The 243,793-nt window shown below is 42.3% G+C and overlaps 3 protein-coding genes across 6 annotated transcripts in view; all 3 read right to left on the reverse strand.

Annotated features, from left to right (window-relative positions):
• Positions 1 to 2,261, reverse strand: part of LOC137342219 (P-selectin glycoprotein ligand 1-like) — an 11,017-nt gene extending 8,756 nt beyond the window's left edge. Inside the window, exon 1 of the mRNA XM_068006007.1 lies at positions 2,047 to 2,261. The gene's annotated coding sequence lies outside the window, so the exon portion shown is untranslated. The remainder of the gene's footprint in view (positions 1 to 2,046) is intronic.
• An 11,995-nt stretch (positions 2,262 to 14,256) lies between these two features.
• coro1cb (coronin, actin binding protein, 1Cb) lies at positions 14,257 to 170,422 on the reverse strand. 4 transcript variants are annotated; one of them, XM_068006008.1, is made up of 11 exons: positions 167,922 to 168,947; positions 94,575 to 94,777; positions 64,927 to 65,049; positions 46,857 to 46,986; positions 38,987 to 39,168; positions 36,906 to 37,025; positions 32,010 to 32,114; positions 23,196 to 23,341; positions 20,339 to 20,396; positions 19,662 to 19,898; positions 14,257 to 14,927 (listed from the first exon to the last, which is right to left on the reverse strand). In XM_068006008.1, exons 1-11 carry the CDS (start codon positions 168,196 to 168,198, stop codon positions 14,808 to 14,810), a joined length of 1,701 nt encoding a protein of 566 aa, XP_067862109.1. In that variant the 5' UTR covers positions 168,199 to 168,947; the 3' UTR covers positions 14,257 to 14,807. The 4 variants fall into 4 exon arrangements, with proteins under 4 accessions (XP_067862109.1, XP_067862113.1, XP_067862112.1 ...); XM_068006012.1 differs by lacking the exon at positions 167,922 to 168,947 and adding an exon at positions 152,524 to 152,621; XM_068006011.1 differs by lacking the exon at positions 167,922 to 168,947 and adding an exon at positions 152,188 to 152,306.
• Positions 170,423 to 187,677: 17,255 nt separating this feature from the next.
• ssh1b (slingshot protein phosphatase 1b) lies at positions 187,678 to 228,081 on the reverse strand. The gene is made up of 14 exons (XM_068006257.1): positions 227,942 to 228,081; positions 226,419 to 226,519; positions 216,294 to 216,358; positions 213,795 to 213,916; positions 211,008 to 211,076; positions 208,780 to 208,845; positions 207,917 to 208,111; positions 206,109 to 206,202; positions 204,231 to 204,359; positions 200,115 to 200,161; positions 199,385 to 199,531; positions 197,843 to 198,043; positions 190,878 to 191,568; positions 187,678 to 190,122 (listed from the first exon to the last, which is right to left on the reverse strand). The coding sequence occupies exons 1-14, from the start codon at positions 228,079 to 228,081 to the stop codon at positions 188,173 to 188,175; spliced, it is 4,017 nt and encodes a 1,338-aa protein (XP_067862358.1). The 3' UTR covers positions 187,678 to 188,172.
• Positions 228,082 to 243,793: the final 15,712 nt, after the last annotated feature.

A 243,793-nucleotide genomic window follows, 5' to 3' on the forward strand; every position in this document is an offset into this window, starting at 1 on the left:
TTAACTGTAATAGCTCTACTTTTATTCAGCTCAACGTGAGTTGCCCGGAACCAGTTGGCCTGAAATGAAGCTGATACTTTGTTTAGCGTTGATGTGCCAGTAATATTCTTGCAGTGCTGTGCTGAGTTCCACTACTTGTGCAAGAGTAAGTTGGTGCAACAGGGTTACAAGTGGAGGCAACTGTGATGAGGACAGACATCTCATGTAGCTGGCTCTGGTGGGCACTGGGATATCATTGCCTGAAGCATGTTCCAACAACCATGGTTTAGAGGCTAACAGTTAAATCTGCTTTCGAATGTTTGCATACAAGGGGGAAGAGTTCCAGCCACTGGCACTGTCTGGGAGGGAGTTTCACAAGCAAGAGAGGCTGCGTGTGAAGCTTCACTGTTGGTACTCAGAGCGCATCAATGCAGAATGTTGAGATGCTGCTGCAGCAGCTCATGTGTTCCTAGCAAAAATGTCGAGAAGTTCTTTTATTGGATAGCTCTTTCAAAAAGCCGGCACAGGCACGATGGGCTGAATGGCCTCCTTTTGTGCTGTATGAGAGTCTGTTTTAATAAATGTTTTTTTCTGTGTCTAAATGATGACGATAAAACAGATTGTTTTGTTTGCAAAATACTACACAGATTGTAGTGAAAGGATTCATTTGCAAGCTGTGTCCATGTGTGTCAAGTTCAGGTATTTTGGAAAGTTATTCCACAGTTGGCTTCCACTCTCTTTTCAGATCCTGATAGACCTGTTAGCGTAGGTCTTCTTATCAATGTTATTTTGACATTATTTTGATGTTATTTTGAAGATCTTGGCTCCTGTGCACTTTCATCAATTTCTGTTTTTCTATCTGAGGCAGTCGTGTTCCATGTATTCAATGTATTGTCAGACTTCACCTGGCATAGTCCAATTGTTATATTTGCATTTAAGGAGAGACATGCCAACGTTGGGGAATTGAACACTTTTAGGGATATCAAGCAGGTATAGGACAATTAGATGCACAGTTAATCTGAGATTGCCAATTAGGGCTAAATTAAGGCAGGTTTGTATAATGGGCCCATGACCACAAGGGACTAAACTGAGGCTGCCTAACTAAACTGAGGCCTAGGTAAAGACATTTCACGTAGGATCCTTACAGCCGGCAACCAATTAGTCTATCTCATTAGTCTGGAATAGACTTGAACCCAGATCCTAGAGGTGAAAGAGTCTAAAATCACCTGTCCCCTATGTTAAAGAACATTTATTAAGGAAGCTCTAACTTCATGAAAAAATACTTGGAAACCTTTTCTTGTTTATTTCTAATAATATGGCACAATGACATAATTCATCACATGACGTGTGTGAAGCCCCCATGCAGAAAATGACACTGTGGGCCTAAATCAGAAGCAATTTCCAAAACCTTTTTTCATGAAGCCATTGCTGCTTTAGATGGCCTGAGCGACAGAGATTTGTCCACAGGCTCCTGTTATGTGTTCACTGCAGCACCACCCCCGCTGGGAGAACAGAATTGGACCTTACATGTAATGGAAGGGAGTGGAAAGGGGTCGTGCCACTGGGATTCCATGCTGGAATCAGGTACCCATTTAACTGGAGATGACCGGATCGTTATGAAACAATTCAACAAATCCTCGTGTTGACTGATTAGAAAGACAATCTCCCCCAACCATCTGTTTGTCCTTTATCTCTGGCTATTTACAAGTGCCATGAACGAGGGGAGAGACAAGAAGGGGAAGCAGTAAAATACGTTACATAAAAACACATTAACGGAAATCAAAGATCAGTTCCGAAAGTCTCCTGCCTATAAATGCAAGTTTTTTCTTCCATTCTTTAGCCCAGTGAACTGATGAATTCTTAATTGTGTGCCACAAGTTATCATTTCAAGTTTGATTTGGATGAGTGTTTGATGGTGAAAATAGAAGTTTATTGTTCGAAGCACCAAGTATATGTACTGTTTGAAAGCTCACCCTACAACATCACAACACCAGGAGATTCTTAGAAAGTTCTGATTTGTTCAAACATTAAAAATTAAAAAGTACAATAAAAAATACGAGAACTTACTGTGTCTCGGTAGAGAAGATGATGATAAGAACCCTTTTCGATAATAATGGAGCAACAAACAACTCGTATAGTCCAGCCTCTGGTCTTCAATACCTCAAGCTGATAACGTTTCTTATAGGTTATTAAAACTAAATTGTTTTAGTTGAAAGCATTTGAATCCCCAAACTCGACCACGAAAAGCTACCACAAGATTTCATGCGCCATTGACTTGCAAAACAACCTGCTCGACAGAGCAGCAGGAAGTGTGTCAGAATAGGGTTGGAAGAGAAGTTGAGGTTTTGTGAGTCACTCACAGGCAATGTCGCATAAGTCTTTGGTTTCTCAGTTTTTACATAGAATTTACAGCTTAGAAACAGGCCATTCGGCCCAACTGCTCTATGCCGGTGTTTATGCTCCACACGAGCCTCCTCCCACCCTACTTCATCTCACCCTATCAGCATATCCTTCTATTCCTTTCTCCCTCATGTACTTATCTAGCTTCCCCTTAGGCATCTATGCTATTCGCCTCAACTACTCCATGTTGTAGCAAATTCCACATTCTAACACTCTCTGGATAAAGAAGTTTCTCCTGAATTCCTTATTGGATTTATTAGTGACTATCTTATATTTATGTCCCCTTTTTTTGGACTCCCCCACAAGTGAAAACATCTCTCTTTGTCGATCCTATCAATCCCCTTCGTAATTTTAAAGACCTCCATTAGGTCACCCCTCAGTCTTCACTTTTGTAGAGAAAAGAGCTCCAGTCTGTTCAATCTTTCCTAATAGTTAAAACTGCTCAGATCTGGTACCATCCTTGTAAATCTTTTTTGCACCTTCTCCAGTGCCTTGATATCCTTTTTGTAACATGGAGGCCAGAATTTAGCACAGTATGCTAAGTGTGATCCAGCCAAGGTTCTATATAAGTTTAACATAACTTCTCTGTTTTTCAATCCTATTCCTCTGGAAATGGACCCCGGTGCATTTTTTTCGCCTTATTAAACCACGTTGCTACTTTTGATGATTTGTAAATCTGTACCTCTAGATCCCTTTGCTCCTCTATCCCACTAAAACTCTTATTTTCCAAGGAATATGTGGCCTCCTTATTCCTCCTACCAAAATGCACCACCTCACACTTATCTATATTGAAATTCATTTGCCATTTACATGCCCATTTTTTAAATTCATTCATGGAATGTGGGTTTCACTGGCATTTATTGCCCATACCTAATTGCCCTTGAGAAGGTGGTGGTGAGCCGCCTTCTTGAACTGCTGCAGTCCATGTGGTGACGGTTCTCCCACAGTGCTGTTAGATAGAGTTCCAGGATTTTGACCCAGCGACGATGAAGGAACGGCGATATATTTCCAAGTCCTGATTGTGTGTGACTTGGAGGGAAACGTGCAGATGGTTGTGTTCTCATGCGCCTGCTGCCCTTGTCCTTTTAAGTGGTAGAGGTTGCAGTTTTGGGAGGTGCTGTTGAAGAAGACTTGGCGAGTTGCTGCAGTGCATCCTGTGGATGGTGCACACTGCAGCCACTGTGCACCGATGATGAAGGGAGTGAATGTTTAGGGTGGTGGATGGGGTGCCAATCAAGCGGGCTGCTTTGTCCTGGATGACGTCGAGCTTCTTGAGTGTTGTTGGAGCTGCACTCATCCAGGCAAGTGGAGAGTATTCCATCACACTCCTGATTTGTGCCTTGTAGATGGTGGAAAGGCTTTGGGGAGTCAGGAGGTGAGTCACTCGCTGAAGAATACCCAGCCTCTGACCTGCTCTCGTAGCCACAGCATTTTATGTGGCTGGTCCAGTTAAGTTTCTGGTAAATGGTGACCCCCAGGATGTTGATGCTGGGGGATTCGGCGATGGTAATGCCGTTGAATGTCAAGGGGGGGGTGGTTAGACTCTCTCTTGTTGGAGATGGTCATTGCCTAGCACTTGTCTGGTGCGAATGTTACTTGCCACTTATCAGCCCAAGCCTGGATGTTGTCCAGGTCTTGCTGCATGTGGGCACGGACTGCTTCGTTATCTGAGGGGTTGCGAATGGAACTGAACACTGTGCAATCATCAGCGAACATCCCCATTTCTGACCTCATGATGGAGGGAAGGTCATTGATGAAGCAGCTGAAGATGGTTAGGCCTAGGACACTGCCCTGAGGAACTCCTGCAGCAATGTCCTGGGGCTGAGATGATTGGCCTCCAACAACCACTACCATCTTCCTTTGTGCTAAGTATGACTCCAACCACTGGAGAGTTTTCTCCCTGATTCCCATTGACTTCAATTTTACTAGGGCTCCTTGGTGTCACACTCGGTCAAATGCTGCCTTGATGTCAAGGCAGCATTTGACCGAGTGTGACACCAAGGAGCCCTCACCTCTGGAATTCAGCTCTTTTGTCCATATTTGGACCAAGGCTGTAATGAGGTCTGGAGCAGAGTGGTCCTGGTGGAACCCAAACTGAGCATTGGTGAGCAGGTTATTGGTGAGTAAGTGCTGCTTGATAGCACTGTCGACGACACCTTCCATTACTTTGTTGATGATTGAGAGTAGACTGATGGGGCGGTATTTGGCCGAATTGGATTTGTCCTGCTTTTTGTGACAGGACATATCTGGGCAATTTTCCATATTGTCGGGTTATTGCCTGTGTTGTAGCTGTACTGGAACAGTTTGGCTAGAGGCGCAGCTAGTTCTGGAACACAAGTCTTCAGCACGACAGCCGGGATGTTGTCGGGGCCCATAGCCTTTGTTGTATCCAGTGCACTCAGCCGTTTCTTGATATCACGTGGAGTGAATCAAATTGGCTGAAGACTGGCTTCTGTGATGGTGGGGATATTGGGAGGAGGCCGAGATGGATCATCCACTCAGCACTTCTGGCTGAAGATGGTTGCAAATGCTTCAGCCTTGTCTTTTGCACTCACGTGCTGGACTCTGCCATCATTGAGGTTGGGGATGTTCACAGAGCCTCCTCCTCCCGCTAGTTATTTAATTGTCCACCACCGTTCACGACTGGATGTGGCAGGACTGCAGAGCTTTGATCTGATCCGTTGATTGTGGAATCGCTTAGCTCTGTCTATAGATGCTGCTTTCGCTGTTTAGCATGTATGTAGTCCTGCGTTGTAGCTTCACCAGGTTGGCACCTCATTTTTAGGTATGCCTGGTGCTGCTCCTGGCATGCTCTTCTACACTCCTCATTGAACCAGGGTTGATCCCCTGGCTTGTTGGTAATGGTAGAGTGAGGAATATGCCAGACCATGAGGTTACAGATTGTGCTGGAATACAATTCTGTTGCTGCTGATAGCCCACAGTGCCATCTGGATGCCAAGTTTTGAGCTGCTACATCTATTCTGAATTTATCCCATTTAGCACAGTGATCGTGCCACACAAGTTGGATGGTGTCCTCAGTGTGAAGTTCGAACTTCGTCTCCACAAGGACTGTGCAGTGGCCACTCCTACCAATACTGTCATGGACCGATACATCTGCGACAGGTAGATTGGTGAGGACGAGGTCAAGTAGGTTTTTCTCTTGTGTTGGTTCGCTCACCACCTGCCACAGGCCCAGTCTGGCAGCTATGTCCTTCAGGACTCAGCCAGCTTGGTCAGTAGTGGTGCTACTGAGCCACTCTTGGTGATGGACTTTGATGTCCCCCACCCAGGGTACATTCTGTGCCTTTGCTACCCTCAGTGCTTCCTCCAAGTGGTGCTCAAGATCGAGGAGGACTGATTCATCAGCTGAGGGAGGGCGGTAGGTGGTAATCAGCAGAAGGTTTCCTTGCCCATGTTTTACCTCATGCCATGAGATTTCATGGGGTCCAGATTCAATGTTGAGGACTCCAAGGGCCACTCCCTCCTGACTGTATATCATTGTACCACCACCTCTGGTGGGTCTGTCCTGCCGGTGGGACAGGTCGTACCCAGGGATGGTGATGGAAGAGTCTGGGACGTTGGCTGAAAGGTATGATTCTGTGAGTATGGCTATGTCAGGCTATTGCTTGACTAGTCTGTGGGACAGCTCTCCCAATTTTGGCACAAGTCCCCAGATGTTAGTGAGGAGTACTTTGCAGGGTCGATTGGACTGGGTTTTCCTTTGTCATGTCCAATGCCTAGTGGTCCGATGCCGGTTGGTCCATCCGGTTTTATGCCCATTCTGCAAGTTTATTAATATCTTCTTGTATTTTGTTGCAGTCTTGCTCAGTATTAACTATACTCCCCAATTTGGTGTCAGCCGCAAATTTTGAAATTGTACTTCTGATTCCGGAGTCCAAATCGTTTATGTAAATGATGAACAACATTGGTCCCAGCATCGATCCTTGTGAACACCTCTTCCCACCCTCTGCCAGTCTGAGTAACTACCGTTAACCCCTACTCTCTGTTTTGTAGCCAGCTTGCTATCCATTTTGCTACTTGTCTCTTGATTCCACATGCTCTGACCCGAGTCATGAGTCTATTATGCGATACTTTATCAAAGGCCTCTCACGAAATCGTTGAGGTTCCAGGCCTCTGCCAATGTTGCTGTTGAGAAAGTCTCTAGAAGCTGAATTAGGATCAGCTCTTCTGATATTTCACATACTCTCTCACTTCCTCCCTCCAGCTGGTTTCAGAGAATGTGGCTGAAACTGGGTAGCCAGCATGTGGGGAGCAGCGAGCGTGAATCTATGCCCTCCTTCTGACCACCAGCTCGTGGCACCACAGTCCTCTTTTGGTAATATGCTCGACCAATTCGTATTGGATGCTGTATTAGTGTCAGTCATAAGAAAAGGTCCCATATTCAATCTCTGGGCTCTGATAAGTTATCTGATCTCAGTATGGCAGGGGCACTGCACTAATGACCAACTGGTGACTATCCTCAGTGAGGCGAGAAAGATAGTAATGGAGTCTCTTTGGAGTCAAGTTGGTTCAAAGACCTTGCCTGCCCACCCAATGTCATCAGACGCCCAAACCATTTTGATGGTTGGGCCTCATTGAATCTCATTGGCAAGCTGCCCGCACATTTTCAGTGATGGTGGGCAGCTTACTGATCTGGAGGGCGGGCTTTCTGGCAAGCCCGGTGCCTACTTGTCAGCCTTGGCTCTGTGGTGGCACTCTTGCCTCTGAGTCAGAAGGTTGTGGGTTGAAGTTCCACTCCAGAGACTTGAACACAAAATCTAGGCTGGCACTCCAGTGCAGTACTGAGGGAGTGCTGCACTGTCGGAGGTGCCATCTTTCAGATGTGATGTTAAACTGAAATTCCATGGTATTATTCGAAGAAGAGCAGGGAGTTCTCCCAGGTTTCCTGGGCATTATTTATCCCTCACCCAGCATCACTAAAACAGATTATCTGGTCATTATCTCATTGCTGTTTCTGGGACCTTGCTGTGTGCAAATTGACTGCTGCATTTCCTACATTACAACAGTGACTATACATCAAAAGTACTAAATTGGCTGTAAAGCGATTTTGGGCATCCTGAGGTCATGAAAGGCGCTGTGTAAATAAAAGTTTTTTTTTCTTCAAATGAATGTTTTTAGCTGGTGGTTCTGCTGATCTTCTGCTGAAGTTATAGTGGGAGATTGGAAATTCCAAAAGAACTGGCTCTGTTAATTGCTGCCTTTTATTGGCTGGACATGTTGAGTGACAAGTCTAAGACTCCCACAGCTATTTCAACATTATTCTTGGAATATCTCTGCCACCCATCTTTCCTTCTGCTCTGCATTAAACTTTATCTGCCATTTTCCTGCTCACTTTCATATTTTCTCCATCTCATTTTGGAATTTCTGAGCAGCCTCCTCCAAGTCCACTAATACATGTGACCAATTTGCAATGAGTTTCTGAAAGCAACATACTGATGCAAATTAGATACAGTAGTGATTCCAACACCAATCCCTGGGCCAACCCACTTAGTACCTCCCCTCCCCCCCAGTCCAACATAGCTCCTCCAAGTACCTGTTGCTTCCTACCCTTTAGCCAACTTCTTGACCACTCTCTTGATTTGCCTTGAATCCCCACAGCTTTGAAACTGAATAATAGCCTTTTATGCAAAGCTTTGTGAAATATCTTTTGGAAGTCTCCGTATACCATGTCATAAAGTTTTCCATAGTGTACTAGGGATGACAATTCCTCAAAGAAGTCAAGGAGAATGATCAGATAGGATCCTCTTCTGAGCCCATGTTGACTACTGTTCACTAGGTTATTATTGTATAGATAAACCTCACATCTACTGATAATCAATTCTGTTATTTTATAACAGGATTGAAGTCAGACTAATGAATATGGGCACCCTCTGGCTTATTTCCAATCTAATGGCACCAGCCCAGTGTCTGGTTCTTTATAATGATCACAATGGCATTTAGTTTCCCTGGGGCAAGTACCATCTATCTCTGGGTATTCATCATCCTAAAAGTAGAGAGGTGAAGGGGGCTCTCACATACTCCAGACATTTTGTACTTGTGCTAGTTTTACCAAACTCCTCCCTTCAAAAAAGTGTAGAAAAATTGACCAAACTTTTATTTTAAAAGTATGGTTAATGTACTAAGCCTGGGCAGGAGGTTTGCTTTGATGCCTTCTGTCTTGATCCAACAAGCTATGCTGAGGCCATTACACGAAAAAGGTTAAAGCTGGCCTGTGGAGTACCCTGTATATTCTGGGCATCTGAATTACAATCCTCCCTGTAAGTAAGAAACTAGATGTGCCAGGAAGTTTTAGGCCCTTAAATAAAAACAAAATATCCTGGAAATAGACAGGCCAGTCAGTATTTAAAAAGAGGCTAACGTTTCAGATGGAGCCCTCTAACCTGTTCAGATTATGTCACTTTAATGGATTACTTGGCTCATAAAGCGAGCTGTTCTAGCTCCAATCAGTACAGTTTGAGGTTGGACTGCATCAGCATTCCCCACGAAATGGTCAACAGCCAGAAATGGAATAACCAATGATTTGTCTTGGGGGGGGTACGTTAGTTGGATGAACTGAAAAACAAGATGCCGATTCGAAGGAATTTTTCAGGTGGGAACAATACACGGGTTTGGAATGACTGAAGTAAAAAGCAGTGGAACTAAATATGGGGGAGGAGTAGAACTGCACCAACCTCTGTTTGCAGCAGCACGGTTAGCAAATTCTTTTTGAATGCACTTAACAGTATTGCTAATGCATAGAAATCAAAGCAAGTTCCAAAGCTAAGTACCCAATAGTTCACTATTGTTAATGATGAGATCGGTGGGATATTCCACCTGGCATCTCCCCACACTAATGCAGACTGGCCTTGGAAATTCAACGAGGGTGGCTGTCACAGTGCAGAGGAAGTTACATAATCATCTTTAATGCAAGGAGAGCGTCTGGCAGCATAATCACAGTATATACAAAGCAAGCAGCTAAACAAAGGCCAGTCTAAAGTCCAGTGGCACCAGCCAGTGCTATCTGCTGCTGCTGTTTCATGGCTGGTGGAGCTGGAACAGAGGGTCTTGACCACTTCCACCTGGGACCAGATCAGCATTACAATGACTCATCGAGTCAACAGCTCGTTCAAGTTCAGGTTTCCTGTGTAGCACTGGGACTTCCTCTCCCTCCCTCCCTCCTCCTGCCCCCTGCTCAACAAGATCCTGTAGTTGAGATGTGTGTGTAAGAGTAGTGACTCTTTGTGCAAGATAGGGTAAATCAGATGATTAAATAGTCTATTTCAGTCATTTTTACTATGCCTTCAATTTATAAATTGTCAATTAATCTTTATTGATGAAAATATCAGTGCATTTCACAGAGGTTTATTAAATGAGGTTGATTGAAAAAAGATACAGATTGAGGAGACTGGGTGACACACAAGGTAAAGAATTGGAAATAACATTGGTGCGGCAGAGGGACTTCTGAGATTGGTGATGAAACTCACTGCTTAGGCAGATTAGAGTGAGCTTTACCCTGCACCTAAACTGTGAGACACTTGACCTTCCACCCTCCCAAACATTATATTAAGTTCCTCTTCCCCCTTTTTGTTCCTTAGCCTTTGCACCAAGTGGCTCCTCATTCTCGGCTATTTCGATCTACATCTAACTTCCCATTACCCCCGTCTACTCAAACCTCTGCCCTCAGACTCACTCAACCTAATCCTGCATGTCAACTTCCCAACCCACACCGACTCCCTGAACATATCACACATCCAGCATTTCAATTTACGCCAACCATCTCTGATGACTTGTCTCCCTCAACATCCTCATCTCACCTCAAACCTCACCACCCTCATCCCCCAACCACAAAAAATCTTTCCCACCTTCCTCTCCACTGACCCACTTCGCACCGTAACATTGCTGCCTCTCATCAACCTGCATGAGAGCTCTTTTGCTTCTACCTTTGATTCCTCGATTCCGATCAGAAACCTCACAATCTTCCAGCCCTGCTGGTAGAGTTCTCAGATTTGCACCCTCAAGTCCGAGGGGTGCTGGCCTGCAGACCTGGCCTAGTCTTCACCAGCAGATCTAATTTGACCTCTAAGCAAAATTGCTTCTTTCTGTAATTATACCCTCTCACTACACCACAATCATTCTGGAAGGAAAGGCCAATAGAATCATAGAATCATAGAAGTTTACAACATGGAAACAGGCCCTTCGGCCCAACATGTCCATGTCGCCCAGTTTATACCACTAAGTTAGTCCCAATTGCCTGCACTTGGCCCATATCCCTCTATACCCATCTTACCCATGTAACTGTCCAAATGCTTTTTAAAAGACAAAATTGTACCCGCCTCTACTACTGCCTCTGGCAGCTCGTTCCAGACACTCACCACCCTTTGAGTGAAAAAATTGCCCCTCTGGACCCTTTTGTATCTCTCCCCTCTCACCTTAAATCTATGTCCCCTCGTTATAGACTCCCCTACCTTTGGGAAAAGATTTTGACGATCTACCTCCTACTCTCCAGGGAAAAAAGTCCCAGTCTATCCAACCTCTCCCTATAAGTCAAACCATCAAGTCCCGGTAGCATCCTAGTAAATCTTTTCTGCACTCTTTCTAGTTTAATAATATTCTTTCTATAGTAGGGTGACCAGAACTGTACACAGTATTCCAAGTGTGGCCTTACTAATGTCTTGTACAACTTCAACAAGACATCCCAACTCCTGTATTCAATGTTCTGACCAATGAAACCAAGCATGCTGAATGCCTTCTTCACCACCCTATCCACCTGTGACTCCACTACTAGAGTCCTCTCTTTTACTAACTGCCTCCTTCAATGGTCACTTCCAAAGTTAAGTACAGGGAGCTCTTGGACTTCTGCCTGCCAAATTGGAGGCATCCACCCAGCAGCCTGAGCCACCTCTGCCCCTACTGCTTTCAGACCATCCCCTACTGGGAACCACACTCTCACTGGAGCTTCAACATCCCCCCCACCCCCCCAGTCATCACCAGACTCATCTCCTCCATGAAACCTACTCGATGGACCCAACTCCTGACTACTCAATTATTGTTCCTTGGGCCAACATTTCCCAGCTTTGTTAACCACTCCCTTGGACAGGCACTTTCTCTCCCTTTTAAAATGGCCATCACACTGCTTCTCAAAAAGCATATCCTTGACCCTTCCTTCCTCTTCAACTAGCACCCATTTACTATCCTCTCATTACTTTAAGATTATCAATCTCATTACCAGCCTGCTTGATAATCACCTCTCCTTGTATAAATCCCTGGTGAGCTGATTTCTGTTATACCTACAAGCACTGAGATGGCCTTGGTCAATCGCAGATCCCAAAACTACCACTGCAACATTCCTGGTCCTCCCAGATCTTTCTACAGCTTTCAACACCATTGACTGTTCCATCCTCCATCGCTTCTCTCCCATGGTCCATCTCCATGGTACCGCACTGGCATTATTTCACTCCTATTGCAAAGTAGCCAGCACATCTCCTGCAATGCCTTTTTCTCCTGCAGTCATCTCAGGATTACTATAAAGTTCCATCCTTGGCCCCCTCCCTACATGCTAACACTTGACATTGTCTACATAAGCATGGCATCACTTAGCATGTGACGAACCCCAACTGTATCTGTCCAGCACTATTCAACTCCAATGGGGGGGGGGGGGGGGGGGAGGGGGAGGGTGAACAACAGATTCACATCAGGGCAGGAAAGAATCAGTGATTCACAGAGATAGAGAAAACATGATAGATACACAGGGATATAGGATGGAAAGCATAGTGTAGATTAGGCCATTCACTGTCAAAAATAGACATGTGGTGTGAACAATCTGTATGGGCTTACAAATTATGAAAATGAAATCTTTTTGATCCAAGAACATTCAGTTTGTCCATCCCAGTTTGGTTCTGGGCTTGATAAAAAGTTTGCAACCTTATTTTGTATCCAGGTACTAATGTTACTGTTAGTACTGTGGGTAAAAGTGATCTCTTTCCTTTCCACACCTGAAAAAATAAAATTAAAAAAAAATGGAACAGAGACGGTTGCGAGGAGATTTGATAGAGGTATTCAAAATCATGAAGGGTCTAGACACAAAGATAGAGATAAACTGTTCCCATTAGCAGAAGGGTTAAGAACCAGAGGGCATAGATTTAAGGTGATTGGCAAAAGAACCGAAGGCGACATGAGGAAAAATTTTTCTTTTTTTTTTACACACGGTGAGTGATTAGGATCTGGAATGCACTGCCAGAGTGGGTGGTGGAGGCAGATTCAATCATGGCCTTCAAAAGGGAACTGGATAAGTACTTAAAAGGAAAAAATTTGCAGCGCTACAGGGATAGGGCGAGGGAGTGGGACTAGCTGGATTGCTCTTGCATGAACCACATGGACTCAATGGGCCGAATGGCCACCTTCTGTGCTGTAACCTTCCTATGATTCCACTGTGCTATACAAATGCTTGTGGATGAGCGAGGACTGTTTCCAACATAACACTGGCAAGACGTTAATCATCCTGCTCAGCTCCTGCCAGAAAAAGCACACCTTGACTGAATTGCACCTATATCCTATGCTGCTCACTCGGGCTGGATGTGACACTGTTTAAGGCTCAGCTGAGCTTCAAACACCACATCATATCCATCACCAAGAATCCTTATTTTCATCCCCATAACATCCTCCCTTATCTCACTGCTATTGCTGCTGAAACCCTCACCCCAAACTTTGAGTCTGGATGATGTGACAATTTCTCCAAAACTCTCCTTGCTGGCCTCCCAAACTCCACTCCAACAAAATTGCTGCCACCCACATTTGATTCTGCTCCAAGTCCCACTCACCCATCATCCCCCTGTCACTATCAACCTTTATGGGCTCCTGTCCTCAAATATATTAACTTTGAAATCCTTATTTTCAAATCCCTACAGGGCCTTACTCCACCCATCCTCTACAATGTTCTTCAGCCCCACATTCCATCTTACATCCTCGCTTTTCCAGAGTCTAACCTACTATGGTTTCCTTCCCTGCCTTTGGTGTCAGAACCTTCCATCCTCCTGACCTCTTCCTAGTCCCCTCTGCCTCTGACTACTTGGCTCGCTACCTTTAAAAGCTTCCTCAAAAACTACCTTTGGTCAGTCCCCCCAACTCTTACCCTATGAAGTATCTGAGGATATTTGTTACATTGCCATATAGTGGAAGTTGTTGATGACATGATGCACCATTTAACAAATAGGGATCCTGGAACTAAAACATTTATCCTGCTCATTTGCTCCTTTAAGACAAAAAAGTGTCCTTGGACCAATGGTGCTTAAATAAATGGTCTCCTTGAGATGAATTTCAAATTAACTACATCCCCATTTAATGTTGATACACAAGATTTTGAAAGGTTTTGATAAGGCAAATAGTGAAAAGATGGTTTCTACTAGTCTTCAAAAGAATTAGTAGCTTTAAAAAAAATAGGATGCATCTCCTTGATGGCTCAGTGTGTTATTGATCCATTGACACCAGGGAGACATCAGGTTTGATTCATGGTCTGTGTTGAGTTAGTTGACCTCAGCCACACAATTGGTAAGAGCACAATGATTCATCACAGCACCCTTGTGCCAGAAAGAGATAAATCAGCCAGGGTCCCTGCTCCCAGCACGACCTGTGCTGGAAAATGCACGTATGGACTTGCGATGATGCCTCGCACAGTGTTTGTCAAATAGTCTGCTGATGCTCACTGACCAGACTTATACACGGAAAGCCTAGACTTGGGCAAGATAGTGGTACAAGAGTGTCTGCATCCAGGAGAGAGAGATGGAATAAGCCAAACCAAATGTATGTGTTTTCTAAACAGGAGTGCCTCCTGTTCCTTCTGTATTTTAAAAAAAGTTAGAATAAAAAACAAAACCACAGAAATTTTATAATCAATGTTTTTATCTTTGTAATTGGAAGTATATTCAATGACAGATCACCATTTTTTGCTCTATAAGAGCTGAACCCATTAAGTGTTCTTCAATGGTGTACACTTGTACATGGAATGTGTAGTCACTTTTAAAAACAGGTACCTGACAGACAAGAGACAGACAAGCCCGTATAACCTGGAAATCACTCTAGTATTAGAGTAGAGCACACCTTTATATATGCATAGGACTTGAGTTAGGAATAAAAAAAATTAATACTCATTTTTTCAATGTGGAAAGCGTGGAGAAAAAAAAAGGGACAATTGTCTCCTGTTAAAAATCCTGAAAATAAATTCTATTTTTAAAAAAAAAAGTGTATTGTGTTTCCAAATTGTAACAAAGTTAGTCCAGTGAGAAAGGAGAAAAGAGAGGGCAATTTGATACTGGAATGCTGAAGGGTGCTTCCACCAATGGCAGGGTAACAAGGGTTGGCGTTTTGGTGGCTGGAGGATTCCCAATAATCCACACCAGACAACTGTACTCCCATAATTAAGCGTAATTCAGGCTTCAGATAGCGATCTTGGCCATCTGATCCTCGAGGTTGGCAATGCGCTCGTCTTGGCTGGCGATGGTGGCCTTCAGAGTTTTAACCTCTTGCAACAACTCATCCAACTTGGATTCGGAATTCTAAAAAAAAGAGAAAGGAACATTTAATCTTCCATCTTTCAGTACAGAATTGGAATCAGCTCAATGTGGACACGACAACTTTTCTCAACATACATTCATGCTGAAGTACTGCCCTTGGAAAAGTGGTAGCAGTTACAAACAGGACTGCAAGAACTACTCTTAATGAACTGTTACACATCTCAGTGAAGAACCAAGTTCTGCAGTTCTAGGAATACATGGTAGAGGACCAAAGTTTATATTTGGTGGAGGAAAATAGTAAGAACTGCAAAAATAGAATATGAAAAAAAACTTGCAAAGCTAACAGCAAAACTTTTGATAAATATATTGAGTGTGGGGTAAAAGGGAATGAGGGCCCATTAAAGGCTGATTCAGGCAATACTATAATGGATAAGAAGAAAATGGCTGACTTGTTAAATGACTACTTTGTATCCACTTTCACAGTGGAGGAAATGGCCAAAAAACATGCAGTACAAGGGAACCGAAAAATAAGTCAAGGGGAAGAACTTAGTGGATGTAATACAAGTTAAAAAAATGTCAATGGAGAAAATAACAGGACTTAAGATAGACTAATCTCTAGGACCTGATGGTTTCCACCTTTAGGGTATTAAAAGAAATAGGTGAGGAAATTGTAGATGCTTTGCTCAATTTTCCAACGCTATCTAAATTCAGGAATTTTACCTTTAGATTGAAAAATTGCAAATGTCAAATATTTAAGGGAGGGAGAAACCAGGTAAATACAGACCTGTCAGTTTAACATCAATTGTGGGGATGTTACTGGAATCTACCATCAGAGAAAGTGACTGAGCACTTGGAAAAATATCAGCTACTCAGTCAGCATAGATTCAAAGGGTAGGTCATGTCTGATCGAGTTGAATTTTTTTTTTTTGAGGCGGTCATGAGCATGGTGAATAGGGTTGTGTCTATGGACGTTGTCTATGTGGACTTCCAGAAGGTATTTGATAAGGTTCCGCACAAGAGATTATTGGCAAAAATGAGAGGGCACGGAATTGGAAGTAATCTTGTGACATGGGTTGGTAATGCGTTCAGAGGTAAGAGACAGAATAGGAAAAAAGGGTTTGTTCTCTGATTGGCAGGATGTAACAAGTGATGTTCCCCAGGGATCTGTACTGGAGCTTCAGCTTTTCACCATATACATTAACGATCAGATGAAGGAATAGAATGTTCTATATCAACAACAACTTGCCTTTATATAGCACCTTCAACATAGTAAAAATGTCCCAAGGCACTTCACAGGAGCGATCAAACAAAATCTGACACCAAACCACATTAGGAGATATTAGGACAAGTGACCAAAGACTTGGTCAAAGAGGTAGCTTTTAAGGAGCGTCTTAAAAGGGGAGAGATAGAGGGGTTTAGGGAGGGAATTCCAAAGGTTAGGGCCTAGGCAGCTAAAGGCACAGCCAACAATGGTGGAGTTTTGGATGAGCTCAAGTTTATGAAGGGTGGAAATGGGAGGCTGGCCAGGAGAGCATTGGAATAGTCAAGTCTGGAGGTTACAAAGGCATGGACGAGGATTTCAGCAGCAAATGAGCTGAGGCAGGGGCGGAGATGGGCAATGTTACGGAGGTGAACGTAGGTGGTCTTGGTGGTTTGTTCTCTGAATCGCAGGATGTAACAAGTGCTATATGGTCGGAAGCTCATCTCAGGGTCAAATAGGATGCCAAGGTTGCGAACGGTCTGGTTCAGCCTCAGACAGCGGCCAGGGAGAGGGATGGAGTCGGTGGCAAGAGGACAGAGTTTGTGGCAGGGACCGAAGACAATAACTTTGGTCTTCCCAATATTTAGTTGAAGGAAATTTTTGTTCATTGGACAAGCAGTGTGACAAATCAGAGACAGTGGAGAGAACGAGGGAGGTGGTGAGGTAGAGCTGGATGTCGTCAGTTTACATCAGTGGAACCTGACATCGTATTTTTGGATGATGTCGCCGAGGGGCAGCAGGTAGATGAGAAGTAGGAGGGACCCAAGGATAGATCCTTGAGGGATTCCAGAGGTAACATTGTGGGAATGGGAAGAGAGGCCAATGCGGGTGATTCCCTGGCGATGACTGGATAGACCAGAATGCAACCAGGCGAGCACAGTCCCATTCAGCTGGATGACAGAGGAGAGGCGTTGGAGGGGAATGGTGTGGTCAACCATGTCAAAGGCTGCAGACAGGTTGAGAAGGATGAGGAGGAGGAGTTGTTTACTAGGGTCACAGTCACATAGCTCGTCATTTGTGACATTGATAAGGACTGTTTCGGTACTGTGGCGGGGCAGAAACCTGAATGGAGGGATTCAAACATGGAGTTGCGAGAAAGATGGGCATGAATTTGGGAGGCAACAACACGTTCAAGGACTTTGGAGAGGAAAGGGAGGTTGGAGATGGGGCAGTAGCTTGTAAGGACAGAGGGTTAAGGTGGGTTTTTTTTTTTTTTTTTTTTGAGGAGGGGGGGTGATGACGGCAGACTTGAAGGGGAGGAGGACCATACCCGAGAGAGAACTTAACATCAGCTAACACGGGGGCCAGGAAGGAACGTTGGGTGGTCAGCAGAGCCGAGAGAGAGCAGGAGGTGGGTCTCATGATCAAGATTAGCTCGGAGAGGGCATGAAGAGAGATAGGAGAGAAACTAGAGAAGATGTGAGTTCAGGGCTAGGGCAGGGGGGAAACCATAGGGGAAGTTTGGCTTGGTGGGCTGGGAGGAAAGCGGCAGAGGCAGCTGAACGGATGGTCTCAATCTTAGTGAGCTTCTCGCACTTGTTGGAGGCGAGAGTTGAGGAGGCAGGAGAGAGGGATTTAAGAATTCAGATAAGATGTTAAACCGAAGCCCCATCTGTCTGTTCAGGTGGATGTAAAAGATCCCATGGCACTATTTGAAGAGCAGCACGGGAGTTCCTGGCTAACAATTATCCCTCAATCAACACCACCAAAACAAATTATCTGGTCATTTATCTCACTGCTGTATGTGGGAACTTGCTGGGTGCAGATTGGCTGCTGTGTTTGTCTACGTAACAACAGCGACTACAATCAATGATTGTGAAGTGCTCTAGCATTCCAGAGGACATGAAAGGCACTATATAAATGCACGTTCGTCCGGTGTAATTTTAATCTTACTTTAAAAATGTACTTATTTTAATTATTCTCCATTTTTTTTTCATCTGAGGACCCGGATGCAATTAGTTGAGACGTGGCTCAGTTGTTACCTGCGACATTGATCTTGCATCAGCGGTCCTGCCTCACACAAGTAAATCTGATTTAATGGGGCAGGAGTCACATTTTTCAAAATGACTGAATGGGGTGACTTCTTAAATGTGTGCTTTTGACTGCATCATAGGAATTTTGCCCACTCATCAGTAGAATCAGTTTGGCTCTATTGGTTAAACACTGAACACTGCCAAATAGTCAATTCATCTCATCGCTGTTTGTGGGATCTTGCTATGTGCAAAATGGCGTCCAGGTTTACCTGCATAACAGTCACTGTGCTGCAAGGTAATTCATTCCGTGTGAAGCACTCAGACGTTTGAGGAACGCTTTGCGTTTTATTGACAAATATAAAGTAGGCAGCAATTTTTTAAAAATAATAATGCAGCAATGGGTATGTAGGACAAGGGCCGTGTACTTACTTGTAGAGCCAGACTGTCTTTGTGATATGTGGCCCAACACTGTAGGAGCTTCCTGATCGTTAGTTTGTGGTTAAAAGAGCAGGGTGGAAGCTTATCAGAAGAGAAACTTGCAGTTTTTAGTGGACTGGCTGTATACTGAAGTGAAACAAGGCACTACCTAAACTGTGAGCATCCATTTCAGTTATATTGTTTGGAGAAAAGTCAGGATGAAAGTACATTTATGGGTTGGAGTTCCAGTTTCTGCCTTATCATAGAAAGTTATGGCACAGAAGGAGGCCATTCAGCCCATCGTGTCCGTGCCGGCTGAAAAAGTGCTTTTCAGCTTAATCCCACTTTCCAGCACTTGGTCCATAGCCCTGTAAGTTACAGCATTTCGAGTGCACATCCGAGTACTTTTTAAAATGAGTTGAGGGTTTCTGCCTCTACCACCCTTTCAGGCAGTGAGATCCAGACACCGCCCACCCCACTCACCAAACTCCGGGTGAAAACATTTCTCCTCAGCTCCCCTCTAATCTATGCCCCCTGGTCACTGACCCCTCTGCTAAGGGAAATAGGTCCTCCCAATCCACTCTGTCTAGTCCTGTCATAATTTTATATACCTCAATTAAATCTCCCCTCAGCCTCCGTTGTTCCTCCTGGTTTGAAAAGAGGCCAATGGCTCACCAAGTGCAGGTCTATTCGTTTACAATTCAAAAGAACCAACATTCAAGACACAGACTTTCCAAAATGTGCGGATTCAATTCCTCCCACCTTCTAAGAAGCTTCCCAACAGGTTATTTTCCCAGTGCTGTAACGGGTGCTGAAAGAGTAAGGCCCACAGTGGTTGGAAAGAGTAGGAGAGAAAATGAGGTAAATCAAGAGTCAGAGTTACATTATGCAAGCTCGGTTTTTTAAAAAGACCATAGACTGCAGAAAGTAGGGAAGATTGGATGGAATTAAGGAGTTCCACAGTTCTGAGGTCCTAAGAAAGAATGAATCAGAGTAGAGGAGACAGCACAGTAAGCCTTGATTTCAATACTTGAGGATGCAAGAAGGGACAGTGTGTTAGAACATGCATTTGGAGCTTCAATGGAACAGGAGAAGAAACCACAGCCGCCTGGATGATATACTTACTGCATTGGGAGTGGTTCCCTTAATGGGAGTGCTGCCACTTTCACTTTTTTTGTTCACTGCTGATTTGTCTAGACGGTTCCTCTGGACTTTAAACTCTCGGTTTTTTCCAGCTACGTAGCCATGTTTCAGGGAGATGAGAATGGGGTCCTTGTTTTTCCCTTCAAACCAGTCCTCTGCTTCCATTGCTGCTTCTGGCCCAGGCGTATCGGGATACAAATCATCCTGATAAAGGTCAGACTGGAAAATGGTGGGGAAAAGGATAAATCATTTTACAAGTCAATAAGCAACTAACAGAAACAAACACACGTCAGCCTAGAGACAGGATACGTAAGAAGCCATGGGATATGATGTACAGCCCTATGATTGGACTGGATTATGTTAACAAGCAGCAAAAAGGTGAGCGAGGTAAAAAGAAAAAAAAATGCAAATATTGTAAATCTGAAATAATGAGAATACTAGACGAGTTATGGTTAATACCATGAATTTTCTTTAAAAATCATTCTCGCGATATGGGAGTCAGCAGCAAGGCCAGCATTTGTTACCAATCCCTAGTTGCCCTCGAGATGGTGATGTCACCAGTGGAACCAAAACCAATCACTAATATCGTACCATTTCTGCCTCTATACAGAGAAGAACGAGCACTGAAGTTCTGCTTTTAAAGCTAAAATATCACCCACCTTTCTTGGCACAGTCATGATGATTGGCTCACACTTCCTTTCATGAAGTTTAAAAAACCTGCAAATAGAAATTAACATTTTAAATACTTTAAAAACAAAATTCATGTGAAAAAAGGTCACATCAGGACTGAAATCATTTGTATAAAATATAATCGCTAATCCATAACAGCAAAGCATTCTTCAGTGTCAGTATAGTGCACCAAGAGGGTCTATATACTCCAATGCAGACAGTAACACCTCAGCCAAAATGAAACCTAAAAAATAAGGAGATTGGAGAGATTTCAAGGCTGAAATCTCATATGCCTTATAAATTACTTGACCTTAATGAAAATGCTACTGGGTAACCATTATTCTTTATCCAATACTCTCAATTTATTACAGAGATGAGTTCGCTAGGGAGGGTTTTTTTTAAAAAACGAACAGGGTTGCACAGGACACAATCGAATTCTCACTGTTTACATAGACATGAATTTGAGACTCATTCCCAGGCCAACAACATTCTTACACAATGCAATTGTTATGCCATTTTATTTACAAACGGCCTCTCTGACTGCTTGGCAGCATAAAAGCATACCATAATTGTAATGCTAAAATCATTAAGGGCAGTCGGGGGGGGGGGGGGGGGGGGGAGGAGAGAGAATGTAGTGAGAGGGGAAACATGTTAACGTGGACACTTGGGCACAGCTCCAAGTAATGGTCTCATGGTAGGAAAAGTGATCACTGCTCAATTCTGGGAAGTCTAAAATGGTTAATATGAAATCCTGCGACAACTGTCCAAAAGACTCCAGGTAGTTAAGTTGGGGGATAAAAAAAGGACCCTTCTAACTGGTTGTTGTTTTTGATTAGTGGCTGGTGCTAGACATAGAAAATTAATGGATCACACTGTCTGGATGGATAAGAAATAGCACCCATCTTTATCAAATCTACACATCTGATTTTAATTAGGTGCTGGTACAGGAAAGGAGTGAAACACCTAATCAGTTCTTTTAAAAAAAAAAGCAAAATACTGCAGATGCTGGAAATCTGAAATAAAAATGGAAAAAGTTGGTCAGGCTGCAGCTGTGGAGAGAGAAACAGATTGCACACAGCAAGGTCCCACAAACAGCAATGAAACAGATGATCAAATCATCGGTATTAGTGATGTTGGTTGAGGGAATCATAGAAAGTTACGGCACAGAAGGAGGCTATTCAGCCCATCGTGTCCGTACCGACCGAAAAAGAGCTATCCAGCTTAATCCCACTTTCCAGCAATTGGTCCGTAGCCCTGTAGGTTACGGCACTTCAAGTGCACATCCAAGTACTTTTTAAAATGAGTTGAGAGTTTCTGCCTCTACCACCCTTTCAGGCAGTGAGTTCCAGACCCCCACCACCGTCTGGGTGAAAAAATTTCTCCTCAGCTCCAGTCTAATCCTTCCACCAATTGCTTTAAATCTATGCCCCATGGTCACTGACCCCTCTGCGAAGGGAAATTGGTCCTCCCTATCCACTCTTTCTAGTCCTGTCATAATTTTATATATCTCAATCACCTCAGCCTCCTTTGTTCCAAAGAAAACAACTCCAGCCTAACCTATCTTTTCTCATAGCTAAAATTCTCCAGCCCTGGCTACATCCTCGTAAATCACCTCTGTACCCTCTCTAGTGCAATCACATCTTTCCTGTAATGTGGTGACCAGGACTGTATGCAGTACCCAAGCTGTGGCCTAACCAATGTTTTATACCGTTCTAGCATAACCTCTCTGCTCTTATATTCTATGCCTTGGCTAATAAAGGAAAGTATCCCTTATGCCTTTTGAACCACAAATGGTTACCAGGGACAAATGTTGGCCAGGACACTGGGAGAACTCCCCTGCTCCTCTTCAAATAGTGCTGTGGGATCTTTTACACCTCAGTTTAACATTTCATCCAAAAGATGGCACTGCCGACAGTGCAGCACTCCCTCGGTACTGCTCTGAAGTGCCAACCTAGATTGTGTGCTCAAGTCTCTGGAGTGGGACTTGAACCAGAGGCGAGAATGCTAACCAATGAGCCACTACTAGTCGACACCTGCTGTGGCTAACTTCATCGTTGACTACTTTGCTGTCTGAAGTGATTACCAATCTACAGCATTCTTGCTGTGACTGGTTTATGTAACTGTTAATATATTTTGGACTGGATAACGTAATACATTTCCAGAGGTAAAATAAATTTCAGGCATCTACAAAACTTAGATGTGGATAGTGAATCTCCAGCCCAGTCCCAGATCAAAGATTTAGTTACATGGATAGATTGGAGAAGCTGGGGTTGGTCTCCTTGGAACAAAGACAGTTGAGGAAATTTGATAGAGGCATTCAAAATCATGAAGGGTCTAGACAGAGTAGATAGAGAGAAACTGTTCCCATTGGCGGAAGGGTCAAGAACCAGAGGCTACAGGGAAAGGGCAGGGGGATGGGACTAGCTGGATTGCTCTTGCATAGAGCCGGCACGGACTCGATGGACCGAATGGCCTCCTTCCATGCTGTAACCTTTCTCTGATTCTATTTATCTGATAGCCTTTGACTAATATCCCTTACACGGTTTACGGATTTACTTTCCTACTATTATTAGTATGAGGCAACGGATCAACATCAAGGTGCTCGCTCGTATTCTTGACTGAGGCACACGTGAACGGAAATTTAGCTAATCCGAACCAAATAAGCTGGTTTGTAAAAGAGGATCGATCAGCGATGTTGTCTTCCAGACTTCTCAGTTCTCTTCCTCCCATCAGAACAGAACAATGTATGTGGCAAAAAAAAAGGGAAGCTATGGGATGGAAACAGCCTAGAGGAAACACTTTTTGAAAAAAACACACTTCACTCGAACTGCAGCACAGTGCCCTTACCTGGCAATCTCACATCTGGTAACATCAAGGCCCCTTTTTGGCATGTATCCCATCCCTCGTTGTGGCTCCTTGCTGCTGAACGTGTTTAAGTAATGGACAAACGGTGCTTCATCTGTGATCTCAAAGTAGCGAATGCTGCTGTCACCCTGTTTTAAACAAAAGTTAAGATTTAAGCCTCGAGATGGACTAATTGAAGAAATCATTGCATCATAAAGACTCAAAGAATTTAAAATCAAAACCCATGGTTGGAAACATCACAGAGAGAAAAGTTAAAACCAGACAGTATAGAGTTGATCGATAACCTGGTGTGTTTCAGCAGTCATGTCACTTCTACTGTGTTATATTAATGAACTCCCTCAGACCAGTAGCTGGTCAAAGTTTCAGTACTCGCCGATTTAAAATCATAGAATCGTTACAGCGTAGGAGGCCGCCATTTGGCCCATCGAGTCCGTGCCAGATCTCTGCAAGAGCAATCCAGCTAGTCCCACTCCCCCGCCCTTTCACCGTAGACCTTCAATTTTTTTTTCTTTCAAGTACTTATCCAATTCCCTTTTGAAAGCGACAACTGAATCTGCCTCCACCACCCTTTCAGGCAGATCATAACCACTCACTGTGTAAAAAAAGTTTTTTTGCCAATCACCTTAAACCTGTCCCCTCTGGTTCTCGACCCTTCCACCAATGGGAACAGTTTCTCTCTGTCTAGATTCCTCATGATTTTGAACACCTCTATCAAATCTTCTCTCAACCCCAGCTTCTCCAGTCTATCCACGTAACAAAAGTCCCTCATCCCTGGAACCTTTCTAGTAAATCTTTTCTGCACCCTCGCCAAGGCCTTCACATCCTTCCTAAAGTGCGGTGCCCAGAATTATACACATTACTCCAGTTGTGGCCGAACCAGTGTTTTATAAAGGTTCAACATAACCTCCTTGCTTTTGTACTCTATGCCTCTATTTATAAAGCCCAGGATCCTGTGTGCTTTTTTAACTGCTTTCTCAACTAGCCCCGTCACCTTCAACGGCCTGTGCACATATACCCTCGGGTCTCTCTGTTCCTGCACCCCCTTTAGAATTGTTCCCTTTAGTTTATATTGCCGCTCCTCATTCTTCCTACAAAAATGTATCACTTCACACTTCTTTGCGTTAAATTTCATCTGCCACGTGTCCACCTATTACACCAGCCTGTCTATGCCCTCTTGAAGTCTGTTTCTATCCTCCTCGCTGTTCACTACACTCAAAATATAGTTTAAACACAGATTTTTTTTCTTTAGAAATTAAGACCACAGGAGGTTGTCATTTGGTCTTTCACAAAAATAATGTGAGCACATCATAATTTTTCACAGTTCCATTTTTAAAATTCACTAATGGGAAGACTCCCTCTTAATAGGGATTAAATTAATATTCACAGTGCTGCCAATGATGGGGAAAGCAATGGTGACATGGCCTACAAAATAACACTTCAAAGTGATTCATTGTCTGTGGAGTGCTTTGGACATTCTGACGATGTGAAAGGTACTATATACACATGGAAGTTCTTTCTCTAAATATAAGATTTACTGAATGATTCAGATATTAAATTATTTGGTTCAGTTTTCTATTTGTCCAAAAGAAATCAAAACTACGTTTGATGAGGGAGTGGATGCTTTGCTTGTACATTTTAAACTGGTAATTTTAAAATTCTCATCCTTGTTTTCAAATTCCTCCATGGCCTCGCCCCTCCCTATCTCTGTAACCTCCTCCAGCCCTACAACCCTGAGATCTCCGCACTCATCCAATTCTGGCCTCTTGCGCATCCCCGATTTTCATCGCTCTACCATTGGCAGCCGTGCCTTCAGCTGTCTAGGCCCTAAGCTCTGAAATTGCCTCCCTATACCTCGCTCTCCTCTTTAAGACACTCCTTGAAACCTAGCTTAGACCAAGCTTTTGGTCACCTGTCCTAATATCTCCTTATGTGATTAAGTGTCAAAAATTTTGTTTAATGATTCACAGGAGCGTTATCAAAGATGCTATATATAAATGCAAGTGGCTGTTGTTGTAATGGAATTAAAGTTTAATTAGTTACCAGCTAGAAACTAGCTGGTCAACCAATTAGTTACCAGCTAGAAACTAGCTGGTCAACCCCACATGCGCAACTGTGATATGATTTGCTTTGAATATTTTGCTGTGTGCTGTCCAATGCCCTTGTATTACAAGGAGACATTAGTATGTACGTCAAGTGTCAGCAACTTTACACTACTTTAAGAAAAGAATTTTGAGCTCCATATGGCTTCTCCCTCCCTCCTCCTCCCCCCAGATATAGGTCAATGCCCATGATCTAGACAGACTACTTCAAGTCTCCACCCCATAACCCTGCTTATATCAAGAATATCTTCCACAGCTGAGTCTGCACCATTTGATTATGAAGAAAATAGGTAATAAAAATAAGCTACACTGGGGGATTTTTTAAAAAATGTTTTTTTTTTGTGTAGAAACAATATGAATCATCACATTGAAAACAGAAGTTCAAGAAGAATGAGGAACACAGATGGGAATTAGCCCCAGTGCTAGCCTGGTGTGTGTGCTGCTCTCTCAACCCAAGAGCACCACTACAGGCTGTGTGCCAGAGTCACCACAAACTTCACTACACACCCTGTGCAAGCCGCATCCTCAGCTCTGCAGTCAACACTGGTTACAACCTGCATGGCAACATCAACCCAAATGCCCCCTCTGCACCAACACACTGAAAGGAGACAGCGATATCAGCTGTGCATTTACTAAATAAAGTGGATAAAGTATTCTTGGATATATTCTTAAAGATCTAGAAGTAGAATTAAAGTGTGAAATCCCAATAAAGCAATATCTCCAAACAGCCAGTGGCGCAGTAGCAATTTTAGAAATTGGTGCATAAACTTTTCTTCATTTGGGTGGAGTGGGGGCAGGAGGAGAAACGAAAAAAATTCCAGCTGTGTCCTGCCAGAAAATTATGATTTCTGACAATTTATTTGCTGCCATTTTTTTTTTTTTACAGCCAATTGATATCTATTAGATACACTGCACCACAAAGAGCAATAAAACTGCTTCATAGTCTAGGAAAGGGAAATTCCATTGGGTTGATAATACAGCCCACCCAATACCCGAGGTCTGAACCTTCTCGGTGAAGGTTTGTGTTTTCTTTCTAGCAGCACTCGGTTTGAACCCTGCCCTGAAATACTCACACGAAGAACCGTCACTTTTCTACAAGTTTCTGATCAAAAACAGAACCAAGGCACATGGATAAAGTGATTCATCTCCATTGGAAGAGCAGTCACCTCGCAACACTAAGCAAAAGCATCTTTTAGTCAGCATCTAGGACAATCCAAGCTTCCACACCAGGACACTGTACTGAGACAAAACCTTAGCAGCTTGATCAGACCTGGAATTTATCTTTCATCGGACAAGCAAAAAGAGAGAGACACTTAAACGAAACTGGCTCAACAAGCCTGTGCAAGGCTTCCAAACAAGAGATCTTTTGCTGAAATATTTAAAATTGCCTTCAGTTGTTTTTAATACCATAACCATAGCCAACATTGTGGTTCTATTTGAACATACAGGCTATATTTATACTTTGTGACATGTCAAACTAAGTTCGGTGACACTTAGTGCAGCTTTAACGTGCAGAATCCTAAAACCTAATCCCACCGGAAACCCTACCTACATCTAGCATTCAATTTTTTTTGGATTAAAGGGTTAATTTTTCCAATTTAAAACCCTCTCTCTCACTAGAAATCAAGCACACTAATACACCCTACATGGAGTGCGCAAAGATCAGAGACACTGGTTTACAGATTCTATAACATGGGACTTTTACTGGTGTTTTGAGATTATATTCTGCCAAAGCAGTTGCTTTGGTGATGATGCATTTATATATATATATATATATATATATATATAAAAAATGATTTGGATATAGACACAAGAGGAATGACATCCAAATTTGCCTGATACTAAATTAGGAGGCGTGGCACACTATGAGGAACAATACAGGAGATTGCAGGAAGATGGACAGATTAGCATAGTAGGCAAATAGATGACAGGTGCAGTTCAGTCGAGAGAAATATGAAGCTGTTTGTTTAACAATGAAAGGAGCTATAACCTACATGATAAAGCTCAGAGCGGATAAACATTGAAATCCAAGGATGCACATCCATAGAATTTTATGTGGGAGTGCAACTGGAAAAGTCCACAAAGATTCTACATTATAAGACATTCACTATTGGAGCCATGGAAAAGGCACAGAATTTTTTTTCACCATAAAGACACAAGGAAGAGAGGTTCTATTATGACAAAATGTAGTTTTTTTCACTGAGGTTAAGGGGAGAATCCGATAGGGGATTAAAAATTCTGGAAGATTTTAAGGGCGTAAATAGTCAAAGACTGCTTTGATTAACAAGGGACATAAACACAGGATTATTAGAACAAAGGGGATGTTAGAAGAATATTTTCATACGGATGTTTATTGGAACATGGGATGTTTTGCCACAAATGGCCATTGAGGCAGAGACCATAATATTATTTAAAAAGGAACATTTGTGGCGGTGGAAGCAGATTCAATAGTAACTTTCAAAAGGGAACTGGATATATAATTGAAAAGGAGAAATTTGCAGGGCTACAGGGAAAGAGCAGGGGAGTGGGACCATAACAACTTGCATTTACATAGCGCCTTTAATGTAGTAATACCTCCCGAGGCACTTGACAGGAGGGTTATCAAACAAAATTTGACACGGAGCCACATAAGGGAGATATTAGGACAGGTGACCAAAAGCTTGGTCAGAGGTAGGTTTTAAGGAGTGCCGTAAAGAAGGGGAGAAAGGTAAAGGCGCGGAGAGGTTTAGGGAGGGAATTACAGAGCTTAGGGCCTAGGTAGCTGATGGCACAGCGGCCAATTGTGTAGCTCTTTCAAAGAGTCAGCACCAGCACGATGGACTGAATGAATCTTACAGCGCAGAAGGAGACCAATGAATTATAAAAGGAAACACGACAGTGAAATGGAATTAGAATAGAGGGATCCAGTTGAACAGCTAGCATCAGCACAGATGCAATGTGACTGAATGGCCTATGTTGTATGCAGCAATTTCTGCACACACAAACACAGCAAATGGCAAGACAGCACCACCCAGTGGAGTACACCTGCTCTGCAGCATATATTAAAACAAAATGCTAAAAATGTTCAGCAAGTCTGTCAGGAGAAATGATGGGCTAACAGTTTGGGTGAAGTCTTTTAATCAGAATGCACATGATCTTGGAGTCCATCCAAAATATTAACAAGCAGTCTTTCTTCTTCGATACCAAAGGACCTGTCGTGTATTCCTGGCTCTTAAGTTTTTAAATTTGAAACTTCAGCGGTATTTCAATACGATGTAAAAAGAGCAAAGGGATTTTAAACACTACACTTACTCTTAACAAGAAATCATTCCTATTGGTCACTAGTGGACTGAGCTATGCCAAGAGCAAGTGGAACAACTCCACCTGCACGTTCCCCTCCAAGTCACACACCATCCCGACTTGGAAATATATCACCGTTTCTTCATTGTCGCTGGGTCAAAATCCTGGAACTCCCTTCCTAACAGCACTGTGGGAGAACCTTCACCACACGGACTGCAGCGGTTCAAGGCCGCTCACCACCACCTTCTCAAGGGCAATTTGGGATGGGCAATAAATGCTGGCCTTGCCAGTGACGCCCACATCCCATGAACGAAAAAGAAAAAGAGGGGAAGAAACAATATTGCTGGATTGCTAGCTTGAGCCTCCTGGTGGTCAGTCAGAGGGCTTTGGCAGAGGTGTGACTAGGCTGCCAACAAACGCAAAGGTCATAGTAAAACAGAGAGAAAGATACCTGCCCTGCACTACAGGTAAATACCATGAAAATGTTTTACATATATAATTACATTTTTTTTGGAATGCTTTGTCTGAATAAAGCCCTGATAGTGTCACTGGGGAAATGGCTGAGGGAGCTGTGAAAGCTAACAGTACCAACAAAGCTAATGCGTAGCTACCCTGGTTACCAGTCCCTTGAACGAATGGTAGTTACTTTAACTGTGCATATGTTACTTGGTTACCCTGGACCATTCAGCTCAGGACATCCTCCCAACCAGTTCATCTAGACTATTCGAATTTTTGTTTTTTAAAAAAAAAGATATCCCCACAATAAAAGTGTGCCTGGGAAAAGTATTTATCAAGTTTCTATCCTTTTAGCAGATAGTTTTCCAAAACAAAATCTCAAGTTTTTCTCCTCTCCCCTTCTGAAGGCATCGATTCAGTGATGGTGTTCAGTTCCACAAGCATCACCTTATTGGTAACCCTGTGGCTGTTATTCACACACACGTCTCGACAAGTGACTGGACAGAATAGTTGACTGCAAGTAACACTGGAGTCAGGCCAGATACCATCCTCAGCTGACATTTACACACATGCACTTTGCTACTCAAGTCCTGTTGTAATCAGGAGTGGGAGCTTTGTCCAATTTACCCTCTCCCTAACCCAGAGGCACTGAGGCTAATTGTAGGGCACCCAGGATCAAAATGGCTAAATCAGGACAGGCTAACGATTGAACCTAGGATCGCCCTGACCCATACGGTTCACCTACTCACTGGACAAACTTATTTTTTAAAGCTCTGCTGAGCTCAACAAGTTTTGTTGGCATTGGTTTGGAGATTGCTGCAGCCACCAATGAGACAGTGGACCAGTTCCTGTTCAGGCAGCTTTAAGATCAGATTTTACAGAGTCAGCTGGGGCTGTACAAGGCAAAATGCAACTCTATAGAGATCCTGAATGATGTTATTAGACAGATTAACAGCAGAAAACAATTGCTGCATTTATACTCATATTTCAGTAAATCTTAATACTAAAGAGTAATCATTGCATGAAAATATTTTAACACTTCTCAATGGCAAAAGGACTACTCCTTTTGCCATTTTGGGGGAATAGTTTTTTTTTTGCACTATATGCTGGGGATCGTTAGTGATCTGGCTAATAGTTGTAGAGCCCAGCAGAATGATGGAGCTGAATCAATAAAAGCCATTAGCTCCACCCCACCAGCTGCTCAGTTCCCTCATACGAGCGCCCAAGGCAGCTCCCGAGATGAATCAATAAGTGGCCCAGATGGCCTTCTGTACATTTGGATTGTGCAGGGAGGGGCAGAAAGGATGTTCTGATGCAGGGAGGGGCAGAAAGGATGTTCTGATGCAGGGAGGGGCAGAAAGGATGTTCTGATGCAGGGAGGGGCAGAAAGGATGTTCTGATGCAGGGAGGGGCAGAAAGGATGCTCCGATACTTCCAGGCTTGGCTAAAGCTTTGACACAAGCTTATTGCTTTATGACATACTTGTACACGCAGAGCTGTTTCACTTGTTAGCTATGGGGCGGGGAGGGGGACTGTTTCAGTGTTTAATGCAGCATTAGACACTTTAAACAGCAAGCATTGCTAACCTCCACAATATCAAGTCCCATCTCTCTTAGTTAAAGCTGGCTACGATTCAAAGGTCTGCTCATTGTCTATTTTTAAATTCTGAAGTTCACAGAAATCCTAACCTAAGTGGCTCAGTTCCTAGTAAAACTGGTCATACTGTGCATGCCTTGGTAAATTAGTCATGCCATACATCCTGGCAAACCATAGTTAAGTGTGTGTGCGTGCAAATAAGACACAATGCATGTTCTTCCACATTCAACTCTATTTCTATAGAAGGGCCGCAGTACTAAACCCCAGCTACTGGCAGCACTCACCAAGGCCAAACAGCTGAAGAGCGACACCAGCTGGAACTTGGATATGCTGCACACAATGAGCCTCACTGCTGGGAGATTGACTGAAACCATTTAGTGGTAGAGGAATAGTGTAGATTGCAACTTCATGATCAAAATCCATTTCACAAAATATGTACTGAACTCAAACAGCCTCCTACCTGTCCCTGTGAGAAAGACACTCGACTGTCACTAAATTTCCAAATCTAAGCCATGATGCGATGCGCGAGGCACACAGCAAGAGTCATGAATTGCAAGACGACGAATTAGAAGCAGAGTCACTGATGGGCCACTCTCTTACACTTCCTGTTGGTTACCACAGAGTAGCACTGGCAGAGGCCCGAGAGCTGTTACATTCCTATCAACTAATTCCTGTGATTGTCAAGAGTAGAAAAATAATGCTAGAGAATGGAATACTTTCAATTTTCCTTCCTGAAAATCACAATCTTACATATATAACTTACACATTACAAAGAATTCACACCCTTAAAATGAGCCTCTTGACTGGAACTGCCTGTCGTTCCATTTTGGAAAGGCTGGGCTGCCAAGAGCTGACACAGTTAATACTGACCCAGGAGCTAACAGCACCCTCTTCTCCCTCCCTCCCTCCCTCCCTCCCCTCCTTCTTTTCCATCCCTATATTTTCCAGTCTATGTGGAGCAGCTCTTGCGACTGAGCGAGACTAGACAGTTTTCAACACAGCCCTTTGGGATTAAGTATCACATCTGCAAAACTGAACTTTTTAAAAACATACCAAGTGCAGTTTACTGACGCTTTCAGCAGCTGCATATATTCAGCTCTGATCACAGAACCAGTTCTAGATGCTGCAGCTTCTCTCAAACAGGCAACTCACTGCTTTAACTGGGAAGCTAGCCATGTGCAAAGAAATGCTTTGGCACCAGGAAAGCAGTTTAAAAAAGTGATTTGAATAAGGAGGAAACTCCAGAATAAATTCACTGCTGGAGATGTCTTAAAATATCATGTTTCGATGTTCTATTTTTTAAAAATATGAACAAAAAAATTAACAAAAAAGGATGCTCAAAAATATTCAGGACTCATGTTCTTACCTTTCCACACAAGTAAACGACGTTTGTGTCTGCATCATAGAACGGTAAAAGCACGCCGTTGCTAGTGTCCATTTCGTGCAGAGCTATGGGCTCGTCAATGCTTTGCTAGAAAGAGAACCCAGAATCAGTGGAAGTGGAAGCTCTGCAAGCAATTGAAAAATAGATTTGCAAATTGTTTTCCCCTCCCTTCCATTGTTCACAGTTCCCTTGCTGCTAGATATCCCCAAGTGGTGCATCATGATCGTCAAGGCAGCCAAGCGATCTGCTCTTAGGGCTCTAATGTGTAGCTGAACACAGGCGGGATTGGCTTCAGTTTTGCCAATGTGTAGCTTTAGGAAGTTATGATTGGTCCAGGACTGGATGTCAGATGTGCAGATAGTATAGTAACAATACACAGGAGTAGGCCATTCAACCCCTTGAGCCTGCTCCGTCATTCAATTACATCGGTATCTTATCTTCATTTACCCAGCTTGGTTCCATAACCCTTAATAACTCCTGCCTAACAAAATCTATCAATCTCAGTTTTGAAATTTTCAATTGACCCCCAGTCTCAACAGCTTTTTGGGGGGAGGGGAAAGAGTGTTCCAGGTTTCCACTATGCTTTGTGTGAAGAAGTGCTTCCTGACATCACTCCTGAACAGTCTAGCTCTAATTTTAAGGTTACTCCCCCTTGTTCTGGACGCCCCCATCAGAGGAAATAGTTTCTCTCTAGCTACTCTACTGAATCCTTTAATCATCTTAAACACCTCAATTAGATCACCCCTTGATCTTTTATACTCGAGGGAATACAAGCTTACTTTATGCAGCCTGTCCTCATAATTTAACCCGATAAGCCCCAGTATCAATCTTGGAGTTAATGATAGAGGCAGATTGTTAAATGTGGGAGCAATAAGTGATAACATAGAAGCTGATCCTGTGCTTAGGGGATTTCAAAAGGGAAGTCTGTTGATTATGAGATGGGGGACCAAAAATAGAGCCCTGAGATACACCAGAGATGAGTGTGCAGGCATGGACAGAGACACCATTGGAGATGTATGAAATGCACTGAGACAGATAGGAATGGGACCATAAGGGAGAACTGTGCCACATAGGTGATCGGTGAAGGAGATTGGAGTGTCCACTGGCACGGAAGGCAGTGGCAAGGTAGAGGGCGATGAGGAAAGATAGCGAGCAGAGGCTGCAGTCACACAGGAAGTCATTTGTGACTGACCAGGGTGGTCCTGCTGCTGTGGGATGATTGGAAGCCAATTTGAAGTGAATCCAACAATGAGTGGTGGGAGAGGGTAACATGATGGTGGGTGGCAAAACACATTAAATGGACAAAAAAGGGAGATTAGATTATGGTAGTAGGGATAAATATGCAATAAAGCATACAATTCACAATCGAATTATGACCTTTAAACCTCGAACAAAAAAAGTGTCAACATATTCCCAGTTGTGTTTTGGCAGCCATAAGCTATGAACCTTGATGGTAATAGTCATGAAGAGTTTAAAAGTTATAAATTATGTGTTATATGATGGAAGATGCTTGGGAGTGTGGGGTAAAAGCTATATTCATAGGCTCTCAACCTGTGTAAAACCAGGAGCTGCTAAAAATGGTTGAAAGGCACAACAGCTCTACATGATGGTCAGAAACAGTATTGCAACAAGCAGGATTGAAGTATAGAACACTTGCACAGCACACATACAAAAAAAAAAAACTTGTATTTATGTGCCAGAAGAATTCCCTGCTATTTGAATTGTGTTATGGGATCTTCTATGTCCACCTGAGAAGGCACGCAGGGCTTGGCTTAATGTCTCATCCAAAGGACAGCATCTCAAGACAATGCAGCACTCCCACAGTACTGCACTGTAGTGTCAGCCTAGATTATAAATTCAAGTCCTGGAGTGGAGCTTGAGCCCACAGACTTCTAACTCAGTAATTGATAATGCTACCGCTGAGCCAAGTGACATCTTAAAAAGAAATAGGGCATAAAAATAGCATTGGGCCTATCGATGCTCACCCTCCATTTCCCTTGGAAAAACTTAACTGTGAGGAATTCATATTTTCAGGCAGTATTTTTCAAGTAGATGCCTATTCCTAAAAGCAAAAATTATTTCTGGGTCACTTAAGGGCATTTAAAGTAAAGGTTTAGAACACAAAATAGTAATTGCATCCTAAATACCACCTCTCAAGACTGTCTCAAGGTCAAACTATAGGGAAATGTTACCATGGTTTCATAATTTGCAGAGCGTTTTAATTGTCCAAGTACAAATAGCGTTTTCCTTTCACTCCATTATTTGAGGGTATTTACCCTCCTTTGCTCTGCCAGCATACGCAAAGCTGGCCATTCCCTTCCCACAACATGAGCAAAACTCAAATGTGTGTTCTCCTTCCTTCCCCATCAATCAATTCCCGGTCTCTGTTCAGCACCTCTCATGGCAACATGACCAAAATTAGTAACTAAGCAGAGTGCTGGTGGGGTGGTGGGTGCAGAAATAAAGGTGGAACTTGCTTCTTGCCGTTCTGATACTGAACACTGCTCCTCCGACACTGACAGTTTCCAGTTGTTGGAAGGGCCAGGACGAGGGATCGTAGCTCCAAGATTAAACGTAAGATTTAGAACAGAGAGCAAGAAAAACTTCCCTACACCAAGCATCGTGAAACTATGGAATTCAATCCCAGGGTGAGTGATTGAGGCAGGAATGATGTTAACATTTAAGTTGAGATTGGATAGGTGGATGAAGGAAAAGGGGGTAAGGGATATGGGAACAGGGTAGGTAAATGCAATTAAGGCTATTCCCTTGTGTGGAAGGTAAACGGCGACACTTATTGGTTGAGCCAAGTGCTTGTTTCCCTGCTGTAACATATATTCCTATGTATTATCTTCAAAGGCAGTGCTGGAACTTCAACAATTGCAATTTAACTAAATACCAAAACCACTCCATTCAGGTCTTGCATTCCTTTAGACTGGTTTTAAACGGTTCAAAGCATTGAGCAATACCTGGAGCTTTGCCTATCACAGGGCCCCGTTATGAACAATTCTTGGCACTGCATTTTCCAATCATTGCCCATCACAGTCCCAGTTTTCAAAAAGAAAGGGTCAGGTTTTACCATTTCTGCAAATCTCAATGAACATAAAGACAAACTAAATCAAACAATTCATCAATCGTTTAAAAACAGAACAACTTCACTGACTCCACAAACGAGGAGTGAATACTTTGCAAAAGGAACCCTCTGGTCTACACAATTCTGGAAAGGAAGACCCCCCCCCCCACCCCGACACTTTGAAATTATTCTCATAACCCTTCTGTGGATATGTATCACCTCCCCCTCTCAGAGCCATTTCCATTATTTATCAATTACAAGTCTACTGCCAGATCCTCCTGATCAAGAGCTCAGCATGTGTGGTGACCTGGGGGCTGTGCGGGAGGAGAGGAGGGAAGGGGAGAGAAACCCAAGTCCCACCATTCAGTCATGCAAGGTGCTGTATATCTGACCCACTGCTTTCAAATCTTAGTAACAAAAGCAGCTCCTCTTCCCAGGTCAGCCACAAGGAGGCTCCAAAAGATAGGAGGCATGTGAAATAGTAGTTATAAGCAAATCGACAGGATGCATTTAAATTTGTGATGTCACTGAACCGTTTACGTCAATGCTGCGCTGGCAGTCATCAGATCACAAGAGAGAAGTGCGGACTTTGAAGCCAGTGTAGAGTCCAAGAGCAGTCAGTCTTAGGACTTTGGCTTCAATTGAAAGTTCCACAGCAGCACCCACAGATGAGTAAAGTCCACTTTAAAGTGTTCAGATCAAATACATCGTTGAAACATATCCTTGAAATGCTGGTGGGATTTCAGAACTGCATTCTCGACCAGGAGGTAGTGAGTGAAATTTGCACTGGTGGGGTGGGCATACTGAGTGAAAGGCACAGCTTGCCTGATTATAAACAGAAATAAGCTACTTGGTCAAATAGCTCAAACACGTCAAGTCAAATTGATAACTTATTCACTGCACAGCCCTGGGTGCAGCATTCTCAGTGTATGTTGTCCACCATTGTCTTTGCGCGTGCAATAAGGCAGACTAAAGTTCAGGAAAAAAAAGGGACTGAGCACACTGGTGCGAGGATTTAATGCAAGAAAAAAAATTACATGCAAAGCAAAATTAAAATTCAGTGACATCAGCTTTTGCACAAAACCACCAATTGGTGGTGCCTTTTTCCCCCCAGGATTAGGCAGCAATAGATCAGTTTGCAGGTCCAGATCCAGCCACAGTAAAGTCAATGGAGTCACTCTGGTATATCACTGACATCACTGGAATGGTCTAGATGCAAAGAGATTCAACATGGGCTTCAGTTCGGGTATTTTTTTTTTAAATCAGACATTTTAAAATAAGCCAAACCAAATTTTTAATCAATAGATCAATATAATGGGGAGTACTCTGAGCAACAAGCACTTCCTTAACTTTTTCTCCCTTGAATATCAAACTGTTGTTAGTCTACAGTACCACAGTTCTACCACTAGAGGCCCCAAGACAACAGTGCCCAGCTGTAGTCGGGAACCAACGACTGAAACGCAATGGACTTCAATCTGTCACGCTAACATTAACTCCAAGTATGTAAAACTCTGATCATCTGATTCACGAGTTTAGACTGAACATCCTGTCTTCGAGAGAGAAAATGTTTGGCAATCTTTCTCCATTTGCCAAACAACACAACATGACAACTGGTAGGCTCCGGCATGCAGCCCTGCCTCATTTTATTCTACTTCAGAAGGAAAGGTTTAATCCAACATTCACTCAGTGTCATGTAGCGACAGGTAGAATTTGACTGGAAAGCATATTGGAAAATCACTTACCAAGAACAAACAGACTTCTCTTTGCCCCCTTCCTCAACCTAAACGGAGTTAAATGCCCACACTTACCGGATTCCACAGTGCAAGCTGCCGTTCGCTCATGCGGCTGAAGCCAGTGGTGAAGATGTTGCCATTCGCCAAGAACACTGCTCTCATGGGTCGTGCTCCCTCGTGAGCTTTATCCTTCTCCTGGATTTGTTCAGCATTCGGGGAAGGAACAGCATTTAAAAAAGATCTTCAATTTCAATGGAAAATAATAGTAAAGAATTCCAAACAACATTAGACATGTTGAAAATCCATATACATTCCTTCAACTGCACATTGATCAAAAATGTTTGTTTCCAAATTAGTGGAATCAACAGGAAAGATGTCTCTTGTAGCTACACCAGCTGCCCCCTACGTGCGAGTCTGGATACACCGTGGTGGGTGGAGAGATTTTTCTCCTCCCGCACACTCCCCTCCCCCCCCCACCACACAATGTTTTTCACAATAATTTGCATTTATCATTTCTCTTGCAAATCTAACCTAGTTACCAGTTTGTACTTTTGAAGAGTCCTTTAGTTTACCTAGTGATATTCTTGGCCCATCTCCTCTAACCTCACATGGAACTTTGACATCTCCATTACCAAAGCTGCCTTCAAAATTTGGCTACTTTTCTTTATGCTAAACACTTCTAACTCTTAAAATCCAAGGCCATCCAAATCTTAAGTACAGCCTTCACGTCTGGGGAGGCTGTTCTAGCACCTCACACTCCGACAGGATACAAGAAAAAGCTCATCTGATTGGCAACCACTCTCTTAGGTAAAGCCACCTCTCTCTCCCTTATTGTAACCTTGATATTTATTGAATCTATGCTATGCTCATTGGCCCTCAAGATTGTCTCTCATTCCAAATGCACCATCCTACATGCTTTTTCTCCTCCCTACATCTCTTTTCTCCTCCTCACTGTACTGAAATCAAGGCTCATGCCATGTAACAAACTTACTCTTTCCCATGACCTCAAAGCTATGGACTCTCCTTAACGACCTCAGTAGTCCATTCTTCCTTCAATCTTCACACATTTAAAACACTTAATCACTACTACTCCATGTACCCAGTCGTCTCTTATACATTTCCTCAACCTTGGTGATGTCCTGCACTAAATTGGCCATGGCCCTTCACCTTGGGATCTCAATCCAAAAACATTTTTAAAAAAACAGTAACACTTCTGTGATGAGTTGGTACAGCAACTGGTCCTTCTGAATACTAAAGGAATATTTTGTGCTTCTCTGATGATCCTGGTCTAAATATCCAACACTGCCACCACTTGGGTCATTCAAGTAACCCCGCTCTAACTCTGACCATTACGCACAGGGGCTTCTAGAATGCTGCCAGCAAAAAAAGCCATACTCCTCCAGCATTTTAAAATACTGAAAAAACAGATACTACAAACTCTAGCAATTCTTCATTAAATTATTACGGGGCATTAGAGGAATTGGACAGTTCAGTGGGTTTGTGGCACTAGGTTTCACCTCGGACACTAATTTGAATCTAGCCCAGATTCCTAGGTCTTCCACATGCTGCCTGTAAGGTCATGAAGAGGACAAGAGTACACTGCATTAAAAAAAAGTCCATAATTTGGAAATGAGCAAACTCACAAGAAGAGACTAGATAAATGAAGTAAGATGACTGAGGTAGGAAATAGAAATGTCGCAATGGTGCAGTAGAGTAGGGTGCTGTTCTTGAGGTGGAAAAGATGAAGCTTTGTTACGAATGCTACACCTGACTTAGTACCGCTCAATGTGGATACTGGGTGCAAGAGGACAAAAGGACTTCTCTATTACCAGCACTGCATCAGTGATTTGCACAAAGCCATTTTATTCCATGCTCTTGTCTTCCCCCCTCCCAAAAAAAAACTTTTTTTTTTAATACAAGTGTAGAGATGCAGACATTTGCTCTTGAAGCAGACAGCAGCTTCTGCATTGACCTGTGGATCAGGATCTTTCAGAAAGGTGAAATGCTTTTCTCCCAAACACCAAGTGCTGCAGTTTAGTTCGATGTACTTCTCGTTACAAAAGTTTAGTTATCGTTTACATCTGATTCAACTTGTGCTGTGTCTCGAGCATTGAAACCTGCGGGACTTTTACTGAAGGGAATATGAAAGCACTCACAGCAATAATATCCTCTTTCCGTGGGTCGATTACCCTCAGTTTCTTGTCCTTGCATGTCGTGCAGATCAGGCTGCCGTTACGGTTCCAGGATGTGCTGAAGATCATATCTGGGTGCATGTCATCGAGCGTCATCATGGGCTCACCTGTTCCCACATTCCAGATGATTATTACATTATCGCACCCTAAACAGTAAAGGACACGGAATGCATCAATAGGTATGAGTAGATAATCATGCTGTGAGTCAGACCATCCCCCCCCAGTTTCAGAATCATAACAACCCTTCACCACAAAACCCTCAGGGAAGAAATCGAACACTTTCCAAAGTCCAACCTGCAATTTAATATCATACTTTCCCTATTTCCCATTGGATTAACCGAAAAATTGCAACATTAGAAATTAAGTGTTTTTGTATCTTATTTTCGTACCATTTGCAATCAAATCACTTATTCAGAGATTTGATATGTGGACTAACCAGTCTTCCAGGGCGTGGCACACGGAGTCAAGACGAAGTGCAGTCATGAGGTAAAGCAGGATTAGAGGGAGAATAACTGGACCAGGATCAGGTATCATTCAGTCCCCATTTTAAAGTCGTATATTCTGCACTTAAATATTTTTTATGTTATATTCTTAAATAAAAAGGGCAACTTACAGCAATTTAGGAAGCAAAGAAGTAGAGATGATTGGAGTGTAGGAGTTTCTACGGGCTGAGGAGCTGGGAAACTCCAAACTGAGGTGCTACAGCACCACTATGGTGGGAGGGTCCAATTATAGTGTGACCGGTTTATATCGGTAGTTTCGAATGTTAATGTGGACATAAGACTTTATAATGGAAAAGTTGTCAGAAGTGTGACAAAAGCTTAAAGAGGAAGTAAGGTTTTGTAGACGAAGTGCTTTAAGATTTTTAGATGCATATAGCCACATATGAAAGCAAATCTCCTATGGCAGAGGACAAGAGCATTATATATTGTGTGTTGCGTTGTGCAAGTAAGGAGTGTTAAAAGTCTTAATGGTTCTTTCCAAATACTCAAAGGGTGGAGCATTGTTTAGCCTTGCTTATTCTTTTAATGCTACAAAATGTAACCAGAGCAGAACAAACATATGTTCCTACCTGCTCAACTCGTCCCCCTGTGGAGAAGTGATATAAGCATGGTCTGAGGTTAATTGGGGATTAATTGTCATTGCGCAGGGACGTTTGTCTGCTTTAAAAAGCTGTTCCTGCCCTCAAAAAGATGCTACCTGTACATTGTTAGGTTCCTTACCTGTCCAGGTGTGATTTGGTGCTGCTTCATTTCAGCCAATTGAGTGCGACAGTTTCAAATATGACAACGGGTGGACTAAATCCAAGACTTAGATTACACAGACTTATTATTAGTACAAGTCTGCAATTTCCATAGGAGATGTCTTAAGCCAAACTTTTTTTTTAAAAAATGTTTTTTTTTGTGGACTAGAACGTGATGAAACAGTATTTTGTATTACTTTTTTCCTTTCACTATGGTTTTTAGTTAAAAATTATTTTAAGAAACTCTCAAAACAAGAATACTCATTTAAAAAAATCTACTGCATTTGACTTAAGAGTCAAGGCCACCTACAAAATTTTGAGGAAACAAAATGTTTCCAAGTATGCTGGTATTTTGTTATGAACATACGCATTAAGAGCAGTAGACGACCATTCGGCCCCTCGAGCCTGCTCTGCCATTTGATAAGATCATGGCTGATCTGATTGTGACCTCAACCCTACTTTCCCGTCTGCCTACTATAACCTTTGACTCCCTTGTTAATCAGGAATCTATCTAACTCAGCCTTAAAAATATTCAATGACCCTGCCTCTCTGGGGAAGAGAGTTCCAGACTCACGCCCCTCAGAAAATTTCTTCTCATCTCTGTCTTAAATGGGAGACCCCTTATTTTTAAACTGTGTCCTCTAGTTCCAGTCTCTCCCACAAGAGGAAACATCCTCTCAGCATTTACCCCTTCTAGTCCCCTCAGGAACTTATATGTTTCAATAAGATCACCGCTCATTCTTCTAAACTCCAGTGTATACAAGCCCAACTTGTCCAAACTTTCCTCATAAGATAACCCCTTCATCCAGGAATCAGTCGAGTGAACTTTCTCTGAATCGCCTCTAAAACAATTATGTCCTTTCTTAAATAAGGAGACCAAAACTGCAGTCAGTATTCCAGATGTGGTCTCATCAATTCCCTGTACAACCGTTGCAAAACATCTCTACTTTTATATTCCATTCCACTTGCGATAAATGACAACATTCCATTTGCCTTTCTAATCACTTGCTGGACCTGCATGCTTACTTTGAGATTCTTGTACTAGGACACCCAGATCCCTCTGTACCTCAGTTCTGCAATCTCTCTCCATTTAAATATACTGCTCTTCTATTCCTCTTGCCAAAGTGGGCAAGTTCACATTTTCCCACATTATACTCCATCTGCCAAATTTTTGCCCCCTCACTTAACCCTTTGCAAACCTCCTTATGTCCTCTTCACAACTTACTTTCCTACCTACCTTTGTGTCATCAGCAAATTTAGCAACCATACATTCAGTCCCCGTTAAGTGTTTTTGTTCTGTGAGGACTCTTCCTTCTATCTATTCACATAGTCACCTGTCAAAGGCAATCTGGCACATGGTTAGCTTCTCACCTTGTTTGACTGGCTTGTAATAACTGCATTTGCCTCATAAAACTAAGTTTGCCATGAGTTACCTAAAGGAAATGGCTTGTAGATCAAAAAATGACAGATTTCAAAACTGTCCACTTTAGACAGTTCAGGTCAGGCGATGTATGGCAGAACAGGGCAGAATGAAGGACTTTGCAGATAACCAAGTTTACATATAAACTTCGTGGAAGTGGATTCCAAGTTGAGAGATGCTGCACGACATTTAGAGACATCTCATCTTTGCAATGGGTTTGAAGTACTGACAGGAAATTAAGGAGTGATTACTATAATCTAATGAAATCTGCCATTTATGTTCTCATTTTTGTTTAATTTGATCACCTAATAAACCCAACATGTAGTTTATAGCTCAAGATTATATGGCGTGTCAGTGTTATTTGTCAGTTGGAAAGACCAGAATTATGAGGCAACTTATCAGCGGCATAAGGGATTTATTGTTCAACCTGGGCACACTACATTATCAGATAGTTTGCGCATGAGGTCATGCTATGGTTCAGAGACAGCAAGGGCTTACTTATGGGAATAACCTTTTGCATTGGGCACAAGAAGAGTAATTGTAGAGAGCATGGTGCTTAATGAAGCATGGAGGGACAAAAATTCAAGTTCTTAGTGGAACAAACAAGCTGATGTAAATGGAAATTAAAAAATGCTGGAAACTCTAAACAAAAATAAAAATTGCTAGAAATACATGGCATCCAAAAAATAAAGGTTTTAATATCTTGGGTGGGCAACCTTGGTCAGAAATAACAGGTGGTTTTAACAAAAGGTCTTTACTAGAAACATTAAACTACATTAATAACAATTGTGAGTTACTGCTGTGTTTGTCTGTGTTCAAAAAGAATATGCTGCAAGATGGAAAAGCGGACCCACAAAATGAGGGAAAAATAAAGCTAGATGATATAGTCCCAGGTGCAAAACCTAGTCTCTCATTTAATGGTTTTGCAAAAGAATGATTCATTTTTCTCTTGACAACAACAAAGAGGTTTGAACATGGCTGCTTAAAATGGTTTTGTCAAATTGTAGCCCAAGTTTGGAATGATAAAAGATTACTTCAGAGACATGACACTCCCAATGCCTTAGTGGGTAAATGCATCGTGTAGTGTTACATTGAGTCACAGGGATCAGGAAGGTCTCAGGTTTGATCTCCGATACACGTTGACTTAGTACTCAGTCAAGGTGGTAGCGGGGATGCCAAAGCTGGCCTCTGACCCCACACTCGCCCTTTTGCGGGGTGGCGTGGGAAACTAGAATATACACAACACTGCTCTCGCACATGATCAGACAGGTGCAGGAATTCAAGACTTCACTGTTTGAAACGGGCCACGGCAGGTATATCACCACAGAACGAGAAAGGCTGTGAAAATCTCACCTCAAAGTAGCATGCCAGGATCCACTCTCAGTGACAGCAGCTCTTTTATGAGCACACAAATGTTGAGCAGAACGTGAAAAGGCCAGTGGTGAGAAAAAGACCCAAAATTTATCCATCTAGTTCCCAGACATTCCAGCCCTATTCCAACCAGAGCTTGAACCCCAAGGTTCAGAAAAGACTCCATTTCCCAGGATGGGAGGGGTGGAAAAGGTTGGGGAGGCTGAGAGAAGGGAATTGGAAATAGAAACACAATGTGATGGGAAGGTCAGAGGCCTGTATTTGATGGGAAGGGAAATAAGTTCATATCTCTGTCTATTATTTTGCTGAATTAACTATACCCCCAGGGTTCAGACACTGCCATCCTTTGTAGTGCCACCTAGAGGTACTGCACTGTAGTCCTTAATGGCAGTCATCTGGAGTCACATAGAAATCCTGAGATTTCATTGCAAAAATTATTTCCATGTCCACTCCTTATCAGGTCAGCGCATAAACTGGAACTTTTGAGAGGCTGGAAGTTTGTACCAGTTGGTATGCTCAGTCCTGATAACTGGAAACATTTTTGAGGGATTTGTTTCTGTTTTTATTGCCGCATCAGTGGAGCAATTGGTGCACATCAGGTTCCTAATATCGTCTTCCCAGCACTGGTATGTATACAAGCTAATTTCTTGGTCCCATTCCTGTAATACCACATGTGAAACTCCTCCAGCTGAGGCCACAATTGAGATAGTACTTTATACATCAACACAATAGAGCAAAGCGGGGGTAAAGATGAAGGGGGTGGGGGATGGAGTGCTATGCCACCCTTGCGATACCACCTTACCACTTACTCACATTTTATTTTACTTAGCAAAATAGGGACAGAAGATGGAACACAATTTCCTCAAAGTGCCCTCTATATCTTGCCATGTGGTCTTGCCAAGTTTGTAATCAATAAAAGGCCCCAAACAAAAAGCTCTCAAAATGGTCAGGTAACCCTGGGGATACCAATTAGTAGGGCACAGCTAGAAACTCTGTATCCGACAGGTAAAGAAAGGCGTGGTTTGATCTGAAAGACCCAAGATTCGGGCTATGAGTTGCACCTAACACTCTTCACTTTTACAATCCGCCACACTGAAAACCACTCCTTTAAACTGCAGTAGCCAATGCTGGCCAACAAATGACGTGTCAACAACAAAGTAAGAGGCAGGCCAAACGAATTAAAAGCTTTTCTTCTCCTCTTTCCCTCCCACAAGCTAGATCTTTCTTTCCTGCAGCTGAATTAACCTCTGTGCAACCTCATTATGTTCCTAGCCACGACTGCAACCCCTCAGCTATATAAATGCAGGTCGTTACACACAGCAGAGCTCGGGTCTAATGCTACTCATTTACTGCAGGCTTCTTCAAAGGAAACTTTGAAAACAAGAGTGCCTCCTTACACTGTCATGGATTTGCTGATGCAATTACAGACCTGCCTCAGTGTATGATTCTTTACAGAACACACCTTTAATTTGCTAAGATATCACTGCACTTCAACTTTGGAAGTCGGGGTGGGGCTAATCAGATCCGACTTAAAATTCGGTAAAACAGAAATAAGGTGGCGAATCATAAAAGCATTTTTTAAAAAAAAAGTCCAATTTAAGCAATATTTAAAAAAAAACAGGCTTTTTCTACCCTCTTATTTGTACTAAAACCTGAAATAAGTAGCTCAAACAGGTCAAAATAAACCAGAATGTTTTCTAAATTGAGGCAGGACACTCCAATAGATTTCTTCTGCGTCAATTTCAGATACTGCTGGAAACACTAAATTGTTTGGTACATCTAACCAAAAAAACTGGAGCAGAACTATCATTTAGACCCTTCCCCATCAACCATTCCTCTCCTCTCTAAGGCATGGATTCCTGCTGGTACCTCTCGCAATTGGCCATGCTTCATTTGCGAACCTAGATGGTGAGCATCAGGCAGGCTGCTTAACTGTGGAGGCATCACAGCACACAATTTGGCCCTCACCCAATGTCACTGAGTTACATTGAGTCTACAGCACAGAAACAGGCCATTCGGCCTAACTGGTCCATGCCAGCGTTTATGCTGCACATGAGCCTCTTCCTTCTCTACTTCATCTACCCCTATCAGCATATCCTTCAATTCCTTTCTCCTTCGTGTGCTTGCCTAGCTTCCCCTTGAATGCATCTATGCTATTTGCCTCAACTACTCCTTTTGGTAGTGTGTTTCACATTCTTACCACTCTTTGGGTAAAGAAGTTTCTCCTGAATTCCCTATTGGATTTATTAGTGACCTCTGGTTTTGGACTCCCCCACAAGAGGAAGCATTTTCTCTACATCTACTCTATCAAGCCCTTCATTATCTTAAAGACCTCTATCAGTCCACATATGTGCTCTTCCCAGTGCAATCAGGAGTGAAAACCATTGCCACTATTCCCTCCCTCGCCTAGGGGGCACTGACGTCAATTGCACCACCTCTACAACAGCTCGGAGTGAGATCGCCTAATTCAGCACAGATCAAGGATCTAATCTGGAACCTCCATGATCTGTATGGCTCAATACCACACCCTGGCAACGCATATATCAACAGGCATTAGGAAGCAATTGCACATGAATCATTTTTGGTAGGGCTTGCTGTCTTTTTAAGAGCATAGATTTCATTCAAAGTTTCTGGAAAAAGTTTGCGATGGTAGAAGATACACACCTTTCCCTCATACAAGTGACCATTTCATCAGACCGCTGCCTACTTATAGGAACTACAATCTTGACCATGAAAAAAAAAAGCTCTCCTTTAATGAGCTTCATAGACTTTTATAGAAATCATGAATGCTGTGAAGTTATTGAGGCCTCATTAAATCCTTAATTAGCAAAAGCTTGCAGTGGCACACTTTGGTGTGCTGAGGCCCCTGAGCCTCCATTTTGGAAAGAAAGCCAGACGTGCAAAGGAAATCGCTTGATGAGGACGCCTAGGCTTTTAATGAAATGTATAAGTAATGGGTCTCACATCAGTACTTAGATGAGTGAACGAGACTAATGGGCAATTCTGAGCCTGTTTTATGAAAAAAAAGTCTTAATGAGTTGAAGGGGTTTTGCTCACATCCAGTGAAAGCTTTTTTTGAAAAAGGGAACCTCACCATTACTACCCACAAAAACCAAACCATTGAAAAGCTTTTGTCAATTTGACGAAATTATTTAAAAGGGGACATTTAATCTATAGAATTTTCGTAATCTCCTAAGTGTCAAAGGGAGTGCGACAGAAAGTGTCTGCTCCAAGGATTCCCTTGAAAAACAACTATAAAGCATTTTAAAAACAGAAATAAAAAGGATAAGCAAGACATAGCCTTTATTACACTTTGGACTTATGATGTAATGCATGGATTCAAGCCCAGGAGATGAATAGTTTAGATTTAACAAAACATACAGATGTGATGAATTTGAAACAAAATGCTCAGAGTCAACAAATTTAAAAGGAAGCTGGACAGTTAAAGGTTTGAGGCATATTAGAGTGTCTTTTTAAAAACTTTGGGATTAGCCACATGGAGTTTTTCTACTATCCCAAGCACATTAGAATTATTTTAATGTTTACAGAAATAAAAAAATACATGGCACTGGAGTTAGTTAATATTTAAGCAAAAATATTTCTACGAGAGGCTCACCTTTAAGTTACTGACATGACAAGTTAGTGTTCAGGAAAGGGGGAAAACTGATGTTATAGGAGTCTCTTCCCACTATTTCTGCTGTAATTAATAAGACACGGCCCAGATCCCTTTTGCATTGCATCTGTAGAATCATCACCAGCCCACGTTAATAATCTCAAAGCACATAATCCGATCGCCTCACCTGCACTGAGGAGCACATTGCGCGCAGTCGGATGCCAAGATACAATCCCAACTCTCTTGGCATGTCCCTCTAAGGTGACGACAGGATCCGTGAGGGGAAGTGTCAGTCCATTCTCTGGGATCTGCCAGATCTGTTAGCAGGAAAAGAAAAAGTGAATTAAAGTGGACCAAGTGAAATGAAAGCTCAGGATCCCATCCTCAAAACATATTGCAAATGTGGCCTAATCCTGGCCAGATTTACAATCTATAGAACCAGGGGACGACAACCAGCTTGTGGGGTATTTAAAGATTTACTGAGCTGCTGCTACGCTTCTTCTCAATGGCTCCAGGGGCATCATCATCAGGTGCAGTCATAAACATGGCTGCAGAACAGGCTGCCTTTTACATTCCACCTGTGCAGTTATTGAATTAAGTGAGGAATGTTAGGCGAGCAGTAATTTCAATAATTACTGCTGGCCAGACCTATGTTTGCACATATACAGAAGCACCCAGAGTGAATCAGCAGTAATGACGTGGATTGAACAGAGTGCAGAAGTTTAGAAGTTAAAAAGGATAGAGGGGCACCAGAGAAGGTGCAAAAAAGATTTGCAAGAATGATATCAAAACTGACAGGTTAGAACTATTAGGAAAGACTGGACAGGCTGAGGTTCTTTTCTCTAGAAAAGCAAAGGCTGAGGGGTGACCTGAAAGTGGTCTTTGAAATTATGAAGGGGTTTGATAGGGTAGACTTAGAGAAGATGTTTTCACTTGTTTGGGAGTCCAAAACTCGGGATCATAAATATAAGATAGTCATTAATAAATCCAAAAAGGAATTCAGGAGAAACAACTTCACCCAGAGAGTGGTTAGAACGTGGAACTTGCTACCACATGGAGGCATTGAGGCGAATAGCATAAATGTATTCAAGGGGAAGCTAGATAAGTACGAGGTAGAAAGGAATAGAAGGATATGCTGATAGTGTTCGATGAAGTAGGTTGGCAGGAAGCTCTTGCAGCATAAACACCAGCATAGACCAGTTGAGCCGAATGGCCTGTTTGTGCTGTAAATTCTGCTTAAAAATAAAAGACGGAACCTAGCCTTCCTCAGTGTGTGAGTTTATAGGTGTCTGTCCAATCATTACAATCCATACAGGGTAGCAATGCTGTTTTACAGTCACTGGCTTTTGTGGACCTTCCCCAGCCATGGAGAAAGATGATCTGGTGAGAGAAATGAACTGAAAATTGTGATTTTTCAATTGGCTGTTTGCTAGCAGTTCTGTGGAACCCCCTGCACAATATCACAGGGAGGATTTCACAGCATTCAGAGCCCAGGGTACTACAGAACCAGTTCGGTAATGCAAATTCAGCATTCAACACAAAAATTGTGAAAGGTTTTCCAAGTCAGAAGTTTTCAAACCATATTTGAAATAAGCACTCTCATCAATAACTACTCTATAACCAGAGATTAAATAATCTCAAAGCAGTTAATTGGTACAATAGGATTTGCGCAGGGAAAAACAGGACTCTCCCAATAAGAAAATATGCATCTGGTTCATCTTATAGGAGAACTGTATAAACAAAGTGTTCTACAGGTGGATGTGGGTGAGGAAGAATATTCAGGCCAGCCCAGCTAGACCATCTGAAAAAAAAAATCTACAATTCACAGTTCCAACGGTTTCTAAAATTAATCCAGGAATTTTGTCTCCATAACTCCAACCAGGTGGTAATTTCATGTGTTAAATCACTTATGTGAAGAACTTCCTGGTATTAGTACTAAATGTTTTCAAGGGAGATTTAATCTGACTCTCTCAATTCACCATACTTTACACTATATCACTTCTGGTTAGAGGAAGGCTAGGGATAGACATTCTCCCTGCTGGGACAAGCAAGACGACTCCTGCTAGCAACATCACAGCAAGGGATCAACATCCCATTTTATGGCAAACTTTAAGAACCTACCGACTAAGGGTGCAGATACCTCTTATCTATATCGTTCAGAGCCAGCAATTGAGCTACAGCTCCATCAATGCAGAAACATCATACCTTACAAGTCTCCCGATCGATCAAAGAGGATCCAGAATGCAGCTATACTTGCCCCTCACCTTGCAGACAAATCTCTTGATCACACAATTTTATTGCGCTGTCTGCAATAGTGAAATCAGGAGGTTTCCTTGCACAGGTGATTCAGAATCTTTCCAATAACTTATGAAAAGTTTGATAAATTTTACATCTCTGGAGTGTGCAGCAATTTTAAAACAAACCGATAAAGCATTAAGTTAGTTAGTTTCAGGTGGTCAAAGTCTTACTGAAGGAACTAAAGTCAGGTCACTTCTGTGGATAAACTGTTGCACCATTATCTCAAATATTTGTTCAATAGTAACGGCCTAACAGAGTCCATAATTTCAAAACTTTTCAAAAAAATCTCAAACTTTTGAAAGGAGTCTCTTTAGCTGAACAGAGTTGGTTAGATCTGCTTCCCGCCTAGTACTTCTGATGGCTAGTGGGTAAAGAAGGCACCACACACCAGTGGTTAACAGCTATATAGATCAGAACATCCCAGGTTCGATTTTCCCTGTCTGTGGTCAGTTAGCCAGGAAAACAGTTGCTGCATTTGCCCTCAGCGAAGGAAAGGGGAAAAAACAAAGTCAGCCAGGGTTCCCACGCTCTATTATAATTGAGTGATCCCCGTTGGAAAACGTGTGGGTGTGAGATATCCTACAAAATCAAGCAGCCTGCCAACACTTACTGTATAGACCCACGTTGGATGGGAAGGCTCATTCAGTCCATCTTAATTCACCCATTCAGAAAGTTAATGAAGTCACCCCATTGCAGCATCTGTTTCTTAAATGATTCCAGGATTATCGCACCAATAATCTAACTGGAAGTCTATTCCATGTTTTGATCTTTGAGAATAACTGACATTGGTCCTGAATTTACCCTTCACCAGTTGAACCAGCATCCCCCTGTTCTATTTTGGTTTTAAATTATTCATTCTTGCAATGTGGGCATCACTGGCAAGGCTGGCATTAATTGCCCAGCCCTAGTTGCTCTCAAGGTGGTGGTGACGAGCCTTCGGTCGGTGCTGGGTCCCCAACTCTTTACAATCTATATTAACGATTTGGAGGAGGGGACCGAGTGCAACATATCAAAGTTTGCAGATGATACAAAGATGGGAGGGAAAGTAGAGAGTGAGGAGGACATAAAAAACCTACAAGGGGATATAGACAGGCTGGGTGAGTGGGCGGAGATTTGGCAGATGCAATACAATATTGGAAAATGTGAGGTTATGCACTTTGGCAGGAAAAATCAGAGAGCAAGTTATTATCTTAATGGCGTGAAACTGGAAAGTACTGCAATACAAAGGGATCTGGGGGTCCTAGTGCAAGAAAATCAAAAAGTTAGTATGCAGGTGCAGCAGGTGATCAAGAAGGCCAACGGAATGTTGGCTTTTATTGCTAGGGGGATAGAATATAAAAACAGGGAGGTATTGCTGCAGTTATATAAGGTATTGGTGAGTCCGCACCTGGAATACTGCATACAGTTTTGGTCTCCATACTTGAGAAAAGACATACTTGCTCTCGAGGCAGTACAAAGAAGGTTCATTCGGCTAATCTCGGGGATGAGGGGGCGGACATATGAGGAGAGGTTGAGTAGATTGGGACTCTACTCATTGGAGTTCAGAAGAATGAGAGGCGATCTTATTGAAACATATAAGGTTGTGAAGGGGCTTGATCGGGTGGATGTGGTAAGGATGTTCCCAAGGATGGGTGAAACTAGAACTAGGGGGCATAATCTTAGAATAAGGGGCTGCTCTTTCAAAACTGAGATGAGGAGAAGCTTCTTCACTCAGAGGGTAGTAGGTCTGTGGAATTTGCTGCCCCAGGAAGCTGTGGAAGCTACATCATTAAATAAATTTAAAACAGAAATCGACAGTTTCCTAGAAGTAAAGGGAATTAGGGGTTACGGGGAATGGGCAGGAAATTGGACATGAATTTAGATTTGAGGTTAGGATCAGATCAGCGATGATCTTATTGAATGGCGGAGCAGGCTCGAGGGGCTGATTGGCCTACTCCTGCTCCTATTTCTTATGTTCTTATGTTCTTGAACCACTGCAGTCCGTGTGGGGAAGGTGCTCCCTCAATGCTGTTAGGTACGGTGTTCCAGGAATTTGACCCAGTGACTATGAAGGAGTGGCGATATACGTCCAAGTCAGGATAGTGTGATTTGGATGGAAACTTGGAGGTGATGTGGTGTTCCCTCGCACCTGCTGACCTTGTCCTTCTGGATGGTGCAGGTCACGGATTTGGAAGGTGCTGCCAAAGTAGCCGTGGCAAGTTGCTATAGTTCTATAAGATCACTCCACTATCGCCTCCCTATGCAAGAATGCAAGAAAGCAGCAGAGGGCTAATGGCATCTGTGCCAACAATATCCCAGTTACTTTTTTTTTTAAAAACAGAGGGTAGGGAGGCTGTGGAATGCACTATATTAGTGCACTACATCAGTTAGTGAATGAAGCACAGACCATGTCAATATTTAAGAATAAGTTAGATAGGTGGTTGGATGAAAGGGGAATAAATGGGTGCGGGAACAGAGGAGCAGGAATCCTGTTCACGTGGAAGCTGAACACCAGAGACTGGTTGGGCCAAAGAAGCTGTTTCAGTGTTGTAATTTGTCTGTAATAAAAGCCTCCAACTGCAGGTGGCAGTAATGTAGTTAAACCAGTAACTTTGTACTTTACAGCAGGAATGTCCAAGCTTACCTTCGTGGATAGCTTAGTTACATCCCATGGAGCCTCACAGGCCACAAAAATTCGGATCAATGTTTTTATTAATTTGCATACATCAAGGTGTAGATACCAACTGATTTTGATGTTCTGATTTAAGATTTATCCATTATGAGTAGTAATGGCTAGGGTTGCCAACTCTGGCTGGACATATTCCTGGAGGTGTCATCATATGACCATCTGCCTCGAACCACCCCGCCCCGCCCCCACACTCCTGCCATTGATCGCCCAACATGTCCATCCTCGCGGTGCACCGTCTTCCCACGCCAATCAGAAAATGAATAGACTCAACTCCTGATTGGATGATTCTTGACTGTTGATCAACAGCCTTTCCCCCCAATATTTTTTTTTTATAGCTAGTAAACAAAAAAGTGTTTGAAGAAAATAAAAAATATTTATTTTATGCCCTAATGATTTTCTCCCCGATTGCTCGCAACGTCCTGGAGATTAGCTGTTAATTACTGGAGACTCCAGGGCAATCCTGGAGGCTTGGCAAGCCTAGTAATGGCAAAAGAATGGCCCTTTCCCAACAAGTGCAAATAGATCAGTCGCCTGGGTTTCATGGGCTGAACTGGCAGTGCTCAGGGGCTGTAGTTTGGACACCAGCTCTGCATTGTCAGCAACAGTGCTTTCAGCTCAGAAGCAACTAACTCCAAACAATCACTTCACCTTGAACAATACTTGAACATTTGAATAAAGAATAATGGGCATCTTAGTAGAAAACAATACATTCACGTATCGAGCATAAAGTAAGAATACTGGATTTGATATCTCGACAAATTTATGCCAAGGAACCAGACGATTCCTTAATGCCCCCCTTGTTACTAAGGAATAGTCAGCGGTTTACCACCAAGCTTAGGTCTAGGATTGAACGACACCTAAGTTTGGCTTGAACTATCTTACACCAACCAGTTTGGACTGAATTTGAGGTTACCGTACCAACCCTCAGTTAGGATCCCATAAGCTAGTGAGTGAACGAATTAACCCTTCCTTGCCAGGTCATCAATGTTTCCAAAGCTTATACGACAGTGTCCTTATGAGTGGTGTAGTTGAGTTGACTTCTTCCTCCCTTGGACACAGACATTAACTTCTGGAATGCCAAGTTGGTGAGCCCCTTCGGTGGTGAGGTTATCTGCTCCACTCTGATCCTCTGTTCTGGCTGAATCCACCTTATGCACGAGTGACGGTACCTGAGCTAGCTGGCTGGCTTAACACTCACCTTTCTTGATCTCAGGCAACTTGCACAATTAAGTGACACACTAATCTCTGCCTGTAACTAGTTGGTGTAACTGTACAATGTGACTTATGTAACCTCTTACTCTCTGACCTGAATATACTTAAGGTACCTTTCTACATCTGCACGGTAAAGATTATTACAGAAGACAACTAGAAAGGACAAAGAATCATCTTCTAACTAACAAAGCTAATCTAAGAAAATCTAACAAAGACAGAATGTCTGCTGAGAGATGTGCCAATCACCCTCTTACATACCCCAAATTCAAAGAAAACTGTTCTCCATTCAATTGACCAATCTGGTTGACACATGAATTAGAAGGTTTCACCAATCATTTCAAGTAAATTTCCTGGAAGATGTCGAAGTTAATGAGGCACGGACACCGAGATATGTCAAGTCCTATTCTCTTTCCCCTAACTTTTCAATCTTTTTTTTGCAAAGGGTCCTAACACAGGCACTGCATAGTTATGTCCCACTAACGAGTTATTTCTGAGCTCAATCCTTATTGCTAGCCTCTTATCACCAGTAAGGAATGTTTAAGTAAACTTTGGGGTCTTAATTAGTTTAAATTTCCCAGCATTCATTTGAACTGACCACTTTGTGTGGCCATTTTTAAGATGAAACTCAATCTTGAGGACATCTAATTATATTTCAGGCAATTTACAGGGCATTTTCCTACCATAAAGGTTACAACAACCTAGCACCGTGGGCTGGAGTGAACTATCCCAACTTGAACACTTTGCCGTTTCACCAAAATGCTGCATTTTTCAGGAAGGGTTTCTTTGCATTATATTACGACAAGCTACACAGGCAAGAGCAGCTGTGCAAGATACAATCTTGAAATAGAAAAACTCAATGCAAAAAGAGAAAACATGGAAAATGTCTACAAATTTTAGGAGTATTTTTGCCTTGGACACTGCAAAATCACCACCAAACTACATAAAGCCCAAGGATTCTGCTTTCACGGGTTGTAAGATCAAAACTGTGGCTCCCTGCCTCTCCCAGCTTTTAGTCTCTCTCTAATTCATTTTAACTCCCTGCACACTTTGGGTTAAGATCAGGTCTCTCACTACGTTGTCAGTAGACCCTTCAAGCACCAGCAATGCTACCTTCATTGAATTTCAACAAAACTGAGCTAGTCAGTTTTTAAATTTTCTGAACTGAAAGGTGTTCGTAAACCACTTCCTCCTCTCTTCTGAATATGACAACATATGCTGGTATATGGCTCCATGGGCTTCCCCTTGTTCAAAACCCATATTGAATTGAAGCACTCAGGCAAAATTCTCTGTGCCATCTTCAAGCTTTTTTCACACTTCAGAGGGCATTAAGAGTCAATCTGAACGGCATTAGTGAACCAGTTGGCTTTTTTTTAAAAACATAATTTATTGATTTTAATTTTGCCATTATGGGATTTGAACTCAATCTCTGGGTTGCTAGCCCTGTGCCATTGTCACTACATTACCATACTGCTCGATGTTAGTAATATTGGACAAGAACTGCGTGGCTCCTGAAATTTCTTGGTTAAGTGCCAAGGGCATGAGCTTGCAGTGTCACTTCTATTCCAGTATTTCTTTCAAAATCCTTAGTAAAACCGGCAAAGCTGAAACTGGGTGGAAACATACAAAAAAACAGATCAGGATTTGACAATATCGACTGTCAAGAGCTCAACTATTTTAAAATAAAAAATAGTCAACCCAATATACTAATGCTGCAGTTTTAGGCTTTTGTCTGTAATTCCTTCAGGCCTCATTGATGTTATCATGCTCAAACAGTGCAAAGAGCTCTAGTTGGATGATTAACCTGCAGTGCTCCAACAACTGGTTCTCTGCAACTCTAACTGTTAATGCAATTCCTCTGCACAAATGGGATTAGTACCTGCCTCCGGTGAGGTCACCAGTACCCATGATTGCGTAGGGCTTTATAAAAAATAAAAGGGGGGTGGGTCCATCTCTAGACCTCTATTAGTCCAATCTTTCACCAGATTGTATTGTACCTTCTCAGACAAATATTCCACCCTGAATGAATATGCAAATTGAGGTTTACTGAAATGAAGCACCACATGCTCTAGGGCAAAATTGTTGTGCTCATCTTATTCCGCTGGTTTCCAAAGAAACAGTTCTATCATCATAGGTTGAATTGTTGTTTAGTGCACTAAGCATATCACGCATGCCATCCAACACACACAGTTCTGTGGTATGCCTTTTAATTCCAGTTCATGTATTGACCTGGTTCCACTTCCTGTAGATATTTCTGCTGCCATCATCCCATTCTTTCCTCCTCCACCACCAACCCCACCGCCCCCCCCACAACACAAGATGGTTAGCTTCATACCAATAGATACAAAGATGGCCCATACTGTTCCGCAAGAATAAAACAGCTCTACAACCTATAGTGATTAAGATAAGCAAACTGCCTCAATTGGCACAAATTGGAATGAGAAGATACAAGCAGACAACCGGAGTAGTGGGAACAAATCAGACTGAAGCCAACAGCAAGAAATAGTGGTCAAAACACAAAGGTTAGAAAATGGAAGAGAAAATTGACCTAGAAGTTTTAATAGAAGTAAACCAAACTTGAGAAAGAAGCTCTAGCAGAAAGTTAAAGGGAAACAAAGCATGTACTTTGTCTTTAGTGGTGACGTGCACTATTTTTCTTATTAAATTTAGTCGAACCTATAAAACTAAAGCTGGGTGGAAACATGAGAAATTAGACCAGGATTTGCCAATATCGACTCTCAAGAGCTCAACTACTTTTAAAATACAAAATGTTCAACCCAATATACTAATTCTGCAGCTTTAGGCTTTTGCCATTGGAGGTGCTCACAGACATGTAAAACAGTGGCACAATCTCTAGTCACTTAATTCAAATTATCTGAATTTAACATTTTTTTTAGTACTAAGTTGTCATTTTGCTGTGTTGTTTATATCGCTGATCAGAAATTATTGGATAATCCAAATTTTTCAGTGGAAAAAAACAACTGAATTATCAGCAGATTGTACTACAGTATTTTCAAATTTAACACATGGGTCTGGTGTTCCACTGGTTCTGAGCTCAACAGCTCCTCACCACCCCCCCAAAATTAAAAAAGGCTCTATGTCTTGGACTGGGAGTTTTTCAAACATTTGCCCCATACTATTGGTGTAGGAGCGATCAAATAGAGTCTTAGGCTTATTCTTGCTTTAGGGTAAATCAGCTGTTAAAATCACTCCCTCTTGCCACTTGATCAGGAGCCCTGCCAACTCAGCTGAAGGTTGGTAGCTACCACCTACAAGTGGGCAGAAGGGAAGTATAGGAAATAAGCATAACCTTTTTGGTTTGCGCTCTTCCGAAAAGTCCCATTCAGGTTTTCCAATCCATTCACTTCACAGAAAAAAACAATGTAATTACTCATATCCTATCACATCATCCTTCGAGCCATCAATGCTGCAGATGTTAAACATAAATAACTGGTTCATCTGGCTCTAAATTAAAGAGATGGATAATTCTCAGCTAGCGGTAAACCCTTGTAACCTCTTGGGCGAGGTAGGTTAAAATTTAGCTCATGTTCAAATCAGTTTTTTTGAAAAAAACCACTGCAATTCAACTAAAATAGACTCGCAAACAAAAAAAGCTCCGGTACAACCAGTTTGCTGAACTCACCTGTAGCTCTCAGGAACTTACGCAATTGAAATTCAAAGGCTGAAATTAAAGAGTTGAAAGCACAGATATCCAAGTGTTAAAGGCTGTGCAACGAACACATCAAACTATGAACATGTGCTAGCATTTAAAGCATTGGAATTCCTAACCAGTGATGAAACCGGCTAACACAATGGGAAACAGATTCTAGCTCACCACAGTCGAGGAGTCTGACAGCAAACTGCTCTGCTCAGTATCTGTGTGCAAGAAAAGCGAGCACAAAGCAGAACTCAAAACAGCTCATGGTGGACAGTGCAAGAGTCGGAGTGAGCTCGAGTAAGGTGGAAATAAGAACAAACTAGGGAATAACCCAAATGGCTACGTTGGATGAAATGTTGCCATGCTCAACTCTTTTTAAAAAAAAAACGCATCAGGAGCATCAAGAATTTTTGTTTTGAGGTGGGGGGGGGGGGGGGGGGGGGGGGGGGAGGGGCAAGTGAACAGGATGGACTCCCAGAGACCAATGTTATTTAAATTTGCCAGTCATGGTTGCAATATGTTGTGCCAGGTCACGGCCAGGCCACAAGCTAGCATGTCTTGTGAAACATTCTATCTGTGGGAGAGAATGAGATATTTAGTCACAGTGAGATACTTGGTGGTTTATCCTTCACAACAACTGGCCAGTTGAAACTCCCATGCTACTTCAACACCCAGTTCCAGCAAGGTAAGGTAACACTAGCATACGTACTTCAGCAAGTATTTGGTACTATCGCTAACTGGGGAAGAAAGCAGCGAAGCTCGAGGTGGGGATAGGAGCTTGTGACATGTACACAATGTGTACATAAGAACATGAGAAATAGGAGCAGGAGTAGGCCATACGGCCCCTCGGGCCTGCTCTGCCATTTAATTGTAAACAATTTTACAACACCAAGTTATAGTCCAGCAATTTTATTTTAAATTCATGACTGCCATTTAATAAGATCTTAGCTGATCTTCGACCTCAACTCCACTTTCCCACCCGATCCCTATAGCCAATGATTCCCTTAGTGTCCAAACATCTATCGATCACAGCCTTTAATATACTCAACAATTCAGCATCCACAGCCCTTTGGGGTAGAGAATTCCAAAGCTTCACAATCCTCCGAGTAAAGAAATTCTTCCTCATCTCAGTCTTAATTGGCTCCCCCTTATCTTGAGACTATGTCCCCTCATTCTAGACTCTCTAGCAAGGGGAAACAACCTCTCAGCATCTACCCTGTCAAGCCCCCTCAGAATCTTTTATGTTTCAACGAGATCACCTCATTCTTCTAAATTCCAGAGAATAAAGGCCCATACTACTCAACCTCTCCTCATAGGACAACCGTCTCATCCCAGAAATCAGTGTAGCTACATTTACAGAAGTGTTCAATGGAACACAGGATTGAAAGTCCTGAACGCAAAGAAATTACTAGAGGCCCTACACAATCATGGGTACTCATCAATTCACCCTCACCCCACAGTTAATGTTGTACAGAAAGATTCACCGAAGGAAAAAATAATCTGCTGACCACGTTATTACATGGCTTGGACATCCAACTGACGCTAGCGGGAGATAAATGGAACACAAGTCTGGATGAAAAACGAGCTCAAGTGTTTGATGTTGGCTTCTCATTTCAGTGCAACAGAAGAGTTTCAAGTCCCACGCTTCTCTTATGTGGCCCAATCACTGAATGCTGCATGCAAGTAACATTTTAATGCCTCCGCAACGAAGTTATTGGTACCAAACTGAATTAAAGATGGTGGTGCACACACTACCCCTTTTACCACACTAGTGATCACACAAAAGCTAGTCACTGACAGGGTTCTAAAAGTTTGTAATTGGAAATTTACATCTTGTAACTACAGACCTAAAACACCTTGCAGAAGGTCTTTGAATGAATCTCACCAATTGTGGTATTATCAGAGATGCAATTCTCTAATTAACCCTTTGAGTGTAACAGAAGTGGAGTGGGAAAGGGGAAAGGAGGAGTGGTTTCATAATCATGCCACAGAAAATCGCAGTATGGACAGCCCTCTGTGATCTAGTCCAAATCTGAGTGTGGAATTCATTTGTTCCATGCTCCTCAGCATAACTGCTCAACTATTGTAACCCAGATTCAAATTCAGTCTAGAGGGGGAGAATGAAAAGTTACTCAGACATAACAAGTTAACATAGAGCCATATGGCTACTGTTTTCTGTTTCTCCATCAACAAGTTTGAATTGGTTTGTTGTAGGGTAGATCTCTGGCCTCTGTTCAGCAGCACTGCCAGGATTAACAATTCTCCAGAGAACAATCACCTGCTTGAACCAACATCACCATGCACAGCATGCGCCACACTGTCCTTTCCACTCATAGGGCTCGAGTTCAACGGAAGGTGACATGCCAATTTTCAGTTTTGAATATTTTTATTCCATTCGTTTAAATCTCCTGTGCTATGCACCAAGAGGGCAAGCACATTTCTAAAATGGTCTGGATTCTTAGACTGGCAGCGAGGAAGACTCATTTTTCGTTGAGCTTAGTAGGTGCATTGCTGTGGGACTAGTAGTGCATTTTGGTGGTGACATCATCAGACACAAATGTTTCTGTAGTGACATCATGATGCCACTACGGAGATAATGGAGACGTCCATGCATGACATCACCAGCAAAATGTTCTGCTACTCTACCACAGCAGTACATGGCCTTAGAGTGAGTAGAGAACCGTAGGCCCCCTGTAAAATAGAGCTAGTTTTTAGGATGACCTGCTGCACATTACAAAACTCAGTCAATTTGCTCTAAGACTTGAGCTGCTATAACAACTTGCATTTATATAGCGCCTTTAATGTAGTAAAATGTTCCAAGGCGCTTCACAGGAGTGTTAGCAAACAAAATTTGGCACAGGTGAGCTTGGTCAAAAGAGGTAGGTTTTAAGGAGTATATTAAAAGGAGGAGAGGTGGAAAGGTTTAGGGAAATATAAATGTAGTTTAAGTACACAACCACAGCATGGAGGAAACGGTTTTCAGTCCCTGCCTGTGGAGAAGTGCCTTCCCCCTCGTGGGAATCAGTAACATTCAGAATTGGACAGTGGTGGCTTGGGTTGGGGGGTGGGGGGGGGTGTTGGTGAGAAGAAGAGGAAAAAAAAATCAAGCAGGGTACTGTGTCACTCTGACACAGTCCACTGATGACCAACCCACTGCACCATCAGACCACCATCCACTTTAACATGTATGCCATGTGAATCAATTGTCATTTCTGTCTCCTTTGTGTAGACACAGCATAAGAGAACCTAGGGGACAAAAGATTGCAACATTGGGTTTTAATGCCTAAAAAAAGATGAAATTTGCAAGGAATATTTATTGTACCAACTGGGAAAAGACAGGTCGAGTTAACAGTTGATTACTATTTATAAGTGCAAATTAGTTTAATTACAGAGACACCAGATACACTGACAACACAGCAGACACAATGACACTACTGTTTAGTGACTATGTGCACCATCCTACTTTAGGCGTGAGGATGTCAGTAATGCGTAATGATGGTTGTGCAAAATTTGAATTCCACATCCAAATTGATAAACATTAGTACAGCAATAGATTTTTTTTCCTTCCAAAGTGGAGTTGTATCCAGAAAGAACATTTTGAACTGGATAATACTATGGTGAAATGCTGGTAGTTATATGATGGGACTCATTGAAATGATGAAGAAAGAACATTGCACAAGATAGACATTGGCACATTAAAGTCCATTATACACACAGAAGTTGTAACATGGGAACAGGCCATTTACCCTCCACACAAGTAAACAGTTCTAATCACATTTAGCAACCCCGTTCCATATCCCTTCAACCTCTTTTCCTTTATCTGTCTATCCATTCTGATCTTGAATGTTGACAGTTTCTGCCTCAACCACTAACCCGAGAAGCAAATTCCACAGCCTCACAACTCTTCCACACTTGGAAGAACAGAATCTATAATGCAGTGCTGGGATATTTTCAAATTTCAATTGGGCAAAATCCAAAAAATTGGTCACTGTTCAGGATCTCTTACATTTAATCTTCTATCCGAAATGCTAATGACACCACTCTAGTGTTAGAGGTCACTTATCATGTGCTTGTTCCTGCAACAGATAATGTACAACAAATTCCCTCAAGAGTGTGGAGTTGTCTAAAAGCACAATCGGTTTTCCATTTCATGGTAAAGCAATTACAGATGAAGTGCCTATTGCTTTTCCTATACCAAAACTATTCACATCAAAACAAAAAAAATCTCCTGGACTTATAAAACATCTTCACACAACAAATTACTTCAAACTGGAATGATTGTTGTGCAGACAAATGTAGCAGCCGTTTTATGCACAGCAAGATTCCACAAACGGATGAGCGACCAGTCGGTTTTTGGTGGGCAAAAAAAAAAAATCTCATGATTGCTGGACCAATTCAAACTTGTTGATGGAGCCGAACGATGGGATGGTACAGTAAATTTAAAAATCAAACACAGATACTCTCCTGTAAAGACTAAGTCCCCTTAGTTAGGGAACTACTGAGCACAGTTGGAGAAAACCAGTCATTTCGCTCTGGGTGAAAATCAACCAGAGCTCATGAGATGCAAGTGTCCCCTTTCTGCTAGCTATAAAAATGTCCGGTGTCAGAATCCGAACTATGACCTACGAAACACAGGTAAACCAGTCTTACTTCGCTTGTATTTCTTGTTAGCTGGCATTTCCTGTTTGAATTGTGTGTGTCTGGAGTTTTGGAAAGGACTGTTCTTAGTGCTGTTATCTCATCAGTGGGTAAATTAGTCATGAATCACATTGGTGGATAAATCCTAAATCAGAACACCAAGATCTGTTAGCATCAGCAGCAAAAGATATGCGCCAATTAATGGGAACATGGATGCAAACGACACGTGGCCCTTCTGGATCGATGGTACACACCTGTACAGCCCTCAAAGCTAAGAAGCTTGTATATATCCCTGTCCTATGTGAAATTAATTTAGGCAGTCGCAACACAGCTCTAACTGGGCAGTGGTCCACAGCCAGCACTGCTCCTTTCCACCAAGTTGATAATCTCAGTGAAAATAGTTTCAACAATCCCTAGTATTAAACTGAAAATAAACACAAATTTCCTGATAGTTCAGTTTGGTAAACAGCATACATACACAGCACTGGATACAGCAAAGGCCATGGGCCCCTACAACATCCCGGCTGTAGTGCTAAAGACTTGTGCTCCAGAACTAGCTGCGCCTCTAGCCAAACTGTTCCAGTACAGCTACAACACTGGCATTTACCAGACAATGTAGATAATTGCCCAGGTATGTCCTGTCCACAAAAAGCAGGACAAATCCAATCCGGCCAATTACCGCCCCATCAGTCTACTCTCAATCATCAGCAAAGTGATGGAAGGTGTCGACAGTGCTATCAAGCAGCACTTACTCACCAATAACCTGATCACCGACGCTCAGTTTGGGTTCCGCCAGGACCACTCAGCTCCAGACCTCATTACAGCCTTGGTCCAAACATGGACAAAAGAACTGAATTCCAGAGGTGAGGTGAGAGTGACTGCCCTTGACATCAAGGCAGCATTTGACAGAGTGCGGCACCAAGGAGCCCTAGTAAAATTGAAGTCAATGGGAATCAGGGGGAAAACTCTCCAGTGGCTGCAGTCATACCTAGCACAAAGGAAGATGGTAACTGTTGTTGGAGGCCAATCATCTCAGCCCCTGTGCATTGCTGCAGGAGTTCCTCAGAGCAGTTTCCTAGGTCCAACCATCTTCAGCTGCTTCATCAATGACCTTCCCTCCATCACAAGGTCAGAAATGGGGATGTTTGCTGATGATTGCAGAGTGTTCAGTTCCATTCGCAACCCCTCAAATGATGAAGCAGTCCGAGCCTGCATGCAGCAAGACCTGGACAACATCCAGGCTTGGGCTCATAAGTGGCAAGTAACATTCGCGCCAGACACGTGCCAGGCAATGACCATCTCCAACAAGAGAGAGTCTAACCATCTCCCCTTGACATTCAACGGCATTACCATCGCCGAATCCCCCACCATCAACATCCTAGGGGTCATTGACCAGAAACTTAAATGGACCAGCCATATAAATACTGTGGCTACAAGAGCAGGTCAGAGGCTGGGTATTCTGTGGCGAGTGACTCACCTCCTGACTCCCCAAAGCCTTGCCACCATCTACAATGCACAAGTCAGGAGTGTGATTGGATACTCTCCACTTGCCTGGATGAGTGCAACTCCAACAACACTCAAGAAGCTCAACACCATCCAGGACAAAGCAGCCCGCTTGACTGGCACCCCATCCACCACCCTAAACATTCACTCCCTTCACCACCGGCGCACAGTGGCTGCAGTGTGTACCATCCACAGGATGCACTGCAGCAACTCGCCAAGGCTTCTTCGACAGCACCTCCCAAACCCGCGACCTCTACCACCTAGAAGGACAAGAGCAGTAGGCACATGGGACCAACACCACCTGCACGTTCCCCTCCAAGTCACACACCATTCCGACTTGGAAATATATCGCCGTTCCTTCATCGTCGCTGGGTCAAAATCCTGGAACTCCCTTCCGAACAGCACTGTGGGAGAACCTTCACCCCACGGACTGCAGCGGTTCAAGGTGGCGGCTCACCACTACTTTCTCAAAGGCAATTAGGGATGGGCAATAAATGCTGGCCTCGCCAGTGACGCCCACATCCCATGAACGAATAAAAAAAACAGACGCAGACATGCTCTTTTAAATGCACAGCACGCAGGGGACTGTAGTTTAGCAGTGCTACTTTAGGGGTGGGGAAGTGAAAGATCAAGGGGGAGGAAGTAATAAAGGCGAGGCGGGGGGGCGTGGAGAAAGAGAAATCTCTTGTTTAGAATGTTGGTCTTTGGAGTCTTGGATAGAGACATTCACCCTGCATTAAACCCATACATCTGGCAGGTCTATTTGATCATGACATTGGTGTTTCAAGTGTCAAAGTGTTCCATTCCTCACCAATCACATGTATTATGGAAACATTACATCCTAGCTTTTAGTCATTCTCCCAATAGCTCCTTCTTTGGCTCGGAGTCAATTTTTGTCTGATTACACTTCTGTGAAATGCCTTGGGGTGCTTTCCTACGTTAAAGGTGCAATATAAAATGCAAGCTATTATTGTTGAGTAACGAACTCTGAATTAAAACTACCCAACTTTAAGCAGCTAGCTCAAATTTCAAACCTAAATCTCCAGCAGGCAAGTGTTCAGAGCAGTGTGTTGGGCAGGTCCTTCACTGACCAGTCGACATGTGCATGTTTGCACGTTTCACAGGGGCATTTTACTGAAGGACATTTTCATTCAGCTACCCAAACTCACTTCAGTGAAATTCTGTAATTAGACACAGGTAAGACAGGTAGCATCTTAAGTGATGCCCCAGAAAATTAGCTAAAAATAGAAAAGCTCAGCTTCATCTGCAGAACTTAATACTACTAAGCTTTACACATCTATTTACATTATTTTTTTAAGAACAAAACTTGATTTTCAGCACTCTAATTTTGGAAATGCAATGTGTCCCAAAATTGAAAACCACATAGCAATTCAAAAAATAATTCAATAATCAGTAAGAAAATATTAATAATGTAACATTATTTCTGAACTAAATAGCTTTGGCTTTAAAGTATCAGGACAATTTACGGGGAGTTCTCCACAACACCTGACCTGGACAGCATGTTGCCCAAGTGCTTTGCATGGTCACAGGATAACAAGTGGAAATAGCTCATCTCTTAGAACATGCACCAATCACCTTTAGTCATGTGGACACAGACCCACCATCCACAGCAGAATGCTCTTGGTTGCTCCTTTGTGGCTGGTCTAGCGCAAAAGTATCTTTTTGACAGTGGGGTGCCCAAGCTGTGCAGAATTTCCAAACATAAACTCAGAGATCTGGTGCAGCTGAAATTACTTGCGAGACTTGCAAAGTATCCTCAATACAGATTGTACTGCTTTGATTGGCTTTGACAACACCTGCATATTGACTCTAAACTTTTGGTGGATTAACAGTCATGCCAGGGTTTAATTCCACCTTTATTGCTGAGAATTCCATGTACTTGTTTCCTGTCTCAATGTATATTGCCTTGCATTGAGTCTACATTGAGTCCATCAGCCATTCCCTGGATCAAGTGCATGGCTGGTCCAGATCCCTGAACCATCCCTCTCTATTTCCCTTACATTTGTAACATGATCACACAGCTCAATTGTATCACACATAAATTGTACATTACAAGAATTAACCCCTCAAAGTCGATTCAAACGAAAGTTCAGAGTTTTGTCTTGGAAGTTTTTAAAACTTGTGATCATCACTCCCATAAAGGGAGTTAAACACAGTCCACTATCTGTAGAGGAATGAGCCCAATAGGGTAAATAATCCAATCATTCCATACTCTTCTCCAGCAGTCATTTTAAAAAAAAGCACATGTACAGTATAACTTACCATGACAGTGCAATCCTCTGAGCCACTGGCGATGACATGGTCGTTGTGCGGACACCACTCAATGTCCAGCACTGGTCCTGTGTGCCCACAAACTGTTGGATATGCCTTGTCGATTCGGCCCGTCTGTGAACAGAGAAAGACACATATCAATACATTGTTTAAACTGACAGTACTAACAAATCTCATAACCTACTGAACGCTTTAAGAACATCTCTGGGGTCTGGGTACAAATCCAGCCCAGATGATGGGAACTAAACTCCTCCCTGAATGCTGGTCATTATATTTCTAAGTAAAAGGAGTGAAGACAAATCTCAACACAGTTATCCAGGTGAAAACCACCCATGCAGAACTATCCAATATTTAGCACTGAACTGGTTATGCCAGACATACTACAATGACTAGTAAGAGAAGTGTCATCAGGGGATGCTCTTATGGAGTTGCTGTTCAGGTACATCAGTGGGGGAAGAGTACACGAAGTATGGTTCTGCATCTGCCTTGTACTACACCTCAATCGACTGACTGAAATTCCTGACCTGGCAAGCATAGCTATTCATACAATTTTTTAAAAATGTACTGAGTGCTCCAGGCAGAATTACAAACCTGTCACACACAATGGACAAGCTAACCTGAAGTAAGCAAGGGCCTGGCAAAGTCCTGACTTTAGAAAATGTGAGTCCTAAATTTTCTCTCTACACAAGACTGCTACAAGTACAACCTAGCTCATTATAGGCAAGTTCTGACCCGTGTATGCATGCTGCATTTAGGATTCATCGCACTAAACGGGTGGCTGTGCCTGTGTTAGTGTTTACATAAGCCAGCAGCACAGGGAGTGTCAACACTAGTATTTCCAACTGAGAAGGGTGCATGTCAAATATTGCACTTAAGGGAATGCCTGTGAGAAACAGGAAACTACATAGGTTCTCAAGCCATTACTGCACTTTACACTCACGCTTTGGGAAGATCTTAAAATGGAGCAGTCTCATGAGTGAATTTCTTATATTCCTCTTCCTTCTTGCACTCTCTTTCCCAATCTTCCCCCGCTCCTCGATATTTGGCTCAGACCATGCACCGATTCCATCTAACTTCCTACCAGGCACGTTGAACTGGCAGTTAGGAGGTTCACGAATGCGGTCCGGGGCTACTTTGATTTCCGGCCCCCCACCCCCACCCCCACCCACCTCCTTCCTTTGAGGGAAGCATAGCAGCACAGAGTGGATGCGCAGCCCAAAGTTAGTGAGCCACATTTCAACATAGATTGATGGCACGAAAGATGGTTGACCAGGTAAGTGGCAGTTAAACAATAAAGCCCAAATCTGAACACTTTACGGCATGGGAACAGGAATGGAAGAGCAGACAGATTTTGGTTTGGAAGCCCTGCTTCAATGCCTTAGGGTGCAAAAAAGAGTTTTAAGACATCATGTTCAAAAAAATCACTACATTTCAGGGCGGGAGGGAGTGGTCAGAAATGAAGTGTGGTAGTTGGCAAGTTAATTATAATGATTTGCACTGTAGCTTTTAGAAAGCCACAGATTGTTCCAACTGAAGTACGCCAAGGAATTCTGCAACAGGTTAGCAATTCGGAAGCCAGGTAAGTGCCAATCCACAGAAAGCATTTTTGTGGTGAACCTCCTCCAGGAGGAATCAGTTGTTATAAATTGTGTCATTTTGTTCTGTGTACATTCACCCTCAGAGCACATTAAGTATCACTTCTAAATGTTTTATTTTTGCGAGAAGCTCTGGTTCACAGAACTTCGCCAATAACAGCGAGCTAGAAGGAAATTCATAACTCCTTGCCAGCACTTTGTATTTTATAGGCGTCCAGCTATTCCAGTGGTGTGGAATTTTATAAAGTGAGATTGTCACTGTTTGAATGAGGCCAGAATTATTTTGTGAAAACTCAAAAGATGTCATTTAGATATGCAAGCACAACTTACTGGGAAAATTTATAAATCGACAAAAAAATTCATGGTTTTTAATACACAAAACAGGGAACAATTCCTCTGATGGCTCACCCAAGCTGAAGGACTACTGTAGAGTTCCAAACTACCCGTGAAGCCTTATGAAAATACTGGGTATTTTTCAAAAGCTTCTTTATCGATTGAGATTAAACAATCGAGTACAGTCCACACAGGATTGGAGAAAAATGTAACAGCTGTACTCTCGCGACGGTCCTACCCAAGGACTCAAATCAGTCACCATCTGGGTCAGGAAACCTGAGCTGTAACCGCTAGGTTATAGAGCCATTCCTCTCTTCCCTCCAAAGTGCTGGCTCAACAGACATCCCCTTTCTTCTAAACCACACCATCTACCAAACTGTAAAGGTGGGCCACGCCCAGGCTTCTGGCAATGCTGCTCAATCTGGCAGGTTTTTAATACACAATTATTTCTTGCAGTAAATTGCTACTGCAAGTAATAGCACAGACCAGTTTAATATTTCACTGTACAGTACTAAGTTTACCACAGAAATGCAGACCAGGAGAAAATAGTTAAACCCATTAAAAATGACCAAGAGGAGGAGGAGGAGGAAATGATTGAGGCGGTTATCTAATCTTTGGGTTCACATGACACCATTAAAAGGATGATGTTACCTGGGAGCTGAATTATGAGGCAGTAATCCAATTGAAGGGAACGTTGATGTCATAACTCAGAAGGAGCAAGTTTATATTCCTCTTAATCTTGAGATTGTATTTCAGCCTCGCCCACTTCAAGTTATCAGTTAGAATGCCCTGCAAATTCTGGTGCAAAATCTGTTTTAAAAACTATAACATAGCAGCTGAGGTTTATAACGACTAATGTTTGTCCTGTAAATGTATCAGCTGCGGAGTCTTATATAAAACTACATATTTGCAATTTTGCAGATATGGGCACAAGTCCAGAAGTTGTTGAAAAAAACCCCAAGTGTACTGGAGAGGTAACAGAGAACAGAAACAGTACAAACAACAGCAGGAACTAACAAAATTCAACAGGCAGCACGAGGACACGAGGTCAAGAGTCCATGATGATTAATACCGTAGAAGTGAATCATCACTTAAATAAGTTCCACTTTTTAAAAACAATACGAAATAAATTTGTTTTGATTATTGCTGTAAGCATCAATCTCTCTAAAGGTGCTTTTATATTACAGTAAAGCAGATGCATGGCTCCCTTTGTTGACAGTATTTGTAAATGGTGCACTTTCATCTGGATCAATTACAAGCAGTTCAACTAGGCTTAATTGACTATAGCAAGGCTCCCTGCAACATTCTTCAGCTTTTGTCTTCCAAAAATGGAAGCAAACGCTACAGCAACTTGAGTTTATACTGCGCTTTTAAAGTAGAAAAACGTCCCAAGGCACTTCAGAGGTGTAATCAGACAAAAATGAACATTGAGCCAAAGACGACATTAGGAGGGGGGGGGACCAAAAGCTTGGTTCCAAGTGGATTTTAAGAAGGGTTTTAAAAGGAGGAAATAGGGAATTGAAGAGGCACAGGAGATTAGGGAGAAAATTCCAGAGCGTAGGGCACCAGTCTTGGCTCAGTGGTAGACTCTTGCCTCAGTCAGAAGGTTATAGGTTCAAGCCCCACTCTAGGATTTGAGCATGTAATGCAGTACTGAGGGAGTGCTGCACTGTTGGAGGTGCTTTCTTTCAGATGAGACGTTAAACCAAGATCCCGTCTGCCCTCTATTTGAAGAGCAGGGGCGTTCTCCTGGTGTCTGTTTATCCTTCAGCACAAATCAAAGAAAATTGGAAAAACAGATCATCTGGTCATTATCTCATATCTGTATGTGGGTCCCCATTGTGAGCAAATTGGCTGCTGCATTTCCTAGATTACAAAAGTGACAACACTTCAAATATACTTCAGTGGCTATGAAACTCTTTGGGGGCATTCTGAGATCATAAATGGCACTATATTAATGCAATTTAATTCTAAGCTGGCTGAAGGCATGGCCGCCAATGGTGGGGCAAAGGGAGGGTGGCGCACAAGAGCCCAGAGTCAAAGGAATGGAGAGTTCTGGTGGGAGTGCGAGGGAGGTGAAGGGCTGGAGGAAGTTACAAACATTGGGAGGTTCAAGATAATGATGGGATTTAAACACTAGGATGAGAATTTTAAATGGGAGGTGTTGGAGGACCTAAAGTCAATATAGGTCGGCAAGGACAAAAGTAGTGATAGGCGAGTAGAACATGGTGCGGGATAGGATACAGGCAGCAGAATTTTGGATGAGCTGGAGTTTAGAGTGTGGAGAATGGAAGGACATTGGAGTGGTTGAGGAGAAGTTCAGCAGCAGATGGGGTGAACAGAGATGGTGCCGTGGGGTTGGAGGTTTAAGTAGGCGCTCTTTGTGACGTAGATGATATGGGGTCGGAAGCTCACCCCCAGGCCAAACGAGACACTGTGGTTGCTAATAGTCTGCTTCAATATTTAACTGGAGGAAATTACAACTTATCCTAGACTGGATGTCAGACAACTGCACAGAAGCGTCAAGAAAGGTGGAGGAGAGGTGGAGCTGGGTTTCATCAGTATACATGTGCAAGCTGACCCCATGTTCTCAGATGTCGTCGTCACTGGGTTACATGTGGATGAGGAAGAGGAGGTCAATGACAAATCCTTGAGGGAGTCCAGAGGCGAAGCAAGCGAGGGGAGTCCCACTGAGCTGGACAACAGGGGAGAGGCAATAGAGGAGATTGTTGTGTTGACCTAGTCAAAGGTTGAGGATGATTTTGGTGGGTGGGGGGGGGGGGGGGGGGGGGGGGGGAGAGAAAAGAGAGAGAATGCACCATGGTCAGTCACAGAAGATGTAATTTGTGACTTTGATTCTCAGTGTTATGGCAGGGGTGGAAACCTGGTCGGAGAGATTTAAACATGAGTTGCGGGAAAGATTGGCATGGATTTGGGAGGCAAAACACATTCAAGGATTTTGGAGAGGAAAGAGAGGTTGGAGTTTGCAAGGATAAAGGTGTCGAGGGTGGATTTTTTTGAGGGGTGAGGGCGGTTTTGACAGACGGAGACCGTACCTGAGGAGAGGGAGCTATTTACAATGTTAGCAGCATGGGGGCTAGGAAGGAAAACTGGATGGTCAGCAGTTTAGTGGGAATAGGGTCACGGGAGCAGGAGATGGGTCTCAGGCACAAGATGAGCTTGAAGAGGGCATATGGGGAGATAGAAGAGATATTAGAGAAAGACATGGGTTCGGGGGTGGGGGGGGGGGGGGGGGGGAAGAGCAGAGGTAATTGAACAGATGGTCTCAATCTTAGTGACAAAGAACTCCATGAAGTCCTCACACTCATTGTTGGTGGTGAGACTGGAGTGGGTAGGTGAAGAGGGGTCAAGGAGATGGTTAGTATTGGAGAAAATAAGTCGGGGATTATCTTTGCTTTCCAGGATGATCCTGGGATAGTGGGTGGTTTTGACATAGGCGAGTAAGGCCAATAGCACTTAATGTGGTCCACTCAGATCTGCTGATAGATGGCTAAACCTGCTGTAGTGCTACATATGCTAAGGTCGCTTAATGTCTAAATGCACCCCAAGTTGGTTCAGCGCATTAGCACACTTGCATTGTGCTACAAAAGTGAATTCATGACAGAAGTACCATATTAGTAGCAAATGAGTACAGGTATGTGTGCATTAGTGTTGTTTTGGGGCAGTACATGTACATAACAAGGCAGCCCCTATCGGTATACAGGTTACAACCTTATGCATCTAAAAAGGTAAACAGTATTTCACATTGCCTGCCAATTACATCGGGATGAGTTGAGTTTATAGAGAAGGCAGCAAAAATAAGCATTTCTGAACCACGGTGCAGAAGTATTGTTGTGGCAGAGCAGAGGGAGCTTTAGTCTACATCTAATGTGATAAGTATATCTGACCTAGGGATACCAGAGTTGTAAGAAGTGGAACAGCATTTTTTTCCACAGCATTAATACCTTCAACCTGGACCCTGATGAAATAAAAATACACAAGAAATAAAAAAAATGCTGAGGTGAAATAAAAACTCTCCTGTCTCCCATGCCATTTTTAGTTGTTGCAGACGGTCATTCAGTTTAACAACACACATTCTGGAACGTTACTTAACAATATGCAAGATTTAGAGTGTAGGACAATTCCTATTATCCAAACTGCTCAGGAGAATGAGTGGTTTGGGAAAATTGAGAGTTTGGACAGCTGAAACCTAGGAGTTAAACTGAAAAGGAAGCAGTGTGGGATATTTTAGGATTTGAATTGCACGAGCAATGGCTCGGCAGAGAAATAAAGCAAGGATGGAACCACTAACAGTGTCACAAACCCACCTTGTCCTGTTCCACTCTCCATTCTGTACTCCTGCTCTAGGCACCAGATGGCCAGTAAGCCAGACAAAAGCCATAATTTTGAAATATAACAGCTGATAATTGGAGCCATTTAATGCTCATGACCATGACAAGTGACCATCAGTCAAACAGCTCAGCTGGCTGCAATGTTCCCAGCCAATCCTGTAGGAGCCCGTAAAAAGAAACTGATCCCTGGGGACAATGGCAAACTGCAGCAGCAGTTATCCATCTTTCTTTCGGCAGGTTAATTCAAGGGGTTTTTATTTCCAAAAGACAAAAAAAACACTCAATTCCCCGTGTTGCTAAAGTACTGGCACCTATATTTTAATAATTAGCAACCAAATTAGAATCATTCCTTTCCCTCGCCCCTTCTCTACCACCTCCTCTCCCCCACCCCGCGCCACTCCTGGACCCGCACCCGCTGTGGAAAAAGTGCTTAAATTGGATAAAATGTATGCTAGCTGTATAAAGTTTAAAAAGTGAGAGCAGATGTGATCAAAACCAAGTATATGTATTTTTGTTGAAGTCATCCAATTACTTTGTTTTAAATTTGATCTGGGGGGGGGGGGGGCAAATCACAGACTGCACGCAATACAGAAACCTTTGAAAAAAACAGGAGGAAAGAAAAACGATGTAATTAGTTCAAAATAAAACATTAAAGGCTACATGTTTTGATCTAATCATCTTTCGTCGGAGTTTCTTAACTCCTGAAGGTGGCGGCCTAATCTAGGTATCCACAAGTACTAGCTGTTGGACTATAACCTGGTGTTGTAAGACTCCTTACATTTGTCCACCCCAGTCCATCACCGGCATCTCCACATCATGTCCACAAGTACTAACAAACCTCCATACCTTACACAAGATGCCATTCTTCATGTAAGACTAGACAGTGAATATTGGCAAGCTGTATGATCACTGGCGGGGGAGGAGGGAGTCATCAAATCTAGTTCTGTCAACAAAGGAAAACACAGACTACCAGCGAGGATCACTGGATAGCAATCAGAAATGGGAACCCTGGCTGGACTTTTCCTTCCCCTAACCCAAGGGGACAGAACTGCTGTAGTGTTGCAGCTTGGCAGAGATTAGCTAATAACATATCACACCACACAGTGCAGTCATTCACTGAGGAAGTTGGCACTCATTGAAACTTGTGACTGACTGACACTGTCCTATTTGACCCAGAGCTGAGCTTCTGACCTCATATCCCTCCATCACAAAGACAACATACACCTCTAATGTCGCCCATCTGCTCCTGAGACACTCACCCATGCTTTTGTCTCCTCCAGACTCGACTGTTCTAATGCTCTCCTGGTTGGCTTCCCATCCTCCATAAACTTCAGTTCATCCAAAGCTCTGTTGTACGTATCCTATCCTGCACCAAGTCTTGCTCACCCATCGCCTGTGTTTGCTGATTGGAAGCATTGCGAGATATGCAGCCAATTTAAAATTCTCATCCATATATTAAAAACCCTTCATGGCCTCGCTCCTCCCTATCTCTGTTACCTTCTCCAGCCCTGCTATCCTCACAGAACTCTGCATTCATGGCCTCTTTTGCATCCCCCACTCCCTCTGCCCCACCACTGGTGGCTGTTCCTTCAAACCTCCCAGATGCAGGATACAGTGCACAGTATTGAGCAGCCATTGAGAATGGCTGGGAAAAAAAAAGTTCCAAAATCAAGGTAAAATATTTCTTGGGCTACTCTGAACCTTTTCTAATTGAAAAGAATTATAGTCGTTTCTTCTAGGCCAAAGCTGCACCCCTTCCCACAAAAGCATTAAATTTGGATTAGTGAGAAACAGAGACTTGTGCATGAAGGGTCATTCATTGCAGCCTAGGGGCCTTCATTGCCCAAGGAGCCATGGGAAAGTGTAACTAATGATATGAACTGAAAGGAGGTTCACTTAATTCACTTTTGTGTAGAGTATCAATCTCCCTCCATCCCCAGCTGTTTCCCCAGTACATTTTAATTCACATCCAGTCCCTGAGGGTTAAGCCAGCATATTGTGATATTTGCAATACTGACTGAACTACACAAGCACTGATCAGCTGCTTGCAAGACCGATGACTGTAAAACTCGAGGGCTCTTTATCCTTTTTCCCCAATGCCAACACCATAGAGACTTGCAAGGGTTTACTTTAGTTAGCACTGCATGGCACTTGTACTATATATTTTTGTCACATGTTTGTGCAGGATTCTTTTTCCATATTTCCAGGTCATCTGTTTTTTCCTCTCTTCCCCCAATTTCCCCATGTTTACTTTGAATAGAAATATAATCAAAAAAGACCAGTATGAGAAAGCCAATACCCTTCCCATTAAACACTTATTTTTACAAATGAACAAAATCACATATTATAACTCCTGAGTTATGCACTTAAAAAAAGTTAAATACTAGATTTCACCCACCTAAGCCAGGGTGGTGGCGATAGGGGATACTACAATTTTCCCAGGTGCTGAAGCCAAAAAGCCAGCTGGGATGCCCGTTTCCAACCGCCATCCAGCAAGTCCTGCTGGAAAGTGTGCATACGTGATCAGGATCGAGCTCAGCTGCGATACCCCTCCATGGTTTAAAAACTCCGGCAACACTCCCTGCCGAGGCTCACAAATAATGGATGCCTTTACAGCTCTGAGACCGAATCCGTGCCTTACAACAGGTATTGACTATAATGTTACTGCAGCAATCAACTATCATACAAGAAGTCTGCATTGAGTACATCAACTGTGAATTCATTACGACTGTCACACAGAATGAGAATCGTGAGACCATTTCAATTCTACTTTTTCCCGAAGAATCAGTGTAATGTATTCTTTTAATTCTCAGAACTGTAATCCAATTTCAGGGTCCAGGCAATTGTTCGAGCCTTTCACCGAGAGCACTGCCGTATAAATTAACCTTATTCCCTGCATCACTGTCAGTCACTCATCCTTGATTTAATATGTAGTTTTATAGAAAATTCTGACCCAAGCACAAAATCCCTGACCCAGGCTACAAACTTCAAAATATGATCTAAACGCTTCTCTCGAGTGGGGTCACAACACCAATGCTGATCATCACAACATGTCAAACAACACAGCGCTTTAGCAGTCTAATAGTTCCACATCAACACCTCTGCATGGAAGCCGTTTTATTCATATCCTTGTACAGTATCACATTTCATATGAGCAACACAAATCACAATAGTATCATAAATATTTCAATATTTCCTTCTCAAGTGTTGCACTGCTAGAGGCCCTGATCCAGAAGTATAGCATCTTAAGGCTCTTTTATACATGCCAGGTCTTGGCCCATGAACGCCATCCTCCCGAATTTAAAAGTCATGCCACTGATCTCCCGCTGAACTAGCAGCAAAAGGCATTCTGGGCAATGCACCTGTGCAGAGCAGCCTTGATAAATGGGCTGTGAACCAGCAATGTATCTGCAATGTGAGCAAGAGGTGCCCTGAAAATCAAGCTGCTGCCAGTGAAGTGCATTCAGTGGCTCGAGTTAGTCTGCTCGCAGGCACCGAAACCAAGGGGAAAAATGTGTCTGCCTGGCTGCCAATCCAACATCCAGCAGTTTTACCTTCATCTGGCTGCTGGCTTGCAGGGTACCTTGGCGATGGGAGCCAGCAGTCGAAGATATAACTAAAGCTGCTTTAGTTATGAGTTTATCAAAGACTGTGTTGGCTTGAATTCTCAGTGCAAAGCACTCTGATTATGCAGTTCCCAAAAGATAATTATTTTCAATAGTCCAACTATGGGCTAATAAGAACCAGAGTGTTGTAGGATGACAGGATGCCTTGTAACATATCTGACGTATTGGGGACTGCGATGCAATGATTTTTTTTTCGCAAAGGTCACAGATTTTTTGTTTTTGCAAAGATCACAAAAGATGACAGGCGCCAGCTGTGTCTCAGTGGCAGTACTCTCGCCTTGGAGTCAGAAATTTGTGGGTTCAGGTCCCACTCCACAGACTTGAGCACAAAATCTAGACGGTCACTTCAGTACAATACTAAGGGAGTGCTGTGCTGTCGGAGGTGCCGTCTTTCAGATGAGACGTTAAACTGAGGCCCTGTTGGATGTAAATTTTGCAATCTAGATTTTGTCTCTGGAGTGGGACTTCAACCCACAACCTTCTGAATCATGGCCAAGAGTGCTGCCACTGAGCCATGGCCAACACCTAATAAGATAAAAGGGAAAAAAGTTGAATTTATTTCAAGAACCACACCCACAACAGAAACTTGTTACTTTACCCCTCAACCTCCTTTCCCACCTTTTCTCCTCCCCAGTAAGACACACTATTCCCTATCTAAAAGGTCTGGCTACACAACTTGCTCCTAGGTTGAAGCTACTGCCCAGGGTGAGTCATCCTTGGACCTTCACTTCCTACCAACAGTGATCAGGCACCTGGCCTACAGGAAACCTAAGGTAACAAAGCATCATCCACACACAGTGAAGCTACGATCTCGGATCAGCACAAGTATGATGGGCTAAATGGCCTGAGTGCTGTAATTTTTCAAGATTCCTTCAGGTCTGTGCCAAACAGGTTACCTTTTTGAAGCCAATTCCAGATGAAAGGGCCTGTTTGATCAAGTCAGGCTTGCAGAGGCGTAAAGCACCATGACACTCATCCCGTGAGAGAGGGTTTAACAGCTCTAATCACTTGTGTGCCACAGTTATGAAACATTTGCTGTGTTTGTACATATATTGCTGAATGAACAGATTAAAAACAGCCAGTTTATGGCTTTTTAAAAAAAAGAACTAATTCTGCTGTAATCTGGCTTCAACTACAATTTACTTGTCCTTCACAGAAATGCAGAGTTTCATATTTGCAAGTAAATCGCAGAAAGGCTCCAGTTTCCTGGTTAACCGAGCAATTTGGTGCCTTGCAATGTGAAGGGTTAAAGTTCACTGCAATGAAGCTCCAACTCATCCACATTTCTCCCCCTCCCAGCCAATACCTGCACAAATTGGCTGGCTAAGAGACTAAAAATACATTACAGCATTTGCTTTGTGGTCACAGCAAGCGTCAGCAATCTGCCAGACAGCATCTGAGTGCAGATCAAATATGGGCTGCTGGAATTGCACAATACCCACATTGGCCGCCTCGATTTAAGGATTTTTTTGTGCAGTGAATTTGCTCCAAGCCCCTGCAGCAGTGTGACAAAAGGGGCTTGTGCCCACAATAGGCCACACACAAGTTCCTGATCAGAGACAAGCTGCTGGGGCAAAGGGCAAAGAAAGCACTTGCCCCCGTAGGGAGAGATACAAGAGAGAGGCAAGAGGACTGGCCCTGAGCCGTTCTTGGGTACTTCCCAGCTGCCAGTTAAGAGTGGCACTGGCAGAAGTTCGGGAATAGTCATCTGCTCAACATCTTGGCTGGAGAATGGGACAAACAGACCCAAAGACAGTGGAAGAAAATTTTATAAGAAGTGGAGGGAGAGGGACTGCAAAAATGTTTAAAACCTATTCAAATATTACATTTCTAGACCTTCCAGTTTAAGAAATGAGGGTTAAAACTCCAATGCCAAAAGGTGCTAGGTGTAGCCAAATTACCTGGGGATTTACAGCTGCTTTAAGTCTCTTTTGTCCTCTCCCTTGGCTCTTTTGTAAAGCTTTGCATCATCACAAACCCTTTATTTATTCTGTCTGATAAAGTTTACCAGTAATTAAGCAGAGTTAAATGATTAAAGCACACCAATTCTTTATAATGGGAGGGGGTTAACCCCCAAACAAAAAGCAAGTTGGAAAATCTGCATTTTTGTGCGCTAATGAAAGACATGTGAAGCTCCCATAAAATTTCCGGGCAATGCTGCAATGACGGGGTTAACATTCAATTCATTACCGACTTTTTCCCTTGCAGTGCACTCCTGCCTTGAAACTGCTCAAGTCCTTGTCCTGACTGCCCAATCAGAGAGAAAGGGAGGATATTATTCTGGATGCCTCACAGACTGGGAGCTGGATGACCATATATGGTAAAACTTGCTGCCAGCAGTTTGAGTGGAGGCTGCAGCCTTTCATATCAGTTAGTCACAGAAGGAGGCAAGACCCAGGGAACAGGAAGAGAAAAAAAAAATAATGAAAGGACAATGGAGCGAGCGGCATGTCTCAGGGGAGAAACATGCATCTGTGAGCAGACTGTGGCAGTCTGAGTCAGCAGCTATGGCCCTGGGGTCGGCAGAGTCTTTTCTCGGCCTCTTATTCATCCCCACCCCAAGAAAGAATTTTATAACAAGACAGAACTATGGCAATAAGCCTCGACAATACTGCTACATGCTGAGCATTACGTCCAACAAGAACCTGACAAATAGAGTGTGGATTGCATTCTGTACGTCCCAGATTTTAGGCTGTGTTCTTGAGAATTCTAAACAGTACAACTTGAGCACGTCATTACTGGCCCAACAAAACATCGTAAAGGACCTACGGCCAGTAAGTAAATTTGACAACAACTTGCATTTACATAGCGCCTTTAACGTAGTAAAACGTCCTAAAGCACTTCACGGGATCGAACAAACAAAATATGACACCGAGTCACATAAGGAGGTATTAGGACACGTGACCAAAAGCTTGGTCAAAGAGGTAGGTCTTAAGCAGTGTCTAGAGAGGCGGAGGGGTTTAGGGAGGGAATTCCAGAGCTTAGGCCTAGGCATCTGAATGCACAGCCGCCAATGGTGGAGGGAAGAAAACTGGGGGTGGGCAAGAGGCCAGAATTGGAGGAACGCAGAGATCTCGGAGGGTTGTCAGAGGTTACAGAGATGGGAGAGGGGGGCAAGTATCTGTAGGACATTTAAAAAAAAATTTATATATATATAATAAATATATAATATGAGACTTAACATGTCAGGATTTAGAGAGGTGACAGACTCTCCTTTTTCCTCTTCCCCACCCTTCCACTGAAGATATACAGTATAGCCTAAAGACTGTCCTCCATCCACGTTTTGATTCTCCAAATCCCCCAGCCGCTCTCAACTTGCTGGCTGTTTGCATTGTACATTCTTGTTTAAACCTCACTCCCCTGAACCACGGGAGAACCCAACTTCGAAAAAGGGTTACCAGGACCAATCACTGCCCCAACACATTTTGGCTTTAAATCGGACATACCAATAGTCAGTGTTGCACCACAATAATACACGGCAACAGTAGCACAAAGTTAGCAACTCAGTGTCGTTAGTGTCCTGACCGATCGAATGACTAGTCTGTACAGATTAAAGACCTGAACCTCCAGTCAGACAAGGCTGTTGTGCAGGTGACTTTCCAATGAAATATTTTTCTTCATGTAATTTCCCTCCCCCCATTCTACTGTCTCACTTTAGACCTCCTCACCTGAAGGAAAGTCACACTGAGGAATTGTTTCGCAGTTGATAATGATAATCCTCCTATATTTTACTCAAGCAATCATTCTTCAGGCATGAATCAGGACAACGAGAGCCAATGGGTCTTTTGACCATAAGGGAGACATCACAGTCAAGTCTGTTCCGTTGTCTCCTGGTATCCACTCACACTCATTTCCAGCTGAGTTGACTAGATATCAATATCCAGAGCAGAAGCTTGGTATGCTGACATTCTGTTGAGAATGACAAGTTTCTTTGAAAATCCCTTCTGAAAATGTTCTCTCATTTCACAACCAACCAATATCTATAAGCACTTTACATTTGGGGTATTTTCTCTAAAATAGAAAAAGCTTAACAGAGATAAAATCAAATGTCATCCATTAGAAGAGTTAGGAGAGGTGAGGGAAAGACTTGTAAATGAGGATTCTGTATTCGATACAATGGGGGAGAGGGAACCAACTAAGGTGAGCGAAGACAGGGGTGACAGCCAAATGGGATAGTACATGGGTGGCAGAGCTTCATACAAGTTGGAAGCTGTGTTGAAAAAGTTTCAGCAGTGAAGGGAGATAAAGTTAGAGGCAGGTAAAGCTACAAAGTTGGGAATAGGCAGTCTTGGTGATGGACTGGATATGGGGCTTGAAACTTTGCTCACTATCAAACAGGAACTGAGGTTACATACTGTTGGGTTTACTTGGGAATGAGCAGCCAGAGAGAAGGATGAGAATCGGAGACTAGGGTGCAGAATTTTAAGTGCGAGCCCAACAGAACAGCTTCAATACTGAGCTGGAGGAAGTGTCTCATCTGTGACAGGGTTGGACAACCCTCATCCATGAATTGATTTCAGGCAAGCAATCATGGTTCAGTGGTGACTGTGAAGTGGAGGAGTGTTAAGAGTTGGGAGTGGTCAGCATGCACATGGAAATTGACTTCAGGCCTAAATATAATGTTGCTAACAGGTGTGCAAACATTTGAACTATCCACACAGGAACACTAATTTGGAAACAGATCAAAGTTTGTTTTGTTGGAGGTGCTGTAACATGGTTAGTGTTTCAATGAAAATGTATCAAAATACTAAATTAGAAATTTACTAGGCAGAGGTAGCAAGGCTTTTTTTCTTTAAAAAACATAAAACAAAATGCTACTTCAGTCACTCTACACTTTTATGATAAATGGCAGCTACCAAGTATGGTCCTCCACTTATCTAATATGTCATTACTACCAGCCAGCTGGCAGAGTAAAAGAGGAGGGGGTGTTTAATGATGCTTCTTGTGAATAACTGCATAAAAATAAAAGCACTGCAGTCATAAAATCAAATTAACCATTTATCTACTCAGCTGCTACCCAGCTGTCAGATACTGAAGCTATTATTACACAATACATATTCCAGTGCAGCCCATTTGTGGTAATGTTGCCATTACGATTTCAGAGGGTACAACATTTTTGCAGCTTCTATTTGAACTGTGGAATATTTGTGATCAATAAATCACAATTAAAGATTTTGTCTCCCCAAACTTGAGAAACATTTGGAACTGAGTAACACGAGTGTGAAGTACTACTGGTAAAGGGGGATGGGTTACAGCAAATTGAGGTGACAAATTTAAGACCACATGAGCAGTATACTGCACAGCCTTGAAGCATATTGGCCCCAAAGGTAAGTTGTCCTATAGATCAATGGCATCAATGTACTAAATAAGCCCATGACAATGATTGTATATATTACAGTTCCCTGTACCTTCGTGCAAATCTGGAACTCGCCCCAAAAAGCTGTTGAGGGTGGGTCAACTGAAAATTTCAAAGCTTAGACTGAGATTTTTGTTAGGCAAGGGTATTAAGGGAAATGGAACCAAGGCAGGTAAATGGTGTTATGATACAGATCAGCCGTGATCTGATAGAATGGCGGAACAGGCTCAAGGGGCTGAATGGCCTACTCCTGTTCCTATGTTCCTACTGGGAGCGCTTTTAAAGCAGGGCAGTGCAAACAATGGGAGGGGGATACATACTTTTCCATCCACCGGTTGCACTCTAGTATAAACAATCACAATATTAAACCCATAAAAATGTGCGACAAGGAGGCTGAGTTCATCATTTGTGCTGAATAAAGACATTTAACTCCCTAACTTTTCATTGACTAGACAAAATGTTCAAATAATGGAGTTAGGATAAGTGGTTCAGAGCAAGATCACACTACAGGAACCAAGTCAGCAACAACTCCCATTATATTGGGCCAAGTAATATTTCAAATCTTTTTTCATCAAATAATCACCCAAACTTAGTCTTCCTTGTTAAATGCTGAAACAAAAATTTGTGCGCAAGAACCAAAAGGACCCCATCCTACCACAGAGAGGGTCGCGTCAGGATCCCACGACAGAGCAGCATTCGAAGTGACTGCAGGGTAAATACTACACAAAGAATTGATGCACAATCACAATGTACAACGGGTCTGGAAAAACACAATGCTGCTGGTTTATACATGCAACAGCCGATGGAAAGCTCTGTACTTATTTGCTAAATATCTAAAACATTCACTTACAATGACAGTAATCCAAGCCAAATTAAATTTAGCCAGGAAGTCTGCATTCCTGCTGCCCAGTACAATTATTGTAAACACCATCTAGAAAAGAGCTAATGCAAGGATTGCACAATGCAGTACAACGCTTTCCCCTCTAGGACCCAAGTTCAAATCCAGCCCGGACTATAAGTACTCTTCTGACAAATGGAAGAGTCCCAAAGTGGATTTGAGGCTGTATCACCCTCACTTCACAAAGTACACAACTCAAAACTGACCAATTCTTTACTTATTCAACAATCTCAGAGGCCACGGTGAACCAGTGTGGAAGATCAAAACAGATCACAAGTTGAGGAGTTCTACTGAGCTTGAGGCCAAGATCATTTTTTTCTTCTAACCTGTATCATATCTGACCTGTGAGTGTTCAAAACGGGCACTGGGGAATCGAACAGTTTTCTACTTTTGTCACAGTACTAAAGTGGTTCCTCTTCTCTGAGGAGAAATAGGATTGCTCCACAGAGTACACAAAGTATACAAGAGCACAGTATGGAAAATTCATTTGGCACAAATTGACATTTAAGCAATATTGATTAGAGAGGCCACAAGCTTTCTATGCTGCTATAAAAAGGTCTGAAATTGCGGTATTGCAGGGAAAAAAAAACACATCTGCTACAACTGAAATGTCAAAAACCAAGCGAAATATTCAGAATTAAAACTGATTTTTTACAGCCACAGTCTGCATTATAGCCAAACACAGGACTGCACGTACAATAACCAGCTGACTGCAACAAGGTTTATATCTTTCCCATCATGGGAACACAGTGGACAAAGGCATCACCTGGTGCTGATCCACACAGAATAGAAGCTCAGGCCCATGATACACCTGGTGGTCAAAAAGCCGATCTATGCGGTTTGGATGGGTACTGAAGGATTGCTCAAACACTCAGAACCATATTGTAGTGTAAGTCATCATCTTCAGGAGAGGAGGGAAGAAAAGGGGTAAAAATTGGGAAAAGTGTACGAGGGAAAATAATAGGGAAAACAACTCAAGAGCTACAAGTCATGTGATACAATGACTTACAAATGGCACAATAGTGTATCTATCTGCATAACCTACATCATGTACTTGTAGACACAAAGCTTGCTGAGCATACGAATTGCATTCCTTTAAAGGAATTGGTCAAAGGGCAATTTTCATCCCATTAAAAATAAATGGCAGCATTAACCCACGCTGATCAGATTTTTGAAAAAAATCCTCCAAAATTCTAAAGTTATTACTGATGTTTCTCCAACATCTCTGGCCTTCAGACTCCAGATTTTTTTTTTAAAACACAAAAAATGGCTTCTTTACCTGCCTTCATACTTGATATCAGTACAAGCTGCAGCTCGCCAACTGATAAAGCAACAGTGACTACATTTATTCGTTAATACTTTATCTTTTGAATGCATCATAACTGATGTCAACACTTTGGATACTGTAGCAAGTCAACGTGAATTATTGACATTTGTTTCTTTCACTCAAATTTCCTTTAAAGGGGCACGACCTTCACAAAATGCTTCTTAACTCTACTTCTTCATCCTCAATCCCATAAAACTGATAACACCTTAACAGACAGTACTCTTGCCATGAAACACCAGGAAGATGCAAGTGAATTTCTAGTTAGTCAAATGTGAGTACGCAGTCCTCGGAAATCATCTTATATTTAAGATATTTTGAATCACATGCAATGCAGTGCGCTGTGAAAACATCTGTTTGACTGCCATCCTTCCAAATTAGATATCTACTTCCCAATGGACAAATCTTAAAAGCAGGGAGAGGGAGAGGAATGAAAATTCATAGAATGTCTAACTTCCTGATGTGTCCGCAATGCAAGATAGCGTCAGTCATTTCTATTTGTTTGAGCGGTGGATGAGTAAGCAGCCTGCCAAGAAAGCAGCAGATGGCTGCATATGGTATTGTTATGGCTTCAGAAGCTTCCCCACCCTTCCAGAAAGGGGAATTTTAAAAACACAACTTGGACAATGCCAGGACCTGAAGGCTGCTGGATTCTACAACTATATAGGGAGATTAGTTTCCTAGGAGGGAAAACCACCTCTAAACAAAACTCCAAAGTGCACTAAAAAGATTGCAAAGTGGCTGAAGGAACCATCTAATATAAGCGATAATTATGGCTAAAAATTAGCAGGCTTACAAAGGAACTAATCCCAATCTACAGGAAGACAAACTTGTCACATCGACAGGCCGGGGGCTGAAGAGATAAAAAAAATATTGGTGTATTCGCAAAAAGGTTGTCACCAAACTTGTTGTACAGTAGACATGTTGCACTTTAGCCAATATGCTTCAATACATGATCCTTTCGCCACCTCAAATTGCAGCCAGTACCGGCAAGAGACCAGTAACCACCACTACTTCACCCTAGGGTATATACAGCTCAAAATGCTCTCTCCAAACACAACTCAAACTTGGAAAGGCAAAATTTATAATTGTACTGCTGAGTGTTTTTCATCACTCAGGTGGACATAGCATGAGCACATTTCACTGAAATCACAGCGACAAGGCTGCACAATAAAAGCTACCGTCTGTGGTGATGAAAATAATTCTAGACAAACAAACATTTATGCGAACAACTGTGCCAATAAATGAACCTAAAGAGAACCACTCACAGGCATTTGAAGATGAACCCTTATTTTTCACTCAAGTTAATGAGAATGGCTATTAATCCTACCCAGATTCTCTTGTCACAGGAGGTTTGGTTATTACTGAACGAGTTGTGCCAATTCCCCATTGGCAGGTGATGTGTCTCAAAAGCTGTGGGGAAGCCCACTATTTGCACCTCTTGTCTAGGACTGAGAAAGCATGAAAAAAAAGTTGAAACAAATATGTAGACTAATCAGAAACCTCTGTTTTGCAAATCCTTTTATTAGACTGGGGCTGTTTTCTTTGGAACAGAGAAGGCTGAGGGAAGATTTAATTTAGATGAATAAAGTTATGAGGGGCCTAGATAGAGTGGATAGGAAGGACCTATTTCCCTTAGCAGAGAGGTCAATAACCAGGGGGCATAGATTTAAAGTAATTGGTAGAAAGATTAGAGGGGAGTTGAGAATTTTTTTCATCCTGGAGGGTGGTGGGTTGTCTGGAACTCTCTGCCCAAAAGGGTGGTAGAGGTAGACACCCTCATTGCATTTTAAAACAACTTGGATATACACTTGAAGTGCAATAACCTACAAGGCCACGGATGAAGAGCTGGAAAGTGGGATTAGGGATAGCTCTTTTTCGGCTGGCACAGATACAGTGGGCCGAAAGGCCTCCTTCTGTGCCGTAAATTTCTAGGATTCTATGCTTCTATGAGGAAAAAAATGCTCCCAAAGACAAGTTATATTCATTTTAAGTTTTCATCCAACATCTGAACTTCCCAAAGTATACCACAGCCTACCATGGCCAGGTAGTTATGGATTGGGCCTTTCCCAGGACTTTTTTTTTCATGCAAAAGAATAAACTGCTCACTGAAGAGCATGCTAAACACTCATTACAATTCCCATAATTGTGGAAGATGGAAAATTTCAACTCAAGACCACTTTGCACCAGCACAACTGATCAGATTTTATAATTGAAACAGAAGAGAGACAAAATACTACTTAGCACAGTGGTAGTTTGCAAGACAAGGAACTAGGATGACTGACAGACACTATTCTTCCAGCTCCTTCTCATAAAACTCCAAAAGCCACCTTCTTATGGAGCTGACCCCACACTGCATACATCAGTGTTACAACTGAACTGATGACCAGAGAGATCGTTGTGTTTTGAGGATACCTCTCCGTTTGCTGTTATATAGCCTAACATCTTGGTCAACAATGGAATGGTGGTTTGGGATAATCACCCCTATCCGCATTTTTCAAACATCTTAACCAGTTTTAATATATGGCAACCATGCAGACTCTCAATTTTGTTAAGTAAAAATACAATATCACTGAGTTGAAACACCCTTTTACAATACAACAACACAATTACAGTAGTTAATATCCTGCAGAGTCGTATTAGCAGTTTGAACACTCGCCACAGAGTATTCAGCTTGACTAATTGTTGATCAAAAGATTCTGTACGTGTGACAGGTAAATTTTCTGGTCAGCCAATTTAGTAAACAACGAAGCTCATGGAATACTCCTCAGAAATGAGTAACCAAGACTTTTAATCGACAATACAAGTCTAACCTACAATTATCAGTGTTCCAACGCATTCACATCAAAGGCATCCCCACTAGCTTGGTTATCACCACCTTCTTTGCAATAACCATCCTTTGAATTTCACAATCACCAATAACAATTCAGGGAATTCTACAAACTAACACTGCCATGTCAGAACTACTTTTCGTTCGTACCAGTTTGAGGAAGCATTATGAACACAAAAATCGATTCTTTCAGACTTTTATAGCAGCTCATCCCGCTCCTCCTAAAGCAGGGACGGCGTGTGCCTTGGGGCGGGGGTCCCGTGCGGTTCGGTCAGGAAGGGGGGCTGCATCCGCTCAGGTCCCTGGGCTGTGAAACTGCAAGGGTTGCACGGCCCTAACGCCACCACTGACTTTGCGGATAATGGGGAACATCCATAACAGACCAACCGAGCTGAAATGGAGTATATTAGACCAAGAGCTCAGTCTGCCTGGACTGACCAATGCTGCCAACGGTTGGTCACGGGGACTGGATACGCTCGGGGGCCTGTGCAATTGTACAGGTCGCATGGCCCTAACAGGGCACTTGTTCTAAACTAAGAAGTGAAGCAAACTGCTACCAATCTTTGCCAATGCTGCTATAATCAGCTATTAAGGAATGCACAACAATGGCACAATTTTGCTTACAATGTAATTTTCCCTCGAGGTGAAGTTACCTCCACAAGGCAGGAAATTGCAAAGAAAAAATCTCTGTTGTACAACCCCATGAAAGTGTCATTGTTTTGGGCGCTAGTATATTACCCTCCAACAGGATAAACTTATTTATAAGCCACCAATACAGGAAAAGATCAGGAGCTCAATGGAGTGAGCTCACATTCTTCCATGGCATTGTGAGGTCAGCATCAACCCATCCAACATTTCAAAGGGATAACTGTTCATTTAAATTAGCACTGAACAACTCTCCAGTTTTTTTTTTAAAACTGCAAAAAAAGTTTTTTTTTCGGCCATGGTACAATACACACTGCAAATACATAAACTGAGGGCATAACATTTCAGTTCACAAACAACAGACCTTGGGTGAAATTACTCCTCGAAAGAGCTATTCCCTGGAACGAGGGTCACTGGGCACCTGGTTGGGACGGTACTTGGTCCCTGCTATGTGAGCTGCTAGGAATCAGCCGTGCATCACAATAGTCCCAGTCCCAAGTTCTCTGACTCTCCATTTTTAAGGCTGATTCTAATAAAGCAGGTTGACGTGCAGGCTGAAGGCTCCAGAAACGAAGTGGTTCTGTCTGTAGGATTCAAGCTAACTGGATTCTGTCAGTTCTGAAGGTCTAACTACTGAGGCTTAAATTGCATAATTTCATAGAAAAAATTCTCCCCAGGGAAAAAAAAAACCTTTCCAGCACTTTTCAAAGAGATCTGTGCTCAATGCTATTACCTTTTTGGGGGCTGCCAAGTGACTTTCTCCAAGTTTCTACCAATGTTACTTTTGTACACATTAGGAGGTGCATAAGCAAAATTCACCCTCTGATTTTCCCTTTGTGGTAATATACTCCAAATTCTGCCGGGCACCTCAGCTTCATGGCACTCCAGAGATCAGGGACTTCCCTTGTGAGGAAATATAGGCAACAGCCTTTATCCGACCTCTCCACTGGACCACTGTTTCTCTATCCAATGCTCAAATAGCATGAGGCCAACAGACAATCTGTTCATTAAGCTGCTTTGATACGCTGATACACTTAACTGAAGCCGCTGTTTGATTCGTCCTCCACAACTCGGAATGAGATGGCATAGGAAAAATTAAAACTAGCAATGAAATCTTGCCAGTAATGTTTTTCTGGTTAGAAGATAAAATGGCATGGGGATCCTTCCCCCAATAGTTCAGTTGGTTGGCACAGTACCCACTGTAGAACTTAGCTTTATAAACCAGGAAGGTTCCAGTCTACATTGGGTTAACTGATCGCAGCAGGAGCCATTGTAAGGTTGCCGCATTTGGCCTCAGGGCCTCTAGGCCAGGGAGGGAAGGAAATTCAGCTGGAACATCTAATTCCTGACTGTAACCCAGTGAATTCTGCTGCTAAATGTGTATGGATGTCAGTTGAGGACAGATTGGATTTAACTGTAATGCTATCAAGGGCCAAACTGGCCACCGATTCTTACTGTCTAACATGGGAGAGGTAGTGGGGCAGCCTGTACATATGGAACCATTCCCTTCCACAGGTCAGTGCCATCATGTTTTAAAAAACTAGTGGATTGTTGGGTGGGGGGGGCGGAAAGAGAGTTGGGGAGTTAAGGAGAACAAGGTGGCATTTTATTTGAAGTTCATTGTGTATGACGAAAGGGCCCCATATCATTCACTTCCTCATTGCCAACGGGAACAATAAAAATCTTGGAAAAGAAATTGGTTCAAGAGTAGAAAACAACAGGTACTTATTAGATGGAGTATGTGGGGGTTGGTTGAAGGTACTAAGGAGGCTATCCCAGGCATCGGTGTTGGGACCACTACTGATTCCAAATTAGACTAATGACTTGGATGCAGAAACTCAAAACAAAGTGAAATTTTCAGATGGTACCAACAGTATAGTGCTCTGGTACGACCACATTTGAGTATAATATCCAGTGCTGGACATCGAGACACAAGGGAGACATTCAAACATTGATGGCAGTGCAGAGAATAACCACAAGGCTTATCCATAGTGTCTAGGTTCTCAATTATAAGGAAAGATTGAAGAAACTTCAAGAAGTATACAAGACAATTAACAGTACAGGAAAAGTAAATCCAGAAAATGACTTAAGTAAATTGCATGAGTAGGACAAGAGGACATAGGTTCAGGCTGCTAAAAGGCAGATTAATGACAAAGTTCTTCACATAGAGTGATCAATACAAGCAATGGACTTCCAGATAGCAAACAAAGCAGCAGTCTGTCATTACAGCACTCGAGTGCTCATATCTTGGATTAGGGCTTGAATGCATAACTTTTTGATTCAGGCCAGCATGCTACCATCGCGCCAAGCAGTCAATGCAACTCAAGAACAAAAATTGATCCGGTTATGTGTTCATTATTTTTTTGTATTCAGTTGTTTACAAATAGCCGCAAATATCCCCCCCTCGACCCCAAAAGATCATCGTGTGTGGGGCAAGAGCCAGAGACAGGATGTACTGCATGTCTTAGGAACAGAATGTGTGCTATTCTGCGGGCTTGAAACCATTTGTTCCTGGATCATATCCAGTGATATTGTAATCCTTCAGCATTCCTAACTACTTCCACAGCTACTGCTCCCACAATAAATCTTATTTAGCTCCAATCTCTCAAAACACCATGCGTTTATCAATTGTCCTTTTTTCCATTGGTTACAGGAAGTGGCCGATGTACACAATAGAAAACTTAAATAAATGCAAATTATTCAATAAGCTTTGCTTATCTCAGCCCTGGAATACCCCAGTCTATTAGCCAGAAGTGAGTCATTGTCCACCCTTAAACTGAAAAACAGAAACAGGCCAGCTTATATTACTATTAGTGAATTCCTCTTCACTGTTTGTTTCCTCATTTATTGCCCAACCTGGTTTGTTAAATTCTTGTGTTAGTTAAATAGTGTTTAACTAACCTGATAGGCGTTTCTGATGAGGTCACAGAGTGTCGATGAGGGCAATGCAGTTGATGTGGTGCATATGGTCTTTCATAAGGCACTGATAAAGTGCCGCATAGTAGGCTTATCAAGATTGCGGCCCATGGAATAAAGGGGCAATAGCAACATGGAAACAGAATTGGCTAAGGGACAGGAAACAGTAGTGGTGAAGGGCTGTTTTTCGGACTGGAGGGACGTGTACAGTGGTGTTCCCCAGGGGTCAGTGCTGGGACCACTGCTTTTCTTGATATATATTAATGACTTGGACTTGGGTGCACAGGGCACAATTGCAAAATTTAAAAGATGACAAAACTTGGAAGGGTAGTAAACAGTGAGGAGGATAGTGATAGACTTCAAGAAGATATAGACAGGCTGGTGGCACGGGCGGACATGTGGCACATGGAGTTTAACTCAGAAAAATGCAAAGTGATACATTTCGGTAGGGAGGCCGAGAAGAGGCAATATAAACTAGAGGGCACAACTCTAAAAAGGGTACAGGAACAGAGAGATCTTGGGGTTTATGTGCACAAATCGTTGAAGGTGGCAGGGCAGGTTGAGAAAGTGGTTAAAATAGCATTCGGGATCCTGGGCTTTATAAATAGAGGCAGAGAGTACAAAAATATGGAAGTCATGATGAATCTTTATAAAGCACTGGTTCAACCACAACTGGAGTACTGTGTCCAGTTCTGGGCACCACACTTTAGGAAAGACGTGGAGGCCTTAGAGAGGGTGCAGAAGAAATTTACTAGAATGATTCCAGGGATGAAGGACTTCAGTTACGTGGATAGACTGGAGAAGCTGGTGTTGGTCTCCTTGGAACAGAGACGGTTGCGAGGAGATTTGAGAGAGGCATTCAAAATCATGAAGGGTCCAGACAGTAGATAGAGAGAAACTGTTCCCATTGGCAAAAGAACCAAAAGGTGATATGAGGAAAAACCTTTTTTTTTTATAAACACAGCGAGTGGTTAGGATCTGGAATGCAGTGCCTGAGGGGGTGGTGGAGGCAGATTCAATCATGGCTTTCAAAAAGGGAACTGGATAAGTATTTGAAAGAAAAAAATTTGCAGGGCTACGAGGCTAGAGCGGAGGAGTGGGATTAGCTGGATTGCTCTTGCATAGAGCCGGCGTGGACTCGATGGGTCGAATGGCCTCCTTCCGTGCTGTAACCTTTCTATGATTCTATCTACTCGTATGGTTGTCTGCATTAACTTTAGCAGAAACCCCAGAGACAACAGTGTAAATGACCATATTCAGCCATTTACTCTTTCTCCAGGGGTTCCACCCTTCTCCTGCCAAGGTTATAGCAAGAGATTAGGAGATCCCACCCCCTGTGGAGTTTTAGCAAACTACGAGTTTAACGTTGATGCAAAGCTATTTTTGGCTTTACACTGATGCTAAACTTCAGGCTTAAATAGTTGTTCAGTCTCAGACTGTCACTCCACTCCAGAGTCAATGACTCCTCCAGGGGTCATCTTCACACTTGCATCAGGGTCAGGCCAGGACCCCCAACTCTGGATTCAGGCAAAAACACCATGGCACCAACACTACAGTTATAGTGTGAATGCACCCTAAATGGCCTTGCTTTCTAGGAATTTTTTTTTGGGTTAAAAGTTACAACAATTTTTAATAAACAAAAATGTTCAGCAGGGAGTAGGGGAATACTTAGTAAGTGGTGAGCAACTCCCCCTGCACCAACTTACAAAGTGTATCTAATGTCAAATGCATCATTTTCAATCTGCAGCCGTCGCAGCAAGGCAGAAGAAACAAGACTGGAACCCCTCTGCCTAGACCCTGTACTCCTCTCTAAAGTGGTAGATGCCAATAGTCTATTATACTGCATTGAACAAATTCAATGCAGTATAATAGACTTGGATAGTTCTATGGAAAAAGCAGAGCAATGTAAGGGATGTATTTTTTTTTTAAAAAGCACTGATCCAGAAGCAGTGTACAGAAAGAAACAGTGCAGAAAGAACCTGATGGGGAGAGAGACTATAGAAACACGGAAAGAAGAAAAATAAGCTTTAATTCCCACCACTGAACAAATTTAAAAAAAGATTACACAAGAGAATGAAATAATAAATAAATGAATAAAGAGACAATGTAAAAAAAAGTTAAGGCTCTTAATGACTGTCAAAGACATCAATTTGATACTCCATTTTACAGAGTAATGATTTTCACTCCCAATTTTAAATTAAAATTTAAAAACCCTAGTGTGCGACAGTTCTCCCGCTCCACACCCTGCTACAGAATAATTCAGCCTGACTCTTCGAACCACTCAGAAACCACTTTAGCATTTGGGCACTGTACATCATCTTTACATCAAGGCTACCTAAACACTACCAGATCTAGGGCAAAACATTGCTGGGGGGCATTGTCTTCAAAGGCAGTCTTTGAATATTTGAACCTGTGGTGGGGGGAGGGGCTGCGGGGAGGGGGGTGGTCAACATCTGCTTTCTTTTGCATTTTTCAAAGAAACATGATTTAATGCTCAATACATAGCAAGAGTTTATCTTTGTATCAAGGAACCATCCAAATGCTCCCGCTAAGAAATGTCCCAATAAAGGAGGGATCATCCACCTGGGACACTCTTAATTGCAATACCGTACTCCACTAATCCATCAGCACAGGACTAACAGTCCGATCCAATTAGAACGCACTGCCGCAGTCAGAAGGTTACTGCAGGTCGAGCTCCATTTCCTTTGCCTCTTTCAGGTCTTTCAGATGCTTTTCATTACTGGAATCTAATTTGTTCTCCTAGGTAGTACATTTTTGCTGCTGGTTGTCACTGCCAGTAGTTAATTTTTCTTGCCCTCCATCAATACCATTTTGCTATATTTACATATAAACAAAAAAACATTTCCTCCAAAGGTCCCTGAAATCCTACCTCAAGCTACAGTCAATACAGGAGAGAGAAAAACTGATTAAAAGTAGAAGTAGCTGATGTGTTCCAGTATAGCAAGCAACCATCCATCTAACCAACACACAGGACTTGGTTTTTGCCTTGGCAAGTGTGCGCTATTCACTTATGGGCTGGACTAGAGAGACTCATACAAGTTTTAACAGATGGCTTTAGAAACTGCTGCAATTTGCTCAAGGCAACATACAGTGACTAATATGTTTAAATCTAGCATCCACTAGGGTTACCAATGTGGGAGCACTAGAATTTTAGGCACTTGGTTGGGAGATTCCATCTCCCCAGGTTGAACTCAAGGCTCAACAGCTACTTGCATTACAAGGGGTGGGCAGCTCAAGGGGGACAGAAAAAGTCCACTGCTGCACAGTGGTGAACTGATTAATGAGCAGCATGGATCCTAACGGAGGAGAATTTCCTGTTCTCTGCTTTAAAATATACAACAGAACTGTACATTTCAGCTATAGATAGCACAGTCAGTCAACCGATTGAAACGTGGCCTGTACTTGGCCCCTGGGAGTCAATGGACATGTGTACAAACCACTGTTACCATCAGTTGAATCATATTGCATCAGGGAGAAAATTCAATTTTCTTTTTTAAAAAGTATTTACTGTATTGTTAAAATCCAGTCATTTGTAACCATAGTACTCTGGAATACTCTTAATCTGCTCAATTTACCTAAAAATTTGTCAAGTTAAAAAAGTCTTATCTTGATTAGAAAATGATTCCTAGCTAACTAACAAGTTTATAAGGAGGACCATCATGCTGGGTTTTTAAAAAAATTTCAAATTCATAGCCCTCATAATGCCTGTTGGGTCTTCCCTGTGAGCATATATATTTATTGGGAATTAGCAGAATCTAAATGAATTGACACACACTCAGGATTATTGCAGCAAGGTATCTTCAGTTCAACTACATAACCCTGGTGACAAAGTTCAATGTGAGCTTGTAGTTTCCCTCTCCAACCAAATTACATCAACTGGTTTTGAAATCTCACTCAACTGGACTCTTGTGGTAGGGCAATCCATTGTATTCCAAAACCTTCAGCAGCGGAGGGGAGGTGACTTGATACATGCTCACAAACCTGTTTTGGCCTATTCCGGCCCGAAGATAGCAAGGAATCTAAGCACTTCCCAGAAAGGACAAAAGAAATACTCCCCTACCCCAACCAATTCTTACCCCAACCCATCACTTACAGCTCTGCCTTCCTACTCTCTTGCCACCATCCTAGGCTTGGATGGCCTTTGAATAAGCACACAACGACCCTCTATTCCTCTCTTGGCATTCTTAGAAGAGCCCGTCAATGCATATATCGCTGCCTCGTTACCAAATGACCCATCCTACTCGCTGGATCTTCCTGGGCAGCGCACCCCCTGGGAGGCTGAACCCATCAAACCTCTGTTCCGTCCGCTCATCCCATCCACCTTTGAACTCTGCCAGATCAACAAATCACCCTTCTCCAATTTCCCTCCAAAATGTCCATTCACTTGTGAACAAGACCCTCGTCATGCATGACCGGTCTGTGGATGACTGCAATGACATCCTGGTTTTGACTGAAACTTGCAAGGGTGACAACACCTGACCCCTTACTGAAGCCTCCCCACCTAGCGATATTTTCCACCGCCTGCCCTGTCCACACAAAGCGTAGTGATGGTGTGGCCCTTACAACAAGTCACACCTTGGTCTCTCTCCCTACTCCCAAAGTACCTTCTCCTCCTTCAAACACTTCACCTTGTTCCACCCATCTCACCTATCCACACCTCCATGTTCTCAATCATTGACAAGGCCATCTCCGACCACTTCCTTGTATCTTTCACCACCCATTTTCATACCCTCTTCTAACCCCACTTCCTGCTGTAAAACATTCACCAAGTCACTTAAAACTGCACTTTGAACTCCCAACTGCCTAGCGTTTGGCCATCAATTCACCACTTCTGCAACCTTCAATGTGCTAAACCGCTCCGTCACCTTTGATGCCCTTGTTTCCAGCATAATTTTTACGCTTTCATTGCAGTCACTCCCCCCGTTCACTTCCTTGTAGCTTTTACCACCCATATTCTACCCAGCGGGTGTGCTGCACAGTAAGGCCAACTTCCTATTTTCACTTCAAGTCCAAGTGGTGCAAACTTGAGCGTATCTGATACACAACTGGTTTAGTATCGACCAGATCAAGCGCTATTGGGGTCACTTTCCTCTGCCAAAACCACCCACTATTCCAAAAACATCCTGAAAAACAAAGATAACCCCCAGTTTCTTCTCTCCACAACCAACCCATCTCCCCTGCCCCTTCCTCCTGCCCTATAACCCTCCCCTCAAAATCACTGACGCTGACCTTTTGTGCACCCCCACTTCGACCCAACAACGGTAACCATGTCTTCAGCCGACCAGGCCCTACACTCTGGAATTTCCTGCCTAACCTCTCCACTTCTCTCTCCTCGCTCATGTTCTTAACCAAGCTTCCTCCCAATATCTCCTCTTTTGGCTTTGCATCTATTTTTCCCTGTAATACTTTTTTGAAGCACCGTGGGACATTTATTTCTACATGAAAGGTGCTATATAAACGTACGTTTTTGTCGACCATTGCAGCATGGTGAGGTGGGCACCTATCACTACTACTTCTCCGAGAGATTAAAGTTGACAATCGCATCAAATTTGAAAATCTGGTACCGCAAATACTATTGGCCAACTACATGTTTAATTTTCACTGATTATGTCCAGTTCATGACCCAAAAGGAGGTGGAAATGAGGTCCAGCATTACTGTTCAAGTTATCCCAAGTAAACAGAGATTACCAACTCAATGGATTGCGCCAAGTATATAAAAAATAGGAACTACTAATACACCTACCTTCTGCAAAGGAAGTACCATGAATGCTCCACCACCACTTGCATCTACAATTACTGCCACAAATTTGGGATTTACAGCACAGAATGAACTATCCCAGGTAACCCTGGAAACTCTGATGTCATCGTAGCACTGGTCATTTTTCACAGCCTGTCCGAAGACGTGCCGAAACTTGCTCTGTCGCACAACCCTCCGTTGCTGCATCTCTGCAAGAATTTTGAAAAAAATGTATTAATATCATGCAGTCAACAACAACGTCGAATCTAAAACAGCTGGCAGCATTGTCAGTGGGTTTTTAGTCGCATCATGATGGACGTAGGAAATTTTTCATGCAGGCACACTGTGGCTTCTTCCTTTGCCTGGCCCAAACTAGGATTCCAGAGAATCATAATGGCCATGTGAAATGTTTGCACTCTGCTCACTTCAACTACAAAATAACACCCAGCAGCACGTGTAGATTCTGCCGTTCCGAAGTGGAGTCGGGTTGCATCTTATTCCCCAGTCCCCTAAGGAATGAAGCATATCTGCTGTTCTGGTATCTACAAATTTTGACACCACTCATTCCAGATCTATATCCAAATCATTGATATACACAGTGAGCAGAAGTGACCCCAAAACTGAATCCACTTCCAACTCGGAAAAACTGCCCTACTCTTGTTTGCTACCCTCTAACCAACCTTGTCAAATGCTTGCCTAAAGTCCATGTACAGTACATCTACTTCATTTCCTATCGCCTATCACCACCTCAAAAATTCTCAAAGGTTTGTCAAGCACAATCGTCTCTTATGAAATCCATGTTGGCTACATCTAACCATTTTCTCTATCTAGATATGTGGTAATTTCATTAAAAGGCTCTAAAATTTTCCCTACCACAAACGTCAAGCCTACTGACCTATAGTTACCTGGATTAGCCGGCTCCCTTCTTAAAATGGGTACCACATTGGCCATTCTTCAGACCACTGCGACACATCCACACTCAATGGAGCACAGAAATATAATTTCTAGAGTCTCTGCAATTTCCTCCCTCAGATTGTATCCGGTCAGGTTCTGGTGCTTTGTCTTCCTTGAGCTTAACTAACTTACCTAAATTTCCCTTTTATCCATCATAACACCCCTCATCACGTGCTCAACAACCCCAGGTTACACCTCCGCTCCAATGTCCTTCCCTCTAGTAAAGACCGATGTAGAGTACTTATTACTTTGAAGCACACAGCGAACTGAGTGGAATGCAAACAGAATGGGAACTTGAGAATTTGGTGAGAGGGAGAAGGACAGTGAACAGAGAGGAAGAGCTCAGAGAGACCTGGAATAAAAGGGTAGGTTAATCGGGGCAAGTAACAGTAAGTAAATTCATGAGTATCTAAAGGGAGATTAGAAAAAAAAGTTTCTAAATATAATGGATGGGCAGCTTCGACCCATTGCCTGCAATTCCTGCGCTATGTGGGAACTTCAGGACGCTTCATGTGTCCTGGAGGACCACGTGCAGGAAATGCCTCCAGTCGCTTGAGCTCCAGGTGAGGGTTTCTGAGCTTGAGGCGCAGCTGGAGTCACTGCAGAGCATAAGGGAGGCTGAAGATTTCCTGGATCATACGTTCCAGGGAGCAGTCACCCTGCAGCCAGAGAGTTCAGGATAGCAAGTGGCCATCTGAAAGGGCAGGAAGAAGCAGGCAGTGCAGGAATCTTCTGGGTGTGCGCCACTCTCAAACCAGTACTCAGCATTGAATACCAGTGAGGCTGACAACACCTCGAAGGAGTGCAGTACTGAGCATGGCACCATGGGGCAACGGACTGCACGGGGTGGGGGGGGACAATGAAGTGTAGAAATACAGTAGTCATAGGGGATTCGATAATCAGGGGGACAGATAAGCGTTTCTGTAACCTAAGACGTGAGTCCCGCATGGTGTGTTGCTTCCCTGGTGCCAGGATAAATGACATCACGGACAGGGTGAATAACATTCTGCGGAGGGAGGAAGGGGAACAGCCAGAAGTTGTGGTCCATGTGGGTACCAACGACAGAGGAAAGGAAAGGGATGAGGTCCTGCGGGTAGAGTTTCAGGAGCTAGAGAGGAAGTTAAAAAGCAGGACCTCAAAAGGTAGCAATTTCTGGATTACTCCAGTGTCATGCGCAGGTGAGCACAGAAATAGGAAGGTTAATGCGTGGCTAGAGATATGGTGCAGGAGGAAGGGCTTCAGATTCTTGGGGCACTGGGACCAGTTCTGGGGCAGGAGTGACCTGTTCAAGACAGACAGGTTGCACCTCGAGAGCTGGGATCAATGTCCTCGCAGGGAGGTTCACTAGCACTGTGGCTGGAGGGGGTGCAGGTTTAAACTAATTTGGCAGGGGGCTGGGCACCAGGATGTAACAGTAGAAAGGAGAAACAAAGTGCACGAAGGATTGGGAGAGATAGATAACACTAGAATAAGAAATAGTATAGTATTAGGTGGGATCAGACCAAAAGATAATATGAGACAGTCTAAGATAGGTTTAAAGTGCACGTGTGTAAACGCACGAGGTGTGGTAAATAAGGTTGGTGAGCTGTAGGCGCAAATAGCCACAGGGGAATATGATGCAGTGGCGATAACGGAGACCTGGCTCAAAAAAGGGCAGGATTGGGTACTAAATATTTCTGGATACAAGGTGTTCGGGAAAGATAGGGAAGGAAAGGAGGGGTGGGGGTGGCAGTATTGGTTAAGGAGAATATTGCAGTTCTGGAGAGAGAGGAAGTCCTTGAGGGGTCAAGGACAGAATCTATTTGTAAGGAATCTTACAACACCAGGTTATAGAGCAACAGTTTTATTTGAAAATCACAAGCTTTCGGAGATTATCTCCTTCGTCAGGTGAGTGAGTGAATGACTCACTCACTCACCTGACGAAGGAGATAATCTCCGAAAGCTTGTGATTTTCAAATAAAACTGTTGGACTATAACCTGGTGTTGTAAGATTCCTTATATTTGTCCACCCCAGTCCATCACCGGCATCTCCACATCAGAATCTATTTGGTTAGAGTTAAGAAACAATAGAGGTGCCATTACACCACTGGGTGTATTCTATAGGCCACCAACTAGTGGGAAGGATAGAGCAGCAAAATTGCAGGGAAATTACAGAGCGGTGCAAGAACCAGAGTGGTGATAATGGAGGAGTTCAACTATCCTAATATAGATTGGGATAGTAATAGTGTAAAGGGCAAAGAGGGGGAGGAATTTTTGAAGTGTGTTCAGGAGAACTTTCTTGATCAGTATGTTTCCGGCACAACGAAGAAGGGGGCATTGCTGGATCTGAGTCTGGAGAATGAGGTGGGTCAAGTGGAGCAAGTATCAGTGGGGGAACATTTAGGGAACAGTGATCATAGTATCATAAGGTTTAGATTAGTTATGGAAAAGGACAAGGAGCAATCTAGAGTAAAAATACTTAATTGGAGGAGGGCCAATTGCAGTGGATTGAGAACAAATCTGGCCTGGGTAAACTGGAATCAAAGATTGGCAGGCAAAACTGTAATTGAACAATGGGCGGCCTTTAAAGAGGAGATGGTTCGGGTACAGTCTAGGTGCACTTCCACGAGGGGGAAAAGTAGGGCAACCAAAGCCAACGTTCTCTGGATGACGATAGAGAGTAGGATGAAGCAGAAAAAGGGAACGTATGACAGATATCAGGTTGATAATACAAGTGAGAACCTGGCTAAATATACAGAGAAGTGAAAAGGGAAATAAGAGGAGCAAAGAGGGAGTATGAGAATAGGCTGGTGGCTAACATAAGGGAATCCAAAAGTCTTCTATAGGCATATAAATAGTAAACGGGTAGTAAGAGCAGGGGTGGGGCCGATTAGGGACCAAAAAGGAGATCTCTGCATGGAGGCAGAGGGCAGGCTGAGGTACTAATGAGTACTTTGCATCTGTCTATACCAAGGATGGTGATGCTGCCAAAGTCATGGTAAAAAGGGCGACAGCTGAGATACTGGATAGGGTGAAAATTGATAAAGGGGAGGTACTAGAAAGGCTGGCGATACTTAAAGTAGATAAGTCATCCGGTCCAGATGGTATGCATCCTAGGTTACTGAGGGAAGGAGGGGTGGAAATTGCAGAGGTGCTGGCCACAATCTTCCAATCCTCCTTAGAAATGGGGATGGTGCTAGAGGACTGGAGAATTGCGAATGTTACACCCTTGTTCAAAAAAGGGTGCAAGGATAAAACCGGCAACTACAGGCCAGTCAGTTTAGCCTCAGTGGTGGGGAAGCTTTTAGAAATGATAATCCGGGATAAAATTATTAGTTACTTGGACGAGTTTTAATTAATAAAAGGAAAGCCAGCATGGATTTGTTAAACACAAATTGTGTTTAACTAATTTGATTGAGTTTTTTGATGAACTAACAGAGAGGGTTGATGAGGACAATGCGATTATAGGAACAGGAGTAGGCCATTCAGCCCCTCGTGCCTGCTCCGCCATTTGATAAGATCATGGTTGATCTGTGATGTAACTCCATACACCCGCCTTTGGCCCATATCCCTTAATACCTTTGATTGCCAAAAAGCTATCCATCTCAGATTTAAATTTAGCAATTGAGCTAGCATCAATTGCCATTTGAGGAAGAGAGTTCCAAACTTCCACCACCCTTTGTGTGTAGAAATGTTTTCTAATCTCGCTCCTGAAAGGTCTGGCTCTAATTTTTAAACTGTGCCCCCTACTCCTAGAATCCCCAACCAGCGAAAATAGTTTCTCTCTATCCACCATATCCGTTCCCCTTAATATCTTATAAACTTCGATCAGTATATGGACTTTCAAAAGGCTTTTGATGAAGTGCCACATAATAGACTTGTCAGCAAAATTGAAGCCCATGGAATAAAAGGGGCAGTGGCAGCATGGATACCAAATTGGCTAAGTGACATGAAACAGAGAGCAGTGGTGAATGGTTGTTTTTCGGACTGGAAGGAGGTGTACAGTGGTATTCCCCAGGGTTTGGTACTAGGACCACTGCTTATTTTGATATATATTAATGACTTGGACTTGGTTGTACAGGGCACAATTTCAAAATTTGCAGAGGACACAAAACTTGGAAGTGTAGTGAACAGTGAGGAGGATAGTACAAGAGGACACAGAAAGGCTGGTGGAATGGGGGACACATGGCAGATGAAGTTTAATAGAGATGTGGGAATTGATACATTTTGGCAGGAAGAACGAGGAGAGGCAATATAAATTAAATGGTACAATTCTAGAGGGGGTGCAGGAAGATAGAGACCTGGGGGTATATATGCACAAATATATCGCCGTTCCTTCATCGTCACTGGGTCAAAATCCTGGAACTCCCTTCCTAACAGCACTGTGGGAGAACCGTCACCACACGGACTGCAGCGGTTCAAGAAGGCGGCTCACCACCACCTTCTCGAGGGCAATTAGGGATGGGCAATAAATGCTGGCCTCGCCAGCGACGCCCACATCCCGTGAACGAATAAAAAAATTTTTAAAAAATCTTTGAAAGTGGCAGGACAGGTTGAGAAAGTGGTTAAAAAAGCATCCCCGGAATCTTGGGCTTTATAAAAGAGGCATAGAGTACAAAAGCAAGGAAGTTATGTTGAACCTTTATAAACACTGGTTCTGCCACAACTAGAGTAGCGAATCCAATTCTGGGCATCGCACTTTAGGAAGGGTGCAGAAAGGATTTACTAGAATGGTTCCAGAGATGAGGGACTTCAGTTATGTGGATAGACTGGAGAAGCTGGGGTTGTTCTCCTTAGAGCAGAGAAGGTTGAGAGGAGATTTGATAGAAGTGTTTAAAATCATGAAGGGTCTAGATAAAGTAAAGAGAAACTGTTGCTATTGGCGATAGGATCGAGAACCAGAGGACACAGAATTAAAGTGATTGGCAAAAGAACCAAAGGTGACGCGAGGAAACACTTTTTTACGTAGCGAGTAGTTATGATCTGGAATGCGCTGCCTGAAGTGGTGTTGGATGCAGATTCAATCATGGCTTTGAAAAAGGAATGGATAAATATTTGAAGAGAAAAAATTTGCAGGGCTATGAGGAAAGAGCAGGGGAATAGGACTAACTGGATTGCTCTTACACAGAGCCAGCACAGGCTCGACGGGCCAAATGATCACCTTCCGTGCTGTGACAATTCTATGATTCTATTAAATACCCCCTCCATTTTTTGATCATCTACAAATTGACAATCCTCTCCGCTCAGGGATCCCACCTTGCTTTTAATAGTTCTCATTTCTACTGAAATACATGCAAATTACTTGACTGTTTCTTTTGATGTTTTTGAAATGTTTTCCTCATACTCCTTAGTTTTCCTATTCTGCTCTTGACCTCTTATTTCCTCATTCTCTATTTTTTTCCCCATTATTATTCTTTGAGTCATAATTGCCCCCCTTCAATTCTCATTGGTTTCCTCTATTTATCCATGGCATCCTAAAACTACTAGTAGTTTCCTTCTTTAATGGAATATACTTCTGTACTTTAGCAACCTTTTTTTTAAAAAAACCATCTCAATGTTGCTTTACAGTCCTGTGTGCCAATTTCTCTTTCCATTTCACCTCAGTTAGCTTGCTCATCTTCCTAAAATATGTCCTAATCCAAGCTGGTGTTCCAGTTTTTGCACTGACTTTTTCATTGAGTTGGATCTTAAACCTCATCATATCGTGGTCACTACTCCAAAGATGCTCACCCACATTTAGTTCATCTAACTGATCTATTTCATTACTTATAACCAGAACTAGCAACACCTCCGCCCTTGAAAGCTTACCAATATACTGCTTTAGGAAGGTCCTCTAACTATTGAATGTCCCATCACTACTGCTTTTCTAGCTGTACTCTCCTCCCATCTACCCCTTTACCGAGCCATCTTGTTTATTGGTGCCATTGAGATTCGTTGTCCCTGCCCAGTGTCATAATTTTCCTTACAGGTATCTAGAGCTTCAAATTTTTTTAAAAATTCATTCATGGGACGTGGGCGTCGCTCGCAAGGCCAGCATTTACTGCCCATCCCTAACTGTCCTTAGAGAAGGTGGTGGTGAGCCTCCTTCTTGAACCGCTGCAGTCCGTGTAGTGAAGGTTCTCTGATGGTGCGGTTAGGTAGGGCGTTCCAGAATTTTGACCTAGCAACAATGGAGGAACAGCGATATATTTCCAAGTCAGGATGGTGTGTCAACGTGCATGTGCCTGCTGCTCTTGTCCTTCTAGGTGGTAGAGGTCGCGGGTTTGGGAGGTGCTGTCAAAGAAGCCTTGGCGAGTTGCTGCAGTGTATCTTGTAGATGGCACACACTGCAGCCACGGTGCACCGGTGGTGGAGGGAGTGCCAATCAAGTAGGCTTTGTCCTGGATGTTGTCGAGTTTCTTGAGTGTTGTTGGGTCTGCACTCATCCAAGCAAGTGGAGAGTATTCCATCACACTTTTGACTTATGCCTTATAGATGGTGGAAAGGCTTTGGGGAGTCGGGAGGTGAGTCACTTGCCATAGAAGACCCAGCCTCTGACCTGCTCTTGTGGCCACAATATTTATGTGGCTGGTCCAGTATAGTTTCTGGTCAATGGTGACCCCCAAGATGTTGACAGTGGGGTATTCGGTGATAGTAATGACATTGAATGTGAAGGAGGGGTGATTAGACACTCTTGTTGGAGATGGTCATTGCCTGGCACAAAAGTTACTTGCCACTTATCAGCCCAAGCCTGGATGCTGTCTTGCTTCATGCAGGCATGGACTGCTTCATTACCTGAGAGGTTGTGAATGGAACTGAACACTCTGCAATCACCAGCGAACATCCACATTTCTGACCTTATGATGGTGGGAAGGTCATTGATGAAGCAGCTGAAGACAGTTGGGCCTGGGACACTGCCCTGAGGAACTCCTGCAGCAATGTCCTGGGACTGAGATGATTGGCCTCCAACAACCACTACCATCCTTCCTTTGTGCTAGGTATGACTCCAGCCACTGGAGAGTTTTCCCCGATTCCCAATGACTTCAATTTTACTAGGGCTCCTTGATGCCACACTTAGTTAAATGCTGCCTTGATGTCAAGGGCAGTCACTCTCACCTCACTTCTGGAATTCAGCTCTTTTGTCCATGTTTCTATGTTTGGACCAAGGATGTAATGAGGTCTGGAGCCAAGTGGTCGTGGTGGAACCCAAACTGAGCATTGGTGAGTAAGTGCTGCTTGATAGCACTGTTGACACCTTCCATCACTTTGCTGATGATTGAGAATAGACTGATGGGGCGGTAACTGGCCAGATTGGATTTGTCCTGCTTTTTCAGGACAAGACATACCTGGGCAATTTTCCACATTGTCTGGTAGATGCCAGTGTTATAGCTGTATTGAAACAGCTTGGCTACAGGCATAGCTAGTTCTGGAGCACAAGTCTTCAGCACTACAGCCGAGATGCTGTCAGGGCCCATTGCCTTTGCTGTATGCAGTGCACTCAGTCGTTTCTTGATATCATGTGGAGTGACTCGAATTGGCTGAAGGCTGGCTTCTGTGATGGTGGGGATATCGGGAGTAGGCAGAGATGGATCATCCACTCAGCACTTCTGGCTGAAGATAGTTGCAAACGCTTCAGCCTTGTCGTTTGCACTCACACGCTGGGCTCCGCCATCATTGAGGATGGGGATATTCACAGAGCCTGCTCCTCCCATTAGTTGTTTAATTGTCCACCACCACTCATGACTGCAGAGCTTTGATCTGATCTGTTGGATGTGGGATCGCTTAGCTCTGTCTATAGCATGCTGCTTCAAACTGTTTAGCATGCATGTAGTCCTATGTTGTAGCTTCACCAGGTTGGCGCCTCATTTTTTTTTTTAAAGGTACACCTGCTGCTGCTCCTGGCATGCTCTTCTACACTCCTCAATGAACCAGGGTTGATCCCCTGGCTTGTTGGTAATGGTAGAGTGAGGAATATGCCAGGCCATGAGGTTACAGATTGTGCTGGAATACAATTCTGCTGCTGCTGAGGGCCCACAGCACCTCATGGATGTCCAATTTTGAGGTGCTAGATCTGTTCTGAATCTATCCCATTTAGCACGATGGTAGTGCCACACAACACGTTGGACGATGTCTTCAGTGTGAAGACGGGACTTCGTCTCCACAAGGACTGTGTGGTGGTCACTCCTACCAATAATGTCATAGACAGATGCATCTGCGACAGGTAGATTGGTGAGGATAAGGTCAAGTAGGTATTTCCCTTGTGTTGGTGTTCTCACCACCTGCTGTAGGCCCAGTCTGGCAACTATGTGCTTCAGGATTCAGCCAGCTTGGTCAGTAGTGGTCCTACCGAGCCACTCTTGGTGATGGACATTGAAGTCCCCCATCCAGAGTACATTCGGTACCCTTACTGCCCTCAGTGCTTCCTTCAAGTGGTGCTCAACATGGAGGAGGACTGATCCATAAGCTGAGGGAGGGCAGTTGGTGATAATCAGCAGGACGTTTCCTTGCCCATGTTTGACCTGATGTCATGAGATTTCATGGGGTCCAGAGTCAATGTTGAGGGCTCCCAGGGCCACTCCCTCCTCTCTGCATGCCACTGTGCCACCACCTCTGGTGGGTCTGTCCTGCCAGTGGGACAGGGCATTCCCAGGAATGGTGGAGGAGTCGTCTGGGACGTTGGCTGAAAGGTATGATTTTGAGAGTATGGCTATGTCAGGCTGTTGCTTGACTAGTCTGTAGGAAAGCTCTCCCAATTTTGGCACAAGTCCCCAGATGTTAGTAAGAAGGACTTTGCAGGGTCAGCTGGGCTTGGTTTGCCTTTGTCACATCTCCTGCCTAGTGGTCCGATGCCGGGTGGTTCATCTGGTTTTACCTTATGACTTCCTGTAGCGGGATTTTAAAACGGAGTGGCTTGCTCGGCCATTTCAGAAGGCAGTTAAGAATCAACCACATTGCTGTGGGTCTGGAGTCACGTATAGGCCAGACCAGGTAAGGACGGCAGGTTTCCTTCCCTAAAAAGGACATTAGTGAACCAGATGGGTTTTTAAGACAATCCAGTAGATTCACGGTCACGATTACTGATACTAGCTTTTTAGTCCAGATTTTATTTAATTAACTGAATTTAAGTTCCCCAGCTGCCATAGTGGGATTTGAACTCATGATTCCAGATTATTAGTCCAGGCCTCTGGATTACTAGTCCAGTAACATAACCACAATGCTACCACACCCTTAGTTTAAGGATAAGTTGCTCTAGCTACTGCTGCTCTATTCTTTCCTTTCTACCTTTCCCTACTCCTCGGATAATCATCCATCTTTCCTCCTTCACCGCTCGCTCCCTATCTCTCACTGGTGTGACTAAAAAAGACTTGTATTTATATAGCGCCTTTCATGCCCTCAGGATGTCCAAAAGAACTTTACAGCCTATTAAGTACTTTTGAAGTGTAGTCACTGTTCTAATGTAGGAAAAGCTGCAGCCTATTTGCACACAGCAAGATCCAAAAACAGCAACGTGATAATGACCAGATCATCTGTTTTTAGTGATGTTGGTCGAGAGATAAATATTGGCCAGGTTAAGGGAAGAACCCCCCCGCTCTTCTTCAAAAAGTACCATGGGATCTTTTATGTTCACCTGAGGGGCCAGATGGGTCCTGGGTTAAACATCTCATCCGAAAGATGGCACCTTTAACAGTGCAGCATTCCTTCAATGTCGGCTTAGATTTTTTGCTTAAGTCTGTGGAGTGGGACTTGAACCCACAACCAGCTAGCTAAGAGTGCCACCAACTGAATCACAGCTGACACTACTCAAGATAATGGACAACTTTCAAAGCTGGCACATTAGGCGCCAGTTTGTACACATTTTAGCTCATTCTAAGGCAGCCAGCTCCTTTTTTTCCTTCACACCACTCAGCATTTGTGAACAAATCTGAGAGTGCAGGCACCAAATTCTCCCACCTTCAAAATGGTACATCATATGCATCATTGAGAGTTTCTGGCACAACTGCGGTACAATTAGAGCTCGGCCTGTTTTTACAAAGCTTGACATTTGTAGCATCTGTCACCGCTCCCGGATGCTGCATTTTGCGCTTTAGAATTGCTGGTTAAAGGCACCTTGCCATACATTGCGCAGAACTCCCCCTGCAGTGGCATCACGAAATCAGCTGAGGCTCAAAGTCCCGTTTCATGGCGCTGCTGGAGGAACTTCATATCATTGTCGGAGTGTACAACACAAAATGACTGTTACCCGGGTTGTCTCTAATGGACAGTTTTGAAAGGCAAAACACAGGCTTCTATAACTCAGTGTTTAAATGCACTGCATAATGGAGGTACAGAGCCACAGAGTAACACCATGCATTTGTATAGTGCCTTTAATGCACTAAAACATCCCAAGGTGCTTCACAGGAGCGTAAACAAACAAAATTTGACACCAAGCCACATAAGGAGATATTAGGACAGATAACCTAAAGCTTGGTCGAAGAGGTAGGTTTTAAGGAGTGTCTTAAAAGGAGAGCGCGGTAGAGAGCCAGAGAGGTTTAGGGAGGCAATTCCAGAGCTTAGGGTCTAGGCAGCTTATAACACGGCCATTAATGGCGGAACAATGAAAATCGGGGATGCGCAAGAGGCCAGAATTGGAGGAGCGCAGAGATCTCGGAGAGTTGTAGGGCTGGAGGAGAATGCAGAGATAGCACGAGAAAGCCTCAGGTTTCATCCCTATTGCGCATCAGGTTAGCAACTCCCAGCCAGGGTATTGGTGTGAACATTAAAAGTACACCTCAAGGAATTTCCCTCCTACTCCCTTAAGCCAGGGTTGAAGTTACCAGCCTGAGTCACCACTTCCTGATCGCTATCCAGTGAGCTATCTGGAAAGTATATCAAGCACATCTGTGGTGCTTCCCACAATGGTATATAGCCCAACAATGGGAAGGCTGCCAAGTACCTGTGAAACCCCACCACAGCACTAGACTCTGTTATCTTGTCCTGAAGCAGTAAGTGCCAACAGTAACAAAAAGTCAAAGACATGTGCAAATATCTTTGACAAATCTTAGCAATAAATTTCACAGGGTTTCCTCCAGCACAAATGTTTTAAAAAAAAAACAAATTTTAAATCCACAAAAATAACAGATTTCATAGTTTTTTTTTTGAAAGTCCTTAGGTGTCCTATCAACACCAAGGTTTCTTCAACACGAGTTAGACAGCACTGGATAACCAAACATTACCTAAACATGCAAACAGGATTAAAACTAAAAGGAACACAAATGGAAAGTTGAAAATCTGAAATAAAAACACTTCACTGTGCTTTCCACATACATCTCCAGTCCTGCTGCTTAGATATGTGAAGTATGCTGGTGGGCTGTGGAGAACAGATTGCAGTCATATATTCTTTGGAGTCGTTCATGGGTCAAACTCCATGGGCTTTTTGCCCATTGAAACTCAACCCATTTGTAGTGCATTTTGAGGTTCCCGGTCGAGGTCCCGCTGAGAGTCTATATTAACCCATCGCACTGAACTTTCTGCGTTACCTCAGTGCCTTGCTGTGCACTGGCAGCAGACTATGCTGTACTTCATACTCAGTCTGGTTCACAGGCTCTGGGAAATAGCCCAATCTGAAAAATCAGATTCTCTCAGGACAAGTTCCTTTGGGTGTGGTTAAACATTTGTGCAGTATTGTAATGGGGGCTCAGATGAGACTGCCAATCCACTAGATTTTCAATTGACTGTTGGGACCCCCTTTGTATTGGGATGGGTCTAGTAGTGAGGCAGTGAAGTATCTGTGCGACACTTCTTATAGCAGGTTTGCATCATTAACATGGGTGGTTCCTATTCTTTTTCGTTAATAACTCCTCATTCCTGGTTTCACACTTTTACCTTACGTAGAACCATACAAGTTTACAGCTCACATGAAGGCATTTTCAGCTCATCATTTCTGTGGCAGCTCTTTAATCGAGCGATCTAAAACTAGTCTCACTCCATCACTCTTTCCCCATAGCCTATTTTTCTGTGCTTCAAATATTTATCCAATTTTCCCTTAAAAGCTACATTGGTGCCTCTTTCCACCACTCCCTAAAGCAAAGCATTCCATGCTCCAACCCTCAATGTAAAGTAATTTCTCCTAACCTATCAACTTAGTAATAATTTGAAATTGATGACAACGTATAATTGACTCCCCAACCAGAATAAAGCATCTTTCTTTATTCACCATCAAAATCCTTCTAATTTGAAAAACTTCTATTAAATCTGCTGTTAGCCTTCTCTGCTCCAGCAGAAATCCCACACTCACCTGACGAAGGAGAAAGCCTCCGAAAGCTTGTGATTTTCAAATAAAACAGTTGGACTATAACCTGTTGTTGTAAGATTCCTTCCAGCAGAAATTGTTCCAGTATCTCAAGTCTCTCTTCATAATTATAGTTTTCCAACCATGGCCACAGGTCAACACTCTGTAGATGTCACAAATGGTATAGGCACATCTTGTTTCCTTTTAGTCTGGATGCTCCTATGCCTAACACATGTGTACCATAGCATATATAGTTTTGGGTTATATTTGCTCTTGCTATATGTTTCCCCGTTTGGGGTTTATTGGATGGACTTGTTAGATTCTGCTGCACTTTGTTCCTATTTTTTACTTTTTAAAAATAATGCACAGAAAATGCTGGAAATAGAGCAGGTCTGCTGGCATCTCAGTCCACAAAAAACTATCCTTAACCCAGCTTTTCTTTTCAGATGCAAGAAAGCCCGTTTATTTCCAACATTGTGTGTTTATTATAAACTGCCCTCCTGCATTCCTTACCTTAAGCAAACAGATGGACTTCCCTTTGAGTGGAATGGAAATCAGCTTTTAAACTCATTTTGTTCCCCAGCAAAACTCTATAACCTCCTGATTTAGGCCTGCAGCCTAAAGATAAATTATCTTAAAGAAACCTAATCCACCCACAAAAGGCTAAAAAGCAATAGTTAAATGGAGACTGGAGTTATTCATTAAACAAGTGGATCAATGAGCCCAAGACTCAAGTGCGTTCTGGATGACATGTCACAATTAGGCACACCCAATACCATTTATAGATCAGTAAAGAAATCATCACTCCACACAGGTTACAAGAATTCACTGCAAAGTTCAGTCATGTAACTGCCTTTGACGTAAATCTGTGACTGCACCCTGAAATCTAGGAAGCACCTAGATGCCAATCACACTCAGTGATTAGACCACAACAGCAACTCCAGGATACACACAAAAGAAGCTGTTAGGGTACTAGGACCAGTTTCCCCTGGTCGAATGAGCATGCACAGATGAGTCAGGGAAAAGAACAGAGAAACAGAACTAGTGGAAGAAAGGAAGGAAGTGGCATTTATGTAGCGTAGACAAACATCTCAAGGTGCTACACAAAAGCAAGAAAACACATGGATGCCGAGCCAAAGGAAGAGATATAAAAGGGATAACCAAAGTTTAGTCAGAAGTGGGCTTTAAGAAGGATCTTGAAGAGGAGCGGGGGGTTTAGGGAGGGAATTACACAGCATGGGGCCTGGGTGGCTGAAGGCAAACCAGTGAATGGTGGAACGAAGGAAGGGGGGAGATGCATAACAGGCCAAAGTCGGAGGAAGAGAGTATGTGGGGGGTGAGGTTGTAGAACTGGAGGATGTTAGAAAGAGAGGGGCGAGGATATAAAGGGATTTTAAACAAGGACGATGAGAATTTGAGGCTGTGTGGGACCGGGAGCCAATGCAGGCCAGCAAAGACAGTGGTAATAGGCGAGTAGGATAGGATACAAGCAGCAGAATTTTGGATGAGCTGATGTTTATGGGTGGTTGATAATAGGAGGCTGGCCAGGAGAGCTTTACAATAGTCGAGTCTGGAGGTGACAAAGACACGGACTTTAGCATTAGGACTGAGGTAGGGGCAGAAGCATACGGTCTTTGCGATGGAGAGGATATGGGGTCAGAAGCTCAACTTGGTGTCGAATACGATGCAGAGATTGCCAACAGTCTGATCCAGGAGACAGCCTGGGAGGGTGATGGAATCGGTGGTATGGGTGAAGAGTTTGCGGCTGGGCCCAAAGACGACAACTTCGATTTTCCCAATGTTAAACTGAAGAAAATTGCGGCTCAACCAATGCTGGATGTCGGACAAGCAGCCACATAGCAGAGACGGTGGAGAGGTAGAGCTGGGTATTATCAGCATAAGCTGACCCCCTGCCTGCCGATCATTTCGCCAAGAGGCACCGTGTAGATGAGAAAGAGGAAGGAGCCAAGGAAAAATCCTTGGGGGACTCTGGAGGTAACAGTGCAGTGGCGAGGAGAAAAGCCTGAGGTCCTCTAGCTACATTCAGATAGGTAAGAGTGGAAGCATGCAAGGGGAGTCCCACTATGCCAGACAACACAAGAGAGGTGTTGGAGGAGGATGGTGTGCATGAGCACGTCCAAGGCTGCACAGGTCGAGAAGGATGAGGAGGGATGATGTATCATGGGCATAGAGAATGGTCATTTGTGACTATGGTTAGGACAGTTTCAGTCCTGTGGCAGATGTGGAAATCTCTGATTGGAGAGATTCAAACATGGAGTTGCAGGAAAGATGAGCCAGGATTCAGGGGACGACAACACGGTCAAGGACTTCAGAGGGAAACAGGGGATTGGATATGGAACAGGAAATTGGATATGGAGCATTAGTTTACAACAGAGGAGTCAAAGATGAGTTCTTGTCAGGAGATGGGGTGATGTTGGCAGTTTTGAAAGGGAGGGTACAGTACCCGAGGAGAGAACCATTTACAATGTCAACTAGCATGGGGGCTAAGCAGCGAAGTTGGATGGTCAGCAGTTTTGTGAGAATGGGTCAAGGGAGCAAAAGGGGGGTCTCAAGGACAAGGGGAGCACACAGAGAGCATGAGCAAGATGTGATAGAAACATGGCTTGGCTTGGGGAAAGGGAGAAGCAGAAACTGCAGCTGAACAGAATCTTTTTGAGGAGGTCACAAACATGGTGGTTAGTGTGTATGTATGGATGTGTGTGGATGGAGTGTGTATGGATGTTATCTATATGGACTTCCAGAAGGCGTTTGATAAGGTTCCGTACAAGAGATTAGCAAAAATTAGAGTGCACAGAATTGGAGGCAACTTTGTGACACGTTGGAAATTGGTTGGGAAGTAGGAGACAGTGGGGGATAAAGGGTACGGACTCTGATTGGCAGGATATGACACATGGTGTTCCCCAGAGATCTGTACTGGGGCTCAGCTTTTCACCATATTTACGACTTGGATGAAGATGACAGTTGTATATCGAAGTTTGCAGATGACACTAAGTTGGGAGGCACAGTAAATTGTGCAGAGGGGAGGAGGATGTTACAAAGGGCCATAGACATATTAAGTGAGTGGGCAAAACAGTGGCAAATAGAGTTCAAAATGGGGAAATGTGAGGTCATTCACTTTGGATCCAAGAAAGACAAATCAGAGTATTTTCTAAATGCTGAGAAACTAGGAATTGTGGATGAGCAAAGGGATTTGAGTCTCCATGTACACAAATCACTAAAATCTAGTGGCTAGGTTAAAAAAGAATCAAAAAGGCTAACAGAATGTTGGCCTTTATCCCATGGGGGTTGGAATATGAAGGGGGTGGAGTTATGCTCCAGTTGTATAAAGCCTTGGTCAGACCCCATCCGGAGTACTGCGTTCAGTTCTGGGTGCCGCACCTCAGGAAAGATATATTGGCTTTGGAAAGGGTACAGCGCAGATTCACCAGAATGATATTGGGGCTTAAAGAGTTAAATTATGAGGACAGGTTGCATAAACCTGGCTTGTATTCCCTCGAGTTTAGAAGATTGAGGAGTGATCTAACTGACCTGTTTAAAATGGTTACGGGATTCCATAGAGTAGATACAGAGAAACTATTTCCTCTTGTGGGGGAAATTCAGAACAAGGGGGCATAATCTTAAAATTAGAGCTAAACCATTCAGGAGTTAAATCAGGAAGCATCTTTTCACACTAAGGGTAGAAGAAATCTGGAACATTCCCTCCCCAAAACGCTGTGGATGCCGGGTTAATTGAAACTTTCAAGGTGGAGATCAATAGATTTTTGTTAGGTAAGGAAAGGGTGGTGAGTGTCTGGAACGAGCTGCCAGAGGCAGTGGTAGAGGCGGGTACAATTTTGTCTTTTAAAAAGCATTTGGACAGTTACATGGGTAAGATGGGTATAAAGGGATATGGGCCAAGTGCAGGCAATTGGGACTAGCTTAGTGGTATAAACTGGGCGACATGGACATGTTGGGCCGAAGGGCCTGTTTCCATGTTGTAAACTTCTATGATTCTATGATATCGAGGGATATGGAGCAAAGCCAGGTAAATGGCATTGAGGTACAGATTAGCCATGATCTAACTGAATGGCGGAACAGGTTTGAGGGGCTGAATGGCCCACTCCTGTTCCTATGACAAGTCCATGAGCTCCTTGCACTTGTTGGAAGTGAGGGTAGTGGGGCTTAAGGAAAGAAAGATCTTTCATTTATGTAGTGCCTTTTACAATCTCAGGACATCCCAAAGTGCTTTACAGCCAATGAATACTTTTGAAGTGTGGTCACTGCTGTAATGTGGGGAAACACAGCAGCCAATTTTCAGGTAAGTTCCTGAAAACAGAAATGAGATAAACGAACAATTAAACTGTTTTAGTGGTGTTGGTTGAAGGACAAATGTTGGACAGGACATTGGGAAACACAGCTAAAATTCCAGGAAAATTTAGTAGTATAAGAAAAGGTAATTTAATTTATTTAATCACTAAGTACCAATTGGCCCAATTACAAATGGCAGAACGCAGTATCTAAAAGGACCAGTAAAATGCCACAAGATTCAGAATGGATTTGACAGTGTAAAACAGTGCCCTGGTCTCCAGCAATTCGCCTGCATCAAATCTAACTCTCTTCTGGTTGAAGAGTCTATCTTTTCTCCTCCTCTCCTCTCCACCCCACGATCTATTTTAAGACCAACAGCTGTAGTAGAGGTGAAGTACTGCAGCCCCTCATTCCAAAGGAAACGCATCCTGCCTGGGATTACAATGCAGGAAGGGCCCCAACTGTTGAATTGTTCAACCCAGCCGTCTGTGTGCTTGCAAGCAGGATTCAAGTTATTTTGTTCAGTAAATGACTTCCTCTGGGAAGAACGTCTGGTTGAAGCTTCAGTTTTTTTTTGGATACTGTATTTCCAGTATTTCTCCAAGAAAAAAGTGGTAGAAAAATGATTGTTCTATCGAGCTCCTGAGACAAACAGACTAAAGGCTGGTGATGTCTTGCATACTACAGTAAAGGGAAAGTCAGCCATAATTAATGATTCTTGTAGGGGCTGTTTTGTACACAAGTATAAAACCTAAGCAGCACAGGTTTTGGGTGGGGGGGGTGGAAAAAGAGCGTGGAAGAGAGGATCGCTGCATAAGCTGAAGTACTCCGCCGATACCCTTTTCTTTTTCGTTGAGTATGATGTAAAAATGAAAGAAAAACGTTATAAAGATTAGAGATAATCTTTTTAGTACGGTGGATGGAATTCACTTGGTGTTTAGTTCCCATCCATTGTGCTCCACATGCAGGTCGACTACTATACATGCGTTTGGTTTGGTCTTTTCCTATAACAAGGAAGTACAGAGCAGTTCCTACAGGGCCCAGAAACTGAAGGTTGACGTATTGGATATAATGTAAAGTGTACTGAAAGCCTCTTACTCCCATAAAAAAGGAGCCACAGAATCAATTATTTGCCCCTGCCTGTCTCTAAACAATAAATTAGACTATACTCCCATCTCTGACAAGTGCTTTCAAAATCTGATTCTGTTGTGAAGTTAGGATTCTTTCAAATTCAGTTACTGCAAGTTTTGGTTGGAAAAAAAGCAACGTGTCACCTACGAGGCAGAGGATGCAAACTTACTGTTCTCTACCCCTGCAGAGACCTTGCATCCTTTAGGATTCAAATAATCCTTGAACACAAGTGCTCACTGCACTTCACATTTTTTCTCCAAGCCACTCCAGAAGATGTACATTTAATCAAAATACCACACTCTCGCCAGTGTCAGTCAGGTTCTAAAATAACTAACTAGATTCATAACCAAAAATTCAACAAGTAGGACACAAGGTGTCTCTTGTCTTTGGTTCCAAACAGTATTAAGACAGGAAGATCTTGGTTGGAAGACAGGTGTGCACAGCACCCACCTTTGGATCATTCAACCTGCAAATTGGACCATCTGAGGAAATATTAAGCCACTGATGTTTACCCCAGACAGCTCAAAAGCTAATAGGTTATTTAATCCGGTGGCCATAGATACAAGGACGGAACCACAAAAAGAATTTATGTAAAGTGGCCACAGTAAAAGGCATGATTTTTATTTATTTTCTTTACAGTTACACTCTGCTGACTCAGTTTCTTTACCCACAGTCTGCAATATGCCCCATGACTCATAGAATCATAGAATCATAGAAGTTACAACATGGAAACAGGCCCTTCGGCCCAACATGTCCATGTCGCCCAGTTTATACCACTAAGCTAGTCCCAATTGCCTGCACTTGGCCCATATCCCTCGATACCCATCTTACCCATGTAACTGTCCAAATGCTTTTTAAAAGACAAAATTGTACCCGCCTCGACTACTGCCTCTGGCAGCTCGTTCCTTTCACTTTCAGTTGTTTCACCCAGGGCCATCATGCTTCTCATGTTTGCTGTGTTGTCTATCTCTTTCACATGGGCACCAGACTTAATGAGCAATTAGTCTCTGAACTGTCTAGATTGCACATCAATGGCTTAATACTTTTCAGAAAGGCTTAATATTTCCTCATAGTCCAATTTCCAGATTGAATGATCCAAAGATGGGTGATGTTCACACTTGTTAACATATAAATGGAGGTTCTCTCTTTAATTAACTCATTAATACTGTTTGGATCCCAAAGACACGAGACACCTTCTGGCAATCGGACATGCTGGAGCCTAACCTTAGCTTTACATCCGACACTACGAAGTATTATTTCTATGCAAAGCTAATTTCACCTCTATCTACCTACATACAGTTGCAAGAGACTGATATTTGTTATAGATGGGTTAACATTTCAGGTCTGGAACTTCATCAGAACTGGCAAAAGAACAAAACTGCAGAAGCTGGAAATAAAAAAAAACAAAGTTCTGGACACGCTTAGTAGGTCAGCATCTGTAGAGACAACAGACAAGCTGAAGTTTCACATGTGGACCCTTCAATCAGGATTTGCAGACAGAATGGAGGTACCCAGCAAAGCGATTGTCTAGTCTGCGTTTGGTCTCCCCAATGTGCAGTAAACTGCACTATGAGCAGTAAATGGAACATACTAGATAGAAAAAAAGCATATGTAAACTGCTGTCTCACATTGAAGCATCTGGGACCCTGGACAATGGTATGGGAAATGAACAGATGTTGCATATGCTACAGTTGCAGAGTGCCAAAGAAGATCAGCCAGTCGTAGGGGTGATGGAAAATTAAAGTTTATGCGAAGCACATCTCTGAAAATATATCGCCATAGTTTAAAGTTAGAATCTGGATTATATTTTTGAATTGATCACAGCATTCTTCAATTAGAAAAATGTTAAATTACACATTCAGCAGTAGGAATCATACAAAGTGTAATCGTTTCAAAGGCAGAATAAGAAAATACTTGGTAGGACGAGGCCTGATACAATCCTTTAAACTACTCTATTTACACAGGAATAGGAACAGGAGTAGGCCGTTCAGCCATCCAATCAGATCATGGCTGATCTGTACCGTAATTCCATTTACTTGCCTTTGCTCCATATTCCATGACTCAGCCTTCAACATTTCAATTGATCCAGCATCCACAGCCTTTCGGAGGAGAGTGTTCTAGATTTCCACTACTATGAAAAAGTGCTCCCTAATTTCACTCCTGAATGGCCTAGCTCCAATTTTAAGATTGTACCCCCTTGTTCTGGATTCCCCACCAGAGGAAATAGTTTCTCTATCTATCCTATCAAATCCCTTTATCATTTTAAAGTCCTTAATTAGATCAAACTTCTAAACTCAAGGGAATACAAGCCACGTTAATGCTCTGTATAACTGAAGCATAATTTCCTCCCTGTTGTATTCCAGTCCCCTTGAGATAAAGGCCAACAATACATTAGCCTTTTTGATTACTTTTTGTAGCTGCGCACGAGCTTTTAGTGATGTGTACATGGAGACCAAAAATCCCTTTGCTCCTCCACAGTTCCTAGTCTCTCACCATTAAGAAAATATTCTGATTTGTCTCAGATTCAAAATGGATGACCTCATACTTCCTCACATGGAATTCCATTTGTCACAGTTTTGCCCACTCACTTATCTGTTTATGTCCCTTTGTAACTTCCTTCTCATCCACACAACTTCCTGTGCCTCCTAACAATCTTAGATATGCAACTCTATTCCTTCATCCAAATCATTATTATACATGGTTAAAGGTTGACGCCGCAGTACAGATACCCAGGGAACACCACTGGTCACATCCTGCCAATCAGAGTACACTCCTTCAATCCCTACTCTGTCTCCTGCCTCTCAACCAATAACCAACCCATATTACAAGGTTACCTCCAATTCCATTCACTTATTTTAAATAATCTCTATTTCTCAACAAGTGAATCTACAGATCAACAGTTATGACTGAACTCACTTAATCAAAATCACTACAAATCATCTACCAAAAAAATTACATGCTATGCTTCCCCATATCAGTTGGTTATCTTACTTAACTTGATGACTCCTACTCTCCGGCACTCAAACTTCTGAGCCTGGCCAAGCATAAATCTGAGCGGGCAAACTTTGAAGACCAGTCTTGAATCTCGCAATTGTTCATAACTGGAAGGGAAAGCTGCCAGACAACTATTGTTGAGCACAGGGGACCAAAAACTTCCCAACACCATGGGTGTGAGGTGTTTAATTGATAAGACAAGCTAATAAATTGCTTGTTTAGTGTTTTAACCAACTCTCGCCTCAGTGCCTTTTTCAAACTTGTGTGAATACACTTTGGTTTAAACCCCAAACATTTAAAAGTAACTCTTCATGGGAAAAATCCCAAAGCATGATGATCACCCCCTACTTTCCAAGCAAAACTCAGGGTAATTTTTAAAAAAAACAAACTCATGACCCGTGTGTTAGACGCCCAGTCACAGCGGCTCCCCATAATCCAGGAAATGAGACTCTAATGCACTCTATTCCAAATACAGACAGGGACACGGAGACCAGGTGCCTTGAGGGAGGGGAGAGAGCAGTACTGAAGGGTCCAGAGTAAAGTCAGCAGGACTAGATTAGAAGCAGAGAAATGAACTCCCCAGAAAGAGTTCCAACGCAACGGTATAACGTGACCCTGTTACTTTCAATCCTCAATGACCTACATTTCTGATCATACAAAAGCATATAAGCAACCAAATTAAAACCTTGGACATCCCCCTGTACTAACCTCATCAGGATACTGCATACATCAGTAATTTCCTCAATAATACCAGCATCCCCTGTATGCGTGTATGGCTCATTAGGGCACGAAGCATTTTTTTTAAAATATAAAGTTATTGATTTCACACTGGTATAAAGTCAAACTTTTATTCACTTTAGCTGCCTCCATGCAAGTCATTGAAAAGATCATCTTTCTTGGATTTAAAACCCAAAATGAATTTCAACATAAAATTTTTAATTGTAAACTATGTTTTGGCACAAATAAGCCCATTTTCTTACTGAGGTTGAATAAAGACACAATTTACTTCAAAGGATTAAAATAAGCTGTTGACCACCGTAGTATTTCCATAAATTCAATCTAAAACCAACAGGTTCAGAGAGTTTATCTAGTGAATAGTAGACTCGCACAAATGCAGAAAGTCCCAGGTTTGATCCCTGGTCTATATGGAGGTAGATGATCTCAGCAGGTACAGCATACAGAAGTCAGAAGACACAAACCAACATCCAGAAAATACAGACACATACCAGAGTGACATGGACAGAAAAACCAGGCAAAACCAACACAAAACTACAGGCAAACATCCATGGCTCTCACTAATCACTATTCAACAATCTCTAGTGGAACTAGGTGCGGACACCAAGAGCAGGATCAGACTTGGCTCCAATATCCTAGCTCCTGCCCCATGGTTAAATGGCCTGCACCACGAATGGCTACTTGGGTGAAGGCGGGTAATGCTTGGAATACTACTCCAACCACACCTTCGGGCGAGAAGAATGGTGAGACAAATAAAAAGCCAGAGGTTCTAAGAATACATATTCAAAGGCCCAAATAAGGGATATTTTGAATTCTAGGGTTAGAGCTTCTGCCCTATTCCCATTACGTTGCAGTGAGCAACCACACTAGGTGCTGCTACAATCATTAGCGTTGTTACAGTACTGCTAGCAAGATTTAGATTGTAATGTTACTTTGGGGATAAGACTGGAAACAGAAGAGTTCAGATTGTGAGATTAAACCAGTTTGGTTAGTTGCCCTCAGTATAATACTGTGGGTCAATTTTACTACATCAATGTTTTTGATTTTCAAAATCACGAGTGATGCATTTTAAGGCACCTTTATAATCTCTACATTTTATTGGCAAAACAGTAATTCCGTAAATCGAAGGGGCCACTAGTTGCGAAAGTTATCAATGTAGCTAAACCCAACAGGAATCTCCAGCTAAAAGCTGCGCTATTTAGATTTAATTTCCCTGCACCATGATAAGCGTATAGACCATATGAAATGTGCCTACATTTAAAAAAAAATTACACTTAAAAACATGTTTCAAAGGCTCATGAAAGTAAATCCATTCATCTACAACCGAAGAGTATTAAACTCTTGACAAGCTGAAATCCTACTGGTCCTTCAGATTTTTTTTTAAAGTTTCTCACCTTATCTGCCCATTTTGGGGAGGGGGACAATGATGCAGGAGTCTCATCATACACTGCTCAAGCTCAATCTTCTGATGAATTGACAAAGGTGAGTGAAGGAGGAGAGAATAAAAATGGGTTAAAAAAAACTTTGAATGCTTAATGGCTGATGCCATTGACTGACTAGTGCAGGGCTGAGGGGATCTGAACCCAGCAGTTTGCTCTAGCCCGATCTACATCACTCAATTGTTATAGGCTTCCTTTAACTGAAAGTTTTTAATCATCTTGCTGGACTCGAAGGAACAATTCTTCATTTTTTCCAGCTCTGACCACACCATAGTCCAAGACAAAAACAACCCAGAAAAGGGACACTTGGAATTTAAAAAATTTAAAACAAAAAAAAAGGCAACTAAAATCTTTAATCTTTACAAGTGTAGCAGTACTTGCAATTGAAACTGTTCAAAACTTCTCAATATCAAAGTGGATCCTGCACATTTGCAAGGTGTTATCAAAGGAATCCATGTATGTTATATTGTATTCATGTGTTAACACCAGTTTTGGCCTCTACTCCTCTCTCTCCCCTCCTTTAAGTCGCTCCTTATAACCTACCTCTGACCAAGCTTTTGTTCACCTGTCCTGATATCTCGTGGTTTGGTGTCAAATTTTGCCTGATAAAGTTCCAGTGAAGCACTTTGGGATATTTTTGCTACATTAAAGGCACTATATAAATGCATGTTGTTGTGATAAAAGACTTCCTTAAAATATACAGTAGCATTGAATGGTTAGTAGTTTGCAGCATCCAGCCTGCTTAAAAACACAATGGAATCATATAGCACAGGAGGCCATTCAGCCCATCGTGTCTGTGCTGGCTCTTTGAAAGAGCTATCCAATTAGTCGTACTCCTGTGCTCTTTCCCCATTGCCCTGCAATTGTTACAATTTCAACTATATAGCCAATTCCCTTTTGAAAGTTACTATTGAATCTGCTTCTACCACCTTTTCAGGCAATGCACTCCGGATCATAACAACTTGCTACATAAAAAAAATTCATCTCCTCTCTGGTTCTTCTGCCAATTATCTTAAATTTGTATCCTCTGGTTACTGAACCTCCTGCCACTGGAAACAGTTTCTCCTTATTTATTCTATCAAAACCCTTCATAATTTTGAACACCTCTATTAAATCTCCCCATAACCCATACTGCTCTCAGGAGAACAATCCCAGCTTCTCTAATTTTCCACGTAACTGAAGTCCCTCATCCAGTAATTTATAAAGGTTAAGCATAACCTCCTTGCCTTTCCACTCTATGCCTCTATTTATAAAGCTAAGGATCCTGTATATTTTCTTTTTAAAAATCAGACTTCTCAACTTGTCCTGCCACCTTCAAAGATTTGATTATGAATAGGGATACCTGGTCATCTGAATGCCTGTTAATTTTTTTTCAAACAATAACCAACTATATTTTAAAAGTACACCTGTGGACATTACTTACTGAAGATGGCATGTGTAAAAGTCTGCTCTGAGTTTGTTGAGTGGGGGGGTGGGGGATAATGATGTGATCACCATACTATTAATGCAATGTCTTCTGGATGGGTCATCCTGAGTGATGTTCATTCTCCACCAATTGCTGGATAGCAACAATTATAGTTTTTGCCAAAAAAGCCAGTTGAAGACTTATTATGTACAGTTTCTAACAAACATCAATACAGAGCAGGCAAAAGTCAGCTACAGTATCAGATGCTGCTCACTGAAAAACCATTTGACACTGATTACAAATTTGTGATCCATAGCAAAAAACTGTTCACCTGCAACATTCAATAACGAACAGCATCTCAGTCTAAAGGTTAATATGGAACAATAGGATTAGAAAGCAGCAAGACAATGGAGTGGTTCTGGTCAGATCAAACCATAAAAGCAAAATTCAAGCCATTAATCTCAATAATAAACCTCCAGGTTGGATTACTGGCTTTAACTCACTGCCAGCTTTGCTATTCTTAATAATACATTACCAAATTTATTCTTCTGTGGAAGGTATGCTGAGGCGAGTAGCAATAAGAATTAGGTGAAAGAGCAATAACAATAGAGGTTAATGTCTCATTTCTACTGCTTCCAGTGGAAGCAATTCTCCAGTTGTGTTAAATGCACTGGTGCTCAGAATTTGCAAGACAAGTCCTGATGGCAACACTGGACTGATTTTCTGTTCAAACTAATTGTGGCAACAAACTTTCCTCAATTTAGGGCAAGTACCATACAGACCAGCTATATATGTGGAATTACTAAAGATAAAACCAGACCAATGGGCTCCTCCAAGGATTTGAAGACTTCATCTAGTGAGCAACTAAGCTATGCAGAGCAGGAAAGTCTCAAGATTTGATCCCCAGTCTGTGCGGAGTTACTTTATTGCAGCTGGGCCTTAGCACCCCTGCATTAGGGCAGGGTGGGGGGAAATGGCCAGGGTCCCTATCCCTGTTAGGGAACTGCACACTGGGGGAGGACTAGATTGGGATCGCTTGTAATGCCCTATACAGTGGAATATCCTCCCAAAACTCACTGTCAAGGTTCACTAACAAATAATGGCCTGTTGACAAGGCACTGGGCAATACTCCAGCAAGGAGTGGATACCTTTAGGAAAGGGAGGGGAGGGGAAGAGGATGAGGACAGCAGTGAAAATTGGCAAGGGAAAACAAAAAGCTTAAAAAGGTGGTCAAAGCTGTCTGCTGGCACAAGGGACAGGATACATGCAAATTGTTTTAAAGAGCTAAGTGCTTTCATTAACCCAAGGTCCCTGATGCCATGTCAAAGCCACTTGGTTATTACAGTTCTGAATGGATGAACAGCAGTTTTCGTTTTTTTTTAACGAGACAGAAGAATGGAGTGTTGCTGAATTTCTCTGATGAAATGCTGTGCAATCAGATTATTGTGGGGATGGGGTTGGGAAAGAGAAAGCAGCCTTTAATAAAAAGATACAAAACCCATAAATATGAAGAGGTATAACAAATATATAGACCTAAGCTACATAATCTTAAATCAAAGACCAGCTTAGAGATTGATTACAGTACTTTTGTTTACACTCCCAACTCAAAACGTGCAACTGTCCAACACAGAGGCCCATTGTAAGATTCCAGCCGCATCCCCCTTCCCCATGACTGACATTAACTAACTCAGCAGTGACCAGCGATTGAACCTAGGGAGTTGCCAGTTCCTCATGGCTCAGTTTCTGCCTCTCAAGGAGGTTTCACAGTCATGGGGAAGGAGGAGAGTTGGGTTAGATGGTGGAGAGGACAGGCTCGATGGACTAACTGGTCTCTTTTTCACTTGCTCATAGTTCCACACTCACCGTTGGCAAAAAAAGATTCAAATCAGTTCCCATTTGCTATTCTGCAGTGGTCATAATTAAGATGCTGGGGTGCAAGCAGTGCAGGAATAAGCAGCCAACAACTTCAAATGTCACATAGAACTCCCCACATCCAAAGACAATGGATTTAAATCAAAAGGCATTTCCTCTGACATTATTTTCAATGTAGAATCTTTTTCAATGAACCAAAGTCCTCATATTTTGGCTCTAAGCATGTAACAAATGGTAAAAAGTCAATTTTGTGTTCAACGTTAGCCTGCAATTCCTCAAAACATGGTGCCATCACTTTCAGAGCCTCTAATATGTTGGCCATACCAACAACTTTTCTGCTTATCCAAGAAGCCATTTTGTTAAGTTATCCACTTTCAGTTTACTGAGAACGGGACAATAGCTACAACAGAAAAGCAGGTCACAGATCTTGGATTTGAACAGATACAAATTAGGAGCTCTAAGGATGGTGGCATAACCCATAACCCTGCAAGCCAATATCCTGAACAGGCAAGGTATTTCTAGCTGGACAAACAGCAGGAAGCTTATCTGTGCACACTGCTGGAAAACTGGATAAACTTCAGCAGTACCACTAAGCACACTTAAGGGGGGGGGGGGGGGGGGGCCTAAACCTTGGCTGTTCAGAACACAAGCTCTCTGAACTTAAATTATATGTTCCTTCAGGCAGAGACTGTGCACAACATATTAGGAAAACAAACTGCATGATTTTCAGTACTTTGGTTTGGAGTGTCAAGCACACCAACGGATTTCTACGTGTCAAGATACCCAGCTGACCTTTTGAAATAAAACCTGCAGCACACTAACCAGATTCACACAAGACAATTACACCAAATAAAACTCGGCAGAAAATTAGCAAGCCTCGAACAAGACTGGCGCAATTAGATATCCCCTCTCACACTGTAGTAAAGATATGGAATAACCTCCCACTAAACTCGGTTAATGCTTTGAACATCCTAGTCTCCCATGGCAATCAACCTATGAATCCATTGCAAAATGTTGCTGGGCCTTCTGAAAGTTAGCTGAATAGGTTGGAGACTCATCGGTCCACTCTGTTCACAGGAAGTGACTTCTCCTCCACGACTTAGTCACGCAGGTGAATTTTTAAAAAAATCCTGAATGTCAGTTATTTCACAACAGAACTAGTTTGGGCATGCAAGACACAAAACTATAACAGTCAGCTTTTTCTCTCTCCACTCCCTAACCCTAATCCCACCACCCCCCCAAAAAAATACATACAAGCTTAAATATTTGTAGCATTCAAGAACGAAAGCAGGACTTGTCCAGGCAGACAAAACAGAAGAGAATCCCTTACTGACAGGGTTTGTAGCACGTGGCCCTGCTATGCAATCAAGCAGATAACATGAAAAGAATGTTCAACACTTCTCTGCATCTGTTCATATTGCTGCAGTTAAAGTACCTCATACTGTTTAAAAACAAAAACTGTGTGAACGGCTGGAAATGTGGTGAATGAAAACTAAATTTCTAATGGAACTTGTACCCCACCCCCCTCATTTTGTTCCACACATTACAACACATTAAAACGCTGATGAGAACTCCAAGCTATTAATCCATAGTACTGGGTCACAAGACACAAAGATTGACTATTTGATAAAATATCAATGGAATTAGACAAAGTCAACATGGGTTTATGAAAGGGAAATCGTGACAAACCTACTGGAGTTTTTTTGAGGTTGTAACCGGTAGAATAGATAAGGGAGAACCAGTGGATGTGGTTTATTTGAATTTTTGGAAGGCCTTTGATAAAGTCCCACATAAGAGGTTAGTGTGCAAAATTAAAGCGCATGGGATTGGGGGTAATATACTGGCATGGATTGAAAATTGATTAACAGACATGAAACAGAGAGTAGGAATAAATGGTTCTTTTTCGGGGTGGCAGGCAGCGACTTGTTTTTTTATTCGTTCATGGGATGTGGGCGTCACTGGCAAGGCCGGCATTTATTGCCCATCCCTAGTTGTCCTTGAGAAGGTGGTGGTGAGCCGCCTTCTTGAACCGCTGCAGTCCGTGTGGTGAAGGTTCTCCCACAGTGCTGTTAGGAAGGGAGTTCCAGGATTTTGACTCAGCGACAATGAAGGAACGGCAATATATTTCCAAGTCAGGATTGTGTGACTTGGAGGAGGTGAGTCACTCGCCACAGAATACCCAGCCTCTAACCTGCTCTTGCAGCCACAGTGTTTATGTGGCTGGTCCAGTTAAGTTTCTGGTCAATGGTGACCCCCAGGATATTGATGGTGGGGGATTCAGCGATGGTAACGCCGTTGAATGTCAAGGGGAGGTGGTTAGACACTCTCTTGTTGGAGATGGTCATTGCCTGGCACGAATGTTACTTGCCACTTATGAGCCCAAGCCTGGATGTTGTCCAGGTCTTGCTGCAAGACTAGTGGGGTACCGCAGGGATCAGTGCCCCAGCTATTCACAATATTCATCAATGATTTGGATGAAGGAACCAAATGTAATATTTACAAGCTTGCTGACGACACAACACTAGGTGGGATTGTGAATTGAGGGGAGGATGCAGAGGCTTCAAGGCAATTTAGACAAGTTGAGTGAGTGGGCAAATACATGGCAGATGCAGTATAATGTGGATAAATGTGAAGTTATCCACTTTGGAAGGAAAAACAGAAAGGCAGAGTATTATTTAAATAGTGATAGATTGGGAAATGTTGATGCACAAAGAGACCTGGGTGTCCTTGTACACCAGTCACTGAAAGCAAACGTGCAGGTACAGCAAGCAGACAGGAAGGCAAATGGTATGTTGGCCTTCATTGCAAGAGGATTTGAGTACAGGAGCAAGGATGTCTTACTACAGTTATACAGGGCCTTGAGACCACACCTGTAGTATTGTGCACAGTTTTGGTCTCCTTACCCAAGGATATACTTGCCATAGAGGGAGTGCAGTCAAGGTTCACCAAGCTGATTCCTGGGACGGCAGGACTGTCGTATGAGGAGAGATTGTGTAGGCAAAGCCTGTGTTCACTAGAGTTTAGAAGAATGAGAGGGGATCTTATTGAAACATATAAATTTCTGATAGGGTTAGACAGACTGGATGCAGGAAGGATGTTTCCCCTGGCTGGGGGGTCTAGAAAGAGGGGTCACAATCTCAGGATACGGGGTAGGGCATATAGGACTGAGATGAGGAGAAATTTCTTCAGAGGGTGGTGAACCTGTGGAATTCTCTACCATAGAAGACTGTGGAGGCCAAGTCACTGAATATATTTAAGAAGGAGCTAGACAGATTTCTAGACACAGAAGGCATCGAGGGGTATGGGGAGGGAGCAGGAATATGGTATTGAGATAGAGGATCAGCCACGATCATATTGAATGGCGGAGCAGGCGCGAAAGGCCGAATGGCCTACGCCTGCTCCTATTTTCTATTTAATCAATGAGCATCACCCAATCTGATCCTCGCCTGACATCTATACAAGCTTGCCTTCCAGCAGTAGATAACGATTGGGAGCAGAAACTATTAATTTTGCCTCCTTTCCCTACTCAAGCGGTGCAGAGTTTATGCTCTCATTAGATTTAGGGTATTTTATATTAATAGAGCCTCCATTTACATGCACCCAGTATACTCAACATCAACGGATGAATGTAAACCACTTACAACAATGGAAACGCACATTTTCTTGGGTCTCATGAGCAACTGCTGCCTGTTGAATCGTATCCTAAGACAATGCCTGTCGGTTGGACATAGGGTGGGGAGAATCGGCAGAAGGGGAAAAACACCGCGACTGAAATTTATTTTTAAAATTGCCTGTTAGTCACTAACCATTTACAACTCGACAAGCACAGCACAGTAACTGGAGACCTGTGAGATATTAAAGCAGTCCATCCCCTCCCGCCAAAAGATTGTAAATACAGAGATAAAACAAACCACGCCATCAACTGGAACAGTCACTTGTGTCACGGGAATAATTTATTAAAAATACTTTGCTCTCTGTAAAGCAGAATTTTCCTCCCATTGCTGTTAAATCCCATCCACCTCATTCTGTTTGGTGAAGCTGCTAGACTTTTTTTTTTAATATATTTGTTCATGGGATGTGGGCATCGCTGGCGAGGCTGGCATTTATTGCCCATCCCTAATTGCCCTTGAGAAGGTGGTGGTGAGCCGCCTTCTTGAACCGCTGCAGTCTGTGTGGTGAAGGTTCTCCCACAGTGCTGTTAGGAGGGGAGTTCCAGGATTTTGACCCAGCGACGATGAAGGAACGGCGATATATTTCCAAGTCGGGATGGTGTGTGACTTGGAGAGGAACATGCAGGTGGTGCTGTTCCCATGTACCTGCTGCTCTTGTCCTTCCAGGTGGTAGAGGTCGCGGGTTTGGGAGGTGCTGTCGTAGAAGCCTTGGCGAGTTGCATGCAGTGCATCCTGTGGATGGTACATACTGCAGCCACAGTGTGCCGGTGAAGGGAGTGAACGTTTAGGGTGGTGGATGGGGTGCCAATCAAGCGGGCTGCTTTGTCCTGGATGGTGTCGAGCTTCTTGAGTGTTGTTGGAGTTGCACTCATCCAGGCAAGTCGTGAGTATCCCATCACACTGCTGACTTGTGCCTTGCAGATGGTGGAAAGGCTTTGGGGAGTCAGGAGGTGAGTCACTCGCTGCAGAATACCCAGCCTCTTGCAGCCACAGTATTATTACCTCCAGGATGTTGATGGGGGACTCGATGGTAATGCCGTTGAATGTCATGGGGAGGTGGTTAGACACTCTCTTGTTGGAGATGGTCATTGTCTGGCACGAATGTTACTTGCCACTTATGAGCCCAAGCCTGGACGTTGGGAAACAAACAGGAAAGACTCGAGGCATGAGCTTCTACAGAACTTCCCAAACAAGCAAGGGTCAGGGGTAGGGGGGGGGGGGGCGGGGGTGGAAATAGGCTGGGCAGTTTCCAGCAAATGTTTTTTTTATTTTGGACAAAAAAGCATGGAATTTTTTCTTGTAAATTCACAACTCCTACTTTTTCAGGTACTTTTATGCATCTTAAAAATACGAATTCTCCTGCAAAATATTTAGGAACAGAAATGCCACTAGTTTAAGCAGATTCAAAACTGCATGCACTTCCCCACTAACCTAGTGCAGCGCTAAGCCATAGAAAGCAGAAAGTCCCAGGTTCGATTCCTAGCCTGTGCCGAGTTAGACGGTGGAGCAGTGGTTAGAGGTTGCTTGGTCACAATGTCCCTCAGTTGTGGGGGCAAACGTGCTACAAAAATCAGCCGCGGTTTCTGCACCTGATGATTTCCAGCCATCTGTACTAGAAAGTGCGGGTGTGTGGACATCAGCCGAGGATCAGATTGGGCTAGGCTGCAATGCCAGTCTGATGCTCACCACCGAGGCTCAACCATGACGAACGGCTACTTAAGTGAGTTAACAGAGTGCAGCTGCTACCCACAGAGCTGTACTCCCAGCTTCAGAAAAGGAGAAGATTGGAGAGTGAAAAAAGGTAATGTGTTCAGCGAAACTGGTATGAAAAACTGTACAAACAGCCCACCCATCAGTTAACAGTTCTATAGACAACTGAGATCGGAAGTTGTATTAACTTGCTTGCATTTAAAAATACAACCCAAGTCTCAAAGAGGGTCATTAAAACAGGTTTTATTGCACCAGTGCAAAGACTGCACAGTAAACACTAGCAGTTCAGTCTGGTTTGGATAACAAACTCAGTGAGAGCACTTACAAAATCCGTGATCACTGCCATTTTAAATAACATTCATTTAGGTTAGCCCAGAACAAGAACTTGAAGTGTATGATAAAGGAAAATTTACTTCTGTATCCCCTTTTTTTGTTCTTGTATTTTGTGCTTCAACAGGCACTCTGGTTACAGATATTTAGTGTAGAGCCTCTCTTTTGGTAGCATGTGGGTGTCTAATGTTAGAAAGATTGTCAAGTACAACTTCAGTCTTCACCTCCAACACAGCAAGTTACTGATTTCCATCAATGCCATTGTTTCAGGTCATCAGACAAAGGCTCTCACTGGCTGATCTTGCACATTTCCCAACAGCTGCTGTGTCAAGGGCAGGGAAACTCGGGGGTGGGGTGGGGGATAAGAGAAGACAGGAGAGAGAAAGTGCTACAGAGGATCTGGTGGAAGTCTGTGTATTGTGGTGTTGAGCAGAGAACCACACTTCCCGACTTTAGGATGGGTGGGGAAAGGAGTCCCAAGCTAATCCAGAGCAGCATTAAAAGAGCAAACTGCCTGCGGAGAAAATTATAGGTTTATATATCAAAAAAATATTAGGCGTCTTTGAAATTAGTTACTACAAAACGGTTTTCTATCAGTGAGGCAGCATTTGGGTAAACAGCGACACAGTCTCTGTCTAAGAATCACTGGTACATAAGATTGCAGCCTCAAACCAGCACCAGCTCCACAGGGCGAGCCTCAGCCTGACCAGATTATTTTTGATGTGGAGATGCCGGTGATGGACTGGGGTTGACAATTGTAAACAATTTTACAACACCAAGTTATAGTCCAGCAATTTTATTTTAAATTCACAAGCTTTCGGAGATTTTCTCCTTCCTCAGGCAAACATTTGCCTGAGGAAGCAGATTATTTTTGAGCAGAGTTGCAATTTACTATTCTGCAGCTCAGATTGGTGACATTGCACAACTCTCTGCAGGGCTAGAATTTGATGGTGGTGGCTGATAACCAAAGAATGCACCAAAATACAAATACAGCTTTGGTTCTGTCTCGGGAGGGAAAACATACACATACCACATTTACACACTGGACTGGAGGCATGCCAGGCATTTTAGGAGTTTTCTACTCCGGACGGAAAGCACAAATTTTAGCCCTGCTGTACAGATAATCCTGGCATAATCAGCAAATGGTTGTGGAATTAACATGTTTAAGGAAGGGCATCATGCTTTATTACAGCACTTTGAATATTCAGAGTTAATGGGGGAAAAAAAGTTCTTTATATAGAATACTCAGCAGACCTGGGTGGGTGGTACAGAGAACACACAAATAACACGATCCCATGGCTGGAAAACATCAATGCCGAGCTGGCTGTTGGCAGCAACTGGCCTCAGCATCTCCAGGCTAAGGAGGAGAGGGGGAACAAATCTGGCTTCAATTCCAGCTCCTGATTATCCAATGATCATCGACATCCATGACAGCAGCTTGCATTTATAGTGCCTTCAATGTTTTAAAAATAAAACCAACGAGGAATAAAATGAGGAAACTGATGACTAGCCAGGAAGGGAGAAATTAGGAGAGGTGGCCTAAAGATGAAAAGGTTGTGAAAAAGTTTTTGAGACACAGAGAAGTTAAATGACAATTACAGAGAACAGGGATATGGCAGCCAAAATCTCTGCCACCAAAGGGAGAAAGAGAAATGCTCACAAAGACCAGAATGAGAGAACCTGAGCATACACAGGCTGGAGGATATTGCAAAGATAGGATGGGGCCAAGCCATGGGGTGGGGGGGGTGGGGATTTGAAGACAAGGAACTGTGAATGTGATGTGTTGGTAACAGGGAGCCAATGTAGGTTGGTGATGGATGAGCAGGACAATATGGACAGCAGAGCTTTGGATAAGTCAGAACTAGTGGCAGTGGAGTGGGGGATGGAGGCTAGCATAAGCAAATGGAAGCTGGATGGGAACCACGGCATTTTTAAAGGGTTTCCGCAGTGGAGGTATAATAAGGCGATCTTGATGGTGAATGCTATGCGAGATGCAGAGCTCTGCTGGGATTGATAAAGGCACAGAGTGCATGTGATCTAGTTCAGTCTCTAGGAGTGGCCATGGGGAGGAATGGAATATGTGGCAAGATTTGCGGCAGGAGCCCAAAACAATTTTCCCAAATGTCGAGCTGGAGGAGGACCTGCCTCATCCATGACATCTTGACAAGGCTGCAGCAGGATTAACAGAACTGAAAACTGTCTATCTACTAGGATAAATAGCAAACTTGAATAATGTAGTGGCACAGATGGTTGCACAACCAGCTTCACACAAGTCAGGCCACGACAAATCAAATAAGTGCCTGATATGTGGTCACTGTGGGAACCACGGGAGCTTATCTAAACATAAAAGATTGCATGAAGATGCTATACGCAACACGGATAGAGAACACATATTTGAAGCAGGCAGAACAAAGGGCTGGCCTTCTTCAATCCATGCACCAATCAGCCACAATGAATTATTTATCAAATCTTTCCACTTGTTCTGAAGCACAGGTTTACTGCAAGCTTGATTCACAAGACAATGTTCAGAACTTAAAAAAATGACTGCACCATTAAAGTCTACTGCAAAATTTAGTGAAATAAATTAAGATTTAATTCTATGTAAGGTCAGTACAGATGAGGATGGCCATTTGTACTGATTTTAACCAGTAACACGTGTACAGTAGTGTAGTGGTTAAGTGCCCAATGTATTATTCACCCCCCCATCCTTTTCCATTCTACTTTTAGCTATTTCTACATTATTCACAGAATACTTAGGACAACTATGTTTCCTTTCAGTGTGTGAGACCATGCATTTATCTGTACTGAATTTCATCTATCACTGTTCTGCTCATTTAGAAGTTTAATTCACACACTTCCAAAAATCACCCCTTGGAGTGCTAGCACCTCTAAACAGAATTTTTTCAAGTGCTGTGCCCAAATTAGATCACAGTACCACAAAGGGTCCATCAAAGCTTAAGACAGTCGAGATGCTACTACAGCAGAGCTTTCTCCAAATGCCAAACCCTGTAGTATTATCTTGATATATGGCACTGCATTCTATCTTTGGCCATGCAACAAATTTGCTGTACAACTAACACCAATGGCTCATTGGGTAAATGCACCATGTCGTACTTACTGAGTATTCAGTCAATACTCAGAGCCATAACTTCAAAGGTCATCATCCTGATTTTCAAATCCCTCCACCTTACTTGAGCATTCTTCTTCAGCCACATTTCCTAATCCACTCCCTTTCTCCTAACTCTGAATTACTACTAGAATCCTATTCCTTCTGCTCCGCATATAGCCAATCATTCAGTCGCTCCATCACTGCTCTTTGGAGCTCTCCCAAAACTGCATTGCCTTTGTACCTTCTCTTCTTTCAACAACCTCTGAACATGTCTTTGCTTCTTTCCTCTTCAATCTTTGACACTCCCACTCTGCATTTTCCTCCTTTTAAAGCAATAAAAGAGAGTCTTCTCCATGAGGGGGTGCAGAGGGAAATAAAGGCAAATTTTTGTACATCAACCACCAGGCCAGGAGTCGGTTTCCCCGCGCTCAACTTCATTTGGAAGTGCAAGCACAGGGGCATATCAAGGGCTTGATGTGATTCCCTCTGCCCCCCACATCTGCCTCACAGTATAGCACTCCGATACTGTCTAGCTTCACAAATCAAGAATGGCAGCTAGAGAAGATGTTTCCACTTGTGGAGGGCGACCATAACTAGAGGCATAATTATGAGATAGTCACTAATAAATCCAATAGGGAATTCAGGAGAAACTTCTTTACCCAGAGTGTGGTTAAAATGTGGAACGCGCTGTCACAAGGAGTAGTTGAGGCGAATCGCATAGATGCATTTAAGGGGACGTTAGATAAACATGAGGGAGAAAGGAATAGAAGGATATGCCGATAGGATTAGATAAAGAGGGGTGGGATGAGGCTCGTGTGGAGCATAAACACCGCCATAGACCAGATGGGCCAAATGGCCTGTTTCTGTGCTGAAAATTCTACACGATCAGTGGACCCGACACTGAAGGAGCAGGAATAAAAACATTAACTGTAAGAGTAAAACAGTAAGAGGGGATTTCTACATCTGTTAATTCAACTCCCTCGCTCTGGTTAGGCTTTGTGGTAAGTGAGGTCACCGGCACTCACCATAAAAACTCAACAAGGTACAGAAGGAGGTTTTGATCAGTTTTTAAAGCAGAAGACTGCTCCTGTTACTATCTGTCTTACTGTTACTGATACTATCCTATTAAGGATAATTATAAACAATTTTACAACACCAAGTTATAGTCCAGCAATTTTATTTTAAATTCACAAGCTTTCGGAGATTTTCTCCTTCCTCAGGCAAATGTTTTTCTCCTTCCTCAGGCTAACATTTGCCTGAGGAAGGAGAAAATCTCCGAAAGCTTGTGAATTTAAAATAAAATTGCTGGACTATAACTTGGTGTTGTAAAATTGTTTATAATTGTCAACCCCAGTCCATCACCGGCATCTCCACACTATTAAGGATAGTATTAGATTAAAAGAAGAGGCCTATAATGTTGCCAAGAGTAGTAAGCCTGAGGATTGGGAGAATTTTAGAAACCAAAGGACCAAATAATTGATAGAAAGAGAAAATCGAATATGAAAGTAAACTAGCAAGAAATATAAAGACTGATTGTAAGAGCTTCTACAAGTATGTAGAAAGGAAGAGAGCAGCAAAAGTAAAACATTGGTCCCTTTGCGGTTGAGACTGGAGAAATTATAATGTGGAAATCAGGAAACGGCAGATGCGTTAAAAAAAATATTTTGTATCTGTCTTCACAGTAGAAGACAAAAAACATACCAGAAATAGTGGGGAACCAAGGGTCTAATGAGAGTGAGGAACTTAAAGTAATTAATATCAGTAGAGAAAGAGTGCTTGAGAAACTAACAGGACTAAAAGCTGATAAATCCCCTGGACCTGATGGCCTACATCAGAGGGTTCCAAAAGAGGTGGCTGCATTATAGTGGATGCACTGGTAATGATCTTCCAAAATTCTCTAGATTCTAGAACAGTCTCAACGGATTGGATGGTAGCAAATATAACCCCACTATTCAAGAAAGGAGGAACAGCAGAGAAAACAGGGAACTACAGGCCAGTTAGCCCGACATCAGTCATCGGGAAAATGCTAGAATCCATTAAGTGGTAACAGGGCACTTAGAAAATCATATGATTAGGCAGAGTCAACATGGTTTTATGAAAGAGAAATCATGTTGACAAATTTATTAAAAGTTTTTTGAAGATGTAACTAGCAGGATAGATAAAGGGAACCAGTGGATGTAGTATATTTGGATTTTCAAAAGGCATTCGATAAGGTGCCACATAAAAAGGTTGTTACGCAAGATAAAGGCTTATGGGGTTGGGAGTAACATTAGCATGGATAGAGGATTGGTTAACCAACAGAAAACAGTAGGGATAAACGGGTCACTTTCAGGTTGGCAGGCTGTAACTAGTGGGGTGCCGCAAGGATCGGTGCTTGGGCCTTAGCTATTTACAATCTATATTAATGACTTAGACGAAGGGACCGAGTGTAATGTATCCAAGTTTGCTGACGTTACAAAGCTAGGTGGGAAAGTAAACTGTGAAGAGGACACAGAGAGTCTGCGAATGGATATAGACAGGTTAAGTGAGTGGGCAAGAAGGTGGCAGATGGAGTATAATGTGGGGAAATGTGAGGTTATTCGCTTTGGTAGGAAGAACAGAAAAGCAGAATATTTTTTAAATGGTGAGAAACTATTAAATGCTGGTGTCCAGAGAGACTTGGGTGCCCTTGTACAAGAAACACAAAAACTAAGCATGCAGGTACAGCAAGCAATTAGGAAAGCAAATTGCATGTTGGCCTTTATTGCAAGGGGTTTGGAGTACAAGAGTAGGGAAGTCTTACTACAATTGTACAGTTGTAAACAATTTTACAACACCAAGTTATAGTCCAACAATTTTTATTTGAAATCTACAAGCTTTCGGAGGCTTCCTCCTTCCTCAGGTAAATTTACCTGAGGAAGGAGGAAGCCTCCGAAAGCTTGTAGATTTCAAATAAAAATTGTTGGACTATAACTTGGTGTTGTAAAATTGTTTACAACTGTCAACCCCAGTCCATCACCGGCATCTCCACATCATTACAGTTGTACAGGGCTTTGGTGAGACCTCAACTGGTGTTCTGTGTACCATTATGGTCTCAACTAAAGAAGGATATACTTGCTTTAGAGTTGGTGCAACGAAGGTTGACTGGATTAATTCCTGGGATGAGAGGGTTGTCCTATGAAGAGAGGTTGAGTAGAATGGGCCTATATTCTCTGGAGTTTAAAAGGATGAGAGTTGATCTCATTGAAACATAAGATTCTGAGGGCTTGATAGGGGAGATGCTGAGAGGTTGTTTCCGCTGGCTGGACAATCTAGAACAAGGGGGCATAGTCTCAGGATAAGGGGTCAGCCATTTAATACTGAGATGAGGAGGAATTCCTTCACTCAGGGTGTTGTGAATCTTTGGAATTCTCTACCCCAGAGGCTGTGGATGCTGAGTCATTGAATATATTCAAGGCTGAGATAGTAAGATTTTTGGACTCTAGGGGAATCAAGGGATGTGGGGATCAGGCAGGAAAGTGGAGTTGAGATTGAACGGCTGAGCAGGCTCGAGGGGCTGTGTGGGCTTCTCCTGCTCCTATTTCTTATGTTCTTATATATACAGCACACCATTCACTAAGGATGCAGAGTATTCTACATACATTCATAAACTGGTAAAAAGCTATTTTCCAGCACTCCAATATAATTCCAACCCTGTACTTTGTATAAGGTCTGTGCTTATGAAAAAGCAATTGGAAGCTTTTTTGTTTAAAGTTCCAATTGAGGGCGCTTTTGATCTACAACCACATCCGGTGGTAGATCTGTGGTGCAGACAGAGAGCGCAGTTGCCAGTTTTAAATCATGTCGAAACACTACTTGCAATAAAGACAAGTGGAACCCTACAAGCCCCTTTTCTACTCAGTTACGTAGGCAGGACGTGGCAAAGCAGATACTTCATGGCATCTACCATCATCTTGTTTTAGCCAGAACAAAAGTGCAGGGCAGACAAGGAGGAGGCAGGGGAAGAAGAGGGGAAATGGTAGCATAGTAGGCCACAATGTTTGCCCTCTAATGCAAAAAAGAATGGAAGGATACAGGTTCACACCTGTGGTTCTCGTATGATGAGTTACTTATCTTAAATCATGTCTTGACAGGAGAAGCTTCTCCACAAGGGGGGAGGGCAGATGGCTGACAGGTTCCTGCACCTCCCGCCGGTGAGTCAGTGCCACATTAGCAGCAGCCAAAATCTCAGCATGTTATACAGTTTCTCCTGCTGGAAGTGCATAAATGTAGACATCGGGCAAGAGGGTTGAGCTCAGCTGTGATAGCACCCCCCCGTCACGGTTGAATACCCTGTCATCACTTGCTGTCAAAGGTCGGAGAGCAACCGTGGAATCATACCTCAGCAGGGAGCTGGCACTTTTAGGAAAGGAGGCGAAAAATTAGCGGGGGTGGGGGGAGATATTCCCCACTGGGTTACAGCAAAAATTAGCTGACAAAATGCTCGTCTAGATCACAAAATGAGTCAAAACTACAGGGCTTTGCTATAAAAAGTCACCCACCCAAGCCAAAAGAAACACCACAGTGCAGATTTCCAATTTCTTTTTTAAAAGTCTAAATAATTCAGAGATGCTAGTGGCCTTTTGTCGTTCTGCTTTATTATGCAAAATATAGAATAAATGAGCAAGAGAGCGTGAGAGAAAGAGAAAGATTTGAAATCTGCAGATAAAATCTGACCTTAAAATAATTCTGCAAAATGCAAGTGGAGCCAGCCATAAACAGCCTGTTTTAGCTCATCACTGGATAGCCAAATGCACTAGATGTTTCGAAGCCAATCAGCTAAGTGAATCACCAGCTTTGCATTCTTCCCCCATGCAACTCGCGTTACGGTCACTAGCCATCTCCCCCTCTCCCAGGTCACCCAACATGCTATCCTTAGCTAAACAATGATTTAATATATAATGGAGAACTATTAATACATTTCAAATCATTTCAAACCTTGCCAAATAGATGTTTCAGTTCTGAAAATCTTCCCCGTTATTGTACATTTGCAGTGCGGGAAAAAAAATGGTCTTAGTCCAGGCACCCAATCTAGGTACATATGACAGCTGATTCTATACAAAAGAACATGGTACTTAGTGGCACCACTGAATTACATAATCCTAAAGACAGTATTGCATTAAGAAATCAGTAATACCATTTTTTTTTAATAAAAATTATAACTCGAGAGACAGCACATATGGACTTGTTAACTTTTGAGAAGGAAGAGGACGCAGTTTCAATCTTCGCGTAGAGTTTGCCACCTCAGCCATATTGGCCCGGAATTTGTTCCAAAAATAACGGAGAGCCTAACAGCACTCACCGTTATTTAAGGGCAAATGGAAGAGCAACTGCAAATGTGCAAGTGCGCACGCGCAAATACGAGATTCGCTGCTCGTTTGAAAGCTGCGCGGGAAGGACAGCTCACCGGTGAAATGAATGGACCAGCGCACCGCTCTGCTGGAAACGGACTAATCTACACAGAAAAAGGTACGCTGGGTTTTTTAGGTCTAAACTAACTTTTAACAGTGATAAGTCTTAATGACTGACAAACAACCTCTCTGGCACTGAAAATTAACTTTTAAAAATGTGGAATCTCATTCCTTATGATTTTAATTGTTGACTTTGAAAAATGTTTTACTTTTTATTTCTGTCTCTTATCTCTGTCTTTTAATTTAACATTTCTTTATTTATTTCGCTTTCTCTAATTGATTTTACATTGAATTAACTGTTCTAGCATGCACTTCCTGGTTCTGACATCAAGGATGTTAAAGGATGCTTCAATCTGATTGAACAGGGAAAGGATCTCTGTCCTCAGCTACGCAGCTCACAGATGCCCGGGAGAGGATGCTGCACTTTTTGCAGCTCACCATTAGAGAACGGTCCTGCACTAAAGGCCATGGATCGTTTGTGGGCAAGTTTAAATCTAATGAGCGGCAGGCACTGTTCGGTCGCTGCTCAGAGCAAATTCCAGGCCATTGTCACAAAGAGCACTGCACTTCTAACTTGTCAGTGCTGCTGTAAAAACCCTTTAGTGACCCCCTCGCAAACAAATAATTATGCATGTCCCAGCCTGACAAGTTAGGGATTATGTAAATTTCCACATCATTGCTTTCCTGGGTAATGCACAATACTCTAGTGAAGCAGAACACATACCAACTCAAGGGGGTATGCTAGGGCTGGGATAGTTATTTTTTGATCTGTAGTAGTGGTCTATGAATTTGTATTACCGTTTCTTTCCTCCTTCTCCACCCCATCCACCCCCCCATCTAAAACTACACATGCATTTAGTAACCCCTAAGACACAGTAGAATTCTTCCAGCTATTTTGGAGTAGGACTTAAGGCAGGATTGAACTATAAAACAGTTTTTTTAACAAGACATTATGTACAGAGTACTGTACAAAACACTGTTCAAACAGTATCAACAAGAGCATGCATACTTAGGAACATTTAAAATAAATATCAAAGAAATGTACACCCACATATCAGACTCCTGGTAGCAGCAGCATATTGCTATAAACTTAAGCCATTCCTTTCCCCAACCACCCAAGTCCTGAAGCACAAAATTGGGGTAGAAGTGAGCACTGCAATAATCCTGAAAGGTTTTTTTTGAATGTGGCTAATTATACTGTGTTACATAATGTGTGAAATGAACACACACACACTTCCTGTCATAAGAGAAAACTTTTAGAAAAAGGTCTGGTCAGGGTAATGCTGTTATGTTTTGGAAGCTTTGGTTTTAAATGACCATTAGAAATGAAAAATGAAAGTGTTTTATTTGCTCTGATTGAGTTCTTTTCATTAACAGAGCAAAAAAAGACACGTCCGCACAAAATAGCTTTGAGTTTGAAACTCCAATGTAGCAACTGAAGTTAGAACAAATTCATGTCATAAATCTCGCAACCCAGCAAACTCAAAACTTTGTAGATACCACTCGCTGCACCAGAAGCAGCACTGCCTGTGCTTCGAAACCAATAACGTCTATTAAAATAGACAGCCAGCAACATGCAGAACGTCTGTGCTGTTTTCTCCATGTCTTGTGCACCTTTTTAAAAATAGGGTAAATTGGCTGGCTTAGGGAGACTGGTGCCACATTAGTTGTTGAAGTATCAGTTATTGTGCCACGTTAGTTGTTGATGTACATTGGAAACTACCAGCATTGTCACTGGGCTTATTTTGCACATTGGTACCAATAAGCTATATAGAGACAGGGGACCCGGGGGGGGGTTTACAATGCATCATCAAAAACTGGTTCCCAAATCTCTGGGACCCTAGTGATGTACAGCTCAAAAATGCTCTTACCAAAAATTGGATGGATACGTGGACACCTACCACCTTACTGAAATCCTAACGAGGGCACGAGCTTAACTATTGAAAAAAAGAAACTAAGCAGCACATGCTGATAACCATTACAGGAGGAAAAATGAGTTGTAGCATTAATAAGCCTGAATGTGACAAGAGCAAAATTTGCATAAAAGTTTAGATCGAAGCAGTCCAGTTTCATGGGTGAATGATTCAGTTCCTTACAGCAGTCCCGCTCAGCCTGTACCCCCTAATGAGAATCTCCGGGCTCACAGCCGAAATACTCAAACGTGACAATTCCTTTTTACACATTGTGAAAGCAACATCAGAGTTTCAGCCATCACACAAAAGCTTATAGCCAAAAAAAAAATCCAGCATGGAATGGGTTAAAATTGCACTGGAACACTGGGTCTCATTTTAAAATTGCTCTGTATAGGGCTCAGTTAAGGATCCCTGCTGTGTGCAATTGAGATGCTTTGAGACAAAAAAAAGCTACACTACGCAGACTGTGATGTCACGTTGAATGCTCATGGTTAAAATAATGCGGATCCGCAGGAGACGTGACACCTCTTCAGACACAAACAGGAGGCAGAAGTGACGAGGCCTGGCAGGGCTCCCTTCCCCCTCCTGACACTTGCTGGGTGTGGCTAGTTCAAAATATTCCACACAATGTTCTAATCCAATTTCCCTAACTGAGCAGTTGACTTCCGCAAACCTGCGTCAGCCTCATCAATATGAAGGAAGGGCTTTGTTCAAATGCCAAAAACTATTATAGAATCAATAACCTTTGCACTCAATCAACTGATTTGACATTGGTGTGATATTACATCGATAATGCACTGCAGAAAGCCGCAAGACAAGATGAAAAAGAGCTACAATACCCAACAGTTTTGTCATCAAAAGAATAAAGCTTGAGGGAATATCGAAAGTAGTAAGCTCAATGACTGCTTAAAACTTACTGCTAGGCATTTAGTTTATTGTTCCTTTCCTATCCCCACCCAAAACACACACACACAAAAACAGAAAAATTACAATTGTTAAGAGTCATTCGTGGATCTTAGCCAGGCCGAGATCATTTCAAAACATCAGCAACTGAGGTTAACCTCAACCCAGAGAATAATGTGGTGAGGAAGAGTGAAACATGACAGTGAGCCCATCATGCCTGTCCCTTAGGAGAAGCTGCCCAGGAGTAGAGTCTGACTGCTTGGGGCCTCTTCGTTATTTAGGATGACATCTGAACCACTCAATTAAAAAGCAGCAGAGCAACAGCCCGTCTGATACTTCAGCAACAACATGTCACCAGTCTCCCTGCTAGGCATCATTTTATTTCCACATACACCTCTCAATAAAAGGCTAATTATTCCATTTATTGGGACTCATTTCTTTTAAAGCATTAAAACACCTACAAACTGCAAATGAGGCTCAGCGCTGCATTCCAACCACAGGAGGACACAAAAAACAAGGCAAAATTCACAGCATCCAGAGGTTCATATATTGGCTCCACTTCTAGCAGAAGAGGTTTTGCAATATAAATACAAGCATCTTTTTTTCTTCCCCTCTACTATTTTTTTTTGACATGGGGGGGTGGGGTGGAGCTCTCCCTTTGCATCCATTTCATAATCCAAATCTCATTAAGTGCATCCTCATCCAGTACCTTAGGCTGGAGGGTGTATCTGACTAGTCTCACATTTGGAACTAACAGTGCGGTATTTGAACCAGGCCGACAAGAGTGGATGGCGCACACACACACAAAAAAAATTCCTTTTTAAAATGACATACACAAGAGCAGATTTTCAGGCAGTTACCAGGGTTATTAAATATTACAGTAACAACCTTTAAATACTCCTTACAGATCTGCTGTAAATTGTAATTATAGAACTCACTCCCCTGAAATCACAATCTAGTTAAGGATAAGGAAGGCAATTTGACTAATCTTAATTGAACCAATCAGAAAGATCCTAACATCTCCCCTTTGCAACATCCAATTGTTTTAAATAAGTCCAGAGTTTTCACCTCCATTACTCTATCTGGAAGTCAATTCCACACATTGATCTGTGCTCTTGACACCAGTCCTAAATTTACCTTTTACTAGTTTGAAAACGATTGTTCTACTTTCAAATTGAAGTAACACTCCAGGTTTAATTTTTTGATTCCCTTAACTATCTTGTATACCTCTATAATATCACTTCTCCAATGTCTCCTTTCCAGGGTAATAACCTAAAGTGTCTCCGGTCGTCCCTCATAACATAAGCCCGACACTAGGAATCAGCTTCGTGGCTCTGCTCTTTCTCCAGTGCTCAATTATCTCACCGACCACAACTGGGCTCCATATGTAAGCTGCAGTTGATTTGATCCTTACCTCCCCAACTTATATTGTGTTTTGCTTATGCAGTTCAACATTCTATTGGCTTTGTCAATTGATACTCTGAATTAGTTGGACCTGCTTAGTGTGGTCTGTTAAGTTTCCTAGGTGTTTTCCAGCTTCATCCATAGCTACAACACTTTCATGGAGTGCATGCGTGCCCTATTTTTCCTTCCTATGTGCAGTACTTCACACTCATCTGACCACTTCTTCAGCATTTTGGCCAGCACATCTCCTGCAATGGCTTTTCCTCCACACCTACATGGAGTGCGCAATGTTCCATCCTTGGCCCCTCAGCCAGGAGTCAACTTCCATGTGTATGCTAAATCTACCTCGCTGTCAATTTGCTGAACTTCAGGTGGCCAACGCGTTGTCTGACTGCTTGTCAAACATGTCGTGATTAAGTCAGAACTTTCCGTGCCATATCAGTGGCAAGTCAGAATTCATCCTGTCCAACTCTCACCACAAACTCAGCCCCCTAGCAGCCCACCTCAATTCCAGCCTCCCAACCACCCCCACAGACTAAACCCAACAGTAATCAACCTCAATATCCTGTTGGATCCTCAGCCCAGCTTGAAACGTTTTATCCTATCCATCAATAAGACTGCCCATTTCCACCTCCACAAAGCTGTCCACCTACAGCCATCTCAGCACTAAATTCTGGAACTTTCTCCCTAAACACCCTGCTTTGCTTCTTCTCTCCTCACTTTCAACAGGCACCTTAAAACCTTTGTTCAATCATGCCTTGTCATTTCTCCTAATTCTTGTAATGCTTGGTGTCCATTATACCCTCCATCCCTTTTGGGACTTGAAAAAGCTCCTACATACTTGACGTGTACTGCTCTTCTCACCAACTAGCAGTAAGTAGTCAACTGAATTCTAATAGTTTCAATAAGTCACCAGTGCCCACATGACAGTTTACATTTTACAAGTCTTACTGGAAGTAACACAGCAAACTGATTTGGTGAAACAATGCAATGCAGCAGCAACAGTCCGCGTGTCCCAAGTTTTGCTGAAAGCCATTCAGAAAATGGCACAGTAGTGTAGACAGCCATTTGGTAGCTAGTACAAGCAGCCATGTCCACATTAGAAGAGAGCAAATATCAACAGGCTATTTTACCCTGGATATGGCAAAGACATGTGTGAGGGTTACAGCAACAGTCGAGGAGGGTTAAGGATGGAGACAGGTGACATTGTGGAGTGGATATGGGCTGTCTTAGTGATTGATAGGATGTGGGGTTGTGGGATGAGGGTCAAACAGGATGGGGTGGCTTATGGCTGAACAAGCACTCAAGGAAAGGGATGGAATGAGGAGTGAGGGTGTGGTGTGGATCGAACAAGGTGGCTTCCATTCTAGTGACGAGGATTCTGGCTTATCCACAATTAATGTCCAAGTTCCTGTTACTGGGGGGGGGGGGGGGAAATGGAAAGAGAAAATATTAGAACAGCCACCTCTTACTGCAAACCTCTGGGGTGCTAGCTAGAGTAGCACTCATCCTTGCACAAAACAAAGCCTCTGGATTACTGTGTCAGCTCACAACAGCATCCAGCATGAACTATTTCAGCACAAAGCTACTGTAAATAGTATAATCATCGGAGATAATTTCAAACCAAATTATCCCATTCCAGTGCACAAGCATGTCAGCTTCACAACCGAAGTCAGAAAACCTCCTTCTCAGCAGAAGAATATTTTGCTGCTCATGCACTGTTTATATCATGGGTGTGGTCAGAAACAGTTGGATAATTTTTGCTATCATGCTCCTGAAGGGCTACACCGTTTCTCTCCTGGCCTCTGATGGTCAGCATTGGCTCAGCAGCCTTGCATGGAGCTTCACACTTCTCTTTATTTCCTTAATCTTTTACATCCTCCTGACTGGTCTGCTGAGCCAATTTGAACAAATACCACTCCTCTGACCAAGGCGATTCACTTCATTCCTGGTCTAAGTCTGGATTGCTCTTACAAAGAGCTGGCACAGGCACGATGTGCCGAATGGCCTCTTTCTCTGCTGTAACCAGTCTATGGTTCTCGAAGTCAAAGCCTCAATGGCTGAGCATGGCACTGAGTCAACAGAGCGGGCAGGTCCCAGATTTGATTTTAGCCTGCAATAAGTTAGCTGACCTCAGTGGTGGCAGTGTGCTACAACTGACCTCGCCATCATCGGTGGATAGAGAAAAATTATCCACAGTACCTGCTGCTGCTGAAGGCTATCCAATGACCTCTAATAGAAAATGCGCTCGTGGACATCAGCAGAGAAGAGGATCAGGTTCAACTGTGATGCCTTCCCAGGGAAAAATAACCTATTAATATTCAATGTCACGAAGAACAACTAGTTGGGTGAGATACCAAGGAGGGGGGGGGGGGGGGGGGGCGGTGGTCGAGTTCCAAGGAATGACACCCCAGCATATTAGCACCTTTAAAAACAGGAGGCTTTTTTCTAAAGTTAGCCTGTATGAAAAGTATGGGCCCACTATCACACCACTCCAGCTGTCCCGAAACACTCCCTTAGCAAGCAATTACCTAGCCCCCCAACTGGCTCACAGGCTTAATGGTTATGACTTCACTAGGGTGGGGACTATGAAATATACTTGGCAGAACTGCCAGACCACTTGTGTGGCACTGAAGTAAAATTAGGACTTCAGAAAAAACAATAGCCCTCCTGTGAAAAGATTCTGCGATGTTCCTATACCTGTATCAGCAGGCAGAAGTGAAAATTTCCAATCCCCCATTCTAAGGAAATGTTAAAAATGGTCATCCTAGTTAGTTTGTCTGCAGTGTGCAATAACTAAAAGCAGATCAGGAAGGGAACCTTTTTGCCATTTCTGCAGGAAAATCATAAGCAAAGAAGGAAATGAACTGTAATTTTGTGGTGCCATACCTGGGTTGGTTCCAGGATTTTCTTTCTTTACGTCAACAAAAAAAAATGGAGCTGATCTTTGTAACACTTCATTAGCCCAAGGCCTACCCAACAGTTTGGTATCACTAAATACACACACATCAGGCATCACTTCAAGCAGCTGGATACTTTACTGATCAGTAATCAGCAGGAACCTTTATGTAGCACTTTATCACACAAGTGTCTCAAAGCACTTTGCAAAATAAATTACTTCCAAAGTGCTAGGAATTGTGTAAGCAAATGGGACAGCCATTCTACACCAGTAATGTGCCACGAACAGCAATGCGATAAATGGTCAATTAAACTGTGTGTTTGCTGGTATTCGCTGAGAGAAGGCATTGGGAGAACTCCTTGTGCACTTCAAAGTCCAGTGGATGAGGACCTCCGTTTAATGCCTTGTACAGGGCAAAGCTTTCGATCTTCATGTAGTCACAGTTCTACAGATTCTAGCTATTCTTCTGGAATCTGATTAGCTGCACAAATACAGTATTTTAAATCTCAGATGTCTCCTCGTCCAGACAGGATATTGTCTTAACCTGCTGCTATACCATTTCCTCACTAAACCTTCGATTTGATGTCCAAATCTGGACCAGCAGGCTTTCACACCTACCGCCAGCTCAAGCTGTTACAGGGTGTGCAACTGATCAAAGTCTGATAGGTACTTGTAAAATTAGGTGGATGCTCTAAAATAAATATATACACGCATACAAAGCTCTGAGACATCGTGCAATGAAGTTAGCGTATACGCTTACATCACCCATGTGCTCGCTGACCTACATCAGCTCCCAGTCCACCAATGCCTCAAATTTAAAATTCTTATCCTTGTGTTTAAATCACTCCATGATCTTGCCCTTCCCTATCTCTCTAACCTCCTCCAACCCTCTGAGAACTCTGCGGTCCAAAATTCTGACCTCGTGTGCATCCCCGACTTCCTTCACCCCACCACTGGCAGTCGTGCATTCTGCTGCCTAGGCCTTAAACGCCATTTCCCTTCCTAAACCTCTCTGTCTATCACTCCTCCTTTAAGACACTCCTTAACACCTGCCTCTCCCCCGTCCTATTGTCTCCTTCTTTGGCTCGGTGTCAATTTCTGTCTGATTACGCTGTGAAACGTAGCAGCCAATTTACGCACAGCAAGATTCCACAGATAGCCATACGCACATACCTGCACCATTCACTCTTCTGACTCTGGATTACTGGTTTAATCACTCCATCATAGGCCAGTCACTACCCTGCCACCTTCTAGAATTCTCTCTCTCAAAAACCACTTGCCGTCTCTTTCTTTTTTGAGCACACCTTCAACCACCCCTTAAATTGCCTCCCTTTCCCTGCTTGGTGTCCACTTTTCGTCAAGTACTGAGGTGCTTCTTTTACAGGTGGAATATGATAAAAAGACAACCATTATTTGGCAGATCATTTGCAGAACAAAGATTTGCCATGTACATGAATAGAACATAAAAATGACACGAACTAGACCAAATGAGAAGAGCAACATACCCAGTGGACTGCACAGTAATGGAGAGACAGGATGTTGATTTTGTGTTAGATAATGCATTCTCCACCCTATGTTCTATACAGCCCCTAAAAGAAGCAGATGCACTGTGTTGTGTTTATATTAGCGAATCACTTCCACTGGAAGCAATGAATTCACCAGCAGCGACACAGTTTCTTTCCCAGTGAAGAAAATGCTTCCAAGTCACGTTTCCCTGACCATATTTCAGAGCGTGGACCTTCCCTGGAGTGTTTGGGCAGACTGTATACTGAATTAGAAAAAAAATATTAGTGGCTTACGGTATCTGTGCTGCCGCAGAAGCTAGTGTCAATGTTCCGGAGCTGCAACTGAGGGCAGGGCTGCCTCTGATAGCAGTACTGTGATGTAAACAGTATTGGAAAGGGTCTGTATATACACACATAAATCAAGCTCAGAACAGAGGTCCTAACCTTGTCATTCCAATACTTTCACTGTCTTGAATACCTCAGGAAGAATATTACGAGTTCCAAAGCAGATTTAGACTTGTGGCAGGCAAGGCAAATCATTCATACAGTTTGAAAGCAGCATACAAATGATGCCGAACATCATGGAAAAGAGTGGGGAGAGGGCATCAGTGCCAACAATTTTTAATCTCTTATTCTGGCACTGTACTACATAGTCACTGAAAACAAAATGCCTCAGTTAAAGAAAATACATATTCCACTCTCCAGCTAGCCTGGGGCAAGATCCTGGTCGTATTAATGATCTAGAGCAAAAGGGAAAGCAACAAAAAGTTTCTCCCTCTAATTTTCTCTAGCTCATTTTTAGCCTCTTGCAGTTTTCAGCCTGTACTAAAAGTAGTCAATTTTATTCCTTTTTGTTTTGAAAAACAGGATTGATTTTCTCTAGGTAAAATTCAACGGTGCTTTCAAACTTGAGTCCAGTGACTATGGGCAGCCCTTCGCACTTACACTGCTAAATTTGCTCGCATCTCAGTGACAATTGTAGGCCCATGAATAAGAAAGCCAAATTTAGCAGTGTAAATGCAAAACCACTGGATCATTTAGGAAACAACTGGATATAGCAGTGTGTGTTTGAGTGGGGTGGGGGGAGGAAAGAGAGACCTGAAGGGTCTTTCTGCACTCTCAGATGGACATAAAAGATCATGACACTATTCAAAGAGGAATTCACCCGGTGTCCTGGTCAATATTTATCCCTTAATCAACATCTAAAACAGATGATCTGGTCATTTATTTCATTGCTGTTTGTGGGACCTTGCTGTGCACAATTTGGCTGCCATGCTTCTTACTTTACAATAGCACAAGCAATGAAGTACTTTTGAAGTGTAGTCAAAGCACTTTGGGACGTCCTGAGGTCATGAAAGGCCCTTTAAAAACTTATAACTGTGATATTGTAAATGAAAATAAGGAAATGGCGGACATGTTAAATAATTACTTCGCGTCAGTATTTACAGTAGAGGACGAGGATATCCTGCCGGACGCCCCAAGGAAACTAATTTTGAATCAGGGACAGGGACTCAGCACAATTAACATGAGCAAATTAACAATAATGAAGAAAATAACGGCACTGAAGAGTGACAAATCTCCAGGACCAGATGGTTTCCAACCCAGGGTTTTAAAGGAAGTAGGAGAGAACATTGCAGAAGCCCCAACTATAATTGTCCAAAGTTCTCGCGATTTAAGAACTGTTCCTTTAGAATGGAAAATAGCGGAGTGACATGTGCAATTTAAGAAAGGTGAGAGGGGGAAACCAGAGAATTGTAGACCAGTTAGCCTAACATCTGTTGTCGGGAAACTACGAGTGTCTATAATTAAGGAGAGAGTGACTGAACACCTTGAAAATTTTCAGCTGATCAGAGAGCACCAGCATGGATTTGTGAAGGATAGATTATGCCTGATGAACCTGATTGAATTTTTTGAAGAAGTAACTAAAGTAGTGGACAGTGGAATGTATATGGATGTTGTTTATATGGACTTCCAGAAGGCATTCGATAAAGTCCCTCATAACAGACTGTTAGCTAAAGTTGAAGCTGAGAAGTTGAAATTATTGACCTGGTTAGGAAATTGGCTGAGCAGCAGGAGACAGAGAGTAGAGATAATAGGCAGGTATTCAAATTGGCAGGATGAGACAAGTGGTGTCCCACAGGGATACAGGGCCTTGATGAGACTACACCAGGAGTAGTGTGTGCAGTTTTGGTCTCCTTACCTATGAAAGGATATACTTGCCAGAGGGAGAGCAGCGAAGGTTCACCAGACTGATTCCTGGGATGGCAGGACTGTCATATGAGGAGAGATTGGGTTGACTAGGCCTCTATTCACTAGAGTTTAGAAGAATGCGAGGGGATCTCATTGAAATGTATAAAATTCTGACAGGGCTTGACAGACTGGATGCAGGGAGGATGTTTCCCCTGGCTGGGGGTCCAGAACGAGGGGTCACAGTCTCAGGATACCGTGTAGGACATTTAGTACTGAGATCAGGAGAAATTTCTTCACTCAGAGGGTGGTTAACCTTTGAAATGCTCTACCACAGAAGGCTGTGGAGGCCAAGTCACTGAATATATTTAAAGAGATAGATTTCTAGACACAAAAGGCATCAAGGGGTATTGAGACAGAGGATCAGCCATGATCATATTGAACGGCGGAGCAGGCTCGAAGGGCCGAATGGCCTACTCCTGCTTTCTATGGATCTGTGTTGGGACCTCAACTATTCACTATTTATTAACGACTTAGATGATGGGATAGCGAGCCACATACCCAAGTTTGCCGATGACAAAGATAGGCAGCATTGTAAGCAGTGTAGAGGGAAGCACAAAATTACAGAGAGATATTAATAGATTAAGTGAATGGGCAAAACTGTGAACAGGATTTCAATGTAGGCGTGTGAGGTCATCGACTTTGGACCTAAAAAAAAATAGATCAGAGTACTTTCTAAATGGTGAAAAGCTCAAAATAGTGGACGTCTAAAGAGACTTAGGGGCCCTTGTATGTCGACAATTAAAATGTCACGGACAGGTACAGAAAATAATCAAAAAGGCTAGTGGATTACAGGCCTTTATATCGAGAGGACTAGAATACAAGGGGGTAGAAGTTATGCTACAGTTATACAAAGCCCTGGTTAGACCACACCTGGAGTACTGTGTTCAGTTCTGCGCACCGTACCTTAGGAAGGATATACTGGCCTTAGAGGGAGTGCAGCGTAGATTTACCAGAATGATAACTGGACTCCGAGGGTTAAATTACAAGGCGAGATTACACAAACTAGGGTGTATTCCCTGGAATTTAGAAGATTAGGGGGTTATTTGATCAAAGTTTTCAAGATATTAAGGGGAACTGATGGGGTAGATAGAGAGAAACTATTTCCGCTGGTTGGGGAGTCTAGGACTTGGGGACGTAGCCTAAAAATTAGCACCAGGATTTTCAGGAGTGAGGATAGGAAACACTTCTACACGGAAAGGATAGAAGAAGTTTGGAACTCTCTTCCACAAACGGCAGTTGATGTTAGCTCAATTGTTAATTTTAAATCTGAGATTGATAGACTTTTGTTAACCAAAGGTATTAAGGGATATGGGGCTATGGCAGGTATATGGAGTTAGGTCACAGATCAGCCATGATCTCGTTGAATGGCAAAACAGGCTTGAGGGGTTAAATGGCCTACTCTTGTTCCTATGTGTAAATGCAAGTCTTTCTTTATGAATGAAGGATGGGCTGACTGGCAGTGCTCATCCATATTTACCCCGTGATTTTGTAAACAATGTAAAAAAAAAAGTAAAAGCACCTCAACTGACTACGTCCCACTAAGGGTTCCTTTACAGCACAATTATATGTAAAATCACATCACCCAGCGTCCTGAGGCTGTGGAATCTCACCCTGTTAATATTAGAAAGCAGACTCTACAGCAACTGAACAGATAAACAAGTGCAAGCACAGGAATTTTACAGTTGTGTTTTTCAACTTCATTTTTGCCCAACATCTTCCTTAATGGCTGAGGAAACCACATACTAACCAGAAGACTGCTCAAGTTGTCACCAAAAATCACGGCTGTACCTCCAGCAGCACTGCTTATATTGCCACCAAGGATACTATTGCCTCTGGCGACACTGGCAAAACAAAGCATCTCTTTTGGTGGGGCTGAGTCTCTGGAGGTAGCAGTACCTTTTCAATTATTTTATCACACCATCATTAAAGTCAGGATTGGTACCTGCAGCTGCAACAGACAGAACCAGCATTTAAAAGCTATTAAAAAATGAAAGGACGGCAAATATTGATTTCAAACTTTAGAATGCTTGGATTACATGTTTTCATTAAAATATTGGTAATCAGACTTTAAAGAGAGCAATCGTGTAATTGACAATCTGTTGTCAGATACAAATGAACCGGGGGGGGGATCCACGCAATTGCTCTTCAGCTTGCTTTAGCCCAAGAGTGCAATATATTGACCACACACACTTCAGGAGACTGTGGCAAGAAACACTAGAGTCAAAATTCAGGAATCAGTTATAACCGATCCCTCACCGCAGTGAATAAGGATATTTACAGCATTTTATTTAACAAAGATATTTCGTAATTTCTGCACAGTATACCAACAATGAAGCTCATTCTAACTTCCTATGACTCAGTCGTGCTTAAACGGTATATTAAAACCACTTTTTAAATGAACAGCAGCAAAGGGCAATTCTTATGCTAATGTGGAGCAGTTTATGTCAATGTCATCATCACCACAGAGTGCTTAAGGCTTTTCAGTTTTGAGGATCCAGAACTTCCTCTTACAAAAGGAAGGGGAGACCCAGTGGAAACACTGGGCATTCTTGGCAGCTCAAAACAGTACACACATTATATCACGATCACCAAAGACAGCATTTTTAAACCAAAAACAATGAAAATATTCTTTTCCACTTTAAAATTCACAGGACTGAGTCACTCATATTTGAGGTTTTGGTCAATTTGAGATTCTGTTTACAACAGATTTTGCTGATAACTAACACAGCTAGGCTGGCGTGGTGTAAAAATGAAACCTTTGGCACTGACATCTCAATTAGTAAGAGCACTGCTTGGCATGGAACATCATGACGCAGACCAAGGTGGTCCCAGGTCTGTGTTGAGTTAGCTGATCTGAGGCAGGGAGGCTCACACAAGCTGTGCGTTAGCATCTAGCATCATCTCAGTTTACTTTGATATAAAATGTTTAGATACTTGGAGATTGTATTATGGTGACAACAGCTGGCCTGGAAAAAACATTTTGAGTGCTCAACTACACATCAGTAAGTCACAGGTACAAGTACTCAAGCTACTTTTCATGGGGTAGACTTCATCCACTGAAAAAAAACACCCAGTGATTCTTCCTCCTAATCATTATCCAGCAACGACTGTTGGAACCATACATGTGGACAGTGGATGAAGACAGCTTTGAGCTCTGTTGTGTTGTCAAATGACCTGTTGACACTCATCAGTCTCGCAGCAGGGAATCAAATTAAAATTTGCACTTTAAGTATCTTTAACTCAATGAAATGTCCTAAGGCACTTTACTGGCAGAAGGGAAGGTACGAGGAGTGGAGAGAGAGAGAGAAGGGGGAATCTGAGCAATAAGGGAAGTACAAGACGTAGATTTTCAGGAGGTGCCAAGAGGTAGCAATGATGTGGAGATGCCGGTGATGGACTGGGGTTGACAATTGTAAACAATTTTACAACACCAAGTTATAGTCCAGCAATTTTATTTTAAATTCACAAGCTTTCGGAGGCTTCCTCCTTCGTCAGGTAAATGTTCAGGAGCTCCTTGAACATTTACCTGACGAAGGAGGAAGCCTCCGAAAGCTTGTGAATTTAAAATAAAATTGCTGGACTATAACTTGGTGTTGTAAAATTGTTTACAAGAGGTAGCAAGGCAGTGGATTTAGGAAAAGAATTCATAATGCAGGGATACGATTGCTGGATACACAGTAGACTAGAGCTAGAAGGGCAGGGCCTGCCTGCTGGGATACAAGGCTAGACAAGACCGCATAGGTAGGTATAAGTGTGACCAGAGAAAGGGTTGAAAATGGGGTCAAAGTCGACATGGTGGGGAACAAGGTTTGGAGTGCAGAAGACAGTTAGCAAGAAATAAAGTGGAACAGACAGGATCCTTCTCTGGAGACACAGAATAGGAACAGTAAAGAGGCCTGAATTAAGAAGTTTCAAATACGACTGAAGCATCCTATGCTAATGACTAAATAATGTTAATGACTAAATCATGTTAATTCAGTTTTCATTCAAGCCCAGTAACTCCTCCAAGCTAATCTCTCTTCTTCCATCAACCCCCTCCATTATACAGGAAGCAATGATAAAAAGTGCGCATCACTAATGATGAAATTTCACATCAACTGTATTTCACAGTAATTAACAATTACATCTGTAGCTTTTTATCACAACCCTTCAACGTGAAAATTGGTAGAGACGCTTTGAACTTTTGAGGATACATCAATGCTATTTAAGCTTTTTTGCAACATTCTTAAAACATTAACAAACCCAAAAGATCATACAGACAGCATAAGGATCAATCCTGATTGGAAAATTCATGATCAGACCAGCTGTCACACATGCTGAGCACTTAACAATCCCATGTTAATCCTGAGACAGATAGGTCTAGCCTGTTGACACTATGGAAGGTTACAAGTCTAAAAAAAACTGAGGTGACAATGCAGCCCCTGGACCTTTTATACATATATTTTTTTTAATGCATTAAGTTTACAGAAACTCAAAACACAATGTCAATGCAACAACAAGGATGAGAATTACACACCCAAACTATTACTTGCAGTTCAAAAAACATACCACGCCATGTGGTCACAAACTGATCAACCCTTCAACTTTCTGTAAAAGCTTTCTATCTCTTCCCCACTCCAGATTTTTCCATTTTCTTTCAATTAAGCCTGTACATTAGTTATAGGTTATTAACCATGTTTTACATTATAAAGCCTAATACAAGCAAATTTCAAGTGACTACTCAATTGGTACATAGGACACTCCTGACCATTTCCCATGCAATGGGTCAAAGATACAAAACATGCTCACAAAAAGTTGGCATGGACTTAACACTGAAAACTATAACTCATCAAAAAAGAAAAATGCATTACTTTTTATTAAAAAGATTCACACTAAAAATGTTTGCTTTTTTAGATAAAATAACCTGTACTTTTCACCACCAAGGTGTAATTTATTAAATCAAATATCCAAACTGCACATGAACTCAGAATTTAGACAATTCTCGTCTCGATCGTCAACAATGTATTTAACTTAGATTTTAAAAAAATCACAGCACATCCTGCTCCTAAAAATAATGCACTTCTCTTCCTTAATCTGCTTCTGCCCACCAATATTGAGTCCCGACCAACATCCCCAACAATTGAAACCAATATAGTTGGAAACCTTTTAACCATTAAATTGCCAATCCTTGCCAAAAACACGCGGACGACAACAAAAAGGCTTCGGCAAACACATTGAGGGTTAATTGCAGGGACCCCCAGCTGAGCAGCCCCTGGATGCAGCTCATTCATTCCCATCAGTGTCTCTGCATCGCTCTCGTGGTCCCCACAGTAACTATGCCAACTATGAAGCGCCAATGCCAGATTTACACAATTATAAATATCCCCGTTTACAATAAGCGCCCTCCCCGGAGTATTTTGGCCTCTCTCGCCCGAGTTCTTGGTCCCATTTACCTCAAGTTTTGACTCTCTTTTCTCTCTCTCTCTCTCTCTCTCCCCTCGCTCGCTGTCGCCGGCTCCGAGCGCTTCGCTCCTCACTCACACTGCCACCGACCTGACCGGAAGCAACGCCCTGCGGCCAATGCGCCTGCGCGACCTCGCCTCCCCGACTGGCCCCGCCCTCGCCTGATTGACAGCCCGGCCGGCCAATCGTCGCCTTCCCTCCGGCGGCATCCGAGAGACCTAATATGGAAGCGGCAAGTCGGGTCTGGATGGAGGAATGAGCGAAGAAGGAGCCAAAGACGGGTGGGGCTGTTAACCACTGCCTTTTGGCGGCGGCTGGTGCCGTACCTCACGTCCCGCGGCCGTTGGTTATTGAAAAGTGCCGCTCTGCCCCGATCCAATATTGGTTCGAGAAATGAGAAGGTTTTCCACACGATTAACCGACAGCAGGCCACGATTTACGTCGTTTAAATTTTAGAGTTAGGTGAGCGTCCAATGGTGCGTGGGTTTGGGCGGGACCAACGCCTGATGGACACGCATTTCAACCAATCACCGTTTGACTGAATGGAAGTGAGTTGGGTTTTGACTTTTCTTAATAAAACCCCTAAGGAGATATTGCCCCAGTGTCATCGAACAAAAAAAACCTAACAAAAGTGCCCCTTAAGGAACTAAACCATAAAACAAAGAAAATTTATAAAATTAAATAATAACAACAACACCTAGTGTCCACTATGCCCACCATAGGCTTCAAGCGTACTGTCGAACACTGCGTGCACCTTCTCCAAGGCCACCTGGGGGACGGACGAGGCCACTGAAGAGAGGCAAGCAGCCAGAGCGACCACCGCCACGGGCCGGGGCGAGTTGGGTTTGCGATTGACGGATGGACTGTTGGTTTATACTATGTACGAGTCACAGTGACCAACCGTAGCTGGGTCCAGGTGATTCCATTGACTTTCCACTTCTACCACCTCACCTCTCGAAGTTGCCCACTTTTGCTGAAATATGGTTCCACTGGCGTCCGCCAGTACTTTGCCCATTCTTCATTAGCAAGTCTCGACAATGAATGCTGGCAGACTAGTTGTAGGGTTGCTAACTCTGGTTGGACGTATTCTTGGAGGTTTGATCGTGTGATGTTTGCCCACAGTTTGCGAATGTTATTGCACTGAGCAGCCTGTCCGTGACCGGCCTATCCTGCTCATTGAGCAGGTGTGGACAGCTCTATTGGACATTGTTCCTGCTCCAGGGTTTTGGGATTGTTGTCGTCGTTCATGAACCTTTCAGAACACGTGCAGACTAATGCAAAGGAAGCTTCAGCCTGACCCCCTGACAGCACCTTAGCTTGCGCTGTGGATAGGGTTGCCAATTCAGCTTGGACATATTCCAAGAGGTTTCATCACAATCTCCAACCGTCATTGGCCGTCCGACACGTCCATCCTTTGGGGCGCACCGCCTTCCCACGCCAATTAAAAAAAGAACTGAGACTTCTTTACCCGTTTAGATGAATCTTGACTTGCTCCAACAGCCATTTTTCCCCATTCCCAATATTTTTATAACTAACTAAAGTGTTCAAAGAAATGAAGATTCACATTTTTTTTAACACTATAATTTTTCTCCTGGGTTGCTTGCAGTGTGTCCTAGAGATTAATCTTTAATTCCTGGAGACTCCAGGTTGGCAACCCTAGCTGTGGAGGAGAAAAATTTCAAACCAACGGAGCAAGAAATCTTGCGCGTGTAAAACAGTCCTTTAAACACCAGCACCTTCATCGGAAACTCTATAGCAAATACAGAGTCACAGCTGATGTTATATCCACACATATGTCCATACTTCTCTTTAAATCTTAAATCCTTAAATACAATAATAACACAAACCTTAAGCTATAGCTTCTCGTTGACCCAACTTCTAGATGCCCAGACACACAATAGTCAACAAATACCAGCAAACGGTCTGGGACCCACTCACTTCCCCTGTCTGACTGTAAATCCACCTCTCATAGGGAGCCAATTAAAATATAAACTTGCTGCCATTGGCAAGCCATGCTAACAAATCATAATCCACTAAAAGGAGAGCTTGTTTTTTTCTGTCTTGTTGAGTGACGTAAGAGAAGGAGTTGAAGAGCAACTTAAATTACAACGTTAGCACTCTGATAACAGAAATTATTGTCACTTTTTCAAAAAGGAGAGAATGGCTGGACGCTCACTAATTGGCTCAGTTGGCAAAGTGTACAGAGTAGGAAGACCAAAATTTAATTGTCAATCTGCTCTGAATTAATTGGAGAGGTAGTAGGTTGCCACACTTGGGCTCAGTGCCCCTTGGTTAGGGAAGGGAAATCAACCATAGTTCCCACCTCTTGAATGCTATCCTTTGATACTTTGATAAAGAGCGCATTTATGTGGACATTAGATGAGTACAGGATTGTCTTGGTTTTGATGTGCACATGGCCCCTGAATAGTATGTCAACATTCAATGTTCAGGCACATAGGTGAAAAATTACCACTTGGGAGAAATACTGGAGGGTTGTTGATGCCCATGGAAACCGTACCCTCGCATGAGTGAGCATCTTCAAGACAGAAACCGAAAAAAAGCAATTTTTTTCTTTTAAAAGCACTTCAGACTTTCAGCTGGCCTAGTGGGTAAAAGTACCACCCAGTGTAGCACGAAGACATACAGATCAGAAGGTTTGTAAGTTTGATTCATGGTCTGTGATAAGCTGATATCAGCTTGGACTGCAATTAAAGTGCTAAAATTGGCTTCAGTACCCTGGACTAGGGAGGGGGAGGAACCAACCAGGATTCCAACATTTGAACACTGTCCAATAACTTCTGCTGGAAAATGCTGTACGTGAACATCAGGTCAGGTCAGCTGTGAAGCCCCTGCTTAATGGCGAGCCTCACACATGAAGAATGTCCACTTGGGTGAAGTAAATTGAGAGCTGCCGGTGTCTTGGAACCATATTCCAGCAACAGTCAACCTTTCGGGAGAAGAGGGATGAACTTGACAAAAAAACTCTCAACTGATAAAAATGGTGGAAATAATAAAACTAACAGAACTGCTGATGCCTCTCTGCAGTGTGTGATACCTAGTACATGGAGGTTGGGATACTTTGTTGATTTTAACTCAGTGACAAATGCTCGAGTTAATTTAACCCTGCAATTTCTCTCGAATGCCAGTTCATAACCTATACATCTCAGTTTATCAAAAAAGTCTTATTTATGTACAGTCATTTCCCATTAAGACAGATTGTATCAAACAGCAAGGACAACTGGACAAAAACACACTTTCAGGCCATGTTCTTTGGTTCAAGATCAATCAGCAGCAGGAACACCAAAAGCATGCATTCATATAGCGAAATTAATGGAGTAAACATCCCAAAGTGCTTCACAGAGGCAAGAATGGACTTTGAGTATGAATTGACTGAAGGTTTAGTTAAGGAGGTATGTTTTGAGAAGGCCTTTCAAGGCTGAGGGATTTACAAAGAGATTTCCAGAGTATGGGACCAAGACAGCTAAAAGCTGTGCCGCCAATAGTAGAACACAGGGAAATAGAATGCAAAGGAGGGTGTAGTCTACCACGTAGAGTTGGATGAAATTGCAGAGGTAGGGTCAGGTGAGCCCTTGGAGGGATTTGTAAATGAGGACAAAGATGTTCAATTCAATGTGTTGGGGGTTGTGGAGCCAGCAAGAACAGGAGTAATAGGCAAGTGGGACCTCAGTGTGGATTAGAATGCCAGAGGCATTGATTTGGAGAATTGGTGATTGCATAGAGTGGCACTCAGGAGAGCATTGCAGAAATTGAGCCTGGAGGAGACAGAGGTGTGAATCAAAGTTATCAGTCAGAATTGATAGAAAATAAATACATCCAACAGCTTTTAGTTAGGAGGCAACAGGAATTCAAGCCTGGATGAGAGCAGTCATGGGAATTCAAGACTGGATGGGAGGTATTTTTGTTTTCCACATGCCAAGTAACAAATCCAAAAACTTTCATATTGAGGAAGAAAATACTTCCTTCATCCTTATTAACCAAGCACACGCAGAGTGGAAGTATTCCAGAGAGTGACTGTACCCACCCAGCTTTGTTTATCACTCACATAAGCTCTATAAACCCTTCCAAAGTATGAAAGCAAACTTCACTGTCAATCTCTGTGAAACTCTATCCAATATGCTTTACTGTTGGCACAAGTAAAATCTACGACATATCTACTACTAATGAAACCCAAGTGTTAAAACCGAATATTAAATTTTATATGAAAAGAAAATGAACTTCCACACACATTGTTTGACAATATGACAGATTATTTTCTGAAGAATTCCATTGGATCAGATATAACATTATTGCAGCTGTGTGGAACTTTGGGCTGCAGCTAATGATGTAATCACATCATGTAATGATTAGCTGATCGATGGTGTTGAAGTTGCAGAAACCTACTTCCATAGAATCGGATTCTGGCAGTAAAATATAAAAATATTTTACGATGAGTAAGCACATCTCAGTTGGAAAGTTTCAGGCAGCTTTGTTTCCAGGAACAACAAGGGTCCACAAACTGTGCTGTTACAGAGCCATTTTGGCACAATTTTAATCTTGGATTCTATTGAAAAAGATAGATTTAGATTCCCCAATGAGTCAGTCAGCAAATGTACCATGTAGCAGAGCCAGAAAATCCCATATTCGATGCCTCATATGTGTGGAGTTGATGACCTTGGCGGGAGCAGCAGTAGGGAACTAGAATAGGCTTCAATACCATGGCAGGGGGAAAGAACTCAGCCAGAGTTTTCATCCCCAATTGTTATACAGTGACCCTGTCATTGTAAACGTGTGAATGTCAAATAAGGACTGGATCAGGCTGCAATGTCTCCACAGTTGAATTATACTGACGATGTTCACCGATACTGCAAACACAAAAATATCCATTTGGGTCAGATACTAGAGGCCTGTGGAACCATACCGATTGTGAGTCAATGCCTTTAGAAGAGCGGTTGGAAAATAAAAAGTTTATAGCGGCACAGTGTTTGAAAGCCTATTCAATTTTTAAACGATGCAACAGTGTCCATCCAACTTCTTATCATAAAGTCATTGGGCCAGAAATTGCTTTCAAGTTCAACAGCACATGTTGCAACTGCACATGCGCAGTCAAATGCAGAAATCCGGAACTTGCTCTTCCTGGTTCGCCAGCAATCTGACAGATTCACCTTAAAGGGATATCGGTGGCTGTAATCAATAGAATCAATGGGCCAGCGCCAACTTGCTCTCCTGCCCACCTGGAAACTAACTAATATCGCCATAAAACAGGTACGCTCAGTTTTTTATTTCTAAACTAAGCTTTAACAGTGTGGTAAGTCTTAATGACTGCCAAACAACCTCTCTGGCACTAAAATTAACATTTAAAAATGTGGAGACTCATCACTCCTGATTTTAATAGTTTTAGGACATTTTTTAAAAATTAAATTATTTTTTACTTTTTCCTTCTGTCTCTCTTATCTTAGTCTTTTAATCTTATTCTCTCTTTATTTCGCTTTCTCTATGTCACTTTATCATAACTTACGAGGTACATCCGATTTTTGGTCTGCGCTGTTTGTCTATCAACTGTACTTCCTGGTTCTCACAGAGTGGCTTACTTCAAGCTGATCGGCTGAGAAGCCTTGGAGCTCCTTCCACCACTCACACAGCCCGGGAAAGAATGCTAATGGTTTTTGAACTTGCAGTTCAAGGACGTTGCTGCCAAAAAGAACACGGTAACTTAGTGGGTCAATTTAAATCTAATGAGCGATGACCACTGCTGGTTTGCCGCTCGGAGCAATTTACTGGCCAATAATATATTCTTCCATTTACTGACTTGAGTGGTCTTGCCTCTTGATAGTGCCCCTGTAAGCACAGATGCTTTTTATGCACAAGGTAAATACAAAATGTCACAATAACTTGCATTAATGTAACATTCATTACATCAGAAAGGCATCTAATCATGTATAAAACTTGCTGCACCACACAGTGGTGGGATGCAGGTACTTACTGACTTAGACTTTCTCTTCTCTTCCGTCCGCTCACCACCCCCCCACCCCACACACACAGACACATTCACACACACACACAAAGTTCTGACCCTTGGTAAAACCCAAGTTACGGAGCAAGATTGGTAGAGGGTTTGGATCAATCACCTGGGCAGCCCCTTGATTAGACAATGTCACAGAGTAGAGTGGAAGGAAAAAAAATACTTGCATTTAGGTTTTGCACTGTCACTGCTAATTATATCTGTTTCCCACTAGTGGGCAGAGGTCTGCAGTGACACATGCAAACTCTGCTCTTCACCTGAATAATATCCTGAAGTAGATGTTTTTATATACTATAGTATGGAGGGTTATTAGCTGAAACTTCAAGCCTCACTGTTTAAACACAACCCTGCAGTGCTCTTTTTAAATTGAGAAACCAAAGTAAAGTGCCAAGTCTCTGTCAAGTTTGAAAAGAGTATGAGGGATGACAGGCCAATGAGGAAGGTGTGATTAGGCAGCACCGAACCTAAGAAAGAACAAAAGAATATGCATTTATAAAGTGTCTTTTGCAACCTCAAGACAAACCAAAATGGTTAGCAGCCAATGAAATACTTTTAAAGTGTAGTCACTGTTGTAATGTAGGGAAATGCAGCGGCCAATTTGAGTACAGCAAGGGTCCCACAAACAGCAGTGAGATAAATGACCAGGTAATCTGTTTTAGTGATGTTGACCAGGACACCATCAGAACTCCCCTGTTCCTCTTGAAATAGTGCCATGGGATCTTTTATGCCCACCTGAGAGAGAAGACGGGACTTCAGGTTAACATCTCATCTGAAAGATGGCACCTCTGACAGTGAGGGTTGAACCCACGACCTTCTGATTTGGAGGTGAGTGTGCTGCCACTGAGCTGAGGCTAATATCCTTGATTTTAAAAGTGTGTAAATTGAAAGGGGAATGAAAGACTGAGGGAGATAAGGAGTTCCACCATTTTTTTACATTTATGTAAGACTATATAAAATAAAACTTTGGTTCCCTAGTTAGGCTTGACTCAGCAGGAAAGACTTATAGACCAGGAAAGTGCCAGGTCCATCCTACGTGTGTACTGAATTTGTGATCTCAACTGGATGGCAGTAGGGATGCTACAATTCACTTTCGAACCAATGGGTTATGAAGAGAGGAAAAACAGCCAGGGTTCCTACTTCTGCTCTCTATTCAGTGAATCCTGCTGGAAAGTATGTGTGTGTGGACGCAAGGTAATACAGGAAAACTGGATTGGGCTTGGATGTGAAGCCTCCTACAGTTAATTAACCTACCAACACTCACTGTCAAGTCTGACACAGGAATGATCACTTGAGCAAGATACTGGATGGATGCTGGAGCCCGTGGAACATACAAGCATCAAGAAGTTAACACTTGCAATAATTTTTTATATACCTGTATAAAATATATTGAAATATCTGTATAGAAATATTTTCTATATCCTATTACATGTACTCAAACCCTTCCAATATAGAATAGAATGGTTACAGCACAGAAGGAGGCCATTCGGCCCGTCAAGCCCGTGCCGGCTCTCTGCAAGAGCAATCCAGCTAGTCCCACTCCCCCGCCCTTTCCCCGAAGCCTATCTTAGTGACTGTCTTATATTTATGACCTCTAGTTTTGGACTCCCCACAAGTGGAAACATTTTTTCTATACTACCCTATCAAATCCTTTCATTATCTTTAGGACCTCTATCAGGACACCCCTCAGCCTTCTCTTTTCTAGAGAAAAGAGCCCCAGCCTGTTCAGCCTTTCCTGATAAGTATATCCTTTCAGTTTTGGTATCAGCAGCCAGTGCACAATTTTCCAAGCTGAGCATGCTCAGGTCCATACAAGTTCCATAAATAATTGATCATTAAAACAAATCCATAAAAAACACATTCTGTCAAATATGCATCAAGTTGATGTCAAATAGAATTTCTTAAGCCAGACAGCTTGATTAAACAATCACCTGTAGCAGAACAGGTAGACAGCTATTCAACAGGAGTTTCAACCAATTGGTGCATGTAAATGAAAGCTACAGAAATATTTGAACAGAGAGATTATGGCAGCTGGCTTGGGAATGTTTCAGGAAACACCCAGTACGTGTTACAGCCTGGTCTGAAATCTCTGCTACACTGAAAGTATGCATCATAGCCAGCTTCTCATCTTCCATCATTTTTATTTCCCTTGCCAATTTTTCTCTGCCAATTTTGATTCATTGCTGGGGTACTGTTCATAGGCAATGGTTGCCCTCTAGTACTTTTCCCAGTAGGAGTTGCTGGAGAACCAATCAGGAATAGAAACGCCAGTTCCCTCCCCCCTCCCTTCCTTGAGGGCAGCTGCAGTGCCGCTACCTCCACCATCCTTGCCAAGATCAGCTAACTGAGCACTCGTCAGGGATATCTGGTCTGTGTGACTCATTTACTCACTGTGCCATCAAAGGGCTCAGCCCCATTTGAATTAATTTTTAAACCAGTTATACTTGACCGGTGATGCAATAACACCATCATCTCACCGACAAGGTCAGGCAGTTCTGTAGATATGCAGCATGTTAAAATAGCTGTGTAGGATAGTTAAGCTGAAACCAATTGGTGAGATTTTATACTTTGGCGCCAAACTGGTGCGATATTGGCAGGGCATCCGCGGCGTCAGCCCAATGCAGCAGTCGGGATGCTTGACCCATTTTCAGGTTCGAGCCCATTAACATTTTTCCGATGAGCTGCAGGCGTCAAACGGGCAGCCATCAGCCGCTTGCTGGTTTCCTGTGACGGAAAATCCTGCACTTTTGCTCCTTCTGGCTCCACAAAAATTTAAAATAGAACAAAAAATTTCACTTTTTTGGCGAGGCCTTCCTTTAATGAACGTTGGCTCGAGGCCTTCCTTTAATGAACGTTGGCTCGAGGCCTTCCTTTAATGAACGTTGGCTAGGCCATTCAACGCCTGGAGAAAGTGAGACTAGTGTGCACCGTGCATGCTCCGCCCATTTCTCAATTAAACCCCGATTTGCACATTTAAATGGTCTCCTGTCTATTTTGGGCAGTAGTTAATTGAACAGCCAGTGCAAACGGAATTGTTAAATCATTAACTGCACCATTATGCATATAAGCAATCAGTGTTAAATCAGTCTATGAACTGTTGCTAAAAATCTGAAAGTCTAGAACCCAGATCCTAAATAATGTAAAATCATAAAATGTGCACAATAAATTTATATACAAAAAAAATCCGTAATGTCCTGTTACCAGCCCTTTCTCAACATGAAAGCACAGCACCACCTGCAGGTAAATACCAAGCAATCTGCAATTAAATACTACCAATTTATACTGTTCTTTAGGTTCGGGTGCATGCCGACAATCCACCTAAAGTGAATTCATCCATGATCACAGCTTTGGGAAAGTGTACTCCACAGGCAGCCTGGACTATTTATCCTGGTTATTGTAAACTAAAAGGCTAAAGAAATTGGAAAATGCTCCAGTTTTCAAATGCCAATATAAACAGGGATTGTATGATAGAGACCACATCAAAGGTTGATGCAGCCATTTTCTTAGCCTGAATGTAAAGGATGAGCAAAACTGTTACCCACAACAGTAGCAGCAGGGACCATCGCTATAGTTCTATTTGATTGCTGCGCATTACAGTCAAGCCCAATTCTGCCCCACCCGATGTCCACGCACGTGCGTGCACACACTTTCTAGTGGTTCACTAGATAGCAATCAGGAGTAGCTAATTTCCTCCTTCACTAGCCCAAGGATAGATCCAAACTCTTGTGTATATATAATAATCTGAGAAATACAATCTAAAATGACTTCCTCTCACTTGTGCTTTTTGCTGGTTAGCTGCTGGGACTACTCTGGGGTCCAAGGTCCTATGCAGATACCAAATAGACAGAGATGGGTAGTGAATGATTAGCGACCAAAGTGCATAGACTGTGGCTGGGCACACAAAGTGTGTAATAGTCAGGCACAGAGTAACTAGAGACCCAGAGGGCAGAGTGTGGCTGAGCACAGCGACTAGCTACGCTGGATGTATAGCAGTAGTACAAGGCACCAAAAACCCAATACGGAGGAGTCCCCAGCCAGCAAAGTGACCATAGATACAAACAACAGCAACCAGAGTTTTTTTTAAATTCGTTCACGGGATGTGGGCGTCGCTGGCGAGGCCAGCATTTATTGCCCATCCCTAATTGCCCTTGAGAAGGTGGTGGTGAGCCGCCTTCTTGAACCGCTGCAGTCCGTGTGGTGACGGTTCTCCCACAGTGCTTTAGGAAGGGAGTTCCAGGATTTTGATCCAGCGACAATGAAGGAACGGCGATATATTTCCAAGTCGGGATGGTGTGTGACTTGGAGAGGAACGTGCAGGTGGTGTTGTTCCCATGCGCCTGCTGCTCTTGTCCTTCTAGGTGGTAGAGGTCGCGGGTTTGGGAGGTGCTGTCGAAGAAGCCTTGGCGAGTTGCTGCAGTGCATCCTGTGGATGGTGCACACTGCAGCCACAGTGCGCCGGTGGTGAAGGGAGTGAATGTTTAGGGTGGTGGATGGGGTGCCAGTCAAGCGGGCTGCTTTATCTTGGATGGTGTCGAGCTTCTTGAGTGTTGTTGGAGCTGCACTCATCCAGGCAAGTGGAGAGTATTCCATCACACTCCTGACTTGTGCCTTGTAGATGGTGGAAAGGCTTTGGGGAGTCAGGAGGTGAGTCACTCGCCACAGAATACCCAGCCTCTGACCTGCTCTCGTAGCCACAGTATTTATATGGCTGGTCCAGTTAAGTTTCTGGTCAATGGTGACCCCCAGGATGTTGATGGTGGGGGATTCGGTGATGGTAATGCCGTTGAATGTCAAGGGGAGGTGGTTAGACTCTCTCTTGTTGGAGATGGTCATCGCCTGGCACTTATCTGGCGCGAATGTTACTTGCCACTTATCAGCCCAAGCCTGGATGTTGTCCAGGTCTTGCTGCATGCGGGCTCGGACTGCTTCATTATCTGAGGGGTTGCGAATGGAACTGAACACTGTGCAGTCATCAGCGAACATCCCCATTTCTGACCTTATGATGGAGGGAAGGTCATTGATGAAGCAGCTGAAGATGGTTGGGCCTAGGACACTGCCCTGAGGAACTCCTGCAGCAATGTCCTGGGGCTGAGATGATTGGCCTCCAACAACCACTACCATCTTCCTTTGTGCTAGGTATGACTCCAGCCACTGGAGAGTTTTCCCCCTGATTCCCATTGACTTCAATTTTACTAGGGCTCCTTGGTGCCACACTCGGTCAAATGCTGCCTTGATGTCAAGGGCAGTCACTCTCACCTCACCTCTGGAATTCAGCTCTTTTGTCCATGTTTGGACCAAGGCTGTAATGAGGTCTGGAGCCGAGTGGTCCTGGCGGAACCCAAACTGAGCATCGGTGAGCAGGTCATTGGTGAGTAAGTGCCGCTTGATAGCACTGTCGACGACACCTTCCATCACTTTGCTGATGATTGAGAGTAGACTGATGGGGCGGTAATTGGCCGGATTGGATTTGTCCTGCTTTTTGTGGACAGGACATACCTGGGCAATTTTCCACATTGTCGGGTAGATGCCAGTGTTGTAGCTGTACTGGAACAGCTTGGCTCGAGGCGCAGCTAGTTCTGGAACACAAGTCTTCAGCACTACAGCTGGGATGTTGTCGGGGCCCATAGCCTTTGCTGTATCCAGTGCACTCAGCCGTTTCTTGATATCACGTGGAGTGAATCGAATTGGCCGAAGACTGGCTTCCGTGATGGTGGGGATATTGGGAGAAGGCTGAGATGGATCATCCACTCGGCACTTCTGGCTGAAGATGGTTGCAAACGCTTCAGCCTTGTCTTTTGCACTCACGTGCTGGACTCCGCCATCATTGAGAATGGGGATGTTTGCAGAGCCTCCTCCTCCCGTTAGTTGTTTAATTGTCCACCACCATTCACCATAATGTGAGCATTAGTGAGGTTAAGGTAGCCAAGTTCCCAGAGGTCAGCAGTTCAGTTCTACTTTCATAGAATCATAGAAGGTTACAGCACGGAAGGAGGCCATTCGGCCCATCAAGTCCACGCCGGCTCTATGCATGAGCAATCCAGCTAGTCCCACTGCCCCACCCTATCCCCGTAGCCATGCACATTTTTTCATTTCAAGTATTTATCTAGTTCCCTTTTGAAGGCCATGATTGAATCTGCCTCCACCACCCCCTCAGGCAGTGCATTCCAGATCCTAACCCCTCGCTGTGTAAAAAAAGTTTTTCCTCATATCACCTTAAATCTATGCCCACTGGTTCTTGACCCTCTGGCAATGGGAATAGTTTCTCCAGGTGACTTATCTATTTTAAGTCCAGCTAGCCTTTATAGTACCTCTTCTATCTCAATTTTTAGCCCATCCAGTATCTTAACTGTATCTTCCTTTACCGAGACTCCTTGGTAAAGACCGATGCAAAGAACTCATTTAATACCTCAGCCATGCCCACTGCCTCCATGAGCAGATCTCCTTTATGGTCCCTAATAGGCCACACCCCTCCTCTTACTACCCGTTTACTGTTAACATGCCTGTAGAAGACTTTTGGATTCCCTTTTATGTTGGTTGCTAGTCTATTCTCATACTCTCTCTTTGCCCCTCTTATTTCCTTTAATGGTATTTTCCCATCTGAAAAGATGCTGCGCTTTCCCCAGATGATGACAAGATATTTTAAGATAATAAGAATATTTAAAGTGCCTGTTATTTCCTTTGTTGTGTCAAGCAATTAGTGACTTTTGTGCAATTTTATTACAATACTTTGCAGTGCTGCTTGTGGGCCAGGAGGAGCAGGAATGCTTCTCCCCGGCCCCCCCAAGCTAACCTGCCGCGATCTGCCGACCCCTTGGGGCCCTGGTGTCTGTCAGGGGGAAAGGCGAAGGTCCGGCCGACTTTAATGGCACGACCTCATTAGAATTTTTTTCTCCGTTTTCCGCCTGGCAGCCAGCCAGTTTGATGTGTGTGTGAGAGCACTGAGTGGGGGTAGGGAGCATCCAAGATCAGGTTGTAACTTTGACTTTTGTGATTGATTCTTAAGTATATCTCTGTCAGTCTAGAATTCAGGGATCAGAATTTAGAATGTTTACATTTCTAACTATCATCAAAACATAGATGATAATTAGAGGCTTTTTATTTGTGTTCAAAATTCAACTCAACTCAAGATGAGGAAAGGCATGATGTGTGTGTGTGTGTGGGTCTCTCTCTCAACTTAATGTTTTCTGATGACTGGACAAAGTAAATTTTCCTCAGAATGCATTAGAGATGGTATAGGAATAGAGTTCAGCAGATTTAAGCTTATGAAGTTCCATCTTCTGGTGGAAGTGAGCAGCAGCAAGATGATTGTGTGTCACAGACTGGTGATGCCGAAATAAGGAGTGGACAACATACATAATAAATCTAATCTATTATAGATTTATAATTCAAAACCAACAAGAAATGTTACAGATGTATAATCAGTAATCTGTCATGTTTTTCTTTCTCTGTTGCTCTCACACATAGCCTCTCTGTTTTAAAAAAAACCTTTTGAAATGTGTCCTCTGTCAAATCTGATCAACTGATCAAATTTTAGTGTGTGGTATCTTTCTAAAGTCTTGGGTATGCCATTGTTGCTTTCCCTAATTCATAGGTCCTGAGGTCAATTATTGTGCCCCCAAAAAACGTCAGCTATTTCAGCACAGTGCATAAGTTAGAATTGTGTTTAGAAAAAGCTCAGACTAGACTGGTCTAAGTAGAATCTAGTATTTAGGCCAAATGGATAGATTTTTAATGAGTGGCAAGGGGATTGAAATCATGCTGTTTAATATTAATAACGAAGTCAACACTGCATTCATAAGAAATTTCTAATTTCTTATGAATGCAGTGTCATTCTAATTTCTTATGATGAAAGTATTAGAAATTTTGGCTAGGGCCTTTATCAAAAGAGCAGAAAATGAATTTCATATGAATACATTAACGTGTTTTTTTAAACTAATATTGCACAGTACAATTTAAACCCCTAAGTGTCATGCAAGAGAAATTCATAGAATCTACAAAGGGGACACTGACAGGATCATAGCACCAACGGCATCCATTATTGTTAGAAATTAGTAACAATATAAAGAAATTGTAACAGTTAGTGTTTCAGCAAGTACGTAGTGTCTTTGCAGTATGAACATTCCGGCAGAGGCAACCCGGCAGGTTGGTTCTCAGAATATCATTCCGGCAATAGAGTGTAGCATGATCGTCATCAAGACAACACATAAAAATAGATTCTCCCGTGCCTCCTAACGACATTAGAGGAGAAATTGGACCCCGTTTGTCTGTTTCTGATTAATTGATCACAAATCGATTTCACCCATCCCCTCCGATCTCAGTGGAATCCTGTACACTCAGACTCAGCCTCCATAATCATTAGAATTTTTAAATTCGCTAGTTAAAAACATTGCACTTCAGTAGTGGGGCACTCGATTGGTCTCCCACGCTGAGGGTAAGGGAGGGGGGTGATGTCAATTCTTCAATTGTTCCTGGCCCTAATCTCTAATCAGTAACCCCCCTCCTCCTCCCGCAGGAAAGAGTGCAAAAGTTGGACAAGCACAGGATTGGACTCAGCTGGTATGCAACTCCCTCCCTCAACCTCAGCACGGGAGGCCCACTACTCAGTCAAATAGGCTTCAATTAACATTCAAAGAATGTGGATCATTGCCAGCCACCACTCCACCCACCGCTACCTCCCCCCAGCCACCACTAACCACCCCCCCTTACCGGCCACCACTACCTCCCTCCCCAAAACCCCACCCCCCAGCCACCACTACCTCCCCCCACCCCCTTCCCTCAGTCACTGCTACCTCCCCCCCTGCCCACTGCTTCCTCCCCCCACCCCAGCCACAGCTATCTCCCTCCACCGCCGGCCACAGCTACCTCTCCCCCCAACCCCCCACCCCCTGGTCACCGCTGCCTCCCCACCCTCACCACCGGCCACCGCTACCTCCCCACCCCCTGGTAACCGCTGCCTCCCTACCCCCACCCGCCTCTATCTCCCCCTTACCAGTCCTGGCCACCGCTACCTCCCCTCCCGCACCCACGGCCGCTGCTACCTCCCCCCGCCCACCACCGGCCACCGCTCCCTTCCCTCAGTCACCTCTACCTCCCCCCTGCCCATTGCTTCCTCCCTGGCCACCGCTACCTCTCTTCCCCCAACCCCGGCCACAGCTACCTCCCACCGCCGGCCACCTCTACCTCTCCCCCCCCAACCCCAATCCCCCGGCCACCGCTGCATCCCCCCTTACCACTTCTGTCCCCCGCTTCCTCCCCTCCCCCACCCCCGGCCACCGTTTCCTCCCCACCCCACCCCTGGCCACTGCTACCTCCCCCCCCACCAACTCCCGGCCATCGCTCCCTTCCCTCAGTCACCGCTACCTGCCCCCTGGCCAGTGCTTCCTCCCCGCTCCACGGCCACCGCTTCCTTTCTCCGCCCCTGGCCACCGCTACCTCCCCCCGCTCAACCCATTACTTGGTGTCGGGTTGTACAGCAAGTGTGGTAAATAGGGTGGCCAGGTGAGCTCCTACCGGACCAATGCAACACTGCTCTAAACCAACTGCCAGGACGTACATAAAAGTCCCCCAGTGATCAGTTGACTCTCCCACTCCTGATATTGAAGGAGATTGACAACATACCAGTACCAGTATAGTGGCAAAAAACCTCCATATTTAGCATTCCTTGGTACCATGCATGGATGCTACAAACTATTTGTAAAAGAAAATTACCAGGTTTCTTCTGGACATCTGGCCTCTTCTCCTTTGTCTGCTCCTTTGTCTCAAATGCTTTTTTAATATTAGAAACATTAATGACCTCCTCAATATCAGGCTTTCTCTCAATCAAATTTTCTGCCATCTTGGACCTCTGCTTTTCTGCATCTGCAGACCCCACATGATGTTCTGGCAGTTTATGCTTTGCAGCTGCATCAACAGCAGTTTTAATCCCAGTGTGTGAACGTGTAGCCCCTGGCTTGTAGACACGCTCTTTTTCTTGCCCAACTGTCATGGCCCTGGAGTCAGTAGCTCTTCTGCTTGGTTCAGGTGCACTGGTCTGTCCACCCTTCAGGTTTTGACCAAACTTAACCTCGCTGCTGATGTTTTGGGTAGATGATCCACCAATGTCTGCTTGGTCATGTCCATCAACTGGCCTGCTTGGAGGAGTTTTACACAGTTCACTATCTTCTGAAGTTTCGTCAACCTCCCTAACTTGCCCCTTCTGTGGGGTTTGATCAGTTTTGCTAGCCTGATCACCATGTACAAGAAGATTGTATTTCAAGCCTTGTGTTGTGTGATCTGATTGGTTGTCTTCAGTCTTGTAAGAGTTGACATGCTTCACATTGAGTTCCTTCCTCTGTATACTCTGTACTATTTGATCAGATTTATTGAGCTGATCTCCTTGCTGGGACAGATTGTCCTGTCCACTGCTGTCAGTATTATGAGATGGACTGACCTCTTTGATATTTACGTCAAAGCTGGCCTCTCCACTACAGACAGTTTGGGCTGCATTTACTTTCTCTCTAACCAGTGCAACATGGTCCAATCCAAACCCATGCGCACTTTCCAGAACTTGGTATGGTGAGGCACCTTTTCCGTTCTGATCAGACTTGCTGGCATTCTCATCCCACACAGCTTGCTCTAGATCACTGCTCCGTACCCAATCAACTTGGCAAGATGTGCTGGGCTGTCCTTTGATATTAAATCTGTCTACCTCGCTACATGGTGCACTTGGGCTTAACGAACTGCCCAGTTTGGTCTCCTCAGCCTGGCTGAAATCACAACAAACATCAGTCTTCGAAGTTTGGTTTGACTGACTGATCTGCTCACAGACCATGGCATGGCTGGACATGTTATCCATTTGTGCCTCCTCTCCAGTAATGGAAGAGCTGGATTTCCTCTCAGGATCATCATCTTGTGCAACATACCTACTCTCTTCAGCAGACACAGCTCTCTTCAGCACAAATTTATTTTTATCTATTTGATTCCATTCACCAGCTTCTAGACTTAGTTTTCTGTATTCGGAAGGACTATATTGATCCCTTTGTGGGATCTGATTGCACACACCTACATCTCCACAAGGAATTGCACTCAGATCTGATGAATAGCTTGCTTCATTGAGTTGGCTAGCTTGTTGATTTGGCTTCGTGATGTATAGCTCAGTCTGAGAGAGAAAACGATTTAGACTTCGTTCACTTCCACACACCTTTACTTTTTCATCCATAGTGTGGTCACCTTCTGGATTTTCCCCCAAGGTATTCTTACATGAATCTGCTGTTGTGTTTTCAGTTCCTTCTCCTTTGACATTTTGTTTTTCTGCTTCCTGCTTACTGTGCTTCTCCACTAACACAATCTGGTTTACGGCCAACTTAGACAGGCCTCCATCTATTTCACCTACTGTCTCAACAATCTCTTTTTGCTCATTTACAACAGGGTTTGAGGAGATCTCACCTTCCTGAGTGTTCTGTTCTCCAGGTGGTGCCATGCTCAAGCTCTCAGTAGTTTTGCAGTTACCTTCTTTCTTCAGCCACTGCTCATTCAGTGGTCTCTCCTCAAACAATCGTTCAGTGGGTTCTGGAACAGTATTGTTTGGTTCTTTGAGTTTCTTCATCTCATTGCCACTCACACTTTCTGAGCTACTTTCATTCTGCTGGACAGCCGGACATTCACCTTCCTGCTGTTGCCGAGCGGGCTCATTTTCCACAACTGCCCTGCACGTTGAAACAATGCACGCATTTTCCTCGATCCATTTCTCCCCAGCTAAACCCAAACCACCTTTAATTTCTGCTTCCATTCTGTCATGAATGGAAGAAGCTTCCTCTTCAGAGTTAGCATTTTCTATACCCTTCTCACTTTTTACAACAGTAGAATCCGGTTTCCAAACAGAATTCTCTTCATCCATTTCCTCAGTGTGAAGCTGTCTCTTGGCCTCCTGGTGCTTCACTCTTTCTTCAGGGAGTGAAGTTTCTGTGCCACGCTGCTTCTCACTGCTGTGGAAGGGAGCAACAGACTCCACTTTGTTCAGGCTCACTTCAGTATTAGTACTTATTGCTTGGTAGAGGCTGTCGTCATCTAGCCTTTCCTGGGTTTCCTCAACGTCTTCAAAGCTTTTTATTTGTTCCATTTTAACTCTTGATAAAGAGGGAGAAAAAAAATACAAGTTGTAACAGAAAGCAGAGCCAGTTTAAGAGACAACCAACCTCCACTGAATGTGCAGCAGACACTGTCCTTTTAAAGTTATGTATTTGGATGCCTTGCCATAGTGCTCATCCCTTTCCTACTAAGGTGATGTAACAGACTAGATTAAGCAGAAACTAACCAGGAGACAGCTGATTGGCTGGGTTTAACTGAGTTGAGTAATACAGAATGACTTATGCCAAGAAAATCCGCTGCAGTAAAGATAAACAGGCAATGAAAGCCAGTTAGGAGGCATACACACTCTTCATGTTCGACTTCCTCCAACCCAGTTTGTTTAATGTTCCTCGCCCATGGACTCTTACTATTTTTTTGCTGGAGCTGAACCAGAAGCAAGTTTTGCAGAGAACACACACTGAGAGCAGCTGAGGTGAAGACTCTGGCAAACTGTGATGCAGTGGTATGCAATGGCACAATCCCTTATCTTGATCGCTGACCTCTAGTTTACATATCAACATGGCTTGCTTGGAATGTATCAATGATCAGAGTAACCCCTACATCTGTTCATTGGTTAAAACAAATATCTGTGTTCTTTAAAGAGATAGAATCTCAATTATTTACACTGGTTGTTGGCTGTGAAATTTGTTGACTGCTGCAATCTGTGTTTGACGGACACAGTGCAGTTACTTTCAATCACAGAGAGATTTAACTGTCTTGAATATGATCTATTTTCTCCTCCCAACCATCATTCATACTGAGGCCTAGCTCGTCAATTTGTGGAGGAATTAAAGACTTGCCCAACTAGAATCTGATGCCTCAGTTGGTAAATGTAACTGAGCCATATAAGCCATAAACGCGCCAGGTTCAAATCCCAATCTGTGATAAATCAGCTGATTTCAGCCGGGGAGCTCACGTTTTGTCTCAACTGCCAAGCTAAAAAGGAGGAAATACAAAGAAAAACTCAGCTAGATTCCTCCCTGATAGCTATCCAACAGCTGTGTGAGAGAACACATCTGCCTGGACAGGGTTAGGTTTGGCTGTGATATGTAAAGAATATGTATTTGGGTCAGGTACTGAGAAGAGAAATGATAACACGTGTGCTACTGTACTCTAGTTTGAGTAAGCACCTTGAGAGAAGATAAAGGCAGGAAGTACTCACATTCTTCACTGCCGACGGCCACATATTGGCTCTCTATTGTGCTGCATCACCACATTACCTGTTTTACACTCTTGCTGCTGCATCCAGTGAATTCTACCAAGCACCAACCTCCGATTATCCTATTATCAGGTCATCATTTCTGCTTACTGAACAGAAAACAGGCATGTACTTAGAATACTCCAAAAGACAGTTAATGGATTAACCACCTCAATGACCAGCTCTTTATATTTGCCTTGGAATAAAACTAAACAAAACCCAACATTCTTAGAGTTTGGTTGGAAAAAGGTCCTCCACCATAGGTGGAAGGGTAGCCCCATTTATCAATGATCAGTAGTTCAAAAGGAATGGAAGAAAATAAAATCTTTGTTCCTTCCTATAAATCATGCTATCTTCCACTGCTGGAAAAAGACTATGAATATCAGATACAGAGCTAACTCAATGGATTGATTGGTAAGCTGTTCAGACCAGGTTAGGTCCCAGGCTTGATAATCAGCTGATCTCAGCCGGGTCAACAATTGGGGCACTCCAACTGGTCTAAACACTCTTTGTTTAGGGAGGGGGGGAAATCAGCCAGAATTCCCACTTCTAATCCCATGATTTATTCCCCCTCCAAGAAGTGCTGAGGCTAGTTGTAGTATCCCAATCACCATAAAATCAGTTAGCAGACAAGTGATGGAACCTGGGACCATCCTGCTTTGTAAGTAAGGGAGGGGAGTTCCACATTTGTACTTTAACAGGTTTTTTTGTATATATAGTCCACACCTATGCAATTAAGACAATACTACTATAATTTAAATCCCACACACATGTGCCACGTCACAGATGGTGGGCCTGAGTCGAAATCTCAGGCTTTCAGGATTTCCCTTCCTCCACCCCCAGAACCAAATGTTACAATTCAGTTAATACATAGAAACAATTCATAAGTAAACCTCATATTTTCCTTTTACTTTACATAGCCTCCAGCTGCAAACCATTCTGAGCTTCAGATGCGAATAAAGTGTGTAGGTTTCACTCCAATTGGCTCTGTAATCAGATAGTGTCAGCCACTGGGTAAATGAGTGGTAGGCCCTCACCTTTGTCTATATGGCAGAGGAACAGGTAATTTGCCACGTGTTTCATCCCAATCCGATCACACACACTTTTATTATTCTTTTACAAAACAGATTTTGTGTAAATTCATTAGTACAGAAATTCTCCTCTATTCCTCCTCCCCAAGAAGAGTATCCTGTGGGTTAACACTCTGCAGCAACAAAGCAATTTGTTGAAAGGTTATTGCACTCTGAAGTTTCTATGGCAACAGCAGTTTAAACAAGTCCAACACAACCTAGAAAAAAGCCAAAAAATACTGCACTGGTGAAGTGTTTGTTGGGTAATGTTGACATTAGCTTAGCTGGTAAAAGCCACACTATTTTTTTCCTCATCTTGTGCTTCAGTTGGCAAAGTCTGTAGAATAATTTAGTTCAGCCAGCAATGTGTAACACAGGGTCAAAATTTCTTTAAAAAAAAAGGGGCAAGTGGGCTAGTGGATTGCTCCTCCAAAAGCAGTGCAAATTGGTGTACATCAACAGGGTTTAGAGCATGCTGGCCCTGAAATTCTGCGGAGGTTCTCCCCGTCTCCTGCTGTAACTCTGACAGGAGACCAGTGGAACCCCAGTGGAATTTATGGGCTACTCCCCCACTTTCTTTTAAATGAACATTTTCTGTGCTTAGCAAGGTGAGTTAGAAAGGTTAACCCTTCTTTTCTCTTACAGACCTTCTGTGTATTCCCAGCGTTATCCGTTTTTAGTTCAGATTTCCAGCACTTGCAGTACTTTCTTTTTATTTCAGGGACATTAGTGCTAGGGAATGGAACGCATCCCCATTTCAGGCGCTCAGCGTCAGCATCAAGCACTTCCAATTGAGGTATAGCAAGTACAGCCAGCATTCGCTCTCTCTATTTTGCCCCAACAATAAGCTCTGGCCCCCATCTCAGAAGACATCCCCATTACATTGCACCTATCCTTGTGGTGTGAGATTGTCAATTTAGCATCAATTGGGTGTCAAGTTGGTGCCAATTTTATACTGTTGGCTTACATCCCACTAAGAACTGTCTTGAGACTACCCAAATTCATTTCATTTAGGATCCTTATAGCCAGAAAGAACACATTGGGAATCTGTGAAAATTGTAGCCCTCCCTACAGGGAGCAACTAGCTATCTCCCAGAACTTACCATGCTATCTCTTTCTTCCAGCCTGAGCACCAGCACTCTTCACCTTCTTGAAGCAATACTTACACAACTAGCCCTTCACATTGCACTTTAGTTATGGAGCCTCCAACTCTTTATCCTGCATTATGACTATATAGTCTCCTAATACACAAGAACTGCCTTACACAGCCCTAAAACCCCTTCTCCACTTTAGCACTCTCATACTCCCACATCTCCTACTTTATTTCTCCTGTACCACTTGGCATGCACTCAACTACCAGTCTTACCTCATTTACTTATGTTTGCAGGATAAATTTGTGCAAAATGTCCACCAAAGGTAAGCCACCAGAGGGGCATCCCCATCTTGAAACCCCTTTGAGGGCAAGGCCATGCAGCTCATGGGCACCCACTCAGCTATTGTTGTGGCAGATGGTAAGGTCAGTGGCAGGTTAGTAACTGAGCACCTACACTGTCACCCTGGCAGCCCTCTGAAGCATTTCACACACGCAACATTCCACCCCCTTGTTATGTCTCCTTAATCTTGAGGGGGCCTTCTGCCATCCTTTCCTGCAGATCTACCACAGCAATAGGGGACAAAACTGGAGGACAGTGATAATGATGAGGAGAAGCAGCAGGAAGAGTAGGAGGAGGAACGCGATGAGGGGGAGGATGAGGAGGATGACCTGGGGTGTTTTTTTCTTCCGTAGCGTATGGCGATGATGAGGACCAGTCCACTCACCACTTTCAGCTGCTTCATTGTGACCTGTATTCCTCTGCCCCGGCCACTTCCAACTTACTTACCACCTGCAGCACTTGGTTTTACTCTGGGGCATCAGCTCAGAGACTTTTACCAGGGGGAAATTGGTAGTGAAGAATTGCCACCGGATGATTCACTGAAAATGAGGGCGTTGGAAGTGTGGAAAATGGGGGAGGATATGCCCCCTTCCCAGTGGAGGCTGAGGATAAGGGATTTATAGGGTACCTGCCTGAAAAGAATGAAGTTTGAAGAACATCATACCTATGTGCAGGCTCTGAAGATAATCTCCCTGGATGTGCAGCAACTGACAAGTGCGACTGTCGAGTCTACAGCTGTCCTTTGAAGCAGTATCATGGTAGCTTTGTCTTCCTTACAGGCACCAATGCAGCAAGTGGCAGCTGCATTGAAATCTGCAGCAGTTCCCCAGCTAAGGAGCAGCAGGGACCAGTTGATGCCTCCATCTTCATAGTTCTGAAGGGACTAGGGGACAGATTGGAGTACAGAATGAATCGTGGCTTCCAGAACATGGTGACTGCCGTATCTGAGGGCTTTCAAGATCAGATAGCTGCCGTTAGACCAGGCATCCCACTTATCTGTGGAGTCACAGATCCAGCACCCAGTGGAATGGCAGTGGCTGAAGTCCACCTGCCTGATACAGACATATATCAGGTTCAGCGCATATGCCAGGCCTCTGGCCTTCCTCCTCAGAGCACCATGCTAGTATAACATGGGAGGCGAGACTAGGCTGCCCATGAGCACCCTTCAGCCGTACAACAAGCAGAAGCTCCATGCCAGGAGCCAGCTGCCATGAGATTACAGCCACCTTATTCACAGGATCCTTCTATACAGCATGAGGAGTCAACCATCTCCCCTGCTCCTGGCCCTCAGGTGGCACTTAAAAGGAGCACTAGGAGATAGAAAGACAAATGGTGGCACCCGAGGGAAGCACGGCAATAGGAAAGAGTAGGGTGACTGTTATTTGGCCATTGTTGTATTAAAGTGGAATGTGCACATATCTTATGCTTTGTTATTCATGGAGATTACAGGCATACAGGAAAGGGAGCGCTCATTTGGTGCTGACATTCACTCAGGTAATGATTATTGGCAAAGAAGGCTGATGTGTTGTCATGTACGAGGTTGAATATTGGTTTCAGAGAGTATCTCTTTATTTGCAAGAGGCGAAGAAGGAGGTCAGACCGTGTTGTACAGGAAGACTAAATCATATAGTGAAGACTTCTCTCTGATGTCCCTTATACTTTTCAGTGAGGACTGCTCTGTGTGGATGATGCCCTGATGTTCCGCTCTCTGAAGTTCAGGTTTCTTTGGAATAAGTGCCTCCTCTTGAGTCCACAGTCCTTTCAGGATGGCACAGGATAATTCTGGAGATCCTATCTGGCATATGCTACAGAACCCGACCCATCTGATCCAGGCAGCAAAAGTGGGCTTTCAACACCCTACTGGTCCTTTCAATCACACAGCTGTAGTTGCGTGTGCTTCGTTACACCAGTCCTCTGCTTCTATTAGAAGTGGGGTCATCAGCTATACCATGGGGTATGTCTCGACATCCTGCAGCCAGCTGTTGATGTGGTTTTCTTCCTTGAAGAATGCTTACTGTTCTCCGGCTGATATTGCAGAGACCCCTCTTACTGCACTCTGGTTGATGTTGAAAAGAGCACCATGGCTGCCTAAAAGGATTCTGAGCTGTAAAAGTTGAGGGCAGTACTGACCTTCAATGCCACAGACAGCAGTGTTGGCAGATGAGCATGGCTTGAGATCTACATGCAGTGATGACTTACTGCATCTTTTGAGAAGCAAACTCTTCAGATACAGAGCTCCTCAGAGAGGTCCTCATAGGACCTATGCTGCCTATAATTTCTTTGCAAAGGGTAATATCTGATGGGCTGCATTCTTCTGGTATCCTGACTCTTCTTCCCTTCAACCTGTGTTGCTCTTCCGTCAGTTGCAATAAATATTTTAAAAAACTTTCCAAATAGCGGAAATTAACCAAACTTTCCAAAGCTCATAAATGCTTCATTTCTGCCTTGATCAGGTGATACATACATCTGCTGCACCTCATTTTAGTCTAACATACCCAGAGTGCAAGAATGGGCTAAAATCAGGAAACTCGTGTGCACAGCGCCACTGGTTGAAAGGTGCATGTATGCAAATGAAGCCAGTGGCAGGCAATCGCAGGAAAGGTAAAAAATGACAAGGAAGGCGGTGGTGTTTCAAAGGTGCACAAACGGCACCAATCACTTACACCCGATTTTCTATGTAAAAAATAAATCCTACGCCATTACAATGCCACGAATGCACCAAATCGGTGAGGAAATTCACCCCCATTTCCAGAAGAGGGGACAAACTGGGGTTTTTTTAGGATAGGGTTTGCAGCAACAATTATTTAGTTGCAGACTCTTCAGCAAAAGTATTGGAATAACTTGTTTTGTTCCTTCCAAATTTGCCACGAGTCTAAAGACTTCTTAACTTCACATAAAAATGCCAATAATCAATATCTCCTGCATGATAAAATGTGCAAAAAATACTTCTGTCGCAAGGAGAGTCCATGATAATCAGTTTTAACTGAATCGTAGCACAAGCACTGTGACTGTTTAGTTAGAAACCAACAGGCTTGGCTCAATGGAAGGAATGATTTGCAAGTTATACATAATTTTATTTTTAGCTCTTGCCCTATGATCACGTCTCAACAATTTGATCTGGGTGGCTCCCTGTCACTACATGCCAATGTCGAATTGCTGTAATGGCACCAGAAGGACCTTCTCTACCCACACACCAGTGCTTGGGATTCAGTTATAACTAAAAAATATACAGCCTAAACTTTTTAGCAGCAGAAATTCTTTTCAGTCTGGTCACAAATCAGAGAATATTGTCCGACATTAGTTTGTGAGGAGTGCTGCAATGTGACTAGTAGGAGTATCTGTAAAGGGGAAACTGGAGTGTAGGTCATCTAATTGACTACACTGGTTCTAAAGTTAACACTTGTAGATGTAGCTCTTTAGAAGTACAACAGTGCTTTTTGCTTTATTTGTAATAGTAGCAGATTTCCTGTTGTGGTGCTTTTGGTGAGTCAGAGGATACACTGGGGTAGGTTTTCACCCGCACTGCTTGAGCAGCAATCTGGTGGAGCGAATTGCCCATACACCGTAGAACCCATCTGATTTTCATTCCTTGATTTCTACAACAGGCCATTAATCCACTCCACCAGATTAAAGCCCAGGTCGTGGGCAAGAGTTTACCACGTTGTTTTATAAAATTAGAGGTGTTTATACATTAAGGGCGCATTAATTTACACTGACTGAATGAGTCAAATTCTATTTTTAGTAAATGTTATGGGATTTTTAACTGGTGCCTAAGGGATTAAATTCCATGACTATGTAGATGAACGACCTTCATTTATATGCCAATTGATCACCTGTGGTATTGCACATGAAGAATAAAGACCAAGTGAAGTATTCAGGTCAAGCAGCAGAACTGAAGGCAGAGGGGCAGGGAAAGGGAGCAAGAGAGTGTGGCTCTGGTATTTTGTGTTTCTGGCACATTTCCACACATTTTTTAAAAAATATAAAAAAATTTGCAATGAAAGTTTGATCAGGAAATTTTCACGTCAACATTTGAAGTGTTACAGACTGGAAGTATGTGCATATAAAAAGATTTTAAAATATCATATATAGACATTTAACTTTATGGGATATGTATAAATAAGCTGTAAAGGGTAAGTTCCACTTTTTAAACAAAGACAGGAAAATGCTTGTTAAACAAAATTAATGGGATACGACACTTTGAAATGTGAAATTTGAGAGAGAGGAGTGAAGGGAGTTGAGGGGAGAGAGCAGAGAATAAGAAAAAACGGGAAGGGGAAGAAAGTGCGAGGAGGTAGAGAAAGACGGGAGAGCGAGCGAAAGGTGTAGAGATGGAAAGAGAGGAAGAAGGGAGAAAATGAGAAAGGAGGAGAGAGGGAAGAGACAGGAAGGGGACGGACAGTGATGACGGGGACAGTGGGGAGAAGTAGGAGGGGAAGAGAAAGCATGTATGGGGAAGAGATAGGGATCGGGAGGAAGAGGGAGGGTGAGTAGACAGAGGAAGAGTGGGACAAGTAGATAGGAAGAGAGAGTGAGCGGTTGGTAGGGAGAGGGGGTGGGGTGGGAGAAAGGTTAGAGAGAGAAATGGGGGTTGGGTGAGAGAGATGGAGGGAGGAGAGGAGGGAAAGAGGAGACAGAGAGGGAGGCAGGTGGATAGAGAGGGAGAAAGGAGAGGATGGGGAAGGGGCTGGGAAAATGGGGAGGTGAATGAGAGGGCAAGGTGGCTGGGGAGAGGATAATTGGAGAAATGGAGAGTGTTGGTGGACATGTGGGAGGAGGAAGAGGAAGAGGAAGGGCCAGGAGGTTGTTTTGATGATTCGTGCTATGGGAAGGGGAATGGTATTCCATGGCCACGATTTGATGTTCTGAGCCTGTTACTGCATATTTTCACCACAACCTCTCAATACTATATATGAACAATTGCTTTAGCAGCGAACATTTCACGACATTTAACATTGAAAAGCGGTCACAGCACCACCTACAGACGTAACTGATACTGCAGATAAATTTTGATACTTTTGTAATGCATTTTTCCATGGAGGCTGTATGACATAGGACTTCATGTATTTTCCAAACACACACATTTACCACTGTATTTACATTTTTATCCCTTACCGGTTTTAAAGTTGAAAATACACAGCAAGATGGTATGCAAGATATATAGACATTGAGAGAACTTGTGATGACATTAATACCATCATGTTTTTTTAAAAATCCAGAAAACAATATGTAAAAGGACTAGATTCCAAACTTTTTAAGCCTCATGTGAAAACAGAAGAAATGATTCCCCACAGGACAAAATAGATTCCTATCCAAAAGTAGTCAAATGATAATTCTTTGATAAAAGGAACTAGATGAAAATATGGTTGAGTATTGATGTAGATGATCACGTTCTCTATGAAACTCAATGAACGCAGTCCCATGACGACCATACAAAGGAGCCGCTGTGAAATCCACAGGCTTTTATTCAACAATGTGGACTGGCAAGTTAGAGGGGGATTCTCGAGCATTTGCTTCATTGCCTTAAGGCCAGGGAGAGACTTCACTTAATTTTCATTCTCTTTGAAATGTTGCATCTTCCTCAGGGATTACATTTTGGAATCCAAGACGGTATAAGTGGTCCACTACAAATGCTGGGCTTAGTTATGTCAAGCGGTCTTCTGTGAGTGCACACTTCAATGTTCTTAAAATCTTTCTAATGAAACTGCAATAAAGTGGTTTTATTATTTAGTAAGAGTGTACTGTAAACAAAATACCCAAAGGTAGTCATTTGTACAGTTCAGTGAAGTTGTCACAGTTACTAATTCACATGTCAAGACCCTTAGAACTAGAACACAAATTCCTCCTCAGGACAGTGCCAGGGAAATCTAAAATGAAAACTACTTAAAAATCCACTACCTTACACAAAACAATTAAATTACAGACAGCAAACTTTTAATATTGACAAAAACAATGGCAGAGGCAATTAAACTAGCAAAATAAACAAGCAGCTGATTCTACTGGGACTAGACTATTGTGCCATAGCTTTCAGCACTTTTTCCAGCTGGTGCTGAATGAATCCTGTTCACATCTTATGTTGACTTCAGTTGCAACATCTTTCACATTCCAAGCAGAAGAGGCTGCAATGGTTTATGGAGAACAAGCACCACAATTTGGGATCAGATGCTCATTGTACTATGCCCACTTTGTGACTACTTCCTAGAAGTTCCCTTCTATATTTGTCTTTCTGGATCAGGTTGGGCAAGAGGGGGGAGAGGAGGAGAGTAGCAGCTATTTAAATAAAGACTTGATTTTTATTTTTGCACCATTTCAAATTACTGCTTTTTCCTAGCCCCCCTCCCCAACAAAGATTTTTGAGTGGTCTCAGGGGTCTAGTTTCACTACATTTTCATGTGTTTTGATGTCATTCGTGTCCCATTCGTCACTACTTCCCAAAGATATACTTAGCCAGTAATAAAGGGCCACCTTCTCAAATAACATGCTTACCAATGTTCTTTGGGCGAATCTGTTTTTCCAATATTATAACAGTGTTTTTTTGCTTGTAAACTCCAGCATGATCAGTTTCTTATGCGCTTTTGTGCCTCCCTATTCTCTGGTCAGTTATTCAATAGCGCAACATTATTTCTGCATGGTTTCATCTTTAGCAATAAAGGAAGATATTCTGCTGCTTTGAATCGCAGAGAATGACACTCCCTCTAATTGATGCACCTATAATGTTAAAATCTACAGTGAGGGATGCAGGTCAGCAGCATCACGTTGGGATTGCTATTCCAGTGTCTGTATGAATGTTGAAAGAACAGAACGTGACCGTGAATGCTGAGTTATCTTCCAACCTTGAATAGCTTGCTGACACTGGGCTTACACATGAAGAATGGCCACTTGGCCGAGCAGCGGAGGATTACTGGTACCCCAGTACCCAGGAAAGGGGAAAAATTGGGGGGGGGGGGGGGGGGGGGGGACCTAATCCATATCTGTATATACTGTGACATCACCATGAGCCAATCTGCACTTCAAAGTTTGCTCTACTTCCTAGACCCTGAGAGATCAGCATAAAGCCAATCCTGGAAATAATACTCCTGCATCTACAAGAAGTACTTCCTCTCCATTTGGTGAGCTGATCTCCAAATGACTCCTTGGAGTACATCACCAGTCAATCCCATCAACACTGGTGGTGTTTTTATCTTTTATTTTGACAAATTCTCCTGGACCCATCAAATTACTAGCTCCTTTTGAATTGAATCCCGGATAGTTTTCTAGGAGATTCTGACAGTTAGTTGTACTTAGCCACTATGGCATCACAAGGCTACTGTAAGTAATATGGCCTTAGCCCACATGTTGAAGCCAGCTGTACCTTTATACCATTTTAATTCTAAAACAGAAAAACTGAAGTAGGATCCCCTGTACGGTGCAGGAATTGGATCCTCTGAAGTCTGAAATTTTTCCTAGTAAAGTTGCCATACCAAGTATGACTAAAGAAAAAATATATATAAATGACCTTTAATACACAATAATTTGAGATTTTTTTTCTTTCAACTTAAAGATTGTACACCTCTCTTTTCCTGATCTGCCCTATTCACAATGCTCAAAGATGACGTGGCACAATTAGAGAGCCTAACATACCGTGCCAAAAAGTTGTAGCCAGGTTTGGACCCTTGGACTCCCTCTATGTCCACCCTATTAGGAGATATAAAGCATACGCTAGATTGTTCCCTAGATGGTAATCAGACTGGATCAAAACGGTTTGAAGATCAGGAAGTGGTTGTCATCTTTGTCAGATAGTGGTGGTATACAGAACCCACAAAGACAGGAGAAAAATATAATTATGATTTTGCCCTAATAAACACTGAGGTATAGAAATAAGGCTGATTTTTCTTAGATTTGTGAAATCTGCTCATCAATAACGCCACCTTGGCTCAATTGATAGCACCATGGATTTGGAAGTTAGATGGTTGTGGGTTCAAACGTCAGCCCAGGATTTGAGCACAAGGCTGACACATCTGTGCAATACTAAGGGAGTGCTGCATTGATGTGCTGTCCTCCATTGAGATGTTTAAACAGAGGCCCCAATCGTCTTTGAGCTGGACGATAAAAATCTCGTAGCATTTTCAAAAAGCAGAGAATTTTCCTCGTGTCCTGGTCAACACTTGTCCGCAATCAACAACAAAAACAGATTAACTGGTCATTTATGCTACTGCTGTTTGTGGGATTTTTCTGACTACATAACAATTACTGCATTTCACAATAATTATTTGTGACATGCTATTGAGATGTTTGAGAGATGTGGTACATTTTTCTTTCAGCAGGAACCTGAAACAAACAAAGTTGACATTTAATTAACTTGCAGGAAATCTACTGCAGATATGGGGTTTAAAATGAAAAAAAAGACCATTTATTTCCAACATACACCTGTACAGTACACGTTAACAAATGTAAAAAAAAAGTGCAATATGCATACAACTACTGCAGGGTTCACAGTAAAAAATCACTTCCTTTTTAAGTAACAAAATTGAAACTATATGAAAAGAAAGCTGGAACATACAGCAAATAGCTTTGTACATAAATTTGAACACCATTGTTAGACTACTTTTCAACATTACACATTCGACTCTGGACAGTGCATCCGTACAATCGTGCTTTCTCTCAACAACCATCACACATACAGTATTCACAAAATTAAAGGCACTGAAGTATATCTGTACAAATTAAACAAAAACATCTTAAGCAGCGTTTTCATTAAAAAAAAATCACAGCACAGCTTCTACTGCAGGTCATCTCGTCTTAAAACATTTCTCTCATATTGACCCACTTTTGATAATTTGGTACATTATATTAACTCACAATGAAATCCTCACGGTCAAGTTTTGCAGGGGTAAGATGGCTAACTGTATTACAAACACGGACTAGAATATGCACATGATTAAAGTAGCCACATGGCAATAAAAATGGATAAATAAAAGTCAGAACTGCATTCAGAGAGTTCCATACATATTAAATGTCTCACTTTTAACCTGAAATGAGAATTAACACGGTTACCATCAGCTTTTTGTTCCCCAAATAAGTGTCTTCCTTGGATGAGAAAAGTTCCGGAAAGAAATGAACTATTAAACCAGTAATTCAAGTCACAGGGAAACAGATATTGGAGAGTTTAGGTGCAACTGTATGCACTTCAAGAGGGATAAGTGGAGCAGGAGGACACTGGCTATTTCCACTGTTTTGGTTAGATTCAGGGCAATATCACCTCTACAAAGACAAAATTAAAAAGAAAGAAATAATCCTGAATTCTAAGTTTAGGAACACAAGCTTTTCCGATGGGATGCTCCAATTGGAACTATCTAAATAAGAGCTATATTTTTATTAGCACTATTAGGTTAATAATATGTATTGTGAACAGTCCCTCCTCTATTAATAGAAAAGTAGCCCAAATGTTAAATTATCTCAAGTACTTGTCACAGATTCTGGTCTTGGTATAATAAGAGGAAAAACATTGAATGCCACGTTGCATTTCTGGTAGGGGCTAGCCTGTTAACAGTAGCAACAGAGTATGTGACATTTCCCACACCAGTGTTGCAGATGGCAGAGTTCATATTCATGTGCTGCTGCAGATGTACACCAATAGTTCATATATACTGGCCATTACTGTTGCCTATTTTCTTACAGGTTTTTTTTAAAAAAATGTTGACAGTTGGATCTGAAGAATACCTTTTAGTTTCCTTGAATTCTAAATTTTATTTTGTCTCTGTGCTATGATGTGATTTGCAACCATCAATAATCTTTTACATTTCTAGGATGTGAAGTACCTCAATGAAAAATAGGAGAATTTCCCCCACAATTAATGGTTGGTTAACAAAGTTACATTCTCAGTAACTGCACACTTCAAAGCCTTGTGTTCCAGAAATTTTGTTGGTGGGTTATTAAAGAGCAAAAACACAGGCATTCTCCTAACTTTTTGTTAAAAGTGGAACTTCTCCTCTAAGGCTTACCTGAATACAATTCTCATCTTGTAGAGTTAAGCCTCATAGCTGTCTACCTATAATATTTTAAAATCTTTTCATATGCACACACATCCAGTAACATTTCAAATGTTAAAACTTGTGCAAATTTCTGTGCCAAACATTAAAGAAAAGTATAAAGAAACAATTGTAATGTATAGACAATGCTCCTGAAACAACAAAATACCAGAGCCACAGTATCTGCAAGTTCTTAATTCACCTTCCCACAAAGGGTTCTGATCTGCAACTTAAATAGCAATTAACCTTTGAATGAATTTACCCAGCCTTTACTTATCAATTAAACTTGGTAGCCTTAAAGGGACACACACCTACACTTCCACAGACATCATATAATGTTCCTGTCCATATAAAATAGCACTTCCTTTGACTTGCTGTGAGCAGTGTCACAGGAGATTTGCAAGTATATACAAAAAAGTTTTGAGATCATCTGTCACACTTCAAAGTTTTAAAAGTATATAAAATGACCACGACAGACAGTAATTGCAGTATTTTCCCCTCCTGATCTGGAACCAGAAATTTACAAGCATCTTTCAATCAGCAATTAAGCCGATTGACCTTGGCTGTGTTCACTGAATTTAGCAAAAAATCATGGATATCTAAGGACTAAGTAATTAATTGCCCTTTTCTTGTCCCACCTAACCCCCTACCCCATTCCTTGGGCAGTGAACATTATACATTACAAAAGGAGCATTTCTAAACCACTCAATCTCTGATCACTAACTTCAGCAGTATTAAAAGCAACAGTTTAATATCTTCATGGTACGCTTCACACACTGATGCAACTCCCCGACAGAGGACAGGGAGCTTACCTCCCGTATGTAAACGACTACAGATAATTTTGAGCAGGAGTCAGTGGCTAGCAATAAGGAGCGGGAGTCCTGGCTGATTTTTTATCCCCCTCCCTGGCAGCAAGGCCACTGTAACATCGCCAAATGCTGCTCTTGCTGAGATCAGCTAATTTAGCGCAGACTGGGACTCGAACCTGGGACCTTACAGTCTGTTATGTTTCGTACCAGACCATGTGGTGTATTTGTCTACTTAGCCATTATAGGGAGCTGCTCAAACCTAATGGATAATTTTGAAGTCTAAATGCAGTTACATTGGCTTTCATTACCAACATTTTCAGGCTCTTATTATCTAAGTATGCTACTTTCAAGCTGCAAGGGTTTCCATCCTCAAATGGTGAGTTTTGGAATCATTTGTCTCCAAGCCTCTTGGATTGAGTTTTTTTTTAAAAAAGTGAACTTCGGCAGAACTGAGAATCCTGCCTCCTAGAGCAGACTTTTAGCCAATCTTCCGGTAGAGCACAAACCTATCTGCGTCACAAGATCAAATAGAAAAAACCTATAGTAATATAACTACATCATCTGATGTGTTAAAATTGAGACTTTACACATTAATATAAGAAACTGTCATACCTATATAGTTATTTAAGCAATTACAGATTCATGTTAAAACCTCTGTCTGAAAACTGCTTGACCCCAAATTTGGAAGTTAGTCCATTATCGTGCTTCAATCCTACCTTAAAGTTTTCTATTTTTTGATGTCCTATGTTTCAGTATTTTGAAGCTGTACAATACTTGATATTATAATCACCATCTATACTTGAATCAGTAAGATGATGCAAGTGCATTAACACATCGCCATAGCATATATAATGAAGTTCCACCATCTTCCTCAGAAATTTGAAAATATACTAGTGAGCTGTAAACCAAAGTATTTCTGCCTTCAGATGGATGTAGATAATTCCTATCACCAGTAGAAAAATGCTGAAGAAAATTAAGGAAACACAGGGATGCCACATTGCATTAATACATATGAAGTTCCATGCAGATTTACTGAAATACTTTAACCATGATTAAGATTTTTTTTGCAAAAAAACTTGATGCAATCTCATCTGGCATTATTACAATGAATTACATCTTGCCTGCCACACAGTGGCCATAAAATATTGCAGGAACATTTCAGTGTCATGGAATTAAAGTCTCCTGTGCAGCTATGAGACTAAGTACAGCTGTTTAAGGAGCAATTAAACAAATTCAATTCAGAAGGACGTAAGCAAGATGGTATCTCCCTACAAAACCCCCCAGAATTTTTGGGGCATGGAAAAAAAGGGGAAGATGCAAGGAATAGTCTCTTCAGGTGGGTTTTGAGGCATGGTAATGCTATTAGTTGAAATTGTTTGTCTCCCTTTTAACAAGCAGACCAGAATGTAGAACTGTATCTAGGATGTTTTCTTTTGGCAATCCATTCCCCTTTTCTCCCCTCCACTCTTCTGAATGCATTGAATCATGCTGGGGTACACTCCATGGGCACCAGTCACCCGCTAGTACCTCACCCAAGTGGTCATTTTTCATCTGTGAGCCAAGCCATTAAATCTCAGCAACCTATAACTGTAAGGGGTATCATAACCAAACCAGGTTGTGTCCTCAGCTAAAACCAGTTACTGGATAGCAATCAGAATTGGGAACTCTGGCTGATGTTCTCCTCCTTTGTCAAGGGACACTTACCTATTACAGCATCCTTTCAGATACCTTGGCTAAGATCAGTTAACTCAGCACAGATCAGGAAGCAAACCTGGGACCTCCTGCTCTCTATGGCTCAGCGTCATGCTGTTTTTATCAATTGGGGCATCAGGGAATCACACCCCAGGGATTTTCACACTGCAACTGGTTTATAATGATAGTCTATTTAATACATTGTTTTAAAGAAATTACCTGTTCTCCAAAGAATGCAACAGGCTGAGAATAAAGACTTAATAGCAAGGCGACTGATTTCCAATTTTCATGGAAAAATGGACTGAATCTCTGATCAATTCCCCAAAATGCTAGTAAAAATCCTTGAAAACTATCACATGTAATAACAGCAAAATTTGACTTAAATCAGTCACTGTAAAACAGGGGGCATGCTTACATGTAGCTGACTATCCAAGTGGACTCAGTTCAGTGTAAAAAAAATTCCTCAGATGTACTAGAGGTGGGGGCTTTTCACAAAAACAAATTCTCAAATGCATAATTTACCCATGATTTGTAGGAAGAAACATAAGTTATGGCAGCTTAGTTGGGATAAAGAGGAAGCACGAAGGAGTCTGGCCAGAGGAACAACAAACAAGTAGGAAATAATCACAATATTTACATGCATAATGCAGTGCATCAAGGAGTTACAGGGAAAAATATATAAAACCTAGTGGGAAATGTTAATTTGAAAAGACAGATACCACTTCACTTTAGAATAATATTTAACAGCACCTATTAAATAGAGAGGTCACAATATCACTAGTAGAGAATCAATGAAGGAGTAGAAAAGCATTGAAGTCTGCTGTGTACTTACTCTATGCCATTCATTGTCTCTTTTGAAAACATTTTCAACAGCATACTCTCACAGAAAAACCATTTTACACAGAACTACATTCTACACTACTTCAGCTTAAGGCAAATATGGGGAAGAAATTATTTACAGAACTAGGTCCAAAAAGGGAGCCTCTCTCAATTTGTCTTTGTTTGGACGGAATGAATCATTGCCAAGCTTATAGCACAAGCTCAATTTTGGCCCCCAAATCAACAGAACTTGCAGAAAACAGCAGAGCTTATTTATTTCCCCTCCCCCCCCCCCCCCCCACCAAAAAGATGGTTATAAAAAAATGGTGCAAGTCCTGCAGGATCTAGAGACAGGCGATGTATGTCAATTACACCATGAAGCTGCTTCTTTATCCACGTGACTTTCTATTCTAGTTTTGCTGCTGGGTTTGGAGAATGTAACAAATGACATTGTTAGTCTTCAGGGCTTAGGCCTCAAGGAACATTCAAGTTTCATGACAATCCTCCCACCATTAAATAGGCCCATCTGAATTGGTTCTTTAAATCTAGCTTTTTTTAAAAAAAAAAGATACCTCTGAACTGCTTGAGGTTACAAAGTGTGACATTTCATTTCAAAAATAAAAATGCAACTTCAGAAATTCTAGATTCAGTCCAAAGTAGCAATCTAATCAGCATTAAATTGTACTTGCCAACAAAAGTTTGTTTTTGAAAATTTTTGCTGAGCTGTTACAAGAGATTGTACAACATAGGTTAGAACTTCAAATATTTTTGGCTTAAGGTTCTTATGCTTAAATAGATATTGGAGTGCATTCTCTTTGCCAAGAAATCACATGGTATTATAGAACGGGTTGCTTGTTCTATTTTTCTCACATGTCTTTCTGAGTTTCCGGATAGGATGAGCTTGGCCATGCCGTTCCCGAGGAGCCAAGGGGTAGAGTTCGTTGTCACTCTGGGTATGGAACTGACTTAGTCCAAATGAAGGAATGGAGATAAAGTCCATACACTGCCGTGTAATCTCTGGATCAGTAATACTGTATTTGGTAGGAGAAAATATCCTACAAAGATGTTCAACTTGATTTGCGCACTGAATGTCAGGCAATCTCAGGGTTTTATGTTCCAATATAGAACTGGAAGTCTCAATTGATTGATTCAGTGGCTTTCTGAAGAATACCTGTTCTGTTTGCATATCTGTTTCCCCACAGAGACTTCTTTTCCAACTCATTTTCTCAACATCGTTGTGCAACAACAAACTCTCAGCTAGTTTGATGTGACTTGACCTGATGAAAGTTTCAGCTTCTTTCTCCCTAGATGACAGATCCTCACTGGATAAGTTCAGGCTTCCAAGTTTGGCTAGGGAATGAGACCGCTTCATCTCTGAACAAATGGTCAGTCCCGCTTGGCGCATCCTGGCTTCAATTTCCTGTGTCCGCAGCTCAACCAAACCAGGCTGTCCTCGAATACTGTGAAGGCTATCACTGCTGGAACTACGAGTCAAGCTTGAAGTATGAGGAGATGATATCAATGTTGCACAGATTTGCTGCAAGCGTTCCTTAGTGAGAAATCCTGACCCACTCCTATTACTTATATAAGGTGTAGATGTTTTCTGGCATAGCCCATCCATAAAATTAAACTCATCACAGATAGCCTCAGGTAACACATTGTTCTCCACATCTTCATAAGCTTGTGCTAGATCCGGAATGTCTACCACTGGCTCATGGGTAATCAAGTCCAGGGAGTCATGCTCTGCAAACACAGGTTTCCCATTTTCAGAGTTTTCTCTCTGCACTTGTTTAGTTGGAGACCTTAGAAAGGTTAGTCTTTCCAACTCTTTGGTATGTTTCCTTACCAACCCAGCCTTCTGAAGCTGAAGGATAGATTCTTGATGCTGCATTAAGTAGCTTTGGACTTTTGATCTTTCCATCTCCTGGTTATATATTAGTTGTTTCAAGTCTTTCATTGGCTTAGTACTCATCTTTTCATTACTGTAACTAGGAGATACCTCTTGATTATCTTCTATTGATTGTCTACAAGGTGGCATAGAGTTTTCTGTTATCCCTGCCATATTATCCTGTTCATTTCCTAAAGTGAGGACATTACTATTGAACTGACTTAATTTGAATTCTGTTTGTTCTGGCTGATGTTTTCTGGAATCTGGCAGCTGCAGCATCTGCTTGTCAGCCTTAGACCCTGGATGAATAAACCCAGTCTTTGAATCTATTAAAAAAGTTTTGAGATAGTCATGGCTGCCCATACATGGACTTATTATTGGCAATTGTTTTAAGTCCTGGTGTCTATCAGACTGTGAAGACATCATATTAAGAACCAAAGTTTCAGCATGGAAGTCATTGGCCACATTTCTGCAGTTGTGATAAGCCTCTACAGTTTCTTGCTGCTGTCTTTGCTCTTCACAATTTGTTCCTAAAGCTATGCCTGCTTCTGCAGTTTCCTGCAAAAGTGTTGTAGTTTCAGTTGTGTAAATGGCATCAGAACTACTAACAGGCTTTTCTGTCACTTGATATAGTCCTGGCTCATTGGGAATTCCATAGGATATTTCCGTCATTGGCACATCTGAAGCTACATTTGATAAATATCCCAAAGTATTGGACTCAGTTGCATGTGTGTCTTTAGTGCTGGTATCACATATCTGTGCTTGATACAAGTTTTTAGAATGGTCTGTAAATTGCTCACACACAAGTTTACTTACGGAGTCAGAGCAGTCCAAAGGAATTTTATAAATAGGATTCATACTGTTGGGAGTTTCAGTAGTAGTAACATCCTGGAATAAATTTAAAAGCATAGCATTATTTAAAAAAGTCAGATTGAATGAAAGCTGCAGGTGAAAAACAGCGATGTACGACTAAACTTTAGTTAAACAAATAAATTAAAAATAATGGAGAACAAAATCACAATGAAGTAGTTTCAATCCAAAATACTCCATCAATAAGTTTTTAAAAATGCAACCTGTTTGAGACCTAATCTCCCATGTCATGTCTCCCAGCTGGAAGAAAGATATTTACAGGGGTCCACTAGTGCAAAAGCCAGCATCCTTCCTGGTCCTGGATGCAAAACTAGTGGTCCAACTACATTTGGAAGTTCAGTTTGTTTTTAGACTGCCTGGAAATTGGGGCTACCATCAGTATTAGTACAGTTTTTGTGGTCATGCAAATGAGTTAAAAGACAAGTTAAATCTGGTGAAGTACAGAAGAATACTAATGCCAGCATGTCCAGAAGAGCATTTGAGTGCTTTCACAGAGAATTTGTCTTCTAGGAAAAAAACTGTTGCAATGCAAAAGTTGACCTGGAACTATACCGTGATTTATATTTGAGTGAATCTGGTATCCAATTGTTGTGAAATCAAGTTGAACCTTGATAGGAATCACCCTGTGTTTTATTTTAAGTTATATATGTTTACATCAGTTACTCAATAGTTATATTATGTATTAAACTACAAATTGAAAAGTTGTATTGGTGAGAACGAGAGAAGTTGGAATGTACTAAAACGGTTAGAGTCATTTTATTATTTGTACTTACTTCATCCTCTTCCAAACAATTCCTTGTGGCGTTGTTGTTATTGTTCACATTGTCTTTATCGAGCCGATTTTCAACACTGGTTAGGTTTGTTAGGTTTGCAACTGCCTCTGCATCATTTTCTGTATTAGATCCATTAACCACGATGTGGTCAGCTTGATCATACATACCAAAGTCCAGAGTATTCTCATTTTCCTCTTCTGACTCCTCTACTGCTGTAAACATCAGGTAAGTATTTCCCTGCTGGCTTAATACTCTGCTTTCGCCTTCATAAGTATCCTGAAGCTGAGGCGACACAAGTATCCCAGTGTCACAGACACCATCTTTTGTGTATCTAAAATCTGCATTATCCATCTGAAGTGTATCTCTTTCCACATCGTCAACTTGGTCTAAAAATTGTTGCAGCTCTCTCTGCTGTTTGATGTAGGCACTGTCTATAATGGGATCTGACAGACATCTGAAGTAGTAATTGGAATTAACTGGTTCACTTTTATCCTTGTTGGTTACAATTGCACTCTGAGATGGCTCAGTACTGCTATATTTCTGCTCTCCTGATTTGTGTTGAACTCCTGCGTTACAGATGTTCAAGTCTTGTTGGATAGACACTCTACTGCTCTGGAACATCAGATCCCTCACAGTCTCCTGTAAGTCACTCTCAGAGTTGCGTCGCCACAAGCTATTATGTCGATGCTTACTGTTTAAAAAAAATGGGAACAAGAAGGCATCAGCCACAGGATCAATACTAATAAAAGAATGCATAGTGGCCTAATGGGAGAGAAAGGAAGATCTTGCATTTATATAGCACCTATCTCGACCTCAGGATGTCGCAAAGCCAAATGAAATACTTTTGAATTGTAGTCACTACTGTATTTAGGAAACATGGCAGCCAATTTGCAGTCAGCAAAGCCTTACAAACAACGAGATGATGAACACATAATCTGTTTTAGTGATGTTGGCTGAGGCATATATATTGGCCAGAAAACTCCCCTTGCTTTTCTTCGAATAATGCCATGGGATCTTTTACATCCATCTGAGAGGACAATTTAATGTCTCATCGGAAAGATGGCACCTCAGACAGTGCAGCACCCCCTCAGTGCTGCATTGAAGTGTCAGCCTAGATTGCATGCTCAAGTCTCTGGTGTAGGACTTGAACCTACACCTTCTGACTCAGAGGTGAGAGTGCTACCACTGAGCCAAGGCTGACACCTTAAATGGAGGATCATTGCAATGCAGGTTCAATTGTTGCCAGGAAGGGAGAAAATCCTGTGCATATTCAGAGCAGCATTGACACAAATGGTGTGTGACCTAGACGCATAGGGAGAAGAAAAAAGGTAAAAGCACAAAGGGTTAAATACCAAAAAAAAGGAGGGGGGGTGCGGGAAGCAAATGTACTGATATCCTTTTTGTATTGGATTGCAAGGTTCTCAAAGTTGAAAAAAAAACACACAAGCAAGAGTTTTAAAAACAGTAAATGGCAATTTAAATGAAGAGTAATAAAATAAGAAGAACTTGGTGGTGACTGGTCTTTTACCACAGGGCCCTGGGTTCAATTTTAGACCACAAAGATGGGATGAAAGTCTCTTTAGTAAAGCACTTGGGTGAAATCAGTTTGGTCAGTTACAATACAGTTCCTAGTAGGCATGGGTCCATAAGCAAAAAACTGCCTCTAATTTTGCACTAAATGGCAATATCCCAGACAGGTAACTAGATGGATGATGTGGTAAATGAAAATGTTGCACTGGTGCAGTAAGTGGTGCTCTGAGGTTGGGGCAGAGTAGAAGTAGCTATGTTCTGCATCAAACCATGCAATACCCAAGAGTAGTGATTGATATTGACACTAGCTGACCAAAACAGAAAGTGTTCCATTCCCAGCAATAACATGGGGATGAAATGTCTCCTGTCAATTTTTAAATGGAAATCCAGTCACATCAACCTTTTTATTAAAACTATCAACAATTAAATAAGACATGAACTTCCTTTTTTAAAATCTTAGGTACAGAGAAAAGCAAAATAACATGGGCCTGATTTTAGCAGGCCTGCGGGTTTCCGGCGGGTTGGGTTTCGGGAGCGTGGTCAACACGCTTGGAGAAATTAGTGGGTTGCCCGCGCGATCGTAGCAGGCAACACACTAATAGGAATCAATTACCTGATCCTCTGGGGTCCGTGGCGCTGGCCTGCGCGTCGGGCGGGCTGCGCATGCGCAGTACGATCTGTCAGCTGGAGGCTCTCTAGTTAAAGGGGCAGTCCTCCACTGACAGATGCTGCAACCAATGGAACAAATTGCAGCATGGAGCAGCCCAGGGGGAAGGCTGTTCCCAGTTTAATGATGCCTCACCCCAGGTATCATCAGATGGGGTGAGGAGGAGGGGGAGGACACAGATCTTCCACCCGGCGGTCGGGAGGAAGCGGCCTGCCTCTGCCACCAAGAAGGCCTGGCTCGAGGTGGCAGAGGGGGTCACCTGCGCCACCAACATATGGCCCACCTGCATACAGTGCAGGAGGCGCTGCAATGACCGCAGTAGGTCAGCCACAGTGAGAACACGAAGTCTTTCCCCTACACTCCGTCTGCCACATCACTGCCCCCACCCCACATCTCCTTCGGCACCGCCAACACTACTCTGTCACATCACCCTTCATACCCACTCAAACCCCATCCTCATCTTACCTCCACCTACTCACCTCGTCAGTACTCATCCTGCCACTAACACGCAACCCAATCCTCATACAATCTTATTGCTCCATCCCATACTCAACCTCTCGTGCATCTCCCTCACGGCCAGCCTCACTCAAACTGCCACCACCTGTGCTGCAGCCACAGGGCATGCATCACATATGTGCAGTAGGCAGCGTAAGGCAAACGTGTCGTGAGCATGAAGGGGGTGCACAAGGGTGTCTGAGGGTTTGTCATGGGTGTTACCTATATTGAATTTCAGAGCAACAAACAGCACACATTATATTGACACCACCACTGCCACGTCTCCGCGAATCCTGTCCGCTGTGTCCAATAATGCCCGCTCCTGGGTATCACTATGAGGACCCACCACTGATGCCACCCATCGTGTTACTGCAGAGTAGGTGCAGGTGTATTTGCAGGGCTCGTCCGCGCAGACGACTGAGAGACATCGGCGGTGTAGCCGGCTGCACCCCGGAAGGATGCGGAGGAGAAGGTGTGGAGGGCAGTGGTGACTTTGACAGCGACAGGTAAGCAGTTGGTGCTAGGGCCAGCCAGGAGCAGCTCGGCATGAAAGAGGCTGCAGATCTCCACGACTACATGTCGAGCGAATCTGCGCCTCCCTGTGCACTGCTGCTCGGAGAGGTCCGGGGAGCTGCGCCTCGGTCTGTGGACCCTGTGGCGAGGATAGTGCCCTCTGCGATGCGTCTCTCTCTGCGGTAGCCCTCCCTCCTGCTGTGCAGGTGGGCGTGCAACACCGTGTTGGGGGGCTCCACGTCTCTGCGGCGGACGGCGTGGACTGCGAGGCTGCTGGGGCTGGTCATTTTGTTCGTCCTCCGAGGGTGTCCACACACCACCCATCTGGCAGGTGTTGGTCTGAGGGGTTGTGCAGGGTAGGTGGGTGGTTCCTCGGACTGGGGCTGCGGTTTCGTGTCGGTCTGTCCTCTGGCTTGGCGGGGGGTGGTGGGGGCCAGGGGTTGCCCTATGTGACGCGGTGGCCTCCTGCGTGGGTGAGGGCTCTCCCCCGTGGAGTGCACCTTGGCACCTGCCACAGGCTGCTGGCTGCAACACGCCTGGTTGGAGAGAGACTGTTTCACCCAGTGTGTGAAACTCACTGCCTTGAACCTAAAATCCCACACTTCCTCTTTTGACAGCTGATTCAGCTCATTAACTGACCTCAACAAGCAAGGTAAGTACTCTCAAGTGGAACCCCGCTGGCTTTAATTGCCTGCGGCATTCCCACCAGCGGGGCTTGCGCGCGCAGCCCCGCACGTCAGCGCGGTACCCGGAAGTGGCCGGGATTTCGTCGCGATCCGGTCACGTGACCGGATATCGGGATTTTCGGGGCCCCCCCGCTGGAAACCCGCCGGAAACCCGACGCCAAAATCGAGCCCCATCTGTTTACGAGCAAAAAGCTTTTACGTGGTGTTATTTTTCTGTCTTTAATAACAAGCTTGTATTTTTTTTCACTTAGTCATGCGACTACCAGGATGGTAGAAGGTGAAGTGGATGGATCTTGGTCTTTTTTTGTCCAGTAATTCCTTTGTTCTCATGTCACTGTCTAGAAATGGAATGTATTTTGCACAACATTCTAATTTACACTGGACTGTTTTGTTTTCCAATGGAAGCCTCTTACCAGCTTAAAACTACTCAGCCACTGCTGCTTAAACAATTATCCAGATGTTAATCTTTGCCACTGACCCATGCTAATTCAATAAACATACTTGCCAAGCAAAGAAACAAAACCATATTGTACTAACAGTCCATGAGATTTTAACTTCTACATTAAAAGTGCTTTCCCACTATCAACAAGGGATTGCATACATCATTTTTATTGATGGAACTGTCAAATCATTGCTTAGGCCATTCAAAAATCTTCAGCCTGAATACCACCAACTTTATGCAACCTACTATAATTTGCTGTCTCATTTCCAAATTACAGCAAATATCTAGTTTAACTACTTTAGTTACTGACTAGTCACACATGGTGTTGACAGTTGGAGTTCTTCACTGTTCTTATGGGCAACTATGGTCAATTTCCAAGTATCTTAAATAAATTCTCTAACATAGGTTACTGATGGCAAACTTTAAATTCTGATAAGCATTGCAGCCCTCTTTAAAATGATGTTCAAAGCTTTAAATTCTTCCAACATTTATGATACATTAAAAATTCTACCTTTGCGGCACAGCCTGTCAAATTTTCCAACAAATTTATTAGTTATAAAAATATTGGAGATGGGGAAAAAGGCTGTTTGACTGACAGTCAAGAATCATCCAATTGGGTAACAAAGTCTGTTCACCTTCCAATTGGCGTGGGAAGGCGGTGCGCTCCAAGGATGGATGTATCGGGCTACCAATGGCGGGAGCGCGAGGGCAGGGCAGTTGGAGACGGGAAGTCATGTGACGAAACCTCGAGGAATACGTCCAACCAGAGTTGCCAACCCTACCTATAACCCCACTTGGTCTTGACTCCCCATGTGCAACACCACAGATCAACTAGTATACCTTTACTTTTATTGACCTAGATGAGTCATCAAACTATCTGAATCTCAAAATTAAATTCTAACTAATTTGACATCCTTTTTAATTTTGTCTTTGTCAATTCTGTGAACATCTTTATTTAAACAATGAATGTTGATAACAGCAGGGGAGCTGGCTAGAGGTTGCTGAATGTAACAGAGAGTTGACTTTGCACACACTGTTCAAATTGTGTCACAGCTAGATCAATTCTGGCTTAACTGAATATTCTTGGGTAAGGCTTTATAATGACCTAGTCCTCTGAATATTTGTGGTGTCCCCTCCTCTCTTACTTACATTATGAACAATTTTTAAAATGCCTCATGAGCCCACGGCTTCCCCCTTTCATCACATTTCAAAGGCTACAGAGCAAATTAGGAATAGAATCAGATAAAATAAAGATTTATATCACTTTGAAACTGGAAAATACAGTGAATCAATACTAAATTGGTTCCTGACCCAATAGATTAACTTGTTGGAAAGTAAATTGCAAAGTTAAAATGTGGTTTATGTGCCTCATCAGTATTTTATACTGCATATCCCTGGGGCCTCACATTTATTTATGAATGTGCATTATGTCCACCTATGAGTAGAGAAGCAGGACATAGCTTTCTCTTTAGAGTTCCCAACATGTTGGGGCATCTATCTCAACTGGATCATTGTGGGATTCCTACAAGGAATGAGGAAAACAAATCTAAGGGTGAGTCAACCCACATCATTTGACTAATTCTCAGCAGTTAACTTAAGGCTACCACATGAAGAGGCTTGCTGACAGTACATCTGTGTACCCAGGAAAAGGTTCATTTCTACTGCTGCCACTACTATTGCTTCAATAACTACAATCACAACAGTAACAACTACAAGTGGCTGAATAATGTCTTTAATGTGGAAAATGTCCTGAGGTGCTGCATGGAGATGTGAGCAAAAATTTCATTGGAAGACAGCAAAAGAGAAAATTGAAAAAAAAATTCAAAATCCATGCCCTTTCTCTGGCTAGTGATCTCTTGGGTTTATCACATGGTACATAAAGCTATGACCAGTTAAAAATCATTGATCATCATACAAATACCCAGCCCTCCAAATAGTCTAAATCGAGCAGTGCATTGACCTTTTGATGTCTGGAATTTGGTTACACAAGAACAATCCCTCTCAGCAATCATAATACTCTCCAATTGATAAATTATTTCCCCTTGCCTTAAATTTATTCCCACCACCGTACCATTTTCCTGCAAAGAATGCACTAGTGTTCTGCTCATACATCTTTCATCTCAATCCTTGTATAGACTAAGAGAACGGCAGAGAGACTTATGTTCAGATCTCCCCTTCCCTCCTGTCTTTGGGGAAGCACCTTAGGGCTTTTTCCAACTGGGCAAGTATGGGCATTCATGGTATGGTGAAAATGCAAGACATGGGTCTATCTTACCATTCTGTGGCACAGCAGTTGAAACACCAATGCATGCCACCACTGGCCTACCTTTTCAGTAAAATCTTTTTAAAATGTGCATATAACAAACCTGGCAGTTGCAGCAAGATTTCAAAATTCTGTTTATGATAACAACCAACCAGCAAGGGAAGCAAAATCACTGAAGGTCAGAGAGATTGGGAATTCAAAATTTAAACCAGAATGTAACCCTGAACCTGAAAGTAATATTGAAGAGATGGAGGGCAGGGAGGAGGAAACTGAGAATTAAAGACATAATACTTTGTAGCAGTGTCATTTTTTGAAAAAGTGTACTAATGATATAACTAGATTCCATTTGCTCCATAAGTAGTTAGTTACCTGGCATCTAAAATGCCTTCATATTCTGCCAGCTGCCTCATGAACCCGGCATTTGGCTGTGCAACACTCCGTTTCTCCTTCACATATTTGTAGGCTTTCTCGAGTGACCACCTATATTCCTTCATTGCATATGCAATGACTGTTGACGCAGACCGGCTAACACCCATTTTGCAATGCACCAGACACTTGGAGTGATTTTTCCTGAGCATAAAGAAAGATTAGTTTAAAACAGTTGCATAAATACTTTTCTTAAAAGCCACAGAAGGCCTAGAATGGAAATCAATGTACTGAAAGTGTCAAACAGAAAAGTAATGAGTGATCAGAAGCATTAAATAAGTATTGGGTCCTTTTCTGATCACTAACATGCACTAAACACCAGCTTTAGCAATAGTTTGGAGTCTTGCTAAAAGAATATGAATCTATAGAAAGCCCATTGAGACCACTTAATACATGCCTTCTAATGGTCTCCAATTTATTCAGGAGGTATACAAGCAGAAATAAAACCTCTAAGAGGTGAAACCACTGAAATTGCTTCCTGACCTCAAAGGCAATCAAGAACTAATTCCAGGATATTCACATTTACCAACACAATATTGCAGCATGCATTTATTCAGTCCTTATTGGCTGCATTCCACAGAAGACATATTCATGGTCCCAACAAGAATGAGCCATTGTATTCTATATTAGATTATCTGTATCTATAGTTATACTCCAATTATTCGAGACTCAATTTGTCCAGAAAAATCAGACAACTGGGACAAACCTCATCTACTCAAATGCGATTACAGATGTAAAAGTTTTGTTGCTTTAACTGGACAGAATAATTGCTTTGTCTGGACAAACCATACTTCATGCATGATTTCCCCCCCATCCCCCCGCCAACTTCTCTCCAGGCTACAACTCTCCACAGTCCTTCAGATCTAATATGTCCAATTATAATAGCCATTGGACATATGAGATAAATCAGGTCTACCTCGAATGTCACTTTAAGTGGTTGCTTAACTGTATCTATATCATAGAAATTTAAAACATTAAATTTAGACAAGTCAGAAAATCTTGAGGTAGGAATAATAAAAGACCATACAACTAATTCACTCCATAATTCAGGAACCCCTCAGACTATTTTCCCCAGCTTTAGTGTGAAGTTCATATCCCTTTACATATTCAATCAAGAATCTATTGATGCCCTTTTTTGAACACTTAAGCTAAAATTATTCACTGTGCTAAGTGGCAGTCTCAGATTTAGACTGAAGTAATTACTCCTCAAACTATGATGAGGACAAGGCTTTCACCTAATCATGTCATGGATTCTGTTATCATGGTTCCTCAATTACCTATCAGTTAATGTTATTTTTCAGCTTCTGTGGTTACAATATTCACTGTACTACATCACTGATAGCTTCCGAATTAGCTTTTGCACACACCAGCAACTCACTAATTCACTAGATATTTTGACCCTGGTGGCTCAGCTACTGAAACCAAATGGTCATTACTGCCATCATTGGTAAACTTGTTTAAGGATCAGAATGTTCCTCTACCTACTTGGCTTTTGTTATGAAGTTATATGTGTCATTCCAATATGCCAGTAGGTCTGTAGTATCTTCGTCAAACACCCGTATATTGTGATAGCAGAACAATCCTGGAAAGAAGTTATCTATTTCTCTGGTTACATTTAAGATGTACCCAACACTGTAAGAGACCAGAAAAATTGTGTTGAGAAATAGAATCAGAAATTTCTTAATCATTTTTTGGGGCAGCTGCTTGGGGTCCTACAATTGACCTCAAACACCCTATATGAAAAAAAATCTATAGTTCCCACAAATTGTACATACACATGTGGACGAGCCTGAGATACCTTTCATAGTCAAACAACCGTCCGTCACTCACTTTCTACGTTCCTATCTTTTTGGCAACCAAAGGTATTAAGGGATATGGGCCAAAGGCAGGTATATGGAGTTAGATCACAGATCAGCCATGATCTTATCAAATGGTGGAGCAGGCATGAGGGGCTGAATGGCCTACTCCTGTTCCTATGTTCTAGTCTTCCACATGAAGAATATCACTTGGGCAAGTGTAAAGGTTATGATCTTCCATTTTGGTAAGATGCGTAAGATCTATTGTGGCATTGATGGCCCTTTGCTTTTGTAATGTCAGTTGACAGAAAGATACTCAGTTTTGTGAACTGACAGTAGTAATTAGAGAAAAAGTGAAATAATAAAAACATACTGTACTAATTACTTTGTCCTAAATGTAGCAGCACTTTTATACTTACCCTGTACCCTGAAGCTCTTCCAAGTTTGAAGCATTCCACTCTGAACCCTAAAACGGCAATGAATACAATCATTCTCTGGTATACAAGAATTATTTTCCAGATTGGAAAACTGGCCTTTAAACATTGTAAACTTTACTATATTAGTCACACTGTTACTTTGCAGTTGCAGTAAAAATACCAAATGACTTACTGCTCTAAGTTCCACCCCAATACTCAGGGAGCATTAAAAACATGCATGAAGTTTTATTTATATACCAAATTTTAAAGTACAACCAGCACACTCATTTAACATTGGTGTTAGAAAAATACTTTGACTCAGCTTTCTTTATATTAAGGTATTCAGCAAACTGGCATTCAACTGCATCTGAACTAAGTTAAATGCAGTTTATGGGTACTGGTAGGGTTTAAATATGTTATTTCAGAAACATTTGTTGGATTGCAGATAATCCAAACTGAGCCAAACAGGGTCTGTGTAAAATTTTGGTTAAAAATACTGAAAAGGAAATACTTGGACATTCTTTGTTATACTCCCCTTCAACAGTTGTAGATTAGAGGGCTGATTCCACCATTGGGTGCTTCCGATGAAGAGTGGTATTTGCCAATTGGGAAATTGTGGGCATGCAATTTCTCCTTGCTGGGAATGCCCGATCCTTAGAATCGGTCCTCAGATTTCCTCCCATTTAATTTTCTTATGTCACCAACCTCACTGACTATCAAGATACCAGAGGTACAAATGGGTATTTGCTTCTTTGAATTGTCCCTTGTATAAAGCCACCATCATGACTGATCACCACAGAGTATGTCCACTATATCACTACAAGCAGGTATTTTATATCTAAACACAAAGATTGTATTAACACATGTAAAATAATTCAAAGGTCCATGAATTCTCAGTTGCTGAACTTTGGGCTCCTCGTTGTGGTAATGTTTGCTTTTTCATTGTGATCAGCTGTGGAAAATGCTACCCCGGCACTCTTAAAAAGTTAGCTTCAGGGTTTAAAGGCAAATACAATTTTCTCTGCTTAACATTCTGGGATGAGTGGCCAGGCAAATGACTTTCTCCAAGGTGTCTGCAAATACTGCATCTCAACTTCCTGTCAGAGGAGTATGAGAGCAATGCAGGTTGAGTCTCTTTTGCCTCCATGTGGGGAAGCACTTCATCTCTATCATCTTGCCCAGGTGAGATAAGCAACTTCAGTGTCCTTCAACTTTATGGTGCAGTGAGTCTCTTGCAGGGCCACTGAATAGTTAGATTTGAGCTTTTCTGCACACTGTTAATTTCTAATTATCCAATATAAAATACTTACATAGTGAAAGCTGCCTGAAACAATCTATTAGAGATTCAGAACAGAGCTTGCGTTAAAAGATTACCCATCTATTGACACCACCTAAATTTAGCCCCAAAGGACTACTTTACATTACAAAATATTTCACTCTAAATTTTTGAACATACATCGCATTCTTGGCTAGCATATTCGAGTATCTGGAACTACTGGGATATCAAACCTCCAGCTAAATCGAAGACATATTTTATTTAAACATATCACAAATTAATTAGCCCATTTTGCACAAGTTATTTATGGGTAGCTATCAGTTTACAGATGTGATCCATCCACTAAGTCCATATAATTTACTTATGAAAATACACTAGCCATAATTGTACTTTGAACAGACAAGAAATGCTTATTGACATAATTTGGTATTACTGAATACTGCAGAACTGGAGAGATAAAAGCAAGCTGTTGCCTTGGAGATAAACTGCAGAAGTCAATTGGCACTCATTGCTGCAGCAACTTTCCTGGCACTTTAAAACAAACTCTTAAATGGAACATTACAGGTGCAAGGTCTGTTGGCATCATCAACTAAAGTGTACAAATGTACTAAATGATGAAGAACAAGATTATTATGTGCAGGGCTCCACTTCTGTGGAGGCACACATGCTTGATGCATGTGTATGAGCTTTCTCCACTCCACTTTCCCTACACATGGCACCTGACCCCACTTGATGCCTTCCTACCGATAGAAACTTACCCAACTGGGAACTGGGCACTGTGGGCAGAGTCTTTGTCCTTTGTCCCTGATCATGCGTGCAAGTTTATTAGTTCAATATGCCGTTTTTGCCTTGTGCACTGGAGATTCCAATTATTTACAGTCACATTTGTTTTGTAAATTTTTTTCTCTTCCTCTGCTGGAGGTACTAAATCATTCTGGGTATGATCCATGCACTATTAGATCAAAGGACAGGATCACAGCCAAGCCTAATCCTATCCTCACCCAGCATCCATACAAGCAGACTTTCCAGCAAGAGTCACTGGATAATGATCAGGAGTGGGAATCTTGGCTGAAAATATAGCCAGCCACCCTACTTGGCTATTCTTTCCACCGCATGCACCCACCCAAATCACCTCAGCCACGGTGTGGCCCTCATCAACAAGTCACACTTTGCTTTCTGCTCCTCTAGTACCTTCTACTGCTTCAAGCACCTCACCTTGTTCACTCTTCTTGTCTCTCACTGAAAATTCTCATTGTCTACTGCCCTGCTAAGCCCCACCTGTTTCTTCTCAAGACTTCCTCAGCCTCTGCTCTGAGCGACTCCTCTCCCTCGATGATTTCAATCTCCAGCTCAGCTCTCCTTGCCCCCTCTCCTCTAAAACTCTACCCCCTGTCCTCCCCAAGCATAAACGTTCCTACCCATATTCACAGACACCCCTTCGTTCTTGCCATCTCCTGTGGCTTCTTTACTCCAATGGTCTTAATCAATGACGAGGCCATTTCTGACCACTTCCTTGTATCCCTCACTATCCACATCCCCTTACCCCCTACCTTCTGAGTCCTCCTGAAAAAAAAACTCTCCCGCTAGTCACTTACAAATGCACTTCAAAAATCCCAACTGCCCTCCTTTCACCACAATATTTCTGCAGCCATCAACTTGCTCAACCATTCCCTCACCTTCATCTTTAATGCTCTTGTACCCAGCAAAACCTTTACTCTCTCTCATCCGGATCATTCCCTCTGGTTTGGCCCCATCTTCACTCCTCAAATCGAAGGGACACGGACTTAATTGTATCTGGGGTACAACTGATTTAGCCATTCATCACTAGATCAAGCTGGACCACATTAAGCACTATCAGGCCGTACTCTGCCCAAAAGCTCAGGACCATCCTGGAGAACAAACATAATTTCCCGGCTTCTTTTCTCCACTATCAACCATCTCCTTAAAACCCTCTCCCCTGCCCCCTTCATCCTCACCAACAAGTGTGAGGAGCTCATGGGACTTTTTTGGACTGCCTTTTGTAATACATCTCAATCCTGCAGAGATTTTAAAAAAAATGCAAATCCTAGAAATTTGAAGTGAAAAAAATGCTGGCAATACACAGGTCAGTAAGTCAATATATCAGTCAGATATAAGGCAGACTAATGGTTCAGGTGAGACATGATTCGCTATCCTGCCTTTCTTGTTCAGATTGTGATGGACCTGCTGTGTATTTACCAACATTTTCTGTTTTTATCAATTATTCTTTTAAGTTTTTAACCAAGCTAAAATTTTCTAAAAAAAGTGTAATTCTTGTAATGTGCATGTTCATAACGTCAAAGGATACAGATTTTACTCTAATTTTAGGACCCTCCCTCCAGTTTTCCCAGTTTGTTTTGATTCAAATATCTCAATATTATAATGCTCTAGCGTTCAGAAAAAACAAAACTGCAAGGTCTGACACACTAATGAATACTGACTGAGTTGCACAAAAAAGGTTATGTTGCATGTGTTCCTAGTAATTAAAATCAGCAATTCCATGGGAATATCTGACACTAGATGGGGGTATTCCATATAGGTAGCTGGAAAAGGTGGCAATGAGCAAGAGCAACAACTGATGGGACATGAATGTGTATTTTGGGAGGGGGAAGGTAGCAGCATGCATGGAATGGGACACTAACAAACACTTAAATTGGGGGTGGGATTCAGACCTAACAGGATCAGCTGTTCTTTTCCAGAAATTTCAAACATATACGCCTCTAAAACAATGGTTTTCCATTTTGCACGAATACATTGGTGTAAAAAATCTCATAACATTCCCTGTAATTAAACAAATCTGGAGAATAGCAAAAGAAAAACATTACCAGATAAAGATGATCAAATATTAGGGAAGCTTTATCCATTTGTCCTAAAATGATCAGCATTTCATTATCAATAAATCCTTTGTACTCTTTCAGATTACAGTTCATCTGTTGTTCCAACTCATTACGAATCTGTAAACAAGAAATCTTCAGTAGCACGCATAATGCAATAATTATTTACACCTCTTTAATAATTTTTTTTGTCTGCATTTTCTCCCTTCCTATCTCAACAGCACCGACTCTTCTTGGGATATGGTTCTATGGGCGGTGACAGTTCTACTTATATAAGTAGCAATTCTTTGTGCGTGAATGTCAAGCAACCTACTTGACTACGGAGGGCATCTCAACTGAGCCCTATGCGGTCTTCACCAGATATCCACGTGTGTACTTTCCAGCGGGAGTCAGTGGAATGTGATCGGGTTGGCGAATCTGACTGATTTTTCTCCCCTGCCCTAGCTGAGAGCACTGAGCCAAATTGCAATGCCTAACTGCCTCAGCACAGACCAGGAATTATATTTGGAACTTTAGGTCTATGGACTACAGTGGATGGTGCCGTAATACACCAGGCCATCAGATGAACTTTCCACAGATTTTTAAGCCAGTAAAATATATATCCTTTGTTCCAATTTTTTTAAGTTGTTCTTCCCCTAGAACCTAGAATTTTACAGCACAGAAGGTGGCCAATGCAACCCATCATGTCTGCATCAGCTCTTTGCTAGAGCAATCCTAAACCGATCCCACTGACCTGCTCTCTTCTCAGATCTGAATCTTCTTTCATTTCAAATGTTTATCTACTCTTCTCTTAAAAGATGCAAGAATCTCTGCCTCAACTACACCATGAAGGAAAGTCTTTCATGCTCTAACAAATCAGTGTTAAAAAATCCCCATACCTCTGTCCTCACTCTGTCACAATTTTAAATTCAATACCCCTCGTCACTGACTGACTGCCCAACCAGAGGAATTAGTTTTTCTATAATCCACAACAAAATTTCAGCATTTTAAAACCCTTTGTTAAACCTCTGCTCAGCTTTGCCTACTCCTGTGGATATAGTCCCGGTCTCTCCTCATAACTGTAGTTTCTCATCTTTGGTGTCATCCTTGTGAATTTACACTATACACTCTCTACGGCTTTAATGTCCTTCTTATAATGGGACTCCCAAAGCTGTACACAGTATTCTAACTTTGCCTAAGCATTGTCATGTAGAAATGTATTACCTTTTTGCTATTGTACTCTATGCCCCTATTTATAAAACACAAAACGCCATTGGCTTTTTAAAAAAAAAACTGCTTTATTTACCTGCACGTGTACTTTCAAGCAGATCACCTGCCTGTCCCCAGCCAAGAGGGATAGGCAGGCAATCTAATTCAAGCATCAACAGTGCTTTGTGACTCGGTTACAAAAAGAGCTGAACAAGAATAATGCAGGCAGGATCATTCTCCTACTTTCCTCTTCCGGCTGTCGACACACACGCCAGCTGTATACTTTCTGCCTTTCTCTTTTACAGGTAAAAAGAAAAAACTGCGAATGTTGGAAATCTTAAATAAAAGCTGAAAATAGCAAGGCAATCATCTGAAAAAAGACAGGTTCATGTTTCAAATGTACTCCCTTCTGACAAAGCATGAATTTACCTTTTCTCTGTTCAGATACTGACTGACCATATTTTAATGGTTAGGAGAAATCACACACATTTTTCTTATTTTCTTAAAATGGATTAATGGAGATCAGTATTGGTTAAGATGCAAACACAAAATAACTTATCTACTTCCCCTAAACAAGTGAAGTATAAATTGCTATTCCCGATGTAATTTTTGTAAATCACTGATAGAAACCTCAATATTCCCCAAAGTAATATTTGTCTAGCACAATTGCAAACTTCTTACTTCTTTAGAAGTGACATTTTCCAAATCTTTGCTCATCATTATGTATCTTAGTTTGGTTTTTATTAATCGTTCTGTTAATTCATTCTCTGTTGGTCTGTAAAAAAAAATACAAATAAATTTATCTCAAAATTTATCTGTCTTACACGAATACTAAAATTCAATATATTCCTAACAAATAAAAAGGAGCTGAGTGGGTAAATGTGTCACTGGCATGTAACCAAGCCATGTGCACCAGGTAAGTTCCAGTTTTGATCCCAGTGTATGCTGAGTTAACTTATTTCAGCCAGGATCACAATTGGACTGCAACAATTGATCTCAGTACCTTTAGATTGCTGGGGTGGTGGGAAATTAAGTAGTGTTCCCACTACTGATGGTTATCCAATGAGCCACGCTGAAAGTGAGCACATGAACATTGAGTAAGAACGGGTTCTTACGGTATTGGGTTTGGCTGTGATTCTCTTCATGGATGAAATGCCTGACGCTCAATGTTGACTTTCTGATTTCTCCAATGGAGTGGTCTTCAGGAGAACAGGGGAGAAAATTGCAAGAGAAACTTCAAAAAAAATCCCTGAAAGTCACTTAGCAGAGGGAGGGAGGGGGCAGGGTGGTGGGAGGAATTTTAGTGCTCGTGAAAATTAAGACAGAATGCTGCAGAACAGAACATTTTTCTACTCTTTATCCTTATTTTAGATCTAACACTCTCTGATCAGATGCAGCACAGGTTAGAATTAAGGGTACAGCTCTCTCTGAACTGCCTTAAACACAGACAAATAACTACTGCTGTGCTGTTATGGCATTTTCATTCAGCACTCTCAGTGAGAGGAGAGTTTCAACCCAGGTGCTGGAGACAAAGGAGAACAAAACTCACTGTTCCACTTCGTCGAGCTTTGCTTATTTTTGTTTACACTGGGTACTCAGAAAATCACCAACATCCAGCTGATATTAATATATTCTAGAATATAGGCTCATTGGGAAACTATGAATACACCATACTTCTCATTGTTCAATGTACCATTTCTCTTGCATTGTTTCAGACATCAGTATGAGTTTAATTTATGTAAGGAATCTTACAACACCAGGTTATAGTCCAACAGTTTTATTTGAAAATCACAAGCTTTCGGAGATTATCTCCTTCGTCAGGTGAGTGAGTGAGTGAATGAGAGGTTCTCAAATCGCATATCTTATATTAGGCTGGTATATGCGATATGCGATCGCAAGATATGCGATTTGAGAACCTCTCATTCACTCACTCACCTGACGAAGGAGATAATCTCCGAAAGCTTGTGATTTTCAAATAAAACTGTTGGACTATAACCTGGTGTTGTAAGATTCCTTACATTTGTCCACCCCAGTCCATCACCGGCATCTCCACATCATGAGTTTAATTTAGACAGCATTTTAAATATTTAAATGAAAGCTCCATCATCCTGAGCAACTTTCTGCGCTATATGACTGGGTTTTCTCTGTACTCCTTGTTCAAACTGCTACAAAAGCAATGAAAGGGAAAGAGATAACATTTTAAAACAAAACAATGGCCAAGAAAAGGAACAGACCAACATATTGAATAAACAAAAAAGTGAGTAAGGAAGCAATAGCAAATTTGTGCCACTTTATATCATAACCTCAATAGTTTTCAGTATTTTGCTTTTTGTTTCAATAGTTATCAGTTGCTCTTCAGTGAGTATTTTTTGTCAAAAATAAATTATTCCTAAAAATTGGACCTGGGGAAATGGGGTGATCTCAACTTGACCACTGACGAAAATTCTGGGGAACAAACAACTTAATGAAGGGGTGTAATCTTTACTCACTTATCGACAAACATTGGAGGTGAGTCAGCCCGCGTGGACTGCAGGTCTTGCATTGTATTCCATTCATTAATACAACTTTGCTCAGAGTTAATGCAGCTCTCATAGTAACTGGTCCAAGTCAAAGCAATTCCCGATGGATAGTAATTGTACCTACGAGCTACCTCGCAGGATTTGTGGAGAATTTGTAGTGCTGACCTACAAAACACAAATAATAGACGTGTTTTAAACCTTTCATCTCTGTAATTGTGGAAACAACTATGTTTTTCAGGTCATCTTCATTGACATCTGACTTAGAAAGGAAATCTTACTATTCATGCCCCCTTTGAAAATGAAACAGTTGACTCCTTTGGAATTTATTCTGTTGATGTTTTGTGTTATGTTTATTTAAATTGCAAGTGTGAATGTTGGACTTAGATGAGTTACTGAGCTTAACAGTATGAGTCAGGGGAATTAATATCAACAGAGGCAATCATTGACCTGGGGGTGCTTTGGCAATTGTGCCATTGCATTGATATTAATTCATCTCTCTCACTCCACGCTATTTTTTTTTTATATACGCAGGTTGATCCAGCCCATGGACACATCCACATGCACCTTTAAGGAGTTTTCTTGGTCTGCTCACAGAGAGATCTTTTCTAGTTAGTTTTCCCTTTCTCTCCTAAGTAACATCAGTTTGGTGAAATGGCTACTCAAGAAAGCTTTCATCCATTTTACAAGCCAAATAATTATTGTGACATCGATGTGGACATTTTTCTCATATTCCAGGTGCACATATCAGAAAAAGGACCATTCTTCCTACAAAATCAAGTAAATTATATAACCAATCAATAAAACAGTAATAGGGAATAGGATACATTACTTACCACATGGCTTGTACAGAAACTGGCTTGAAGATAAGAATACGGTCTGCTGTACTCACACTGAATCCACTGAAGCAAAAAATAATTGTTATAAAACCAGATATCAACAGGTTCTATAAAGCACTAGAGACAGTGTTCTTAAGTGTCATTCTAGAGTTACTTACTGTGAACATACTCCTAAATGTATTTACTGTGGTCAGTGTATTTTGCTAGTGGATTCAGTTAAAAATGTACATTTTATCAGTTCTTCTGTGAAGGCTTCAAGACACCCAAGAGCACTTAAACCATTAGCCAAGGGGAACCCTTGTTGAGCAGATCTACTAGCCATCACTTCTGTTATGTACAAAACGATGGCTACGAGCAAAAACTTAACAAGAACAAAGTCTAAAACAGCTTCTGAACAATACAGAAGTAGTGAAAAATATAGTAACAGCCAAGAATGCATGTCTTCCAGTAGAACCTCTAAAACTGCCTTCTCCTTCACAGTCAAACCAACATTTTAAACTCTTAAGTAATGCATCACTTAACATTGTAATGTTCAAAGTTTTAAAATAGCACAGATAAACAGCAGTGCATTAGCATGAAACAGTAGAACGTGGGTAAGTGCCAAGCAATGCTCTAAGTCATTGTGGAGAAGCATGAAGTAGGGACCAGGTGCATTGTTGCAAAAAGGGAGAGCCACTCTACATTGATCCTATACAGCTCCTAGATCTAAGCTATCCGTACCCCACATAGGTTGGGTACATCACTCGGTGGTGCTGGGAGGAAATGTGTGTGTGGGACAGATGCCCCCGTGACCCTCGCTGACTTTCTGGTCTCAGGGTCGTTATCATATAGGAGGTGGGATCCCAGGCCGCCAATGGAGAGTCCCACCAAGAAGAGGGCGGAGTTGGGAAGCAGCAGGCCTCGGGAGCCTGTTGGAAAGTAGACAATGCAAAGCAGCATTTTTTTTAAACCTTAAAGTTCTGATTCGTCTTGTAGGGCTTCTGCAAGGCAGTGCCCTGAGCACTTGCACACTCCCTTGTCTGCAAAGGGATGTTTTTGCCACGCCTTCCGCCGCCTGTTGAACACTGAACACCTAGGGCAGTCAAGTCGGTTTACTGAAATCACTAAATAAGCACTGATGTGTTTACTTTGTTGCACTTTTCAGTGCTCCCCTGTGTAATCCATGTACTACGTCTTGCCTTGTTCCTCTTTCCGCCCACAAACCGTTACCTCTGGAGTCCCCAGAGATCTATCTTTAGCCCCCTCCTCTTCTTCATCTATATGCTGTCCCTTGGTGACATCATTCGAAACACGAGGTCAGTTTTGAACTCTCTCTATTGAGATTAGAATATCAACTACCCATTGAACACTTGGAGATATGTCTAGATCAAACACTGAAGGGAGCTCTACGCTGCATTTAACACATGCTATTCTTGATTTAATACTGCTCAATAGAATCACAGGTGCAAATGCAAATGCTCCATACCAACATTTCTCTCCATTGCTTCAATTGTTATTCCAAAAAAATACAAATCATTTTTATAAATTGCATTAGAACCTTGAAATCTTATGAAGATTTTACAAATACTGCTTTGTACAAATAAACCTGTGATCTTAAAAGTCATTTGGCGCATCTCAGCAATGTGCTAAGTTATTTTTTTTACTAGCGAGGTTCTTTATTGAGACATTTATCAATAAACACGACTTAAAATATAATCTATATTAATGACCTCCACTTTCAAGTCTTTGGAAACCATGCATTTTATGCATTACAAAAGGTGCACACTATAATGAACACCTAACATTATAAAACGGAAATGGAAAAAGTTAGCTGAAGCCCAGAAGTAGTCTTATAACACAAAGTTTAAAAACATTTTCAGACCAGGCTATAGAATGAATATTGTGACAGGAGTTTATTGGAGGTTAGATGATTGTAGAATTTCACAGATACAAGGCATCAAAAAGTTAATTTATAAAATACTGGGGGAATTTCAGTGCAGGAGATTATGAATAATGTAGGTTTTCTTAAACCCCCCCTAAAACTGGAGGAAACTCTGTATTACCCATATAGTGAGTAAAACCCACTAGGCTGAACATGAAGTAATTCTTTGTATTTAAATGCAGGAGACAAAATTGTAAGCAAAGGACACGGAGATGAGCATTATATTATATTAAGAAAACAATTAAGATTTTAGTCATTCCTATTTTTTCTTGTTTAATAATGAAGAAGCAATCTAGTTCCTTACCCATCTCCATCCAAGTGAATCTTTGTGTCACTCCAGAGAGGAAGGGTCATTCCTATAGTACAGGTATTACTGGAGAGAATGAAAGGTCGCCATTAAAAATATGATGATCCGTTTAGTAACACGTCATGCATTTGTTTTATAAAAGGTACATCTGACACTTTAGAAAAGTATTCAGAGCAGGCAAATTGCTAAACTAGGGTTCAGAAACAAAGTGACTCAAATGAACTGGTTACCAAATTCTGTGTGGTAGTTAACAACATCTCCAGTGGCCAAAAGAAAAAGAGCGCAAGCCAGATGGGTCTATGTTAATAGATGAATGATACATTGTGTGTTATAAAATATAATGTTCCAGTCCTTACAAATTGCATATTCTCTGCTTTACCACTCTGATTTAATGGGAGGTCATTGAGTTAACAAAAAAACTTGATGACCTCTTTTCCTAATTTATTTTCCACACAACTTTTGTATTGGCAGTGCTCAATGAAATATTTCAGAATGAGGACCTACAATTGCCTTATTCATATTATTCATTGGAAATAGAAAGCAGCATATGAAAGTAGAACATTTATTTAGAACTAGTTGATTTCCCATGGCATTTGCACAGAATTTAAAAAAAAATCTTGACTTCTTCCATCATCTGTTTCTAATGTACCTCTATCTCCAAATACTGGGGGCATTTCTAAGATTAGGCACTATAACATGACATGCCTCAATACAGCCTCAGCTTTTTGGTGGAGTAGTTTGGAAGAAGATATTGGGGCTAAGTCTGCAAAGGTGCATATTGCGTCAGTATCTTCAATCACAGAACATGGAAGTTTACAGCACAGAAGGAGGTCCATGGCATCTGTTCTGGTGCTTAGCTAGAGTAATCCAAAACTAATCCCACTACCCTGCCCTCTCCCCACAGCTCTATTTTCCTCTGCTACATATATCTATCCAATTTTCCCTTAAAAGATGCAATGGTCTCTGTCACTATGGTAAAGCATTCCATCCTCCAACAACCCTGTGTAAATAAATTTCACCTAAACTCTCTCCTTATTCTTGATGACAAGTTTAAATTATGACTCCTTGTGACTGACTCTCCAGCCAAAGGAAATAGTCTTTTCCTATTCACCCTGCTTCAGTGGAAATAGTCCCAGTATCTCACTTTCCTCACAACTACCATTTCTCATCCCTGGTATCATCCTGGTGAATTTTGACTATACACTCTCTGTGGCTTTAATGTCTTTTTCTATAATATGTGTCCGAAACTACACATGCTATGGCCTAATCATTGCCTTCTAGATATTTATTATTACTTCTTTGATCTTGTACTCGTGTCCCTATTTACAATTTTAAAATCTAAGTGAAATTGAAAAACTGTGGACTGAGCTTCTGCCATCTCTGAGTTTCTTCAACGGCCTAGAGTATACGGCATCAGGACCCTGTGATTTATCTAGTTTGAATTCTGCTAGGCGTCAGCTTTGGCTTAGCGTTAGCACTAGTCTCCGAGTCAGAAAGTCATTGGTTGATGCCCCACTCCAGAGACTTGAGCACATAATCTAGGCTGACGCTCCAGTGCAGTACTTTAGGAGGGGATGCACTGTTAGAGGTGATGTCTTTCGGATGAGACATTAAGCCAAGGTCCTTTCTGTTTTCTCAGGTATAGGCAAAAGATCCCATGGCATTATTCAAAAAGAGCTGGGGATTTTTCCCAGAGTCCTGGCAAATGTTTATTCCTCAACCAACACCATCAAAAACAGGTTATCTGGTCATTTATCTCATTGCTGTTTATGGGAAGTTGCTGTGCACAAATTGGCTGCCACATTTCCCTAACATTACAACAGTGACTTGCATTTCATTTGCTATAAAGCACTTTGAGACATCCTGAGGTTGTGAAAGGCACTATAGTTCTTTCTTTCTTGCCAATTTTTCCAGATCCAATTCCTTTTTTACAATTATCTCTAAGAATTATTCCACATCCTCCTTTGAACATCTGCATTCTCACTTCCACCATCATTTGTAAAAACTGACAAAGTATTTAATCTGTCGTACCGTCGTCCTTTATAGTTAGATTTCCCCCTTCATTCCACCCTCTCTTTCATCATTCTTTCATTTTTGATATGCTTAATGTTGTCTTAACAATAGGTTTTGATTCATTTTAATGGACATTTTTAATCAATCATTTCTAGCCTTCGATTTGATTTCTTGCTTCACTTTCGCAAACAATGAAAAAAAAATCATTTTTGGTAGGATCAAAATAGAGTACTAACTCCTAAACACTGAACTGTTTGCAGCAGTCAATTCAAGTTCTTCAACCAAATTTATTGGTAGCTGTATTAAGAGGCAATGTACAAATGCACTGTTCCATAAAGTGGTATGGCAACTACCTTACAGGCAATTCTACCCAGTAAATTCTTCATCATGGTCTACCAGACGAAAAAAAGGGAACAGAAAAACTAAACATTCAGCGCATGACAACCTAGGACATTCTTCCAGACCTTTTAAAAGGTTTGTTCTAGAAGGTCATCAACAGAAGTCAGGGACCAAATCATTTATCTACCCTTTCAGTGAAGTCATGCTGTTTTATACAATAAAAAGAAATAAATGTAGGATATGGGGGTAGATAGAGGGGAGTTTTAAAGACCATTGGCAACAGTTAACTCGACAATTAATTCACATTAACCGATCAAAATATCAAGACACTTCTTCATGCAAGAGGCTAAAGATTCTTTCTTGGCTCCCATTACCTCCAACTTCTTCTCCTCCTTCCTGTCTCATCCCCATAATTACTTACACACTACATACCTCTCTTTACTTGCAAAGTCAATTCCCAGAAGAACGTTCTCCTCTGTATCCTGGTGTCCATTAGTATACACAACTACCATGTACCGGATTCGATCAGCTGACATGCTTTCCAGACGCACAGCCTGTGGAAGCAAAGCATTTCCAAAGGGTTTCAGCAAGAGATCACAGCTCTGATTAATTGTAAACAATTTTACAACACCAAGTTATAGTCCAACAAATTTATTTTAAATTCCACAAGCTTTCGGAGGCTTCCTCCTTCCTCAGGTGAACGGTGTGGAAATGAAATTTTCGAATCCTTCGCATTTGAAAATCACAGAACAATGCCTGGTGATTACTGCCCGTTGCCAAGGCAATCACAGTGAGCAGACAGAAAGGTGTCACCTAAAAGGCCACCGAATATACAAACCCCCAAAAAAAAGAGAGAGAGAAGGAAGACAGTCAATGACCCGTTATAATAAAAACAGATAACATTTGTTCGCTGGTGGGGTTACGTGTAGTGTGATATGAACCCAAGATCCTGGTTGAGGCCGTCCTCATGGGTGCGGAACTTGGCTATCAATTTCTGCTCGACGATTTTGCGTTGTCGTGTGTCTCGAAGGCCGCCTTGGAGTATGCTTACCCGAAGGTCGGTGGCTGAATGTCCATGACTGCTGAAGTGTTCCCCGACAGGGAGAGAACCCTCCTGTTTGGCGATTGTTGCGCGGTGTCCGTTCATCCGTTGTCGCAGCATCTGGTTATCGAAGGTGAAGACATTGTGATCCAGGATGAAGCCATCCTGGATCACAATGTCTTCACCTTCAATAACCAGTTCTTTACCCAAACACACGGAACAGCCATTTAGGTGACACCTTTCTGTCTGCTCACTGTGATTGCCTTGGCAGTAATCGCCAGGCATTGTTCTGTGATTTTCAAATGCGAAGGATTCGAAAATTTCATTTCCACACCGTTCACCTGAGGAAGGAGGAAGCCTTCGAAAGCTTGTGGAATTTAAAATAAATTTGTTGGACTATAACTTGGTGTTGTAAAATTGTTTACAATTGTCAACCCCAGTCCATCACCAACATCTCCACATCACAGCTCTGATTAAAGCAGCATTAATCCTATTGTCAGCTAGCTTTGGTCACTCCCCGGCTCTTAGCATTGTAATGAGTTGAGAAGTTATGTCTGTAAATACTATTGGTTAATGGGTGAAGACAATGTAGCTTGGTTAACCCAAATACAGATTAGTGCTGCAAAAACATGAATAATAATATACCTGGGATACATGAAATTGCCACCACTTCTGCCAGAAAAAAATTGAAGTTATCAAGCTGGTTCCCTCAAATGCTTAACACAAGGACGAGATTGTCTTCTCTCCACAAATTTTCTCTCCTGCCCTCCCTTTCTGAAAGCACTAAATCTGTGATAAGTGTACACTTCCATGGACACCGTTGCCCTCTGGTACCTTCCCAAAGTGACCATTATTTTTGTGTGAGCCTTGACTGTGTTAGCAAACTATTTGCCAGCAGGGTCCATCACACACAATCCTAATCATGTCCTACCCCAACATTCACACATACCAACTTCCAGTAGAAGTCACTGGATAGCAGTCAGAAGTAGGAACTAATTTTCTTCTCCCAAACTCTAGGGCGAAAAGGCTAATTATATCCTACTGTCGCTGTGGCTGAGATCAGCGAACTCAACACTGACCTGGGATCAAACATGGGTCTTCCCTGTCTTGTATGGCTCAGTAATTCATTGGAAAAACTCAGAACTATTGGGAGGGATAAAAGCTAGGACCTCTGATTAACATTGGTGAAGCAATAGCCCAGTAACTGACAGGATGACTGCTCCAGTGAATGCTTTCCAGCAGCAGCGCACATCCACTTTTTTGCGCTTCAACAGTTCATCGCCCATTTAATATTCCTCTATTCTTGTGCCCTTACTATTTTTCAAGAAAGCACCATGCCGTTTGGTACAGCTCAACAAGTATACCATACAGAACCAGAAAAATCTGACTGGACCAGATTTGCATCTTTGGCCACGCTCCTACACGTTCAATTCTGAGCCTACTCTACTGCTTCAATCCTATACAATAATATCCTTCCGATAGAGTGGCTGGTAATCTTTGAGAAATCTATGCACCCAACACTTAAAATATCCCCCAGCAAGCAGGAGACCAGAGCTCCAGCCTCTGAATACTGGGTTGACATTCAGATGGATATTCCTGTCATTAAATGGGACATGGTGTTGTTGATTAATCATTGGGGCTGGAATTTATCACACTCAGCTCCAGATACATTTTAGTTGGTAAGATGGTAAGCAACAGGTACTTCGGTGCTCTGTGGTGATAAACAATGCAGTTTTAGCTATGTGAAACTCGAGCAGTATCCCAGCTATTACCTGCGTGGATTTCAGTAGCTTGGTTTGGACGCTCTTAAGCATAGCGATGTTTCCACACATGTCAGTGACCCTATTGACCAAAGAAAAAGTTAGGATACTGTCCCTTGTTTCTCTTACCAGCTTTATCCTGTCTTCAGGGCGGAGGTGGTTGATCATCACTTGAAGATGTAGCTGCAGATCTCCTGCAGCAAATTAAGAAAAAAATATTTAAAAAGCACAAAGATTTTAATATAATTTTTAACCTTTCATTTCAAATTGGCTCAAATCTTGGAAAGAACAGCTACAAAGGGACAGGACATAGTACAGGGCATTTGTTTACCAATGGGCTACACCATGAAATAGTGGGGCAAAGCATGTACAGGATACTCCCCAAGGTATATTCTGTATCCTTGCTATGCGTAATTATTGGGGGGGGGGGGGGGGGTGGTGGGAAGACAGGAAAAATAGAATCATAGAATGGTTACAGCACAGAAGGAGGCCACTCGGCCCATAGAGCCTGTGCCGATTCTTTGTAAAAGCAATCCAGTTAGTCCCATTTCCCTGGTCTTTCCCTGTAGCCCTGCAAATTTTTTCCCTTCAAGTATTTATCCAATTCCTTTTTGAAAGCCACAATTGAATCCGCTTCCACCACCCTTTCAGGCAGCACATTCCAGATCATAACTACTCGCTGCATAAAAAAGTTTTTCCTCGTCACCTTTGGTTCTTTTGACAATCATCTTAAATCTGTGTCCTCTGGTTCTCGGCCCTTCCGCCGACAGGAACAATTTCTCTTCATTTATTTTATCTAAACCCCTCGTGATTTTGAGCACGTCTATCAACTCTCCTCTTAGCCTCTCTGCTCTAAGGAGAACAACCCCAGCTCCTCCAGTCTAAGCATGTAACTGAAGTCCCTCATCCCTGGAACCATTCTAGTAAATCTTTTCTGCACCCTCTCTAAGGCCTTCACATCCTTCCTAAAGTGTGCTGCCCAGAATGGGACACAATACTCCAGTTGTGGCCGAACCAGTGTTTTATAAAGGTTCAATGTAACTTCCTTGCTTTTGTACTCTATGCCTCTATTTATAAAGCCCAGGATCCCATATACTTTTTTTCTGCTTTCTCAACCTGTCCTACCACCTTCAAAGATTTGTGCATATACCCCCAGGTCTCTCTGTTCCTGCCTCTCCTTGTTCTTCCTGCCAAAATTGTATCACTTCGTACTTCTCCGCATAAAATTTAATTTGCCATGTGTCCACCCATTCCACCAGCCTGTCTACGTGCTCTTTCAATCTATCACTATCCTCCTCACTATTTACTACACTTCCAAGTTCTGTGTCATCTGCAAATTTTGAAATTGTGCCTTGTACACCCAAGTCCAAGTCATTAATATATATCAAAAAAAGCAGTGGTCCTAGTACCAACCCCTGGGGAACACCACTGTATATCTTCCTCCAGTCCGAAAAACAACCGTTCACCACTTAGCCAATTTCGTATCCATGCCGCCACTGCCCTTTTTATTCCATGGGCTTCAATTTTGCTGACAAGCCTATTATGTGGCACTTTATCAAATGCCTTTTCAAAGTCCATATACAAACATCAACTGCATTGCCCTCATCTACCCTCTCTGTTACCTCATCAAAAAACTCAATCAAGTTAGTTAAACACAATTTGCCTTTAACAAATCAGTGTTGGCTTTCCTTTATTAATCCACAGTTGTCCAAGTGACTATTAACATTGTCATGGATTATCGTTTCTAAAAGCTTCCCCACCACCGAGGTTAAACTGACTGGCCTGTAATTGCCGGGTTTATCCATACACCCTTTTTTGAACAAGGGTATGACATTTGCAATTCTCCGGTCCTCTAGCACCACCGCCATATCTAAGGAGAATTGGAAGATTATGGCCAGCACGTCTGCAATTTCCACCCATACTTCCCTCAGCAACCTAGGATGCATCCCAACCGGACCGGGTGACTTATCTACTTTAAGTACAGCTAGCCTTTCTAGTACCTCTTCTTTATCAATTTTTAGCCCATCCAGTATCTCAACTACCTCCTCTTTTACTGTGACTTTGGCAGCATCTTCTTCCTTGGTAAAGATAGATGCGAAGTAATGAAGAAAATAATGGTACTGAAGAGAGTGACAAATCCCCAGGACCAGATGGTTTCCTTCTCAGGTTTTTAAAGGAAGTAGGTGAGAACACTGCAGATGCCCTAACTATAATCTTCCAAAGTTTTCTCGATTCAGGAACTGTTCCTTTAGATTGAAAATTGCACGTCACTCTGCTTTTTAAAAGAAAGGTGAGAGAGGGAAACCAGGGAATTATGGACCAGTTAGCCTAACATCTGTCGGTCGGAAATTACTAGAGTCTATAATTAAGGAGAGAGTGACTGAACACCTTGAAAATTTTCAGCTGATCAGAGCCAGCATGGATTTGTAAAGGGTAGGTCATGCCTAACAAACTTGATTGAATTTTTTGAAGAGGTAACTAAAGTAGTGGACAGGGGAATGTATATGGATGTTGTTTATATGGACTTCCAGAAGGCATTTGTTAAAGTCCCTCATAAGAGACTGAGAGCTAAAGTTGAAGCTCATGGAATTGAGGGCAAATTATTGACCTGGTTAGGAAATTGGCTGAGCGGCAAGAGACAGAGTAGGAATAATGGGCAGGTACTCAAATTGGTAGGATATGACTAGTGGTGTCCCACAGAGATCTGTGTTGGGGCCTTAACTATTCACTGTATTTATTAACAACTTAGATGACGGGATGGAGAGCCACATATCCAAGTTTGCCGATGACACAAAGATAGGCAGCATTGTAAGCAGTGTAGATGGAAGCATAAAATTAGAGAGGGATATTAATAGATTAAATGAATAGGCAAAACCGTGGAAAATGGATTTCAATGTAAGCAAGTGTGAGGTCATCCACTTTGGACCTAAAAAGGATAGATCAGCGTACTTTCTAAATGGTAAAAAGCTCGAAACAGTGGTGGTGCAAAGAGACTTAGGAGTCCATGTACACAGATCATTAAATGTCATAGACAGGTACAGAAAATAATCAGAGGACTAGAACACAAGGGGGTAAAAGTTATGCTTCAGTTATACAAAGCCCTGGTTAAATCACAACTGGAGTATTATGTTCAGTTCTGGGCACTGCACCTTAGGAAGGATATATTGGCCTTGGAGGGAGCGCAGCGTCGATTTAGTAGAACGATACCTGGACTCCAAGGGTTAAATTACGAGGAGATATTACACAAACTAGGGTCATATTCCTTGGAATTTAGAAGATTATGGGGTGATTTGCTCGAAGTTCTCAAGATATTAAGGGGAACTGATAGGGTAGATAGAGAGAAACTATTTCCGCTGGTTGGGGAGTCTAAGACTACGGGACATAGCCTATAAATTAGAACCAGGACTTTCAGGAGTGAAGTCAGGAAACACTTCTGCAAATGGCAGTTGATGCTAGCTCAATTGTTAATTTTAAATCTGAGATGGATAGATTTTTGTTAACCAAAGGTATTTAGGGATCTGGGGATAAGGTGGGAATAAGAAGTTAGGTCACAGATCGGGAATTTTCTTTTTTCTTCGTTCATGGGATGTGGGTGTCGTTGGCGCAGCCAGCATTTATTGCGCATCCCTAATTGCCCTCGAGAAGCTGGTGGTGAGCCGCCTTCTTGAACCACTGCAGTCTGGGGACTTGTGCCAAAATTGGGAGAGCTGTCCCACGGACTAGTCAAGCAACAGCCTGACAAGGGCAGTCACTCTCACCTCACCTCTGGAATTCAGCTCTTTTGTTCACGTTAGGTCCAAGGCTGTAATGAGGTCAGGATCAGAGTGGTCCTGGCGGAACCCAAACTGAGCAGGTTATTGGTGAGTAAGTGCCGCTTGATAGCACTGTCGACGACACCATCCATCACTTTGCTGATGATTGAGAGTAGACTGATGGGGCGGTAATTGGCTGGATTGGATTTGTCCTGCTTTTTGTGGGCAGGACATACCCGGGCAATTTTCCACATTGTTGGATAGATGCCAGTGTTATAGCTGTACTGGAACAGTTTGGTTCGAGGTGCGGCGAGTTCTGGAGCTCACTGATCTCACTGAATGGCAGAATAGGCTCGAGGGGCAAAATGGCCTACTGTTGTTCCTATGTTCCTAATAAAAAAAAACATAATTTGACATTTAGTCAAGTAAATCAGTGGCCTGGATTATAGGAAATAGCAGCCCCGTTGTATATTATACACTAGGTCACTCATTTTCTGTTTTGAGAAAACATGGAAAGAAATGTGAAATGAAATCCTCAAAACACTGATAAAAACCTCGCAAAGCCAAGGAATGAAAATGGAATGACTTATTCCAATGAAACTAGTAGCTCTGCCCATCATTCTCAGCAGGATAACCATCTTGGCAATCCAGCAGGTCTAAAAGAACAGAGTGTTCTGAACATTAGCAGTTAAGATCTCAGTAAAATCTGCCCAGAAAACAGAATAATTGCAATGAAAGGGATGACTATACCACTTGGTTTTAGTTACTCTTTAAACAAGTTTGAAAGTTTAGATTGATTGTTTTACTTAACACAGCTTCTGTCAAAACATGGAGATCAGCCAGCAATTCAGTAATGAGTGTTTGCAGGTTAGCTAGAACATTGGACGCAGAACCTTAAAACAAACCTTCAAACTGTACAGCAAGGCTGCAGTTTCAGTATGTTCTGTACTTAAAAAGTAATTATAGTAAAAATGCTAACATAATTCATCAGAAAAAAAGCCATCCATCCCACTCTGCAATTCATAGGCAGTAATTAAACAATGGGAAGACTGAAGCCACTGTCTTCGGCCCTCGCCACAAACTCCGTAGACCAAAGCCATCCCACCACAAACTCCTTACCCTTGCCACAGAGTCCACCCCCCTCCCTGGCCACTGTCTCAGACTGAACCAGACTGTTCACATCTTCAGTGTCCTATTTGACTGAGCTGAGCATCCTGCCACATATCCTCTCCCATCACCAAGACCTTCCACCTCCATAATATCGCCTGTCTCTGTCCCTGCCTCAGTCCATCTGCTGCTGAAATCCTCACTATGCTTTTGTTATCTCCCAACTCGACTACTCCAATGCTCTCCTAGCCAGTCTCCCATCTTCCACCCTCCATAAACTTAAGCTCATTCAAAACTCTACTGCCCGTATCCTAACTCACACCAAGTCCCATTCCCCAATCACCCCTGTGCTCACTGATCTACATTAGTACCGGTCTCTGAACGGCTCCATTTTAAAATTCTCGTCTTTGTATACAAATCTATGGCCTCGCCCTCTCCCTATTTATGTAACCTCCACCAGCCCTACAACCCTCTGAGAAATCTGTATTCCTCCAACATATAAGGAAACATATAAAATTCTGACAGGGCTAGATACACTGGATGCAGGGAGGATGTTTCCCCTGGCTGGGGGGTCCAGAACGAGGGGTCACAGTCTCAGGATACGGGGTAGGACATTTAGGACTGAGATGAGGAGAAATTTCTTCACTCAGAGGGTGGTGAACCTGTGGAATTCTCTACCACAGGAGGCTGTGGGGGCCAAGTCACTGAATATATTTAAGAAGGAGATAGATAGATTTCTAGACACAAAAGGCATCAAGGGTAGGGGGAAGAGAGCAGGAATGTGGTATTGAGATAGAGGATCAGCCATGATCATATTGAATGGCGAAGCAGGCTCGAGGGGCCGAATGGCCTACTCCTGCTCCTATTTTCTATGTTTCTATGTAACTCTGGCCTCGTCTATGCCCACTTCCTTCACCCTACCATTGGCGGCCATGCGGTCAGCTGTCTAGAACCTAAGCTCTGGAATTCCCTCCCTAAACCTCCATCTTTCCTCCTTTAAACCTATCTCTTTGACTAAGCTTTTAATCACCTGTCATAATGTCTCCTTCTTTGCATCAATGTCAATTTTTGTCTGAATACGCTCCTGTGAAGCACCGTGGGATGTTTTACTACATTAAAAGCACTCTACAAATGCAAGTTGTTGTGATGACATTTTCTTGCTCATGCTACAATGGTGTACATATTTGATTATTATAGTAATTCCAACTGTCATTAGCATTCCTTCACACTACTATAGTGCCTCAGCAGCACTGCCAGAACACTACGGGTTACTAATTGAATTTATCACTTCAGAATCACAAGAGCAATGTAATGGTAATGACAGTACAGCGATGTTGACATAGTCTTCTCAGGTCTTCCTTCTGCACTGGTCAAGGAGTTCTGGTACATAAAAGGAAATTACAATTTTCCCCTCTGGGGAAAGCAGTTATGAATATTAAAATAATTTTAGAAATTGTTCTGTAGTATTTTAAAAATATTTATTAGGAGTTAATGTAATGAATGATATCCTCGGTGACTGTGATCATGGTGCATTTTCTCTCCTCATCCTTCTCAACCTTTCCGCAGTGTTAGATACAGTTGACTATGCCATCCTTCTCTGATGCTTCTCCTCCTTCGTCCAGTTCTATGGTTCCATGCCTACGAATCCAAACGTAGCCAGTGCATCATCAGAAGTGGCTTTTCTTCATTTCTTCACTGTTATCAGTGGAGTACCCCAAGAATCTGGCCTTGGCCTTTCTTCCTCATCTAGATGCTGCCCCTTGGTAACATCATCCTTGAGAACAGATCAGCTTTCACACTTTCGCTGATGACATCTAGCTGTACTCTGCAACACCTCTCTTGACTGCCTCCGTGCTGTCAGACTGCTTGTCCAACAATCAGTTAAGATGTTTTCCAGCTCAACATCAGGAAGACCGAAGCTATTGCCTCTGCCACAAACTCTACTCTCGCTATTGACTCCATCCCACCTCCCATCTGCTAGCTCAGTCTGACCCAGACCTATTGCAAGCTTGGCATCCTGTTTGATCCTGTCCATCCAAGTGACCCACTTACTTCCACCTCCACCCCATGCCCTGAAACCCTATACACGCCTTTCTTACCGCCACACTCATCTATTCTAATGCTCTCCTTGCTGGCTTCTTAATCTCCACCTTCCATAAATTCCTACTTATCCAAAACTCTGCCTCACATATCCTGTCTTGTACCAAGTCCTGCTCACCCATTATCCCCATCCTCCGTGATCACAGTCACAGAGGATATCATTCATTACATTAACTCCTAATAAATATTTTAAAAATACTGCAGAACAATTTCTAAAATTATTTTAATATTCATAACAGCTTTCCCCAAAGGGGAAAATTGTAATTTCCTTTTATGTACCAGAACTCCTTGACCAGTGCAGAAGGAAGACCTGAGAAGACTATGTCAACATCGCTGTACTGTCAACACATTAAATTTAAAATCCTCAACTTGGTCTATAATTCCTCCATGGCTTCACCGCACCCTTTCTCTGCAACCTACATCTAGCCCTATATCTTCCCTCGCAAACACTCCGTCCTTCTGTCTCTAGCCTTATGTGCATCCTCTCCTCTTTTCGTCCCACCATTGCATCAGCCCTGCTCTCTAGAACTCCCTCCCTAAACATTTCTCTCCATTTCTAAAAATGGATCTCTTCACAAAGCTATTGGTCAGCGCTCCTAATCTTTCCCGTCCTGGCTTGACATCTGTTTCCTCATGCTTATTTGTGAAGTGCCTAAGGGTGTTTTCTTTACGTTAACAGGGCAATACAAATGTAACTTGTGTTTAAATGCTGTAGGAAATGGCAAATCACTTGATCGTTCAAAACACAATGAAGTAGAATAAGCATGTAAAATACAAGAATGCCATCCAGCCAAAAAATGTGAACGGGGAACATAAAATTATAAAAATTTATGTAGTACATCATTTATCTAATAAATTATGGCTGGACATGAAAGGAAAGAATAGGAACCAGCAAGAAAATGAAAGGACTCAAACACACCTACACCCATCGAAATATATGGGGAAAAGCCTAAAAGAGGAATACACAGATGAAGATGGGAGTAAGAGAGAAGAAACTGGCCACGGTAAGGATGTGAGGGCACACTGTATAGAACATAACACAGAAACCTCAACACCCTGTTACTAGACCTAACTCAGCTATGCTGGCCCCCAGCTGCTAACTGAGAACCCTGCAGCTAAGCACTCCAACCAGAACTCCCATTGGAATCATGCTGATAAGGTGATCATACCTGAAGCAGTTTGTCCTGAAATAACCTCAAAGAAAACATGATTTTCTCAGAGATATTTTCCACAGCCTCTGAACCCAGGCCACGCACAAAGTCAGTATGGCCAGCTGCTGGAAATCGGGAAGATACTGCCGCACCAAAATAAATTCCATAAGGTGGGCCAGGCCATAATGGAACCTCAAGTAAGAACTTGCATTTATACTGTGCCTTTCACGACCTCATGATTCCTCAAAGCACTTTACAGCCAATGAGGTACTTTTTTTGAAGTGTAGTCACTGTTGTTACATAAGAAATGCAGCAGCCAATTTGCACACAGCAAGGTCCCACAAACAGCAATGAGGTAATAATGTGTTTTAGTGATGTCAGTTGAGGGTTAAATATTGGCCAGGACACCAGGCAGAACTCCTCTTCTCTTCTTCGAATAGTGCCATGGGATCTTTTACGTCCATCTGAGAGGGCCGACAGGGCCTCAGTTTAACATCTCATCCAAAAGACGGCACCTTTGACAGTGCAGCACTCCTTCAGCACTGCACTGGAGCGTCAGCTAGATGATATGTTTTCGTCTCTCGAGTGGGACTTGAACCCACAACCTTCTAATTCAGAGGCAAGAATGCTCCCACTGAGCCAAGGCCTCAAAACTCAGTGTAATACACACGCTGTGCTCTCATCACAAACTATAGCTCAGTAAGATTGGACAAGTGCAAAGTGAGCAATAGGAAGCAAATGCCTCCATGGCCCTAACAGTATATTTCAGACATCTTAGGGTCTTAATGGTATAAATGAACTGGTACGGGGTAAGTACAGTGAAGTCTTTTCAATTGGGACTCCTGCAGGCAGCTGCTTGTTGAAACGCATGGAACAACTCACTGTCTTCATCCGAGATCATATAATTTAGCTTGGCCACACATGTCTCATGAAGCTGAGGGGAGCTCACTAAATCCATGGAAAGAAAAATGTAATATAGTTGAGAAATCAGCTCAACACGTGCAACTGCGGTCCAATGATCCCTGCTAGAAACAACACGTGGGGACATCGGATATGTATCCAATTAGGCTTAGCCTGCTGACATGCATTGTCTAGGCTTCTGCATTCGATGGCCTCTTGAAAGAGGTACTTTGGAATGGTACCCCAGCAGGAATCTGCTTTAAGGAAATAACATGGATTTTTGTAAATGGAACAAGTACAAAGGTAAACACTTTTTCAGCAAGTCACATTAAATATATAAAAAGTTTAAATAAAAAAGCAAACATGGTACAAATTCACATCAGACTATTACAAATCAATATGCCTGCATTTATTGAAACACTATGTAATTCACTTTGAAAATTCTGTTTTGCAACTTCATTGTCTTGAATTTCTAGTGAACAAATTCATCTCTCATCTATAGGCTGTGATCCATGGAACTGACTCAATCATCTCCAAACCCGCACTACAGATAATCGTACTATATTTTTGCTTTCTGGCCTTTTTAATTATAATAATATGCATCTGTACATAGTGATTCCCAATTATATTGCCAGACACTGTTACAATATGTTTTGCTGATGAGAGGTTGGAGGAGTATTTAAAATGATAAAGGGATTCAACAGGGTAGATACAGAGAAACTATTTCCTCTGGTGGAGAATCCAGAACAAGAGGGCATAATCAAAATTAGAGCTAGACCATTTAGAGGTGAAATTAGGAAACACTTCTTTTATACAAAGGGTAGTGGAAATCTGGAACACTCTCCCCCAAAAGGCTGGATGCTGGGTCAATTGAAATTTTCAAGATCGAGGTCAACAGATTTTTATTAGGTAAGGTTATCAAGGGATATGGATCAAAAGTGGGTAAATTGAATTGAGGTACAGATCAGCCATGGTCTAATTAAATAGCAAATCAGGCTCGAGGGGTTGAATGGCCTACTCCTGTTCTTATGTTTTTTTTCCAAATAGTACTGTACCCCACCTAGACTTCCCTTCCTATTTAAATAAAATTGATCAACTTCACCAAATCTGTATTATTTGTGCACTGAAAATAAAGCATACCTAAATGAACTATGGTGGTAAATTGCAGTATAAATCATTTAATAAGCCAGGTGTCTGTTTAGCCAAAGTGGCATTTAGGAGAGTTCTGACTGTAGATGGCTCACCTGCATATTTGTGGTGATGGTGACACCGTGGGGCCTGTGGGCTGCTTCCCTGCTGTAGAAAAAGTGCTGCACCTTTAACCGTGAAGAAACTGTCACTAAGGCTGAATAAGAGACAGAACAAATAAAATGGTCAGAGCAGCTACTGAAAGATACAGTTTCATTTAATTAATGTACATTAAATTTTTATTACCAACTTTCTCCCCCACTCCTTTCCTAAAGGCATCTACTCCTGCTGGTGCACAGTTCCACAGGTGCCAGTAGCCCACTGGTGCCTCGCTCAAGTAGGCATTCTTCATGATCCTAGACTGAGTGTCAACATGCTTTTTGATTGGGGAGGGAGATGTGCTGTAATGGTTAATGGATTGCTGTGGTGTAGAATTGTATTTTATATGCCTAAAGTAGTTGTCTTTTCTATTTTCTTTATCATATTACTTAAAGCTAGTTACAAACTGTGAGAATAAATGAAAATGTGAGAACAAATGATTGTACTCTGTGTTGTATTGTACATTATTTTTTTTAAAATGGCAGTCCAGCCTATAGCTGTGTGTTAAACTAGCTGAAATTCAAAGAAGAGTGATTTATAAAAAAGATGACATTTTGGACTGTAGCAGGACTTGCAACCTGTCCTTGACAGGGAATCCTCCAATGCTGCTCACAGCTGGACCACCAAAGGGAGCTTACATCCTGACCAGCCAATGAGTTCTCCAACATCGCTAGCAGAAGGGTTACCGATAGAAGTTACTGCCCTCAGTCGAAATAGGTTACAGTAAGTGTTCGTTAAGTATAATGATATTCATGCAAATCAAGTAAATAACCTTTCATCAATAAATTTGTTGAGACTAAATAAATAAGCGTTGGTTTATGAGATACTGTGATATGGTTTTCTCTGGGTTCGGACTAGGATTGTAGCTGAGCTGAACGGTCAGGAATTTAAAATTTAACTACTTCATACTCTTAACAGGTGGTAATCACAGCCAAAGCCTGATGCCATCATCACTTTTCACTTTTGATAAGTGAAAAGTTATCAAAATATATGACTTATAAACTTAATTTTACAGGTAATGAAAAATTTGGTGAATAAATTGGATAGCACCTTATGGAGTGGATTTTGTAGTTTTTATTTAAAAATAGTTCAAAAGCATTATTTTTTACGGCAGAAGTGAGGTATGCAACAAGCATGAACAATTCCTTCCAAATGGTAATCATAGCATCTGTGCTATAGCATTTTCAAACCTCATTAAAACAATGCAACATCCATTTAATACAAACACTAGAAAAGACAATTAATATTCAAACTTATGTATTAAGACATTATTACAAGGTAATGTATAAACTGTTAGGGTAGTTTAACATGAGTTACAGACCATCCACCATATTTCAACTCATCTCATCAGTATTTCATAACAATTTTACCTCCATAACCATCCACACTATCATTTGATTTGGTAATAGAATGTTGGATAAATCCATGACCTATACATATATATATATATATATATTAAAGAATGGGTTGTAGAATGTACTTCACTGCGTTGCAGCCAGCTGGTTGTGAACTACTTGTGCTCATGCCGTAGGCCAATATTGCAAATGGTTTTTCATGACTCCTCTTCGAAGTAGCTACATGAAATAGTAATCCATATGCTTTATTGAGCATTGCCGTCATACCCAAGATGACTAGTGCTGTTGCACTCCAAACTATTCTAAAGCTTAAGTCATAGAATTGTCTAACTCCATTTATTGCACTCTTTTAGTACAATTCATTTACATGTAGAGGATAAATAAAGATGAATGTTTCTAACTTATCCTTGGTCAGGTCTTCCTCACTTGTTAATGCAGTGTATCCCCTAAATACAAAATTCTCTCCTTCCACTCAGTTTCTCTTGCTCTCTTTTTAACCTGGACTGCTTAAAGATTGATCTTTGCTGTGTATGTAATTACGCATATAAAATTTGCCATTTACAGTTTTCACAGAACAATAGACAATTATGAAATCAAATCTCCAAAACACCTGTAAAATTCCCAGAATACAATTTAATAAAAAAGGATGTACTGAAAAGGAAAGGACCCCAGTACAAATTAGGCGAATGTCACATTGGGAAAGGTGAATTACATTGTTAATGTTAAATGCAGTACGACATTGCCTTGGACTCAAAAATCTAGACCAAGAGTATTATTTTATCAAACTAAGAAATAGCTTGATGTCTGAAATTTGTAGATCACATCACTGATCGAATCAAGTATCTGGACAGTAAAATGTGGTTGACAGTGTCAAAGGCTGCAGAGACATCTAGAAGGTTGAGGAGGGATAGTACACCACAGTCATAGTCACAGAGGATGTCATTTATGACTTTGATTAGGGCTGTTTCAGTGCTGTGGCGGAAGCCTGATTGGAGAGGTTCAAACAAGGAGCTACGTGAAAGATGGGCACGGATTTTTAAAATGTCAAATTTTAAATTTTTTTCTTACTTTTCCTTTCAGTCCCTTTTTCTCTCGCTCTCAAATCTTTCTTTCCTTCTCTTTATTTCTCTTTCTGTACCTGCTTTGACTCTAATTCATCCTCCTTCTCGGTCATTCCTCTGTTTCTTTCTCAATCCTTAAATCTCATAGGTTAAGGAGATACATTGTTGGTCCAGTCATTCACTAGTCATCGCGCTGTTATCAGCTCACACGTCCAGCAAGTTATGGAGCAAAACAAATTCGAGCGGAAGGGTGCAGCAAAAAGTCTAACTAAAGGCACGCAGTGAGAGATGCCCCATTCCAGCAAGATGCCTCGCTCCAGCAAGATATGTTTAATGGTTTTTTTTAATATATAATTACCATCTGATCTCACAGAACAAAAAGTATTTTTGGATGGTGAATTACAAAGAACTTTACCATTTTCTACAAACTTCTTCAATATTACAGTAATTTAGAATTAACATGTTAAATTAGACGATTCACAGTATTCTGGGCATTTATTGCAAAATATAGGAACATCTGCAGCATGGCATCCTGAGTTGTCTCCAAGACCAGATACATCTGCAAAGTTGGTGATATGACCTTTGTGGCCTTAGTAAAAGAACACTTGTAGCCCTGAACAAATCAAGCTGTGGAAGTAACTCCAGTCAATCTTCTCATTGCACTGCATGTTTTCATTGTATAACAAGCTTCAGTCCATGGTTACACTAGGAAATTTGTTACAAATCTACATAATTGTAATAAAACTACTGAACGGTCTAGCTTACATATAACCTGTCAAATCAGTAAGTTTGTTTAATTTGAAGAATTTGGTTTCAAAGTAAAATAATTTTTAATTACATTAAAAATTAACATTTAAAAAATAAATTGAGCTCTGTATTCCAGTTCTCTAATAAGTAATGTTACCTCTTGATTTTGCAGCATGATTTACGATGATAACAAGGTGTGGTTGCTATTTCAATGTACTGGTTGCAGCTTTTTTCTGTAACTTATGCCATAATGAACAAAAAACATACAGCCCGGTGATTTATGCAGAGGATTGACTCCGAAGCCTCTAAATAGGTTCCCATTCAAACTTTCGCCCAGACCTTCACAAGAGCATGGGGTCATAAAAGCTCCTTCACAAACAGTGCTTGCTGGTTCTCATATCAATAGGATAGATAAAATTCCCTATGGAAGAACAAGGACCCAATCAGCTTGTTAAATTCTTAAAGAACCAACAATGAAGGATACTACGAGTAGCTCAGCACAGTGCTCACTGTATATTCTTTCTCCTCTCCTTTCAGCCTGTAAGGAGTCGCACAACACCAGGTTATAGTCCAACAGCTTTATTTGAAATCACAAACTTTTGGAGCTTTGCTCCTTCGTCAGGTGGTTCCTGGTTCACATGCAGGACAAGGGCGAGGAAGTCCTATACCAAGCCAAGGACACTGCTTACTGAATGTGGAAAGTGCTGCATTTCATATAAATACTCTATAGCCAACAGGCATCCTAACCAAGACACATGCAATAACACATCCCAATTAAAGTGGCCCATTTAGAGGGACTTCAATGAGTCACCACAAAGGGACCATTAACAGATATATCAACCTGAAGGGACCCAACTAAGGGGAGCTATGAGAAACAAACCTCAAACAGAATGTATGTAGTTTGTTGCTAACACTCAACATTTTCCACTGCCTTGTTATTTTACTGCAAAAATCACTTTATTTCTAAGGTCTGTACTTAAAATGCATAAATATATACGTCATTTTATTCAGTATAAAGCTACATACAGGTCTGCTGTACATACCATTAGGGCTGCATTTGGTTTAAAGTGAAAATCAGTTTCATGTAATTGAAATGAGCACAACTTACACTGCAATTCCTTTCAATTCACTTCCAATTTCAAGTTATTTTGTTCAGGAATACACTATAGCACACAGTATCAGAAATGCACTGAACAAAGCATTGTTCTAAAGACATTACCAGAATAACAACTTGCATTTATACAGCGCTTTTAACATAGAAAAACATCCCAATGTGCTTCAAAGAGGTGTAATCAGACAAAATGGACATTCCAGAGGAGGCAATAATGGAGTGGTGACCAAAAGCTTTGTCAAAGAGTTGGGTTTTAAGGAGGGTCTTAAAGAAGGGAAGAGATATGGAGAGGCAGAGGGGGTTTGGGGTGGGAATTCCACAGTGTGGGGTCGAGATGGCAGAAAGCACAGCCACCAATGATGGAGCAATGGCAGGGAGGATACACAAGAGGCCAGAGTTGGAGGAGTGAAAAGTTCTGGTGGGGGGGGGGGGGGGTTGTAGGGCTAGAGGAGGTTACAGAGAAAGGGAAGGGCAAGGCCACGAAAAGATTTAAAACACAGATGAGAATTTTAAATTGGAGGCATTAGGGGACTGGGAGCCAATGTAGGTCACAATAGTGTGAAAAAGTAATTGAGGTATTTCAATTCTATATGATCTTGGTAATAAAATGTTTCAATAATATTTCAAGGAGAATTAAGTGACTAAGAGCCAAACTAATACACAAAGAATTTAAAAATCTACAAATGATGGAATTGGAAATAAACAGAAAATGTACAGTGGTTCAGTCATCAGAACTCAAAAGTCTCAATCGAAACATTCGATTTGCAGTATTTTCAGTTCTTATTCACGATAGGAACATAGGTGAACAGGAGCAGACCATTAAGCCTCGAGCCTGCTCCACCATTCAATTAAATCATGGCTGATCTGTACCTCAACTCCATTTACTCGCCTTTGCTCCATATCCGGTGACACCCTTATCTAACAAAAATCTAGCGATCTCACTTGAAAATTACAACTGATCCAGCATCCACAGCCTTTAGGGGGAGCGAGTTTCAGAATTCTACTAACCTTTGTGTGTGAAGAAGTGCTTCCTGATTTTACTAGTAAATGGCTTAGCTCTAATTATAAGATCATGCCTTCTTGTTCTGGATTCCCACATCAGAGGAAATAGTTTCTCTGTATCTATCCTATTAAATCCCTTAATCATTATAAACACCTTGATTAGATCACCCCTAAACCTTCTAAACACAAGGGAATACAAGCCAAGTTTAAGAAACTGTCCTCATAATTTAACTCTTTAAGCCCTGATATCATTCTGATGAATCTGTGCTATACCTGTTCCAAGGCCAATATATATTTCCTTATTTTTGTTAATAATCTCTTGTGCAGAACTTATCAAAGGTCTTCTGAAAGTCCATAAAGATAACATCCATAGACACTACCCAATGCATCATGCTCGTGACCATCTCAAAAAATTCAACTTGATTAGTCAGATGTGGCCTACCCTTCACAAATTCATGCTGACTCTCTTTGATCAATTGATATTTGAGTCAGTCTCTGATGATAGATTCCAGTAACTTCTCCACAATTGATGTCAGGTCTGTAGTTACTTGGTTTCTTTCTCCCTCCCTTCTTAAATAATGGAGTGACGTTTGCAATTTTCCACTCCAAAGATAAAATGCATCTTCTTATAATGGCGCTGGTATACTGCATCTTATTTTTCATGTGCCATTAGGCAAGCTATTTTGAAATGATGTGGAGATGCCGGTGATGGACTGGGGTTGACAATTGTAAACAATTTTACAACACCAAGTTATAGTCCAGCAATTTTATTTTAAATTCACAAGCTTTCGGAGGCTACCTCCTTCCTCAGGTGAACGATCCGCATCGTTCACCTGAGGAAGGAGGTAGCCTCCGAAAGCTTGTGAATTTAAAATAAAATTGCTGGACTATAACTTGGTGTTGTAAAATTGTTTACAATTATTTTGAAATGGGTAGTGGCTAGCACATAATCTATGTTTTTTGTAGAATACAAAGATCACACACAGTACCATTCCTTTCAACTGGCAGGAACAGTTTTTTTTATCCTGAAATTCGATCAATTAAACAAAGCACAAAATATTTATTGCTCCCATTTTTTGTTGTGCACCAAAGCCTTAGAGCATCAATTTGCCCAAGAATTTTTTTACAAACATGGTTGGCAAGCCACCCATGTTAATGATGGCAGTGACACGGTCTTTCTCAACAGTCCTCAACAGCTCAATGACTGACGGACACTGGAGTCTGTCCACCATAGTTATCAGTCTTTGTTAGAATGGGTGGGAAAGAACTGGTGCAGTAATTCAGTATATTCTGTTGGTTGATGGGAGAATAATATTCCTGATACATAGAATGTATAGCACAGAAACAGGTCATTCAGCCCAGCAGGTCCATGCCAGTGTTCTTGCTCCACACGAGCCTCTTCCCACCCTTCTCCATCGACATATCTGTCTATTCCTTTCTCTCTCGTATGTTTATCTAGCTTCCCCTTAAATGCATCTATGCTAGTCGCCTCAACTACTCCTTGTGATAGTGAGTTCCACACTCTAACCACTCTCTGGGTAAAGAAGTTTCTCCTGAATTCCCTATTGGATTTATTAGTGACTATCTTATATTTATGGCCCCGAGTCTGATCTCCCCCACAAAGGGAAACATCTTCTCCACATCTACCCTATCAAACCCTTTCATTATCTTAAAGGCCTCTATCAGGTCACCCCTCAGTCTTCTCTTTTCTAGAGAAAAGATCCCCAGCCTGTCCAATCTTTTTTTGATAGGTATAACCTCTCAGTTCTGGTATCATCCAAGTAATTTTTTTTTTGCATTTTCTCCAGTGCCTCTATATCCTTTTTATAATATGGAGACCAGAACTGTTCACAGTACTCCAAGTATGATCTAACCAAGGTTCCATACAGTCTAACATAACTTCCTGCTTTTCAATTCTATCACTTTAGAAATGAACCCCAGTGCTTGGTTTGCTTTTTTTAAATTAAATTAACCTGCATCGCTTCTTTTAGTGATTTGTGCATCTATACCCCCAGATCCCTCTGCTCCTCTACCCCATTTAGTCTCTTATTATCCAAGGAGTATGTGGCCTCCTTTTCTTCCTACCAAAATATACCACCTCTCATTTACATTGAAATTCATTTGCCAATTACACGCCCACTCTACAAGTTTATTAATGTTCTCCTTGGTATTAACTATAGCCCCCAATTTGATGGCATCCGCAAAGTTTGAAATTGTACTTCAGATTCCCGAGTCCAAGCTGTTTATTTGGATAAACAACAGTGGTCCCAGCACTGATTCTTGTGGAACACCATTTCTCACCTTTTGCCAGTCTGAGTAACAAGGAATGCATTGTAGAGAAAAGGGAAGAGAATGAGAACTTCTAGAGGGGTCATAAATGGCAGTAAATGAGATTAAAATGTTCAAACATTCAGCTGTTTTTTCAAGGTTAGGATAGCAGATAATAAAAAGTTTACTTTTTGAAAAGAAATTTGGCCAAATTTCAGTACAGCATCTCCTATATCACAGAGGAAACATAATCGGTTAAAAAGTACAATAATATTCAAAGGGATTATGGATAACAAGTGCCAATTCAATTGAAACATTGTTCAATAAGATAAACCAGGTTTTTAAACAAAGACAATTAGAACCTGACAGTTCAATCTAATCTACACATTTTTCTATATCTAATCCACCCACACAGTACACAACATGTTAACATTTTTAGAATCCTTTAGCAAATTCAAAAATCCTGGCAAGTTTTCAAAGGCTTGTTAAGAAAATGCCCTGGTCAATCTGTTTTTAAGTCTTACAGTCACAGTTCTATGAGTGTGATTGTATTGTTGAACTGAAATGTGTAGGCTCGGAAGACGTGAGATTCAGAAGAAAACTACTTTAAAACACGTTATTAGTCACAGATGAAGTTCATTCTCTTCTGCAAACCAGAAATGAAATAAAAGAGCCCAATTCAAACATTACAATAAAGACCGATTAATATTGCTTCAATACACTAAATGGAAGAGCTCAGATTTTGTTTTTAAAGAAAAGCACTGTGGCCAAACAACTTTGGATAATATGTGAATAGTGTTTCTGAGTTGTCCATAATACAAAATAATTGACAAAAAAAATTGACCAGCTTTAAAACTTTCATCCTAAGGAATTTCACCATTAAAAAGTCACTTGAATAACTAGAAATGGAAGTTCTGAAACTTTTCAGCAAAAAGGGATAACAGGGAAAATAATATCATTGTTAGCCACTAGCCACATGTGGCTAATTGGGAATCCAGATGTGGCAAATTGCAATTCTGACTGGTATATAAATATGAATAATAGACAGTCATTGGGCATGTGATCTCAATACTCACATTTGCATGGTGTATGCATGTGTATTTTAAAGTCTGTGCATTTGTTGGTAAAAAGGTAAGATAAAAAGCAGAGCGTGCGAGTGTTTTTTTTAAAATCATGAGTGCTTTACTTCCTTGGTTATTGAATGGTAATAGATGTTTGATAAGTAAATATACATGTGAATTGTGTTTACCTGTATTGAGAGAGTGCATGTAAGGCTTTTTTTACTAAAATTAGTGCATGTGGCTAAAACATTGTTGCTGTAGCTACAACATTGCATCATTGCTGTAGCTAGTCATCAATTTCTATTGGACAACGCTGATCTAACATTACTGATCAGCCTCATTGCTCTTCTCTGATCTTCCTCTAGGGCCTGAATGTTTCCCTTGTGTCTCAGTATCCAGAACTAGAGACAGTAATCAAGGTGTGGTTCAGCTTGACTTCCTCTGATTTGCAATCTATGGTTTTGGATGAGAGTTTCAGCAGCTGATGGGCTGAGGTGGGAGCAAGGCAGGCGATGTTACGGAGGTGGAAGTCGGCTGTTTTTGTGACGGAGAGGATATGGGGTTGAAAGCTCAGCTCTGGGTTAAATGGGATGCCAAAGTTTTGAGTCTGGTTTAACCTCAGAAAGTGACCACGGAGAGGGGTGAAATCTGTGGCAAGGGCAAAGACAATGGCTTTGATTGCTTCAATGTTTAGATGGAAGATTAAAGCGTATCCAATGCTGAATATTGGACAGGCACTCTGACAACACAAGTCTGATCAGGAACGTCTCAAGAATATCGTAGTATGGTACAGCACAAAATGCACGTTGCATCAGTGATCTGGACAGACTAAGATAAAACAAGTTGAAAACAGCCATGAGGAGAACTCTGGTTTTTAACATGAATTCTATAGTCAGTAGTCGAGTAGTAATGTAACAATAGCTGAGAATTTTGTTTGTTTTCCCTTTACTAAGATACTTAGTTTAAAATAGCTTCTTTTTAAAAGGTTCCTTTAAAAAAACACACATTTGGCCCATCATGTCTGTGCCAGCTCTTTGGTAGAGTTATCCAATTAGTCCCACTCGCCTGCTTATTTCCCATAGCCCTGGTCTTTGCGGAATTAGCCAGAACCACAGTTGGTTCAGTCTCAACAGTGGTGAGATGACGAGGTGAAAAAAATGTATTTCAAACCAGGCAAACAAGGTAATAAACTAATAGTTTTCTAAATTCAATGGATGAGCAGCAGTGTGAAAACACAGTAGGAAGTGTTCCAGTGAGGCACCAACTCAAACAATTTTGCAATTAAAACATTAGCATGTTCAGAGTTTCTGTAGCTGGCTTTTTTCCTGAATATCGAACTTCAGTTTTAAGTGTGTTTTTTTTTTTAAAAGACCTATTTTAAACTAAGTATCTTAGTAAAGGGAAAACAAACAAAATTCTCAGCTGTTGTGTTACATTACTACTCGACTACTGACTACAGAGTTCATGTTAAAAACCAGAGTTCTCCTCATGGCTGTTTTCAGCTTGTTTTATCTTAGTCTGTCACCAGATCACTGATGCAACATGCATTTTTTATGACTTCCTTGATCAACCACGAATTCATATAAAACATCCTCTGTTAAACATGATCCTGGCTATAATGATGTTTTCAATGGCTTTCAAAGATAGATAGTCTTTTTGAGGGAATCTACAGTTCAAATTAATTTGTAATTTGCTACTGGGGCCAAATCACCTTGTAGCCTGTAAAATACTTTATGGTAATAAAGTACCTCATTGTCTCTTACCATTCCCCCTCAATAATTTTGAAAATAATGAAGTGATGCCGCAATTATTCCATTACTCTAATTTTGGAGGGATGGGGGTGAGGGGAGAGACAGGAGGAGAGAAAAAGGTGAAGAGGAGTGAAGAGTACTCCATCTTCCTCCTGGGCACTCTGCAGCCCTCTGGTCTGAACATGACTTTAGTAACTTCAGACTTCAGCTACATCTCCATTTTCTTTACAGCAGGGAATGCTGATGACGTAGGGCAAGGTTGTCAGTGCCCTGGGGGCGGAAAGAGTTTTGTGTCGGAAGTATTGGCTCACTCTTCTCTTTTCAAGACTAGCAAACAGACTATGTTTTGCCAGCATTTTCAGTTTTAATTTCAGACCTCCTGCATTTGCAATTACTACCCAATTCTTTTTCCCCTGTCTCCATCTCCACCAAATTTTTCATCTTTTTTATTTTTCTGAGCTTTACCCATGTCTGGTCATCCTCCTACTTATTTGTAGTAGCATTGTCACGTATTTAATTGGTTTGTTCTTTTAATATCTTTCCATTGCCTCAATTATATATCATTTAACACTTTTCTATCAAGCAATTTGCAGGTTATTCAGCCAATTAACTCCCTCGCCATGATTGGAACATTTCTATTCCTATCACTTTCTCTTTGTTTCACTCATTTCCAATCTCACTGAAATGTTTGCTTATCGTTTAGTTTTCAGCTCTGATGAACCTAAATATTAAATTCTCTTTACAGACGCTGGCTGGCCTGCTGTGTATTTCCAGCATTTTCTGCTTTTAGCTTAAATTTTCACTCAGTCTGTGTTTGGCTCAAAAACTTGAAAAAAAATGTGCTGATTTGTAATTGATTACTTGAATATCTTTCCAATAGGAGCTGCTAGGAATGACATTAACAAGTATGCCTGGGGTAGGGGAATTCTGCAATCATGGGAGTATTTATTTTCATGTATATATTATATGTCAGTACGTAGAATATATATATGATCAACCTGCTGTTGATTAGTAGCATCCTTGTGGATGCTTCTTTGTTATTCCTACTGATCCTACACTTGCATTATATGACACCTTTAATATAAGAACATAAGAAATAGGAGCAGGACTAGGCCATACGGCCCCTCGAGCCTGCTCCGTCATTCAATCAAATCATGTCCGATCTTCAACCTCAACCCCACTTTCCTGCCCGATCCTCATATCCCTTGATTCCCCTACAATCCAGAAATCTATCTATCTATCTATCTATCTATCTCAGCCTTCAATATACTCAATGACTCAGCATCCACAGCCCGCTGAGGTAGAGCATTCCAAAGGTTCACTACCTTCTGAATCAAGAAATTCCTCCTCATCTCAGTCTTAAATGGCCGACCCCGTATCCTGCAACTATGCCCTCTAGTTCTAGACTCTCCAGCCAGGGGAGACAATCTCTCAGCATCTACCCTGTCAAGCCCTCTCAGAATCTTATAACTTTCAATGAGATCAACTCTCATTCTTCTAAACTCCAGAGAATATAGGCCCCTTCTACTCAACCTCTCCTCATAGGACAACCCTCTCATTCCAGGAATTAATCTTGTGAACCTTTGTTGCACCGCCTCTTAGATAAGGTACGCAGTACTCCAGGAGAGGTCTCACCAAAGCCCTGTACAATTGTAGTAAGACTTCCTTACTCTTGCACTCCAACCCCCTTGCAATAAACGCCAACATGCCATTTGTTTTCCTAATTGCCTGCTGTACCTGCATGCTAACTTTTTGTGTTTCTTGTATCAGGACACCAACATTTAATAGTTTCTCACCATTTAAAAAATATTCTGTTTTTCTATTCTTCCTACCAAAATGGATAATTTCACATTTTTCCACATTATACTCCATCTGCCACCTTCTTGCCCACTCGCTTAACCTGTCTATATCCTTTTGCAGACTCGTTGTGTCCTCCTCATTGCTTAATGTCCCACCTAGCTTTATATCGTCAGCAAACTTGAATATATTATACTTGGTCCCTTCATCTAAGTCATTAATATAGATTGTAAATAGCTGAGGCCCAAGCACCGATCCTTGCGGTACCCCACTGGTTACAGCCTGCCAACCTGAAAATGACCCATTTATCCCTACTCTCTGTTTTCTGTTGGTTAACCAATCCTCTCTCCATGCTAATATGTTACTCCCAACCCCATATCTTGTGTAACAACCTTTTATGTGGCACCTTATCGAATGCCTTTTGAAAATCCAAGTATACTACATCCACTCGTTCCCCTTTATCTACCCTGCTAGTTACAGCCTCAAAAAACGAATAGATTTGTCAAACACGATTTCCCTTTCATAAAACCACGTTGACTCTGCCTAATCATATTATGTTCTAAGTGCCCTGTTACCACTTCCTTAATAATGGAATATAGAAAAACATCCAAAAGGTGCTTCAGAGTTGCAAGGAAAAATCGATGCCAAGTCAGGGAAGGAAAGATTAGGAGGGGTAACCGAAAGTTTGGTCAAAGAGGCAAGTTTTAAAAGGAGGGTCTGAACGAGAGAGGGAAGTGGAAAGGTTTAGGGAGTGAATTCCAGATTGGGTCCTAGGCAGCTGACGGCATGATTGTAAATGATGTGGTAAAAGGAGGGGAGGGGGGGGTGCAAAGTTCTATGACAGCAGGAAGTTACAGAGAATAGGGAAGGGTGAGGCCATCAAGATATTTAAAAACCAAGGATGAAAATTTTAAATTTGATGCGTTGGTGGAGGGGGGGGGGGGGTTGAGTCAGGTCGAGAATCAATCTAACGTCAGCGAGGATGGGCAAGTTGCATAGGATACAGATACAGCAGTAGTGTTTGGATGAGCTGAAGTTTGGATGTGAGGGCAGTCCAGTAGTGCACTGGAGTAATCAAGTTCGGAAGTGACAAAAGCACAATGAGAGTTTTAACAGCAGATGGGGTGAGATAGAGGTAAAGGCATTCAAAGTTATGGAGGTGGAAGCAAGCCGTCTTTGTGCTAAGAGGATACACCATCAGGAATGCAACTCAGGGTCAGGGAAGCTGAGGTTGTTAACAGCCTGGTTCAGGCTAAGACAGTGACTGAGGAGGAGGATAAAGTTGCTGATGAGGGTACGGAGTTTCTCCCAGGGGCTGACGACGATGGCTTCAGTTTTCTTGATGTTTAACTGGAAGAAATTACATCTCATCCAAGACTGTTTGTCAGACAAGCAGTCTGACAGCTCACAGGCTATAGAGGGAAAAGGTGTCATTTAGAAAGCTTTCCAACATCCATTAACCAGCAAAGTCAGAAACAATCTAATTCTATGGAAAGATCCAAATGAAAGACAGAGAACTGACAACAGATGCCTGAAAAGGGGGGGGAAAAGGATGGAAGCAAGGGCACAGCTATCAGTACACCGCCCCTCCTTTCTGCCTTCCCAGCCAACCCAAAAATGTCAATTTAAGCCAGGAGTCAAAGCCAGATCAAGGGGAACCCCTTGATGCCCAACTAATCCCAGAGTGAACTTTGTAAACTATTAGGGATTTCACAACAGCACTCCAGAAGGAGAAACTGCCCCTATAAAAACTAGCCCTGAGAAAAGTGAAGGGAATTCATAATTCTCTCCCTTTCAGATATCTTCCATAGCAGTTTGACCCAGGTGGATTTCAGAGATGACCCCAACTGACATCAAATGAGCTTTAAACAGAAAAAAAACATGAAAACTATGTACTGTCAAAAACTGTACAGCAAAATACTTCTCCATTTTCTCCAGACTCTGATCTTTGGCACGCGTTGCAAATGGAGATGGGTTTCATATGTCTACAATTTTACCACAACAGGTTCCTTAAAACATAGTCTAATTGTTTTTAACAGAATAATATTTTAGAAAACAATTATGTGGAAAATATTTCCTCATACAATACAAAGACCTACAATCCCAGAGGGTTAATAATTCCAGTATTCAAATTGCTAACCAGAGCAGAAATCTTCCAGTACCCTTACATTAGACGGAAAGCCAAGTCCTTGCTAGGTGACTCAGCATCCTATTTCCTGCAAGAACAAGAGTCAGCAACTGCAATCATCAACAACCTGGCTTACCTCAGTTGTGTTTCATGTATCCGTTAGTTAGATTTCTGACCCATCACCATATGTTTTACTTTTTAAAAAGTCCATGGATTCCCTATTATTGCAGTCTTCAAAGCTTTTTTAAAAATCCTTAGTTTATACCTTAAGTGCTATTTCTAGATTGAGGTTACTTCTCGCTTCGTATGAGCGATTCCACTAGGCATCTGTAGGAAGCAGCACCAAATCCAATGTTGAGCAATTCAGAATACTTATGCTTCACTAGCATTTTTTTAAAACCGAAAAGGCCAGTGCACAACATGTCCCTCTTTGCAGATGTGCCATCGCTTTCTGTATGTTCACAGCGGCTCTGTGGACCTCATTTGTTCGGGATGCCAGGCAAGTGGATACAGAAACAACCACATGGGTGCCTTTCAGGATTTTGGAATGGATTGTAAAAGAAATTTAAGGCTTATGTTTTTAATGTTCAAGTCTAGAAGTTCTATTAAAGGTCATCACAATTTAGTATATTTTTGCTTAATGCCCTTCTAAAGTAATTGTCTGAACTACTTTGAGGCATTTTGATGTGATAAAGCTCTACATATGTGCAAGTATAATTATATTACAGTAATCTGAATGTTAAAGGAGCAGGGCTATAAGGATAAATTTTGCAAGATATTTTACCTCATCTATATACAAAGTATGATATGATCAGCTACATCACTGCATTGCCATTCACCCTACTACTACTATTTCTTAGTCTTAATTCTAAAATTCCCGTGTTGAAAAAACATTTCTTGTGCAGTAGAAATAAAGCCTTCTGCAGCACAAAGTAATTGCAGCAATGAACATAGTGGTACAAACTCTGCTTGGTTGTTCCAGGAACCCCATCCCCACCCCTTTCTAATGAAGCCAATAATGATGCTTTATAGGCTGGTCAAGAAGTTTAGTTGCTCCTATCATAGAATGGTGACAGCACAGAAGGTGGTAATTTGGCCCATCGAGCCCGTGCTGACTCTTTGTAAGAGCAATCCAGTTAGTCCCATTCCCTTGCTCTTTCCCCGTAGCCCTGCAAATTGTTTCCCCCTTCAACTATTTATCCAATTCCTTTTGGAAAGCCATGATTGGATCAGCTTTTACCACACTTTCAGCAGTCCAGATCATAACTACCCACTGAGTAAAAAAGATTTTCCTCATGTCGCTTTTGGTTCTTTTTCCAATCATCTTAAATCTGTGTCCTCTGGTTCTCGACCCTTCCACCAATGGGAACAGTTTCTCTTTATTTACTTTATCTAAACCCTTCATGATTTTGAACACTTCTATCAAATCTCCTTTCAAACTTCTCTGCTCTAAGGAGAACAACCCCAGCTTCTCCAGTCTATCCACATAACTGAAGTCCCTCATCCCTGGAATCATTCTAATAAATCTTTTCTGCACCCTCTCCAAGGCCTTCACATCCTTCCTGAAGTGCGGTGCCCAGAATTGGACACAATATTCCAGCTGTGGCTGAACTAGTGTTTTATAAAGGTTCAACATAACTTCCTTGCTATTGTACTCTGCCCCTATTTATAAAGCCCAGGATCCTGTATACTTTTTTTAAATCGCTTTCTCAACCTGTCCTGCCACCTTCAAAGATTTGTGCACATTTACCCCCAGGTCTCTCTGTTCCTGCACCCCCTTTAAAATTGTACCATTTAGTTTATATTGCCTCTCCTCGTTCTTCCTGCCAAAATGTATCACTTTGCACTTCTCTGCGTTAAATTTCACTTGCCATGTGTCCGCCCATTCCTCCAGCCTGGCTATATCTTCTTGAATTCCATTACTACCCTCCTCACTATTTACTACACTTTCAAGTTTTGTGTCGTTTGCAAATTTTGAAATTGTGCCCTGTACACCGAAGTCCAGGTCATTAATATATCAAAAAAGCAGTGGTCCTATTACCAACCCATGGGGAACACCACTGTACACCTTCCTCTAGTCTGAAAAACAACCATGCACTAGCCATAAGAACATAAGAACATAAGAAATTGGAGCAGGAGTAGGCCAATCGGCCCCTCGAGCCTGCTCCGCCATTCAATAAGATCATGGCTGATCTGATCCCAACCACAAATCTAAAGAACACAAGAAGTCGGAGCAGGACCCGGCCACACAGCCCCTGGGCCCTCTCCGCCACCCACAGGGCATTGACTGATCCGAACTCAGCTTCATGTCCAATTTCCTGCCCGCTCCCCATAACCCCTAATTCCCTTTACTTCTAGAAAACTGTCTATTTCTGTTTTAAATTTATCTAATGATGTAGCTTCCACAGCTTCCTGGGGCAGCAAATTCCACAGACCTACCACCCTCTGAGTGAAGAAGTTTCTCCTCATCTCAGTTTTGAAAGAGCAGCCCCTTATTCTAAGATTATGCCCCCTAGTTCTAGTTTCACCCATCTTTGGGAACATCCTTACTGCATCCACCCGATCAAGACCCTTCACAATCTTATGTTTCAATAAGATCGCCTCTCATTCTTCTGAACTCCAATGAGTAGAGTCCCAATCTACTCAACCTCTCCTCATATGTCCGCCCCCTCATCCCCGGGATTAACCGAGTGAACCTTCTTTGTACTGCCTCGAGAGCAAGTATGTCTTTTCTTAAGTATGGAGACCAAAACTGTATGCAGTATTCCAGGTGCGGTCTCACCAATACCTTATATAACTGCAGCAATACCTCCTTGTTTTTATATTCTATCCCCCTAGCAATAAAAGCCAACATTCCGTTGGCTTTCTTGATCACCTGCTGCACCTGCATACCAACTTTTTGATTTTCTTGCACTAGGACCCCCAGATCCCTTTGTACTGCAGTACTTTCCAGTCTCTCGCCATTAAGAAAATAACTTGCTCTCTGATTTTTCCTGCCAAAGTGCATAACCTCACATTTTCCAATATTATATTGCATCTGCCAAATCTCCA

Source organism: Heptranchias perlo, chromosome 25 (assembly GCF_035084215.1).
Source record: "Heptranchias perlo isolate sHepPer1 chromosome 25, sHepPer1.hap1, whole genome shotgun sequence".
In the NCBI taxonomy this organism is placed as follows: Eukaryota; Metazoa; Chordata; class Chondrichthyes; order Hexanchiformes; family Hexanchidae; genus Heptranchias; species Heptranchias perlo.

Bases quoted from the DNA above. Each gene is read 5' to 3' on its own strand.
- ssh1b (XM_068006257.1), bottom strand. From the start codon at position 228,081: ATGACGGCAATGCTCAATAAAGCATATGGATTACTATTTCATGTAGCT. The intron at 208,846-211,007 runs GTAAGGAACTAG...TTTTTGCTTCAG, and splicing joins ATTCACTTGGATGGAGATGG to TGGATTCAGTGTGAGTACAG. The intron at 208,112-208,779 runs GTAAGTAATGTA...TGTGTTTTGTAG, and splicing joins GTTTCTGTACAAGCCATGTG to GTCAGCACTACAAATTCTCC.
- coro1cb (XM_068006009.1), bottom strand. From the start codon at position 170,310: ATGGAACAAATAAAAAGCTTTGAAGACGTTGAGGAAACCCAGGAAAGG. The intron at 157,060-167,921 runs GTAATTTTCTTT...TTGTGTTTGCAG, and splicing joins AGATGTCCAGAAGAAACCTG to TATCGGTGAACATCGTCAGT.